The 252,027-nt window shown below is 41.7% G+C and overlaps 9 protein-coding genes and 2 non-coding genes across 13 annotated transcripts in view; 7 read left to right on the forward strand and 4 right to left on the reverse strand.

Moving 5' to 3' along the window:
* Positions 1-9,794, forward strand: part of lig3 (ligase III, DNA, ATP-dependent) — an 18,782-nt gene extending 8,988 nt beyond the window's left edge. The window contains exons 17-21 of the mRNA XM_062988252.1: positions 2-148; positions 987-1,137; positions 1,213-1,301; positions 1,400-1,483; positions 8,787-9,794. Coding sequence (XP_062844322.1) covers positions 2-148; positions 987-1,137; positions 1,213-1,301; positions 1,400-1,483; positions 8,787-9,020 — 705 coding nt within the window. The 3' untranslated portion in view covers positions 9,021-9,794. The remainder of the gene's footprint in view (position 1; positions 149-986; positions 1,138-1,212; positions 1,302-1,399; positions 1,484-8,786) is intronic.
* Positions 9,795-10,720: 926 nt separating this feature from the next.
* On the reverse strand, positions 10,721-14,947 carry rad51d (RAD51 paralog D). Of its 2 annotated transcripts, XM_062988253.1 has the most exons (11): positions 14,907-14,924; positions 14,366-14,482; positions 14,211-14,272; positions 13,214-13,332; positions 13,040-13,121; positions 12,519-12,653; positions 12,349-12,444; positions 12,177-12,267; positions 12,019-12,089; positions 11,130-11,291; positions 10,721-10,909 (listed from the first exon to the last, which is right to left on the reverse strand). In XM_062988253.1, the coding sequence occupies exons 2-11, from the start codon at positions 14,445-14,447 to the stop codon at positions 10,778-10,780; spliced, it is 1,032 nt and encodes a 343-aa protein (XP_062844323.1). In that variant the 5' UTR covers positions 14,448-14,482; positions 14,907-14,924; the 3' UTR covers positions 10,721-10,777. The 2 variants fall into 2 exon arrangements, with proteins under 2 accessions (XP_062844323.1, XP_062844324.1); XM_062988254.1 differs by lacking the exon at positions 11,130-11,291 and having other exon boundaries at positions 14,907-14,947.
* Positions 14,948-16,016: 1,069 nt separating this feature from the next.
* tmem248 (transmembrane protein 248) lies at positions 16,017-25,164 on the forward strand. Its single transcript, XM_062988565.1, has 7 exons — positions 16,017-16,195; positions 19,297-19,455; positions 21,103-21,388; positions 21,472-21,622; positions 22,692-22,875; positions 23,039-23,182; positions 24,098-25,164. The coding sequence occupies exons 1-7, from the start codon at positions 16,193-16,195 to the stop codon at positions 24,116-24,118; spliced, it is 948 nt and encodes a 315-aa protein (XP_062844635.1). The 5' UTR covers positions 16,017-16,192; the 3' UTR covers positions 24,119-25,164.
* A 6,389-nt stretch (positions 25,165-31,553) lies between these two features.
* doc2b (double C2-like domains, beta) lies at positions 31,554-164,272 on the forward strand. Of its 2 annotated transcripts, XM_062988546.1 has the most exons (17): positions 31,554-31,573; positions 35,365-35,455; positions 36,593-36,736; positions 37,009-37,138; positions 39,669-39,755; positions 52,367-52,517; positions 60,439-60,537; positions 60,740-60,910; positions 93,064-93,294; positions 114,765-114,844; positions 135,544-135,618; positions 141,694-141,803; positions 153,894-154,020; positions 159,130-159,287; positions 162,309-162,390; positions 163,194-163,290; positions 163,688-164,272. In XM_062988546.1, exons 2-17 carry the CDS (start codon positions 35,379-35,381, stop codon positions 163,822-163,824), a joined length of 1,956 nt encoding a protein of 651 aa, XP_062844616.1. In that variant the 5' UTR covers positions 31,554-31,573; positions 35,365-35,378; the 3' UTR covers positions 163,825-164,272. The 2 variants fall into 2 exon arrangements, with proteins under 2 accessions (XP_062844616.1, XP_062844617.1); XM_062988547.1 differs by lacking the exons at positions 31,554-31,573; positions 35,365-35,455; positions 36,593-36,736; ... (3 more) ...; positions 60,439-60,537; positions 60,740-60,910 and having other exon boundaries at positions 92,704-93,294.
* LOC134303387 (centrosomal protein of 128 kDa-like) lies at positions 138,346-140,336 on the reverse strand. The gene is made up of 2 exons (XM_062988785.1): positions 138,681-140,336; positions 138,346-138,580 (listed from the first exon to the last, which is right to left on the reverse strand). The coding sequence occupies exons 1-2, from the start codon at positions 140,314-140,316 to the stop codon at positions 138,477-138,479; spliced, it is 1,740 nt and encodes a 579-aa protein (XP_062844855.1). The 5' UTR covers positions 140,317-140,336; the 3' UTR covers positions 138,346-138,476.
* A 16,003-nt stretch (positions 164,273-180,275) lies between the features above and the next one.
* LOC134303571 (uncharacterized) lies at positions 180,276-195,094 on the forward strand. Its single transcript, XM_062989014.1, has 27 exons — positions 180,276-180,290; positions 180,422-180,530; positions 181,363-181,425; positions 181,677-182,329; positions 182,817-182,920; positions 183,331-183,474; positions 183,566-183,727; positions 183,812-183,901; positions 184,074-184,223; positions 184,353-184,486; positions 184,758-184,891; positions 185,770-186,008; positions 186,429-186,500; positions 186,613-186,875; positions 187,625-187,746; positions 187,922-188,148; positions 188,234-188,391; positions 188,786-188,889; positions 189,471-189,694; positions 189,817-189,968; positions 191,672-191,724; positions 192,379-192,423; positions 193,169-193,232; positions 193,487-193,534; positions 193,779-193,827; positions 194,148-194,196; positions 195,008-195,094. Exons 1-20 carry the CDS (start codon positions 180,284-180,286, stop codon positions 189,823-189,825), a joined length of 3,168 nt encoding a protein of 1,055 aa, XP_062845084.1. The 5' UTR covers positions 180,276-180,283; the 3' UTR covers positions 189,826-189,968; positions 191,672-191,724; positions 192,379-192,423; positions 193,169-193,232; positions 193,487-193,534; positions 193,779-193,827; positions 194,148-194,196; positions 195,008-195,094.
* LOC134303774 (small nucleolar RNA SNORA18) lies at positions 193,278-193,411 on the forward strand. The gene has a single exon (XR_010007703.1). It is a non-coding gene; the product is annotated as a small nucleolar RNA SNORA18 (small nucleolar RNA).
* LOC134303773 (small nucleolar RNA SNORA32) lies at positions 193,950-194,071 on the forward strand. The gene has a single exon (XR_010007702.1). It is a non-coding gene; the product is annotated as a small nucleolar RNA SNORA32 (small nucleolar RNA).
* A 5,918-nt stretch (positions 195,095-201,012) lies between the features above and the next one.
* Positions 201,013-222,952, forward strand: castor2 (cytosolic arginine sensor for mTORC1 subunit 2). The gene is made up of 9 exons (XM_062988572.1): positions 201,013-201,484; positions 210,511-210,581; positions 213,189-213,382; positions 217,532-217,664; positions 217,832-217,955; positions 218,177-218,290; positions 218,916-218,998; positions 220,352-220,446; positions 222,021-222,952. Exons 1-9 carry the CDS (start codon positions 201,372-201,374, stop codon positions 222,084-222,086), a joined length of 993 nt encoding a protein of 330 aa, XP_062844642.1. The 5' UTR covers positions 201,013-201,371; the 3' UTR covers positions 222,087-222,952.
* A 2,462-nt stretch (positions 222,953-225,414) lies between these two features.
* On the reverse strand, positions 225,415-234,458 carry rcc1l (RCC1 like). The gene is made up of 11 exons (XM_062988668.1): positions 234,097-234,458; positions 233,248-233,377; positions 232,996-233,124; positions 232,488-232,554; positions 231,982-232,033; positions 231,161-231,245; positions 230,874-231,055; positions 229,909-229,996; positions 229,117-229,290; positions 227,851-227,936; positions 225,415-226,783 (listed from the first exon to the last, which is right to left on the reverse strand). The coding sequence occupies exons 1-11, from the start codon at positions 234,373-234,375 to the stop codon at positions 226,706-226,708; spliced, it is 1,350 nt and encodes a 449-aa protein (XP_062844738.1). The 5' UTR covers positions 234,376-234,458; the 3' UTR covers positions 225,415-226,705.
* A 1,877-nt stretch (positions 234,459-236,335) lies between these two features.
* On the reverse strand, positions 236,336-243,230 carry ncf1 (neutrophil cytosolic factor 1). Its single transcript, XM_062988669.1, has 11 exons — positions 243,152-243,230; positions 241,729-241,809; positions 241,560-241,635; positions 238,635-238,800; positions 238,481-238,539; positions 238,276-238,398; positions 237,765-237,872; positions 237,550-237,667; positions 237,349-237,462; positions 237,047-237,213; positions 236,336-236,812 (listed from the first exon to the last, which is right to left on the reverse strand). The coding sequence occupies exons 1-11, from the start codon at positions 243,221-243,223 to the stop codon at positions 236,676-236,678; spliced, it is 1,221 nt and encodes a 406-aa protein (XP_062844739.1). The 5' UTR covers positions 243,224-243,230; the 3' UTR covers positions 236,336-236,675.
* Between the last annotated feature and the right edge of the window lie 8,797 nt (positions 243,231-252,027).

A 252,027-nucleotide genomic window follows, 5' to 3' on the forward strand; every position in this document is an offset into this window, starting at 1 on the left:
GAAAGCCCCGGTCTGGGAGATCACGGGGGCGGAGTTTTCCAAGTCGGAAATGCACACGGCCGACGGCATCTCTATCCGGTTTCCCCGATGCACCCGCATGCGCGATGACAAGGACTGGAAGACGGCCACCAACCTGCCCCAGCTCAAGGTTTACCAGCACTCGTTGGCTTTTGGTGCACTGTTAATATAGGAAGTCTTTCCACAGGATATTTTGTCCTGGGTCACAGTCAGCATTCCTATTCACCCTGCAGTAGGTTTTATAGTGCTCTCCCACACTTTGCTTTGTGCACAGGGTACAGTGTTGGGAACATTAGGGCTTTTTTCCAAACTGATGCTACAAAGAAGCCTGTATTTAGTATGTATTTGATTTATGCACCTCCTAGCAATGGGTGCAGCTTCAAACCACCTAAATGGGCGGCACGGTGGCTAAGTGGGTAGCACTGTCGCCTCACAGCAAGAAGGTAGGGTGGTCCGGGCCCTTTCTGTGCAGAGTTTGCATGGTCTCCCCCTGTCCGTGTGGGTTTTCTCCAGGTACTCCAGTTTCCTCCCACAGTCCAAAGACATTCAGGCGAGGTGAATTGGAAATACAAAATTGTCCATGACTGATGACCAAACTGATGACCCTTAAGTAATGAGTAACTACCGTTCCTGTCATGAATGTAACCAAAGTGTAAAACATGACGTTAAAATCCTAATAAACAAACAAACCACTTAAATACTTTTGGCCACAGTGTAGATTAATACATAAACACAGAGAAAAAGGTGAGAACAAAGTGAGCCTCCTGGCAAAACAAAGCCTCTCACTCTCGCACTGTAAACAGAGAGACGTGCGCCGGCTAGCGGACAGTTACTGAACTGCTGGTCTTGGTACGCATCTCGTGAGAATTGTAAACAATTGGACTGCACATTCGGACATTTATGGACATACGCTCATATTACAGTACAAGTAAAGACTCGCATCGTTTTCGTTTTACAACCCCACGCAGGAGCTCTACCGCGTCTCGAAGGAGCGCTGCGACTTTGAGGTGACAGCAGGGCCGTCGACAGGCAGCAAAGACGACAAGGGTTCATCGGAAGGGGGCAGCGGAGGCAGCTCTCCCTCCACATCCAACGGAGCGACCAGCACAAACAAGCCCAGTAAGTCTTCAGCACACCGGAGACGTCATTTCATTCCAATCTTCAAATGATTCATTACGTCCTTTTTCCTATTAGAAAACGTTCAGACGCAGAAGCCGATAAAGTCTGAAACGAAGTCTCCTGTTAAGAGAAAACCGCCCACCGAGCAGCACGAAGCAAAGAAGGTCTGTCTCATCTTCTAGCTAGAAAAGACAAGTAGAATTGTGCATGTTCTACTCAGCTGAAGAGATCTGTTTATCTCGATCGCTCCGATTCTTTTCAGATGAAGACCGAGACGGTCCATAGCAACGGACAAAACAAACCGAAAGCTGCTCCTGCGAAGACGGCAAACCCACAGTCTGAGAAGGTACATCACATTTCCTCACACAATACAGAACACAGGTCTTGGTATTTCAAGGCTGAAAGTATATGGATGTCACTCATGACTAATGTTCAGGTGTCAATAATCAATTTTACAAAACAAATAATATGCCTCCAACCTGATGGTACTGGTTATTTAATGGGGAAGAACGATGATGTCCTTGTGGCCAAGACAAGGTCCACAACTCATCTACAATGAAAACCTTTAGGATGAATTGAATTTTCAGTTGTGAGGCACTTCTTATTTATACAGACACACTCCTGTGGAAGCCTTCCCAGAAATGTGTGTGGTGCATCTGGAAGAGCAGCCGGTGCTAAAAAACAGCCAAGTCATTCATATGTAGATATATAGATAAACACAATATATTATATTATTGTTATTATGTTCAGTTTTTTATGTATTAGGATTTTAATGTCATGCTTTACACACTTTGGTTACATTCATGACAGGACAGGTAGTTACTCATTACACAAGATTCAAACAGTCATGGACATGTTGTAGCTCCAATTCACTGTGGGAGGAAACCCACACAGAAAGGATCCAGACCGCCCCACCTGGGGATCGAACCCAGGACCTTCCTGCTGTGAGGTGACAGTGCTACCCACTTAGCCACCGTGCTGCCCAATGAACCTGACTGAATGTCTTTGGACTGTGGGGGGGAAACCGGAGCTCCCACACAGTGAGGAAACCCACGCAGACACGGGGAGAACATACAAACTGTACACAGAAAGGACCCAGGCCGCTCAACCTGGGAATCGAACCCAGGACCTTCTTGACCGCTGTGAGGTGACAGTGCTACCCATCAAGCCATCGTCCTGCCCTATATGGAAGAGCATCCAGTGTGAATCAAACAGGGCCAAATCATATACATACATACAGTGTATCACAAAAGTGAGTACACCCCTCACATTTCTGCAAATATTTCATTATATCTTTTCATGGGACAACACTATAGACATGAAACTTGGATATAACTTAGAGTAGTCAGTGTACAGCTTGTATAGCAGTGTAGATTTACTGTCTTCTGAAAATAACTCAACACACAGCCATTAATGTCTAAATGGCTGGCAACATAAGTGAGTACACCCCACAGTGAACATGTCCAAATTGTGCCCAAATGTGTCGTTGTCCCTCCCTGGTGTCATGTGTCAAGGTCCCAGGTGTAAATGGGGAGCAGGGCTGTTAAATTTGGTGTTTTGGGTACAATTCTCTCATACTGGCCACTGGATATTCAACATGGCACCTCATGGCAAAGAACTCTCCGAGGATGTGAGAAATAGAATTGTTGCTCTCCACAAAGATGGCCTGGGCTATAAGAAGATTGCTAACACCCTGAAACTGAGCTACAGCATGGTGGCCAAGGTCATACAGCGGTTTTCCAGGACAGGTTCCACTCGGAACAGGCTTCGCCAGGGTCGACCAAAGAAGTTGAGTCCACGTGTTCGGCGTCATATCCAGAGGTTGGCTTTAAAAAATAGACACATGAGTGCTGCCAGCATTGCTGCAGAGGTTGAAGACGTGGGAGGTCAACCTGTCAGTGCTCAGACCATACGCCGCACACTGCATCAACTCGGTCTGCATGGTCGTCATCCCAGAAGGAAGCTGACGCACAAGAAAGCCAGCAAACAGTTTGCTGAAGACAAGCAGTCCAAGAACATGGATTACTGGAATGCCCTGTGGTCTGACGAGACCAAGATAAACTTGTTTGGCTCAGATGGTGTCCAGCATGTATGGCGGCGCCCTGGTGAGAAGTACCAAGACAACTGTATCTTGCCTACAGTCAAGCATGGTGGTGGTAGCATCATGGTCTTGGGCTGCATGAGTGTTGCTGGCACTGGGGAGCTGCAGTTCATTGAGGGAAACATGAATTCCAACATGTACTGTGACATTCTGAAACAGAGCATGATCCCCTCCCTTCGAAAACTGGGCCTCATGGCAGTTTTCCAACAGGATAACGACCCCAAACACAACCTCCAAGATGACAACTGCCTTGCTGAGGAAGCTGAAGGTAAAGGTGATGGACTAAACCCAATTGAGCACCTGTGGCGCATCCTCAAGTGGAAGGTGGAGGAGTTCAAGGTGTCTAACATCCACCAGCTCCGTGATGTCATCATGGAGGAGTGGAAGAGGATTCCAGTAGCAACCTGTGCAGCTCTGGTGAATTCCATGCCCAGGAGGGTTAAGGCAGTGCTGGATAATAATGGTGGTCACACAAAATATTGACACTTTGGGCACAATTTGGACATGTTCACTGTGGGGTGTACTCACTTATGTTGCCAGCTATTTAGACATTAATGGCTGTGTGTTGAGTTATTTTCAGAAGACAGTAAATCTACACTGCTATACAAGTTGTACACTGACTACTCTAAGTTATATCCAAGTTTCATGTCTATAGTGTTGTCCCATGAAAAGATATAATGAAATATTTGCAGAAATGTGAGGGGTGTACTCACTTTTGTGATACACTGTACATACATGTGTGTGTGTGTGTGTGTGTGTATTATATACAGTGTATCACAAAAGTGAGTACACCCCTCACATTTCTGCAGATATTTAAGTATATTTTTTCATGGGACAACACTGACAAAATGACACTTTGACACAATGAAAAGTAGTCTGTGTGCAGCTTATATAACAGTGTAAATTTATTCTTCCCTCAAAATAACTGAATATACAGCCATTAATGTCTAAACCACCGGCAACAAAAGTGAATACACCCCTAAGAGACTACACCCCTAAATGTCCAAATTGAGCACTGCTTGTCATTTTCCCTCCAAAATGTCATGTGATTTGTTAGTGTTACTAGGTCTCAGGTGTGCATAGGGAGCAGGTGTGTTCAATTTAGTAGTACAGCTCTCACACTCTCTCATACTGGTCACTGAAAGTTCCAACATGGCACCTCATGGCAAAGAACTCTCTGAGGATCTTAAAAGACGAATTGTTGCGCTACATGAAGATGGCCAAGGCTACAAGAAGATTGCCAACACCCTGAAACTGAGCTGCAGCACAGTGGCCAAGATCATCCAGCGTTTTAAAAGAGCAGGGTCCACTCAGAACAGACCTCGCGTTGGTCGTCCAAAGAAGCTGAGTGCACGTGCTCAGCGTCACATCCAACTGCTGTCTTTGAAAGATAGGCGCAGGAGTGCTGTCAGCATTGCTGCAGAGATTGAAAAGGTGGGGGGTCAGCCTGTCAGTGCTCAGACCATACGCTGCACACTACATCAAATTGGTCTGCATGGCTGTCACCCCAGAAGGAAGCCTCTTCTGAAGTCTCTACACAAGAAAGCCCGCAAACAGTTTGCTGAAGACATGTCAACAAAGGACATGGATTACTAGAACCATGTCCTATGGTCTGATGAGACCAAGATTAATTTGTTTGGTTCAGATTGTCTCAAGCATGTGTGGTGGCAATCAGGTGAGGAGTACAAAGATAAGTGTGTCATGCCTACAGTCAAGCATGGTGGTGGGAATGCCATGGTCTGGGGCTGCATGAGAGCAGCATGTGTTGGGGAGTTACATTTCATTGAGGGACACATGAACTCCAATATGTACTGTGAAATACTGAAGCAGAGCATGATCCCCTCCCTCCGGAAACTGGGTCGCAGGGCAGTGTTCCAGCATGATAATGACCCCAAACACACCTCTAAGACGACCACTGCTTTATTGAAGAGGCTGAGGGTAAAGGTGATGGACTGGCCAAGCATGTCTCCAGACCTAAACCCAATAGAACATCTTTGGGGCATCCTCAAGCGGAAGGTGGAGGAGCGCAAAGTCTCGAATATCCGCCAGCTCCGTGATGTCGTCATGGAGGAATGGAAAAGCATTCCAGTGGCAACCTGTGAAGCTCTGGTAAACTCCATGCCCAGGAGAGTTAAGGCAGTTCTGGAAAATAATGGTGGCCACACAAAATATTGACACTTCAGGAACTTTCACTAAGGGGTGTACTCACTTTTGTTGCCGGTGGTTTAGACATTAATGGCTGTATATTGAGTTATTTTGAGGGAAGAATAAATTTACACTGTTATATAAGCTGCACACAGACTACTTTTCATTGTGTCAAAGTGTCATTTTGTCAGTGTTGTCCCATGAAAAAATATACTTAAATATCTGCAGAAATGTGAGGGGTGTACTCACTTTTGTGATACACTGTATATATATATATACAGTGTATCACAAAAGTGAGTACACCCCTCACATTTCTGCAAATATTTCATTATATCTTTTCATGGGACAACACTATAGACATGAAACTTGGATATAACTTAGAGTAGTCAGTGTACAGCTTGTATAGCAGTGTAGATTTACTGTCTTCTGAAAATAACTCAACACACAGCCATTAATGTCTAAATAGCTGGCAACATAAGTGAGTACACCCCACAGTGAACATGTCCAAATTGTGCCCAAATGTGTCGTTGTCCCAATTGTGCCCTCCCTGGTGTCATGTGTCAAGGTCCCAGGTGTAAATGGGGAGCAGGGCTGTTAAATTTGGTGTTTTGGGTACAATTCTCTCATACTGGCCACTGGATATTCAACATGGCACCTCATGGCAAAGAACTCTCTGAGGATGTGAGAAATAGAATTGTTGCTCTCCACAAAGATGGCCTGGGCTATAAGAAGATTGCTAACACCCTGAAACTGAGCTACAGCATGGTGGCCAAGGCCATACAGCGGTTTTCCAGGACAGGTTCCACTCGGAACAGGCTTCGCCAGGGTCGACCAAAGAAGTTGAGTCCACGTGTTCGGCGTCATATCCAGAGGTTGGCTTTAAAAAATAGACACATGAGTGCTGCCAGCATTGCTGCAGAGGTTGAAGACGTGGGAGGTCAGCCTGTCAGTGCTCAGACCATACGCCGCACACTGCATCAACTCGGTCTGCATGGTCATCATCCCAGAAGGAAGCTGACACAAGAAAGCCCGCAAACAGTTTGCTGAAGACAAGCAGTCCAAGAACATGGATTACTGGAATGCCCTGTGGTCTGACGAGACCAAGATAAACTTGTTTGGCTCAGATGGTGTCCAGCATGTGTGGCGGCGCCCTGGTGAGAAGTACCAAGACAACTGTATCTTGCCTACAGTCAAGCATGGTGGTGGTAGCATCATGGTCTTGGGCTGCATGAGTGTTGCTGGCACTGGGGAGCTGCAGTTCATTGAGGGAAACATGAATTTCAACATGTACTGTGACATTCTGAAACAGAGCATGATCCCCTCCCTTCGAAAACTGGGCCTCATGGCAGTTTTCCAACAGGATAACGACCCCAAACACAACCTTCAAGATGACAACTGCCTTGCTGAGGAAGCTGAAGGTAAAGGTGATGGACTAAACCCAATTGAGCACCTGTGGCGCATCCTCAAGTGGAAGGTGGAGGAGTTCAAGGTGTCTAACATCCACCAGCTCCGTGATTTCATCATGGAGGAGTGGAAGAGGATTCCAGTAGCAACCTGTGCAGCTCTGGTGAATTCCATGCCCAAGAGGGTTAAGGCAGTGCTGGATAATAATGGTGGTCACACAAAATATTGACACTTTGGGCACAATTTGGACATGTTCACTGTGGGGTGTACTCACTTATGTTGCCAGCCATTTAGACATTAATGGCTGTGTGTTGAGTTATTTTCAGAAGACAGTAAATCTACACTGCTATACAAGTTGTACACTGACTACTCTAAGTTATATCCAAGTTTTATTTCTATAGTGTTGTCCCATGAAAAGATATAATAAAATATTTGCAGAAATGTGAGGGGTGTACTCACTTTTGTGATACACTGTATATATATATATATATATATATACAGGGGTTGGACAAAATAACTGAAACACCTGGTTTTAGACCACAATAATTTATTAGTATGGTGTAGGGCCTCCTTTTGCGGCCAATACAGCGTCAATTCGTCTTGGAAATGACATATACAAGTCCTGCACAGTGGTCAGAGTGATTTTAAGCCATTCTTCTTGCAGGATAGTGGCCAGGTCACTACGTGATGCTGGTGGAGGAAAACGTTTCCTGACTCGCTTCTCCAAAACACCCCAAAGTGGCTCAATAATATTTAGATCTGGTGACTGTGCAGGCCATGGGAGATGTTCAACTTCACTTTCATGTTCATCAAACCAATCTTTCACCAGTCTTGCTGTGTGTATTGGTGCATTGTCATCCTGATACACGGCACCGCCATTGGATGCACATGGTCCTCCAGAATGGTTCGGTAGTCCTTGGCAGTGACGCGCCCATCTAGCACAAGTATTGGGCCAAGGGAATGTCATGGCAGCCCAAACCATCACTGATCCACCCCCATGTTTCACTCTGGGCATGCAACAGTCTGGGTGGTACGCTTCTTTGGGGCTTCTCCACACCGTAACTCTCCCGGATGTGGGGAAAACAGTAAAGGTGGACTCATCAGAGAACAATACATGTTTCACATTGTCCACAGCCCAAGATTTGCGCTCCTTGCACCATTGAAACCGACGTTTGGCATTGGCACGAGTGACCAAAGGTTTGGCTATAGCAGCCCGGCCGTGTATATCGACCCTGTGGAGCTCCCGACGGACAGTTCTGGTGGAAACAGGAGAGTTGAGGTGCACATTTAATTCTGCCGTGATTTGGGCAGCCGTGGTTTTATGTTTTTTGGATACAATCCGGGTTAGCACCCGAACATTCCTTTCAGACAGCTTCCTCTTACGTCCACAGTTAATCCTGTTGGATGTGGTTTGTCCTTCTTGGTGGTATGCTGACATTACCCTGGATACCGTGGCTCTTGATACATCACAAAGACTTGCTGTCTTGGTCACAGATGCGCCAGCAAGACGTGCACCAACAATTTGTCCTCTTTTGAACTCTGGTATGTCACCCATAATGTTGTGTGCATTGCAATATTTTGAGCAAAACTGTGCTCTTACCCTGCTAATTGAACCTTCACACTCTGCTCTTACTGGTGCAATGTGCAATTAATGAAGATTGGCCACCAGACTGGTCCAATTTAGCCATGAAACCTCCCACACTAAAATGACAGGTGTTTCAGTTATTTTGTCCAACCCCTGTATATATAATCCACTATAAACACCGGGCAGCTCAGTCCAAAGACGTGCAAGTGAAGTGAATCAGAGCTACAAAATTCTCCATGACTTCGTTTGACATTAAAACTTGAGCTTATGAATCGTGTATAACCAGTAACTACCTGTCCTGTGATGAATGTAACCAAAGTGTGTAAAGCATGACGTTAAAATCACTACAGTACAATATGCACACTGTAATAAATGAAATGGTCAGATAAATAAACCATGAACCCCTTTTCACAGACCCTGCTGGACATCTTCACCGGCGTGAAGCTCTACCTCCCTGCATCCGAGCGGGATTTCAACAAGCTGCGTCGCTACTTTCTGGCGTACGATGGCGATCTGGTACCCGACTACGACATCGCCTCGGCCACGCACGCGCTGGTGGAGCCGGGGGACGACAGCCAGGCTCAGAGGGTCACCTCGAACTGGATTTGGGAGTGCATTCGCAAAAGGAGGGTGGTTCCCCCCTGCTAAAGCTGCAAAACTGACTCGGAGGCCTGTCTTCCAAAATAAAAAAGTGCTTTTTTGTTTTCCTTCTTTTTAAATCTTCAGCCAACTAAACACAGCCTACACTAAATGATCTCTGCGTTCTGGACTTTATGGTTTATGAACCTCTGTACTTTTATATACTGATTTCACAGTGATTTAGAAAAGGTTTGTCTGCAGCAGCAATGATGGATGTGTTCCACCAAGGATGTGCATGTTTCCTTTAACACTAGTTATCTATTATGTTAGCAACCGCTGCCGAGGTACGGGTTCAAATCTTAGACGATGTCTAGTAAGGGAGGGGGGTTGGGGGTGGCCGAAACCCGCTCACGAATGGTAGAAACAAGATCCGCTGCAACCCTGACCAGGATAAAGCAGTTGATTATTGTTAAGCTGATTTAGCCACCCAATCATGTTTCCTGATTTGTCATTGTCAATATTAACAGTATGCAGAGGTTCAGTCTTTTACACAACTTAACATTTAAACAGACTGTTTTATACACTATTTAACAACAAACTTTATTTAGAGCAACAGCGACCAAAAGCCTGGTTCAGACTGCACAGGTTGAGATCCCGGACGGAGCGTCTTCACTTTTGGTGATTGTGACAGTGTGTTCCAGTGCATAAAGCTTTCGATTGTTTTTTCTTTTCTATTTTATTATGTACACAAGTACAGTTGGGAAAATTGCGCAATTAAGTGGCAAAAACATGAAGAATCTGAACATGAAGCAATAAAAATCTGATTCCGCCTTGAACATGAAACATGAATGAGCTGTAATTTGTCTTTTCATATCGTGGTCATTATTTATTACATATCACATGACATTTAATTCACCTAAGAAAATCGCAGTGGCATCGCAGTCTGATAGCCGACGCTTTTATCCAAAGCGATCTAAGCATCTGTGGGATAAGGGCCTTACTCAAGAGCCCAACAGTGGCAACCTGGCAGTGGTGGGGCTTGTACTGACAACCTTCCGATTACTAGTCCAGTACCTTAACCACTAGGCTGCAGCTGCCCTAGGTAGATCCATCTGACAATATGTCTACTATTTATTAATACACACTGATCAGCCACCTCCTTGTTTCTGCACCACTTACCATATAGAAGCACTTTGTAGTTCTACAATTACTGACTGTAGTCCATCTGTTTCTCTGCAGGCTTTGTTAGCCCCGTCTCATGCTGTTCTTCGATAAAATGGACAGTGAGTGTAGAAACAAGGACGTGGTTTTAATGTTATGGCTGATCAGTGTACTTGTCTTATATTGTACAGAACTTTTAATTATTGAGATTTACATTTATGGAAAACAGAGACAGTTTGGTGGTGGGGCTTGAACCAGCAACCTTCCGATTACTAGTCCAGTACCTTAACCACTAAGCTACAAATGCCTTGAATCGAGTCTGTGGCGGCACTCCAGTCTGGCAGTTCTCGACAGAACGATTAGGTGCTGGATGTGGAATCAACTTGGCATTGCACCAGCATGCGGGAGTCGAGGCGTACAGGGGATATAGTGTGATCCTCCGTATGTTCTAAGGCGTGTGCTAGCCTGTCGAGGGTATCTTGCAACCAGCGGAAAGGCAGAGTGCACAGGAGAATATACAGTATATTTTTTTTTGGGGGGGGGGGGGGGGGGGGGGGCAGCCTGTTTTATGAAGGTGCAGTTGTAGTTACACAAGTAAGAACCTTACAACAGCAGCACTTATATTTATCTGGTTATATACACAATACAATACAATACAAGCGTTTTCACGTTTTTGGTACTTGTACTGGTGCAGGTAATGGTCCATCCACGTCCAGTTTCCTCTTGCCTGCAAACCCAGTTTGCTGCTCGTTCTGAGGCTCCTGACTCGAGTCGAACTCCACGATCAGGTGACACGGCTTTAAAAAAGGAACACAAGAACAAGACGGTGTGTTTATTTCCTAGTGATCTCTCTACACAGATGCACCTTACACTATCCTATGAGCTCTTAGATTGCTTAAAATGCTCCTTACTGAGGTCCCTTTATTGTAAGTGATAATCGGACTGAAGAACGTGGGGCTCTCAAGGTCTGCTGCGAGTACGATAGGCATCATTTTCGAAAACCCGGCCCACACTGACCTGTCGCGACGATTTGGTTAGAGTTGCTTGACGTAAGCTGGTAGAAGCTCCGGGCCGCTCGAGTCGCTGCAGAACGATTCGTGTCCGTGGAACATGACTCCAAGACTGGCCGAGTCCTGCTTTTAGCTGATTGTGTCCATCTCGGGTCACGTGATTCGTCACCTGACATTCGGATTCAGAATCGGAATCAGGAATTATGTTTCCTGGCCGTGCACATTTATACGGTAGTGCTCACTCGCTCACACCGCTTATCTAATTAGGGTTGCGTAGGGTGCTGGAGCCTATCCCAGCTTTTCAACGGGCGCAAGGCACACAGTAACACCCTGGACGGGATGGACACCAGTCCAGCGCAGGGCAGATACACACACACACACATATATACACACGTATTCACCTATAGGGTTAATTCAGTGTCTCCAATTAACCTCACTGCGTGTTTTTGGACTGTGGGAGGAAACCCATGCAGACACGGGGAGAACATGCAAACTCCACACAGAAGGACTGCCTGGGGATCGAACCCAGGACCTTCTTGTATACAGTAGTAGTAACACCGGGATATAGCAAAAGCAATTACATTTAAGCAACTTACAGTAGTGTGACAGTATACTGTCTAAGCAATTGAGGGTTAAGGACCTTGCTCAAGGGCCCAAGTGACAACCTGGCAGTAATGGAGCTTAAACCACAACCTTTTTAGATTACTAGTCCAGTAACCACTAGGCTAAAACTGCCCTATTCAAAATAGAGCAATTACTTTTTTAGCACCCCATATTTCTGTCCAATTTTTAATGTTTACTTCACTACAAGAGAAATGCAAATACATTAAAATGCTTTAAATGTATATTTGCTGATTAATTAGGTTTGTATTATAAATTAGGAAAGCTCTTCTCACCAAAACAGCTACGTTACAATCTTTGGCAATCATCTTCAGCTCTCCAGCAACTTGCATCATCAAGGACATACCTGCAAAATATCAAAACACTGTGTCTTCGAACTGCCGATCACTAATACGCCCATAATAAATGAAAAACCGGTGGAGCATTCAAACACCTTCACTGTGTTTCCCTCCAAGCAAATGAGACAGCACAGCGGAGACTGAATCCACGATCACGGCTTTGACCGAACCTCCTCCAACAGAGCCCTACGACAGGTAAAGTCAGACCACAGAGGCTCTTACCAGCTCACCCAAGGACTAAACTTTAATTTTAAAATAACCCGTTACCTTCTGGAGGCCGCCGGCTCTTAGGTTTTGGAGGCGGAATAGTAAGGTGAAGGTGTCGAACGCTCTGAAAACCCTGATTTTCTGTAGAGCTTCCATCTATGTGTATAACCACAGCCAGAATGGACAAACAGTATTGGTATTAAAACAGTTGTGTGTGTAGTGTGTCCTACCTGCTCCATGGTATTGACGGTTTTTGTTTGGAGCATCTGGAGCAGTCGGCTGGCACAGAATCCGCCGTTCGTGTCGATGTACACCACGTTGTGTTTCAGCTCGTGTGCTATGTTGACAGCAACACTAAAGCACGTCTAATGAGTAAAGATGGCAACAGTACATTGGTTGATCTGGGAGCTACAGAGACATATTCTGCTGTTGTACTTCTAAATATGAACATACATTGCGTGTGTGTTCTAGTCAATCCCAAGTCCTGATTGGGAATCCGCTGCACAACCCTAGGTCTAATCTAGGACAGCCAGATCACCAGACATCCCATCCGACATGTGACCAATCTGAGCCCACTGCTTATCACGAGACCCAGGGTCTGAATCTCAGCAGTACTGGGCTAGTGGAATTACTGCTGCACCACTCGAGCACCAAACATTACATATATCAATATATATCGGCTCCAAAAGGCTTCAGGTGGGTTCATACAGATCGATCTAGAGTAATAAAGGTTTCAGTTAGAAAAGCTCACCTGTGTTTTACCTGTTCCTGGACCTCCAGCCAGTTCAGTAATTTCCCCCGTATAAAGACCAGAGTCCAGCAGCTCGTCCACTCTGCGCACACACAACAGTGGAAAATTATAGTGTAAGCAAAAAGCTCTTTCATTTGAATGCTTTTATACTCTTGTATGTTAATGCTGGGTCACCTGTCATTTCCTGTCGAAAGAATCGAAGTAGAGCCCAGCAGCTCATCGTAAAGGTCAGCACCGGACACTGGAAACGCTGCGTACTGAGCCAGAAGTACACGCCGAACTGCCACCAAGGCCTGAAATGAAGACGGAGCGCTTTGTTTACAGAGCTCAGGTCATAACAGAGCAAGGCTGAGTATCTAGCACGTATCTAGCAAGGGTATTATCTCTTGTTTGGATTATCACAGTACAGGCCCTATGAAATTCACAATGAGAAGAATAACTAGTGAATCACAGAAATAAAAAAATGTTAATTAAAGCAATGTTCTGTGTACATATTTTACATGTTGGTGTTTTATTAGGCAGTATTAACACAACTGTACACAGGATCAGGTCATTCATTGTGTGTAATAAGCAGATAGCATAATGGTTTAACACTTACATACAGTCCTGAAGTACATGAATACCACCGAATTTTATTGATCTGTGGATCTAATTATTTATATAGTTTTTTTTATCCAGCTGCACCTGTATTACAGTGGTACAGGGACCAGCGGTAGCCAAGTAAGTAGGGCTCTGGGCTATCAACTAAAAGTTTGAGAGTTTGAATACCAGCTTCACTATGCAGCCACTGTTGGGCCCTTGAGCAAGGCCCTTAACCCTCTCTGCACCAGGGGTACTGTAAATGTACACCTGTGGCAGTGGTAGCTCAGTGGTTAAGGTACTGGACTAGTAATCAGAAGGTTGCCGGTTCAAGCCCCACCACCGCCCTGAGCAAGGCCCTTAACATAATTGTAGGTCTTAACATAATTAGACAAAAGTGTCTCCTAAATGCCGAAAATTTAAATGTATATGTATATATGACAAATAAAGGCATTCACTCATTAGGGGTCACCATGGTGGATCATTCTGGTCTGCATAACCCGACTTGGCACAATTTTACCCCCAGAAACCCTTCTAATGACTAGGCGGTTTGCCTTTAAATATAGATTGTTAAACTAATCTAAGTACAAACCTTGTAAGATACAGAACATTTCTGTGCCAGCTCTTCCGGATCGGATATGACAAGGTCCTCGACTGAAAGACAAATAGATAGAATGACTGGATGGACAATAATTAAGAATTAAAAACACTGCACTGTTGGATAAAATCTGTGTGGAGACTGGAAACCTGTTCTGATATTCTCTTTATGTAGAGCTTTAATCAGATCTTCAGTCAACCCAGGACACAGAGCCTCTTTCAGAAGTACCATGATGCCTCCTGTTTCTGAGCCAAGCCAAACATAATCTGGAAATAAAATATTAAAAATAAATTACATGAAGGGTCAGTGTTTTCTGCATTACATACAGTAACAGTGTTCCGTACAGGTTTTTCCTCTTGGTTATTTATTATTATGCTTCAAGAAAAGAAAACTGTTTTCTATTGTTTTATTAAAAAACATAATGTGACATACATTTAATATTTAAAAACTAAATACTATATATATATTTAATTTAAAAACTCGATGATAAATGTTAAATGTACGTAACACTGTGAATTATGTTAGTTTACCAAGAAGCTAAGATGCTAGCTACCAACAACTTTATTTTGCTTATTTTAACCCAACTAAATTACGTTTGCTTGTAACATTATACACAAGTAAGCATAATTTCTAAGTGTTTTTTTTTTTTAACTACTAATATTTAATAGACTTAATAAACTCTTACGTTACATTTTCAAACGGTGACTGACTGGCGGGACTGAGGCGAGTCGCGGTTTATATATCAAGACTCCAACCGAGATTAGATTGACATATTTTTCAGCCAATCAAATTAGCTCTTTTGAATGACGACAACTATGTGCAAGTCCATAAATGGAAACATAAGCACCGCCCTATTTGCTCTGATTGGCTATCATCACACACTTACACATCGTCACTGGTCAGTGCGTATGAACTGTAAACCAATACAACCACATTAGGCGGGTTTTGCCGGAAAACAGGTGGACAATGCATTAGATCAACAACAGTAGGGGTGAGCATTGCGGCTCTTTTTAGTGAGTCATATCAGTTGACTCGGCTCAACAAACAACTCCAACTCAGTTTTTCTATCTGTATAGTTTATTTTATTTTATTTATTTTTCAACAGTTGCTCACTTTTTACATGTTATAACTAAAACATTGTATTGCATAAATACTTGACCCTTGTTTTTAGTCACTTTTTGTATCTTTTCCTTGTGTTTGTGTAGGTTTCTGTTGAGTAGTGTGGTTGTCTTCTAACTAAAACGTGCAGAAGGTGGATTGGCTGCACTAAACAGCTCATGTGTAAATGTGTCATGCTTCTGGGACAATTTGGTACCTTGTCTAGGGTGCATTTCTGCATTTTCGCCCTTCGTTTTAATAAAAAATGAGTTGTTCATTAAATCTCATTAATTTGAATGTATGCACTTATTTCACGCCTAATTAAAAGCTATTCAAATCAGCCAATCCACTTACGGGCAAATTATAGGAAGATGAAAGAAAAAAAAACTGGTGTACTCAGAGGAAACCCAAAAAGGACGCGAGGAGAACATGCCAAAGTACTCAGAAAAGAACTGCAAGCAAGAATCAAACCCAGGTCCAATGAAGACAGCAGCATACAACCATCTATGCCTCCATGCTTCACTATCTCTATATTTAACAACTTATTTCGTGATTTATTTCACTTTTTATTAGTGATTTCATTCCCTAGTTATTGACTGTACCAGGATCTGATTCAAAGAACCGAATCTGCGAACCGACTCGTTCTGAACGGCACATCCCACTACGTCGTAATTGGAGAGCCAGCCTGCTCCGGAGCTTTCGAGATGCGACCTGTATTGTGTTGTTGTACACACGGAAGCCTTTTAGATCCGATTCCGCATTGATATGATAATGGGAGAAAGGATCCCCCCTCATGTCCTGCAACCTTCGTTTATTGCCAGTTTAGCCTGCTAGCTCGCTCCAGTCCCGTCCGCAGCTGTACAAAACACACGGTCAAAATGGTGAGTTGACGTTTCTAAGCTAACGCAGTTAGCATCTGTATTATTCAGGAGCTATATGCAGTAAGTGCTGCATTTTACACCAATTATTTGAGCATTTAATGCAATTATGTTAAGCCAGTCCTGTATAAGAGCACTTCAGCTCTGAATACTGTAGCGTGTATCATTTTAAAGGGTGTTTTGTGGAAACATGAACTCTATATTATGTATAATATGTTGTAGCAATATGGCTAGTAACGTTATGTTTACTAGCATGCTGTACAGTGTAATGTGTATCATGCAGCACTTTTCAACAGACTTACTGCTAGTGTACTGAATTCTAGCCAATATGGTATAAACAAACCATTTCTATTCTTTTTTCAGGTTACTTTCCTTTGAATTATGGCTCTCATCTACAAGTCTACAAGAAAGTAGCCAAAATGTAGGGTTATGAGTAGATGCCGAGAAGTCCAAATGAAGGGAGGCAAATGAGTCAATTCCAATTTGTGAACTTGATTCACTAAGTGGATTCCAATAAGTCGAAATTAAAGGAGGCGAAGGAGTCGATTCCATATATTGAACTTGATTCATTAAGCGAATATTAAAATAAAAGGAGGCGAAGGAGTCGATTCCATATAATTAACTTGATTCATTAAGCGAATTTTAAAATAAAAGGAGGCGAAGGAGTCGATTCCATATAATTAACTTGATTTACTAGATGGATTCCAATAAGTCAAAATTATAAGGAGGTGAATTTGTCGATTCCTCATAGTGAACTTGATTCCCTAAGACTGGATTCCAATACGTCGAAATTAAATGAGGCAGAAGAGTCAATTTCTCATATTGAACTTCACTAAGATTCACTAAGTGGATTCCAACAAGTCGAAATTTAAAGAAGGCGAAAGAGTCGATTCCTCCTAGTGAACTTGATTCCTAGTGAAAGTCAAAATAAACGGAGGCAAAGGAGTCGATTCCATTTTGTAAACTTGATTCCCTAAGTGGATTCCAAATAAGTCGGAATAAAAATAGGCTGAGTAGTTGATTCCTTATAGTGAACTTGATTCACTAAGTGAATTCAAAAAAGACATAATAAAAAGGAGGCAAAGAAGTCGATTCTTCATAGTGAACTTGATTCTCTAAGTGGATTCCAATAAGTCAAAATGAAAAGGAGGCAACGGAATCGATTCCACTTTATGAACTTGATTCACTAGGTGGTTTCCAGTAAGTTGAAATTAAAGGAGATTTCACATAGTGAACTTGATTCATTAAGTAGATTCCAACAAGTCAAAATTAAAGGTGGCGAAAGAGTCGATTCCACATAGTGAACTTGATTCCCTAAGTGGATTCCAATAAGTCAAAATTAAAAGGAGGTGAATTAGTCGATTCCTCATAGTGAACTCGATTCCCTAAGACTGGATTCCAGTACGTCGAAATTAAATGAGGCAAAAGAGTCAATTTCTCATTATGAACTTGATTCACTAAGTGGATTACAATAAGTCAAAATGAAAATGAGGCAAAGGAGTCGATTCCTCTTTATGAACTTGATTCACTGAGAGCACAGATTAATGTCCAGCTGTAAAAAAAATTGTTCTAGGATTTTTTGCAGTTGCAGTTTGCAGTCTAGGGCACAAAGGGGTCAGAGGCACCAGGGCATCACTCACTCACTCATTCCTTTGTCAGCCAATCCACCTACTGGCTGGCTTTCAGGAGTTTGGAGGAAAACAAAGTACCTGTAGAAATCCCACATGAACACGCTGAAAACACTGTAAAGTGTTTTAAGACGTCCAGATTGAACCAAGGAAAGAGGGAGGAAAATTGATGTACCAAGAGGAAACCCAAACAGACCCTCAGAGAGAATAGGAAATGACTCATATTAACTAGAGACCAGAATTAAAGTCAGGTCCCCGATGTTGTTCAGCACCTACGCAGCCTACTGTGCAGCCTTATTTCTATTTTTACATATGAATTTAACTATTTATTTGTGAGAAATATGAAATAAAGAAGCCAGAGTTTGTACTGGGAGTCAGTCTGAAAACGAGTCAGCTTTCCAAATCCAGAGTAAAAACAGGTTAAGGTTTAGAATCGATTCCATTAAGTGAAAATGACTCTGTGTAAGAACATTGTGTGCACAAGTGCATTGATGACATTAATTTAATATTAATCCAGGGCATAATAACTATGTCCATAATAGCACAACAAGTGATAACACTCATAGTTTTGCTTGCCTTTATCTTGTGTTTATTGCTAACAGATTAATTATCAGCAGTTCAGGCTGAAACAAAGTATGTGAAGGTCAGATGTCCCAGGAAATGTTTGTCTTTATAAAAGATGCATAATAAGCGAGTTGGCTCCTCTCAATTCAATCAATAAACAAAGCTGAACAAAGGCCACATAGCATTTCTAAAGACTACAAATAGAGGAATGACTGACCTGCAAAGATCACACTAGGGGGTGAAAATGAGAAAAACATTGCTGGTCACTGTTCACATGTTTACTAATAGATAATAATAGTAACCTGATACCAGGGGTCAATCCAATGACAGCAAAATAAAAGTACCAGTACCGGCAAAGTAAAATTCCAACGTGTCTGCGCCCCTGTGCGCAAAGTGAACCATGCAAAGACATTGACAAGGTTAGGATGAATCGGTCCTGTGTGCTTCACTGACTTTGCTCTACTGACTGAGCACATATGTCCACAAACACTCACGTCTTGTGGAAAGGCTGTTCTAGCTGCAAAGTTTAGACCAACTCCAATGCAGTCTTTTGAAAAGCTCATGGTCAGGTGTCCATGTACTTTTGGCCGTATAGTGCGCTGGGCATCACTATAGCACAGTCGTAAAACAAGATTTATGTTTGGCACGGTAGACATTTGCAAGGTATTACGCTAAACTATCATGCCAGCAGTGTTTTTCATATGCAAAATACAATGCTGGGTTACTATCGGGCATCCAACAGGACGTAAGGAGTCAATTCTCAAGCATTCAGGACTGTATTTATTCCCTTATGGATGTGTTTGCTTGATGTGGTGCTAAATGAGAAACGACTGCGTGTGTTTATTACGTGGTTACAGTAACAGTGTGTGTGTGTGTGTGTGTGTGTGTGTGTGTGTGTGTGTGTGTTTGCAGGTGTTCTTGTTAAATCCTTTGGAGAACCTAAAGACTTACATAAGTAACCGGCCACCGCTGGTCATATTCATGGTCAGCGTGAGTGCCGTCGCCATCACGTTCCTCACAATTGGATATTTCTTCAAGATCAAGGAGATTAAATCACCTGAAATGACGGAGGTAAACACACACACACACACGTATACAGTGAGCCATGAGTATCATAGTTATCATATCCAGACCCGGTGACCTAAGGTACTAATATAACATCTGTCATCATTGTAGCGGTGGTGGAGCAGTAAGTTACACCAGCTCACTATTGCTGGGATCCAGAGTTCGAATCCCTATAATAATTGTCCACAATTGAGTAAAGTCAGCAGTCCCCTGATTTAATACTTCGAAGGGCCATATTTTCTTGGATCTGTCTCTACCAGCTTTGCACATGTAAAACTGTTCAAGTTTGGGCTTTGCTTTGGTCACTCAAGGTCATTGATCTTCCTGTCTTAAAGTCACTGTGTTGGTGGTGTGTTTGGGGTCATGCTGAGAGGTGAACCACCTGCGCAGCTTCAGCTGCCTAGCAGCGGGAGACATGTTTTCCTCAAGAATTTGGGTGTACTACTTGGGTGACATCCAGTTCCTTCTATTCACTACATGTAATTGAATCCTCAAGGGAATATTATAAATGATATACTTATTTTTAAGTAAGAAAAATGACTAAATTTGGAGTCTGTCTGAACTTACTGAGCTGCCTTGCTGCCTACTCCCTACCTAGGTAGAGAGGATTAAGTAGAGAGGATTCTAATGAGACATCGAACTCATAAGGCAGATTATTTAGACGCACTACTTATCACGTCACCACAGTTTTGGCACAACCCATAGCATGTCAGCTAACGTCTCTCTCCGTGTCCCGTGTACCTTGCTAAGTGTTCAGTAAAGGTGCCAGTTCAGCAAAGCACAAAACTGCAGTTAAAGGAGAGAGAGATCGTCAGGTAAAGATGTTACTGCTGCAGAGGGAGTTTTTATTTCACACCACCAAGCATCACAACAGCTACAGATTTAGACACACTACTTACACGGTGATTAGTTGGCTTACTAAGCTAACACAGTTAGCCTCAGGCCATTCAAACCCCCTACCATGCCAGCTAACTTCTAATCTCAATCTGTGTACTGGAAACGGTTAAACTGTCCCCGACGAGCCCGAATTTGCAAATAAATGACACTTTTGTAATTACACCTTTTATAGATATTTAAATCAATGAAAATGTATTTATTTTTGAAAAGAACTCCGTTGGTTGCTTCACATTCGTCCGCCTTGTTTGTAATTTTTTTGTGAGAAAAGTTGCGCCGCACAGAATGCTGGGATTGCCTTCAGCGCCGAGGAAGCATCTGACGCTCCCTCGTTATTCAGTCAGATTATCGCTTTGAAATACGGCACCTCAGTAGGCAGCATTTTAAGGTTTCTAAGAATTTAGACACGCCCTCTTCTCGGGAGTGTAGGATGACGTAAAATGCGTCTGTGTAGAGAGATCACCGGGTTTTCGGACAGACCCTTGATGTCAATTTAGCCTGGTGTGTTGGTAGGTGATATGTGTAAGCAAGGTGTAAAACATCTAAATAAATAAATACATACATTATTAGGTGATAGGTTGCATCTTAACAGGTTTATAATGCGTAATAACATTATAATAACTGACCGGACTTTTTAATGGTAAGCATTTCTGCAAGGTTTTATATATAAATTATTATTTACATAGAATTAACATTATTATATACATAGAATTAATTATCCACACATAATCGGATGAAACCGTCCCCTGGTCCCTCTAGGACTGGAACACGTTCCTGCTTCGATTCAACGAGCTAGACTTCTGCATCTCGGAGAACGAGACGCTCAAGCACGGCCTGAACGAGTCCACCACGCCGGAGAGCTTGGTAACAAGCAGCCAGTCACGCACCAGCACCCAGGTCCCACTGCTGCTGGAGGACCCGGGCCCCATCAACATCTCCGTTCCCATCACGCTCACTCTGGATCCGCTGAGGCCGTTCGGAGGCTACTCGCGCAACATCACTCATCTGTACGCCACCGTAATGGGCCAGCAACTCGGCCTGGCTGGTAAGTCCGTAAGTCAGCGAGGTTCAAATGTCAGAGTAGTGATCGTACATGTTTACATAAAAACATAAAATCCTTTTGTGTAGGCAGAGAGGCTCACGAAGAGATGAACATAACCTTTACTCTGCCCACATCCTGGAACTCGGACGACTGCGTGCTGCACGGACACTGCGAGCAGGTGGGCTTCACGACCTGCATGACCATCACCACGGCCAGTAACGTCTTCCCTGTCACAGTGTAAGTTCCTGTTGCTTATCAGTGTTTGAAAAGCCTTCACTTATCCTGTCGTTTCTGTTAGGCTTGTTTAAATATTGACATCGTTCTACTGTATTGACTCAAATGGGTCTTTGTTAGTCTGGGGGATCAGGAATAGATTTACTTGTGAAGCATCTGCCAATCTTCAAGTTTGAATATTAAAAATGATTGATGGGTAAATGATTGAAGAGCTGTATGCACGCCCGTCCATGAGCTTGTTGTAAATCCTAATTCAAATTATGCGCATCAATATGGGATTGCAGCTATAACAGGCTTCTATTTTCCCAGAAGGCTTTTGTGAACATTTTTGGAGTGGGTCTATGCGAGGTTGTGCCCATTCTGTCCAAATAGCGTTTGTAAGGTTTTGTAAAGTTGGCTACCGATGTTGCATCAGAAGACCTGGCTCACAGTCGGTGTTCCAGTTCATCCCTAAAGACTCTGTGCAGGTCATTATACTTTTACCCCACCAAACCATGTCTTTCTGGATCTCACTTTGTGCACAGGGGCATGGTCAGTAGGTGTAGCTACTCACCTGTATTTTATACCCTCTGGCCACAACTTCAAACTCAAGGAAGACGGGCATCGGGGCTCTTTGTTTTGCTCAGCATTTAAGTAAAATGTAACCATAAACGTTTCTTCCTCAGGTTTTCAGGCTGAAGTCGAATAACATCGTATTAAAACTTCTAGGCTTTATTTGTGTCGTAGACTTAACGTTGAATTGATAAATATTTGCCATTTTTAAAGTGAGAACAAATTGATGGGTAAAAATGCCTTTTTTTTTTATCTAAAATGTAATCAATGCACAAAAAGTCAATCCACTGTATATAATCTTGGCTGAATCGAGCAGATTTGTTCTTAGACTTGTGTATTTGTACTGTAGCAGGAAAATATTTACCCAGAGGCCCTTCTGTAAGTCACGTTGTATAACAGTTGCTGCTAATTACCGTAACTACATATGTTGTATCAACCCAGATCCCAGTAGTCTACTTGTTTTACTCTGTTACACTGTCAGAAATCAAGTCCTCGGTAACACCGGTATTTCGCCCCGCAGGCAGCCGCCCCACTGCATCCCAGAGACGTACAGCAACGCAACATCCTGGTACAAGATCTTCACCACGGCACGAGACTCAGACACCAAATATTCCCAGGATTACAACCCGTTCTGGTGTTATAAAGGCGCCATTGGGAAGGTGTACCACACTCTCAACCCCAAACTCACCGTTATCGTTCCAGAAGTAAGTGCACACACAAAAACTTAACACAGGCATGACATAACATATTACAGCTTATGTTTTTCTTCACTGTTAACATAACCGTAATATTTTATTTAGTAAAAACAGTTATATAATCGTTTCCTATAGTTAAGCTTTAATTGTGCTCTTTTGATGGTTTTTATAGGACGACCGCTCACTCATCAACCTGCACCTGATGCACACCAGCTACTTTCTCTTCGTGATGGTGATTACAATGTTCTGCTACGCGGTCATTAAAGGCAGACCTGGCAAAGTCAGACAAAGCAACCCGGATTTCTGTCCGGAAAAGGTACGATATGCATCGTTTATTTGTGGCATATGTGCTAGGGATGCACCACTTTTACATTCTTACATTTACATTATTGGTATTTAGCAGGCGCTTTGATCCAAAGTGACTTACAGTACACTAACAGAATATTGTCTAAGCAATTTGAAGGCTAAGGGCCCAACGACCTTTCCATTACTAGTCCAGTACCTTAACCACTAGGCAAACCTACAACTGCCCTATATGTGACATTTTGTAAAAGTAGTTTGAGGATTTAGATCTAAATAAATGGTCCTCACAAAGACCCAATGCGAGGTCACATGACCTCTATGTAATTAATGGGTGTGATTAAAACCCTGAATCTGATCATTAGGAGAGGTGTCCACTTACAGTACTGTGACAGTATATTGTCTAAGCAATTGAAGGCTAAGGGCCTTGCTCAAGGGCCCAAAAGTGGCAGCCTGCTAGTGGTGGGGCTTGAACCAGCGACCTTTCGATTACTAGTCCAGTACCTTAACCACTAGGCTACAACTGTGAACCCTATTTATGGCATTTTGTAAAAGGGGATTGAGGATTTAGATCTAAATAAATGGTCCTTACAAAGACCCCATGTGAGGTCACATGACCTGTATACCCTACAGTCATTGCAGCAGCATGTAATTAATGGGTGTGATTGAAACCCCTGAACCTGATCAGGTGTCGACTTACAGTACTGTGACAGTATATTGTCTAAGCACTTGAGGGTTAAAGGCCTTGCTCAAGGGCCTAACAGTGGCAGCCTGCCAGTGGTGGGGCGTAAACCAGCAACCTTAAGTCCTGTAACCACTAAGCTACAACTGCCCCTGCTCCTAAGCAAGGCCCTTAGCTCTCAGTTACGTAAGTTTTGGATGGGGAAATTACTTACGTATGAAGAAATGACCCTGTATCTTTATTTTTCAGGTGGCCCTGTCGGAGAGCTAAGCACGGACGAATACGTACGGACTGGACTATATCGGCGGCAGACGGGGGAGATCCGGAACGAACTCCATCAGAAGTAGAAGAAAGGAAATGAAGTACCTTTTGCCTACTGAACTCGGAACGGGTGCAAACGAACTTATCTGCAATGTTGGGTCAATCCAACCAAAGACTTTTCAAGTGCCTGTATCTACTGTGTAAATGCTCGTAGGACCCTTAATTCAGAATCAATACCGAATCACTCTGCCTAAACTTCCCCGCACATCCGAGTCCTCCAGGGGCTGTTTGTATGAAAAGAGAATGACGAAGGAATGGATCATCCGGGATCACATTGTTCGTTTGGGGGATCTGGGGGTTTTTTGGGTGGTGGCATGAAAAAAAATCCCACCTGCTGATGGTGAACGAGATTGACTTTCCTTAGCGAGGACTGATTGCGTTTTGCCTTCCCGTTGCTTGTGTCTTATTGTTTCTTTCTCCTGAAGTTGGCCCCTGAATTAAAATGGATGAGCTCATCAAGTCTGAATCGTATCTCATAATTAATATTTAATAAGACACGACTGCTGATGCGCAGGATGGCGATTCATTCCAGATTTTGGATTCCCCAGTCCTATTACCACTAATTATGAGATGCCATCTAGACATCACCAGATAACCAGGCCATGTCTTTATCCTACAAAGCAAGTGGTAAAGACATTAAAAAACAAAGACTAAAAAGATGACTGATAATATGAGGCTTAAATTCTACCTGTTCCACTGATAAGTACCTTTTTTTATTTTGGATTTCCTTTGGTCTGCATTTTCACTTTACCAATGTCAATTTACTGAATGTAATTCGAAAGCCTACAGCAGAATTAACCTGTCACACACGTCACAGCGTTCACACAGAAATCACCTGTATACTTACGATTATATTCATATTTAAAATGTGATGTAAAAAATTACTGTAATTCACTTTTATCATGTGTAATATATTACCTCAAATCTTATTTCTTTATTTTATTGGCATTAAATCACGTAGGCAAAATTTTATTACACTTTCGTTGGTACAGAAATGTCTTGTATTTTTTTTTTTGTGTGTGTGTATTGCTGTTGCATATCTTTTAAATCAGACTGGATCAGAACATGAATACACATCTGGGGGCGCTCTGCGGTCAGCCAACCGGATGCATGTACAGACAATAATTGACTTGTCTGGGGGTGGGAATGCCGGAGGAGATTCCTGGTAACTGTTACAATTATGACCTCTGCTGGCTGATTGATGGTGCCTGCACAAGGATGGGGGATATTAGACCAGGGTTTCCCAACCTTTTTGAGCCACGGCACATATTTCACGTTAGAAAAATCACAAGGCACACCACCAAGAAGTTGTACTGCCCTCTAGTGGAAGAGAATGTAATTGTTCTGCCTGTCACTACACACCGCAGTACCGATCAGGTGAAATTGGATAATCTTCCACGGCACACCTGATGATTTCTCACGGCACACTTATGTGCCGCGGCACAGTCGTTGGGAAACGCTGCATTAGAGATCGCTGTGTTGCTCTCCTTGTGCGATACAGATCCCTATATGATCCCACCTCGTGCAGGTGAAAAAAAAGTGGTCGGATACTGCACACGTCGGAGGGGGCGTGTGGTAGTTACTGCTTTTTTTGGTCAGGAGTCGAGGTCTGCAGCAGTGGAGGTGAAATATGAGTAAAAAGTACACACATCTGGAAAAGGGCTTTTCAACACAGCGTTTTTTGCACCACTGACCGGTTTCATATAAGATATAATTTCACAGACTGGCGGGGAAGAGCGGGTTTAATAATATTGCTCACAAACGGTATAAAATGAGCTTTTTTGCTGCAACGAAACGCTGCTTCCACCTAGGGGTGGCAATAAGACAATAACACCCGGAGTAGAAGCAGTGAAAATAAATGTAATAAATGACCCGCCCAGTGGTTGGGGACCACTGCTTTAAAACTTTGCTGTTTAACATCTGGAGGAATATATTTAATAATACAAGCAAAGCAAGTATGTTGATTATTAATCTTCAGCGAACAAAGCCTGTCTTTAAAGTACATGCTACTTACACTTTTGGACGTGTGTTTGATACACTAGTGTCATTCTTACCTTAAATCAAATAATAGCCATATAAGTACAATTTACCTATACACACCGACCCACCTTTACCAGACGTTGTTATGCAGCCGGCCTGTTGATTCAACACTCTTGGTTTGTTTATTCCATGTCCCACCCAGTCTTTTCATACACTCCATCATTCACTCGCACATCACATTTCTGGAATTGTAGCTGTGGAGCTGTGGTCCAGCATGGTCTGCAGAAGGAAGTTGATACAAGCTGCAAGAACAAGCAGATCAAAAAGGAGCATTTTTATTAAAGATTGTATGTCAGCTCTACATTTTTCACAGTGTGTGGTGTCCTTACTTCTTAATCTGTGTTCTACAGTAGCTGTTTCTCTGCTTGGCTAAATTTAAAGATGTCCACTCCCAACACACCACATTATTATCTAGGACATTGGGCTCAGTGGTTACGGTACTGGACTAGTCATCAGGTCACTACCACTGCCACTTTGGGGTCGGTAGCAGGATAAGCATCTGTTCAGAATCGGGTATGCTGGGAACACCTTTTCAAGGTAGTGTGCCTCCAAGACTGACTTTAAAAAACACTTCATTTTATTTTTAATTAATGCTGCCCAACTTCACGCCCCTGTTACGAATAGGTGAACCAACTTTACTCTCTGTGCACCCTGACTAGTGGTCAATCATCTATTATAGGTACTGGTTGCTCAGCAGTAAAGGTACTAGACTAGTAATCAGATGGTTTAATCCACTCCATTGACAGTTTGCCACTTTTTTTGTCTAAAAATCATTATTAATCATTACAATTATTATTATTATTATTTGCTTTAGAATAAAGTGTCTACTAAATGCTATCAAAAAACAGGAGCAGTGTATTCTTTCTTGCATTGCGGCCCTAAAGCACATGGTGACGTAAAGCTTACTTGACTGTGTAACCTACAGTATGTTCCAGCAGCTTCTAATTCATTGCAGACATCTGGATTACATCTGGACAATTTTATAAAAAGGTAACTGGTCTATGTATTATGATATATAACAGGTGCATTTAAATTGACCTTATTAATACTGGCACCAATATTGGTGCTGCCAATTATAATAACGAAGAGTCGTTTGGAAGCGGAATGTGTCGACTCCGGTTTGTGAACCGAATCAGTTGATATGACTCACTGAATAGAGTGAGAACAGGTTGCTCATCGATACAGCTCTGAAGGATAACTGACAGACCCCACAAAGTTCAACACATGACAAGATTAGTTTTAATTATTAAGTAATTTGTGTGGAAACTTATATCAGCGAAGGTGAAATAAACAAAATACAAGAAAAAAGTTTATATTTTAATACCTAATAAAAATGCATTTTATCCATGACCTTAATACCATTGAAAGGATTCAGTATAACAATAACATCAATAGCATTGCAAGTATTCAGCATAACAATAACTTCAATAGATTTTAAAATATTCATCAAATTGCTCCAAAACAAGTTGTATTTTATCAAGTGTAACCCACATTACACATTACTCTTATACTGAAACTTTTACCTTTAATACCTAATAAAAAGCTTATTTTTATCCATGACTTTAATACCATTGAAAGGATTTAGCATAACATTAACCTCAATAGCATTGCAAGTATTCAGCATATTAATAACTTCAATAGCTTTTAAAATATTTATCAAATTGCCCTAAAACAAGTTGTATTTTATCAAGTGTAACCCACATTACACACTACAAATGTTATACTGACACTTAAAAAACTGATTTTTGTTCCATATTTTAAATAGCATACACATGATGCACATTGAAAAAATTCAGCATATTTTAAACTTCAATAGCTTTTAAAATATTCATCAAATTGCTTCGAAACGAATTGTATTTTATTAAGTGTAACCCACATTACATACTACAACTGTTAAACTGACACTTTTACCCTGTTGTACAAGAAAAAAAACTGATTTTTGTATCCATAACTTCAATAGCATTTAAAATGTGCATCCAATTGCTCCAAAACACGCTGCATTTTATCAAGTGTAACCCACATTACATACTACAACTCTTGTACTGACACTTTTACCTTTAATACCTAATAAAAAGCAGATTTTTATCCATGACTTTAATACCATTGAAAGGATTCAGCATAACAATAGCTTCAATAGGATTGCAAGTATTCAGCATGTTAATAACTTCAATAGCTTTTAAAATATTCATCAAATTGCTTCGAAACGAATTGTATTTTATCAAGTGTAACCCACATTACACTACAACTGTTAAACTGACACTTTTACCCTGTTGTACAAGAAAAAAAACTGATTTTTGTATCCATAACTTCAATAGCATTTAAAGTATTCAGCATATCAATAACTTCAATAACTTTTAAAATGTGCATCCAATTGCTCCAAAACAAGCTTTATTTTATTAAGTGTAACCCACATTACACACTACAACTCCTAAACTGACACTTTAACCCTGTTTTACATGATCAAAAAAACAGATTTTTTTATCCATAACTTCAATAGCATTTAAAGTATTCAGCATATCAATAACTTCAATAGCTTTTAAAATATGCATCCAATTGCTCCAAAACAAGCTGCATTTTATCAAGTGTAACCCACATTACATACTACAACTCTTGTACTGACACTTTTCCCTTTAATACCTAATAAAAAGCAGATTTTTATCCATGACTTTAATACCATTGAAAGGATTCAGCGTAACAATAGCTTCAATATCATTGCAAGTATTCAGCATATTAATAACTTCAATAGCTTTTAAAATATTCATCAGATTGCTCTAAAACAAGTTGTATTTTATCAAGTGTAACCCACATTACATACTACAACTCTTATACTGAAACTTTTCCCTTTAATACCTAATAAAAAGCAGATTTTTATCCATGACTTTAATACCATTGAAAGGATTCAGCATAACAATAACTTCAATAGGATTGCAAGTATTCAGCATGTTAATAACTTCAATAGCTTTTAAAATATTCATCAGATTGCTCTAAAACAAGTTGTATTTTATCAAGTGTAACCCACATTACACAATACAACTGTTAAACTGACACTTCTACCTTTTAATAAATAATAAAAAACTGATTTTTGTTCCATATTTTAAATAGCATACACATGATGCACATTGAAAAAATTCAGCATATTTTAAACTTCAATAGCTTTTAAAATATTCATCAAATTGCTTCGAAACGAATTGTATTTTATCAAGTGTAACCCACATTACATACTACAACTGTTAAACTGACACTTTTACCCTGTTGTACAAGAAAAAAAACTGATTTTTGTATCCATAACTTCAATAGCATTTAAAGTATTCAGCATATCAATAACTTCAATAACTTTTAAAATGTGCATCCAATTGCTCCAAAACAAGCTTTATTTTATTAAGTGTAACCCACATTACACACTACAACTCCTAAACTGACACTTTAACCCTGTTTTACATGATCAAAAAAACAGATTTTTTTATCCATAACTTCAATAGCATTTAAAGTATTCAGCATATCAATAACTTCAATAGCTTTTAAAATATGCATCCAATTGCTCCAAAACAAGCTGCATTTTATCAAGTGTAACCCACATTACATACTACAACTCTTGTACTGACACTTTTCCCTTTAATACCTAATAAAAAGCAGATTTTTATCCATGACTTTAATACCATTGAAAGGATTCAGCGTAACAATAGCTTCAATATCATTGCAAGTATTCAGCATATTAATAACTTCAATAGCTTTTAAAATATTCATCAGATTGCTCTAAAACAAGTTGTATTTTATCAAGTGTAACCCACATTACACAATACAACTGTTAAACTGACACTTCTACCTTTTAATAAATAATAAAAAACTGATTTTTGTTCCATATTTTAAATAGCATACACATGATGCACATTGAAAAAATTCAGCATATTTTAAACTTCAATAGCTTTTAAAATATTCATCAAATTGCTTCGAAACGAATTGTATTTTATCAAGTGTAACCCACATTATATACTACAACTGTTAAACTGACACTTTTACCCTGTTGTACAAGAAAAAAAACTGATTTTTGTATCCATAACTTCAATAGCATTTAAAGTATTCAGCATATCAATAACTTCAATAACTTTTAAAATGTGCATCCAATTGCTCCAAAACAAGCTTTATTTTATTAAGTGTAACCCACATTACACACTACAACTCCTAAACTGACACTTTAACCCTGTTTTACATGATCAAAAAACAGATTTTTTATCCATAACTTCAATAGCATTTAAAGTATTCAGCATATCAATAACTTCAATAGCTTTTAAAATATGCATCCAATTGCTCCAAAACAAGCTGCATTTTATCAAGTGTAACCCACATTACATACTACAACTCTTGTACTGACACTTTTACCTTTAACACCTAATAAAAATTTGATTTTTATCCATGACTTTAATACCATTGAAATAATTCAGCATAACAATAACTTCAATATCATTGCAAGTATTCAGCTCATTAATAACTTCAATAGCTTTTAAAATATTCATCAAATTGCTCCAAAACAAGTTGTATTTTATCAAGTGTAACCCACATTACATACTACAACTCTTATACTGACTTTTTTACCTTTAACATCACTTAAAGCCAACCAGGGGAAAAATCTGATCATCTGACCTAGGAAAGTGCCACATTGCAAGTCACTGAGCTCTTCCGGATGAGCCGTTCTTCTGCAAATATTTGTCTATAGAGATTTCATAGCTGTTTACTGATGTAGTTCAAGCATCAGCCAGTATAGGTGTAGTTTAAACAAACCTTTGTATTGATTAGAAATGGTGTCCACATTTTGTTGTCTTGCTTAGTCTGAAACCTGAAAATTCTTTCTGTGTAACAATGTTCTAAATACTTTATATATGCTAGAAACAAAATACCCACTGAGCATAAATTAAATACTTCAGCTGTGTGAGTGTGAGGGCAATATCCTCCACACAAACCTGGTCAGTTTTATGGGCCGATAGGCATGCAGGTGGTGACGTTGGCCCTCTCTCCTAGGAAACCTGCTCCAACTACCTGGGAGGGAACGCATGGCTGGAGGAGGGGGCACCGGCGTAACATGACCTTGTTTTTTTTCCTCTTTTACTTATTTGCAGAGTTGAAGATAATACAGCTTGGCCATTGGTCAGAGAGTGTTCGGCTCGGGAGGCTTTCTGATCTGCCGGAGTGGAGAGGTGAAGGACACTTCAAGCTGTGCTTAGCTACGTTGGAGGGATCTAAAGCTTTTGTGTCCCACCTGCTGCTTATTGTACTTTCAGCTTTGCCCTTTCCTTCCTTCCAGTGTATGAGTGCGTGCTAATAAAAGGAAGTGAGAGCGGTGTTGGCGACGGGCAGCGTCTTTGTTGACGGGTAAGGCTTCTAATCTTTAGGAGTGTGTGTGTGGGTGGGTGTGGAAAGTTTTTAAAATGTAAACAGCTGCTTGCAGTTTATGGCTGTAGGTTAATATGTGTCCAATATAATATAATTAATATAATATAATATAATATAATAATATAATATAATATAATATAATATAATATAATATAATATAATATAATATAATATAATTAATAGAATAGAATACAATAGAATATAATTAATAGAATTAATAGAATAGAATAGAATTAATATAATATAATATAATATAATATAATATAATAGAATAGAATAGAATAGAATAGAATAGAATAGAATAGAATAGAATAGAATGCCTCTATTTGTCATATATACTGGAGTCAGAGCACAGGGTCAGCCATTTATTGTACAGCACCCCTGGAGCAGACAGGGTTAAGGGCCTTGCTCAAGGGCCCAACAGTGGCTGCATGGCAGAGCTGGGATTCGAACTCTCAACCTTTCAACTGATAGTCCAAAGCTCTACCGACTAGGCTACCACTGTCCACTAAAAACAGATATTATATTAGATATTAGATAGTCTAGCTAGTTCGATTTTGTTTAGTTGGTGGAAAAAGGAAAATGACACAGTTCATGACTTGACATGTAATCGATCAACCAAAAGCAAGTCAGACGCCTGAAATGAGATTTTTCTAGTTTTACTCTGAAGCTACATTGGCAATAATGAAAGTAAATTCACCTCAAATTCACATACCTTAAACTGCATTTGATTTTAAGTAATGTAACACAGACATTGTCTATAAAACATTGAGCCAGTGACCACAATTGGTCCATTAATCTAGACGCCCGATCGGACGATAGCACTGCTGGCGATTCGAACCCTTTATCCCAGCGGTAGTGGGCTAGCAAAATTGACCACTGCACCACCCAATCAACATTTGTATTAATTCATTTGAGTCACAAATGACTTAACAAAGTTAAGATTTTGTCTCAAAACATCTTCCCGTTGCTTTTCGATGAGTGATTTTGTCTGTGTCAGCAAAATTGGGCTGATTAAGTAGGGTGACCATATTTTGGTTTTCCAAGGGGAAGGGGGATCTGAACTAACTTTGTTATGTGGCACCATCACGACGTTCACAATAACCTCTATCTTTTTGTGCATTTGTAAATGTTTACGCTGTTTCAGGATCAGGGAAAGACTTTAACAAGGCAGACGTGCTGCAGTCCAGTGATCTGTAGCTGTTGAGATGCTTCGTGGTGTGAAATGCAAAAACTCCCTCTGCAGCAGTAACAACAACAATCTTTCTGTTTATTTACCTGACGTACTCTTTCCTTTAGCTGCAGTTTTGTATTTGGCTGAACTGGAACCTTTATTGGACACTTTGCAAGTCATGCAGGTCCAGAAAAGAGGACATGTCTGGTAAAAAAAGGATGTATGGTCACCCTAGATTAGGTCACACTGTAATGCCAACTTAAGCCAGATTTTTTTATAGTGTCAGTCTGTTAATTAAAGTTTTTTTTCTCTTAGTGTTTGTCAATGAAATACATTTTAGACTCTAAACTATATTGAAGGAATAAAAGCACTCAGGTTTTTGTTGCGCCAGCTCTGACATCTGCTTTGTTACCAAAAACAATAGAACTACTCCGCGTTTAAGTTGGAACAGCCCGGGGCTTCTCCAGACCCCCCAAATGAAATCACAGTGACATACAGCGGCCTGATTCGAAGGCCAGCTCAATAGTAAACGGTTTAAGGCAGGCCGCTTTATGGAGGGGTATTGTCAGGGCCGCTCAGTCGTCGTGTAGTTCAATCCTGGCTGGCAGCGGAGGAACAGGATGTTTTAGAAAGGATTGTTCTCCTGTCATGTGACTGAGGTTGGACGTAGAGACGCTCTGATCCAAGATCAGCTTTGGCTTCAGTGTGAGATGTGAAAAAAAGTTTTCTCGTCCGAGATCAGATGCAAAATCCGGTGTAGGCTTTCTATTTGTTACGCCGCTGCTCCTGCTGTTCCTCGGGTGAGGTAAGCTCTTTCTCTCTTCCTTGTTGGCGTGCTTTGTTTTGTTTGCCGAGAGCTATTAAGTAGTTTTTACCTGTGTGTTAAAGGTATATGCAGATCACCTGATCAACAAGTCAATAGTAGATGTTCTAGTGATTGTATTTGTTCTGAGGAACGTTTTACTGTAGGTACGTAAATACTATTAGATGCTTATATGTGGTGTGAACTGGACGTAGTTCTGTGCAAATGTCGTGGATGTTTTTTGTTTTCTGGATCCCCTGTGAATCCCCTGTCGTTTGCACAACCCCCGATCTGATCACCACACGCCCCCTCCGACATGTGTACACTTTTTATCGTGTCCACTTCTTATCACCTGCCAGCGTTTGGTTTCCACACAGACATATAGCATACAGGGAGCCACACTAGGCTCCATGTGTCCCCCCATGTGAAAGTGCCTGGACTAGGCAGCGGGAGCAGACCCTGTTTGACCACCCTTAGCTTCAAATACGGAAAATCGTGTTTGTGTGGACACCCGGCCAGGTCGGTGGTTCTGCTGAGATTCAAACTTGCGAGTTCCAACACTTTGCAGTGGTGTACTAGGGCGATAGACCACTGTCCCACCCAAGCACCTGTCTTAGATGTTTTTGAAATTTGATTTATACCCTCATGTTGTGTGGCACATTGGCTTGGTGGGTAGCGCTGTCGCCTCACAACAACAAGGTCCTGGGTTCGTTTCTCAGGTGGAGCGGTCCGGGTCCTTTCTGTCTGCATGTTTTCTGTGTCTGCGTGGGTTCCCACATTATATTTACATTTATATTTTCAGCATTTAGCAGACACTTTTGAATCCCTTTAGTAATGTGACAGTATGTTGTCTAAGCAATTGAGGGTTAAAGAGCCTTGCTGTGGGTCCCAGCAGTGGCAACCTGGCACTGGTGGGGCTTGAACCAGCTACCTTTCGATTACTAGTCCAGAACCTTAACCGCTAGGCTACAACTGCCCTGGTTAGGGTTGCAGTGGGTCCAGCTTTTCTGTGATCACTGGGCGGACAGGATGCCAGTCCATCACAAGGCCTTGGCAAAATCATTTAGAATTGCGGGTGGGTGTAAAACAGCATCCTTTACCATTTCCATCCTTCAGAAAGCTCTAAACAGCTGTGCAGCTGTTGTTTTGACATGAATGATGAACAGTGACGCTGTCACAGCTAACCGCTGCCTTGAGGCTGCTATCAAACATTAATGGATCCTTAACTGACTGACATGGCTGGCAAATGCTTAAAGCTTTGAGGCATGGATAGGAAAGCCACTTTCTGTCACTCAGAGTCGGCTTTAGGCCTTTGTCGGGCTCTGTTTGTTTGGACTCTAAAAGTTAATCAATTCAACCAGTAGCTCTGGGGGGAAACTCTGTGTGTTGGTTTTACACATCAGTACAAATTGCATCGTAAAATAGAGTAAAACTTATCCAAAGCCACTTACAATTAAGAGTGAATACAATGCAAGCAATAACAATTAAGAACCTTGCTCACAGGCCCAACAGTGGCATCTTGGTGGTGGTAGTGGGGCTTAAAACAGCAACCTTCTGATTTCTAGTCCAGCACCCTGACCACTATACTACCACTTCCCATCCTTACCTGCTGCCTTATATTTCAGCCTGGGTCATTGTTCTTAAATAAACAAGAACATGTGACTGGCCAAACGCATTGGGGATTTACCTGCCTAATGTGCTAGCTAAGCTTAAGACCCCTTTAAAATGTAGCAGCACAAACCTTGTAGCTTAACTGCCTAATGAATCTTAATCTGTTTTGCTTCTCTCTTGCAGTGTGTACTTAAAATATGACCCATACCATGTTTGGTAATGGAAATGACCAATGGGTTTGCCCCAATGACCGACAGCTCGCCCTGAGAGCCAAGTGAGTCATTATTTTTAATAATGTCTATATAGTTTAGAATTCTAAACTATATAGACAAAAGTATGAGGACAACTGACCATAAGCTTGTTGCAAACCTATTTTAACCCTATTTTGGAGTCTTACTACTTGTAATGAACTTTCCAACCATCCTTCTTCCATCCATCATGGCCACTTTTGTCTGTTGAGCTCCAGGCCAAGCTGGTAGCACTGCTAAGCTCTGTGTGGTGGTGTGCTAGTGCATTAGACTCCTTATTAGATCTATCTATCTATCTATCTATCTATCTATCTATCTATCTATCTATCTATCTATCTATCTATCTATCTATCTATCTATCTATCTATCTATCTATATATGTCTGTCTGTCCGTCCCTCCCTCCCTCCCTCCCTCCATCCATCCATCCATCCATCCATCCATCCATCCATCCATCCATCCATCCATCCATCCATCCATCCATCCATCCATCTATCTATCTATCTATCTATCTATCTATCTATCTATCTATCTATCTATCTATCTATATATATATATGTCTGTCTGTCTATTTATATATCTATTATCTGTCTGTTTGTCTGTCTATTTATATATCTATCTGTTTGTCTATTTATCTATCTATCTTTCTGTATATATATCTGTCTGTCTTATCTGTCTGTCTGTCTATATATATATATATCTGTCTGCCTGTCTTATTTGTCTGTCTTTCAGTCTATCTCTCTATCTAGCTATCTATCTGTTTGTCTATTTATATATAAATCTGTCTGTCTGTCTGTCTGTCTGTCTGTCTGTCTGTCTGTCTGTCTGTCTATCTATCTATCTATCTATCTATCTATCTATCTATCTATCTATCTATCTATCTATCTATCTATCTATCTATCTATCTATCTATCTATCTATCTATCTATCTATCTATCTATCTATCTATCTATTGAGGGTTAAGGGCCTATAACAGTGGATACCTGGTGATTGTTGGGCTTTAACCATCAATCTTTTGATTACTGGTCAAGTACTTTAACCACTGAGCTACCACTGCTCTTTTATAATTAATGGCATGTTGTGATAGTGGGTGTGTCCACATACTTCTGGCAGTATTGTGTACATTTGGCTTTCCGTGAGCAGTTTATAGCAGTGTGTTTCTCAGGTTACACACAGGCTGGTCGGTGCATACGTTCCAGACAGAGAAGCAGAGGAAGACACAGATGCTGGAGAAGAGAGAGCTGGAGATCATCATGAACGTAATCCACCGAGCCGAACAGCTGGAGGTGTTTGAGCAGCGCAGGATCGGGTAGAGCTCTTATCATTACCTGTCCTGTCATGAATCTAACCAAAGTGTGTCAAACATGACAATAAAATCCTAATAAATAAATATGCAGGCTTGTTTTGACTGTGGTGCAGGTATACTTCCAATTATAAGGATAATATATGCTTTATTAGGGGAAAAACTACAACAAAGTTAATGAAGTAAAACCTAAAAACCTGTTTTGCAAATCAGTGCTAATAAATACAAATAAAATGTGTTGTGTATGTGTGTGTGTGTGTGTGTGTGTGTGTTTGCAGGTGTCTAATCGAGCGTTTAGAGAACATGAGGAGATCAGCAGTGGGGAACAGTCTGTCTCAGTGCCTGCTGTGTGGCGAATCTCTGGGGATTCTGGGAACTCCTTCAGTCATCTGCCTGGACTGCTGCAGGGTACCGCACACCCCCCACTCCCTCATCTCACACCTTAAATTTAACATAAATCAGACATCCCAAGTCTCCCGGAAGTTCCGGGAGTCTCCAGCATATACATAGCGGCTCCCTGATGCCCGCAAGTCAGATAAAATCTCCCGGAATCTAGAACGAGCGTCCAAGAGCGCACACACACACACACACACAAACACACACACAAACACACACACACACACACACAAACACACACGCACACACACACAAACACACACACGCACACACACACACACACAAACACACACACACAAACACGAGCACGCAGGCGACACAGACTTTTTTCCCGATCGCATATTAAATCCGTTATCTGATATACAATCTAGCGCACTGTGTAGGGAACATAAACCAATTGTCTAATTCACTATCTAGTGCACTACGTAGGGAACATAAATTCATATCTAAAATACTATCTAGTGCACTATGTAGGGAACATAAATTTATATCTAAAATACTATCTAGTGCACTATGTAGGGAACATAAATTTATATCTAAAATACTATCTAGTGCACTATGTAGGGAACATAAATTTATATCTAAAATACTATCTAGTGCACTATGTAGGGAACATAAATTCATATCTAAAATACTATCTAGTGCACTATGTAGGGAACATAAATCCGTTATCTGATATATAATTTAGTGCACTATGTAGGGAACCTAAATCCGTTAACTAATACGCTACCTAAAGCATTGTGTAAGAAACATAAGTCTATTATCTAGTACACTATCTAGTTCACTAAGTAAGGAACATAAATTATTTTCCAATATACAGTCTAGTGCACTATGTAGGGAACATAAATCTATTATCTTTCACACTATCTAGTGCACTATGTAGTACACAATGTGTTTGTTAGCTTAGTAGCTCAGTTAGCAACTCCTAAAAGTTGTTATCACCCATATCCTTTGGTGTGTGCGAGAGGTTTTTTTTTTTAGCTTTTTTTGGGGGGGGTCGGGGTCGAGGTCCGGGTCAGAGGGTACCTCCCTGAAATGAGTTTTTGCAACTTGGGATGTCTGCATAAATTAACCTAATAATAGATGGACTATGTGTGTCAGTAAAACCCTTTCAGGATGCAATAGCACTGATTGTCCATTAGGGTGCAGCAGAGAGCCACATGTAAACAATGATTTAAATGGCTTGAGGTAATTCTGCTCTGACGTGAGTGTCCAGTACGATCAACAGGGGGCAGTGTGTGTCCAAATTACAAGCCACTTTACAGTCTCTGAACGTTCCTGTGTAAACTGAAATCTGAGATTTTTGGGGTTAAAGTTTTACCGTGGTGCACAGATTTTAGGGTCAGGGGTGTCAGATGGATGCAGGGATTTGGCATGCAAACCTTATTTTCACTCTCTCTCTCACACAGCATGCACACACACTCTCACACGGCGTATACACACACACAGGCTGTAGTCAAGACCACCCTTGGTAAGTCAGACACGAATCCAAGATCTTGAATAACCAAGATCAAGTCAAGGTCCTGGTTAAGTCCTCAAGTCCTCAAATAAATAAATTAGGACTAAAATGAATTTCTAATTACTAATAATTTTTTCATGTTTTACCACTGCATTATCCCGGTAAGGGTCGTCATGGGTTCTACTACTTTAGAATCGCTGGGAACAATGCATTAAAAGATCCAGGGCAAGACACCTATCCATTGTGGTGCTTCTGCCACCCACCCATCATGATCAGGGCCAGATCGTGGGCAGAGCATTTTAGGAAACGCTGCTGTGGCACTACTCTCGGACAAGCATTGGATGCGACTGTTACAGAGAGGAACCACCAAGCAAAATCCTACTCATGTTTACAGACGAATGGCCCAGCAAAAGTCATATAAAATAATTCTTGACTTCCCGGTCCGAACCTCAGCTCTGCCATCGGTTGGCTGGACGCCCTCTAGCGGGCACAATTGGCAGTGCTAAATTGCAGCAGACAAAATTGGCCACCAGTCTGCTGGGTGTGAAGGACCAGACTAAATGGGTGGGGTTCTCAAACGCTGTGTAAGGAACCTGGTTAGTGGAGGAGCAAGTCATATAAAATAAATATCCATATTTAATATTTAATATTCATTCTCATCAAGCGCTTTATTCCGTCAGGGTTGCAGTGGGTGTGGTTTCACTGGGCAATGCTCTGGTTCTTATTGGCTCTGGGTGTGAGTAAAGAATCACATGTCTGACTGTGTTTTCTTGTGATGGATTGACACTCTATTTACAGTCAAGTGCCACCAGACACACTGCAACCCTGAACAGAATGTAGTGTAAATGAATTATGTATGTATGAGTGGGGTCATCCGACTAAAGGACGCCATGCTTTCATTCACACACTCGCAAACCTGGGAGCAATTTATAGCAGCCACTCGAACCTACTGTGTTATCAGGGGAAATGTGGGGTACAGCCAGTATTTGTATACCTACTATATACAATGCATTGTCGTTGATTCGAGTGATTTCATGAGGTCAGAGACTGACTGTTTTCCCCTTTTTATCTATTTATTTCCAGAAAGTGTGCACCAAGTGCGGGATCGAGACGGCCTGCAGTCAGAAGAAAGCTCAGTGGCTCTGCAAGATCTGTAGTGAACAGAGAGAGGTAGGTAGGCCACAATCTGGTGTCTGGTCCATCACATGTGCATCTAAACACAAGTTAAATGATCACCGCCAGGAAAAACGTAACCTGAATCATTATGTACTTTGCCTGCTTAGAAACACACCCTCTGTCAGTACAAGTACACAGAAAAAGGTCAGTACTCTGGTGGTCCATGTACTGTACCATTTCTCATCACAATATATACCCAGAAGAGGGGGGACCAAGTAGCCCTCACATGATGCAGAATAGGACATTCAAGACTTACACATGGACGCCTACTAAAAGGAGAACAGGCCAGAAAGTGCCTTCATTGCTCAATCACCCTAACAATAAAACATACTTTATGTGAATGCGAGGTTTTTACCCAGGACAGAAATCTGTACCTGATGGGATCGGATATAAAAGACATTTTTTTTAAAACGGCTCCTTTTAAGATTTAAAAATTTCTGAAAAGCATAAAGTTAAAACATCTGTTGTAATCTCAACCTCTTCAAACACCTTTCTTGTAATAAGAATGTTCTAAAAACATACAAATGGCACGCCATAGAGATGGCTCTAAATACAGAGCTTATAATGGCGATAAAACACAACACAACAACAACTCATCACAATAGCTTTAGCATGTGTGAACTGTACATGGGTAACATAACACATGGGTAAACATGCCTCAGTCCCAATTCTTTTTGATAAGTGTGTTGCAGGCATCAAATTCTACATTTGTTTATATTTCCGTAATATAATACAGTTGGTCAGTGAGAACACTGGAAATCGTTTCTATGTACTTTTGTCAGCTAAATGACACGACATCACATGGGTTTCCTCTGGGCGCTCCGGTTTCCTCCCGCAAGTCCAGAGACATGCAGTCAGGTCGATTTGAGCTACTACAAACTGCCCTAAGTGTGTGTGTGTGTGTGTGTTTATATGAGTGTCTGATTGCGCTGTGATGGATTGGCGAATGAATTGGACCCACAGAGACCCTGACCAGGATGAAGCGGTGGATGAATTGGCTTTCGCTGCACTGAATAAAGCTACAGACGTACAGTCTGTGTGTGCGACTGTCGTGCTTTTAAAAGGTCAGCACAAGATTAGCCCGAGGCTGTAATGAAACACACACTATAGGTTTGGTATTTGTGTCATCACTAAATATCAGGTCACAACAGTAGTTGTTAAATTTGATTTTGCCCCTGTGTGCACTGAGACTTTTGGTCTGTTTAGCTGTCAAACGTTCGCGGCAGTGTAGAAAATAAAGAATTTAGCTGACTTTTGCCTGCATCGTATACTTATTATTAGCTTTTGTGGCCGGGTGAAATTCCATTTCCAGCTAAAATCATCTATTTCGGGCCTGCTATATATTTTCTGGTCCAAATAAATGCTTGGCAAGACAGCCTTCCATATCTGTAGGCCTGTGTTAGTGGCGCTGTGTCCAGTAGCTGTGTCTTATCTGGGTGGTATGAGGCTCACAGACGGAGCCGAGGGGATTTCCTCTATTTTTCTACCCACTGTTGCCAGCGAATTTATCAGATCAGCTTCTGGATGTGCCGCTTTATCAGGACGGATCAGTGTTGATCTTGGCCTTCTGTTCACCTTCTCCTCACATTGTCCCTCCGTTTGTCGTCCGACGAGACGCCACATTCACAGGGCAAACTCGGACTCATGGTAAACAGTGACGCGCCTAAACGAACTCCAGACGTGTTTGATTTATTAATGATTCTTTATCTTTTTAATAAAAATAGCCAGATATTTTGTAACATAAGGATATTTTGTGTCTTTCTAGTGACCCTGGTTGAATGAAAAATAGGATGTTTACATTTGGGAAACATTTTGTGCTTCTCAAAGGTACCGCGGCTGATAGAAGCATTTTTATTTCCTATATTTATGACAACGAGATGAAAAAAAACAGATAAAAGTCTTTTACGCTGCATGTGAATTAATCAATATAATGTACAGTGATATAAGTAAAAGCCATCAGTATTGTGAAATATTATCATCATGATTTATTGAGTATTGCTGGTATAATGAAGTGTAAGTCCATTGTTACATTGTTTAAAGCCACAGTCACCTGGGGCACTCAGGTGGTACAACAGCAATGGTTTAGCCCACCACTGAGATCTTCAGCTCTTCAGTTTAAATGTCAGTTGTGCTATCGACCTTTTTTACAGTTTGATATCAGATCAGCTTCTGGATGTGCCGCTTTATCAGGACGGGTCAGTGTTGATCTTGGCCTTCTGTTCACCTTCTCCTCACTTTGTCCCTCCGAAGCATTTTTATTTCCTATATTTATGACAACGAGATGAAAAAAAAAACAGATATTAAAAAAGTATTTTACGCTGCATGTGAATTAATCAATATAATGTACGGTGATATAAGTAAATGACATCAGTATTGTGAAATATTATAATCAGGATTTATTGAGTATGGTTATTGCTGGTATAATGAAGTGTAAGTCCACTGTTACGTAGTTTAAAGCCACAGTCACCTGGGGCACTCGGGTGGTACAACAGTAATGCTCTAGCCCACCACTGCTGAGACCTTTAGCTCTCCAGTTTAAATGTCAGTTGTGCTATCGACCTTTCTTACAGTTTGATACGGACTGTAAGAAAACGTTATCTGGCATTAGAAAAGCCCAGCTGTGTTCCAGAATACATTGATACTGTCGTCTCAAATGCCAGTTTGCCTGCAAATGGGTTCAAATTAATCTTTCCATTCCTGCCATTTCAAATATTCGCTTTCCGATGCTCTCTGATAATCAGGGAGATAAAGTTTGCCTTCTGAAAGGGTTGGATAGCTGGATGCCATGTCTGGAGTTTGATAAAGGCGACTGTCAGGATTGCACGTTAAGCTTGTGGATGAGGAAGGCAGCGTCGCTCAGATACTTTTTACAGGATCTGTAAACATAATAAACAAATTCTGGGAAGCATCAGATTACATTCTGGAAATTCGACTATTTCCTTATGTGTGTTATAGCTCATACAAAATGGTTTGATCTTAATAAATAAAATAAATTAATTAATTTCACAGTCAATCATATCACAGTCCAGATTCAAGTATGTCAATCTCTGGCCTAGCGGCATATACGAGGGATCTGGATAAGTTTCTGCACTTTTATATTTTGGTTGTAAGCAGTGAGAGTGTAGTAGGAGGAGTAGTACAGGTAGTAGTGTGGATTTATAGTCCGGATTTAGCGCCATCTGATTTCCACATTTTTGGATGCTCAGAGAAGCTTTAAGGGGAAGAAGATTTCCATGTGATGATGATGTGATTGTGAAAGCAGCGGCGCGTCAGTGGCTTCGTGCTCAACCAAAAACATTTTTTGCTGATGTCGATGTGTATGTGTGAGTGTGTGTAGGTGGTCAGAGCGCAGGGTCAGGCATTGTACGGCATCCCTAGAGCAGACAGGGTTAAGGGCTTTGCTCAAGGGCCCAACAGTGGCTGCATAGCAAAGCCTGGATTTGAATCGACTATATTCCAACTAATAGCCCAAAGCGCTACTCACTAGGCTGGCCGGCACGGTGGCTAAGTGGGTAGCACTGTCGCCTCACAGCAGGAAGGTCCTGGGTTCGATCCCCAGGTCCTTTCTGTGCGGAGTTTGCATGTTCTCCCCGTGTCCGCGTGGGTTTCCTCCGGGTGCTCCGGTTACCTCCCACAGTCCAAAGACGAAAATGCAAGTGAAGTGAGGTGAACTGGAGATACGAAATTGTCCATGACTGTGTGAACTGATGCATCTTGTGTAATGAGTAACTACCGTTCCTGTCATGAATGTAACCTAAGTGTAAAACATGACGTTAAAATCCTAATAAACAAACAAACTTGTGGCTTGTCGAGGTATCCTGTCCTTTAAATAAAAAGTACTGTGAGAAGCCTTCTCAGAAAATGTGCTGCTGTTATAGCTGAAAGATCACATACAGATCACTGTGTTTTGATATTATTTGTTTTTGTCCAACAAGCTCATGGTCTGGTGTCTAAATACTTTTGGTTATATAGTGTATGTGCCCCTGTACTGTATATCATTTACTGATACTTAACCAGAAAAGCCTGCAAAACAAAATTGGTGCTTTAATGCTGAACAAGCTAAAAAAAAATTAACCTATTGTACCTCGGTGTGCTCATGAAGAATAAGTGAATTAAGCCTCATCGTTCAGGCTCTAGATTTACTCCCGGGATCCAGAGGCGTCGGTGCTGTTCGACAGCCCGCGATGCCTCATGAGAGACGGCGCTCCCCGGGAGGCGCGAGACCATTAAAATCGCACAAGTTTCACTCTGGGTGAAAGATGGTCGCCAGCCTGACATCCGAAGGCTCCATGCGCACTTTGAGATCTGTTCATTCAAATTTAGCCCCGAGTTTCGTTTCATTTAGCAGATTTGAGAGAAAACGAGTCTCGGAACAAGATGTTGAAGGCTTTATGAGTCAGGCTTTAGGACTGCAGATCAGAGGCGCTTTGAAAAAAGTGAAAACGTTTTTGCTTCTATTAAATTCTGTTCATAAATGGCACGATTCATTCTCAGATGTTTGATGGCTAGCCTTAAGGTTCACATGCTTGTCCTGGATTGTGAATGATTTCACACGTATTGAATGACGCATGAGATTATTGTTTAATTTATATAATTCCTTGTTAGACATATACAGTATATGATAGCCCACTACTGCATGGGTCCAGGGTCCTATGAGCCAGTCAGCCGTCTCTGGCTACTGCTTGGGTGGGGGGGGTGGAGATGATGGTGTCCAATCCAAATGTCTTTATTTGTCATATATACACCGATCAGCAATAACATTAAAACCACCTCCTTGTTTCTACACTCACTGTCCATTTTATCAGCTCCACTTACCACATAGAAGCACTTTGTAGTTCTACAATTACTGACTGTAGTCCATCTGTTTCTCTGCATGCTTTTTAGCCTGCTTTTACTCTGTTCTTCAATGGTCAGGACCCTCACAGGACCACCACAGAGCAGGTATTATTTAGGTGGTGGATCATTCTCAGCACTGCAGTGACACTGACATGGTGGTGGTGTGTTAGTGTGCGTTGTGCTGGTATGAGTGGATCAGACACAGCGGCGCTGCTGGAGTTTTTAAATACCGTGTCCACTCACTGTCCACTCTATCAGACACTCCTACCTAGTTGGTCCACCTTGTAGATGTAAAGTCAGAGACGATCGCTCATCTATTGCTGCTGTTTGAGTCGGTCATCATCTAGACCTTCATCAGTGGGCGCTGTTGGCTGGATATTTTTGGTTGGTGGACTATTCTCAGTCCAGCAGTGACAGTGAGGTGTTTAAAAACTCCAGCAGCACTCATACCAGCACAACACACACTAACACACCACCATCATGTCAGTGTCACTGCAATGCTGAGAATGATCCACCACCTAAATAATACCTGCTCTTGTGGTGGTCCTGTGGGGGTCCTGACCATTGAAAAACAGCATGAAAGGGGGCTAACAAAGCATGCAGAGAAACAGATGGACTACAGTCAGTAATTGTAGAACTACAAAGTGCTTCTATATGGTAAGTGGAGCTGATAAAATGGACAGTGAGTGTAGAAACAAAGAGGTGGTTTTAATGTTATGGCTGATCGGTGTACATACACGTCACCCCTGAATTAGACAGGGTTAAGGACCTTGCTCAAGGGCCCGACATTGGCTGCATAGCAAAGCCTGGATTTGAACCGTCAATCCTTCGACAGATAGCCAAAGCTCTACCCACTAGGCTTCCACTGTCCCTCAAAGTTAGACCTCAGCGTTACCACATTGAGCCTGGTCATTCCGGAGAAGTCTGTATCAGTAAATACAGAACGCTTCTGCTATAATGACAAAAATCAGATCACATTTTACGAGTATTTATCACAGATAATAAAACTCAGCACACATTATAAAACACTGCAGAGCAAAACAATCCCAGCACAATAAACTTTTAACTACAATTCTGCTTTTTTATCGGCCAGAACAATTACAGCCGCGGTCATTCAGAATGTCCTGGTCACACACCGACTAAAATGATGCTTTTTATCTTGATGCATTTGATGCATTGGAACAAAACAGCTCGCACTATTAACTCTGCGTATTTCAAAAGTACTTCAAGTCTTTTCCAAATGGACCAGATGAGGAGTCATACAGATGACCAGTGGTGTAATTGGTCTCATGGACACTCTGTAAAGCTGTGTGTAATTGGTCTGCAGATGGTTTTAGTAAAAATATGGGCAGAGCACTGAACCCTTTAACAACCAACACAGCGTAACACTCATAAAAAACTCATATTTTATTGCTCTAAAATAAAACCCAGAGTTTCTGATGGGTTATAAGCAGTATAATAATCAAGTCATACAGGAACTGCTCGGATGAGTTATTGTAAAGTATTGTAGTACTATAGAAATATTGTATTAATAGTTCTATTATAATTCAATTATAATTAAAATACGCCAGCCCCCAACAGCGGAGATCCGTGCTATTGGAAGGTCTCACTATTATGAAGGCATCTAACCAACGTGTTGACATGCCGTCAAACCAATAAATAAGTAAAATAAAATACATTCTGAAGACATCTACACAGATTGTCTTTTTTTTTTGGTGGTGGGGGGTGGGATTTGGGTCAGCTTTGATTGTGGACCAGAGTGATCTCCTCAATTTTCCTCCCAACCTAGTCGTATCCAATTACCCGATTGCATGACGCTTCCTCCGTACTGATGTTGACCTCCACTCTGACTGAGGAGAGCCGTGACAAACACACGCCCCCTCTGACTTCATTTAACCTGCACTAGGTGAGTTTATAGTGGGCTCGGTCTCTCACATGGAGAGTCACGCACTGATCTCTATCATTTCTCGCCTCTGATTTAGGCGGCATCGATCAGCCAGCAGAGGTCGTAATGCCAGCATCAGTCATGAGGAATCCCCTCCGGAATCCAACCCTGATGTCCAAGCCGTCCTTGTAGGCACCCAGCCTGCCGGTAGCAGAGCTGAAATTCATGCTCACGAGTTTGACATGTCAGCTCTGGTGTGCTAGCGTGTTTTACCGCCACGCCATTAGTGTCTTCAGTAAGTCGTGTTGGCTTTAGGTTTGTGCTTGTTGACCTGTTACACCTCCAGATTAGTTGTTTAGGGGAAATAAGATTCATTTCTCCTGTAATATGATTTGTTACACTGCTTCAGTCTTGTTTGCGGACCAGCTGCTCTGTGCCACGACTCCCCACCTTCATACTTCACTGTGGGTTTGATTCTTGGTGTTTATCCAAAGCAACTTACAGTATTGTGACAGTACGTTGTCTAAGCAATTGAGGGTTAAGGGCCTTGCTTAAGGGCCCAACCAACAGTGGCAACCTAGCAGTGGTGGGGCTTGAACCAGCAACCTTTCGATTACTGATCCAGTACCTTAACCCCTAAGCTAGGCTACAACTGCCCTATATATGACAGTTTGTAAAAGGAGATTGAGGATTTACATCTAAATAAATGGTCCTCACAAAGACCCCATGCAAGGTCACATGACCTCCGTATCCTATGGTCAGTGCAGCGACATGGAGCACATGATTTTATATACCTGTAATTAATGGGTGTGTCCACTTTTTCTTGACCATATATGGTGAATATGAGATTATGAGAATATGTTCTGAAAGCTCGATCCTAACCCTGATCTCTCGCTCGCCATGTTTGGACTTTAGACCGTTGGATGTTTTGATAGATCAGTGTAGCTAACGATAAAGCTCAATACGTTCACTAAAAATCACCCACACTCCATTTCACCGCTCCTCATCAGAAAACGAAACCATCATACATCTCATTTCACAAAAATAATAGAAACCGAACACAGCACGCCAAAATATCGATTCCATTCATCCCCGACTGATGATGTTCCACCAAACGACTCCCCCCGTCAGTCCCGGCCCGCCCGACGCGCCTTCTTCTCCATTAGCGGGTCTGGATTATCGCCGGGGCCCCGCATCAGGCCCTTTGCCCTCGCCCCGCGTTCTGCTCTCGTGCGGCTGCCACTCACCGAAGCTGCTCATACTAATAGAGTTCTGGCTCACCGGCCCCCGGAGCGCGAGGCTCCGCTGGAGCTTCCAGTCAGCCGCGCACCCGCCGTCCAGAGAAACTCATTTCACGAAACGCTGCCTCTCCACCCGCTGCAAATTAGCGATATTATCGCGCTTCTAATTAAAACGTCAAGGGAGCAAATTCTACCAGGCGATTTACCGTTCCAAATCTGACCTGGAGCAAAACAGCACTGTCTGAATGTCTAAAAATAAATGATCAGTGTTTTTCAAACTCGTTTCCAAGTGACCCACATTTTCTCCATGATTTTTACCGCGACCCAGGCAACACAAACAGTGCATCAAAACGAATCACAAAACCAAATAAACGGGATTGGCTATTGTCCAGTGGATGGCTGACAGCCTGGCTTGGCTGTTGGGATTTACACTACTCAGTGCGCTCTCAGTGCTGGTCCGAAGCCAGGATCAAAAGAAAAGGATTAAAAGTCTGGTATGCAGTCCAGATCCGCTGTGGTGACACTATATTGGGGCAACTGAAAAAGAAATTCAATTGGAAACTGTATGAATACAATGGGCACAGTGGTAAATTACACTAGCCCTCTAAAGCTGGGATCCAGGGTTCGACTCCTTAGCGGTGTTATCGGCCGGATGGACATGTACATACAGACGTGTTTGGCTATGTCTAGAGGTGGGGCTGGGGTGCTTGTTTGGTCATGGCCCTGTGATGTATTAGTAGAGTGTGCATTGCACCCAGTGATTCTGGGGAAACCAGACCTGTCACAATAACCCTGACTGACCAGGATATAGCAGTGGTTAAACATAAGAATACTATACCTGCCGCTCAGGTGGCTGAATACATCGTATTGAATATCAGATCTGCCTGCCGTCTAAGGCTGAGCGGCCACATGAACAACGATTGTCCTGTTGTTCAGATATGGACGGGACTAAGCCGGATGGGGTCTCTATCTCATGACTGGTGCAATTACGACCTCTGCTGGCTTATTGATGGCGCCTGCACAGAGATGTGTCTCTCCGTACACAACGCTGAGTTGCACTGCACTCGTCAAAGTGTAGGTGATAAGATGCATACGGCTGCTGCCCACGTGCCGGAGGGGGCGTGGGTTAGCTTCATTCTCCTCAGTCAGAGCGGGGATCGGCATTGGTGGAGAGGAAGCATGACGCAATCTGGCAATTGGACGCAGAAAAAGGAGAGCAAATGCATAAACAAAATAAATATACTGTACATAAAAAATACAATACCTAAAAACACAAAACTAAATATACTTAATTAATAAAATTGGTGGTAATCTGGTCCCACTGTGGTTTACAAGATGTAACGTAAAGCCTCCACAAGGGGGCATTCGTGTACAAGTTTATTTCATGTTTATGCGCCTGTTAAAATTCATTTATTTAATTATTATTCTAATATTCCTTTGTCCCGTGACCCAGTCAGGCTTTGAAAAACCCAGACGTAGAGTAAAATTACTCCTAATTACCTTGGTTTAAACCTGGTAAGGTTATTTGACAGATGACAGAGGACCGCCTTTATTAAACACGTAATCATGCATTAGCGCAGGAGGTCCGTTGAGCATCGTTTTTATTACAGTCATCGCCGTCAGTGCTCTGAGCGATTATAAAAAACGTCCTTGTGTATCTTTCTTAAAGAAGAAGGATGCCGCCATGGATTTTTTTTCTCCTGATGACCTTAAAACCACACACAGGTTTTATGTCTCTGTCGTCCTCGACGTTCAACCCCATCCATTCTGTAGAAATCGCTAATGGTGTCTTATTCCTTAATGAGCTTTCTAATAGGCCGCGACTGCTTTCTAACAGCCTTTTTTTTCATTGTCCTAATAAATTAACCTGTATGGATACAACTGTTATTATCACTCATTCAAGAATAGGAAGCTATTATTCATCCTGTCAAGATGCTGACGGCTCAAAGGTTAATCACCGCTGTGCAGATTCATGTCAGGTACAAACACGATTCCAAAAAAGATGGGACAGCGGGAAAACTTGTAAATATGTATTCAAGCACCGATGTGATTGGCTGTTGTCCAGTGGATGGGATTATTTGCAATATTCAGTGTTCTCTCAGTGTCAGTCCAACGCCAGGATAAAGATAATAGGGTTAAAAGTCTAGTATGCTGTGGTGACCCTATACTGTTCAATTGGGCACTGTGGTAAATTACACTAGGGGCGGCACGGTGGCTAAGTGGGTAGCACTGTCGCCTCACAGCAAGAAGGTCCTGGGTTCGATCCTTTCTGTGTGGAGTTTGCGTGTTCTCGCCGGGTGGGAGGAGTAGTAATCCGCTGTGTCCGAGAGATGCTCAAAGAAGCTTTAAGGGGAAGAAGATTTTCATGTGACGATGACGTGAAAGCAGCGGCGCATCAGTGGCTACGAGCTCAACCAAAAACATATTTTGCTGACGGCATTAAAGAGTTGGTACGACACCGGGAAAAATGCATCAGAAGATGACTAGAGTAGAAAAAGGATTTTTGAAATAGAGTTTAAAAAGTGCGGAAACTTCCTCAAGAACCCTCGTACATACAAATGCGCTTTATAATGCGACACGTTGTTAATGAGAGACGGGATCGACGCCGCACTGGCTCAAGGAATCTGTCTTGTCAGGATCATGATGGAATAAGACTTGATGTGACTTGCATCCAAGGACAGGATGTTCAGGGTCTGTTTCATCTTTTATGATAAGATACGATTCCATAGCTATATGACGTATGACTATGAGGAATTAAAGCACAATCAGCATAATCAGCCATAACATTAAAACCACCTCCTTGTTTCTACACTCACTGTCCATTTTATCAGCTCCACTTACCATATAGGAGCAATTTGTAGGTCTACAATGACTGACTGTAGTCCATCTGTTTCTCTGGATGTTTGTAGCCTGATTTTACCCTGTTCTTCAATGGTCAGGACCCCCACAGGACCACCACAGAGCAGGTATTATTTAGCTGGTGGGTCATTCTCAGCACTGCACTGACACTGACATGGTGGTGGTGTGTTAGTGTGTGTGTGCTGATGGAGTTTTTAAACACCTCACTGTCACTGCTGGACTGAGAATAGTCCACCAACCAAAAACATCCAGCCAACAGCGCTGATGAAGATCTAGAAGATGACCGACTCGAACAGCAGCAATAGATGAGCGATCGTCTCCGACTTTACATCTACAAGGTGGACCAACTAGGTAGGAGTGGACAGTGAGTGGACACGGTATTTAAAAACTCCAGCAGCGCTGCTGTGTCTGATCCACTCATACCAGCACAACACACACTAACACACCACCACCATGTCAGTGTCAGTGCAGTGCTGAGAATGATCCACCACCTAAATAATACCTGCTCTGTGGTGGTCCTGTGGGGGTCCTGACCATTGAAGAACAGGGTGAAAGCAGGCTAAAAAGGCATGTAGAGAAACAGATGGACTACAGTCAGTAATTGTAGAACTACAAAGTGCTTCTATGTGGTAAGTGGAGCTGATAATGTTAGTGGAGCTGATTTTAATGTTATGGCTGATCATTTCTGTTTGGAATCTGACTTTGAGCGCTCACCAGCATGCCTCACACTGATCAGCCTGGCTGGCTCACAGCAGGTTGCTGGTTTGGGTGATGAAGATGGTAGGTGGGTCGCTCCAGCTGGGTAATGGTCCTCGCCAGCAGCAGCTGCTGCCATCAATCCTGACATTTTAGCACCTGCTGTTTGTCACAGAACATTCATCTGCCAGCCTGAGGTGTGAACTGTTAGCTATTTATTTAAAACACATTGCTGCCGTATGGATTGGAGAGCTTAAATGACACTAATAAGGCTAATCATTATTCATGACAGGACAGGTCATTACTGGGTACACAAGATCAGTTCAAGTCTTCAGTATGGGCAGATGTAGCCTATAGCGGTTAAAGTACTGGACTAGTAAGCATAAGGTTGCTGGTTCAAACCCCACCACTGAGCGAGGCCCTTAACCCTCACTTGCTTAGCCTGTATACTGCTTTTTTTTAAAAAGTATTTCCTAAATGCAGTATCAAACAGTCATGGACAATTTGGTATCTCCAATTCACCTCATTTGAACGTCTTTGAACTGCGGGAGGAAACCGGAGCTCCCGGAGGAAACCCACACGGACACGGGGAGAACATGCAAACTCCACACAGAAAGGACCCGGACCGCCTCACCTGGGGATCGAAACCCAGGACCTTCTTGCTGTAAGGCGACAGCGCTACCCACCGAGCCACCGTGCCACACCACAAATATATGTGTGTGTATGTATGTAAATATACACACCGATCAGGCGTAACATTACGACCACCTTCCTAATATTGTGTTGGTCCTCGTTTTGCTGCCAAAACAGCCCTGACCCATCGTGGCATGGACTCCACTAGACCCCTGAAGGTGTGCTGTGGTATCCGGCACCAAGATGTCAGCAGCAGATCCTTTTAACTCCTGTAAGTTGTGACGTGGGGCCTCCATGGATCGGACTTGTTCGTCCAACACGTCCCACAGATGCTCGACTGGATCGAGATCCGGGGAATTCGGAGGCCGAGTCAACACCTCAAACTGGTTGTTGTGCTCCTCGAGCATCATCATTCCTGAACCATTTTTGCTTTATATCTTTCTCTCTCTGAGCAGGTGTGGAAGCGTTCTGGAGCCTGGTTCTACAAGGCTTTGCCGAAGTACATCCGTCCAGTGAAGGATCCCTTCATAGACAGAAGGCCTGGTACAGAGGAGCAGTCGGTAGCCAGGAGTGCACCCGTTAACTACTCATGGGCCCACAGCAAAGGTTGGTGTTCTGGTCTTGTATGTATTTTTAAATAACAAATCTGTCCCGTTTTCCCTTGTGAGTGAACCTGGCACAGTGCCTGTTCTATCAAAAGTAAATAAGATTACTTGATTTATTTTTTCTTTTCGGGAATTGGAGGAAGGGGGGTACAGTGCCTCAGCGCTGATAAAGTACAACCATGTGTGGCATGTGATAAGCGGCTCCTTCACCACACTTTGGGAAAGTGCCCGCAGCACCCCTTGCTGTGACTGTGATCACATAACATGTCCGTGTTCCATAATAAGCTTAGTGCCAAGAGACACTGGTGCTCCTGACCTAAAAACAAGTCTTATCTGGTGGGACACAGGCAATAATAACGACTCCTTAAGGGCTCGACATGGCCACAGGTTAGTTTACGTGTTTCAGCCACATCTATTGGCAGCAGTTTTGGCAAGGCCCTACCCTGTACCGGCATAAATGCACCCCTGTCTGAAAACCTAGTGAGCTGCCTAGCTGCTTCAGTAGAGAGGATTCTATCAAGAAATCAAACCCATTATAGGCAGATTATTTAGACGCACTACTTATACAGCGATTACGTATCGTCTAAGTAGTTATATATATACAGTATGCACATTGTACATTTGCATTAGTTTTTTATCTGACTGTCTGTCTGCCTGTCTATCTATATATCTGTCTGTCTATATATTTGTCTATCTATAAATCTGTCTGTCTGTCTGTCTATGTGTCTGTCTATCTATTATATCTGTCTGTCTATCTATATATCTGTCTGTGTTTATCTATATATTTGTCTGTTTATCTATATATCTGTATGTCTGTCTGTCTTTCTATATCTGTCTGTCTGTCTATTTGTCAGTCTATCTATATGTCTGTCTGTTCATGTATCAATCTGTCTGTCTGCCTGTCTGTCTGTCTGTCTGTCTATCTATCTAATATCGATCTATCTATCTGGCTGTCTGTCTTTCTATCTATCTCTATCTATGTCTATCTTTCTGTCTGTCTGTCTGTCTGTATCTTTATATCTGTCTGTCTGTCTGTCTGTGTCTATCGACCTGTCTATCTTTATCTATATATCTGTCTGTCTATTTGTCTGTCTGTCTATCTATCTATATATCTGTCTGTGTTTATCTATATATTTGTCTGTTTATCTATATATCTGTCTGTCTGTCTGTCTATTTGTCTGTCTGTCTATATCTATTTGTCTGTCTTTCTATATGTTTGTCTATTTATGTATCAATCTGTCTGTCTATCTAATATCTATCTATCTATTGATCTATCTATCTATCTGGCTGTCTGTCTATCTGTCTATCTATATATCTTGTCTGTCTATCTATCTGTCTGTCTGTCTATCTATACATCTTGTCTGTCTATCTATCTCTATCTATCCATCTATCTGTCTATCTGTCTGTATCTTTCTGTCTGTCTGTCTGTCTGTCTGTCTGTCTGTCTGTCTGTCTGTCTGTGTCTATCGATCTATCTATCTTTATCTATATATCTGTCTATCTATCTGTTTGTATATCTCTCTATACATCTATCTTTTTTATTTACGTTTGTCTCACTGTCCTGACTTGTTATATTAGGGTTATAGAATGCAGTATACATCCTAAATGACTTTTTTCATCGGTTTGTATTGGAAAAAGCTAAATCATGATGAGTTTACTGCAGAAGCCTCGGGGTAACGTTCCTCTGTTATATCGATTTCGGGCAGAGCAGCGTATGAATTATGCATTTTAAATTCAGTGAATATGGTGACCCGCGGCACTGAAAGTTTGGTAAAGAAGCGTATTTCACTGCACTGTCAGAACGAGCAGGGTGAGAAGTTTAATGAGTCGCGAACACATCGAGACCGCCAGCGATATCATTTGCTCTTGACGTCCGGTAGCACATTCGCCTGAGAGGACCGAGTTCTGTCTTTGTTTATTTATAAGTTAATGGTGCTGTTGAAACGCTGGGTGGACGGAGGAGGCTGGACAAGTGCAGGCAATCAGGGAACTCTTTTTTTTTAGCCTCAATCCATATTCAAAATCTATAATCAGGCAAGAGTTGAGAACAGGGATCAATATAGAAGTAAAGATGAATCACAGGCAGAACCAGGACCAGGAACTGCTGGTCAAATGATCGCTCAGAATTAAGGCATATATGTAAAATGCGTCTATGTAGATGGACGATAAATGCTGGTTGCTGGCGGTTTACCACAAAGGTTCTCTTTGCTTCCCTGCCTTTGTTCGGAACAGCAATTAGAAACCTCTGGCCTACTGAGTAGCTCTTGGCATCCTAATTCAGCCCTTCATCTCCCGGATTCAGCCTGCGAATCCTACCCTAAGAGCCTCCTGAATTAACGCTGATGGGTTAATCAGGTTACGTTGAACGGAATTGTTGTAAATGGGGCCTCATTGGAATTGCATGAAAATGCAGCATTTGGCAGCCGGGACAGATTTGGCACGGTGATGCGCTACCACGACGGGCTCACGCAGGCTAATAGGGGCTCGTTAAGCCGTAAAGGAGACGGCAAAGTCAAAGGCCGGAGCTGAGCGGTCCAGCCAATCGCGGCCTCTCCAGGCTCTTTATTCTGTCCCTGTTTGTGCCTGTGCTGTTTTCTTATTGATCGTTTTGTGTTATTTCGGGGAAGAGGTGCAGCTCGAACCCGAACGCACACGCCGCTGTGTTTTATCGGAGCGTGGTCGTACAGCACAGCGGTTAGCCCGGTGTGCTATCAATGTTTCAATAGGAGGAACTGGATTCTGTGTGGGAGTGTTACACCGAGACGCACGCTGTGGCCGATTCGCCGAGTGAATAGAGGCTTCGTGATTTATCGCCACTTCTTAGCGTGGTACGTTTACCTTCAGGGGTAGATAAATTGTTTAAGTAAAAGTCAAAAAATACTTGGAAAGGTACGTTCTTTACAAACGCATTATTTTTTCTGATGGGTGTGTGGTTTGGGAAGAAATATCAAGGGTTATGTTGCCGTGGTAACAATATAAATGAAATATAGTAGTTGTTCATGTATCACGTTTACATTTACACTTCCTAAATGTACAGTCATTTTTTTGAATTCATGTGTTTCAGCCCCAACAATTACTAACAGGTGTAATAAACCAATCATACACAGTCAAGTCACATGATTAAGACCACCAACTAATTGGACTCGTTAGAATCGAAAGGTCATTGATTCAAGCCCCACAACTGCCAGGTTGCCACTGTTGAGCCCTTGACCCTCACTTGCTTAGACTATTCTGTAAGTCGCTTTAGATAAGTTCTCCACGCTCCTCCACTTTCTGTACAGGCGCCCTGGGCAACCAAGGTCCTTACACAGCGTCAATAGCCCCACCCTTTAGTCCGGTCTTTTCCTACCCAGCTTTTTTCGTCCGCCAGTTGTGCCTGCTGGAGCGCCTGGTTGACCGGTAGCAGAGCCGAGATTCATTCTAATATCCAGAGTAATCGCCGTGTGCAGCACGGACGCCAGCTAGACGGGCTGGGAGCGACTCAATAAGGTCCTGGTAGGTCGTCCCAGGTATCTGGAGCCACGCTGACTGGAGTGCATCCCACGGCAGCTGGAGGGGGCGAACACGACGATCAGGGTGGTCCAACAGATGCTCAGTTGGGTTCAAGTCTGGGGAATTAGGGGGCCAGGGTAGTACTGTGTGACCTGTTGCATTGTGTTGGTGCAAGATCCAGTTCGCCCCAGGAAGGACAATCAGCATGTATGGGTGTACGTGATCTGCAAGAATGGATCCATAACCTAATTGGTTGAGAGTGGCTTCCACATAGATGCACAGAGAATGCCACAAATGGATAAAAAAGACAATCTGTCTGCTTCTGAGCCCCATATTCAGTAGGCTTTGCTGAACTGTTGTTGACACACGTCTGGTAGCCCCCTGGTCCATTTTGGCAGTGAGCTGCTCCGGCGTAGCGCCTCGGTCCGCCCCCGTGCACCTTCGTAGCCGACGTTTACCTCTCACATCAATAGCTCGTGGTGCTCCACAGTTTCCACGTCGCTTATTTGCAGTGGTGCCATTTGTCCACTCACGATACGCTTTCACCACAGCAAGCACGTGAACAGTTCACAAACTGCTGGGAGCTCAGAATCTCTGCACTGGTGTGCTAGCAGATTATCACGCTTTGCCACCTTGGCGTTTGTGATGAGTTTTGATTTCGTTTTTAGACGTCGGACTGGATTTGGTGCTCGGACTGGTTAAGACACTGGACTAGTAATCGAAAGGTCGTTGGTTCAAACCCCACCACTGCCAGGTTGCCACTGTTTGGCCCTTGATCCTCATTTGCTTAGACTGTATTCTGTAAGTCGTCTGCTGAATGCCAGAAATGTCCATTGCAGGGGTTTCGTAGTGACCGAGAGGTTCCAAATTCAAGCTTCTCCTGCTCACACCCAAAAGAACAAAGGAGCAAAGACCCCTACAGGGTGGACGAGCTCTTGTTTCTTGCTCATGCATGTAGTTTTAGAAATGCTGCCACCCTTGGCTCGAAAGCCGATAATTATCCCTTTTTGCAACTCTGACGAATAGCCCCTTTTACCCATGAACAGGTGTCCAAATACTTTTGGCCACATTGTGACATTGTGTATTAGAAGCATCCCAGAAAATATTGCTGGCATGAGATACTATCTTTGCTTAAAAATGTTCTATTCTATTCTATTTTAATAGAATTAAAATCTTGGTGCTGGCACATTCACCACCGAAACGAGTGCTAAGTGGGCACCGAATCGCCCAGCATTTTCCAAACGTTTTCATATTTCAATCGCCGTACACCCGAACAGCTAAGAAATGTCCTCAAGTACTCCCGTGTACCTCCGACGTACCTCCAGACATCAAGAGCCCACACTGTCCCAGCACTTCAACCCGGGCCGAGCGGCCTCTCACGCCGCTGTAATTGTGTTCTTCAGTTCAAGCAGCATCTGGAACCAGGACAGGAGAAGATTACATTTAAATGCTAATTAAGCCGCCATCTCTTAATATTCTTTTCATGAAGCGGTAAAGCCACAGCTAGCGTCTTCGCCGCCCGGCGCGCAGAAACGGCTTCGTTTATATGGTGAACGTAATTGCTTTTCAGGTTGAATTAAACAGCTCCAAACGTCGTCTGAAGCACGGAGAAGCTTCTGTGCTCCTTGTATGAAACGTTTGTGATGGTTTTTTTTTTTAATGCATTTGACCCCCTTTTTCTCCCAATTTAGCGTAGCCAATCCGCTGCTGGGGACCCCGGCGGGGTCCAAGGAGGGCGTATATTTGCAGTCCACCAATCCCTTCTTATTCCTCCATACTTTGGTGGATTTGCGTGTGAGGTCAGCTGAGTGAACGTAGAGCCACGCCCTGATCTCTGCGCCCCTCCACTGTCTGTACAGGCGCCCTTTAGTCCACTAAGGTCAAGGTCCAGTTAAGTCTACCAAGGTCCACTAAGGTCTACCAAGGTCCACTAAGGTCTACCAAGGTCCACTAAGGTCTACTAAGGTCTACCAAGGTCCAGTTAAGTCTACCAAGGTCCACTAAGGTCTACCAAGGTCCACTAAAGTCTACCAAGGTCCACTAAAGTCTACCAAGGTCCACTAAGGTCTACCAAGGTCCACTAAGGTCTACCAAGGTCTACCAAGGTCCACTAAAGTCTACCAAGGTCCACTAAGGTCTACCAAGGTCCAGTAAAGTCTACCAAGGTCCACTAAAGTCTACCAAGGTCAACTAAGGTCTACCAAGGTCCACTAAGGTCTACCAAGGTGTACCAAGGTCCACTAAGGTCTACCAAGGTCCACTAAGACAATTGCACCCGGGAGCTCAGAATCCTGCTTCGCCCCCTTGGCGTTTACGATGAGTTTTGATTTCATTTTTAGATGCTGGACTCGTTGGAATCGTAAGGTCATTGGTTCAAGCCCCACCACTGCCAGGTTGCCACTGTTGGGCCCTTGATCCTCATTTGCTTAGACTGTATTCTGTGAGTCGCTTTAGATAAGTTCTCCACGCTCCTCCACTTTCTGTACAGGTTGCCCTGGGCAACCAAGGTCCTTACACAGCGCTGATAACCCCACCCTTTAGTCCGGTCTTTTCCCACACAGCTTTTTTCGTCCGCCGATTGTGCCTGCTGGGGGCTCCCAGTCGACCGGTAGCAGAACCGAGATTCGAACCCGAGAGCTCAGAATCTCAGCGCTGGTGTGCTAGCAGATTATTACGCTTTGGCATTTGTGATTTCATTTTTAGACTTTGGGGCTCGTCATTGGTCATTGGTTCAAACCCCACCACTGCCAGGTTGCCACTGTTGGACCCTGGACCCTCAATTGCTTAGACTGTATTCTGTAAGTCACTTTAGATAAGAGTGTCTGCTGAATGCCAAAAATGTCCATTGCAAGGGTTTGGTAGTGACCCAGAAGTTCCAAATTCGAGCTTCTCCCTTCTACACCCAAAAGAACAAAGGAGCAATGACCCCTACAGGGTGGACGAGCTCTTGTTTCTTGCTCCTGCGTGTAGTTTTTCTTTTCTCTTCTCGTCCTCGTACTGCAGACTCCACCAGAGTCGATTCAGATCCAATAATGGGTTCTGCGATGATGGTGCGCGGCCGTGTAAAAAGCATCCTCGCGAGGAGACGGCATTGATTTTTAGGTCTTAAAGCTACTATTATGGTGAAATGTGGTGCCTCCCAGAGCGCCGCCCGTCTTTTGGCTTTCTCAGCGGCCCCTGCTGCTACTCTTGATTATTATATTCGGTTTGATGCTGCTTTTACTGATCTGTTCTCAGTCATACGGCGCCGATTTACCACTTTTGTTTGCTGAAGCAAAACGTAATAAACAAGCTTCTGTCATCGGGGATTGCAGTTTAAAGTTGAAACTGTATTTTTTTATTATTTTGGTTGATTCTTTATTTAGTGTTTGCCTCTTTTTTTCACCTCATCCAATCGTAGCCCAGCGCCGATCGAGGAGGGCTGAGGCCGTCACGCCCCCTTCCCCATCATGCAGCTGGCGATCGCTCCTTTGACCTGCTAGGGACATGGTCTCGATCAGCCGCCCCATGCAGGAGCCTCGATTGGTCAGCATTGCCCCTTCCCTTTACAGACACACGATCGCTGGGATCCAGGGTTCCAAGCTCCAGCGGTGCTATCAACCGGTCAGGCATCTTCATACATACGATCGATGATTGGCTGCGTCTAAGGAGGAGGTGGCCGAGGCCCCATGAAGACTCGGCATCCTGTGCCGGACCTGTTATCGCATCGCGCCCAGTGTAGCCCTGATCAGGATCAATCAGTGATAACACTTGGGGGTCATTAATTAATCAGTTTATTAACAGCCCTGTGATCAGGTATTGGTCAGTACTTCAAAGTTAGGAGTTGAAAGCTTCAAGAGTCAAATTGTCTGCCTATATATGTTCCCATCAGCCCCTTCTTTACATTTACATATTTTCATTTGCAGCATTTAGCAGATGCTTTTATCCAAAGCGACTTACAGTACCGTGACAGTATGATGTCTGAGCAATTGAGGGTTAAGGACCTTGCTCAAGGGCCCAACAGTGGCAAACTGGCAACCACCCCTTCTTTCCTCCTTGATGAATCCACGCACCTTCTTCTTCCACATGTCCTCCACAGCTCTTCAGCTGTTATGAGGACCTATGAGCCGATTGTTGTTCATGCAGCCGCCCAGCCCAGTCGAAAGGCAGAGCTGAGATTCGATACGATGTATTCGAAACCCCAACTCTGGTGCGCTAGCGTACTTTACCGCCGCGCCACCTGAGCGGCCCTTTAAACATTATTACATCACGAATGTAAAATGCCAATCTGGCATCCAAACTAAAACATACTGCACATTTTTCCACACACAGGTGATGTGACGACTCGTAGACATGAAGGTATTTCACTGGAAACACGCAGAGTTTGTTCTGCTTTCCTGTCAAAACATTGTGAACCCTGCTGACAGCTCCCCTCTGTGTTCTGTCTGTAGTCGACTCCAGCGAGAGCGACGGCAGCGATTCCGAGCTCAGCGACACCAGCAGCGACAGAAAGACCTTCATCTCCGAGAGCATCAAAAGACGACACTCGGGTAACTCCACAAGCACACTTAAACATGATTAATATACCATGATGATGATACATTCACTTTCTAATACCCCTAGACTATAGACTGTTTTAAGGAAGGCGGGTGAAATGACCCTCTTTAAATCCCAACTGTGCTTTTGTTAAGAGGCAAAACATCTCGTGTGTGGAATGTTTTACAGCCGTATTTTCTTTCTCATGTTTACCAGCTTTATCAGAGTTGAGTGGAAGTCTGGCAGTTACGCCCCTGCAGTCCATCCTGACCAGCCCGTCCAGAGCCAGCTTGCTGTCCGAAAGTCGCTCCAGTCTGGCCAGCAAGAGCAGCAGCCTGGCTCCTGCCACCGAGGATGAGGACACGGACCAGGGCCGCCCATTATTGTGTGAGTGATACACACACACACACACACACACACACACACACACACACACACACACACACAGATGATCTGTTCTATATGGAGCCTGTGTGCTTTGGCTGCTGTACTGTGAATGTGTGCTGTAATGATTAAATAGTGTTATTTCTCTTACGATTTCTGGCCTGGGTTCAGCAACACTTCAGTCATGATTTATAGCTAGATGGATGGATGAATATGGATCCAACTATTCATCCATATTCCTCCATTTGTCCATCCACATTTAATCAACCATCTAACCATCTATCCATACATCCTTCCATATTCATCCATCCATCCAATCAGAACTGAATGCGGATAGTTGGATGGATGAATGGATGGATGGATGGATGGATATGGATGGATGATAGATGTGGATGGATGGTTGAATGTAGATAGATGAATGGATGGATGATAGATGTGGATGGATGGATATGGATGGATGATAGATGTGGATGGATGGTTGAATGTAGATAGATGAGTGGATGAATAAATGGATGGATGGATGGATGAATATGGGTGGATGGATGAATGGATGGATGGATGGATGAATATGGGTGGATGGATGGATGGATGAATATGGGTGGATGGATGGATAAATGGATGGATGAATATGGGTGGATGGATGGATAAATGAATGGATGGATGGATGAATATGGGTGGATGGATGGATAAATAAATGGATATATGAATGGATGGATGAATGAATATGGGTGGATAGATGGATGGATGAATATGGATGGATGGCTGGATAAATAAATGGATATATGGATGGATGGATGGATGAATATGGGTGGATGGATGGATAAATAAATGGATATATGGATGGATGGATGAATGAATATGGGTGGATAGATGGATGGATGAATATGGATGGATGGATGGATGGATGTATGGATAGATGGATAAATGGATGGATGAATATAGGTGGATGGATGGATGAATATGGGTGGATGGATGGATGATTGGATAAATGGATAAATGGATGGATAATAATGGGTGGATGAATGGATGGATGAATATTGGTGGATGGATGGATGAATGGATAGATGGATGGACAAATGGATGGATGAATATGGATGGATGAATGGATGGATGAATATGGGTGGATGGATGGATGAATATGGGTGGATGGATGGATGATTGGATAAATGGATAAATGGATGGATGAATATGGGTGGATGAATGGATGGATGAATATGGGTGGATGGATGGATGAATGGATAGATGGATAAATGGATGGATGAATATGGGTGGATAGATAGATGGATGAATATGGGTGGATAGATGGATGCATGAATGGATAGATAAATAAATGGATGGATGAATATGGGTGGATGGATGAATAGAAGGAAAGAGTTAAAGCACATTTGGGATGAATTGGAAGGACACAGATTGCCCAGATGCTCAGATGCCCAAAAACCTTATCAGCAGGTGTCCACATATATATGTAGCGGCCACTTGAGCCTGGTTGACGTCCAAAAACGAAATCTCACACGTGCACTCCCAGGCTCCCTACTTCCCCCGCACAGAGCCGTTCTTCACACCCCCTCCCTCTGACTTCATTTAGTTCATTTACCTTGACATTTTCAACGACTTTATGTAACAGCGGTTCATCATTCTCAGACGCGTCGGTTATGAATGGTACGTGGGATCCGAGCTGAATGAGGCTGTTTTGCTCTTCACGGCCAAGCAGTGCGGAGCTTTTGTGCGAACTGGACGGACGTCACTGATCGAGACGAGTCGGTTTTGTGTTCAGTTATCGGGCGCTTATGTACTGAACGTTGCCTTTAGAACAGTGTGAAAGTCACGTGGACCATTTAAGATCGGAAAATCAGAAAGGATTTCAGAGCAGTAGGTACAGTAGATGGAGTTGACTGTAGCATGTAGAGCATAGCCTGTCTTTGCTTATGTAGTACAGTTATGTATGGGAGCCCACCACCCAACACCAGGTGGTGTTTTTTTTTACATTTTTCTTCTTTTTCTCCCCCTTTAGCGCATCCAATTGTTCAATTTGGATCGTGCTTCCTCTCTGTCTATGCCGAACCCTGCCCTGACCGAGGAGATCGAAGCTCCTCCGAAACATGAGCAGCAGCCGGATGCATTTTTGCCACTCACACATTGATGAGTGTGGCGCCACCTAGCGTTGCATGCGGAGAGAGGCACTCTTCCTCATCTCTGAGCAGGCGCCTCTAATCGGCCGGCAGAGGTCGTAATCGCATTCCGACAGAGAGAGACCCACATCCGGTTCTTTCTCCCGCCCCCCAACTGAGCAACCGGCCAATCGTTGCTCATACAGCCACTCAGCCTCGAACCGGGGAGGCAGAGCTGGATTCGATACCACGTACTCAGAATCCAGCTCTGGTTGCAGCGTGTCTTTTTACCGCTGCGCCACCTGAGCGGCTCTGATGGTAATGGTAAAAAAAGCGAGGGCGCCCCCTAGCGGGCATAATTGGCAATGCCTGGAGCAGACAAAATCGGCCGCTAAAAGTCTGCCGTGTGCGAAACGAACCAGACTGAAAGTGAGTGACGCTGTGTAAGGACCCTGGTTAGTAGCCCGAGGTGCATGTACAGAAAGCGAAGGAGCACGGAAAACAGGGCGTGGCTCTCAATGCGCAAATTCATCGAATGAGGCGAATGTGAAGGTGTCAGTGTACTGTGTGAGCGTCAGAGGGAGCATGAGGCAGCCAAAAATACGGGAAAATGCATAGCAGTAAACCTCCTCCTCATTGGACGATTTACCTAGCGAATTCAATCACAACATTGAAATTCTCAGTGCTCTTAAAGCCTGTACAGTCACCCTTCAGACGTCCCGCTTGGCGGCGCTTCCGTTTAAAGCCTTGTTAATCCGGCGCTCATGTGGGGCCGCTCTGCTCTCACGAGGCTCTTCAGGTATCAGTCCTGAGTGGTCCGACCCTGAGCTGTTTCCGTCAGAGTCGATTTCATTCAGCGCTCCGACCGTTAATTACTTTTACTTACCAGGGAGTCTGAGGACTTGGAGAAGTGTACACAGACGTAATGTTTTCTCAGGTCTGTCATGGAGTCACGTTTATTTACAATCCGCTCCGGTGAAAACGGGAGCGTCTCCTTTTCAGATACAGTTCCGGTGTATGAACTCAATTATAAGTCAACAATTCTATAACAAAATGCTTCCGATTTTGCACCAAGAAGGTCCGTTCCCGTTCCAGCATGACTCAGACCTGAACCCTTGTAAACATAGTTGGGATGAATTGACACCACGACCGTGAGTGGTGTCTGTTTTGACCGTACGGATACACGGACACATTTCAAAACGGTTTGGCTTGTGATGTCACAAGTCAATTCTGCATTAGAACCTTGTCGGGCGAGGTAGGGCCGGAGGGCGAGGTAGGGCCGGAGGGGTTCTTCATATCTCCTGCAGTTGCGACCTCTGGTGGCGGGTCGATGGTGCCTGCGCGATGAGACGGGGGATAATGGAGATCAGTGCGCAACTCTCCGTGCGAGATACGGATCTCCATATGAACCAGACCAGTTCACAGCAAGAAGGTCCTGGGTTCGACTCCCAGTCGGAGTGGTCCGGGTCCTTTCTGTGTGGAGTTTGCATGTTCTCCCCGTGTCTGTGTGGGTTTCCTCCGGGAGCTCCGGTTTCCTCCAACAGTCCAAAGACGTGCAGTCAGGATAATTCACAGCAAGTAGATACTGGGTTCGACTCCCAGTCGATGCCGATGGCGCCTGCACGAAGAGACGCGGGATATCGGAGATCAGTGCGCGACTCTCCGTGCGAGATACGGATCTCCATATGAACCAGACTGGTTCACAGCAAGTAGGTACTGGGTTCGACTCCCATTCGATGCCGATGGTGCCTGCACGAAGAGACGCGGGATATCGGAGATCAGTGCGCGACTCTCCATGCGAGATACGGATCTCCATATGAGCCAGACTGATTCACAGCAAGAAGGTCATGGGTTCGATTTCCAGTCGGAGTGATCCGGGTGTGGAGTTCGGATGTTCTCCATGTGTCTGTGTGGGTTTCCTCCGGGAGCTCCGGTTTCCTCCAACAGTCCAAAGACGTGCAGTCAGGATAATTCACAGCAACAAGGTCCTGGGTTCGACTCCCAGTCGGAGTGGTCCGAGTCCTTTCTGTGTGGAGTTCGGATGTTCTTCATGTGTCTGTGTGGGTTTCCTCCAAAAGTCCAAAGACGTGCAGTCAGGATAATTCACAGCAACAAGGTCCTGGGTTCGATTCCCAGTCGGAGTGGTCCGAGTCCTTTCTGTGTGGAGTTCGGATGTTCTCCCCGTGTCTGTGTGGGTTTCCTCCAGATGCTCCGGTTTCCTCCAACAGTCCAAAGACACGCAGTCACGATAATTAGAGATACTAATGTCCCACTAGGTATGAGTGTGTGTTAGACTGGCAACCTGTCTGGGGTGTTACCTGCCTTTCACCCAGTAAGTCACGCCCACCACGACCCTGTATACCCTGCCTAAATAGTTCATTTTGACTAAACGATTGCTAACTGAATTGCCGTAGGATTGCTAGGACGCCTCATAGTGCGAATTAACCAGTAAACGTAATCAGCAGCACTGTTTGTCTCTTTATTTTGCGTAAACAAACATCATCCACCCCCCATCATTAAACTCTATAGGAGTGTGTGCACACTGGTAGCTTTTCATTAGCTCCACCCTGGAAAGACCATCCGCAGCCCGACTGGAACACAAACGCCGCGGGAAAAGAAGCGACGAACGTTTCTCATGCAAATAAACAACGACAATTTGAAAATCGGGCCGGGTATCGTTTAACCGGCGTGATTAATAGCGCTCCCGTCTCTCCTGATTAGCTCCACGCAGAGAGCAGCACTTAAGAGAAGATAACCGCGGAAGATCCCGAGTCTGTTTTTCTTCGTTCCTGAAAGACTGAGAGGAAGCGATGCTCTAACCGCCCCTAATGACACATGAGTCGATAAACAGGATGAGCGTGTAGCCTCATTAGAATCGAATTAGTCGGGGGTGCTGTGATGGTCTTGGTAGCACTTATAGAACCTCGGTTCAGCCTCGGAGTGTGTGGAGTCTGATCAGATTGAAAACAGGAGTCCAACAGTTCAAATAAGGGTTGAAAGAATCCCTGTTCTATTTTACTTTGGTCTATTATGTTGTCCCACTAGTGCTGAGATCCAGGTTTGAATATCAGCTGTGCTACCAGCCAGCCAGGCGTCTGTGCAGACACTTCATAGAAGATAACCACCAAAGACCTCCAGTTTGTCTTCGTTCCTTAAAGAACGAAAGGAAGCGATGCTCTAACCACCCGTAATGACACGTGTCGATCTAGGTTTAAATCTCAGTTGTGCTACCAGCCAGGCAGGCGTCTGTGCAGACACCTAAGAGAAGATAACCACAAAAGATCCTGAGTCTGTTATTCTTTGCTCATGAAAGACCGAAAGGAAGCGATGCTCTAACCACCCTTAATGACACATGAGTTGATCTAGGTTTGAATCTCAGCTGTGCTACCAGCCAGCCAGGCGTCTATGCAGACACCTAAGAGAAGATAACCACAGAAGACCCTGAGTCTCTTATTCTTTGTTGCTGAAAGACAGAAAGGAAGCGATTCTCTAACCACCTGTAATGACACACGAGACGATCCAGGTTCGAATCTGAGTGGTGCTACCAGCCAGCCAGACGTCTATGCAGACACTTAAGAGAAGATATCTGCAGAAGATCCTGAGACTGTTATTGTTTGGTCCTGAAAGACAGAAAGAAAGTGAGTCGATCCAGGTTCGAATCTCAGTGGTGCTATCGGCCAGCCAGGCGTCTATGCAGACACTTAATAGAATATAACCTTGAAGGATCCAGAGTCTGTTTTTCTTTTAAAGTAGCGCTTCTGCTTCCACATCTGGAAGCCATTACTTTGCTAAAAATGAATCCTCTAACGACTCGACTCTTGACTCGTGAGTTGATTCCTCACCTCTAACGAATTTTCCCTCTTTTTTTCCTTCAGCTTAGACTTCTTGAGGAAGCATTTGGGATCTCGTGTGTGAGCTTGTGTGTCAGCTGATTGGTGGACTGAGTAGCTGGTCGCAAGTCCCACCTAGGGCTTGTTCCTTTTTTTAGTTTAGTGAGGTTCCTGTGCACCTCGGGTCCTGTTCCCACACACCACCCCGTTACACTTCATAGCAGAGGTCAGTTCTCAGGAGGGCGAGGGAAGCAAGGAGATGCACAGAATAATAATAAACCAATCTGTCCGTTCGGTCCTGTGGCTGCTTTTTATTGCCTGTCGTGTTGGGTTGCTAGGCTTTATTTGAAGCCATGCTATAAGCAACAACAGTGTGGTTAAGAACAGTGTAAAACCTGGCTCCCTAATTTATTTTTCCGAAGTCTAGGAAGTGATATACGTTCCTCTTTTATCTGATTACAGTACACTTGCACTAATGTCTCAAACACCAAAATGTGACATCCTGTTCTGAATAAATCAGTCAATTCCCAACAGCGTTTTACATCACACCTTACACAACCAGCTTCAAGCATCATCTACTAGAAAATCATTGTCAATGTGGATGGAGGAATAGGCAAGAGGAATTGCAGCTTCTTCACGAATGCTAACGAGGGTGCGGGTACTTGACCCCGATCCCGTTTTCAACGCTCTCTTTCGGCGTCTGTACGCTTTGATGCGTGATTCATTTTACATGCTGCAATTAAAATGCAGAGTTAAGTGAAATGTGAGCAGAAAGCCAAGATCTGGGTCTCGGAGAGCTTAGAGCTGTCCACACGAAGCCTGTTTTAAATCCTTTTTTCTTCCTCCAGATAAATGATAGCAGTTTAGCATCTGTGATTGATTGGTAGACTGAGTTTAACCTGGAGTTTAATGTGGTAGTTCCCTTTCTCTCAGCTTGTACGTGTTGGTTGTGAATAATACGCTGTTTGTATCAAAATTATTGGTTTTATTTTTAGACCTGACATACCTGAACTTAAAGGAACTTTAGGGCAAGCTAAGCCTAGTGGTTAAGGTACTGGACTAGTAATCAGAAGGTTGCTGGTTCAAGCCCCAGCACTGCCAGGTTGCTGCTGTAGGGCTTTTGTGCAAGGCCCTTAACCCTCAGTTGCTCATGTAGGTCATGTAGTTGGTGGCATCCGAATACTTTTGGTCATGTAGTTGTTGGTATCCAAATACTTTTGGTCATGCAGTTGTTGGTATCCAAATACTTTTGGTCATGTAGTTGTTGGTATCCAAATACTTTTGGTCATGCAGTTGGTGGCGTTCGAATACTTTTGATCATGCAGTTTGTGGCGTCTGAATACTTTTGGTCATGTAGTTGGTTTTGCGTCCGAATACTTTTGGTCATGCAGTTGGTGACGTCGGAATACTTTTGGTCATGTAGTTGGTGGGGCAACACCTCAAAAATTGCACACGTAGAAAGCCAGACAAAAGGTATTGGACTAGTAATCAGAAGGTTGTTGGTTCAAGCCCCACCACTGCCAGGTTGCTGCTATAGGGCTCTTAAGCACGGCCCTTAACCCTCACTTGCTCATGTAGGCCACATGTAGTTGGTGGCGTCCGAATACTTTTGGTCATGTAGTTGGTGGCGTCCGAATACTTTTGGTCATGCAGTTGGTGGGGCAATATTTCCAAAATTGCAAACGTACAAAGCCGGACAAAAGATACTGACTAGTAATCAGAAGGTTGCTGATTCAAGCCCCAGCACTGCCAGATTGCTACAGTTGGACCCTTGAGCAAGGCTCTTACATTTACATTTTCGGCATTTAGCAGACGCCTTTATCCAAAGCGACTTACATTACAGTTACAGTATACAGTCTGAGCAATTGTGGGTTAAGGGCCTTGCTCAAGAGCCCATAAGCAGCAACCTGGCAGCTGTGAGGCTTGAACCAGCGACCTTCTGATTACTAGTCCAGTACCTTAACCACTAGGCTACGGCTTGCCCTTAACCCTCAATTGCTCAGACCTGACACACCTAAACTTATAGGAACTTTAGGGCAAGCTGAGCCTAGTGGTTAAGGTACTGGACTAGTAATCAAAAGGTTGCTGGTTCAAGCCCCAGCACTGCCAGGTTGCTGCTGTAGGGCTCTTGAGCACGGCCCTTAACTTTCAGTTGGTCATGTAGTTGTAGTTGGCGGCGTCTGAATAATTTTGGTCATGTAGTTGGTGGGGCAACAGCTCAAAAATTGCAGACATAGAAAGCCGGACAAATGGTACTGGACTAGTAATCAGAAGGTTGCTGGTTCAAGCCCCAGCACTGCCAGGTTGCTGCAGTCGGACCCTTGAGCAAGGCGCTTCACCCTCAATTGCTCAGACCTGACACACCTGAACTTGTATGAACTTTAGGGCAAGCTGAGCCTAGTGGTTAAGGTACTGGACTAGTAATCAGAAGGTTGCTGGCTCAAGCCCCACCACTGTAGGGCTCTTGAGCACAACCCTTAACTTTCAGTTGCTCATGTTGGTCATGTAGTTGGCGGCTACCGAATAATTTTGGTCATGTAGTTGGTGGGGCAACATCTCAAAAATTGCAGACATAGAAAGCCGGACAAAAGGTATTGGGCTAGTAATCAGAAGGTTGCTGGTTCAAGCCCCAGCACTGCCAGATTGCTACAGTTGGACTCTTGAGCAAGGCCCTTAACCCTCAATTGCTCAGACTGTATACTGTCACTGTAATGTAAGTCGTTTTGGATAAAGGTGTCTGCTAAATGCCGAAAATGTAAACTCAGACATTATGGGGCTCTTCATTGCCTCTTCTTGCTGTTAGTGGCTCTACATTCAGCTCACAGCATTAAAGTCATGTGGTTTGACAGTGATAACATCGCCCCGTCCTGCCTCCTCTACTCTCCGCCCGTATTATTATTGTTTATCTGATCCGATCTGATACGCTGCACTTTTTAAACAGGGGGGGCCTGCGGTTGCCCGGCGACTCACAGCCGAGGCATCGCTGCAGGCCCGGTGTGGTACCTGCTTCGTCTGATGAATGTGACATTATGACACAAACAGCAGAATTAATCCGCTCGGGCCGGGGAGCTCAGATCCATTTACGCCCCCCCGACGGCCCGCTGAGAGAGAGCAGACCGCCCGCCCGCTGTACCGCAGGGTTTAGGTATTGTCACCGTCGCACAGCGACTCTGCGTTTCATCCCGGTTCATTAACGTCGGCTAGAATGTGGCTTCCTGCTCTGACACCCTGACAGAAATGTAACCCTTCTACACTCACTGTCCATTTTATCAGCTCCACTTACCATATAGGAGCACTTTGTAGTTCTACAATTACTGACTGTAGTCCATCTGTTTCTCTACACGCTTTGTTAGCCCCCTTTCATGCTGTTCTTCAATGGTCAGGACCCCCACAGGACCACCATAGAGCAGGTATTATTTAGGTGGTGGATCATTCTCAGCAATGCAGTGACACTGACATGGTGGTGGTGTGTTAGTGTGTGCTGTGTGTCCACTTACTGTCCACTCTATTAGACACTCCTACCTAGTTGGTCCACCTTGTTGATGTAAAGTCAGAGACGATCGCTCATCTATTGCTGCTGTTGAGTCGGTCATCTTCTAGACCTTCATCAGTGGTCACAGGATGCTGCCCACACCACCACCATGTCAGTGTCACTGCAGTGCTGAGAATGATCCACCACCCAAATAATACCTGCTCTGTGGTGGTCCTGTGGGGGTCCTGACCATTGAGGAACAGCATGAAAGAAGGCTAACAAAGCATGCAGAGAAACAGATGGACTACAGTCAGTAATTGTAGAACTACAAAGTGCTTCTATATGGTAAGTGGAGCTGATAAAGTGGACAGTGAGTGTAGAAATAAGGAGGTGGTTTTAATGTTATTGCTGATACAGTGTACAGTAAACGAATCATCCTACGATCGTCCTACGGCGCCCCTGGAGCAGAGAGGGTTAAGGGCTGAGATTCAAACTCTCAACCTTTCAGTTGATAGCTCAAAGCCCTACTCACTAGGCTACCACTGTCCCTGTAATGGGGGTTTAATGTGGGGGTGTGAATACTTTTGGTTATGAAGTTTGTGGTGATGGAATACTTTTGGTCGTTCAAGGGGTCATGCAATGTTAAGGGCCTTACTCAGGCTGGCAGATGTGAGGTATTAACCAACAACCTTCTGATTACTAGTACAGTATCTTAACTACTAAGCACTAGTCACCCAACATTCACATTGCAGTTGGGTGACTTTGGTTCATGACGTTGGCTGATGGTTCATGACCATCTATCTATCTTCCTCCTCCATTGGAATTCAGGTCCAAAAAAATCAGGCTTTCCAGGACAGAAGTGTCTTGATTCAGGCACCTTCACAAAAACAAATCTGCCAGACTCCAGCCTTGCTAAAGCCTCAGATCGTCATCAATCCACGTCTTTCTTTGTATTAAATGTAAAAGGAACATAAAGGAAGATCGTTAGAGTGATGTAAAGCGAGTCGGAAAAGATTTAACACAACCCGAGAGAGGAAATTCGATCCAGTGTGAAGTGGATGGATGTAAGTGCTGTCGGTTCTTTTCAGTTGTTTTATTGTTACTTGCTTTTGTGCTCTGTGTGGCATCAGTGGCGATTTCTCTAAGACTGCAAGGGAAGCTCAGCTTCCCCTAAAATGTCAAAAATTAAATGGTCAAATATGTACAGTTGTGTTAACATTTAATTGACTACAAATGCGTTAGAACACGTTCATCTCGAAGACGAGTTACTTATCACAAATCGACTGACTCGATTTTGTTAACTTCTCATACATTCCCGGAGCGTCAATGCATTTGCCCGCAGAAGCTGAGCGTCTATTCACTTCTATGGGACTGCATGGAACGGTTTTTTTCATTGCTTCGAAACCCCCCGGTCATTTGATAAATGCCACGATTTTGTCCCGCCCCCAGACGCTGAGCGTCGGTCTGGACGCGGAGCTTCTGCAAGATGATTGGAGGATCAGTCGAAAGGCTGAATCCCGTTTTGATTGACAGCTATTTTGAGCTCTACACCTTCACTTCAGCTTCAGTCCCATCGCGGATTTTGCGAGTGAAGTCGAAAGACAAACTGCAACCCATTTCTTGACCATTTCCATTGTTCATTGTGTAAATAAAACACACTCATAATATTTTTTTCAGTTTAACATAATTTCAACATTTCCTTGTTCGAGTTCAGGCCATTTTCTTGTAAAGGAACGGAGGGAAGAATTTATGTATAAATAAATTGACAAATTTTATGATGTAAGTCGACAATGAGCTTCCCCTCTTTGAAAGACCAGCAGCCGCCACTGTGTGGCATGTTGAAAAAATAATCTTCAAAAAAAGGGGGACTGGCAACCTACTGTAAATACTAGCATGAATGTCAAGACAAAAAAAAGCATTGTTTTATTGTGTGGCTCAAAACACACACACGTCGTAGTGTGATGCTACATGTTAGCAAAAAAAATGTTGACACACCAACAAAAACGACGAATCACGTTTGTTTGCTACAGTTTTATTAACGTTTTAGAAAATTCAGCGTAATAAAGCGAACCCCGTGCTCACGTACACCTGTTATTCTGCACTTCTGATGAATCATCTTTTAATGAGTAATTACATGCTGGTGGGGGATTAACAGATTTAATATCATCGTAGTGGCTCTCTCTGTGGAGGCTACAGTACAGTGTGTGTGTGTGTGTGTGTGTGTGTGTGTGTGTGTGTGTGTGTGTTTATTCTTGCGCTGATGAAAAGCAAGAACTACCAGCAGGTGAACCTGTTTTTACTCCTGCCACTGACTCGTCTAGCTGAGTCACGCTGACCTGTTACTTTCACGTGGGGGGATTGGCGGTTACCTCAGGTTTGGGGTCCTGCTGGTCTTGTGAAAAACAGTGAGTGAACGTTGCTTCAAAAAAGTACTAGTGAGATTTTTCTTGCATGGAAAGACAGACAGATAAATATATAGATAGACAGACAGACAGATAAATATATAGATAGACAGACAGACAGATGACCTGGCAGATAGATCGATAGATAGATAGATAGATAGATAGATAGATAGATAGATAGATAGATAGATAGATAGATAGATAGATAGATAGATAGAAAGAAAGATAGATAGATAGATAGATAGATAGATAGATAGATAGATAGATAGATAGATAGATAGATAGATAGATAGATAGATAGATAGATAGACAGACACAGGCATATAGATAGATAGACATAGATAGATAGACAGACAGACAGAACGACAGATAGATAGACAGACAGATATATAGATAGATAGACAGACAGATAGATTAGACAGACAGACAGACCGACAGATATGTAGAAAAATATAGTCAGCCCGACAGATATGTAGACATATAGACAGACAGACAGACAGAGAGATATACAGACAGATAGATGGATGGACGGACGGACAGACAGACAGCTGTACACACAGACAGGCAGACAGATAGATATACAGACAGATTAATAGATAGACAGACGGACAGATAGATAGATATAGATAGACAGACAGACAGACAGATAAATAGATAGACAGACAGATAGATAGATATAGATAGACAGACAGACAGATAGATATAGATAGACAGATAGATAGACAGACAGACAGATAGACAGACAGACAGATAAATAGACAGGCAACATAAGTGAAAATTTATTTGCATTTGAAAGGAACTCAGTTAGTTGCTCCGCATTCGTCCATCCTCACCTCTAAGGAAGCATCGGACGCTCCCTCGTTAATCAGTCAGATTATCACTTAGAATTAAGGCACCTCAGTAGGCAGCATTTTAAGGAATCTAAGAATTTAGACACGCCCTCTTCTCAGGAGTGTAGGATGATGTAAATGCGTCTATGTAGAGAGATCACTGGGTTTTCAGACTGACCCAAGGATTCTGATGTGATGTTGTCTTAACGTGCGCTTCCTGTTTGTTCACTAAAAGGACACGACACACGACCGGCTCAGGAAAACAAAATCCTATTAGCTCTGATCTCCTCGCCCATCTCTCGGACATGCAGCGCCCGTGTGCCTCCCTCGTCGGTAGTTCAGCTCTCTCGTCTAACATCATAAAGCACATGGTGGTGGCGTGGGGTGGGGGGGGGGGGGGGGGGGGGTAGTGCTGGGTTGATTCTGAAGCAATAAACCCTTTCTAAGACCTTCATCTCAAGATTAAAGGTTCTACATGTGGGTCCAGAGCTTCAAGAAACTCTCAGATTACACTCGATGTTTGTTCTACACTTTAATTTCTGTGATAGAGAGAAAGACACTTGGTGTGGGTGTGGGTGGGGGTGTGGGTGGGGGGGTGGGGGGGGGCTAATAGGCTTTGGTTTTGAAAGAGGGGATACAACATCTGTATTACCCCCCCCCCCCCCATGACATTTAAAATTATTATACAGTTGGTCCAGCATTCTCGCCAGTGATGACGTACCAGCTTTTACTCCTGTGGACTTTTTGGAAGGGAATTTTACACTGTGTCTATGGGAATGTGTGCACATTCAGTAAGTACAGGTTTGTAAGGTCAGAAACATCTAAACTCAATAAGTAGCCTGTCAGGACCCACCACAACCCTGACCAGGATGTACTGTGATAAAACAGCTGGACTTGATAATTAGGTAGGCTGCCAGGACCCACAACGACCCTGACCAGTATATACGGCAACAAAACACCTACATTTGATAATTAGGTAGGCTGTGAAGACCCACCATGACCCTGACCCAGGATGTACTGTGGTCGAAACATATGAATTTGATTATTAGGTAGGCTGCCAGGACCCACCACGGCCCTGACCAGAATATACGGCAACAAAACATCTACATTTGATAATTAGGTAGGCTGTCAGGACCCACCACGACCCTGAACAGGATGTACTGTGGTCGAAACATATGAATTTGATTATTAGGAATTTAATTATCAGGACCCACCATGACCCTGACCAGGATGTCCAGTTGTAAAACATCTAAACTTGATAATTAGGTAGGCTGTCATGACCCACCACGACCCTGACCAGGATGTACGGTAACAAAACATCTAACTTCAATAGCTTTTATAGTAAAACAAGTTGTATTGTATCAAGTGTAACCCACATTACATACTACAACTCTTATACTGACACTTTTACCCTTTATTACATAATAAAAAACAAATTTGTATTAATAACTTCGATAGCTTTTAAATTATTCATCTTATTGCTCTAAAACAACTTCAATAGCTTTTAAAGTATTTGTTATATTGCTCTAAAAACAAGTTGTATTTTATCAAGTGTAACCCACATTACATACTACATCTCTTATACTGACACTTTTACCCTTTATTACATAATAAAAAACAGATTTTTATTAATAACTTCAATAGCATTTAAAGTATTTAGCATATTGCTCTAGAACAAGTTGTATTTTATCAAGTGTAACCCACATTACCTGCTGATTACATCCATTCATGGCTTGATTGGCTTTCACTGCGATAGAAAAGTGTTTTTCCCAAAGCAGACTGAAAAGAAATGAAAACGTTCATGCATCACAATAGGCGACATTGTTTCATTATTTCACAGAGCCCCACCAACAAGCTTGGGGAGTTAAAACGGAGACTAACTGAAGAGCTTCTGAAAATATTTTAATTTTCTGAATACGAATACTAAACGTTAGGTGGCTGCTGTGAAAAAAAAAGAAAGTGCTGAGGTAGGCTGTCAGGACCCACCACGACCCTGACCAGGATGTATGGTGATAAAGCTCTGAACTCAATAATTATGTAGGCTGTCAGGACACACCACGACCCTGACCAGGATGTGCGCTGGTCGAAACTGAGGTTCCAAGTACAAGACACAAAGTGGTGACCAGTGGAAATGAAGTCGTGTCCACATTCTTTTGGCCCTGTAATGTCAGCGTTTCAGTATGTGTGATTGTGTGATTGTGTGATTGTGTGACTGTGTGATTGTGTGACTGTGTGATTGTGTGACTGTGATTGTGTGACTGTGTGACTGTGATTGTGTGACTGTGTGATTGTGTGACTGTGTGATTGTGTGATTGTGTGACTGTGTGATTGTGTGATTGTGTGACTGTGACTGTGTGACTGTGTGACTGTGATTGTGTGACTGTGATTGTGTGACTGTGACTGTGTGATTGTGTGACTGTGTGACTGTGATTGTGTGACTGTGTGATTGTGTGACTGTGTGATTGTGTGACTGTGTGACTGTGTGACTGTGATTGTGTGACTGTGTGATTGTGTGATTGTGTGACTGTGTGACTGTGATTGTGTGACTGTGTGGCTGTGTGATTGTGTGATTGTGTGACTGTGTGACTGTGACTGTGTGATTGTGTGACTGTGTGATTGTGTGATTGTGTGACTGTGATTGTGTGACTGTGTGATTGTGTGACTGTGATTGTGTGACTGTGTGATTGTGTGACTGTGTGATTGTGTGACTGTGTGATTGTGTGACTGTGTGATTGTGTGATCGCGTTTTAAATCCATTATCTGATATACAATCTAGCGCACTGTGTAGGGAACTAAATTAATTGCCTAATATACTGTCTAGTGCACTATGTAGGGAACATGAATGCGTTATCTAATACAGGGTAGGGAATTTTTACCGTTGCATAGCAGCAACTCATTCGTTGTGGAACTACTTTTTGGCGGAACGTATTGTCAATATTAAGCATATTTAATATGAAATTCAGGGCTTCTTTGATTTATTTTTTTTCTTTATTTTGTTAAAACTGTTGTATAAAAGCAATAGAACACTTGATATCGCAAATAACACACTCCCTCTCGTGTTCTATTGCTTAATTATACTTCATCAAGTAATTTACTTAAACAGTAGGACCAAAAAAAATATACGGAGCCTGTCGAAAACCCCCCATCCTATCCAGGTCCTGCAGGTTGTGAACGCTTTTGTTAACGCGCTCCAGCTAACATCCACATGACCTGAATGATTCATCCAGTCTTACTTTTTATTCCAGCTGCTTTATTTGGTCTCTTATCAAGGGGATTCACAAAAGAAAAGAGTGACTGGAAGACTGGAATGTGCGTTCGCATGGACCTCTGAGTCATCAGCCGAGGCATAAAGCGGGCAGAGCCGAGTCTGCCGAATTCACGTTTATATAAGCTACAAGATTGGCATGAACCGTTTGATGCCCGGAACGATTTTCAGTCATTTCTGCCAGCGCTTATGTGGGTCACATGGGTTTACGTAGAGCGTCGATTTTGTTTACTAAGCCTGGAATCATCACACGTAATCAATAGAATAAATGACGAATGACACCTGTAGTCCTTACGTGCATAAAAACTGTGTTTTTCTTCCCACCATCCTCTTAACAAGGGGTATAGACTGATAAAATTACCTACCCTTCCTGGCGTCAATATAACATCTAGATCAGCGCTCCCCAACCTTTTTTGCACCACGGATCGGTTTCATATAAGATATAATTTCACGGCCCGTCGTGAACTATAGAATGTAAAATCAGTGTATGTATGTTTTGTGAGACCGGGTAAGACAGAAGATGGCGTTACTGTCACAGAGGGAGTTTTAGCATTTTTATTTAGGCAAATTACTTGGGTGGCACGGTGGCTAAGTGGGTAGCACTATCACCTCACAGCAAGAAGGTCCTGGGTTTGATCCCCAGGTGGGTCTCCCCATGTCTGCGAGGATTTCCTCCGGGTGTTCCGGTCAGGCTAATTGGAGACACTGAATTGTCCTATAGGTACCAGTGCATTGTAGTGCCGGTCCCAAGCCCGGATAAATAAGGAGGGTTGTGACAGGAGGGGCATCCGGCGTAAAAACGGTGCCAAATAATAACAATAATGCGGATCACGATAAGCCGGTGACCCCTAACAGGAGCAGTTGAGGAAATAGCGATTTAGGCAAATTACTTATACATACAAATATTCGGAACAGATTAATTTTATGAAGTGAGAAGTGACTAAATTAGACGAGAGAACATGCTGAAAAAAAGAAAAATAAGTTTGATGGGATTTTGCTGTCTATAATTTAACGACTTTTGTTTTACTTTTAGCTTTTAATCACTAAGACGACTTACAATATAAATTCTAGCAGATGAGACTGACGGTTGACGACGGCTGCCGGCGGCCGAGCATGCCTGATCCATGTTGGCTTCGTCTGATCCGTGTTAGCCGGCACGCGGGCAGCCGTAGCGGAATTCTCCCGCCTCGGGTTCGACCGGCGTCGGGGGCTTTGATGTGCAGCTGTGTTGCGCCGCGATTAGATAAAGCGCGTCGGATGCAGACTGATAAAAGTAATCACTTCATTTGCTGCCCGTCGCTCACTAGCACGAGAGGTCTGGCGTGCCACTTGTAACCATGGTAACGGCCCAAGAGCCACTCGCACGGATCGGTTTCTGCAGGAATTCTGGCTCGGCAAACGCTCGTGTCTCGCCGGCCCCGTTCTGCGCGTTTGATAGGGAAAAAAATGCTTACTTTCCTTAGAAGATAAAGAACTTTGCAGGGATTAACTCGGACACATCTGGCTGTACCGTTAAGATTTGTGGTGGAAAAATAAAGTCAGATAATAAATGAAAACGAAGATTACAGTTGACTGGATTGGAGAATTTATTGGCATGATCCTGGGTTCTTAACAGCAGTGGAATAGCTGAAGAACAAGAAACAGAACTGCAGGCCTCCCTTTATACTGCTCTAGTCACATTAAGTATTGGACTTTGGAACCTCCATTCTGTGCTGACTGTTGTTTCTTATCTGCTAACAACATTCCAAAAAAACATTTCCTCACAGCTGTACTTAAGTTCTGTCGAAAAATGTTCTCTGCTGCTAAGAATCAATGATCATTTCCAGTATTTACAGCTAACTCCCGACCACAGTCGAACAAGCTGCATAAACCAATCCGAATGTGCAGCAGGAAGAGCGTCATATCGATCGCTAACGATCCGCACCAGCCTTATCAAGATGCAAGCGTTAAAACGTTGAGCCACCAGACAGGAAAGCTGTTTTAACTCCCGTCGTTAATCTCGCCCTCTCCGTTGCCCCCGAACTCTGCCTCCCTCGCCTAACCCCTCTCAGAGATAAACGGCGCTGCCATTCCTCCGGACCGCCGTCCGAGCCACAAATTCTCCAGCTCCTTAATTACGATTGATCTACGGGCCGTCCTTCCAGCCGCCGCTCGGGTCAATTTATCTTTTAGTTCCAGTCAATTATCCTTCACGAGTTTAGGGACTTCCTCGCCTTGTACGGAGCTCCGAAGCTACGAATGATCAGTTCTGCCTGATATCTTGCCAATTTCAGATTCAGATTCAGAATTTTTTGCTTGGACGGTTTGTGTGATGTGTACAAGTGGAGGACGAAGTAGAGGATAAATGGGCTTCTCTCTGAAGTGAAGCAATCAGCTATAAAACAGATCTGACGTTTAGTACGTCAATTTGTTAGATTTAAGTGCGACATTTGACAATGAGCGAAGTTTTACAGAGGCCGAAGAGTGGGCGCCTGAAGTACATTGGATTGGTCAGTACTTATCCAGGGTTTGTAGAGGAAGTCGTTGGCGCGTATGCCAAACATAGACAAACCTTATATGTATGGCCATAATTTATTTCCTCACCTGCTCCCGTTAGGGGTCGCCAATGGATCATGATCAGCATTATCGATTTGGCACAGTTTATCTTTTTTAAAAAAATGCATTTTCTCCCCTTTTTCTCCCCTTTAGCGCGTCCAATTGCCCAATTTGCATCCCTGCCCTGACCAAGGAGATCGAAGCTAACCCACGCCCCCTCCGACACGTGAGCAGCAAGCCGTATGCATCTTGCCACCCACACATTGACGAGTGTGGTGCCACCTAGCGTTGCGTGCGGCGAGACACACCCTAAGAGCACTCCTTCCTCATCTCCGTGTAGGCGCCTCTAATCAACCAGCAGAGGTCGTAACCGCACCATTCTGACCCTAGTCCCACCCATCTGAACAACAGGCCAATCGTTGTTCATATAACCGCTCGGCCTCGGTCGGTAGAGCAGAGCTGGATTCGATACGACGTGCTCGAGATCCAGCTCCGGTTGCAGCGTGTGTTTTTACCGCTGCGCCACCTGAGCGGCCCTTGGCACAGTTTTTACGCCGGATGCCCTTCCTGACACGACCGTCCTTATTTATCCGGGCTTGGGACCGGCACTACAATGCACTGGTTTATGCATCCTAGCGGCTGGGTACCTATAGGACAGTTCAGCGTCTCTAATTAGCCTGGCTGCATGTTTTTGGACTGTTGTAAGAAACCGGAGCACCCGGAGGAAACCCACGCAGACACGAAGAATATGCAAACTCCGCACAGAACCCACACAAAGGCCGCTCAGGTGGTATCGAATCCAGCTCTGCCTTACCGGCTCGAGGCTGAGTGGCTATATGAACAGCGATTGGCCTGTTGTTCAGTTGGGGGGCGGGACAAGGGGCCGGAAGTGGGTTTCTCTCTGTCAGAATAAAAAAATGCAGGCGGCTGCTGCTTGTGTTTCAGGGATATGGGTTAGCTTCAATCTCCTCGGTCAGGGCAGAGTTCGGCATAGACAGAGAGGAAGCACGATGCAAATTGGATAATTGGATGCCCTAAAGGGGGAGAAAAAGTGGAGAATATGCAACAAAAAAAAAAAAGAACCCACACAAAGGACCCGGACCACCCCACCTGGGGATCGAGGACTGAGGACTTTCTTCTCCCAGGACCTTCTTGCTGCGAGGCTAACTACTGAGCCACAGTGCCGCCCATGTAGTGCCCTACTTCATTTTTTAAATGGCTTTAAGGTTTGATTCATCATCTCCATCAACACTTAGCTGTTTTATTTTTGTAATAGGATCAATACCTTCTTGTCCGTCTTATTAAGTTCCATTGAGAACGTTCTGCCCGATCAAACCAGCGAAAAATCCCAGTCCTGCCGGAGTGTCTGCTGTCCCGGGTCGTGATTAATGGTCAGCCTGATGAATGAGGGATTTTTTCAGAGCCCCGACATGCAAATGAATAGGCGTGAGAGAACAGAATCAAATGAGGGGATCTAAATGATCAACATGACCTTTGCAGGCCAGTGCCACTGTAATGGGCTTTACAGTGGCTGGTCCATGACTAGCAGCTCATCTCATTTTCATTTTCCACACCCTCAATCAGTGGGCTGACCCACAGAGCTCATCAGTGGGCTGACCAAAGTGACCCATCCTTGACGTGGGACCTATACACATTTAATGCATCCAAAAGCATGTGGACACTTGATTAGCGCCGTTATTGCCCAGTTCCACCAAAACTCCCACTCAACTGGGAAGGCTTTTCACTCGAATTTGAGGCATTTCCTTTGTATTTGTATTTATTTAGTCAAAAGAAGCTTGTTTTTGGAAGGTTTGGCACCCCTGGAGCAGACAGGGTTAAGGTCCTTGCTCATGGGCCCAACACTGGCTGCATAGCTGAGCCTGGATTTGAACCCTCAATATTCCGTTTGACAGCCCAAAGCTCTACCTACTAGGCTACCACTGTCCGTAGTCTCTGTATGCCATCCTGACGTCTCTGGTAGGTAAAACAAAGCAGCTGGCATACCATGGTAGGGGTCTGCAGCAGTAAAGTCATCGGATATGAAGGTGCTTCGTGAACAGAATCAGTAAAACCAGGCCTGCCACTGGCAACCGTCTGCAGTCAAGCAAGCTTTACATTATCACGGGCAACAACCAATTTTCAATTGAGCTCTAAGGTGCTAATTTTGGAGCAGGGGCGTCAACAATTATCATCACAGCTTTGTCCCGCTTGGTCTATCCACTACTACACTTTCAACTTCTGACTCATGCCCGGCATCCAGCTTGATTGAGGAGGACTGCAGAGTAGCGCATGCCCCCCTCTTCCGCACGTAAAGCCATCGGGCACGTCATTTCTCCAGCCAGCAGTGGACTACAACGTGGAGTCTTAACACATGGTACTGTTTCTGCTGGGGAGTCGCTTTGGCTGAATACAATAAATGAGTCAGTCTTCCCTTACAGACATGGTTGGGTAATATGCCATTACCCGGTGCCAGCCCGGTGCCTATGGTGCCCCACTGGATTACACTGGATAACCATCAGACCGAACCAGAGCTGGGTCTCCACGCTCACCCGTTCTCTCCAGTTTCCCCTCGCGTGCTACATCTGGGCTGTCGTCCTGCTGTTCGGTCCAGATGCCGTGTCTAACCCCTTCCAGTCTCCCGGGCCGCTCCTGTCAGAGAGGCTGACAGCTGGAGAGGGAAGAGGAGTTGCACCTCTGGCCCTGTTTGTGATGCACCTCCATATTTTCTACCGAACAGGCTGACAGTGGAGAGAAACACCAGTGTGGTATTTGCTCCGCAGAGGAGACGAAATACAAACAAAATAGAACATCACGTCTGTACGGAATTAAAAATACAAGGAGGAGGAAGAAACATTTTTGGCATCAGAAGTAAATTTTGGACCACATTTTTGAGGGACTTCTAGACATGGATGTGACTATGTTACGCCTGGTCTGTTTCTTTAGACCTCTCTTGGTCACTTGCCAGTGTGTTTGACCCCCCTGGTATAGTCACTTGTTTCCTGTTGGGAGAAGGACGGGATTTGAGCAGATGGTCCGCGGACCTTCCAGACCGTTGCTCTCAAATTGGACACTTAGGATTGGTACAGGATTTTGTACACCTGTAAGCACCTGAAATCCATCGTTACACAGGGTGACCACTTGCTTTTGGCTTTAGTGTGACTACATTACGTCTGGTCTGTTTCTTTAGACCTCTCTTGGTCACTCTGCAGTATGTTTGACCCCTCTGGTATAGTCATTGAACACATGAGTCTATTGGTTTTCATTTATGAGCAGTACCAGTAGTTAGGAGAGTTGTACACCTGTTTCCTGTTGGGAGCAGGACGGGATTTGAGCAGATGGTCACTGGACCTTCCGAACTGTTGCTCTCAAATCGGACACTTAGGATTCATAAAGGATTTTGTACACCTGTAAGCACCTGAAATCCATCGTTACACAGGGTGCCCACTTGCTTTAGGCTTTAGTGTGACTATGTTACGTCTGGTCTGTTTCTTTAGACCACTCACGGTCACTCAGCGGTGTGTTTGACCCCTCTGGTATAGTCACTGTATACGGGAGTCTGCCGTGTGGCTTGTTTCCTGTTGGGAGCAGAGTGGGATTTGAGCAGATGGTCATTGGACCTTCCGAACTGTTGCTCTCAAATTGGACACTTAGGATTCGTTCAGAATTGTGTACACCTGTTAGCACCTGAAATTGATCATCCACTTGATTTTGGCTTTATAGTGTGACTACGTTACGTCTCGACCTCCCACGGTCACTCGGCAGTATGTTTGACCCCTCTGGTATAGTTACTGAACACAGGAGTTGCTTGTTCTAGATGTATAATAGACAGATTTGTTTTATTTATTCAGTTTCACCATGTTGTCCAGATACTTTTATTATGGGACAAACAATAGACTATTGATCTGTGTTTCTGGGTGTATTGATCACGCTTTTATTCAGTATGTTCCTCTCTCCAGCCCTCTGCATCATAGATAGATCTGCATCAAACCAAGGTAACAGTCTTAAAGACATATACACCTGACCACATTCCAGAACCATGACCATTGCTAGCACGTCCTCTGTTCTATTGAAAGGTTATTCCATACAATTTTAGATGATGTCTGTTTGGAATTTGGGATTTATATAAGAGGAACACACAGGGTACAGCAGCTTCAACCGATTTTACCCAATCTGAGACTAAGGGTCCATCCGAAAACCTGGTGATCTCTCTGCATAGACGCATTTTACGTCATCCTACCCTTCCGAGAAAGAAGAAGGTCTAAATTCTCAGATACCTCAAAATGCTGCCTACTGAGGTGCCTTAATTCTAAGCTATAATCTGACTGAAGTCTTAAAGGACCATGAGTCTGATGGACATCTCATTCCAGAACCATGGCCATTCAGATGGTCCTTTGTGGCTAACACATAGAGCATTTGTAAGTCCATGTACTGATGGACTGGCTCTTAATCGACGTTTCAATTCATCTCCAAGGAGTTCAGTGGGATTGAGATCTGAGCTCTGTGCAGGTCAGTAGACCTTGGTAGACCTTGCTTTGTGAGAACCTCAGCCTCATTACCCTCCCTTGCTTCCCCAGACCACAATCCCACCAGACTTCTGCGCAGACACCAGTTGCCACTTTACTCCTGCCAGAGATGGAGAGTACGGAGAGTCACGCTATGCTTTAAGTGTTCCTGTAGTACTCTACTTGATCAGACATCGGGGGTCACTAAAGCCCATTCCCAGCCAATCATGCCTGCCGAGTGCCCAGCCGGACCTCAAGACCTTGAACTAGTGTATTAGACAAGTGTTTATTTGACTTAATTCAGTCAATACACCTACCTGTTAGCAACGGTTGTAGCTAAGTTAAGAGAGGTGTGTACATACTTTCGACCACACGCTCTACAGTGTTAATCCGTAGAAATCTCCGCTTTACATGCCAAAACTGTTCATCCCGGTTCAATATAGCAAAATTGCAGCAATTATAGCTTGACGACACGCTGGTTCCTTTTTCTAAATCCTCCGCTGACGTTAAGTTCCTGTTATTGTGTAGCGTCCGCGGCGCACGCTGCCTGTAAAAGCGGCGGCGGAAAAACACGTCTATTTTTCCAAACAGTAATTACGGTGCCGCCATGTGTTGTCTCGTCCAGACAGGGCCATAATGAGTGATCTCTGATCCTGACCGAATAGCCCATCGGCGCATTCGCTGATTTGCTTTAGTTCCAGTGCTCTCTCGTGCATTAGCATTAGCGTACACGTGTCTACGGTGATGTTCACGAAGGGCACCGTTTATACAAAAACATACTGCAAACGCAATTAATGCAACATCAATGCTGTTACCATGGGAAACGTATTAACAATGCTGTTAGTGCATTGCTTATTATGGTCTGTAGAACTTACGCCGTCCTATACGCTCCGGAGAAAAGGGCATGTCTAAGTTCTTAAATGCATTACAATGCTCCTACTGAGATGCCTTAATTCTGAGCGATAATAACGAGGGAGCATTCGATTCTTCCTTAGCTGTGAAGGCAATCCCAGCATTCAGTGCGGCACAAATATGGCGGACGAATGCGGAGCAACCAACAGAGTTCTTTCCAAAGTGCAATTAATTTGCAAATTCGGGCTTGTCGGGGACAGTTAACCATTTTTGGTACACGGAGGAAGATGTTAGCTGGCACGCTAGAGGGTTGTGCAGCCTCAGCCCGTCGGTTTGAATGGCCTGAGGCTAACTGTGTTAGCATAGTAAGCTAAAACTACGGTGACGCAATCAGCATCTAAATCTGTAGCTGTTGTGAAGCTTGGTGGTGCGAAATGCAAAAACTCCCTCTGCAGCAGTAACATCTTCTGCTTTACTCAGTCTTTACCTGACGAGTGTTGTGCCACCTCAGCCTGTTGGTTTGAATGGCTTTAGTAAGCTAAAACTGTGTTGGCGTAATTGTCGTAATCACTGTCTAAGTAGTGCGTCTAAATAATCTGCCTTATGAGTTTGGTGTCTTATTAGAATTCCTAACTACTTAGGCAGCTGCCCAGGTAGGCAGTAGGCAGCAAGGCAGCTCACTAGGTCTTATATATTCAGGACAACTCCTGTAACAGACCCTGATATCTCCACCTGCTCAGCACACATAGGTTCCCGCCGGTCAATAATAACCTCATGTGGACATCCAGCGCCCCCCCTCCCCCCTTGACACCCTGTAAGAATTCAGATTTTCATGTGACCTACAAGCCACTGTGAATCCACCCAAGGCCAAAATATTACAGTTTAGCAGAGAGCATGATGTCAAATTTAGACACGCCTTCCTCTCAGGAGTGAAGAATGGCATAAAATGCGTCTATGTAGAGAGATCGCCAGGTTTTCGGACAGACCTTCCAAACGACTCAGACTGCCAATGCGCCAAATGACAGATGTTCTTGTTAGCAGCCATTAAGGGTGTTACTGTGTAATTGAAACATCGATGAGATGATCAGTCAGCGTCACTTTGGGACTGATAATCCAGGTGTCTGGTGTTCGGACCAAGGTCATTTGCTTTTATTTAATGAATTGAAATAAGTGTGCATGTAAAGGAGGTTAATTGGGGAGGGAGTTAGGGTGCATTCACATGAGAAGAGTTTACGATAAGAGTTAAGTTAAGACAAGACAAGTTAAGATAAGACAAGTCAAGGTAAGACAAGTTAAGACAAGACAAGTTAAGATAAGGTAAGACAATTAAGGTAAGACAAGACAAGTTAAAATGAGATGAGACAAGACAAGTTAAGACCAGACAAGTTAGGATAAGGTAAGACAAGTTAAGATGAGACGAGAAGTTAAGACAAGACAGGTCAAGGTAAGATAAGACAAGACACATTAAGAGAAGACAAGCTAAGAGCAGGTGAGACAAGACAAGTTAAGGTAAGACAAGTTAAGACAAGACAAGTTAAGATAAGACAAGACAAGTTAAGACAAGACAAGATAAGACAAGTTAAGATAAGACAAGTTAACATAAGACAAGTTAAGATAAGACAAGACAAGTTAACATAAGACAAGAGAAGATAAGACAAGAGAAGATAAGACAAGTTAAGATAAGACAAGTTAAGTTAAGACAACGAAGATAAGACAAGAGAAGAGAAGACACGGTCATGTCAAAACAGGAAAGAACCTTCCCCAAACTGGAAATCAATTTAACGCTTAAGTTTTAAGTTTCAGGAGGGCTGCCAATTTGCAAGCTGTTAAGGCTGCGTCCCAGTTCACTAAACGCTATTCTTAATATGTGACATATCAGTACACAACCCTTGTTGTTACTATTTTTAATGCTGTTTAGTTGTGAGGGGGCGGTACCATGAACGCAGCCTTACATCGACAGCTCTCTCTAAATCCAGACTAGTCCGTTCGATCTAATCCGCTTCTTTAATCACGTGGAATAGCGTCCCGATAAACGCACAGACGGAGAGGAATTAGGACTGTGTTTTACTGATAGAGCTTTAAATCCCGGCTGAGAGTCGCACTCATTATGAGATAAGCTCAGGAAATCTATTCTGTTTTGTTTCCTAAAGAACGTGGAGAGCTGAGCGCTGAGTAAATACAGTAAAGTCTTCAGTGTTACAGCACCAGTACCAACAATGTTGAAACAGCAGAAAAAAATTTAAATAAAAATTACCAGAAAGCCATAATTAGCTTTAAATGATCAAAGAAGTGAATGAAGTGTTTGGTAAAATTATGCACATGTTCTTGTATTTATATAAAAAATTTATAAATAAATAAACCCATGAAAACGGCTGTTTAAATATTCTTAGAGATCAACATGTGGCTTTGCTATTTGAATCCACAATGTGTTTGCAGCTGATATAAACAGACGCCCATAGCCAAACATTTTTATTCTCCTGAACATGGACGCTACCAAAGCAACCCAAAATTTTTAAATAATTTTTTATAAAAAAAAGTTGTAATTTTTGGAATTTTTTTTGTACTTTTTAATATATTTAAAAAAAATTTAAATCATATTTACATTTTAAGATCTTTTTCTTTTATTATGGCTGCTGAGAGCTGCCAAACAAAGTTTCGTTGTATAACTACAATGACAAAAGTCTATCTTATCTTGTCTTATCTTAACTTCACCTGTCTTGTCTTATCTTAACTTGTCTTGTCTTATCTTTACTTGTCTTATCTTTTATCTTATCTTGTCTTGTCTAATTTTATCTTTTCTTGTCTTGTCTTATCTTAACTTGTCTTGTTTTAACTTGTCTTGTCTTAACTTCTCTTGTCTTATCTTAACTTTTCTTGTCTTGTCTTAGTGTCTCTTGTCTAAACGTGTCTTGTCTTAACTTATCTTAACTTGTCTTGTCTTATCTTAACTTGTCTTGTCTTATCTTAACTTGTCTTGTCTAATCTTAACTTGTCTTGTCTTGTCTTATCTTATCTTTTCTTGTCTTATCTTTTATCTTATCTTGTCTTGTCTAATTTTATTTTTTCTTGTCTTGTCTTAACTTCTCTTGTCTTATCTTAAGGACCTTGAGGGCCCAGTGACCTTCTGATTACTAGTTCAGTATCTTAATCACTAGGCTACTTCTAATCTTATCCAGCCACATGTACTGCCAATGTGTCTATAAAATAGGATTGTAAAGATAACACTTTAGGGAAGGCCCTTTCCGTGCACAACATATAGATTAAATGTTCAACAGATGCCAAAAGCATTCCAATTTCCTCACGGATTATCATCAGGCACTTCAGGCTGTGGAATTTGAACATTTTTCCATCGTTTTGTTCTCCTGCTTCCTTCTTTCATTATTAAATGATTGGAAGAAGGTAGAAGGAAAACACAGGGCACGAAAATAAAATATTGAAGCCTTCATCGCCGGCGGAATGGATCGTTTTTTCTGCAGTGCAGCGACGTGCTCAGTATTAAACCCGTTGGAGAATAAACACAGCGCTTGTTAGAGATGAATAAAAAGGTCATGAAAATGCCCGAGTGCTTAATTAGACTAATCTTACACCGGGGGGAAAAACAAAGCTTTTACATCAAGTATTGAGCGAAAATAAAAACGCTTGTGCTGTATATGTTATACCGCTTTCTGGTCTTTCAGCCACACCCACTGAAGAAAATATATGTGACAGTTTGGGTAGAGTGTTTCCTGCCCCAGGATGACCGCTGCATGTCATATTTGATGCCCAGACCTTAATAAAGATGCGATTTTATTGGGGGGTTTGATATGTCACCGTTACACTTCCTCTGTAGCAAATTGCTCGAGTAACAAATAGTCCTTTTTTTTAAAGCGGACGTATGTAAAACCCTCCCCCGCCACGCATGGCTATTACAGACCACGCATCACACAGCCAGCTCCCGTAATGACCCAGCGCTCTCCAGTGCCATCAACTCAAGTGCCCGCCAAATCCAGCATTACCCTCACCACAGGTTCTCTCTCAGACCCTCATTCAACTCTCATGCCTCGTCCAGTCCCGTTTGATGAGCCGAATGTAGGTCGGGCAGAGCGTTGTTTAGATAACCTGTGCTTTCAATCGACGTCAACACATCATTGTAGCCATTTCTACACCAAATCCAAGTTTATTGACGTGCTTGACATGCCATTCACCCCTAAACCTCCCCTGCAGCCATGACAGCCTTTAACCCGCTGTGGCTCAAAGTGCAGATCCACGACACACTAGGGATGCCCATGCTAAATCCTTTCCACCGAAGCATGAAAGCATCACAAGTGAAGGTTAAAGCTACGGAAAAGGGTTGATCAGCTCGACAAAAACCTGTTTTCTTCAAGAATAATGTGGACAGCCATGCACTTGTGGAAAACATGCCACCAGGACTCACCGTAGGGCGATCCATCTCGCAACATACAGAAATTTAGGACCAACTGATGATCTCCAGGTTCCAGATATCACCAGATTTTGCCTTTTTTGGATATCACAGGACTTCCAGAGTTCCATTATGCTTTATATCATATTTATAAGCATTTTTAGTGTAAGGGCGCATTCACATGAGAAGCAGAAAAACCGCTTTTGCGCCGACTGTGCCTTTGTTTCCTCTGGAGTGATCCGCTTCCTTAGGCGGCGTGCTCATTGCCGCATTGCCGTGGCGCTCAAAGTTCAGTTGAACTTTTCAAAGCTCCTCCAATGAGACGAACTGTTTGATATGATGCGGTAAAATCAACATAGGCAGAACGAACAACACAACATGAATTATTGTACTAAAACAAGTGAGGAATTTCATTAGTGGAGAGAGGTTTAGTGTTCCACCTTAAGTGTTTTAGACTCTCTGAAAAGCTGATTCTCACAATTTCTCAGAACCTCGAGCTGTAAAACACAAGTTTAAAAGTGAAACAGTGAGGAAAATCCAGATAAACACAGATACACGTGGAGCTTTCAGAGTGAATTTGACGGATATTCAACACAAATGCAGATTCGTCTCATATTCGCACTTTGATGACATTTTACCACATCGCTCAAGCTAAGCGCTGAACAAAGCAGCAGTTTATTGTTAATTTGAAATTAAATAAATAATGATATAACGTTGAGTTAAAGGGAAACGTCGTGTTTAGGGGTACAAATTTCTCCGGGAATGGTGTTGAGTTTCAAAAACTTCAAGTTTAGGGTCTTCGAGTTACAAGGTACCGCTGTATACTGTATATATACAGTACGTCTACAACACAGAAGTACCGCGTCAATAGTTTTCAATAACAATCAGCGACAGTGTGTTGCTTGTACATTTAACGGAACAGAAAGTGCTACCGTGCTTCGTAGAGAAATGTCACCAGTCTTGAACTTTACCGTGTACAGCATCTGCAATCTACGGCTTTCTGCAAACATCAGAAACATCCGAGTGACATTTGCACCAAACTCCAAACTCACAGGGCTAAATTACTAATATGGCGTAATACTAATACTAATACTAATATACTAATAAGACTTTAAGTCCAATTGACACACACAATTGATGAGTCTAGAAGTCAATTGGAGCACAACTGTTGACCAAAAAAGCAAGACGTGGACCAAGTCCAAGGATCTCTTGGTGTCTCTCAGAGTCAGAGATCTACGTCTTCGAGTGTCCCCAGGACCCACTTGTGGCATAAAACAGGCACTGTAGATCACCTCCTGGGTTCATCCTTACTGTGAAACAGGATGCTGCAGCATCATACGTATGGGATGGTATTAATACGACATTAATGCGACAGTAAGCCAAAGCATACAGGCAAAACAACACTGTTAAACTCCATCGGTGGTAACATCTTACCATGGATTTTCACTCTGTTTTAGATGATTACGCTAGACTTGTGAATATCTGTCCGCACAAGTCTAGCCTTTGATTCACAAACAGAGGCAATATGGTCCTCCGTGATTATTTAGTTAATATAATTATAATAAACACGTATTATAAAGAAGTGGCAACATATCAGCTTCGACTTGCGAGCCACAGGCAGGTGCATCCTTAATTCTTCGAGGAAAATAATTGGCCCGAATTGCCTCCTGGTAAATCAGAACCGCTTTTGATTAATACATTTTTTATTTATTTACCTTCCTTTTCCCCTAATGACGACGAGGGTTCGTGGCTGAGTGGCACCTCCGTTCGCAATTATCCTCGACGTTCAGGAAGAAAGGAAGAGAAAGGAGGTCTCGTCTTTGGAGATGCCGAGCTTGGAAGAGGTCTGGCTGGGCTAGCTGTGCCACACTGAATGCTGGGATTGCCTTCACTGCTAAGGAAACATCGGACACTCCGACGTTGTTCAGTCAGATTATCGTTCAGAATTAAGGCACCTCAGTAGGCAGCATTTTAAGCTATCTAAGAATTTAGACATGCCCTCTTTTCTGGGGTGTAGGATGCCATAAAACGCATCTATGTACAGAGATTACTAAGTTTTCAGACGGTCTATATATTGCAAGAAGTACATGGACGCCCCATCTAACTGGTTAGTTCAGGAATTGACCAATCCAACAGAAATCCAACGTCCTGCACGAAACCCCAACAGAATTAACTGGAATGCTGATTCCAAGGGAGTTCCTCTCATCCCCTGTTGGCGCCTGACCTCACAAACGCTCTTTCGACTTAAACCCCGGGGACTCGCTCCAAATCCTTGTGGAATGGTCGCAATTTCAAAAACGGACCGTGAAGGCCGCCCAGAGATTCTGGATTCTGAGTTCCCAGCTCTGAATCTCGGCTCTGCTACCGGTCTGCTGGGCAGAAAGACCTGGGTGGGAAAGACCGGACTAAGGGGTGGGGTTATCAACGCTGCGTATGGACCCCGGTACAGTAAGAAATCGGGGCGTGGCTTTACGTTCAGGAATTGACCAATCCAACAGAAATCCAACATCCTGCACGAAACCCCAGTGGAATGAACTGGAACGTTGATTCCGAGGGAGAACCCCGGGGACTCGCTCCAAATCCTTGTGAAACGGTCATCGTTTCAAAAACTGACCCTATCAGCTATCAGGTTCGAATCCGCCGGGCGCCATCCAGCAGGCACGATCGGCCAATCTCCAGTCTGCTGGGTGGGAAAAGACGCTGTGTGAGAACCTTGGCTCCCTCACACGCAAATCAACCGAAGTACGAGAGAATAAGAAGGCATTGGTGGACTGCGCACGTCAAAGGGAAGGTGTGTCGCCATTGGGGTGCAGAGGAGCGGATTGGCTACACTACATTTTAATTCAAAAGAAGACAACAGGTGGTGCTACACGCTCAGTGTCAGGTTAGGAACTAGATTCCTCACCAGATTTACATCCTCAGCAAGAATCGTACCCAGGAAATTGAGCTGAAATCGTACTGTTTGAGGACGTATTTTTATCTGGATGTACAGGGCGTGTATACCTGTACTTTATATATATATATATATATATATATATATATATATATATATGCCTTGCATAGTAGGGCTGTACATTACGTTCGTATTCCTGTGAAATAAAACCACCTAGACATTGAAACTGATGGTGGGAGGGGTTTAGCGAGGAGGCGCTCGGCGCTCGTGGAAGCCCCACTTGTTGCGTCCGATCCCGTCGCCTCTGAACAGACCGTCTCTGAGCAGCCGTCAGTCTGGAGGAATGAAGATCGCGCTTAGGCGCCTCCTTCCTCCCCAATTGACAGATGGAAAGGACTAATGGCGTAATTAAGTAGCCGCACTGGCGGTTCCTGTTTACCTCCTGGTTGCTAAGCAGTGACATCGACCAATCCATCGTTTCTCTCCGTAATCCTTTTTTTTCCTCCCTCCCTCCATCTCTCACGTATACACCATCTCTCTCTCTCTCTGTCTCTCTCTCTCTCTCTCTAGACTTATTCTGGTGGCTGGTGGACAGGCAGCCTCAGTGCATTCTGTAGTGCTTTGAGCAGAGCTCCGAGGCTTACAGCCTGTAGAGACACTCCGGCATTCACTCACTCACTCACTCGCTCACCCACTCGCTCACTCACTCACTCACTCACTCACTCACTCACTCACTCGTTCACTTACTAGGCACGTACCGAATCCAGACTTGCCGTCTTTTCTTCCAGGAGCGAACACCCGGGCTCATTCTTGGAAATTAATTTTTCAACTTTTTTTCACCATTTTTTTTAACCATTCATCGCTAATTACTTCACCTTCCTTCACCCCTGCCCCGCCTCCAGGGGGGCGTCGCCCGCAAGGCCGCATGCATGACACAGCGCCGAGGCGAAAAGCCCACCATCAGCATCCAGGAGCACATGGCCATTGACGTGTGCCCGGGCCCCATCCAGCCCATCAAGCAGATCTCTGACTATTTCCCCCGCTACCCGCGGGGTCTCCCTCCCACAGCCGCCCCGCTCCTCAGGCGCGCCGGGTCCCTGCGCTCGTCCTCCTCTTCCTCGTCCTCCGCCGCGCCCGCCGCCTCCGCCGAGAGGGATGACGCCGACGGAAACGACGACGACCTGGACCGAGCCTTCGGCGCCGCCTCGGCCTCGGCTTCGTCCTCCGCTCCGACTCCGACTCCGCCCAGCAGGAAGGAGGAGGAGCCTGACACCGAGGGTTACGACTCGGACGACTCCAGTGAGTAACGATTGGTCGTTTTCTTATCGTCTGTTTCTCTGTTGTTGAAGGTTGTCATAGTTACCAGAGATGGAAGTCCTAAAGAGCAGAATTGGTCTTGCTTATTGTGTACAGAGTAGCTTTAGAGGAAGCACATGTAAGCCGTTAACCCATCACGTTCATAGTTTTATTGTAAGCTCAGCTAGGGGTGGAAATTTGTATAAATTAGGTAACAAATGGGGGTAAATATAAAGTTGTTAAACTAAATAGAGCTCCATTGTTAGTCAGCTGATCACTGGGTGGTTGCATTTCATTCAATACGTGGCAATAATTGACTTTCTTTACATGCCGGAGGGTATATTTTGCCTGCCCCATGCCCCCTCCTGTCCCTAAACCTTCTTTTTTCCGCCCGTGCCTCGGTGGACTCGCACATGAGGCTCGTCCACTTCTGCACTGGCGCCTCGGTCAGCTAACCAGGGTCCTTGCACAGCGATTGAAGACCACGTCCACTTAGTACGGCCTTTTTTCACCCAGCAGACTCGGTGGTGGTCAGTGCTGCATTTAGACTACATTAAATAAACAGTTTGTCTCATTGGCGGCACTTTGAAAAGGTCAGCTGCAAACGGGGTCAGAGTTCAATCACATTGAAGCGATAAACACAGTGGCTACCGCCTCGATCGATAGGACATGACAGCGCGGCCTCTGCGATAGCGGTTTTAGTGAATGCATCATGAATGGTCATAATAATGACTACTACTACTAATAATAATATTATTATAATAAAAATCTATTTGTTTATTTGTCATATATACACCGGTCAGGCATAACATTATGACCACCTTCCTACCTGACTGGTCTGCAGCTATGCAGCCCCATACGCAACAAACTGTGATGCTCTGTGTATTCTGACACCTTCCTATCAGCATCAGCTTTAACTTCCTCAGCAATTTGAGCTACAGCAGCCTTCCCCGCGCTCGCCACGTCCACCAACGAGTCTTGGCCGCCCATGACCCTGTCGCCGGTTTACCACTGTTCCTTCCTTGGACTGTTTTTGATAGATACTGACCACTGCAGACCGGGAACACCCCACAAGAGCTGCAGTTTTGGAGGTGCTCTGACCCAGTCGTCTAGCCATCACAACTTGCTCTAATCCTTACGCTTGAACATCTTTCCTGCTTCTAACATCAACTTTCAGGATAAAATGTTCACTTGCTGCCTAATAAATCCCACCCACTAACAGGTGCCGTGATGAAGAGATGATCAGTGTTATTCATTTCACCTGTCAGTGGTCATAATGTTATGCCTGGCCAGCTTGTTTGGAATCTGTGGCCAGCACACAGGGTCAGCCATTGTACAGCTCCACTAAAGCTTAGGGGTTAAGGGCCTTACTCAAGGGTCCAACAGTGGCTCCATGGTAACCTTACAATTGAGAGCCCTAAGCTCTACCAACTAGGTGACCACCATCCCCAAACTACTCCTAGATAATGTCCCATTGACTTGAGCATCAGTTGCTCCTTAAAGGATCACATTGTTTCATCGTGTTTGTCCCTTGGTCTAAAAACTCAGGGTGCAAATGCTTGTTACTAGGGTGGTACTACCCATCTATCCAAAATATCTGTGTAACCAAGTGTTGTTTACAGTATCTTTTGTCATACCAGTCGCTCATGATAATACAGTTAGAGAAGCAGATCCATGCTAGATTACTGAAGGTGGTTTACCTCCGGAGCCCGTGAGACGAGCCCATCTCCGCCGGCCGCTACTAGACGGACCTTTATTGACTTCTGCAGCTGGTAAACCCTACAGTACAATATTGATCCATCCTCTGTTTGTTCTCTCTGTCTTTATACTTCAGACCGAATGTTTCATGGGATACATGAAAGATTCTCGTCACCGGGTGGACGCTTAAGGATGAGATATTTCTTTCATTTCATTTCTCCGTCTCACTTAAAAAGGTGGAACTAGAGGACCTATAAACCACATTTTAAAAGCAGGATTAGATTTTCAGGACCGTGTTTGGGTCTGATAGGTGCACATAATTCCTGTTGCTGTCAGAATCACGACACGGGAGAACGTTGGACGTATTGCTATGCTGTTTGCTATATTTGTTTTTTGAAATATCACCCAATTTTAAGAGTAGGTCGAAGCAATCGGACCCATAGTATAAGACCCAGGTTTAAAGACGTGTCAGACGAGCGTAAAAACATCCGTTCAGCCTGATCTCTGTTTCTACGTGAATGAAAAGCTTGTCACCCTCACTTCACTTGCAAATACAAATGGGGAAGCGCTAATCTCTACTAATATTTCCTATTGTTAGGCTTTGCTTGAGTGGCATGAGGGTATATCACTATATTACCAAAAGTATGTGGACACCCCTCCTATACTGCTGCATAATAGTGATTGACATTTTTATTTTATATAGTCAGTATTTTTATTTTATATAGTCAATATTTTTATTTTATATAGTCAATATTTTTATTTTATATAGTCAATATTTTTATTTTTATTTTTAATAGGCAATAATTTAATTAAAATTTTATATAGTTAGTATTTTAATTTTATATAGTCAGTATTTTAATTCTAATTTTATATAGTCAATATTTTTAATTTTATATAGTCTTTATTTTTATTTTTAATAGGCAATAATTTTATTACAATTTGATATAGTCGATATTTAAATTTTATAGTCAGTATTTAAATTTTCATTTTTATAGTCATTATTTAAATTTTTTATAGTCAATATTATAATTTACATTTTATAGTCCTATTTAAATTTAAATTTTATATAGTCAATATTTTAATTTTAATTTTATATAGCCAGTATTTTCATTTTATATAGTCAATATTTTAATTTTATATAGTCAGTATTTTTATTTTATATAGTCAATATTTTTATTTTATATAGTCAATATTTTAATTTTAATCAAATTTGTAAATATATTCAGACACAGAGAGAGTACTTCTGAAATCAAAACGCTCCCTCCAGCATCCACCCACCCGCTCTTGTTTAATACAGTTCAGGTATTAGCAGCACAACAGACGGCCAAATTAAGACACGTCTCTGGTGTTTTGCGACACCCGAAATACAAATAAACTCGTACACATTTACACAAGTGCATAACGAGCTTCACTGCCCACGCGTAACAAAGAAAAAATAAAATAACAATAATTAGCAGATCCAAAATCTACCCACCACCGAGACCGGAGACCGGAGAGCCGGCTAATGCAACAGATGGATTTTGGAGCGACTTCCTTCCAAACATTTGGCACCTAGCAGCTTTTCTGCTAACAAACCGTTTATGAACCTGAACACAGAACTGCAGGAGACTACAGACTGTTATTTCACACGGCTCTGTGGTGCAGATTTGGACGGCTGATTCAAGGGAAAACAAAAACGTTGCGGAGTCTCAGATACGGAGGGAGGACTGAAGCCTGGCCGTCAGCAAATTAGTAAACAATTATACAAATGGATTAGTCACTGGATGAAGCTCTGCTCTGCTCAGTGCTAATAAAAGCTAGTCCTGCGAATTAGCATCGTGTGGGTGAGAACATTTCTATTGAATATGTACGACGCAACATGATGAGAATCTAAAGTCTCATATCCACTTCCAAACCTACAACAATTAGGCATTAGCATCACAAACAATTAACAAGTGTCGCTGCCAGTTTGGGGATTCTGGGATTTCGGTTTGAATCTCAGCTCTGCTACCAGTCCGCTGGGCGCCTCTAGCGCTCTTTAAGCTAACACAGTTCTAACATCTTTCTCCATGTGGAAGCGCTGATCTCTACTAATGTTTGTGAATTTCCTCACTGTGGGACTAATAAAGGATTATCTTATCTTATTGTTAGGCTTTGCTTGAGTGCCATGAGGGTATATCACTATATTACCAAAAGTATGTAGACACCCCTTCTATATATTTAGTTTAAGTCATTAATAGCAGTGTAAAATAAATTGTGGAAAATATACTGCACAATTCAGGACAGTTGTAGTCTAGCGGTTAAAGTATTGCACTAGTAATCAAAAGGTCGCTGGTTCAAACCTCACCACTGCCAGGTGGTCTTTGTTGGGCCCTTGAGCAAGGTCCTTAACCCTCAATTATTTTTATATAGGCAATATTTATTTTTATTTTATATAGTAAATATTTATTTTTATTTTATATAGTTAATGTTTATTTTTATTTTATATAGTCAGTATTTTAATTTTATATTGTGAATATTTTTATTTTTATTTTATATAGTCAATATTTCTATTTTATATTGTGAATATTTTAATTTTAATTTTATATAGTCAATATTTAAATTTTATATTGTGAATATTTTTTCATTTTATATAGTAAATAATTATTTTTATTTTATATAGTTAATGTTTATTTTAATTTTATATAGTCTGTATTTTTATTTTATATAGTCAATATTTTTATTTTATATTGTGAATATTTTAATTGTATATAGTCAATATTTTTATTTTATAATGTCAATATTTTTATTTTATATTGTCAATATTTTTATTTTTATTTTATATATTCAATGTTTTTATTTTATGCAGTTAATCATTTTTATTTAATTACTCTAAATGTAATTACTCTGTGCTGGAGCTGCTGAAACATCAAATTTCCCCCATGAGGATCAATAAAAGAAATCTAATTTTATTCCTTTTTATTATTTTATTCCTCTGTTCAGTTTTCCATTCGCCCACCGTCTAATTCATCCACTGCAGGTTTTAATTCTGTTTTAGCTCGACGAAGAGAGAATTCAATAGATTTTAATTTTAAACTCATATGAACAAGATTTATGCATTTAATTCATCATTAGTCCCCGCGTTCAGGAATCAGGCTCCTCCCTCTCAGCTCCCCCGTGTTGAGACAGCGCTGTTAGCAGTAGCATATTGATGCTTTAGGATAACAAACTAGGAACCCCCGAGCGTAGCCCTTTTCCAATCTGCTTTTCATCAGTTCGGGATGTAATTAGACTGGAAAAGTGCAACACCAACCCCCCACCTGGCCAAATCAAATGGTATCTGATCACACCATTATTAATTAGGAGCTGTGATGCAGAGAGAGGGTTGCATCTGAGCTCCGTGGGTCCTTCTGTACTTTTTAACTTACTTTCCCAGCATGCAGCAGTTTATTTTATGTATGTCTGAGGAGCAATTATCACTGGTGGAGGACCACGCTACTGCCTTCGTATTCAACAAGTCGACGCCCCATCCAGCCTTCTGTGTGAGGGACACGGCCGAGACTCAGAATCCAGATTCCAGTTTCCAGACTCGCTGATGGTTCTGTAGCGTATTAGAATAAGAAATGTGGCCGGTCATGTGACATCTGATGGTAAAAGTGTCACAGCACAATTGATCATTGTCGGGATTTATGGATCCTAGGATTGAGGACGAACCCGGACTAGAATGCTAATCTGGTCTGCCGTATCGCAAAAATGATCAATGCTGACTGTATACTGTACATAAGCACCAGCGCATCATGCGTATGCGTATGTACTTGGTCTTGAAGATTTGGACACCAAATCTAAATATTAATATATATATTTATCCCTCAGAGAATCATAAATGGCTACATCATGACAAGCTCAACTACAGATCTGTCATAGTGACCATGTCATGTTTCACATGCTCAGGTGTCCACATACTTTTGACTGTTTTGAGTGTATTTTTCCCCTATAATATATCATACCACTCCAATTTATAAATCAATTATAATTGGAGCCTTGGCTATCCTTTGATATTTGAAACTACTGCCACTACAGAAGCTGAAGGTGCCCCCAGGGGCGGGGCACGGGGATTTCCTGAGAGCTTCCCTCAGCCTGTGGAATCCTATTAAGCGTCTATCCGTAAGCTGTCAGCAGATAATGAAAGAACCGGGCTTCATTCCGCGCTGGGCAAAGCCAGCCTCCCAAAAAAAAGAAAAAAAAAAACATGCCATGTTTACTTCAGCCGTTCTGGGTGCGGGAGGATCCGCAGCGCTCGTTAGCGGGCGAGGGCTTCCCTGAAAACGCATCCACAGGCGTACATGTTTCTCTTTCTCTTTTCGGAGATTATAAAAGCCATTACGGAGATGCGTAGGGCCGCTCGGAGAGCCTCTCGGCCATCTGTGCCCGCCATTTATAGATTGTTTTTGTTATTGGTGTTTCTTTGCTTTCTGTAACTTATTCGCATAGATGCCCGTGGGCACCGTGGCACGTGATGAAAGTGTAAAGGATTCTAAAAGCTTCCTGGCCAGACTCCACGTACAGTTGTATGCAAAAGTTTTTTTTTCCCCTCTTTCGGCTGCTCCCGTATTTTAGGGATCGCCACGGCGGTCACAAACCTGTTATGGGATTTATGGATCCTAGGATTGAGGACGAACCACGGACTAGAATGCTGATCTGGTCGGCCGTTTCGCTAAAATGATCAATGCTGACTGTATACATAAGCACCAGCGCATCATGCGTACGCGTATGTACTCGGTGTTTATGCCCGATGCCCTATTTGACACAGCTCTCCTTATATTCCACACTGACATTACCACCTTTAAATGGCTAGGCTCTTCGGTCACCCCTCTCCCCACACGTAGGCGGTCATGTCTTCGAACCCTGGATGTCTTCATACCCTGGATCTCAATGGACACTTAGGGATTTTAAACAAAAGGTTTTCAACCTTACTCCAAAGGGTTCGAACATCCTGCTACTACAAGTCACTACTTTTTGGAGCCGGCTCCGAGTCTTTTTAACTCGTATTTTGGTTTTTCACCCATGGGTAGCACTGTGGGCAAGAAGGTCCTGGGTTCGATCCCCAGGCGGGACGGTCCGGGTCCTTTCTGTGTGGAGTTTGCGTGTTCTCCCCGTGCCTGTGTGGGTTTCCTCCGGGAGCTCCGGTTTCCTCCCACAGTCCAAAAACATGCGATCAGGTTAATTGGAGACACTGAATTGCCCTATAGGTGAATGGGTGTGTGTGTGTATGTGTGTCTGCCCTGCGATGGACTGGCGCACCGTCCAGGGTGTTACTGTGTGCCTTGCGCCCATTGAAAAGCTGGGATAGGCTCCGGGCTCCAGGAATTTTTTAACAAGTGCATGGACAAGATTAGCTTCGAATTGGTTTGAACAGAAAACCTGCACGTGCCGTCAATGCCGTCAAGGCTTTTTCGCAGCTGAATTTCCAAGACGTTCGTGCTGCTAAATGCAGACGTTCATCGCTCCCGGTTTAATCCGTGGATTAAGGTCATGTGAGAGGGTTTTAGCGCTTGTGAGCTGAAAATAAGTGCCGGACGCACATTTACACACACGTATGGCACCACGCCATTCTGGGAATCTATTTTTCGACATAAATGAAAAGCAGCTTTATGTTGCCATGTGAGGATCGGAGGACTGAGGTGACATCTAAGCACTTACACGTGAGACGGGCTGGGATGGGAACCGTGGCCAGGAGGTACTAATGCTCGCTCTGTTTGCTGTGAATTCTCTCCCTATTTAAGAGCTGTTGCTTTCATGATGTTATTACACAATAAAGCACATTTGTTTGCACCCTTTAGTCCCTCGCTCGCCCTGCTTCATTTGCCGGAACTGCGTCCTCTTTCTTTATCTGAACAAGTCTAATACAAGTTGCCCCCCCCCCCCCCCCCCCCTATTTTCGGACCCCCAGCCTTCCTGGATTCCCGTAACCGTCGCATCTGGACGGTGGATTTACTTGAGCTTTTTACACTGATCTCGCTGCTTCAGCCAATCCCACTAAAGCCTCAGCTAACCACAGATTATCTAGGAACACGGACCACATGTACACGCACGCATTTTAATGAATCAGTGGACAAAAGTATGTGGACACCCATTGTAACGATTGAGTGCTGTAGCCATACCACACCAAGCATTCAACAGTGCAGACAAAACATACATACTGCAGACAAAACATACATACTGCAGACAAAACATACACAGTGCAGACAAAACCAACACGGTCACACAGTGCAGACAAAACAAACACAGTGACACAGTGCAGACAAAACAAACACAGTGACAGTGCAGACAAAATATACACAGTGCAGACAAAACATACACCGTGACAGTGCAGACAAAATATTCACAGTACAGACAAAACAAACACAGTTACACAGTGCAGACAAAATATACAGTGACACAGTGCAGACAAAACATACACAGTGCAGACAAAACATACACAGTGACACAGTGCAGACAAAATATACACAGTGCAGACAAAACATACACAGTGAAACAGTGCACACAAAATATACAGTGACACAGTGCAGACAAAACATACACAGTGCAGACAAAACATACACAGTGCAGACAAAACATACACAGTGCAAACAAAGACAAAACATACACAGTGCAGACAAAACACACAATGCAGACAAACAAAACACACAGTGCAGACAAAACATACACAGTGACAGTGCAGACAAAATATACACAGTGCAGACAAAATATACAGCGTGACAGTGCAGACAAAATATTCACAGTGCAGACAAAACAAACACAGTGACACAGTGCAGACAAAATATACAGTGACACAGTGCAGACAAAACACACAATGCAGACAAACAAAACACACAGTGCAGACAAAACATACACAGTGCAAACAAAGACAAAACGTACACAGTGCAGACAAAACATACAATGCAGACAAACAAAACACACAGAGTGCAGACAAAACACACAGAGTGCAGACAAAGACAAAACATACACAGAGCAGACAAAACACACAATGCAGACAGACAAAACATACACAGTGCAAAGACAAAACATACACAGTGCAGACAAAAACAAAACATACACAGTGCAGACAGACAAAACATACACAGTGCAGACAGACAAAACATACACAGTGCAGACAAAACACACTAGTCCCAAGCTACCTTTGAAAACCATGCAACCTCTAAGCCACAAGGCTGACATTACCCATCCATAAGTGAGATGAGACCTCATAAGTGAGACCTCTTTATAAGTGTGACAACCCCATATTCCTCATATTGACCAATTTACCAATATAAGTAAAGCAGTTGAGGGTTAGGGGTCTTATTTAGTGACCCAACAGTGAGATTTTGGGGCTTGAATCATTAACCATCTGATCAGTGCTGAGCCACCACTGCCCACCGTTCCCAACCGCCTTTAAGCCAAAACAAACCAACAGATTCTCTCTCCGCCCAGCGAGCCAACAAATCAATAGCGTCAACATTGTATTTGCAGAAAGTGGAATCCTGTATCACTGCCGTACACGTTGAGATGAGCCACAAGTGTACTCTAATGTGTTAGCGATGTTCGAGTGTACTGTTAGCACAATTAACACTCACTTCACACACATAACGACAGGTGAACACAAGCACAGCAACAGCAGCTAGGATGTGTTTACCAGCTCGCCTGGTCTCAACAGACTGGAACTGTGACTAAAATATGCTGCATCGAATGGACTAAATCCCTCATTTGCATTCTGCCACATTTCAGCTTTTCATGATAAAACGGCGTCTCTGCGTGTGGCTTTTCAGGAGGATGTGGCTTTCGGTTTTATGAATATAGACTGCGTCTGGCATCCGGCACAAAATGATTAGTGAATTATGAAATTATTTGATTAAGAGTTAAGAACATTGACTGTTATTTCAACTATAAACATGTACATACTGAACCAAGAGATCGTTCCTCTAGGACCAGGGTGCAACACAGAACACAAGTTCAAAGAGCATAATATACACAATACAGACAAAATATACACAGTGCAGACAAAACATACACAGTGCAGACAGTGCAGACAAAACGTCCACAGTACTGACAAAACACACACAGTGCAGACAAAACACACACAGTGAATACACAATATACACAGTGCAGACAAAACATACACAGTGCAGACAAAATATACACAGTGCAGACAAAACATACACAGTGCAGACAAAATATACACAGTGCAGACATAATATACACAGTGCAGACAAAACATACACAGTGCAGACAAAATATACACAGTGCAGACAAAACATACACAGTGAATACACAATATACACAGTACTGACAAAACACACACAGTGCAGACAAAACACACACAGTGCAGACAAAATATACACAGTACAGACAAAATATACACAGTGCAGACATAATATACACAGTGCAAACAAAACATACACAGTGCAGACAAAATATACACAGTGCAGACAAAATATACACAGTGCAGACATAATATACACAGTGCAGACAAAACACACAGTGAATACACAATATACACAGTGCAGACAAAATGTACACAGTACAGAGAAAACATCCACAGTACTGACAAAACACACAGTGCAGACAAAACACACAGTGCAGACAAAATATACACAGTACAGACAAAACATACACAGTACAGACAAAACACACACAGTACAGCTAAAATATACACAGTACAGACAAAACACACACAGTACAGATAAAATATACACAGTACAGCTAAAATATACACAGTACAGACAAAACATACACAGTACAGACAAAACACACACAGTACAGATAAAATATACACAGTACAGACAAAACATACACAGTACAGTTCCCCTGCTGTCCCTTAAGCACAATTCCGGTACTTGATAATTCTGTCAAATAAGGAAAAATCCTGATTTCATGAACTGTGGCTTTAATATTTAAGAAACCTCCTGGTGGGATCTTGAGCAGGATTGATGACTGGCTGATTACCTTATTTAACTCAATACAAGGCTTGAGGCGGATCATAGAAGATGCATTTACAGAGCTTTTAAGTCCAAAATCAATGTAAACCCTTTTTTTTCTTATAGAGTGCTTTATAAACAATACAGTCAGGAGTCAATTTGAGATGGGATAAGAGGGGATATGAAAAATACAGGATAAAAAAACATCCATCCCTTGTCAATTCATGCCATTAGGTGATCTGCTATTGATGGTTTAATTACACATAGACTCACAAACCAATTTGGACATCCAACTAGGATCTTGTTGGACATCCTATTCCAAGACTATGCATCTCCGTTCTTTTAGGAAGGCTTTCCATGGACTGGTGTTGGACATGAACGCTTGGCTCGCTATCAGCATTCCAATTCATCCAAATGGTAATTTATTTGGTTGAGATCAGGGCTCTGTGCAGGCCACTGGAGTCCCAATCCCCTCCTTGTCTTCTAATTTGGCCCTTTCAACACACTAAACTCAACAAACAGGGCGTTTCCAAATGCCGTAGGTTGTCCACTACTTTAGGCCATAAAGTGTATAATCACAGTAGGGCTATGCTCATTAGAGACAATAATTAAAACCACACACTATATGACCACAAGTATGCTGACACCCCGTGTAGTAGATGAGGTTGGGGTGTAGTCAACTAATAATATTCTTCCAAATGTGCAGCATCAGTTTGGTGAAGGACCTTTTCCTATTGTAGCATGACTTCCACCTCCACTGCTTTGTTCCTAACACCAGCCCCCTCTGATAAGTGTACAGTTCCCAACCGCTTCTTTTCACCTGCCAGAGACGGGTTCATTCAGAGAGCAGTATCACATATGTAGAGTCACGCACTGCTCTCCGTTATTCACCATGTCTGTAAAGGTTGGAGTGTACAGAATCTGTCCAGATCACCCAGGGTTCCAGGTCCTCTGTTGTTCCCTCCCCTCTCTAGCTCACCCTACACATTTTCTAAAGGGTTTAGATCAGAGGCCTTAGGGGGAAATACAAGAGGGGGGAAAAGACTGTGCCCCTGTGCACAAAGTAAGGTCGAACGGAGACTCTAGTCGCCTGCATAGTTAGAGTTCTGATCTCAATCCAGTGAAATGGTCAGTCCAGTGAATGAATTGGAATGCTGATTGCAAGCCAAGCGTTTCTGTACAAGCCTTCCAAAAGAGTGTAGACTGTTATAGCTGTAAAAAAAAAAAAAGAATGTACACAGTCTTGGAATAGGATGTCCACAAGGTCCTAGCTAGATCATCACACCCTAAAGACTAATAAGTCCTAATGATACGTGTCCCCTTCTGTAAGAAAGAATGCGCTAACTGTGTGCGCCCTGATTGCCGTGCTGTTGTTTTGCCGAGAAGCTGTTAGCGTGACGGCCGCGGCTGACCGTACCGTGCCGTTCCCCATCTCCCTGCAGACCAGAGATAAACACATTTCTTCTCCTGGTTTCTCCGAAGTCTATTCTGTACCTCTCCGAGTCCACATTTCTCAGCAATCCCGATTTGGAACCTGATCGTATCTATTATAAAGTCAACTAGCAAAACCAGACCAGTAAAGTCTGAGAGAGTCGCCTCAAACACAGAATTGATGTGTGCCGTTGCTCACGTGGCGCACCCCAAAAGCCCGCCGCACATTTATCTACCTGCAGCATGTGGACTGGCTGATTAAGCAGCTCTTGCAGATGGGATCACAAAGGACTATGACAATTCAAGGGCAAAGTGTTTGCACATGCACATTTCCTCCCTCAAGTTCCCTGAAGTTCTACTGACGTCATCATAATTTCACACAACACTGCTGGAAACAGGTCCAACCAAGACGTACCGGTGTAGTCAGACGTCCATTCAGCATCCGATTCATTCTTTCCACTACACCAGAAGATTGTGGGTGATGTAGAATGTGGAATTTTCAATCAGTGCTCAAATATTTACATAGCTTTTGTGTGACCAAAAATATATATGTATATATATATATATATATATACAGTATATATATATATTTATTATTATTATTTTTTTTTTTGAATATATAAAGAATACACCTACACTTTGACGAGTGCAGTGCAGCTCAGCACTGTGTACGGAGACACACACCCTGACAGCACTCTTTTGTCATCTCTGTGCAGGCGCCATCAATCAGCCAGCAGAGGTCGTAATTGCACCAGTCATGAGAGAGTGACCCCATCCGGCTTAGCCCCGCCCATATCTGAAAAACAGGCCAATCGTTGTTCATGTGGCCCCTCAGCCCTAGCCGGCAGGCAGAGCTGATATTCGATACGATGTATTCCAGATCCCAGCTGCGCCACCTGAGCGGCCGACCAATAGTATTTAACTGTAATAACCTTTTATGACGTTTTAAAAATGCATTCGTGCCTATTCAAACATATGTTACTTTGTTATACCCAAGAAAAACCGAGAGGAAGCGATTTTCTCCGAACAGCACAAACCAGAAGCTCTTTCCGTCTCAACACTCCAATATAGCCGTGTTAAAATCTCAGCGGGACGAAATGACATTGGCCTTTCGGCGAGTGATTCTTTTAGTGCTACATCAGTCAGTTCAACAGGCACCTGTGGAGCAAAATAACCTTGAATCATAAAAAGCGAGCGCTCTCTCTCAAATTACGGCTGAATATAGCCGGGATATTTTCAGAGCCGCGGCTCGGTGGGTTGAAACCGGACGGGGGAATTTCTACAGGGATGTGAGAGTTAGCGAGAGAGTGAAAGTGGGATGTTAGCTTGAGGTGGACAGACTGAACTGGAAAAAATACTTGTCACAGGGAACTACCTGAAAATCTTTAGAAACAGTCAAGATGTCAAGATTTATCAGCTCCACTTACCATATAGAAACACCTTGTAGTTCTACAATTACTGACTGTAGTCCATCTGTTTCTCTACCTACTTTGTTAGCCCCCTTTCATGCTGTTCTTCAATTGTCAGGACCACTACAGAGCAGGTATTATTTAGGTGGTGGATCATTCTCAGCACTGCACTGACACTGACATGGTGGTGGTGTGTTAGTGTGTGTTGTGCTGGTATGATTGGATCAGACACAGCAATGCTGATGCTGTCACTGCTGGACTGAGAATAGTCCACCAACCAAAAACATCCAGCCAACAACACACCGTGGGCAGCGTCCTGTGACCACTGATGAAGGTCTAGAAGATGACCGACTCAAACAGCAGCAATAGATGAGCGATCGTCTCTGACTTTACATCTACAAGGTGGACCAAGTAGGTAGGAGTGTCTAATAAAGTGGACAAAAAACTGTGTCTTATCCACTCGTACTCGCACATCGTCAGTGTAGTGCCCATTGAAGATCTGAATTTATTCACACGAAGCCATCAGAAAAGGGGCAAATACTTTTTCACTCAGCCCTGTATACGTACCACTATAATTAGGAGTAAAATTACAGCAAGTGTGGGTGTTTCTCAGCTCTCAGCTCCTGTCTTTAGAGTTAATGACACCTGCTGCACGCCCTGAAGTAAAGCTTTCTCCCGTCAATATGAAAATCATTAGAGGCTCGACGCCGCCTCAGCTTTTAAACACGTCGAACGGAGAAGCAGACTAATGGAGGCCGGCGTAGCGTGACCGATTTCTACCCTACTCTCTCACTCTACGTATATTTCCTTATATATAAAAAAATATATATATATTTATATTTCTCTCCCACCTTAATTCCTGTTCTCAGACTCAGTGGACTGGATCTCATTTGTTAGTTACTGTAGGTGCAGCATTTTACTTTCAAGCTAATTTCACACCTGCAGGTGTTTCTCCACCTCGGAAAATCCTGGTCGTTTCTCATAATTATTTTTCTCTTCATGCCTGCCGGATCACTGACATGGCTTAGTATAAGTGCAGCTAGTCTTTGGATGGTATTTTAAAACCGACTATAGGATCGAATCCCTAAACCGAATGAGTCCACACGTCGGTACGAACAGTTGTCCTTGGCCGCTCAGGTGGCGCAGCCGTAAAAACACATGCTGGAACCAGAGCTGGGATCTGGAATACATCGTATCGAGTCTCAGCTCTGCCTGCCGGCTACATGAACAACGATTGGCCTGATATTAAGCTAATACTCTGCTGGCTGATTGATGGCGCCTGCACAGAGATGAGAACAGAGTGCTCTCAGGGTGTGTCTCTCCGTACACAGTGCTGAGCTGCACTGCACTCGTCAAAGTGTAGGTGATAAGATGCATACTGCTGCTGCCCACGTGTCGGAGGGGGCGTGGGTTAGCTTCGTTCTCCTCAATCAGAGCAGGGATCAGCATTGGTGGAGAGAAAGCATGATGCAATCGGGCAATTGGACGCTCTAAAAGGGAGAAAAAGGGGAGAAAATGCATAAATAAAAATATACATATATATATATATATTTAAACAGTTGCTTTTAATAGTGTGCACAAATTTGTGTATTAAGAATGTGTTTTTCATAAACAACTGTAGCACACCAGCCCCGAGATTCTGAGCTCCCGGGCTGGGCACCCACTATCAGGCACGATTGGCTAATCCATGCAGCGGACAAAATAGGCCTCCAGTCTGCTGGGTGGAAAAGACCGGACTAAGTGGTGGGGTTATCAGTGCTGTGTAAGGACCTTGGTTGCATAGGGTACCTGTACAGTAAGTGGAGGAGCGCAGAGATCGGGGCGTGGCTCTCCGTACACTCAGCTGACCCCGAGCGAGTTTGACGAGGGCCAAATTGCGATGGCTAGACGACTGGGTCGGAGCATTGGTCAGTATCTATCAAAAGGAGGGAACAGTGGTAAACCGGCGACAGGGTCATGGGCGGCCAAGGCTCAGTGATGCACGTGTGATCCACCAGACGACCTACTGTGGCTCAAATTGCTGAAGGAGTTCATGCTGGTTCTGATAGGAAGGTGTCAGAATACACAGCAAAAGTGGGACCAACACAATATTAGGAAGGTGGTCATAATGTTATACCTGATCTGTGTATTTTCCATTAATATTTTGTGCATCCATTGTACAAGGTTTTCATTTTAAGTGTATCTTTGGACATTATGCAGATCAGCTTAGTGTCTTATGAAATTCCACTTCAGTTACCTTGGCAACATCTTCTAATCTCTGTAATTATGATTGACTAGACAGTAAATCTGGACTTTTCAGATGTTCTTCCAAACCTGAGTCTTCAGGCTTCTTCAGTCAGGATTAATAGAAAAGTAAATGTATTACAGTGTAGAGATAAATTCCACCTACTCGGCTAAGGAAGTTTAAGCACACTGACCCAAAGGAACACTCAAGAAAAAGTCAAGGTCCTGATCTTTAAATTGCAATCCACCACTGCTCCCTAAATAACCAGCAGCCTTGTGGAGTGTGTGTTTTATTTTATTATTATTATTATTATTATTATTTTCTACTATTCTGGCTGCCAAAGATGATTTTTTTTTTTTTGGTCTGTAAAAACCAAATGAAAAGTCTAATTAATTTTTTAAAAATCCATTTCGTAACAACCATTCATGTGAAAACAGGGTTGCAGGCTTAAATTTATATATTTTTTGAAGGTCTGTATAGCTGCAAAGAAAACACACACACACAAATGGAAAGTCAATTGGTTCTGTTCCATTCACAGCCCACAGGCGGCTTTTTCTCTGGATCCATTCAACAAAAGTATAAAAATATTTTACAGAGAGAAGAATGAAACCCATTTCTCTTCTCTGATGGAACCGTGGGGAATTAATGTGAGTGGGCATGCCCCGTTCCCAGCTCATAGACGTGAACTCTAATGGAAAATCTCAGAAAAAAAGCACTTAATGACCCTCGCCATGTGTTTTAGTTAATGACCGACTCGTGTTTTACAGTGAATTAAGCGTTAATTATAAGATGTGTGGATCTAGTGGGCTTTTTCATATGCATAGGGCTACCTAAACATTGCATTCATTTTTCCCATTGACGTTGTGTCTGAGGATAGTCTTTGGCAGGGCTAATAACAGCTCTGAAATCGAGCGTGGCTTCACCCACAGGCTTTTTAAAGCGGTTATGAAATGTACTAAAGAAGCCAAAGCTGTAGCAATGACTTATACATTACCAGTTTGGATTAGATAATTTAATGGCAGACTATAAGGTGTCCAAACATTTGACTGGTAGTGTAAGTTAGAATTTGGCTTACCGTTTGATTTAGTTCTCTCTAAGATGTTTACGAGTAGGGCTTTGTGTGCGGCGGGTGATAAGAATCAGCCAGCGAATCACACGTCACTCCAGTGCAAAAACAATTGGGAATTGGAAATGACTAGATTGAGTAAGGTACTGGTCTAGTAATCAAAAAGGTTGCTGCCAGATTGTCTCTGTTGGGCCCTTAAGCAAGGCCCTTAACCCTCAATTGCTTAGACAGTAGTCTTAGTGCCAGGTTGCCACTGTTGGGCCCTTGAGCGAAGCTCTCAACCCCTCAATTTTTTAGACAGTATGTCTAAGTTGTAGCCTAGTGGTTAATGTACTGGACTAGTAATCAGAAGATCGCTGGTTCAAACCCCACCACTGCCAGTTTGTCACTGTTGGGCCCTTAAGCAAGGCCCTTGACCCTCAATTGCTTAGGCAGTATGTCTATGGTGTAGCCTAGTGGTTAATGTACTGGACTAGTAATCAGAAGATCACTGGTTCAAGCCCCACCACTGCCAGGTTGCTGCTGTTGGGCCCTTAAGCAAGGCCCTTAACCCTTATTGCTTAGACAGTAGTCTAAGTTGTAGCCTAGTGGTTAAGGTTCTGGACTAGTAATCAGAAGATCGCTGGTTCAAGCCCCACCAATGCCAGGTTGTCACTGTTGGGTCCTCAACCCTTAATTGCTTAGCCAGTATGTCTAAGTTGTAGCCTAGTGGTTAAGGTACTGGTAATCAGAATATCGCTGGTTCAAGCCCCACCACTGCCAGGTTGCCACTGTTGGGCCCTTTAGCAAGGCCTTTAACCCTCAATTGCTTAGACAGTATGTCTAAGTTGTAGCCTAGTGGTTAAGGTACTGGAATAGTAAGCAGAAGATTGCTGGTTCAAGCCCCACCACTGCTGCACTGTTGCTGCTGTTGGGCCCTTGAGCAAGGCTCTTAACCCTTATTGCTTAGACAGTATGCTGTCACACTACTGTAAGTCACTTTAGATAAAAGCGACTGCTAAATGCAGTAAATGTATCAAATTGTATACAATTGTATAACATAAAAATATGCTTTCAATTTCATGACAACCGTTTAGGGAAGGTCCTTTCCTGTTCCAGCATGCCCGCCCCTGTACACAAAGTGAGGTCCTACCAGACATGACTTGATAAATGTAATTGTTATGTAGAACTTAAATATGCCTTCTCAGCGCTCAGACCTCGACCCCCTTTATCACCCTGATAAATTACCCTCTTGATTGCGTCCCTGGACTTCTTGACCACCATCAGTTCCTGACCTCGTAACTGCTTTTTTTACTGAATAGGCATAAATTCACACGTACACAGGAGTTTCCTCCCGCTGTGAAGACATTCTGTTTTGTGTTCAGAGCATCTCGAGGTTACAGTAATGAAGCACGTGTTTATATTACACATAATCAGAGTAAAAGAAGAACCACCAAAGCAGCCTTAATAGCGTTTTTATGCAGCGTAATTGAAGTGTGCTGAATGCGCATCTGGCTAAGATGCTCAGGTTAAATTAGCAGCGACGTGTAGAGTTTTTAAGGATTAGAAATGTCTAAATAGTGTTTCTCTTGAGATTTGAAGAGCCTCAAGTAAACAGCTTCCACACTGTACCGAGGAGACCGAGTGATTTAGTGTTTCAGCTTTTATTTTGTTCCGTTCTTCCTGCAAACACGTCTTAAGATGTGCAACAGTACGGGGTCGTCGTTGTCACATCTTTTGTTTTAAAATTCCCCACACATTCTCTATTGGGGACAGGTCAGGACTGCAGGCAGGCCGGTCCAGTTCCCGTACCCTCTTCTTTGTAATGTGTGCAGCATGTGGTTGTGCATTGATTAGTTGAAAAATGCTGGACGTCCCTGGAAGAGAGGTCTCAATGTACTTTTCTGCATTAATGCTGCCATTACAGAAGTGTGAATTACCTATGACAAGGGCACTGACACAACCCCATACCATGACCGACCCTGGCTTTTGGACTTGTTGCTGATAACAGTCTCGATGGTTCTTTTCGTCTTTGGTCCAGAGTACAAAAAAAGACCTGGAATGCTGATTCATCTGACCACAAAACACGTTCCCACTGTGTGATGGTCCATCCTAGATGCCTCCGAGCCCAGAGAAGTTGACGCCGCTTCTGGATTTTTGCACAGTAAAGTTTTAAGTATCATTTGAGCATGTAACTCTGTATTGTAGTGCTCGACACAGGTTTGCCAAAGTAATCCCTCACCCATGTGGTTATATCAGCTATGGTTGAGTGGTGGTTCTTGATGCAGCGCCGTCTGAGGGTTCGAAGATCACGGGCGTTCAGATTAAGCTTGCACCCTTGGCCTTTACGCTCTGATTTCTCCTGATTCTTTCAATCGTGTAATGATATTATGGACTGTAGAGGGAGAAATATGCAAACCCTTTCCAATCTTTCTTCGAGGTTCATTGTTTGTAAACATTTCAATCATTTTCTCACACATTTGTGGACAAACTGGATCCTCTGATCATCTTTGCTGGTTTTGTACCAAACCATGATCACAATCACCTGTTTGGAATCACATCATTATGTAGTTTTTTCACCTCATTACTAGACCTAAATTCCCCCGTCCCAACTTTTTTTGGAATGTGTTGCAGGCCTGTTGAGCAGACAAAACATGAAATATCTCAGATTCATCCTGTCTTTGAACTGGGTTCCAACTTTTCCATACTGTCCCAACTTTTTCTGATTTGGGGTTGTATTAAACATTAACATTAAGACAGAATTCTTACTCTGTCTGTCTTTCTAGATGGTTTGCGGTTGCTTGGTGGATCATTGTTTAAGAATGAAAAGTCCTTGAGGTCATTGAGGAGGCCATAGAAGACCTTTAACATCATCCTGGTGTTTATTAATCGACTTCTGAATACGTATCCTATCAGTATGTATAGGGACACTGTGGTGAATCTAGAACCTATCCTGTTAAATATCCTCATACCGGTTGCCATGCATTGTATTAAAAAGCGCCTGTCTAGGAATCTAACACTACAAATGAATTCCCCCGGGCACACGGCTCGGGCTGTTATTTTAAAATTTGCTACGTCAGCCACAGTAACGTAATGCGACCCTGACAGATGAACTTTTCACGGCTTTTCAGATTGGTTACCTGCCAAATGGGCTTTTCCTCCTGCTGCAGGTAAAACCGTCATCGATTTCTTCTCTGCAATGCAGATTATTAAACGTGTGGATGGAAGAACGCCTTCTTCTGTGCTAAACTGTGTTGGTTTTACATCACTCTCCTTACTCTCACACTGATGTGGATTAGTTTTATATAGTAGTGTAGAACGTAAGTCTTTCAACAGAACACAGGTCTTTTTATGCAGTACATGGTTTAGCATTCTGCTAAGTTCTGAAACTGTGTTCTGGACTTGAGCAGTATAAAGGGAGGCCCACAATTCTGTTCTTTGTTCTTCCGCTAATATACTGCTCCAATAATATATACTATAGGCTCTATACAATGACCTAAACTATGAGGTGGGCACTCTGGGCACTTGGAAGACTGTTTTGTTCAGGCGATTTGCATGAAATAAATTAGCCCTCTGTGATTGCTGTGTGCCAGCGCCTCATAAATGAATTAGAGATTAAAGTCACGCACAGGCTGCCATTCGTGCTAATCCCTCAGGTGTCCGTTTAAGCCCCTGGGTCACAGAAAGACACACAACATCACAAAGTCACAACTTCTAAAGACGTCTATATTCTTTACTGCAAGGTTTAATAGGAGGTCTGTCAGGAGGAGCGTACAGCATGTTGGTAACATCAGTTCAGTTCTTTAAGTATAGTCTTACTGGTCCCAGTACCATTTTATTTGTTTGGCTTGGGCCAAAGAAGACACCAAGATCTACCATGCAGATCTGAGACCAGGAACTGAACTTGAAACATCTGTGCCTTTAGATGTTTAAGCTGCACCACATCTAGCTTACTACTGTAAACCAGCAGCCCAGGCCCCTAATCTCTGGTTTAATAGAAGCCGTGTTCAGCTGCTGGCCTGCTGACCCATCGTGTGTGGTATTTTATTACGGTTAAGGTCAGGCAAGAAACTGATTCTGCATGAGTGTGTGTAGGAGAAAAGCCCCGGGCGTTCCTCGGTGAGCTGAAAAAAGCAAGCAAGATGATGCACCGCATGTTTATCGATGCACCTGAACTCCAGATGGCCGGTGCAGGACTCCTGCTGGGCTGTATTTCCAGGCTCGGTTCACTTTCCGACACCCTTCGACCTGAACTGGATGCTGTGGGGTTATTTTGGGCTTCTGCTCCATCCAACCATGCGCCTTCCTAAGGACTGGAGGCGGGCACGCTCTGAGAACTTGAAGCTTAGTATAACCTGAATAATAGTATTATGCTGCTTGAGCATTAAATCCTGTGCTGTTGCAAGATGTTGTTAGCAGATAAGAAACAACAGTTATCATAGAATGGATTACACCCAAGCTTACACCCAAGTGCTGAAACTATGTATGTGAATAGAGCAGTGTAAAGGGAGGCCCACAGTTCTGTTCCTTGTTCTTCTGCTAATATACTGCTGTAGGAACCCAAGTAACCCACAGCCGTGTCAATAAATTCTCCAATCCAGTCAACTGTCATCTTTGTCTTCTTTCATTCACTGGAGCATCATGTCTGCTGCCAGACCCGTCCGATCAACACATCTCAAAAAGTGAAAGCATACATCTATAGAAAGAGCTGTAATGGATGATGGGTAATGTTTGTTCTCTGAATCTCTCTACAGCTACGCTCGGCACTCTGGACTTCAGCCTGCTGTACGATCAAGAGAACAACGCCTTGCACTGCACCATCAACAAAGCGAAGGTAAGCACGCTAGAAATGTCCAGGCTGCAAACAGCCAGTTTGTACATGCCATTACAAACGTGGGCGGGACCTTCATATGTTTGTGTGCCCCATAGTATGCTTTTAGTTACTCTGTACTATACTGCATACTAGCATGGGAACCAGTATGCAGTATATACTCAGTGTAGTATGTATTATACAGTATAAGCTGAGTGTAGTATGCTGTGTACAGTATATTCTGAGTGCAGTATGTAGTATACAGTATATACTCAGTGTAGTATGCTGTATACAGTATATACTAAATGTAGTTTGTAGTATACAGTATAAGCTGAGTGTAGTATGCTGTGTACAGTATATTCTGAGTGCAGTATGTAGTATACAGTATATACTCAGTGTAGTATACAATATATATACTGAGTGTAGTATACAGTATATACTGAGTGCAGTTTGTAGTATACAGTATATACTCAGTGTAGTATACAGTATATACTGAGTATAGTATACAGTATATACTGAGTGCAGTATGCACTATGTACTGAGTGCAGTATGTAGTATACAGTATATACTGAGTGTAGTATACAGTATATACTGAGTGCAGTTTGTAGTATACAGTATATACTCAGTGTAGTATGTAGTATACAGTATATACTGAGTGCAGTATGCACTATGTACTGAGTGCAGTATGCAGTATGCAGTATATACTGCGTGCAGTTTGTAGTATACAGTATATACTCAGTGTAGTATGTAGTATACAGTATATACTGAGTGCAGTATGCACTATGTACTGAGTGCAGTATGCAATATACAGTATATACTGAGTGTAGTATACAGTATATACTGCGTGCAGTTTGTAGTATACAGTATATACTCAGTGTAGTATGTAGTATACAGTATATACTGAGTGCAGTATGCACTATGTACTGAGTGCAGTATGCAGTATACAGTATATACTGAGTGCAGTATGCAGTATATACTGCGTGCAGTTTGTAGTATACAGTATATACTCAGTGTAGTATGTAGTATACAGTATATACTGAGTGCAGTGTGCACTATGTACTGAGTGCAGTATGCAGTATACAGTATATACTGAGTGCAGTATACAGTATATACTGAGTGTAGTATACAGTATATACTGAGTGCAGTTTGTAGTATACAGTATATACTCAGTGTAGTATGTAGTATACTGTACAGTATATACTCAGTGCAGTATGCACTATGTACTGAGTGCAATATGCAGTATACAGTATATACTGAGTGCAGTATGCAGTATATACTGTGTGCAGTTTGTAGTATACAGTATATACTCAGTGTAGTATGTAGTATACAGTATATACTGAGTGCAGTATGCACTATGTACTGAGTGCAGTATGCAGTATACAGTATATACTGAGTGTAGTATACAGTATATACTGCGTGCAGTTTGTAGTATACAGTATATACTCAGTGTAGTATGTAGTATACAGTATATACTGAGTGCAGTATGCACTATGTACTGAGTGCAGTATGTAGTATACAGTATATACTTAGTGTAGTATACAGTATATACTGCGTGCAGTATGCAGTATATACTGTGTGATTGAGTGGTGTATATGTAGTATACAGGGGTTTAGGGGTAGAGAGTACTGTGTTTGTTTTCATACTAGCTGAAGCAATTAATGGTTTGCAGCCACAGCATCAGCTCAGAAAAACGGAGACAATTATTGGGTTAAACCAGTAATTTCCTCTCATTTATTTGGACGAACATTAAGAGACGTTGTCTCCCCCCCTGCCACTTAGTTTCTGTTCCTTCTCTTTTCTGTGTACTATCACCTCCCCCCTTTTATTCTTATCCACACTTACTCTGTTATATTTCTGTGTGTGTGTGTTCGTGTCTCCCACGCAACCACAGTACCGTAAAATGCTAATTATTTAGCGAGGAAAACTGCCATGTCATTCTAGGGCAATAAACATCGTGGCAGAGTGAATGGCTCCTGGCAGGAGGAATGTAAACAGCTCAAGTCGTGCTTTTCAAATTTTTCCTCCTAATAAATGAGTTCAGGTGTTTTCTCTTTGCATAATAGCTTCAGGTTGCATTTCTTGATGCGGCGGCGGCCTGTGTTAGGTCACAACGATTTTCCGAAGCGTATGTGGTTGTATATTTATTACAGTTGCATGACGGTTTTTCAATCCATGTATGACTTGATCTCTTTCTCTATGCGCAATAGTTTAGGTTGCATTTCTTGATGCAGCGGTGGCCTGTGTTAGGCCACTGCGTTTTTCCGAAGCTCGTGTGAAAAAGGTCTTTAATGGTCCGGCACGATCTGTGCACAGAGTGAGGTCCAGAAAAACCTGGTTTGACAAGTTTAGTGTGGAAAAACTCCAGAGCAGTTTTAGATGAAAGGTCAAGCCTTCTAGTCTAACATTACTTGGCTGAATGGGTAGAAATTCCCACAGACACGCTCCAACATCATGGGAAAATCCAGCCTGTAAAAGTAGAGGCTCACGATCAGGTGTCCACACATTGTTCCTTCAGAGATTTGCAATACTGATTTAAAAAAGCAGTTTATGTTTTGTTAGTCACATGATGCCATCAGCGAATGAGCATGTGTGACATAGTGAGTACACTGCGCCTCTGAGCACACCTCATTGTACGAGTGTTATGAAAGGTTCAGTCGGGTTTGGTAATTCTGGACTGATTTTGTCACGCTGACCTGCCAACGTCTGGCTTTTTCCTTCCCTCCATGTCCTGCCAGGCAGCTTCAGAAATATTGGCACCCTTGGTAAATCTTCCAGGTTAATCTAACACTGAAAAACGTAAGATAAATCCCACTTTTAATTAAAGTGAATTAATTACAAAAATAAAAACACATTCTTAAAAATAATATATATTTTTTTTTCAATAAAACCATCAGCTGGAACTATTAGCACTTGTTTAGTTAATACTTTGCAATTTAGGAATTCTTATTGGAGACTCCAGAGCGAGGAATCTGAGAGCACTACAGATTGTATAAAAGTTGTACACATTCAACCACAGCACACATTTCTTGTCTTTCAATCCATTCTGATATGAGCTTGAGACCATATGCATGATGCAGCGGCGGACTGTGTTAGGTCACAACGTTTTTCAGAAGCTCATGTGACTATATATTTATTACAGTAGCATGACCAAAATTGGCCACTAAAGTCTGCTGTGTGGGAAAAGACCGGACTAAAAAGGGGGTGAGGTCTTTGATGCTGTGTTAGGACCCTGGTTAGTAGCCTGAGGCGCCTGTCCAGAAGTAGAGGAATGTTGAGATCAGTGTGTGACTCTCCGTGTGCGAGACTGGCCTCACAGGCGAATCCACTGAAGTATGGGCGAATAAGAAGGGGTCGTGGACTGCACCAAATATACCCTCCTCGGACGTGATTGGGGTCTCCAGCGGTGGAAGGCAAATTGGCTACGATTGGATCAACAAAGAGAGAATCAACAAATTAAAGGGCAGTTGTAGACTAGTGGTTAAAAAGTCAAAAAAAAAGTCAAATGTGTCAAAACTGCAATATGTACAGGACATACAGAGGATTGAAATTGCGTTACTCTCTGACCCATGGTGCAACATAAAACATTAATTAACAATAAACCTAGAATAAAAGAATATAAAAATAGAATAAGAATAAACACACTCTACTGGACTAGTAATCGAAAGGTTGTTGGTTCAATCCCCACCACTGCCAGGTTGCCACTGTTGGGCCCTTGAGCAAGGCCCTTAATCCTCAATTGCTTAGACTGTATTCTGTCACAGTACTGTAAGTCACTGTGGATAAAGGCGTCTGCTAAATGCTGAAAATAAAAATGTAAAGATTCTTATTTTTACTGCGTTTTACAAAATGTCCCAACTTTTCTGGAAATAAATTTTCTACCTACAGGAATTTCCCATTGCCTTTAAAGATCAAGGCAAAACATCAAATGATATAATATCCTCCAATTTACTTATAAACAATGTGGGTTTGGAGCTTGATGTGTTAATAAGAATAATAAAAATAAATGTACTTTATTTAAAGCCTAAATGCACCTCATCCTTTTTTAATGACCGTTTTCACTCCATCTTCACCAAAAGTGCTAACTGACTTTAAGTGAGCGCTGTTTCATCACCCCGTCAGAGACGGATCATTTAGCCGGAGAGTCGGGACCGTTCCTGCGCTGTAAAGATAACACGGAGGATTCTGCCTGGTTTGCTTTGAGTTTTCGCTGGTATAATGAGAGCGACTATTTTTAAAGTGCGACGATCAGGGATGAAAAGGTTCGACTGTTATTTGTTCAGCGTTGACAGCAAATTACACCATAATTGTGTTCCTTTAGCCAGAAACAGTGGGATGTGATTTTCTTTTATTGTTAAAACAAGTCGATTTGGGGAGAAACCAAAATTCAACCTCTTGGATTTGTAACTTAATAAACTTCTAGTACATTATCATATATACGTACATAATATATGTAACTAGATTTAAAGATGAAATTTATATGGAAAAACTAAATAATAGTGGTAATACTTCAGTGCTTCAGCTTTCAGATGACTTCAAGAATCAACAGTTTCACTTTGCCGTTCTTGATGCAGCGGTGATCTGTGTTAGGTTGCAATGTTTTTCCGAAGCTCATGTGGATGTACACCGTTTCGACACACATTGTCCATTTTATCAGCTCCACTTACCATATAGGAGCACTTTGTAGTTCTACAATTACTGACTGTAGTCCATCTGTTTCTCTGCATGCTTTGTTAGCCCCCTTTCACGCTGTTCTTCAATGGTCAGGACCCCCACAGGACCACCACAGAGCAGGTATTATTTAGGTGGTGGATCATTCTCAGCACTGCAGTGACACTGACATGGTGGTGGTGTGTTAGTGTGTGTTGTGCTGGTATGAGTGCTGATTGAGATTTTAATTACCTCACTGTCACTACTGGACTGAGAATAGTCCACCAACCAAAAATATCCTGAGCTCTAAAATGTGACCACTCATGTTTCTCTATGAAGATTCCAAGGATTTATTATCCACAGTTTTCTGAAGCGTAAAGCACGTCCCTGTGGCAAAAGTCAGCCAAAGTTGCAAAGTCAGAAGGTCTGTCGGATGAGTTGTGACCTCCAGGTCCTTCATCTCCTCAGTATGTTTCTGTATCTTGGCCAAAACAGCTGGTTTCCCAACCTTCTTACTCTCCCGCTGAACTTCTGAGAAAATCTGGGCTTCCCTCCACCGAGCGTCTATTAATATTTCATCAGGGCTGCCGCTGTAGTGAAAGACGCCTTGTTAGACTCTGCTAAAGCAGGTTGTTGATGTGTGATGTCGTTTATTTACGTTAGGTTCGTGTTTGGGTTTGGGTTTGGAGAAACCTTCTTCTCTGCCATCTGGTCTGTGATAAATTATCAGACATCCCAAGTCTCCCGGAAGTTCCGGGAGTCTCCAGCATATACATAGCGGCTCCCTGATGCCCGCAAGTCAGATAAAATCTCCCGGAATCTAGAACAAGCGTCCAAGAGCGCACACACACACACGCAAGCCTATTAAATCCGTTATCTGATATACAAACTAGCGCACTGTGTAGGGAACATAAATCAATTGTCTAATATACTGTCTAGTGCACTATGTAGGGAACATAAATCCGTGATCTGATATACAATTTAGTGCACTATGTAGTGAACATGAATGCGTTATCTAATACACTATCTAGTGCACTATGTAGGGAACATATATCCGTGATCTGATATACAATCTAGTGCACTGTGTAGGGAACATAACCCAATTGTCTAATTCACTATCTAGTGCACTACGTAGGGAACGTAAATTCATATCTAAGATACTATCTAGTGCACTATGTAGGGAACATAAATCCGTTATCTGATATACAATTTAGTGCACTATGTAGGGAACCTAAATCCGTTAACTAATACGCTACCTAAAGCATTGTGTAAGAAACATAAGTCTATTATCTAGTACACTATCTAGTGCACTAAGTAAGGAACATAAATTCTTTTCTAATATACAATCTAGTGCACTATGTAGGGAACATAAATCTATTATCTATCACACTATCTAGTGCAATATGTAGTACACATTAATGTGTTTGTGACACGAACAGTTAGCTTAGTAGCTCAGTTAGCAGCTCCTAAAAGTTCTGTTATCACCCATATCCTTTGGTGTGTGCGAGAGGTTTTTTAGCTTTTTTTTTTTTTTTTTTTGGGCTTGGGGGGTCGAGGTCCGGGTCCGGGGGTACCTCCCTGAAATGATACAACTTGGGATGTCTGAATTATTGACAGTCGAATCAAGAATGGATCAATGAAAGCTTCTCTGAATGTAAACATCTATGTGAGAGAAATAATGTACAGTTCATTCATAAGCATTTCCCTAGGACGGCATCCAGAAGCTGGAGCCGTTCTGTTAAGGAAGAACCATTCATTACAGGACCACAAACCCTTTGTGAGGGATCTGGAAAAACGTCATTCTTCCAGTTGGATTAGTGCAGTGCGATACATGTGATAACGTCACCGCTGGCTGATGTTTGTAAGCTGGAAATCGCAGGTCGTCGGTTATCGGTCATATTGAGTTGTCATGCTTTGTCTGGGTGTGATAAGAGCTCAGCTGTGGACGTTGGTAGTCAGGAGGGTTATGAGGATCTGTCTTCAGCATGGCAGATAACAGGTAGTTAGAGCAGCACATTTAAGGATTTTTCACGTTTGAGTCAAAAGTATTTGGACACCTGGCCATGAGCTTGTTGGACACCCCATTAAAAAAAAACAAGGGGTGCCCAGGTGGCACAACCCAGACCAGGATAAAACGATGAATGAATGGACAGCATTATAAAACCACATGCAGAAAAGGGTTTTTCTCCCAAATCTCGCGTACACCACATGGACGCATTACATCTGGAGCAGGTCTTTAAATCACCTCATTAACGAAGCATTTCACATGGCTCTACTGATTCTTAATTGAACCTCCAGGCAGCAAATTAGTATGCTATATTTTAATGAAACGATATTATTTCTCATTATTTGTTTAGCCCCTGGTGTCACCAGCCTGTTAGATTGTACATATTTAAAAATGTGTCACTGATAAAAAAAGTTTTGACTGACTGACCGACTGACACGGTACGTACGCAAACGCTCCAAGCACAAATTGCAGAGTCCTGCTTTCAATTTGACACGGTAATAGTTTATAGCCAGACATACATGCTTGTTATGTAGCGCTTGTAAACGTCTGTTCCTTTTATAGTTCTGCCACGTGATTGGAAGGATATTCGTATACTTATATGTATATAGTGTATATAGTGTATATAGTGTATATAGTGTATATAGTGTATATAGTGTAAGCCGTATCTGCTCTGTGATGAACTGGCAACCTGTCCGGGGTGTTTCCCAATTTGTTTTTTGTGTTTCGCCCAGTGAATTGTACCCACCGCGACCCTGAATCACATTAAGAGGTGGTAAAACAGACAATGAATATATGTGAGGTGAGATATAGGTTCGAATCTCAGTTGTGCTATCAGCCGGCCAGGCATACACACAGACATATTGGCTGTGTCTGGGGGAGGGAGAGCCTTGTGATAGATCGCCACCCTGTCCGGGGTATATACTCTGCACAGGCACCTCTCTATCTGCCAATCAGGGTCCTTACACAGCGTTTGAAGACCCCACCCACATAGTCCGGTCATCCCGCCATAGCAGAACCGTGTCCGCTGCAGGGACTGCCAATTATGCCCGGATGGCGCCCAGCCGACCGGTGGCAGTGCCGAGTTTCGAACCAAGGAGTTCAGAATCTCGGCGCTGGTGGGCTAGCCGAATATCCTGCTGTGCCACCTGAGTGTTGGTATTTCTAACTTGTGTCCAGTGTTTCCCTGTGGAACCGGACATGCCACACTTGATGCAGATACAATATGTGGCCAAAAGTATTTGGACGCCTGACTGTAAGCTTGTTGGACATCAGGTATCAAATAGTATCAATAAAAAAGCTATAACAACAGCCTTTCTTCTGAGAAGGCTTCTTACAAGACTTTGATGTACAGTATGTCTATGGGAATTTGTGCCCATTCAGTCAAAAGAGCAATGTTCCAATTCTTCCCAAAGCTATTCAGTGGGGCTGATGTCAGGGCTCTGTGCAGGCCAATGTGCAGCAAAGAATTTCCTTTATATAACTGATTTATTAGGGGCGGCATGGTGACCTCACAGCAAGAAGGTCCTGGATTTTGTCATGCTTCCTCTCCACCGATGCCGATCCCCGCTCTGATTGAGCAGAACGAAGCTAACCCACGCCCCCTCCGACACGTGGGCAGCATATTTGACGAGTGCAGTGCAGATCAGCCCTGTGTACGGAGAGACACACCCTGAGAGCACTCTTTTCCCATCTCTGTGCAGGCGCCATCAATCAGCCAGCAGAGGTCGTAATCGCATTAGTTATGAGAGAGACCCTATCCGACTTTAATATCCCACCCCCTATAGGAACAACAGGCCAATTGTTGCTCACGTGGCTGCTCAGCCCAGACGGCAGGCAGAGCTGAGACTCGATACGATGTGTTCGAGATCCCAGCTCTGGTTCCAGCGTATGACAAAAAGGCTGGACACATCGAATTTAAGGGAAACGTCAAGTTCAGGGGCACAAATTGCTCCACGAAGTGCATCGAGTTTCAAAGATTTGGAGTTTACGGGACATCGATGTACAAGGTATCACTGTACTGATTTATTTACAGCGATTTAAAGGCCACATTGTAGTGCGACAAAACGACTCCCACAAAGTAACATCAGCAGTAAAAAGAATACTCTCTCCTGGAGTTTCAGTTCCTCTTAGCAATAAAGTCTATCTGTGATGAATATTGATGCTGAAACGGCACGCTAATGCCGGATAATGGCGGAGTGGCTCAGGCCTCTGTCTGATTTGATAAAGCTGTTTACACCCGGCTACTTCATGACAGCGAAATGATGGGCTTGCTCACAAAATCACATCGTCCCTTCAGCGCTGGATTTGTTTTGCAGTAAAAGAGCTGCTTGCAACCCAGCGATTGCAACCCATTCTGCCTGGTCTGGTCATCACTTTGCTTCTGCTTTTCTGCTTTACTAGCGTCTACTGTTATTGCATTACTGTGTTTGATTTTTACTCTTGACTTTCTTTTTTATCCCCCCCCCCCCACACACACCATTTCTTTCTTTCTCTCCCTGTCTTTTGCTTTCTTGCATGCGTGCATTCGCTGTCTGTTGCTTTGTCTGTGATGTGCATTTGGACTGTGATGATGTGCAGCTTCCTGTGCCCAGGTATCGAAAGGTAAGGTCAGGTTAGGAAGATTATTTCACCCCTATTCTTTTCCCCTTTTTTTCTCCATACCACACCCAGAGTTTGATCCTTCCAACAGCCCAGAGTATCTACATACAGTATATACTGTAGTCCTTATTCATAGTCACCTCTACATTTCCTCTCCTTGATTTTATAATGAACAAATGAAAGAATATGTAATACAATATGTGAACATGATCCATACTAATAGCCTAATAGACTAATAGCTCAATCGGAATAGAATACGTCCATATATACACTTCAAACAAGAGTAGACTAGTCCAGGGTTGTTCATCAACTGGAAATACCTGAATCTGCAACCCTGAAGCAGATAAAGCAGTGGTATAACAGACAATGAATGAATGTGAGGTGAGATCTAGGTTCAGATCTAATCTGTGATTTATCAGCAAGCCAGGCTTATACACAGAAATGATTGGCTATGTCTGGGGAGGGGGAGCCTTCTGACAGACTGGCGCCCTGTCCGGGGTATGTACTCTCTGTCTGCCAATCAGGGTCCTTACACAGCGTTTGAAGACCCTACCCACATAGTCCGGTCATCCCGCCCTAGCAGAACCGTGTTTGCTGCAGGCACCATCTAGCGGCACATTATGGCAGTGCCTGCAGCAGACACGGTTCTGCTAGGGCGGGATGACCGGACTACGTGGGTGGGGTCTTCAAACGAACCGAGTAGTTCAGAATCTCGGCGCCGGTGTGGTAGCGGGATATCCTGCTTCACCACCTGGGTGTTGGTATTCCTAACCTGTGCCCAGTGTCTCCCTGTGGAACCGGACGAATTGTCTAAAAACAAAAATGTACCTGGAGCCTCCACCCAGTGCAGCAAAAGTAAACTCCCATTTCACTGGGAAGGAGTTGTGTCTGGAGGGAATTTGTGCCCATTCAGTCATTAGAATTGACCCCAAGGTTTAGGTGGTTGAGGTGAAGGCTCCTCACAGGCCACTGAAGTTCCTTCACATCTGTCAAACCATTTCTTTATGAACCAAGCTTGGTGCACATGAGCACAGTCATGCTGGAGTAGGAACAAAGGTGCCACAAAGTAAAAAAAAAAAAAAAGGTATGACATTAGCAAAGAATGTGGCTTAAACACCTTAAAACAAATAATAAAATGAATTAAAAATGAACTTGATGTCCACATACGTTTGAATGGAGTTTTACCAGCGTTCCCAGCCTTTTTAGTTTGATTGAATTAATTAACTCCTTGATTAATAAGGACGACGATCTCTAATCTAAAACGTCTGAATAAATTACGTGGCCCTGGGAAACATTTTAATTGTCTTTTTTCGTCTCTTTCTGCCTCTTTGTTGTCGCGATGACGGATAGAAACTCGAGCGACTCTCCGCGCTAGCCGCCTCCGTCTGTGCGAGCGCATTTCTCCCCTGGGCCGGGTCATTTTTCACCACCAACATTAGCGCTCGGTGCCGCTTATATCACCCGCATAGCAATGAGACTGGCACTTTGTCAATATTAAATGCTGTTTCTACACTGTGGAGGTGTACGGGTGTACGCAGGGCAAAGGATATATGGGTCTGTATAACGGCCGTGGACCCAGATGGACTGACTTTTTATAGATACAGATTCTGAAATATGGGCACCCTTGGTGAAAAAAATTGGGACAGTATGTAAAATTCGAAATAACTCAACGGGTGATGGTATCAGAAAGTGTTAGGTGTACAAGAAGCATTAAAGAGAGGCTCATTTGTTAATTAGGGAGTATGGGTTGAGACTCAACACCCTGTGTAACGTACAAGCGACCCACATTTTGTCCACCCAGGCAACACAAACAATACATCAAGATGAAGCACAAAATAAAATATACTTAATTAATAAAAATGGTGGCAGTCTGGTCCCACTGTGGTTTACAAGATGTAACATAAAGCCTCCACAAGGGGGCGTTCAGGTTCATTTTGTGTTTATGTGCCTTTTAAAATTCATTCATTCATTTTCTTAACCGCTTATCCATTTAGGGTCACGGGGGGGGGGGGTGGAGCCTATCTCAGCTTTTCAATGGGCGCAAGGCACACAGTAACACCCTGGACGGGACGCCAGTCCATCGCAGAGCAGACACACACACACACTCATACACACACCCATTCACTTATAGGGGAATTCAGTGCCTCCAATTAACCTGACTGCATGTTTTTGGACTGTTGGAGGAAACCGGAGCGCCTAGAGATCGAACCCAGGACCTTCTTGCTGTGAGGCGACAGTGCTACCCACCGAGCCACCGTGCCACCCGCCTTTTAAAATGTGTTTATTTAATTATAATTATATTTTTTGGCTCAGGATCCACCCAAGGGTCGTGATACAGGGTTCAGTACAAAGCACTGGGTGTTGTAACACATTCATAGGCCAGTTGTAGCCTAGTGGTTAAGATACTGGACTGGTTCAAGCCCCACCACTGCCAGGTTGCCACTGTTGGGCCCTTGAGCAAGGACCTTAATCTCAATTGCTTAGACAATATACTGTCACAGTACTGTAAGTCGCTTTAGATAAAGGTGTCCGCTAAATGCCGAAAATGTAAACGTACATTCATCTCATCACCAGTATTATTTCTCACTTTTTCTCCTGATTTTTAGCGTGTCAAATTTTTTTCCCAATTGCGTTGCACTTCCTCTCTACTGGTGCTGACTCCCGCCCCTGATCTAGGAGAGCGAACTGACACAAGCCCCCTCCGACACGCGTACAGTAGCCGACTGCATTTTTTTCACCCACACGAGTCGAGTTCACATGCCATCAGCCTTGTGTACGGAGAGCCACAACCTGATCAGCATTATTCTTCCACTCTGTTCAGACGCCATCAATCAGCCAGCAGAGGTCGTAATTGCATCAGTTATGAGAGAGTCCCTATCCGGCTCCCTAACCCTGTACAAACAACAGCAAAACGTTGTTCATGTGGCCGCCCAGCCCAGCCGGATGGCAGAGCTGAGATTCGATACGATGTATTCGAAATCCCAGCTCTGATGTGCTAGCGTGTTTTACCGCTGCGCCACCTGAGCGGCCATCATCAACAGTAATAAAATGATCTGCAATTTAATCTGTACCAGATGCCGTAGCCTTCATGTCCTCTGCAATCAATGAGTCTAGGCTGCCCAATAACCTGTCAGTGGACGTGTACGGCAAGTTATCTCTTAACTTGTTTGCTGGGGTGGTCCTAATGTTTTGGCTATTTTTGTACTTGGTATGTCTAAATAGGACAATGCTGTAAGATCAAACTATTATTTAAATTATCTTTTAACCTAATCGTTCTCAATGACGCCAATAATTCTGTCCATTTCTGATTGGAGAGTAAGATGCCTCTACTGGGCACCATCACCATCGCACGTCTGGTCGTTTATCATCTGTTCCTGGCATGGACTTAACAGCAGGCTGCCGTCAGACGACCCCCCTCATCAATCACGATGCTTTTAAATGAAAGAGTCTTCCTACCTAGTGCCAGTTTAACTGCATTCTGCCCTATTTGTGCCCAAGGTTCATCACAGAGGTTTGGGTTTATGTCACATCCTGAAGTGTGTCTCACTCCATATCACCTGCTTTCCTTTCTGACCAAAATGGTTAAGCAGATGATTGCTTCCCTCTTGCATTCATAATCCGTGTACCGAACGCACCCTCGTCTTCGAGGGTCGCCCGCGTTCGACCGTCGCCCTTGCCAAGCGGACTCGAGCACCGTCTCGTGTTTTGTTTAGCAAAATCGCTGCATAGATTAGAAGTCTCGGCACCCCCCGTGCATCCGGTTTAAACACAAAACGAAGATGATTTCAGACACACTCTGAATAGAGGGGATCTGTGGGCACGCGGTCGGTTCGGTCAGCCAGCAGCAGTGATTGAAGCGCTATGATTGAGTGGGTGCGTGTAGCACTGATGCATGGCGCACGTCTGCCTTTCACACTGGTCATTTCTCCCGATTCCCTTGCAATTATGATCAACTGCCTATTCAGCTCCGACGCTCCCATTACAGAGAAGGAGAAGCCACTTTATTTTGCCGCTTCCTCCCACAACGTGTCTCTCCTTGATGAAGATTACACTACAACACGGTGCATTTTGGTGCAAATATATCTCAGTAGGATTTCAGTCTGGATTGATTCGATTTTATGGATGAAACAGCTCACTATTTCATAAACATTAGTAGATTAGAATAATATATAATAATCTGAGGAATCGAATGACAGGCTTGGGCTGCAGCCAGGGTTTCATTTCTCAAAGCAGAGCATCTAGGATGACAGACCGATGATAAACACACTCAATCACACTTGTGGGGAAAGGAAGTCATCCAGCCGCATCCATTACACTTGCTGCAACGTTAAGAATGAAGCTTTGCACACTTTACATTATAAATTGCACATTTTGGACTATATCAACCAATGAAATCAAAAAAGTCTTGTTAAAGTGTAAAGTTTCTAGCATGAACTGGCAACCCTAGCCCACAGATTATATTGGTTTGGCATACACATTACAATAACTTGCTTGAACTCCAGATATCCTAGACTTTCCACCTCAGTTGAGTTAGTTTAGGTAGCTGTTAAACAGGCAACACCAGTACTGAGGGACCAAGCAAACAATAAAACCTTACTGGTGTACCAAATTCTACTGTTGCCCCTCACAACAGTACATTTTTTATTAGTTATTGGGTCTGTCCGAAAACCTAGTGATCTCTCTACATTTACATTTACATTTACATTGTCAGCATTTAGCAGACGCTTTTATCCAAAGCGACTTACAGTACTGTGACAGTATATTATCTAAGCAATTGAGGGTTAAGGGCCTTCCCCAAGGGCCCAACCTGGCAACCTGGTGGGTCTACGTAGACACATTTTACTCTCCTGAGAAGAGGGCATGTCTAAATTCTTAGATACTTTAAAATGCTGCCTACTGAGGTGCCTTAATTCTAAGCGATGCTTCCTTAGTGTGTCTAAATAATCTGCCTGCCTTATGAGTTCGATGTCTGATTAGAATCCTCTCTACTTAGGCAACTGCCCAGGTAGGCAGTAGGCAGCAAGGCAGCTCACTAGGTTTTTGAACAGACCCAATATCAGATCTGCTTCTTTATTCTATTTCCAGGGCTGCCTTTATAGCATTATTAAGATGCATCTCATAGCTTTAAATGTTCATCCGAACCAAATGACCATGATGCTTAATATGCTTAGAGGGTTTCTTACACACATAGTGAGAAGCTTAATAATGCATTAGCACCGAGATAACAGATGTGGTTCTCCCAAGAGAGAAATTCTGAGTCAGATGAAAAGTGATGTAAGGAGTCCATGAGAGCTCTATGAATCTATTATTTTGTAGCTCCTTAACCTAAAATAATCATTTACACTTTTACAAACATTTGGTGTTCAAATGTGATGCTGATGCAACATGATGCAACACCAACCTGCCAGTCTTAATCATGCTGTTTGTTTGGTAAATCGAGGCATTTGACCAGAGTTAAATGTGTGGCTTGGATACCCAGAAGCCCAGAGGTTTTGCTTTTGCAGGCTTGTTTTTTCTGGGAAATTGTATAAGTCCTCCTGTGGGGGGGGAAGACAACCTCAGGGGAAGCACCTTCAAAGTGAAAGTCTGTTTGTAGTCCGTGCACACGTCGGCTCCTTTCCACACACAGCCGGGAGAATCGGGAGACGTTTGAAAGACGCTTTGTGGGTCTGATGAGATGGGTGTTTATGGCGAGTCAAATACAGAACAGGGGGGCTGTTTGTGTTACTTTTATGATCCCCCAGCTGGGACCTGTGACTGAAATCAGGAGGAAATAAAGATCAGGAGAAATAAATGAAAAGGGCAAAGTTTAAAAAGGGAAGTAGGAATAGAAATGGTTTTATTTTGTAAACACACTTTATTAGCCGTGCATCAGAAGCAACAGTGGAACCAAATGTGCTCTAATTATAACATTAATTACACAATAGGGCCAAAAGTATGTAGACACAGTTTCTAATTATTGACTTCATGGGTTTCAGCCACACTTTATACTAAAAGCAAATACATACAATGAATGATATGCTTTCAACCCCTTGTCAACAGTCTGGAAATGAACTTCTGGCATTCCAGCATAACTGGAACTGTGTTTGGAACTTTGTTCCAGAAACGTCCATAGAGATCTCATTTGACTAGTTTGGTTTTGAGGAACTCCAGTGGCCTGTACAGATCCCTGACCTCAACCCAGTGGAAAACCTTTATAGAACAGTTGTGTCTTGATAAAACCAAATATAACCTGATTGGTCTTGGATCTGGTAGCCAGTATAATTTACCATGAAATAGTACCTGACCAAGGGCTATTGTTATTAAAAATAAACTGGGTCAGCCACACTTGATCCCAAAATCACATCTAAAAAATGAATGATATGCTTTCAAAACCTTGTCAACAGTCTAGAAATGACCTTCTGGTATTCCAGCATAACTGGAACTGTGTTAGGAACTGTGTTCCAGAAACGTCCATAAAGGTCTTGTTTGACTAGTTTGGTTTTGAGGACCTATAGTGGTCTGCACAGATCTATGACCTCAACCCAGTGATCAATTGGAATGCCGCCTACAATTCTGAATGCCGTTTCGACTGAATGGGTACACAAATTCTCTCCGTCATACTACAGGGTCATGTGGAATGCCTTTCTAGAACAGTTGTATCTTGATTAAACTGTACATAACCTGATTGGTCTAGGATCTGGTAGCCAGTATCATTTACCCTGACCAAGGGCTATTGTGATTACAAATAAATTACGTCAGCCACACCTATTACTAAAATTAAATATATAAAATGAATGACATGCTAAAAATGCACTCCAGCATAACTGGAACTGTGTTTGGAACTGTGTTCCAGAAATGTCCACAAAGGTCTCGTTTGACCAGTTTGGTTTTGAGGACCTCCAATGGCCTGTACAGAGCTCTGACCTCAACCCAGTGAAACACATTTAGGATTAATTAGAATGTCAAATACAAGCCAGGCGTTTACAAGCCATGGCTTGCACAGATCTCTGACCCCAACCCAGTGATCAATTGGATCAATTGAAATGCCAATTACAAGTCAGGCGTTCGTGTCCGAATGACTAAATGGGCACAAATTCTCATACTTCAGAACAGTCGTGTCTTGATTAAACCAAATATGTTTAGTATGATTAGTAGTTGTTTTAAATGTACAATATCCTACAAGATGTTTTCTCTTTTTTTAAGACTGTCGATACCTGTTCTGAAGATCTTACAGTGTTTTCAGTACTCAGATCCTGGGCCATGGAGGCAGAATCAAATAAAAGAGTAAATCCTTAATTCATACCGTGAACTTTACACCGGCTTTCTCTAAATCGAATACATCCACTGTCACGGTAGCTTAACGGCTTATCGTTTGCCCTTGAGCGATCGCAGTGTCTAGCATAGCAGGAAATATTTAATTTATAGCATATGAATCTTTAATCCCCTGTCGTCGGGCTGATATTGACACTTTGTCTCAAGTGGAAATTTATTTGTCTGTACAAAAATCATTAAAGGAACCAACGCCCCTATAAAGAGAGGAAATATCTCGCCCACAAACATAAAGGTGAGAAAGTGCCAGTCTGTTTTATTAATGTAATAACAAAAAAACTGTTAAAAGAACGACATCAAAGTCAACAATAAAAGCCAGACGGAAAACATAAGAACCCAGACAAAACAACACATCTAAAACATTAACAAAACCAAAAGCAATAACAGTTAGTGCATACATCAAAGCTAACATTGGAAGGGGGGGTGTTGGGGGAAAACATCACCTGATCTAAAAACTGGATTGAACCAATTATTTTAATTCTACAGCCAACCAGAATTCTAAGTTGCCAGATCTGATTTTATACTATGTAATCTTGTGTGTTACAATACAGTTCTCCCTTAATCTCCCTCCTAATTTAGTCGTATCCAATTACTCAATTGTATTTTGCTTCCTCCATTACTGCTGACTAACGCACGGCCCCTCCGACATGTGCACAGTAGCCGATTGCTCCGTTTTCACTTGCATGAAACGGGTTTGTATGGAGAACCGTATCGCGCATGGAGACTCAGAATTGCAGCAGTGATGACGAATCCCCTCTGACATTCCCATCCTCAAACGAGCCCGGCATTGTCAGTATAGGTGCCGGTAGTGTGTTAGAATACATACACAACAAAAAGGGCACTAATTCGCTTTTTAGTAGGGTTGTTTTTGTTGCTGTGTTTTTATTATTAGAGTTTTTTTTTTTTTTTTAGATTCATCAGATTTCTTTCGAGTATTGAATAAATTGGATGTCATTAGATTAGGATGATGGGTTTTAATCCATTTATAAACAATTTTCTTTGATTTTCTAAACTGCATTCACTATGTGAATGATAAAAACATGTAACAATGATCAGGGTTGCCAGATTTGTTTTATACATATACAGTTTTGGAAGCTTGCCTAATTATATATTCCATTTAATTAACTAAAGTTGGACATTGCTAAGTTTATCATTTATCCTGCAAATGTTACATATTCATATTACATTTCACTTAACTTGGGTGGATTTAAGGTTGCCAGATTCGCACACGTTAGATCCATTAACTAATTAGAATGTTTTAAATTTAGTTACAAAAACAGTGGTTACTTGTGAGAAACTTCTTTATTGAGGTTGTTGTTGGGATGCTTTTTAAAGCAAATCTGGCAACCCTGATTATATGTACATGTTTTGAATCATTCACATAGTGAATGCAGTTTAGAAAATAATAGAAGAATAGTATAGATGAAAATGTGAATTATTAAAAACATGTACCAATGATTAGGGTTGCCAGATTTGCTTTAATTTGACATACTGTTTTAGAGTTGTGTTTTTATAATTAGGGTGTTTTTTAGATTCATCAGATTTCTTTCCAGTATTGAATAAGTTTGATGTAATTAGGTTAGGATGATGGTTTTCATCCATCCATAAAACTCCATCCCAACAACTCACAAGTAATCACTGTCCTCCTTAATATAATAAATCTAAAATGTTCTAATTAGTTAATTATTTTGATATGCAATCTGTGCAAATCTGGCAACCTTAAATACACCCAAGTTATATTGAAAAGTAATATAAATATGTATTATTTGCAGGATAAATGGTAACTTGGCAATGTCCAACCCTAGTTAATCAAATAGAATATGTTATCTGGCAAGCCTCCAAACTGTATATGTATAATGCCAAGAAGCGCACTTCATGGGTTGCCAAGAATATAATATGTCATCTGACTTACAATTACAGACTTACAATGCTTATCTAAATATTTTGTACCATATGGACGAAGGTTTGTAGGCACATCTTCTAATTAATGAGTTCAGATGTTGTAGGGACACTCAGCTAACAAGTGTTTACACCAGTTTAATGTGACCAGTTTAATCGCTGACCTCAACCTGTTAAACACTTCTGGTCACTTTGACTAGGATGAATCGTCCAATGTCACTGTTTGACCTTACAAATTCTTTTTTGACTCTATGGGCACAAATCCCTTCAATAACACTCCAAAACATTGTGACAGGCCTTCTCAAAACAATGGAGGATGTTATAGACGTGTTATAGACGTGCTTGTGAAACGGATTGCAGAAAAAAACTTCGAAGACACCTTCGTCTTAGTGATATTATCGTCCCGTCACTCACACACCTGACCTTTAAATGCGGCCGTGTCGAGCTATTACACGTCTGATACGTATTAATGAGCCAGAGCGAAACTTCACAGCTCACACTGTGCCGCTTCTCACGCCACCTCGAACCGAGCGACGTCAAACCAGTTTCCTGTCTGGACGCGCTGCAGCTTGTTTTGCTTTCTCTCATTATTTTCTTTGTGTTTGCTGAAATGCAGCGAGAATTATTAGAGCTGAAGTAAAGAATAAAAAAATACACCCGGAATTGGGACTTTGGGAGGGTTTTTTAGAGCCCTAACACGTATAGAGGATCACACTATGCTCTATGTATTCCTTTATTGCAAGAATGTGAATCTCCATCTGTCCCTCCTACCCTCAGACACGGCCAGTTGTGTCTTTTGAGCACCCAATTGGGTAGCAGCTGAACCCCAATAGTCCTGGATTGGCTGTCCTAACCTACCCCTAAGTTCTGAGTGTGCGTCTGAGTTTGTAGTACCCTATGATGGATTGGCACCAAGTCAAGGGTGTGTTCCTATAGCGTAAGCCCAGTGTTTTTGTGGTGTCTGACCATAACTATTAATATAACTACAGTATTTATATTTAAATAATATTAATTATTGAATATTTAGGCGGCACGGTGGCTTAGTGGGTAGCACTATCACAGCAAGAAGGTACAGGTCCTTTCTGTGCGGAGTTTGCATGTTCTCCTCGTGTCTGCGTGGGTTTCCTCCGGGAGCTCCGGTTTCCTCCTACAGTCCAAAAACATGCAGTCAGGTTAATTGGAGACACTGAATTGCCCTATAAGTGTGTGTGTGTGCCCTGCGATGGACTGGCGTCCCGTCCAGGGTGTTACTGTGTGCCTTGCGCTCATTGAAAAGCTGGGATAGGCTCCAGCACCCCAAGCCCCCCCATAATTAATATTTAAATAATATGAAGTAAAATGTACTGTATGTGATTTGAGACACAGCCGATTAATAGTAGTTTAACAGAGAAGTTATATAGTAACAATATAGTGTTTTATTAAACTCCCATGATGCTACACAAACAAAAAGAAGTGGTGCCGTTTCCTAAACCACATAATACTAACAGAGTTTACTCCAGTTGAAGATACTGCTTCTGTTTGCTTGTTTGAGTTTTAACACCATGTTTAACACATATTTGTGTCATTTAATGGTGGTATTATGTTTGAGTCTTGTTATCGTATGTATCTTTATATTTTGGCTTCATTTTATATTTTTATTTTTATTTTATATGGCTGTGATGAAGGTTAAAACTGTCCTTGTGTGCCTGTTGCCTTTCCTTGGTGTATTTCAGGCTTTACCCTTGAACACTGGGTAATAGAACGCGCCGGGCAGTGGTGGTTTGGTTAAGGTACTGGACTGGCAATTATACGGTCGCTGGTTCAAGCCCCACCTCTGGCAAGTTGCCAACCCCGACAACATAATACTTACTAAACAGGGTTTACTCCACATGGTAATGGCGCTGTTTGTAGTGCACTGACTTGATATAGTATTCTATTTATTATAGACGTACGCTGGGACACGGTATTGATTCGATTGATTGATTTTAATTCTCCTGGCCTCAGAAGATATGCAGCTAGTGCTGCTCCTGCTGAAGCTTCATGCTCACGCATACTCATAGTTCATTAGAATCCGAGCCTGAACTGTGGCTACATTTTTCTTTGTAAGTGCTTAACGCTACCTGTGTGGCTTTAATTAGACGTCAGCGCTATCCAGAGGATTTCGATCACCAAAGAAAGGCATGGACCGATTTGATTTGTTACCAGTTCACCACTGTTCTTTATGGCTGAATTCATGCTGTCAGTATTACACAACTCGTTCTCTTTCTTTTCTCTGTCTCAGGGACTCAAACCCATGGATCACAACGGGCTGTCAGATCCCTACGTCAAACTGCACCTGCTACCCGGAGCCAGTAAAGTAAGTATTCATGTTCACCCGGCGTCCACTCTCTATACAGATGCACTGTATGGCCGAAAGTATGTGGACTGCTCCTTGTTTCCTGTTCCTTAATGACCAATTTAACCTCACATTAATGCCCAGAGTTTTGCAATGAGATGTCTAACAAGCTTTTGGCTAAATTTTGCTCAACTTTTAGGTCTTTTTGGGCCTCACAGTCTAGAACAGGACAGGGTCTTTCCCAAACTGTTGCCACAAATTTAAATACATAGAATTAATTTAACACAACTAATATATACCCATCAGCCATAACATTAAAACCACCTTCTTGTTTCTACACTCACTGTCCATTTTATCTGCTCCACTTACCATTTAGAAACACAAACTCCAGCAGTACTGCTGTGTCTGATCCACTCATACCAGCACAACACACACTAACATACCACCACCATGTCAGTTTCACTACAGTGCTAAGAATGATCCACTACCTAAATAATACCTGCTCTGTAGTGGTCCTGTGGGGGTCCTGATCATTAAAGAACAGCATGAAAGGGGGCTAACAAAGCATGCAGAGAGACAGATGGACTACAGTCAGTAATTGTAGAACTACAAAGTGCTTCTATATGGTAAGTGGAGCTGATAAAATGGACTGAGTGTAGAAACAAGGAGGTGGTTTTAATGTTATGGCTGATCGGTGTACATCTATACAATATACATCTGTTAAGGCAGTTGAAGCCTAGTGGTTAAGGTACTGGACTAGTAATCAGAAGGTTGCCGGTTCAAGCCTCACCACTGCCTGTTGTGCCACTGTTGGGCCCTTGAGCAAGGCCCTTAACCCTCAATTGCTTAGACTGTATACTCTCACAAGTCAGGCATCTGCTTTAGGAGGGGTGTCCACATACTTTCGGCCAAATATTGTGGCTCATCCAGCATCGGTTTTGCTTCTCTTCAAATGTGTGTGTGAAAAGTAAAGCAGGGAATCAATTCCTTGATCCCAGACACTAAGAATTGACTTGAAAGCTTTGGAGATTCTGAGATTTTGAGATTTGACTCCACACAAGGAAAATGATTCTCAAGTTTTTACATCGACAGCGGGTACAGCGAGTGATTTAAATCTGTTTTAAAGGAAAGTAAATACACTAGTACGTACTTTAATTATTTGAGTAAAGAACCTTAAAGCATTCAAATCTTATTAACAGTAAAGTTAGATGCACACTAAGCATTTTTTAGCTCTACTTGTTGCCTTTCCTTGGTGTATTTTGGGCATTAAAAGCTTTACCCTTTAACAATGTGTAGGCTGGAGGGCAGGGCAGCGGTGGCTTAGTTGTTAAGGTACTAGACTAGCAATTATACGGTCGCTGGTTTAAGCCCCACCTCGGGCAAGTTGCCAGTGTTGGCTCCCTGAGCGAGGCTGTTAACCCTCCTGTGCTTACATAGTATCAGTCACCATTGTAAGTCACTTTGAATAAAACGTAGGAGATAGTTACCTTTCTGCCAGGCTGTGTCTCATTCACACTTTTATATTCCATTGGCAGCCCACCCTAATTAAAACACCTTCCTGAGTGCATGAATCAACAGTCACTACAGTGAGCGATACACAAATATACAAGCGTGTTCTGTAATACCCGACTGAGGACCGGCGTTATAGCATTAAAATGCAGCTCGTAATGAAATGCGATGCGCCACGTGCGTCTTTGTAGCTGCCGGGACAGAGGATGTCATTAGCTGGGTTTCCACTCGAGCCTTTTAAATAGATTTGTTGGACGTGGTTTACTGTTGACATTCCAATTCATCTTGAACGTGATCAGTGGTGTTGAGGTCAAGGCTCTGCCAGACACTGTACTATGCACTACCTCCTTACCACACTAGTCTAACCATGTGTTTATGAACCTGGCTTCATCCTGGAACTGAAAAGACCCTTTCTCAAAGTGTTGCCTCATTTTTAATGAGCATATATTTGAATTTGTCTTATAAAATAATGGATTTGTTAACTTCTTTAGTTCTTTAAATCAAGGGTCTCACCTCTAACGCTCTAATCAAGGATTTTTTGTTCTTGCTGTTGTTGTCGCTGACCCCGCTCTATTCATTACTCAGATTATTAAGTCCTATTATTATAATTCTTGTCTATTTTTTTTTTGTTTACTGTCTTGTCATATTGTTCCACTTGGCTTGCCAGCAATCCACTTAGCGCCAGGCGTCCCGCAACTCCCAGCGCTGTTCTCCGCAGCTGGATAGATAACGTGACCTACAGCGCTGCTGGAATCTCCTTCACAGGGTTATTAACTAATGGATTTCAGGAGGATGTTGACACGCAGGTCGTCTGTAAATGTGGCGATGGAATCAATGGGCAGGTGTTTCACATCAGGTTTTACTCAGGAGAGATTATATCTATTACCTTAACATTTTGATCTGGGTCAGGGCTGCTGCGCGCCCGCTTCCATTGGGAAACTCTGGGTGCAGGGCAGGAATAAACTGGACAGAGCGCCAATACACAGGGATGTGAAAACTGAAGTGACATAATCGCTGTCTAAGTAGTGCGTCTAAATAATCTGCCTCACGAGTTCGATGTCTTATTAGAATCCTCTCTGCTTAGGCAGCTGCCCAGGTAGTTCGCTGTCTGGAACCTCTTTTATCTCGAACCAGAACCGGAACCGTTCCGCGTCGGTGGAAAAGGGGTATCAGAGCGATTGGATCTTCATCAGTCCACCCTCAATACTCAACGTACACAAAATCAAACCAACCAACATGTTCATGAAGGCACTTTATTGTTATTTTGATGTTGGAAAAGTCGGCGCGTGATTGGATGATCTCCGGATCGTCACCACAACAGATTCAGACGTTGAAGAACGAGGACAGTCGACGGGAAGCTACAGTGACCGTCAACACAACAGCGGCGCCGATGACAAAACCTCTGAGGATCTTGTAGCCGGTTCTGGGCGTTTGGTTCTCAGGCTGGTTCTCCTCGACTTCGGCATCGGGACGCCTACACAGCAACACAGAGCCGACATGCACACGTGTTAAAGGAAACTCCAGCGTTACTTCATCGAGCGTGTATAACGTGTATTTCTGAATTTAAACCCTACCTTCATCTTCACACGCGATCTCCATCAGAGCCCCAGACTCTCCAGGTTGGGCTTCAACGATGGGGGGAACGTCGTCCTGCAGCTGCTCTTCTTCCACCTTCGTCATATGGTCCATCTGAAGCACCTGCTTCTCCAGCCTTTTGTTCTCCATCCTCTCCAGGTTTTTGAGGACCATTTTCTCCTCTAAATTTGGCTTCTTTACATCAATCTGGTTCTTTACTACCTCCACCAGGTTCAGCAGGGCCACCTGCCTCTCTGCCTTCTTCATGACCTGGTCTGGTTTTTCCACTGGGTCCATCTGCCTCTCTGCCTCCTTCATCTCATTCTCTATGAAACGAACCCTATTTTTTACCTGTTCCTTTAGGATGACCTGCTCTGCTTCTTCCACCAGGTTCAGCAGGGCCATCTGCCTCTCTGCATTCTTCATGACCTGGTCTGGTTTTTCCACTGGGTCCATCTGCCTCTCTGCCTTCTTCATGACCTGGTCTGGTTTTTCCACTGGGTCCACCTGCCTCTCTGCCTTCATCTCATTCTCTATGAAACTAACCCTATTTTTTACCTGTTCCTTTAGGATGACCTGCTCTGGTTCTTCCACCAGGTTCAGCAGGGCCACCTGCCTCTCTGCCTTCTTCATGACCTGGTCTGGTTTTTCCACTGGGTCCACCTGCCTCTCTGCCTCCTTCATCTCATTCTCTATGAAACGAACCCTATTTTTTACCTGTTCCTTTAGGATGACCTGCTCTGGTTCTTCCACCAGGTTCAGCAGGGCCACCTGCCTCTCTGCATTCTTCATGACCTGGTCTGGTTTTTCCACTGGGTCCATCCGCCTCTCTACCTTCTTCATGACCTGGTCTGGTTTTTCCACTGGGTCCACCTGCCTCTCTGCCTTCTTCATCTCATTCTCTATAAAACGAACCCTATTTTTTACCTGTTCCTTTAGGATGACCTGCTCTGGTTCTTCCACCAGGTTCAACTGGGCCATCTGCCTCTCTACCTTCTTCATGACCTGATCTGGTTTTTCCACTGGGTCCACCTGCCTCTCTATTTTTTTCATCTCATTCTCTATGAAACGAACCCTATTTTTTACTTGTTTCTTCCCCTGGTCCTTTAGGATGACCTGCTCTGGTTCTTCCACCAGGTTCAGCGGGGCCACCTGCATCTCTACCTTCTTCAGGACCTGGTCTGGTTTTTCCACTGGGTCCACCTGCCTCTCTAACTTCTTCAACTCAATCTCAAAAACCAGAACCACCTTCTTTACCGGTTTCCTCCTCTGGTCCTTTAGGACGACCTGCTCTGGTTCTTCCACCAGGTCCTGTGGGGCCACCTGCATCTCTACTTTCTGGCGTCTCTGCCACCATTTCCTCTTCTTTACTTTCTTCTCAGGTTTGTTTTTCCCCAGAACCACCTGCTTTTCCATCTTTGGTATTTGGTCTGCCTGGTCCTCTAAAACCTTCTGCTCCACTCCTTGCCCCATCTCTTCACCCTTTACCCCGTTTCCCTTCTCATCCTCCCCGTCGTGCATCTCTACTTTCCGGCGTCTCTGCCACCATTTTCTCTTCTTTACTTTCTTCTCCGGTTCGTTTACCCGCCTGTGCGGCTCGTCTTCGTCAGATGGCAAAGTCCAACAGAAGAACATCTTTATGCTGCTTACTGTCTCGGTGTCTCAGATCAAATGAGCACAAACACATGAAACGCAGCTATTTATACCAGAGGTTCGGAGTGTGGTGATGTCATCATGATGATGTCACAATGTGTGCATGTAGCTGAGAGTGGTGCTGATCATCATCACTGCTGCTCTCAGTATATTTAACCTCTGGTGTAGAGTGGGGACAGTGGGAGCCTAGTGGGAGGAGCTTTGGGCTATAACCCGAAAGATTGAGGGTTCAAATCCCAGTTCTGCCTTTTAGCAAGACCTTTAACCCTGTTTACTCCAGGGGCATAACAGCTGGAATACTGTACACCTGTAAATGTATATATGACAAATAAAGGCAATCTATTCTATTACCATATACATGTACACACACACACACACCGACCAGGCATAACATTATGACCACTGACAGCTGAAGTGAATAACACTGATTATCTCTTCATCACAGCACCTCTTAGTGGGGAAGGGGGGTATATTAGGCAGCACGCGAACATTTTATCCTCAAAGTTGATGCTAGAAGCAGAAAAATTGATGCGTTTTTGGATCTTGGTCTGCAGGGGTCAGTATCTATCAAAAGTGCTCCAAGGAAGGAACAGTGGTAAACCAGCGACAGGGTCATGAGCGCCAAGGCTCACCGATGCACGTGGGGAACGAAGGCTGGCCCGTGTGGTCCGATCCAACAGACGAGCTCCTGTGGACGTTCTGCTGGGAAACCTCGGGTCCTGCCATCCATGTGGATGTTACTCTGATACGGAGCTACCACCTAAGCATTGTTGAAGACCATGTTCACCCTTTTACGGAGACGGTTCCCTAATATCTGTGGCCTCTTAAAGCTGGATGATGCGCCCTGACTCTGTACTGGTTATAAACGCTCTGTACTGGTTATAAGAGCTCTGTACTGGTTATAAGAGCTTTGTACTGGTTATAAACGCTCTATACTACCCAAATTTATCGGCCATTGTTTTAGTACAACAAGCGTTACGCTTTATTTTTCACGTTAAGTGTTTTTCGTTCTGTCTGGGTCACTTTTACCACGTCATATCACACACTTCATCTTTTTTAAGGCGCTTTGAAAGTATCAGCGGCAAACTGGCTTAAAATTTAACCAGGTGAACGTTAAAAGATAAAAATGCAGCGACAAGCTCCATACGAGACAAGCACCCAAACCTCTACACTTAACACGCCCACAGATGATGTCACGGTTCGGCCTGAAAAACCCAGTATTCTGTGGTGCCAGATTAGACGCTAGGCAGCGAGGCAGCTCACTAGGTTTTCAGACAGTGCTTTGAAATTTTTAGCAATCGTTTAGGGAAGGCCCTTGTTTGCTGCATGTACACATTAATCCATGTGATGTTTTTTTAGGCCAATAAACTCCGTACCAAGACCTTGCGCAACACCCTCAACCCCGTGTGGAGCGAGACGCTGACCTACTACGGCATCACCGATGAGGACATGGTCCGTAAAACCCTCAGGTACCTGCTCACTCCCTCACCATCCATCACCGACTTTTTACTTTCACATCTAATCTAGCCTGTTATGGTTCACCATTCATCATTAGGGTCCCGGTTCCGGTATGTAAAACATGACGTTAAAATCCTAATAAATAATTAAAATACTGATCAGAAATAACTCTATATGAAACATACTGTATTTGTTGAATTCTTTTAAATATATAACACAAATATTCACTTGGCAACTTGACCGACAACCAGGCATTAAATTGTGCATATTTTTTCTTAGCTTTTTGTTCGTGTATTTTCAGAACCAGCGCACAGATCAGAAAAAGACAGGATTTGTCTGTTCAGGCATCTGGGTTAATCCTCTTTTAATGAATCAGGATTGTGTGCATGAAGCATCCATTAGCCACTGATACACGCCAGAGATGCTGAGCTTATCCGTTGCGTAATCTTGAGCTCCACATCCATCACCATGCTGTTCATGATGCAAGTGCTTATCATGGTGTTTAATCTGTTTGTTTTAGTTGTTTTTTATACTGATGAAAATTCGTATTTCAATGTGTTAGGATTTAAACTAGTATTTCTTGGCTTTCCAGGTCTTGCATTGACTTTTACATTTAGCCCTAATTGATGTAACTTAACGACGTGTGGAAATGACATCTAAAAATGATTTAATAACTTTTTATAGCTTTGTGGGAATCGATACGCTTCAGTTTCACATAATTGGTCAGCTGCCTAGAGAAACCCAATGGTCGTTGAGTGTTAGCACAGGGTTTAGAGTATTTATTACGCTCTGGGTTCTGGTCATCGAACAGCACTTCTTAATGACAGTCCTTAACCTGCCTAACGAGTCTTTAAAATACACTTAGGCTTAGAAGGTTCATTAGTTTGCTGTTATATAGTTATATTACTTTTTAGTTTATGTAAGTCACCCCTGGAGCAGAGAGGATTAAGGACCTTGCTCAAGGACCCAACAGTAGCTGCATAGTGGACAGTCTTCCAATTGATCACCCAAAGCTCTACCCACAATGCAAGAACAGTTCCCAAAAAAACAACTGAGGTATTCACAGTATTCACATCTCCCAAGCTGTTGACGATCATTTCTGTACCAGCTTTAATCACTATCACCCAATACCACTAACCCTTGTCATCATGAAGAGCTTTGAATGGCCATTTTGTTTATGTAGGGGGGTAAAGAGCAACAGATTACCTATGGTTAGTCAGTGTATACCCAAAAGTACTTCAATATAATGGGTACAGCTTATATCTCTCAAGAGTGCATACAATATTGGTATACTGAGTAATGGTACTGGTGAGTGCACCTTTACATGTACTGTATAGTGAAGTTAGCCTGGAAAAGAGGGCTTGCTTGTCTTCTCACGATCTGTCCGAAAACCTAGTGAGCTGCCTCAGTAGAGACGATAACTCATAAGGCAGATTATTTAGACGCACTACTTCGACAGCGATTATGCTGATTTCATTACTGCAGTTTTTGTTTACTAAGCTAACACACATTCAAACCAATGGGCTGAGGTGGCACAACCCATGCCATACCCATAGCATGCCAGCTAATGTTTCCCTCCTTGTACCAAAAATGGTAAATTGTCACTGACTAGCATGGAATTACTTGTGCACCTTTATACAAATTGAAAATCAATGAGAATTTATTTACATTCGAAAAGAACTCTGTTGGTTGCTTCACATTCGTCCGCTTTGTCTTTTTTTTTTTTGAGAAAAGTTGAGCCGCACTGAATGCTGGGATTGCCTAAGAAAGCATCAGACGCTGCCTCGTTGTTCAGTCAGATTATCACTTAGAATTAAGGCACCTCAGTAGGCAGCATTTTAAGGTATATAAGAATTTAGACACGCCCTCTTTTCGGGAGTGTAGGATGACGTAAATGCGTCTATGTAGAGAGATCACTGGGTTTTCAGACAGACCCTCAGAGTTCAGATGTCTCATACATTTCTGTACTGTAGTAGACAATGTGTGTCCTTATAACTGAAGTGGGAAGTCCCTGTAATACAGTGGCCATGTTCAGCTGTTATTATTTGCCGTGATGACCCATCTCACCGGTGGCATTGACTCACTGACTCACATTGTCCGTAAGTGCTTTATGAAGTGAGTCTGAACTTAGGAACATGCTCAGTTACGTGAAGAGGAGAACGTTTAACCTGGTCATGGTTTGCTCTTCTTGCCTGTGTAAAATAGCCGCCACTGTTGTTGTTTTTTTTATCTCTTATATACTTAAGCATCATAGACAAACTGCGATTTCATTCACTAAATAACCTCCTAGATTGTTTTTTTTTTACTACTCTGGGTGAAGATTGCCAGCAGGAGGATAAGCAGGCCATGGAGCATCTCGTCCTCATCTACATTAAAATCAACAAGGCGTGGAAAATGTTCTTCACATGTGGCCTTCTAGTAGTGTGTTTGTTTTAAGCATAGCACTAATGAGAATTGGGAAATGGGTTTATTTCCTGTCGGGTGCCTCATTGAAATGCTAAGATAAAGAGGATGAGGCGTAATTACGAGCTGTGGTTAAAAGAATCACTTTGGCGCCGCTCAGGTGGCGCAGCGGTAAAAACACACGCTGGAACACCAGAGCTGGGGTCTCGAATACATCATATCGAGTCCCAGCTCTGCCTGCCGGCTAGGCTGAGCGGCCACATGAACAACGATTGGCCTGTTGTTCAGATAGGGGTGGGATAATAAAAAAAAAGCCGGATAGGGACTCTCTCATAACTAATGCAACTATGACCTCTGCTTGCTGATTGATGGCGCCTGCACAGATACGGGGAAAGAGTGCTGTCAGGGTGCGTCTCTCCGTACACAGTGCTGATCCGCATTGCACCCGTCAAAGTGTAGGTGACGAGATGCATGCGGCCGCTGCCCACGTGTCGGAGGGGGCGTGGGTTAGCTTCGTTCTCCTCAATCGGAGTGGGGATCGGCATTGGTGGAGAGGAAGCGTGACGCAATCGGGCAATTGGACGCGCTAAAAAGGGAGGAAAAGGGGAGAAAATGCATAAACAGGTAGGACAGGGGTGCAAGGGTGCAGAGAAAAATAATATTAATTAAATAAACAAATTTGAACAAGCACATGAACACGAAATGAACTTGTACACAAACGCCCCATTGTGGAGGTTTTACGTTACACTTTGTAAACCACAGTAGGACCAGATTGCCACCAAATTTTATTAAGTGTTTAGTTTTGATGCATTGTTTGTGTTGCCTGGGTTGTGGTAAAACCCTGAGGTAAGAAACTGTACTTGCACTGGGACTCGGATCGCACAGAAGTCTTAAACACTAGCTCACCATCATGGAGACACAAACTTAGTCTCAGAGGTGCCACCGGCCTGTTCAGTCACTCGACATCCTGTCCGGTTAAGGTGTTGACATGAATGCTAAAGGAATACAAAGAGCACCCTGAGAACTTCTTTGTAAAATCCTGTACTGGCTAGCCAATCACAGCTGAGAATTTGAGCTCCTTTGAGAGTTTAAACTCCCAAGTTTGAGTCTCAGTGGTGCGACCAGCTTGGTCGAGCATGGTAGTGCAGTAGGGCTTGATGGGGAGACACTGCCACATATTAGCCACTCATACTGGCTGTTTCTAAGAGGACGGGTCCAAGTCTGTGGCCCTTATTCACCGGTGATGGGGTGGCGTATGCAGCTAAAAAAAATTTATAGGGACTTTGAAAGAAATTGAGGTGGAAATTGGGTGAAAAGAGGGGTGGGTGTGGTGCGTGTGCCAAAGAAATATTCAATAGGGAATTGCAAAATAGTAAATTAGGAAGATGGTTTAAAAAATGGAACAGAACAGAACAGAACTGATTAGTATAACTTCTTTTGGGAGTTTATGCCATGGTGGTGGCAACATTATGATGGGGGGTGTTTTTCTCTCTAGTGGGAATCTGGCAGTTAAGTAGGATAAAAAGAAACATGTGTCCTTTTGCTAGAGGGCTGAAGATGGGCAGGTGGTTCACTTTCAGTCACAATTATAAGCATAAACTCCACAAATCAGATGGAAACTCCTTGTGTACGGAGATTCATGCTATGCCCCATTGGTGCCTTCACTCCTGGTGCTCTGCCTCAACCAGACAGCAGTAGTTGAAACTATGAAAAGAAACCATACACAACCATCCCTCCCACAGACACAGATAATTACATTTGTTAACCGCTGGTAGCACAGCTGAGAACTCGAGAGCCCCAAGTACCCCATCGTCCCTTTTGTAATATGTTTGGCCATGTAGAGCATCCTCTGAGGCTAATAACACCCCGCATCTCATTACTAACAACCCAAATATGCCGTTTTCAATAATAAATGTTTGGAAAGAAATACACATTATATTTTCTTTTTATTTTGTCTTTAATTAAAAATTATATACTATTAAATCCATTTCTGTAACTACTGAAGACGTGAGTAATCTTAGCCGAACAGATTACGCAGAATTTCAGTGGAGCACTAAATGAGTTTTCCTAATTAATAAGGCAGATGTTCTCATTATACACCAGGCTTTTAGATTTCATTTTAACTTCCCCGACATTTAAAAACGTTTTCTTATGCAGCCGGGTTATGAATTCTATTTTTACATAGTACAGCGTGTATAGTGGAGTCATGACCACTAAGGTAATGGAAAAAAACCTACACCTTCAAAGCTTAACAGTTGTTCCTGTGCTTTCTGAGGAAAGAGGACAAACCAGAGTGTTTTGAACATTTAGAAAGAGGCTCAGTGCCACAGGAAAGCAATGCACCTGGCAACCATTGGAAAAGCATTATTACATTTTACAGTATTCGCCTGTTTAAATAATTAAAAAACTTTAAATAAACTTTAATATATTAAAATAAAAAATAATAATTTATTAATATTAAAATAACATGTCATTTATTCAAATTAAAAAAATAATAATTTATTAAAATTAATATAACATTTAATTTATTAAAATGAAAATAAAATGTAATTTATTAAAATGAAAATTAAATGTAATTTATTAAAATGAAAATAAAATGTAATTTATTAAAATCAAAATTAAATGTAATTTATTAATATAAAAATAAAATGTAATTTATTAAAATTTAAAAAATAATATTTTTTTAAAATTAACATAACATTTAATTTATTAAAATTAAAGTGAAATGTAATGTATTAAAATTACAATAAAATTTAATTAACTGTAATTAAAATAAAAAAAAAAAAAATTTTAAATAAAAAAATACAAAATCAAACTTATGTCGTGTGTTAAACACTCGTGAGGAGTGAAGGTCAACATAAATAGAGAGGAAGCGAAATGCGATCGGGTAATTGGATACGACTAGATTGGGAGGAAAATTGCGGTAAAATGCAAAAACTAATTGTGAAGCAGAAAGTATTTAAAAGTATTTTCTTTAAATGTGCTTTTAAAATGTATTTTGGATTAAATATAACTACTGTATTCTATATACGTGTGTTCTGCCACTGCCCAGCCATGCATGTGTCTGTATGCACAGGTAGCATGTGTATCGATCTGCGAGGACCCACCTGATGATTCACCACGGCTTTTCTTTAGGCCCGTCTGTGCCAGTTTCCATGGAAACACAAAACCTCCTTCACAGGTTCTCCTATGGAGGACGGGCGCTTGCCCTTCATGCAAATAAGCGCCAAACAATGACAAATCATCAGTCTGCGATGTGGCGTTTCTGAGACGCTTTCATTCCTCCACTCATAACTCAAGGTTGCACTTTTATTCCTGCAGCTTGACTGGCCTTGGAGCTCCTGCTCTCGGGCTCTGAACTCAGCCTGTTTGGATCTGTTTAGGGAATAAAATGTTTTCTTTCTCCCTTTTAGTCAAAGCGACTTACAGTAGGGACTGAATTCATTTCAAGCCATTGAGGGTTCAGGTTCTTGCTCAAGGCATTATTTGGCACTAATGCCTTTAAGGGCACATTCACATGAGAAGCACCGGATGTGCCGTTGTTTGTCAAAGTGCTACAAAACTGATTGAACTAGACCCAGTTTGTCACTGACCTTTTCAAAGCACCTCCAATGAGTCAAACTGTTTGATATGACGCAGTAAAAGCGACTCAGGCAGTACAAACACACGCTGGAACCAGAGCTGGGATCTCGAAATCTGCAATTTCCTTCGGGATCAATAAAGTGTTATCTTATCTTAATACATCATATCAAGTCTCGACTCTGCCTGCCGGCTGGGCTGAGCAACCACATGAACAACGATTGGCCTGTTGTTCAGATATGGGTGGGATTAAGCCGGATAGGGTCTCTCTCTCATAACTAATGCAATTACGACCTCTGCTGGCTGATTGATGGCGCCTGCCGCCTGAGACGGGAAAAGAGTGCTGTCAGGGTGTGTCTCTCCGTACACAGTGCTGAGCTGCACCGCACTCGTCAAAGTGTAGGTGATAAGATGCATACGGCTGCTGCCAACGTGTCGGAGGGGGCATGGGTTAGCTTCGTTCTCCTCAATCAGAGCAGGGATCGGCATTGGTGGAGAAAGAGCATGACGCATTCGGGCAATTGGACGCGTTAAAAAGGGGAGAAAACTTATGAGCAGTAATAATTAATTAGTTTAGTGCTCATGTGTCGTTCTTTTAATACACTAAGTCACGTTAAGCTTTTTTTTAATTTCACGATAAGCGTTTTACACTCTCGGAAAAGCCGATTCTGATTCTTAAAATTTCTCAGAACCTCGAGCTGTAACACAAGTTTAAAAGTGAAACAGTGAGGAAAATCCAGATAAACACAGATACATGTGGAGCTTTTAGACTGGATTTGATTGTTATTCCACACAAATGCAGATTTGTCTCATATTCTCACTTCGATGATGTTTTACCACATGGGGCATTTTTTTTTACAGCAGTTATATGGAAGTTGGAATGCATTTAAGGCTCAGATTTTCTTTGGAAAGGTTCTGGAACCCTCCCATCTATAAAAAAAAAAGTGTAATTAATAAATAGTTTGCAGCTTAATGAGTCCGGTGAGAGAAATCTCTCTTTGCACATTTCCTGAGGGAGAATTCAGAGACGTTTGAAGATGTTTCACTGAGACTGTTCGCTGGCAGGAGATGAGATATGCACAAATAGGTGCTTCGGCCATCTGTCTAGCATCAAAATGTTTCCCATTCTCTGAGGGAATCTTTTATACTCGGACTCATTTGTCCTCATTATTCGTCATCTCTCTCGAATAGAGCTCTCGCTTGGCCCACAATCACCTGTTGCTCAGTCTGGCATGTTTTTAGTTGTTTGATACAGGTTTTTATTTAAATCAATAATAAATGATGGTAGTTTTTTACCATGTCTGGACGGTTGAGTGGTTAATCTTCTACCTCCCACCACGTATCCCATGTAATTTTCTAGCATTATCCTCAGTGTTAATTAGTCATGTGGTGTTAAGTGTGATGGAGCTCTGACTCACGTCGCACTTGCACTACTTAGCATTGGCTTGATAATGAACAGCTAACTAAACCCCTCTTAAGAGTAGTCAGGCTTCCCCATTAGACCTCATGCAGCTTCCCTAAACGCACGTCTTAAATGCCAGCGATGACGGGTGGTATCACGCTGGAACGTAATTAATTGAGAGTACAAAAGTACAGTGATTTTTGTAAATAAAAAAAGAATAGTGGAATCCTCAAGGAACAGCTGAGGATTTATCAATTCACCAATCAGAATTCAGTCTCTTCGTTGTACATTAATAGTAAGGTTAAATATAGTATTGTAGTATTTGACAAAGGTTAAGGATTGCGGTTTTGTATTGGTCACTATTTTTACCTGATACTCTAGTTGTCATGTTTTACACACTTTGGTTACATTCATGACAGGACAGGTCATCACTGGTTACACAAGATTCATCAGTTTAAGTCTTTAATGTCAAACACAGTCATGGACAATTTTGTATCTCCAATTTACCTCACTTGTACGTCTTTGGACTGTGGAGGGAAACCGGAGCTCCCGGAGAAAACCTACATAGACTGGGGAGAACATCCAAACTCCACACAGAAAAGACCTGGATCGCTACACCTGGCAATCAAGCCCAGGACCTTCTTGCCCAAACTAATTTTAAAATCTGGATTCTAAATACTCTAGTATTTACAAACTGTATCTTTTAATAAATTTAAAATCTCTGCGGTTGGGATCCAGTGTTCGAATCCCCAGCAATTCCATTGGCCATTACCAACCCTGTGATGATTTGGCGTGTTACTGCACTGCACCCAGTGATCCAGGGAAGCCAGACGTTCCACATTTTCGTTACATAAAATATGTAAATGAAATAAAAAACATTCACTGCGCAATCATGAGTTTGATAATATTTTGAGGGCACTGAAATTGCAGTCCTCATCCAGCGTGGCATGTGTTTGTTTCTCATTTTTGATGTCGTATTTTTTGGTCCGTCAGTCATAACCCTGCGTGCAATTTCATTTACTCTATAACTCTGTAGAAGTGAAAAGAACTCATTTCCTCCTGGTGCAGAGGTAAAAATCCCCATACCGGAGTAAATCCAAGAGAAAACTGCTATTCATTACGTGCTATTCACAACCGACCTGACTTGTATTGCTGCAACCTAAGGGGACGTTTTGTAAGACTGAGAGTTTATACATTGTATAGGACCTTGAGGATGTATACAGCCAAATATAATATCAAGTCCTCCATACACCCACACACTCATACAGACTCGTACATATCAGGGGAGCCATTAGATCCAATTTACTGAGACGTGTTACAGTAAAATGTTCCTGTGCCTTGCAAAAATCAAAGAGGTAAAAGAAAACATACGGCTGGGCTTATCTTTTTATGCATTTTCCCTCTTTTTTTCCCAGTTTAGCAGAGCCAATCCGCTACTGGGATCTCCAACGGCGTCCAAGAAGGGCGTGTGTGAGGTCCACCTATCTCTTCTTATTCTCGGCTTTACGTACAGAGAGCCACGCCCCGATCTCTGTGCTCCTACACTTTCTGTACAGGCGCCATGGGCAACCAAGGTCCTTACACAGCGTTCATAACCCCGCCTCTTACTCTGGTCTTTCCCACCCAGCAGACTGGAGGCCAATTTTGTATGCTGCAGGCATTAACCAACTGTGCCTGCTAGAGCCGAGATTTGAACGCTGGTGTGCTAGCAGATTAGCTACCAAATATTTTAATATAAACATACACTGATCAACCACCTCCTTGTTTCTACACTCACTGTCCATTTTATCAGCTCCACTTACCATATAGAAGCACTTTGTAGTTCTACAATTACTGACTGTAGGCCATATGTTTCTCTGCATACTTTTTTTAGCCTGCTTTCACCCTGTTCTTCACTTATCAGGACTCCCCCAGGACCACCACAGAGCAGGTATTATTCGGGTGGTGGATCATTCTCAGCACTGCACTGACACTGACATGGTGGTGGTGTGTTAGTGTGTGTTGTGCTGGTATGAGTGGATCAGACACAGCAGCGCTGCTGGAGATGTCCACTCACTGTCCACTCCTACTTACTACACTCCACCTTGTAGACGTAAAGTCAGAGACGATCGTCTGTTCATTTGTTGCTGCTGTTTGAGTCGGTCATCTTCTAGACCTTCATCAGTGGTCACAGGACGCTGCCCACGGGGCGCTGTTGGCTGGATATTTTTGGTTGCTGGACTATTCTCGGTCCAGCTGTGACAGTGAGGTGTTTAAAAACTCCATCAGCACTCATACCAGCACAACACACACTAACACACCACCACCATGTCAGTGTCACTGCAGTGCTGAGAATGATCCACCACCCAAATAATACCTGCGCTGTAGTGGTCCTTGGAGAGTCAGTAATTGTAACTACAGTCAGTAATTGTAGAACTACAAAGTGCTTCTATATGGTAAGTGGAGCTGATAAAATGGACAGTGAGTGTAGAAACAAGGAGGTGGTTTTAATGTTATGGCTGAGGGAAAATGTTTTGTACGCCGTGCATCATTATTAAAAGTTTTCATTTCAAAGTCGATGATTTGACACTGACTCCCGCCATAAAGCAAAATCAAATAAATAAACGGAATCTAAATGTTAGAATTCTACATGTAGTTCCGGTTAAATCAGACCAAGTTCGATCATACAGTATTTGGCGAAAGTTGAGATTCGTCGAGCTTCCCGTCACTGTTTTACAGGAACTCTGTGGAACCATCTGTCATTTTCTGCAGCCAGCACAGACAGTGCCATGAATCACAACCCATCCAGATTTGAAATCTCAACCAGTCGCTCAGAACATCTTTGTGCTATCTGGTACTAGATGTTCCGTTGGGCGGTGTAATATTTACTGGTGTGAACTAAGAGACTCAGAGATTCATTAGTGAGTTTTACAGCAGCGGGCTCCGTTTTTTTCTACTTTGATCAGTACTGCAATGGCAGGAGACGTGGAGGAAGCAGTTGTTTAGTCTTTTCCCGTAATAAACCGTCTCTGGAGGCGTAATTATATGAAAGTCGCAGCCTGTCGGTGCAAGACGAGCGCCGTCTGTTTGGGGCCACCTAAACCTGAACAGCATTCACTCTCATGGAAAGGCTTCTTGGAATTCAGTTCAGTATATTCCAGCTGGTTTAACAGGTTTGAGGTCTTTCCCACGTTTTTACTCCCAACTTGGATGCATCCAGTATGCATCCTGTATGACACACACTGGCTAAGAATTAGTGGCAGGTTAGCAGACGCCTGTTTGGTCACGTGTGCTGCTTCTTTTTACCAGAGTATCAACACAAACAGAGGAACATGCTATGCTCTCTGTATTCCTCCACTCCTTGTGGTGGCACTTTGACCGGACATTAGGTGTCACTGATGTAGCAACAATTTGATTCGTAATGGTTCTTTTTAATGAACTCTACTTTTTCTGTGACTGAATGAGACGGTGTAGAGCCGCTTGTAACTGTAAGACTGTGTTAATGTAACTACTCCTTAACATATTCCTAAATAACCTGAGACGCCATATGACACACCATCCTCATCCGTTAATCTCAGGCCAGTATTGCTTTTAATCTCTATTAACTCCATCTGAAGGTGGTAGTCGACGTCAAGGACGAAAGGAGATTGGCAAAGATGGCAAAGCCTGCCTCAGTTTTTCTGTTCTTCAACATTTTGGGATTATTTGTAAATATTTCTCAACTTCACTTGTTGGAAAACCACTCTAAATCGACATGCATTATGGAAGGTGTAGATTATGTACGATTTTACATACATATGTACGCTCTAATGGGCCACATAAAATGACATGGCAGGATGGATTCGGCATACAAGCTTTGAGTATTATGAATGCATTAATTTGCATAATATTTAGGAGTGCATGTAGAATTCGTTCTGTTCCTCAAACTGCTTTAAATAATTTGCACTTTTTCTGTCTACAAGCTAATGATTGGGTGTCCATATATTTCTGGACATTGCTGACATTTCAAACTTGTTGGTTTGAAGCTCTGCTGGGCGCCTACACGAAACACGATTGGCTGACTGATTGAGGGCGCCTGCACCTGCAAGGGATAATGCGTTGATCAGGGTGTGTCTCTCCGTACACAAGGCTGATCCATATATGAACTCGCCTCGTGCAGGTGAAAAGATGCAGTCGGCTACTGCACATGTGTCGGAGAGGGCGTGGGGTGGAGATCAACATCAGTAAAGAGGAAACGTAATGCATTTGGGTAATTGGATATGACAGGATTGGGAGGAAAATTGGGAAAAAACGCAATAAATAAATAAATTAGCACCTATTTATATTTGCACAGAGAAGTTACCAGCTTTAATTATTCATAATCACAGGCAGTAAACGAAATGAAAGGCTATGCCACAAAGTTGAATGACGTTACAAAACCTCCTATGACACCAAACTAGCCATTTTATTTTCCACCCACAAAAAAATAGGGACTGCATCTAATGATTCCATCAGAGAAAAAGAACAGATACCCCTGCCAACTGCTAGCTGGCATGTAATAGAGGGGACTCAGCTGGTTGTTTAGGTACAAATCAAGCCTCACCTTTGTGAGTGATGAGCCTGAGCGTCTGCCACAACTGATTACATTATTTTATTCCTATATCTTCATCCCTGCGTCACTGCCTTGTTGCTTTAATGGATTCTTTCAGACTACAAAGCCCTGATCATTCCTCTCTGTCCACTGTCTACACCTCTGCAGGATTTCCGTGTGCGACGAGGACAAATTCCGCCACAACGAATTCATCGGCGAGACCCGAATCCCCCTGAAGAAGCTCAAGCCAAACCAGACTAAGAACTTCTACAACTGCCTGGAGAAGCAGCTTCCTGTGAGTAATCAGAATGGTGCTAATAAAGTCGTTTCTCATCGCCGGACGTACGTCAGCCGGCTTGTTTTTAGATGATGTGAAACTGAGGGGGATTATAAAAATCCATATCTTAAGATGAACTGATTGTGGCTGTAATTAGACATTGATTACAGATTAAGCTGCCTAAATTGGATACGCTTAGAACAAGCATGAAGTCTAAAGTTCTTTACACCAACTTCATGTGTGATTTGATGTCACATTCTTCACTGGTTAGTTAAGAAAAGAGAAGTGGAGCTTTAAGATAAGACAACATAAGATAAGATTCGATATTGATTTGGGTGTTACAGCAGATCCAGCAAAGAGTACATACAGTTACAGTAAGATATACACCAATCAGCAATAACATTAAAACCACCTCCTTGTTTCTACACTCACTGCCCATTTTATCAGCTCCACTTACCATATAGAAGCACTTTGTAGTTCTACAATTACTGACTGTAGTCGATCTGTTTCTCTACATGCTTTGTGTGCCCCCTTTCATGCTGTTCTTCAATGGTCAGGACCCCCACAGGACCACCACAGAGCAGGTATTGTTTAGGTGGTGGATCATTCTCAGCACTGCAGTGACACTGACATGGTGGTGGTGTGTTAGTGTGTGTTGTGCTGGTATGAGTGGATCAGACACAGCAGCGCTGCTGGAGTTTTTAAACACCTCACTGTCACTGCTGGACTGGGAATATTCCACCAACCTAAAATGTCCAGCCAACAGCGCCCCGTGGGCAGCGTCCTGTGACCACTGATGAAGGTCTAGAAGATGACCGATTTAAACAGTAGCAATAGATGAGCGATCGTCTCTGACTTTACATGTACAAGGTGAACCAACTAGGTAGGAGGGTCTAATAGAGTGGACAGTGAGTGGACACGGTATTTAAAAACTCCAGAAGCAATGCTGTGTCTGATCCACTCATACCAGCACAACACACACTAACACACCACCACCATGTCAGTGTCAGTGCAGTGCTGAGAATGATCCACCACCTAAATAATATTTGCTCTGTAGTGGTCCTGGGGGGGTCCTGACCATTGAAGAACAGCATGAAAGGGGGCTAACAAAGCATGCAGAGAAATAGATGGACTACAGTCAGTAATTGTAGAACTACAAAGTGCTCCTATATGGTAAGTGGAGCTGATAAAATGGACAATGTGTGTAGAAACAAGGAGGTGTGTGTGTGTGTGTGTGTGTGCGTTGTATGTAATGTACAGTCAAGTGCAGGAAAAAGTTGGATGGATCTTTGAGTTTTTGTGTGTCTGTGGGGGGGGCTGGTCAGTGTGAGGACAGCCTGTGTATTCTGCTATATAAAAAAATTAAAGGAAGTTTTGCAGCAAAACGTCCTTTGTGAAATAGATTCCTTAAAGAACTGTTTTTTCTTTTGAAAAAATGCTTTAACATCCCACCACAAAGCATTTAATATTTAAATCACAGAACTTCAAAAAGGATTAATGCAGTTCTCTAATTGAAGTGTGGCTTTACTCCTTATAAGCTCCTTGATTTACTACATTACTACATTGACAGGTTATGATTGTCTGAACCAGTCTTTTATATAACACAATGTGCACGATGATGAATGTTAGTAAAAGTGATCCAGTTCATTAAAATGATAATAGTGTAAGAAAACAGACAAAAAAGCTTATTGTGTTATGAGGAAATGATTAATGTGAAGTACTTCACATACTCTTTAGAGAATTACCGCTTGAGAATTGTGGAGAGCTGTACATTTTTCAGAACCACATTTTCAGTCCCGATTTATCTTGTCAGCAGCCTGTAAAACCTTAATTCCTACCATATTTGTCTCAGGGCTTGAACAGAGCAAAATCGTGCACAGCTCAGCACAAATATCTGCATTGTATTTCCAGTAGAGTAAGAACAAAAAGGTTGAGAAGAGAAGCAATCCCTGCTAGCAAAGCCACAATTTCAGGTCAGGAATCTGTTAGGTTGGGCAGCAATAATAAAGGTGCTGATGGTACACCTTAAATTACAGTAAAGCCTTGACATGACACCACTTGGTATGCTGTGGTATGTTTAAACTAGGACTTCTATTCTTCCCATGGGACCAAAGTTCAATATGTGCTGCCACTGCAAAGAAATCGATCTAGTACACAACCCCATCCAAGATTCCATCTATCCCTTCCATACATGGATAGGGGCAACAAGAGGCATCAAGTTCAAAGTGTATTTGTCACATACAGGTCATACGTGATATAATTAATGTAAGCTTAAAGTGAATGCAGTGTGCATACAGTGTAAAGTGCAAACCAGTGTTGTGCAATTTTGTTGAAATATTACTACATGTACAGTATATGTCCATACATATTTGTATGCACACATACATCTACACGTGCACTTACATGCACTCATACTCATATATATACACATCCATACATATACATTGGAATATACTGTATTGGAAGTGGGTGCTCTTACTCGCTATTCTGGTTGAGGGCCTGAATAGCCCGTGGGAAGAAGGTCCTCCTCATCTCTGTCCGCAGAGTCCATTATTGTGATGGCTGGGGTCCTTCACTATCTTCCTGGCCTCGGAACAGTACCATTTGGTGTAGATAGATGAAGTAGAAGAGGGTTGCAAATTGTTGCAAAACACCATGTGTGACTATTGAACTGGTGACATGGTGTGGTTGCATGTCTGATGAACTGCTATGACAGTATATTGTCAAAGCAATTGAAGGTTAAGGGCCTCGCTCAACCTGGCAATGGTGGGGCTTGAACCAGCCATCTTTTGATTACTAGTCCAGCACCTTAACTGCTAGGCTACAACTGCCCTCATCATGCCATCACATAAGCTGAAAGAGTTTAAATCAATGCATCTGGACGCAAATCCAAAGCAAGTCCAAATTCTAGATATTTCATTTGACAGCTTGGAGGATATTAAGGATCACAAACACATATGCCCTGATTTACTTACTTGCTCATGTATTAAAATGTGCAACCAGATTTAATAATGTTCCACAGGGATGACAGTGTTTTAGGGTTCCCCCTAATGAATATTTAATTTGGGACATTGGGGCTGATGTAAGTAGATTATTCTTACACCCACTGTGTGATAATCCAGAATATGAGTGATTTAAAATGTGAACAATGGCTGCAGTTATTGTCCTGTGAAAGAAAAAGAAATTAAGTAGGTTAAAGAACAGAATTCATGTGCATGGTTATGAAAGTAATTAAACCCATATTACTCTTATACAAATAACTGCCTCCACTGGTTATCTGAAATCCTTCAGTTTGACACATACGCAATAATAAAGGGGATCAGAAAGGGGGTATTTACTTTTTTAAAGGTACAAATAAAAACACAGTTGGTCACCAGGCCGGTATGGCTGGGTCTGTTACCCACGCTGGAGGCCACAGAGCCTTTGTGTTTAGATTTGTATATCAGTATATCAGATTGTAACCTAGATGTTAAGGTACTGGACTAAGTAAGCAGAAGGCTGCCAGGTTGCCACTGTTGGGTCCTTAAGCAAGGCCCTTAACCCTCAATTGCTTGGACTGTATACTGTCCCAGTACTGTAAATCACTTTGGATAAAAGCTTCTGCTAAATGCCAAAATGTAAATGTATATTATATACTATATTTACAATTGGTATTACTAAGCCTTCTTTGTTAAGCCTAGATTATTACTAACCTTATGTCAGTTTTCTTTGTGTCGTTGTTATGTCAGGCAGTCGTTTATGGCTGCAGTGGTTGTACCAAAATAAGGACTACAAGAAAGAAGAATATGCTTTAGTTTAGTTTAAACACTCTGGCCGCAAGCATTTCCGGCTTAATGTTAGCTCTCAAGCCGCTGCCTACACAACAAACCATGAGTAACATTAACCGCTTGTTGCCTGCTAGTGTAAATGCAGGGTTTAGTTGTGTTTCTCCTAGATGTTCTCCTCAGCTACATACATTTGTCATGAATTTACTTCATGTTTGATTCCTGACTCCTACCAGTTGTCTGTAGTCAGTGCTAAAGAAAGAATTAGTCACTATTCAAGTCACATAGACTGAGTAAATCAGATTCAACCTGACCAGGTCAGATTCTGACTTCTGAAGCTGCCACCAGCTGGCCGCCAATCACGAGCGATTTGTTTATTGGGGTAAGTATGCATGTTTGTGCGTACCGGCCTCCAGAGGGCTCGGAAATAAGAGAGCGCTGCAGTGGGTGATGAACGCCTCCTTCACAGCTAATTAACTTCACGCCTGATGGAGAGAGGCAGCTCGGCAAAGTTCAGGAAGAAACCGAACACTGCCTGAACTCTGACTCAACAGTCACCCTCAAATCAACCAGGACATTGATGCTGTCATTTTATGAGAAGAAAAAACATGTCTAGACGTCTAGCCAGAATATAAAGTGGAAATTAGTGCAAACTCTTCAAGGAATGTTTTTGATGTTTCGGCTTAAATGGGTGATTAAAGAGTTCATATGATTTTACATTTCATTTTTCTTTTATACACAAAGGGGTCAGTGTTTATGTGATGATGTCAAGGTGCCAGACACATCACCAGTTATATTTCACCTGCAGCCACCTGGGAAATATCAGATCGGTTATGAGTTGTAAAACGTGTACACGGGAATGATTTAACAGCGCTGAATTGAAGGTAAAGGTTCCTACCAGTGTTGTTTTCTGCTAAGGGGGGGGCCTTGGTGGTAGCTCCTGTAGAAAGAGAACAACATGGATCATTTGATTAGATGAGTATGTAATGTTATGAGCTCATGTGAATGTGTATATAATGATGTCGATGATAAGGCCGACACTGTGAATTAATTTATTTTGTCCTGATGCTTCTTTCCTATGTCTCTTGAGAATTATTGTGGTAGCCCCACTCCATCGAACCACTCACGACCACGTTATCACAGTTTAGATTTGTAAAACACTTCGCCCCCATCCCTCCTAAATTTCCAGAATCTCTCCTTTAGCCAAAGTGTCTTTTCTGAACCCACAGGTGATTTTCATTCTGTACATTTGGAGATAATAGTACTTACTTTTGTTTGTGACTCCTGCACCAAGAGGTTTAAGCACCCATGTTCCATTTAATAAAAACAAGTTTATCATTTCATCATCATACTTCTTTCACAGATTGATAAGACGGACGACAAGTCTCTGGAGGAGCGCGGCCGCATCATGATCTCGCTGAAGTACAGCTCTCAAAAGTGCGGCCTGGTGGTGGGAATCATCCGGTGTGCCCACCTCGCAGCCATGGACGCCAACGGTTTCTCTGATCCGTATGTAAAAACGTGAGTGTTCTTTCTATAGATGTTCAGGTTTACTCTCTTATCCAAACTCTAGTACAAATAGACAACAGCCTAATACACAATTATATATTTACACTTGCAGCATTTAGCAGATGCTTTTTATCCAAAGCAACTTACAACTATGACAGAATTCACTTTAAGTAATTGTGGATTAAGGGCCTTGTTCAGAGGCCCAACAGTGGAAACTTGGTGGTGGTGGGACTTAAATCGACAACCTTCTGATTACTAGTCCAGTACCCTAACCACTGAGCCATAACTGCCCTATATATATATATACACACACACTGATCAGCCATTAAAACCACCTACTTGTTTCTACACTCACTGTCCATTTTATCAGCTCCACTTACCATATAGAAGCACTTTATAGTTCTACAATTACTAACTGTAGTTCATCTGTTTTTCTACATACTTTTTTAGCCTGGTTTCACCCAGTTCTTCAATGCTCAGGACCACCACAGAGCAGGTATTATTTAGGTGGTGGATCATTCTCAGCACTGCAGTGACACTGACATGGTGGTGGTGTGTTAGTGTGTGTTGTGCTGGTATGAGTGGATCAGATACAGCAGCGCTGCTGGACTCACTGTCCACTCTATCAGACACTCCTACCTAGTTGTGTCTGATCCACTCATACCAGCACAACACACACTTAACACACCACCACCATGTCACTGCAGTGCTGAGAATGATCCACCACCTAAATAATACCTACTCTGTAGTGGTCGTGTGGGGGTCCTGATCATTAAAGAACAGCATGAAAGGGGGCTAACAAAGCATGCAGAGAAACAGATGGAACTGCAAACTGTATGGTAAGTGGAGCTGATAAAATGGACAGTGAGTGTAGAAACAAGGAGGTGGTTTTAATGTTATGGCTGATCGGTGTATGTATTTCAGTGTTCAACGCAGTTTTGTTACACTGAACAAACTAAAATGGAAATCAATTTGTTGGTCAGTATTTATTGTTTCATATAATGTTAGTGTATTAAAGTAAGGTAGCTTTTTAAATTGAATATCCTGGTCAAAATGAGTAGGTCAGATTAAACTATAACATTACACAACGTATCGTTTTATTCTGAAATGCTTTTAAACCCATTGATCCTAATTTTATTTCACTAAGAGCTTGTTGAGTACTAGCAGTGAATCATTCCATTACTGCTACTCTAACAGGCTAAAACATCACTGATGCTGCTTAAACTCTTACCATGTTTATTTTCCATTTTATTATTTTAAACTATTAGGCGGGCGGCACGGTGGCTGAGTGGGTAGCACTGTCGCGTCACAGCAAGACGGTCCTGGGTTTGATCCCCTGGTGGGGTGGTCTGGGTCCTTTCTGTGTGGAGTTTGCATATTCTTCCGGTGTCTGCGTGGGTTTCCTCCGGGTGCTCCGGTTTCCTCCCACAATCCAAAGACATGCAAGTGAGGTAAATTGGAGACACTAAATTGTCCAAGACATGATGTTAAAATCCTAATAAAACAAACAATCAAACTATTAAGCTTTTTTGTCATGTTATATTTCATTTTGATGCATTTGAGGTTCTCTTTATCTGAAAATGCTAAGCAATTCTTCTGGGTTGTGTAACTGGGTTTTTTTAGGAGGTGGTTTAGATGAGAACTTTAGCTTCTGCTAGAAAATAAGATTCAGCCTCCTCACTTTCTGTCTCTCACATACACGTCTGACTGTAGCCCTTTGTGGTAGTAATTCAGCTACTGACTACAGATGCAGAGAAAGCTATTGCGTAATGATGGTAACAGGAAAACGCTTGTAAAGTTGTGAGAAATACTCAGATTACTGCATTAATTTTTCTGCATTAATATTATCTGATCTAAATTCTGGCCAGAGATATAATACAAACCTAATGTAGCTTCCTTCAAGCTTTAATATCATTGTTTATATAATATTAAAGATCTTAAGATTAGCAAAACACTTGACCTCACTCTATGAAGCTTCTTTAATCAGCATCTGTGGTCTGGGTTTCTGTCTGGTGGCCTTTGGAGCAGCGGGTCAGTCTCATTAGTGAGGGCTCACAGGGGCACAGCAAGCTTCAGCTGCCATGGTGTTCTCATTTACAGCAAAGTACACACAGAGGTTCTGGTTTAATCGTTTACTTTAAAGGAGCAAATTTGCCATGCACCTGAGTTACCATCATTTATGGCACGTTTATGCTGTTTCAATCTAAACCAGGGGTGCCCAATATGTTGATCAGGATTGACTGTGCACGCTGGTAGATCGCGCCTCATTCAAACAGGTCAAAGTGATCAACATGAAATGTGGCCGCTGTTTCTTTAATTTGCGTTTTTTTACCATAGCTACACCTCAGCCTGCCTAAAGCACCTCTAATCTACAAAGTTTTCATTCATCAGTAGCCAGTTTGCAACATTTTTGCTTACAACTTACACTGTGATGATGAGTGCACAACCAAGCACAAAGAAACCAAGAATGTAGCGCTTCCATGCAGAGTGGGAGGAGGATTATGTTTCAGCCACATCAAGCCACACAATAAATATAACTATAAAATCAATTATTTAATTATTATTATTATTATCAATTATTATTAGCTTCTAACTTTGTGGCAAGCATTTGGGAAAGACCTTTTCTGTTTCAATATGACCTGGACAAAAATCATGGTCCATATACCTGTACGTTTTAAGGTTGTTGTGGAGAAATTTCAATGGCCTGCACAAAGCTCTGACCTTAACCTAATGAACCCCTTTGGGATACATTTAGACAATTCAGTGTAAGCCAGGTTTTATCATCCAACAGTGCCAACAGCAAAAATGATCTTTGTTTTACTGAATGGGCACATTCACATGTCAGGTGTCCACATACTTTTGGCATACGGTACAGTTATTTATAGAAGTTTATGGTTTAATTCTAGGCTCCATTTGTCCAATTTTGGTTGAAAATTTGGGCTTATTTTATTGTTTAATACATGAATTTTGGCAGAAAAGTCTATTACATGCTACTGATGCTTAAATATTTATATTCATTATGATATATTTCAGGTACCTGAAACCAGATGAGAACAAAAAGTCAAAGCACAAGACTGCAGTCAAGAAGAAGACTCTTAATCCAGAGTTTAATGAGGTGGGAAGAATTATTTTGGCTCTATATAGTCCAAAATTGATTTTAAAACAATCAAGTCCCACGCCCAGATGGCGCAGCGGGATATTCCGCAAGCACACCAGCGCCGAGATTCTGGACTTCTCGGTTCGAAACTCGGCATTGCCACCGGTCGGCTGGGCGCCATCTAGCGGGCATAATTGGCAGTGCCTGCAGTAGACACAGTTCTGCTAGGGCGGGATGACCGGACTATGTGGGTGGGGTCTTCAAACGCTGTATAAGGAACCTGATTAGCAGGTAGAGAGGGGCCTGTGCAGAATTATTAAAACCAGTTAAATTACCACACTATCAATTTTTAAATAAACAATTAAAATGTTCAATAAATGCAAACCTCACCAGCATTTCAACTTGGCTGCGTTAAAGGCTTAAATAACATCACATGCATAATTATTTAGTGCCAGTACAATCCTTTTATGAAGTAAAGAAAGTGTTAGGACAGTGAAAAGCTCAATTATCTCTAGATTTGGCTGTCATCTCTCTGTTGTGCTTTGGATTCCAAAACATATTGGAAGCGTTTCCATGGACAGTGAATTTTAAATCTGTAATTGAGCATTTATCAGTCACTCATGTCTCTATGCTGCACATATCTGCCACATTCAGCATGTGTACTACAAGTAACTACCATCAGCCGAACATTTTGTATCTCTCTGACCTGCTGTATTATTTAGAAATAGACATTGCCATGCACGGTTTTAGGGGGGTGGTTCTAATGTTTTGGCTCATCAGTGGATGTTATTGTTGTTTTCTTTGTCTTTGTATTCACACAGGAGTTCTTCTATGAGATTAAGTACACAGAACTGAGTAAGAAAACCCTTGAGGTGACTGTATGGGACTATGACATTGGCAAATCCAATGATTTCATAGGTAAGGACTTTACGTTGGTCTTGTTCTTTCACCAAGTAAATATAAAAATACGTTATTTATATACAAAAATGCACTTATCATGGAGACATCTTTTCACATTAGCATGCCTTAAATTTAAACTTGGATACACAGTACACCTAAATGACTTAAAGACACATAATAAGCATACAACAGATGGACATTAGAAGGTGCCACCCCAATGCCAAGAAAGAACATTTTAGAAATTGTAGTCCTCGCTAATCCACACTAGCTTTCCTACTGCAAAATATTTATTTGGAAGGGTAGATGGCACTGAACACACCATCAGGCCACATTACTAGTTAATGTGTTTGGCTGTGATTAACTGATGTTCATGTTTCCCTTGCTTCTTCATCCATTTACTCTGGCCTTCACCCAGGCGGAGTCTCCTTAGGCATCAACGCCAACGGTGAGCGCCTGAAACACTGGTTCGACTGTCTCAAAAACAAGGACAAGAAAATCGAGCGTTGGCACACGCTCACCAATGAACTCCCTGGTTCAGGCTTCAACGACTGAACCCTCGTCGGCCACGCCGGCACCTGTTCCTGCTCCTGTTCCCCTCCTCGTGTGATGTCAGCTTAACGCTCGGCCTTCGACTGCAGCTTGGAGATGGGTACCAAAGCCACCTCTTATTCTTTATCTCAAAATCTAGCTCCGTATGTACTGTTCCTAGTGTTGACCCCGCTGTTCGATCCGATCCTGTGATGTGACTCTTGAGCATAAATAAGGGTCTTTGGTCAGCATGAGGTCTTTCTCTGGCAAATAGCAGGGCTTTGGTTTTTTCCACTGATCGCCTGTGTGCAAAAGTTTAAATGCTGGTAATCTTACACTTCTGAATTTTTAGTTCACTCTAATGTTTGGTATGTATTCAAAGATACTGTTTACACAAGCCATTGGGGGATGGTAATATGACAAATATCCTGTATTAGGCCTTGAGGGGGATTAAATGATTCTGAGTTAAGAAGTCACGTGTTGTTTACATCAAGAATCCAGTTGAATGTTGAGTGTGACTGTGTGATTGTTTGCCAACACAAAGATCTTTTAAAGTTACTTTTATTGTATTCGCGGAGTGCTTTTGGTGTTTTGTTGTGCTTTTAAAAACTCAGTATCTCAGTGTGTATTGCTGAATGTCTTTTAAAGGTCTACAGTATCATGGAGAATGTTCATCTAGATATAATGCTAAGAAGTGATCGATTGTTATACAACCTGTTTACATCTAAGCATAAAGAAAACGGATTATGCTACAGGTAAGGGTTGCCTATCATGTTGTCCGGTCCATTCCTCAGTTATCATGTTAAATTTACAGTAATGTTGATGAACAGCTGGTGAAAGTCAAAAATGTACATAAAGACACCCAGGTGGCGCAGCGGGATATTCCGCTGACGCACCAGCACCGAATTTCTGAACTCGCGGGTTCGAGGCTCGGTGTTGCCACCGGTCGGCTGGACGCCACCTGGCGGGCATAATTGGCAGTGCCTGCAGCAGATACAAATTGGCCACCGTATCTGCAGGGTGGGGACCGGACTATATGTGGGTGGGTGGGTCTACATACGCTGTGTAAGGACCCTGATTGGCAGAAGAGACGCCCGTGCAGGAAGCACGGACGAGAAGAGACGGCCTGTACGCGTCTAAAGAAGGCGTGGGCAGCGGCGTGCTCTCCTTGGATGCAAATCTGGAGTCTGTCAGCAGCGGAAGACAAATTGGATGCGCTAAATTTGTAGGAAAAATTATGATTTTACTGATGTCTGCTTTTTCCTGTAAATGTATGGTTAGGAATGATGATTGAGAATTTATTTAATTTGTAATAATGGGGGTTTATGCCCAACCAGTTAGCAGAGCATTTGTAAGGTCAGGCATTTATCTTAGATGATGATAGTCTCTATGTAGGTCCCAAAAATTCTTCCACACCAAGTCAAACCAGTGTGTTAATGGTGGGGCTGGGGCTACCAAAGTCTTCCAACTGCACAGTTGGAGGAATTTAATTTATTTATTGAACTAAAACATGAACACAATTGATTAAAAGGGTTTCCACATACTTTTGGCCATCAGTTAACTTTGTGGCATGGTCATCTACTTCAGTATTAGTGATTATGATAGACTACAACTAGTGACTTCTCCGTGCCCTTACACCGATCAGGCATAACATTACAACCACCTCCTTGTGTCTACACTCACTGTCCATTTTATCAGCTCCACTTACCATATAGAAGCACAGCGCTGCTGTGTCTTATCCACTCATACCAGCACAACACACACTAACACACCGTCACCATGTCAGTGTCACTGCAGTGCTGAGAATGATCCACCACCTAAATAATACCTGCTCTGTGGTGGTCCTGACCATTTAATAACAGCATGAAAGGGGGCTAACAAAGCATGTAGAGAAACAGATGGACTACAGTCAGTAATTGTAGAACTACAAAGTGCTTCTATATGGTAAGTGGAGCTGATAAAATGGACAGTGAGCGTAGAAACAAGGAGGTGGTTTTAATGTTATGGCTGATCGGTGTACATACACACACAATCAATTTGATGGTATGGCACATTTTCAGACCATCGAGACCTTGGTGTTAAAAAAGTGGGGCATGCCTTTTTTTGGGCAACTGGTAGAAGTATAGGGGGTGAACCTGAATTGTTTTGCTTTTCCCAACATTACATTTGAAAAATGTTAATGTTTACACATTTTATTAACCTTCTTCAAGATGTTCAAATCTTGATTTAATTTTGTTTTGTTTTTTGTAAACAGTGAGGTTTGGGTGATTTGTTCCAAATATAGGTGTTGGAAAACCACTGATCTATGATTGATAATGACTTTGTATGTCCAAGGGGGGTTCCTAAATGATTTATGGATCATGTCTTTGAAAATACTATTTGTTAACCTATGAACATCTTAATCCAGAAACCCGGATCTGCTACTTGTTTTACTTTGTGACATATTTAGCATGCGAACAGTGCTTTTATTAGTTGTTATTATTGAATGTTTTATATTTATTTTGTGTATTAGGCTGGTATTTATTTTTGTTTTGTGTGTAATTATTACATTTTAAAGTAGGAGTCCACCTTTAAATAGTTTTAAAATATTATATTAATTATATTAAGTTCATGTGGCCCAGGCATGTATAAAGTATGTCTTTCTTGCTCAGTAAGGATATTATTGTATGAAAGCTCTGCCAGGCTTCTTTCCTAATCTGTTGCTTTTGTATTCAATGACATAAAAATTGCATGCAGTTTTCAACTGTCCCTACAATGATTTTGCTTAATGTTTGATACTGCTGTTTCCCTACTGGAAAAAAAAAATATATATGGATGCTAAAAGAATGTCAGTCTTTTCTTCATGGACGTTTTTATACATGTGAACACTGTCACATCGCCTGTCTGGCTGCTCTGTCTATCAGAGATGTGATTGCATGCAACAACAACAACAAAAAAATCCTGTCTTGTTCTGTTCCTTTCACTCAGGTGATTGTTTGCGTTTTAGTGGTTTTCTGATAAAAATCTGTACATTCCTACTTCTGATTCACCATATCTCTTGCACCGAATGGCAGAATTATTGTGCCTTTTCTTTTGTATCAGTGTGTTCTTTGCACCGTTCACTTTACAGAGGTTCCTAGATATTAGCTTTTAATATAGACACTATATATGATCACATTTGCAACATTTCTATTCCTGTTCACGTTCTCCTGTTGGTATATTGTATCACTCGGTGAAGCGTTGGTGTGTTCTTACACTGAGTGGCTGGGATGCAGAGTAGAGTTGAAAGACACTTTACAAATGAAGCTACACATTCTGGTTTTTACTAACATTGCACTTCAGGCTTAAGAGGAACCAGCATTAGCTCTTTTTGCAGAAATATAGACCACAGAAATACAGACCACGATGTTTGGTTTGGCTTCTTAGTCAATGTTTAGAAACCAGAATGTTTCCTTTATGTATGTTTTAAAAATGTTTAAGTATTATATCTCAAGTGTGTTTTTTACAAATGATGTTCCATTTATATATGTACTCATTTGGAAACGGATGTGTAATAAAGTAGAGAACTAACCAATCAAAATGTTTGTTTTCCAAATGTATTCAGTAATTTCTTCTTAGTAACTGTTTTTTTGGGGGGTCATGGTGGGCAAACATACACCTCATCAACAGCTCGTCAGTCCAGGGCACCATACCAAGGGCAACAACCATTTACTTACCTACAGGACACAGGAAGGGCATGCCAAACTCACACTGCCTGAATGCAAGGTTCAAACCCAGGTACCCAATACCCAGAGACTGTGAGACACCCACACCACCTGCTCCAGCACCCTTTAGTTGTATGTTAAATGTAAGGAAGCATAATTTCAAAAACCCATCAAAGGTATCATTTATGCATTCATTTAAGCATCTTTAGGGTCACAGTGGGTCTAAATCCAACTGGAAAGACTGGTCACCTGGCAGGAATACACCCAAGAAACCCACATGAACCCACAACATTAAAAGCACTGCAAAAACAGCAGGCAAAAGTCAAGATTAAAACGTATGTCCCCAGGACCCATGAGTACCCACCCTACCTGCTAAGCCTTGGATGCGTTGGGTTCGGTGCCACTTACAAGACAAAAACATACCCTGGATAGGTAGCCAGTCTACAAACTTCAATTGCACATTTACAATTACGTACACCTAAGAGAACCTAGAAGAGCCCTATGTCCTCACAGGTTTACCCTGGGTATAATTTTTTCTCACCTGCCAAAAGTAATCCAGTAGGATTGGCTGCTCTGTATTGCCCCTATGTGTGAGAGGGTATTTGGATATGTAAGTACGTCTTGTGATGAATTTGTACCTAGTTAAGGATGTAAATTTATTCCTAATGCCCAGTGTTTCTGAGTAGGTTCTAGACCCACCCGACCCCAATCAGAATGAAGCGGTTACCGACAAGGCATTCAAGTGTTTTGAATGATGTCTTTCAAATACATACAGCAGAGGCCAAAAATCTGAGACCACTAGAGAACATGCTTCTAAGATTACCATGTCCATTTCTATTGTACCAAAGGTCAGATTTCCCTCAGTCGTATCCATTGAAGCATTTGATCAAAAGACTTTGAGCTTGTGGATGTGATCAGCTCATCAGACGCTTGTTTTAGTTATAACAGAAGTTCAAATGTTCAAATTCTATGAAATAATATTGTATCAAATTCTAGACAGATGTGAAATAGAAGCTTGTTTACTAATGGTCTTGGATTTTGGCCACCACTTTATCTTGAGCAAATACAAATATTTTTATATTTTGAGTATGTTTTGAGACTTGACACACTGAAGCAGGGGTGTCCACACTTTTGTGGCTTGAGATCTACTGTTTCAGTCAACAGGTCATCACGATCTACATTTTAAGGTTGGCCTCATCATTTTTCAAAAACGCTTTGAAGCTTTTTAAAATGCGCTTTAGATCCTATATTGACATTCAGCATTACAGGGCAAGCAACTGAAAAATCACACATATTTTATTCTCAGTCAGCTTCTTCTACGCCCGTTTTTGGCTTGGTTGTGCACTCATCTTTACAAAACGTGTAGGTTACAAAAGGAAAAATGCAAAAATGCCGCTAACTGGCTACTGATGAATGAAAACTTTCTAGATTCGCAGTGCGTAGCTATGGTAAGAACGGAACAGTGGCCACATTTCATGTCAGTTTGAATGAGGCGCGATCTACCAGCGTGCACTGTACAATCGACTGGTAGATCGAGATCGACGTATTGGGCACCTCTGCACTAAAGGTTTAAGAGCTGACTTCCAGCGTTTGGTTAAAATGTAAAGTAGTAGTTTGGGTCAAAAATAACATTTTGGTCACGGGTTACAAAACCTTGTGTCATGCCTCTTGTTTCAGATCCAACAGATCATTTGATCATATGGATCTTCTCCCACTATACACCAGTCATTTTAATTGTCATTCAAAGGTAATGCTTTAGTGTATTTTTAGTGTATTCTATTTTAGAAATAGGAGAACTATGTTTTCATAGTTTGGTTACAGATAAACAAAGTAGGTAATAATAAGTATTACAAGTATTTACAATGTGTTATAAACGTTAATAACAGTAGTAATCATTTACCTGAATTGCTTCTATTAAACAGTAAACGTCTCCATCTAGCGGTCACATATTTCCACATTATGATACTGTATGTTTCAGGTGAAATTCAATTCGTACTTAATGTTTTTAATTTTATCTTATCGCTTTATCCTTGTCTGGGTCGCGGTGGGTCCTGAAACAAACACAACAATAATTTTTGTATCTTCTAAACATGGTTTTTATGGTGTATTTCTATTTATGGTAAAAACTAAATAAATGGCATGCCCATTTATGGTAAAAGTAACGAATATTTCCATTTATGGAAACGATGAGTAATATATTTCCTTTTATGGTGAAGGTGACTAATATATTTCCTTTTATGGTGAAGGTGACTAATATATTTCCTTTTATGGTCATTTGGAACGTCAGTTGGTGGGTAATTTAACCGTCAGCGAGGGAAAATAACGGTATTTTACCTTCATTACCATAAAACAACACAACGCTAAGCTTAAAGGTTTGTATCTTTTGTTTAGTTATAAATTAATGATTAATTATCCATTAATTAATTAATTAAGTCATTATTTTGTGTGGTTTTTTTCCCTACACCGACAAGCTATGTTGGGCTAAAGTACTGTTTCTCTATAGTAAGTAGCTTAGCTTCAGTAAAGCTATCGTTCAGACAAATACAATAAATACAAAATTATTTCTTTTATTAAAAAGAAGCTTTGTAGTATCTTGGTTTGACATTATTACATCGCATAAGGTTTTAAAAGTTTATTTATCTTTGAAAAGTCTGTCAGCAGAGAGCTGGTACAGTCTTCAAATCAGAAGTTGCTCCCAGACTTGTATAAATTTGATATAAATGTGTTAATGAAGTTTGTGGATTTTTTTATTTGCCCATAAAACTTTAAATTGAGAGAGTAATATGGATATTTCTATGTGTAAGACAGCCCACACCAAATGCAACTTAAAATACAGTACATGTATTTCCATTGTATTGCATATTATAAGACCAAGCTATCAAAACTGGTGTTACTTTATATGAATAAAGTTGTTTCATTCATGTTCTTTTTAATCTGGTCAGAATTGTGTTGGGTCCAGCTTCCCGGAATCACATGTGCAATGCAGTAACACACCCGGACAGGATGCCAATCCATCGCAAGGCCTCTGCCAACCACACCTCAAGCATAGCCAATTATGTCTGTATGTAAATGCCCGACTGGCTGATAGCACCACTGGGGATTTGAACCTTGGATCCTGCTGTATCACTCAAGCAAAAATAATAACAATTATTATTATAAAAACATTACATAACATGTTGCTACTACAGTAAATTTAATTACATTAACCGCTTTATCCTGGAATACCCCTAGCAAGGCCCTCAACCCTCAGCTTCTTGCATTTTATTCACAGTATAATTATATTCACAATGCATTATAATCACAATTATAAGGTACTTTTGATAAAAGCACCTTTTAAATGCCATATAAGTAGATGTTTTGTTTTTTCTGTCCTAGTTATTCTTTAAAAAATGCCTGGTGAGGTATCAGTTTGTTCACCAAAGCGTAAAATATCACAACTCTGGAATGTGTTTATGGCTTTGACATCTTTAGCAGCAGTGACACTATCGCTGTTCGAGGTAAGAAGCTAGCTCTAGCTTAGCTCTCATTATACACTTGTTACTACGCTACTTCTTTAAATTACAGTACTTTTATGTCAATGCTTATGTTGTGCTTTGGAACAATAAAGCTTTCCTCTTGTTTATGGAGCGGAGCATTTCCTTGTATTACACTCCCTGAAGTTAATTGTGTATACAAGGGACAAATAAAAAGAAAGGCTTGAATAAAAGTGGGTAGAACATATAGTTTCTCATGTGGCCAGGTACAGATAAGCAAAAGGGTTATAAGAAGTTATCACACTGAAAAAACGTTAATAAATAAGACCATGTGTGCCACAATTATTGGCACCTCTACATTTAATACTTTATACGACCTCTCTTTACCAGCTGTCAAGACGCGCCTCCTCAGAGGCACACCAGGTCAATCCCCTGCCCTTGTGATGTCGTACAGTATGAACCCAAATTCAGGATACTTGACAAGGGTTGAACAATATTGTGGCTTGTGCAGTTGAAAAGTAACAGTTCTTCAGGTGGCTGAGAATTTCAGTTCAAGATGTTAACAGACTGTGTACAACTGAATCAAACTAGATACATGAAGATAGTTGATTAATGTGAATAAATTACTGAATGTTATTAATAGCATGATTATTAACCAATATATTGATCATGTTGTGCTGTTTTTTTTCCTTACAGCTCTTTTATAACTCTACCATACCAACACTGGTGTTTATAAGATACTGCTTTGACATCATCTTCCTACTGAATATCATCTTGTGCTTTTTTATTGGATGTGAGAGTCAAGGTGTCATTAAAACAGACTCTAAACAAGTTTGGAGGAGATACCTTAGAACTTGGTTTATAATAGATCTGCTGTCTGTTCTTCCTCTGGAAACGTTACGATTTTCATTCCCAAAGTTGCATTTCATGCATTTTAATAGATGTCTACGGGTGTTGCACGTGTTCAGAATAATATGTAAGTTGTCACTATGTTAACTATTTACATAATACTAACACTCTTACCGTAAAATACTTATAAAGCTACATTTTTTCATTATATTTTATAACATTTACTCATTTACTTCTCATTCAGCTTCGCTGAAGTGTGAGATTGTGTCAGATTGAATTAGCAAATAGGTGGTACGGCAGTAAATTACATTAGCCACCACCATTTGGATCCAGGTTTCAAATCCCAGTGGTGCTATCAGCCAGTCGCAGAGCTTCAGTAACCACGTCTGTGTAGACAATCCGGCTGACCGAGAGCACCACTGAGATAGAAACCTGGAATGTTCAAATGTGATCAAATTCGACTGCCTTAATATTTATTTCTGTGTAGTAATAAGATACACATTTTTAATCCATTCGTGCACAATATCATGCATGTGTTTTGTACAGTATATTCATATCCTGACCCTTTTAGTAATTCTTCATCTTTTGTCCAACAGCCTATTTAAACAATGAACTTGATACCAACAAATTATATGTAACAACTTTAAAATCAGTATCAGTTCTTGTCATCTGTGCCCAGGTCTCTGCATGCATGTGGTAAGCTCAGTCATGAAGTCTGTATTATTACTATTACTAAGTTTAGTTAACATAGGTCAGTTTAAGAAAAATGGTTAAATGTAGCTCTAATGATAATGTATATATTTATGTGGTATTACAAAAATAAAAAAATAATAATGATCATAATCATCTAGACTTGAGAGTGGCCTTAGAATGTAAATTTTTAATCCGTGATATAATTTCTGACTGACAGGTTTAATCAGGCTTGTGAGACTATTTATGATAATCATCCAAGAGATTGCCCAAAAATGCGGAACTGGGTGAATTTGATACCTGAAAGTAAGTTGTTTAATATTCTACTACTTAAAATGTATTATATTTATTCACTCATTTAACTAACAGCTTCATCTCGGCCAGGGAGAACATACCAAACTCCACTTTACAACTGTGATGTACAAAAAAAAGAGAAATAAAAAAGTCAGCATTATTTACATTGATGTTTTTGTTTGATCTGGACACTGTCTTGCAGTTTCGACTAATTTAACAGCAGTCACAGATTGGGATTACTGTATTGTAACTCTTTTCTGGTCTTTAGTCACCATGACCTCTGTTGGGTGAGTAAATTACATGATAAAGTAAAAGAAAGGCTTTTAGAAACGTTTATGCAACAACAATTCTTAGTCTTTCTTGACAAATTCATTGTAACTTTAGACAACTTTATGTTGATCCATAGCAAACGGCAAATTTTATACACAGAAACAAGGTAATTTGTTTAAATATGTAAATAATTCTATATTTAATGTACACTTTAAAGTAGAATGAAGGCTTAGTCATTGTGATATTCATTTTTAACCAACATATACAGTACTATGTAGTTTTAGGTAGATTTAAAATTCATTTCAAATCCCCCTTTCCAAATTTGAATTTTGATTGACCATTAATGGAGCTCCTATTTTGCAACATGCAATAAGTTGTTGGGTTGGGTGCAATTTGCATGAGTTACCACTATAGTAAACCAAATTCTAATGTCAGACACAATGTGAGGGAAGATTTGGTGCCACATCATTCACATTTTTATTGTGCTCTGTCACATTCATACATCTAGCCCTCAGTCCACTATTAGTAAATCTGCTTTCACTCTTTTATAAGGTGTTATTACACTTTTACATATGTTAGCAATTAGTAAATCAAGGCCATCATGTTTACTTTTCAGATATGGAGAGCTTCATGCTTTAAATGAAAATGAAGCCATTATTTCATTTCTTGTAATGGTGGCTGGAATAGTCACCTACTATGGAGTCGTGTTCATAGAGTTTGGCTCAGTCGTTAGCAATTTGGACTTACAAAGAGGAAGACTTTACCACAGAGTGAAAACTATTTGCACACACATGGTCTGTCTGAGAAAAAATACTATTTAAATACCTGTGTTACTTTAAAGCATGTTGTTTTATTTTAGATATTTATTTTACATGGAAGAAAAGCATGGGCTTGGCAGAAGAAGTTAAAAATATGGACTATTACAATCTGTGGAAATACAGAAGTGGCAGCAAGGTTGGTGAGCTGCTTGAGGATCTTCCATATGCTCTACGTTCAGATGTGTCAAGTGCTTCTTACAAAGATATGATAGAAAAGGTATTTATTCATTTATATTATACACACATTATATAGTGAAGCATTTGTGGACAACATCACCATGAGCCTTTTTGACATACTAGACCAAAACTGTGGACAGTTGTCTGGGAATACATTTTCTAAGTCAAAGTTTGTCATCTTAATAAGCTAATTGTACAGTGTATGTGATTACTACGGTTATATTGTTGCTTTGACAGTAAACAAAAGTTATGAGCAGAGTGTGAAACAAATCCTATGTTCACATTAGGATTCCACAGTTACATAAAACTACAGTAGTTCCTAACAGAAAATGTAAATCAAGTTTGAAAACGTGTAACATACAAAATCTACTGTGCTGTCTTACTATAAATGAGTCCAAGTATACCATTGGGTATGTGTAGCGTTGCTAAAAAAGCATGACAAGCATGTAACAACAGCAAATGACACAAAATGACATTATTTTTGCATTTGTTTCAGTTAAAATTATTAAACGGAACAGACGACGGGTTCTTAAAGGCTTTGTCTCTGAAATTTAACACTGAAAGATTCATTCCTGGACAAATCTTGGTCAGCGCTGGAGAAATTACTCAAAATGCATATTATATTAGGCATGGATGTGTTGAGGTATGTTTAACCTACGAATTTAAAAAAATGTTATTAGTTGTAAGAAGTGTATTTGTTTACAATAGGACCTTTATTTCAGGTTCTTGGAAATAATAATGAGAAGATTGCTACACTGTTTCCTGGTTCAATAATTGGAGAGGTATGTCCATTGTTTTAATGCTTTCTTAATACAATTTCTAAAATGTTTATCTTTAATAAACAGCAAGTTACATTCTATATTCTATATTGAAATAACTGCACTAATAACAAATACACTAAAAGAAAACACTGCTTCTGTACTTGGCACATTTTCTGCATTGGGTGCCTGTATTGATGCATCCAAATGTTTATCCAGGCTTGTGACATGCACTGAGACCGCTCTGACAAGTGCATCTCTCATTGGCTAGGCTGTTTCAGAATTGTGTTTGGTTCAAAAATTTAGAATTGTTTTTTTAACTGCTCTCATATGCTTTTCTATTTACAGATCTACTTGATGTACAAAATTCCAAGAAATGTCACCATACGTGCAGCAACAGTTTGTGATATTTGTATACTGGAAAGCAATGATTTGTTTTTACTGTTTTCAGAATACCCACAAGGTAAGATATACAAAAGAGTAATTTAGCTGTTTCAGTCAGGGTGGGCATTAAACCTTTTAATCACTAGTTCAGCACCTTAACCACTGAGCTACAACTAACAATCCAAACAACAAAAATTTATATATAAAATTTTGATCCAACCTGTCCATGCAGTTTGAAACTTTAGTATTGAAAATAATAGTAATAATAATAGTAAAGACTACTTTGTATCTAATATGTTTGTACACTGTACACTTTGCAGCTATATAACTAATACAATTTAATAATAATGACAACTGTTTCTTATAATCCTTTCATTTATGCTTTTTGTTTGTTATTATGTTTTCTGAAGCTGGTCATATGATTAAAATAGCAACAAGGAAACTTTTACACAACATTAAACTCCCAGTCCCAGAAGCAATTGATATTGAAGTTGGATCAAACCCAGACAATGTTGTATTTCATATGGACCTAAATAAAAGTCTTAAGGAGCAGGTCAGTCAAATACATAAATGTTTCATTTGTTGTGGATGGGAATTAAACAAATATCTGATAAAGTATAACGTTTATTTTATTGTCATTTATATAGGGAGCATACTAAATGTTATAATGCATTTATAGTTAGTGCAGTGTTTCAAGATAAACTTAATAATATGATTGGTTAAACTCTAAAATGCCAAATTTCCATTGCACAGTACTCTGCTTTACAATATTCTACACAAATTTAGCTCCAGTATGGGGTCGCTCTGTAATGCAAACAATCACTTAATTTGGGATCACAGATTTAAAAATTGACCATAGGGTACCATGTAGTGAAAAAGCTGGACTGGTTTCATTACATTAATATTGTTAGTCAAGAACAGAAATACACAAACTGCTCCAGCTACTTTGTAAGCACTAGACAGAAATGTTAATCAGTGCATCCTATAAACTTGTATATGGTGATTTGGCATTAATGTTAACATTTATTTCCCAGCATTTCTGGCAGCAGACCATTCCACTTAATAGTGCTTTTTCTAAGTTCTGGGAGGTGTTTGTTTTTTGGAGTGTAACAGTCTCAATTTTTATGGAGACATGGGTGTTTTTCTTCACCAACAACAAAGACACAACTGGTATGTATTGATTAAGCTCTTAAACACGTGTGCGTTTTATTTTTAATAAAGGTTTCCACCTGTACACTGAACACTGATGTTGTGCTTTCTGTGCATGCTGTTTTTTTACAGGATTTTACTTTGAAGGATGGGGAGCATTTTGTCTTGCTGTCAGTATTATGATTGATGTTGTAGCCGTAGCTGACATAGTTGTGACTCTACGAACTGAAGTTGTAACCAAAGATGGTAATGTTCATTTCCATGATGGTAAACAAGGTTTGCTAGGACCTTAATCTGAACCTGAATCTTTACTGTGTGGTTCAGGATGAATATATTTAGCTTAGCTAGCTAACCCCATTTCATTTGATTAATAAGCATACATTATTGTGGTTGGGTATTGCTAAGAATGCTTGTGCACAGATGCTGTCACGTTCCATGTGAAATAATAATTTATTTTCTTTACAGGACACTTGACACAGTTTTCAGAATTACTGAAACACTATAAAGCCTCTTGGAACCTATATTATGACATTCTTGCCGTATTACCTTTGGATCTTATAGCTCTTTTCAAGAAAGGTCCAGTGCGCTGGAAAATCTTGGGCTATGTCAGACTGAACAGATTAATATGGATACGTAAGGTAAATGAGCTTTTTATAATGTAGTGTTTCTTTCATTGTTAGCTGGTTAGTTTCTAGTAGTTACAAAATCTTACCATCGTACTGTAATACTCCTTCAACAAATGAACTACAGTATGTATAAAATCTGTCTAATTTACTTTAGTTTTATTTTAGTCACGTACTACATAGAAAATTGGGTTAATTTGAGACAAAGAGAATGAATAATGAGCAACATATTAAACCTTTGTAACCAAATGAAATGTAATTCATTTTCAAATCTTCTCAAAACTGTGTTTTGGTTCAGGTTTACCTATTCTTTAATAAAAAAGAAGATGACATTACAGAGAATCGTTACATGTATAGGACTGCAAAATGCATTTATCTTTTGATTTTCGCTATGCATTGCTTTGCTGGATTATTTTACATATCAGCATGTGCTGTGTACAGGTAAGTCTGAATCATATCAACTCCATAGTCTAAAAATACTATTAAAAATCATGACTTCAGTTGAAATGTGTTTATCCGTTTAACACAAGGTGTCATGAAAACACATGGGCCTGGGATGTCTCACTTAAGGCTGATAGGTCAAATTTCTTCCACTACATGTATGCTGTGTACTTCAGCATTTCAACTATGACAACTGTTGGTAAGAAAGCAATCTTAATGCTGTTTTAATGTGCACTGCTTTTGAAAGACCTGGTGATTTTGGATTAAAACGTGTTTCTCATTACAGGATATGGGGACATAGTCCCACTAACAATGAAGACTCGTGTATCAGCTAGTATTGTCTCTGTTTTGGGCCCACTGGTTTTTAACTATATCAGCGTTCAAATTTATGCCGCATTTGCCAATAAGGACGCAACCAGGTTAGGAGACCAGTTAGCTGTCTAGCTAATGTGAACAAATTGTAGATTTTATACAGGAGTCTAATGACTTCTAATGATGAAGTCTAATTATTTATCATAAAGCTACATAATTAAAGTGACATAGTAACATATGTGGATGTAATACAAGAATCTGATTTAGAAACGGAACCTACCAAATTCTACAATTCATTGCAAAAATTGCAATATTTGGTGAATTTGGCAGCAATAGAGGTCAAAACTTTGGTGAATGTGATCATCCGTTTTAGGATTTTGCCTTGTACAACATACTTTTGCATGTTTTTTCTTATTTTTCAGGATCACTTTCCAGCATATTCTTTCGGCTATGAGACTTTTCATGAAAGAACATAATCTGAGTATATCCCAACAGAAGAGAGTAAATGAGTACATGAGTCTTCTGTGGAGGAAATACAAGTAAGCATTTTTGCATCATCTGATCTACACTCTCATAATAGTTTATTATATTACATATATGTTACATATTGTACATTTTTATTCTATTTATTTACCTACACCGACACAGTATTGTAAATTGCACATTTGTTAATGTTTACTGCACGTTTACTGCACTGTTTAAGGACACGTTCATAATAGTTTATTATACTACATATCACGTCTTTTTTCTATTTATTTAGCCACATAGTTTTGTACAGTAATACTTGCTTACTTTAATTCATTTTACTTAAATATACTTTACTTAATCTACCTTGTGCTGCTGTAATACCTGACTTTCCCTTTGGGATTAATAAAGTGATCTATCCATCTATCTATTAGGGGTGAAGCATATCCAACAGGACCTTTTTTAATGCATGATTTGCCAGTGGAACTTCAGAAGACTGTCCTGAAAACTGAAAGAGGAAAGCTACTTGCAAACGTCAGTATCTCTTTAAATGTATACACACTGTATACTGTATATAAATGCTGTTTATATGTGGTATTTTTATACAGCTGAAATCTTAACTTTTTATATTCTTTTATTAATTTATACAAAAGTACCTACATTATACAAAAGCTCACCTTGTATTCGGTTATACTAAAAGCTTAATTTTAACCTGATACATTAAAAGTTCTTTTGAAATGGGTTTTGGGCCACTGCCTTTCTTCAATATCAAACTGCATCAGTATTTAAGAAGTCATCTTCCTCCATAACTATTTTGTCCACTGCTTGTAGTGTATGTAATGTATGATTTCCATGATTTCCTACAGTTACAATATAATCACAACTTAAGTTTGGTAACGTTAGCTGTATTATTTCTGTCCTTTCACAGATTCACTGTTTCAGGGAGGCTGGAGATGAATTTATAACAGACCTTGCTTTACTATCAGTAATGTGCTATTTTCCCAGAGGAGAAATCATCCAATATAGTGGAACCATTGCACGAGAACTTTTTTGTATTCACAAAGGAACATGTCAGGTTTGCAAATAATAATATTAACAACAACATTATTAAATAAAAAAACACCATTAACAATTATAATAAAAAGTAACAATATGTGGTTAAAAGCAGCTTAGAAGTTATTTTATGTTTGGGATATACCTCTTATATACAGCTCTTGAATCTTACAAGGGTTACATTATTAGGATCACTCAGAAACATGGGGAGCAATGGTCATTTTGCTATGCTCACATATCCAATGCCAATAGAATTTTTTTCCAAACTTAGTGTGACTTTTTTGTTAATACATTTGACAATCATATCAGTTAAAATAGTAGCTGATTTGGGAGTTTCTCGCTACAAAGACAGTTGTTATGCTTAAAACTTATTGTTTTGGAATTGAATGTCTAACAAGCATATTTTCTCATTTATACAGTGTATATACATATAGGGTATATATATTTTTATTAAGTATTGATTAGGTGATTAAGTATTGTATGCATAGAATGCTAGATGTTTGTCAACTATAGTGGATCAATACTAAAGATTTTGGTGTTGTTTTCAATGTGCAGGTTTTAAGTCATGACTTTTCTGACATTGCTGGTCTGTATAAAGAAGGAATGTATTTTGGAGAGGTAATAGCTCAGTATTCATTGTTGTTGTTATTCTTGTTGTTGGCTGTATTGGCTTTTCATCTCTACCAGCTTTTGTGTGTTTTGTGTGCTGGGTATTTAGGAAGGTTTTTTGTTTGGAAAACCAGCACTAAAGACAGTGCGTGCTAAGACATACTGTGCAGTTTTGATCGTTGATTTCAAAAAAGTTGAAAGCATTTTTGAGAAATATCCTGTGATAAAAAGGTAAAGAGAAAGAGAAAGACAAATATATTGGTAGCTATTTAAACTAGTTATATGATTAAAGCATAGTTACAGCATGTTTTTTTTCTTTTAGACAGATTGAGGAACTCCAGACAAAATCTGAATATTACAACAGTTTAGCACAAATGGTGGAAAACATAATGAGCACCAAATGCAGGACGTTAGAGGAAACTGTTTCACAGGAGAATGACGGGTATTTGGCATTGAACGGTCGTAGATTTTTTAATAAGTCAAAGTGTTGTAAGTAATTTACATAAATCTTGAAACGTATTTTACTAAATCTCGACCTGTTGGCTAAGTTATTACAAATACAAACTTTTGTAGATACTGAAGACTTTGAAAACTTTCCAATTTATGCTGGGGCAGAGGAGGAAACTGATGAAGAAAAACTACAGAAGCTACACTTTGCTGAATTTGTGCCTTTACATCCAAGGTAGTGATGGGATGTGTCTGTATGTCAAGTGAATTGTGCATGTATTATGTGCTAAGGCAATTTGACCCAGTAATACTTAATTTTACATAAACTCTTATTTATGTTCACTTAAAAGTGTTTATTTTGTGCTAGTCTGTGTTAACTATTCTATTAAAAGCAATTCCAAAGTCTTTGTCAAAACTGACTGCTCTTATGATAGTAATGGTTTAATATTGTTCAACTATATTACTATATTGTAAACACTTAATAACGTATTTTAATTCATTGTTTCATGGAAAAAAAACTCCCTATATTTAGCCAAATGTAACCAAAAAAATACCAGGGTTGGTGTTTAGAAATCTTTGTCTTAGGGGTACATACTTTATTGCTATAAAAAAGTTAAATGTAATAAACGTATTTACATTTTGGCTACCCACAACCTAACTGGCCAAACCTTTTCGCTATACAACGTTCATACTATTGTTGGCAACAACAAGTAAATAAATAGAATAAATAGTTATGGTAATATATGTGTAATATATTTGTGTATCTGGGGGCTTGAGTGGCGGAGTGGTAAATCACACCAACTGGCCTGTCAGGCGTCTATTGTTGACTATGTCTGGGGGAAGATTTCTGAAGTGATTCCTGGGAAATCAGATGTACTGACACCTTGACCATCATAAAGCGGTGGCAAAACAAAAAATTGAAATGAAATATCTATGTTTGTCTAGCAGTAAACTGTATATAGGTCATTGGCTACTGGGTACCATTCCAAGTGGTAATTAAAAATGTGTATTGTTCACACTGCATTAGACAAAATGAATCTAATGTGTATGCAAACTTTCTTTTACAGTACTTTAAAGGAGCGCATTGCATTCTTCTTCTTTGTGTCCTGCCCATCGGTTATTTTAATGCGGTACGTACAAAATTATTTGGTTTTACTCTCACTGTTGTGGCACTTGTAAATCAGTGAGTGACTGAGTGACATTTTATATACAGTCTATTCTCTAGAAGAACATGTGCAGTTGGTTTATGCTCAGTGTTATATCACTTAAGTATGTTATTTGCATTCAGAACAGATTAGAAATTTAATTGGCAGGGTAACTGTGATATTTGTGATAACGTTTTAATCCTGTGTAGTAATAAGTCTTTCTTGTTCTCTTTCAGGAATGCCATTATGCCCAGCAATCATTTTTACATCAAATGGGAAATTTTTCGAATAATTGTAGCTGTAATCATGAGCGTAATTTCTTCCACACTTTTTGCATTTTTACATTATAGTGTCGAGCTTTGGATGGTTTCTTTCTTTCTTCTTTTCTTCTGCTGGTTAGACATGTACATCCGCTTGCATGTTGCCTTTTACAAAGATAGCAAGCTTACATTGAACACCCTGGAAACAGCAAAGCACTACGTCAAAAGCAGCTTCCTTTTTGATCTTATAAGCTGCTTTCCATGGGAAATCATAATCTGGATGGCACTTTTACCTTCCAGTCTGAATGGATTCTTTACAAGCAGTGAAGTTTTGCATTTGTATGCGTACATGAGAATACCACATGTCTTACAGTTATATCGCATCCCTTTTACATTTTCTGTCTGGCTTGCAAGAATTTCAACCAACAGAACCATTGCTACTTTTCTGCAGTTTTCATTGTATACTTTTCTTTTTTTACATTTCATCACCTGCATTATCTTTGGTACCGCCTGCCCTGTAGCAGACATGAATGGTGACACCACTAAGTATCTATTCCCTTTGATTAAACACAACTGCACTGAATTATCGTGGGTGTCACAGCTCGACTATGGAAATTCATTTGATTTCGGTAGGTATACTAGGATGCAATGCTAAAGCTAAACCTTTTTCTATTTCTGAAGAGTAATTGTACCTTTACAGCAGACAATGACCATTAAAGCTTGTACAGAACATACAGTAGTAAATGCAGAGTGGCACAATAATGATTTCTCTATTTATTAGTAATAAAATTTGACTAAAGATTATTTATTGCAAGTAAGGTAGCATACGAGATTTGAAACATGCATTATACTACACTGACAACTTAAACTAGCCAAGCTTTTTATGCAAGGAGTTTAATTTAAAAATCTAAGCTGTCCGAACAACTCACTTGTACTAAATATTTCCACAAACCAAAACTTTGGACTGCCAGTTTGTATTAACTAAATAATTGTATATAAAACAGTTATAACCCTCTAGCAGCCTCTTCATACAGTTTTCATTTAACAATATATCTATGAAAATGTAATTTTACAAACATTCCCATAATCTTTACATTGTTGATTGTTCTGTTTCAGCCACTGCAACTTTTTTTGATGTATATTCTGTCAGCATGTACTTTGCTATTTCAACAATGACTGGAGTCGGATATGGAGACATTTATCCATTCTTAATTACCATGGTAAGGATTTATGCAGTGTGAAGGTTTATTATTATCGAAATTGAGCCCTTCTTGCTGTGAGGTGATGGCGCTACCCACTGTGCCGCCCTTTAGAGTAGCGTTTAATGAACTACTTGTAAGCAACAGTAACTTTTGTCAATTTTCCTACTGGTTAGTCAGATGCTGCTTACCAAAGTCTTTACAGAAGTCCCAATATCTTATTATTAGGAAATTATGTGGCCTAATATGACTTTAATGAGAACATTAATACATAGTTAGTTTAATTTCATATTGGATTCTGGAGCCAGAAGCCATAACAACTATAGTTGTGTTACTGTCCTGTTACCTGTACATTACACTTCATAGTAAATATGATAGAGCACAATGTGCCCCAGCTAACAGCACTATCATTAACATTACATTTCTTACAGAAATGTGTTCTGATTTTCATCATGATGATGGGAATATTGTATTGTGGCTGGGCATCAGCCACTACAGCAGCTTTCCTGGACTGTGCTGACACAACAAGGACTGCCTTTGTAGAAAAACTAAGAAGCATTACTCTGTTCCTAAAGGTATTGCCTTCAATAATAATTCCATAAATGTGCTTAGCCATGTTTTTTCCCCCCTCATTTTTGTAAATAACAATGTTTTATGTTATGTCAGAGTCAGAGCATTACAGGTGATTTATATCGCAGGATATTGAAATTTTATGAATTCAAGTGGACACGTAACAAAGGGATCGATCAAGACACACTATTCGAGTGTTTACCGTCGTCACTACTTGGTGACATATCAACTATGATTTATGCTGAACTTATTACAAAGGTAACATAAAAACATTTTAACTCATCACAGTAAAACCATCATACTGGTTTAACGTTTTTAACATTAATAACTTCTTTCTCCCAGGCATTTGGACTTAACATTAGGAAGAGTTTATGCAGGTCAGTGCACCAAGATTTGACTCCCCTACAGAGAAGGTTATCAGGAAAACTTGATGTAAGAATCTGTTTACTAAATGCAGTTAACTGGTAATTAACCAATGGTTTGCAATAATTTAGAGAGCATTAATTAATCATCAAGAATTTTATCAACCAACAGTTGGACTTTACTTTTTTAATACTTTGCATTAACTATAATCCTCAAAACACCTAATAAATGTTATTTGCAGGAACCAGTTTTTCAAAACACTTTAAGTGAAGAAACTCTGACGTGTTTGGAAACTGATGGAGGTTTCATCCGAATGCTGGCGAGACAAATTCGGCCCAGCCTTTACAGAGCTAACGATCTCATATGCAAGAGGCATGACTTTGGATCAGAGGTAATTTTGCAAAAATGTAAACACTTTTAGCTTATGATCATTTTTTAATTGTTTAAAACCATTACACAAATTACACATTATCATTTGGAGTGATTCAGGAGGGTGAATTTGAGCTCTGTATTTTTTTAGGTGTATTTTATTAATAAGGGTGAAGTTGATGTATTATCCAAGAGTGGAGCTAGAGTTATCTTTAAACTGAGAGCTGGACAATGCTTTGGCGAAAGAAGTTTATTATTTGCAGGACCAAGGGCTGCCACAATAAGGTAAGCAACTTCTTACCTGTTTTTTTATCAAGATTTAAAAACTGGTAAATATTGGTAACATAAATTGATTATCATTACAGTTAAAGTTGGAGTTGTTACTTAAAACAAGTAATCACTTACTGTACAAATAACTTGTTACTTCTTTTTTTCTTTCAAGATATGTTGTCTGTTACATCTAATATGTTTATTATTAAACCTACAATATGTTAAATGGTACAATGGCTTATTTATTTCTAACACATATGAATAACTCTTACCCTTTGTTTCACAGGGCAGCAACTGACTGTGAGCTGCATGTGTTACCAAAAAAATCCCTTGATGGAACCCTGGCGTACTATCCCAATATTTATAAGGACCTAAAGAAAGCAGCCATACAAAGGCAAATGGAGTCTGACAGAGGTGTGGGTAAGTTCGACTCAATGCTCAGCTTTGTCAGTCTTTGCACCCTAAATGATTGCTGGTATAATGATAATAAGTCTTAAATAATCACCCATGCCCTATAACTGTTTGACCAATGCATCATCCCCAGCCCTCAAGCTCAAGACAGGGATGCCATTGTCCAAACCATGCTGCAAAAATCACCAGTCTTAATAAATCATGCTGATTCCAGAACAGCCCTGCTATATTTGCATATATATGCAAAACCCTCCGTCCCCTGCAAACCATACAAAATGCAGCTGCTCGGGTCCTGACATTTACCCGAAAGTTTGACCACATCACCCCTGTTTTGGAAGAACTACATTGGCTGCCAATTTCCATGCGCATTAAATATAAAATTCTGGTCATGACTTTTAAAGCACTTCATGGTCTCGCTCCCGCCTATCTTACTAAACTCCTCACACGCCACACACCATCACGCAGACTAAGGTCATCAGACAAAAAATCAGCTCTCTGTTCCTAGATTTAGGATGTCCACTATGGGTGGCAGGTCCTTCAGCGTTGCCGCCCCAACACTCTGGAACTCTCTGCCCTCGACTCTTCGCTCTATTTCTTCTCTTTCTGCTTTCAAGGTGTCTCTAAAAACTCATCTCTTCTCACAACATTTTCATTCTACTTCTTGAACTTATATCTCTAACCTATCCTTACACACTGTTGAATTGTTTTTGTTTTGTTTTTGTTTTGTCTTGTTTTGCGTGTTGTCGTTTGTTTTCACTTTTTATACTGTACAGCGACCTTGAGCTTGGTGAAAGGCGCTATATAAGTTGAACTTATTATTATTATTATTATTATTATTATATTAGACTAACAGATATCAGATATACAATTTTCTTCATCTCTTGTAGATATAAAACTTAACATGGAGAAAAGAAGTGAAAAGAGAAAAAGGAAACAAGCAACACACAAAGCTGTTTCTCTGTGTACTCGAATACAGATAAGACTTTTAAAGATGTCACTATATGTTATGGACAAGATGATCAGCATACATAACAAAACAATGTACCAAAGGAACACGGTGTGTGTTGTTTATCAATATACATTGTGTCTTTTGAGTATCATATCACTATGGGCAATATCATATATGGTAAGTATTAAGCTTTACCATGTTTAATTGATATGTGCATGTGTTTAAAGGTTATAGTCATTTTATAGAATAAACTTACATCAGATAATCTACTGAAACAAGAGCCAAAAATCTTCCATGTTTTTAAATGTTTACTTCATCAATGCATATCCAAAAAATACAATGGAATTAAAAGAATAAGAATGTATAACAGAATGAACTGTGCATTTAACTAAATGAATCCTAACATTGATACATATGGGCTTTATAGCGATGTTATACTTTTTGCCAAGTCATAATATCATAAAAATTACAAGGGAATGTAATGTTGGGCTTTCAGGCTTGTATAATATGTCTTAATTGAAAGCACTGGTGGATAAGCTATTAACGTTAATGTTAATTTTGTTTTGTTCTTTTTTTAATGGGGCTTGTACGTTGAAGCCCTGTGTTCTTGATCTGGATAGAGGCCTCTTCTTATTCACCATGATAACTGAATATGTCCAAATGATTGCGGTAAGGAACAACTACAATATTTCTTAATACCACTGTATTTAGATAAAATAATTTTTTTTTTTGGGTAATTAACTAATTAATGCAATTATTGCACTTTGTGTTGTTTTTCTAGATCGTACTGAAATTCCACATGTGTTATAACGATAGTGAATCAGACTACAAAACAGTGTCTTGGAGTTACATGAAAAGAAAAATAGGATATGGTTATGATCTTGTTTGCTGTTTTCCATATGGATTTCTAGTACTGCACCAAATGTATGAAGAAACACCAGTGGAATTCCTGCCCATTTTTCTTTATGTCCGGACTGGTCATTTGCTCCGCATTGTAACAGAATTTGTATTTCTGTGGAAGGAAGAGCAATCAATCACAACAAAGTATGCCTCAGTTTTCTAGTTGATAGTTTAAGTACTACAGTATATACACACCTGCATTATATACCATGTATCTATGTATACAGTTACCACTAACTGTAGCATATCTGTTATAGCTTAGTGGTTAAGGTACTTGACTAGTAATCAAAAGGTTGCCGGTTTAAGCCCCACTACTGCCAGGCTACTACTGTTGGGCCCTTGAGCAAGGCCCTTAACCTACAATTCCTTAGAGTGTATACTGGCACAAGAGTACGTCTGTTCAGCAGTAGTTTTATTTTGTTCCCTTATAATGAATAAATGACTGAATGACTGAGTGAATAAATGAATGAATGAATGAATGTAGTTTGGTAATTTTGCATAATCACAGATGAGCTATTGTCAGCAAATATATACCAACATATATGCTCACCTGTCTACCTCTGAAAGCCCATACAATGGGCACATCAGATCTGGTACCTGTGGACATTCTCAAACTGTTGTATATGCTGGACAAGTAAAAGTCAGATCCATGAAGGCCCGGACTACCAACCTTATTTCTAACTACACACCTATAACAACATTGGAGAAATGACAACCATAGTTGATGGCTGTAGCATGTTCCAAAAAAGTTGAGACAGAGGCATATTTATCACTGTCAGCAAATTGTCAGCAAATATATACTGACCAGGCTCACCAACTATAATTGTGTACCTGACAAAATAATCAAAACGTTCATAGTTGGTGTACCAAACAATCTCTTCTTTGTTTTACAGCCTCATATTTATAAGGATTGTCAGGTGCTTGCTGTCTACAGTATGCTTTACTCAGTTTGCCTCAATTTTATTTGTTTCATTTGTGAAACGTCATGGAACTCAATCGTGGATACGTGAACTTGGTAAGTCTTTTTTTATTATAAAGAACAAAAATATTTCCTGCAGCTACAGTTCTGAAAGATGCAACTGAAAAACTGATGATCTTCACAGAAAACATAAATAAATCTCTAGGTCTCCAGTGGATATCTAAGAAATGTCGGTTTGAAGTTCTGCTGCTAATGTATTTTTACTTTGCAGAGGCTTCTTCTTATTCTGAAATTTATGTCTATGCTGTGTACTGGACATTGTCAACCTACACAACAACAGGATATGGTGATATCACAGCAACCACCCTGGGAGAAATACATTTTTCCATATTTGTAATGATTTTCTCTAAAATCCATCTGGCTTACAACCTGGTACTTCTCTCATGTGCACGAGCAAACAAGCAGTACTTCCAAATTGCCTATGAGGAAAAGCTTCGGGTACAAAACTACAGTATCAGTTATATGATTAAATGTACATTATCTTTGGTAAGGACGATGTTATGACTTTAATAATTCATTTTAGATCATCAAATCCGACATGATAAACCAGAATCTTCCATCTACGCTACAAAATCGGGTGATCCAGTTTTACAACTACAGATGGATGCACGTCAGAGGGATGAAGACAGAATGTTTGTTTAATGACCTACCGAACTGTATAAAAACTGACATCTATTCCAGGTAGATATGATGTAATACAGGGTTCATTCATTTAAGATTTACACTCACTGAGCACTTTATTAGGCACATCTCTATGGTACATACATTCATTGAGTAATTTACAAGCTCCACCTACCATAATAATAACTGTCAGTATACACCAATTCACCACAACATTAAAATAACTGACATAAGTGATTAACATTTATTTAATTATTCATTATTTATAATTACCGCTTTGTTCTGTCACCTTTTAACAACTTAATGTAATTTTTTGGGAACACTAGTTTTAGTTGTAAAATTGATCATTAAAAATGATGTTTGCATTTTCCAGTAAAAATTTGTTGATTATAAACTTTGAATGCTTTTGCTTTGTGAAATTATTTTCATTAATGTAGATTTTGTTTTTATTTAGAATCAGCCTTGATTTATTCAAGCAGAATCCAATGTTCAGAAACATTTCAGATGTCTTTATTAGGGAACTTTCGGCTAAAATGCTTTATAACATGTACACCCCAGGTAAGCACACACACACACACACACACACACACACTGAAGATCATAGAGGTTGAACATTGGGTCATTGGCTGTTTGATTAAATGTTAAAGGCATGATTGTTTACTGCATGTGGTAGATTTTTGTTTCCTAAACAATAGACAAAGTATAAGGCAAAATGTATTTGAACCATCTGTGGAGCATTCCATTTCAAAACCATGACCATTAATTGATTAATTAACAAAGACTTACAAAACCCAACTTACGCTTACTCTTTTATACAGAGCAGCTGGTTTCCAGTAGGTACAAACATGTTTAAATGGTTGTATTAACAGAAATGTCCTTATGGAGCTTGTAAATATAACTGTATTTTTATTCAAAGGTTTTCTGCCTGGTACTCCTGTAACTTCTCAAAACATACAAATAGTGTGTATCTTTGCCCTGCAGCTTCCACAGTGTCCTCTATTAGAATGAAGCCATTACTAAGGCTACATGAAATATTACTGTCTTTTAATTGATTGTATTTGTGCATGCCGTGCTGTTATTACTACTAGTTATACTTTAGTATAAGTACTAAATAGTTTGTTCCTAATTTCTTCCTTTAGGGGAGGCCATCGTTAGAAAGGGAGACAATGAAACTGGCCTGTATTTAATACTATCTGGTAAGGTAAACGTGTGCTCGTACAGAACCGACGGAGAAGTTATTACATCTCATTCTACTGGAGCAATCCTTTATCCTACCATACTGAAGCATGGAATCAGCAAAGACACGGCCACTGCAGAAACCTGTGTACATGTTCTGTTCCTCTCTAAAAGCGCAGTAGAAGACGTAGGTTCATACTATCCAAATACTTATAACAGACTGTTGAGAAATCTAACGAGTTGTACATTTGTAATAGCACTGTACTGACAACAGAGTAATTATATTTTTTATTTTGTTATTTCTTTTAGTTTTTTTAACTATCCAGTTGCCCAATGGTACATTGGTGGTCTTTGAGGAAGCACCTGTTAGATCCTTCTCCTCCAGCTCAATACAGGGCACCTATGTAAAATGATGAACATAAATCATCATTAAACTGGAAAGTAATAAGGTTTTTAAAAAGGTAGTATGTCTAACATACTGTTGTTAATAAAAATGCTTTTTGTAATCTCTCAAACACTAGTTAAATGTACTAATTTAAATGTTAAGTGTAGTAATAATCAATCCTAACTGATGTGTATTCAGTTACCACCCCAGTCTTACATTAAACAATGCTCACATGTATTTAAATTGCAGCACTGTATATGTTTATTTTATTTATTTATTTTACATTTTCAATTAATGGTGAAGTCATACACATTTGTATTTGTTTTAGTAAAGCTGTAATGTGTTGCTCAAAAATTATAACCTGTAAAAATAACTTATGGTAATAAATATTGGAAGGTTTATGGATTATGACTTGAAGTCTTAGTAGTTTGGATGTGCAATATATTATCATTACACTTTTGTGTCTGGCTCTTAAGTGCTTTTTGAGAACCACGTGACAGGGCACGCATTATAACCAACAACGTTCAATTCCCACCCGTAACCTAACAGAAATCCCGCCTGCTTCGACTGATAGGCTGTAACTGGCATCACAACCAGCCCGTATTGTGCGTAATAGCACAATCTCAGCCAATCCTGGAGCAGGTCAGCGCTATTTAGCTCCTCATGGGGCGGGATCGGACCGAATGTGGGTGGGGAAAAAAGATCCATGTGATAAGTTTGTTAGGCGAGAGATGTTCCGGTCTCTTTCAGCACACGTTTGAGACTGAGCGGGTGAGTTCTGATTCATCCGCATTTGTGTTATAAGTATTGAGCTGTTATAATGTTTAATTTTATTACTTACAGGCTGTTTGGTTAGTATTTTGTGTTTAGCTGTAATTGTAGCCGCATAATGACTGAGTTTAGAGCTTTTATAGGTAAATGTGGTGCCACGTGGTGAGGACTCAGTCTGTATAAATGAAGGTTATTATAACAAGATATTCTGAATTTGCAGTAATTACTAAACACCAACTATTATCTCTTAATAAACAGAGTATTTATTATCACTAACATTTCCTCCCTAATGATGTAAGAACTAATTTAGCTAATAAGCTAACGCAATCTTTGTGACCTTACTGTGTAGCACATGCTTGCAAAGAACCTTAATCAAGTTCTGTGTTATTAAACCTTTCATGGTATCTTATTTTTGTAACCACTAATATGTTTAGTTATGCACACCACCACCAATTCCATGCGTGGTCCTGTGTGTGCGCGATTAGATCTAGATATTCTCCCAAAAATGCATAATCAAAGGAATTTAATAGTATTATAATAAACTCCCTGTTTAATACAGATCATCCTCACAACTGATGCATTTTAATTCTTGATTTTTCAGTTGGTTTGCAGCCAGTAGTAATAATACACATGCACATAATGCAAAAGTGTAACAGGCTAAGAGTTGAAAACCCCCTGGCACTGGGATTTTTAATTTGTGAGTGATTAGGGCCAGTTACTTTTCCAAACTCATGTGACTGTTCACAACACATACACTCCAGTGGTCTCGACTGTTGGATCACTGTGGTCTTGTTTATTTTTTAAGGCCATGTAAAGCAGAAACTATGGAATTTCTCCACATGAGTAACTTCCAGTTGTTACATGGCTACATAATGTCCAGGTTTGCTTTCATTTCTGCATCACCAATTGCAGAGGTGACAATGAGGCCTGGGATATCTTAAACAGTGTCATGGTTGTGATGCTTATGCGTATTTAAAGCAAATGCATTTTTATTTTTTATTTTGTCAGGATGTCTAAACGAGGCTGGTTTCCTGTAGTGTTGCACTTGAAGCCCCAAAATGGTAAGTGAAGGATTTTGTATTAGTGTATTTATGCACAGTACTAGTCACAGCCTAGTGCCAGTGGGCTTAGGAATTGGTACAGTGCAAAAAGTACAATTCTGTTCTCTTGCAACTCACCGACGTGCTCAATCAATATCGGTGCTACTTATGAGAACAGACATGTGTCGAAGCTTTTATTATTAATAAAATACAGTAGTTTAGCCTTTTTAATGAACTTGTGTGTGTGCAGGGAACATACAGTCGACACATTTCACACTGAATTGACACGGTGTTTGTTCAGTAGTTATTACTGAACTGTTACCATGATTGCTGATGTAATAAATGTGATCAGAATAATTTAAAATAAATTTGCAACTAATTGGAATGTGTGTTGGTGTATAGTATGTGTATATACTGGTGCATGAATAAGTATTTAAATCTTTAACATGATAAATTGTTCTTTTAAAATGAGTCTGAATACCTGTGCATACATTCGTCTTGCTTTACCCTGCACAAGGAAAACGCATGTAGAAATGCATTAGCAACTTGAAATACACTTTTGTATTCAATTGAAGAACTATTTTAAAATTTAAGTTATAGTTGATTAGGAGCTGGAGTTCTATTCCATAGCTATTATTCCATCTACAGTATAGTGACTTGCTGTGTTTTTTCTAGGTGTTGGTTAGGTGTCTACCACCATGGATGTTTGCCAGGCTTAAGGTAAAACACAGTTTATGCAAATCATTTAGGGCATTTGGAATTCCTGATTAGGAACATACAGCTTAATTGTGGAAAATTAAGTAGATTAATAGATAAATGGTTTGGTAATCTCTCTAAGTACTTTAACAATCCACTTAAGTCTTATGTAAATTTCTATATAGTATATATTGTTAATTCTCTAGGATAAATATGTCCTGTGTAAAACAGGGTAATACTGTAGTGTATACATAATGGTAACATAGAATTTTGGCCCTTGTAAATCTCGTTCAATGACTGAGGCCCCAAGTCACTCTTGGTTTGGCGGCATCTGCAGGTTAACCCGTGTAATTGCATGTTCGGCATTAAATTCAAGCTGTACATTCAAGTTGTTTTAACATACAGCTAACTGCATTAGTTATTGCATATGTATTTATTTTTACGGTAATCTAATGAGGTAATTGAGGCTGTTTTAATACACACATCATGCTTAACTAAGCTTAAGGCACTTATGTTCAACTTAGACCAAGACAAAATCCCAGTGTGCTGCAAATTGTAGATTTTGGTCGATTTAAGAATTAAAATCTCTCTGGAATTCCTTATGCTTCTAGTGCTTGTCATGATGATTGGCTTTATGTTCAACTGCTCTTATTGCCCGTGAAAGAATAAAGCCCATCTGAACAGTCACACATTAAAAAAAATAAAATAAAAAAAATCATCATCATTGTAATCAAGTTTGTTTAATCTAGTGTCGGCTTTTTGTTTACAGAATAAAGACCAGCATGTGTAAAGGATGTAAAATCCTGATTTCACGGCATGCGCACAGACTCGAGGTTAGTAAGCAACCGACTCTGTTAATGTGTGCTTGGCTTCTTGTTACTGAGGTCTATCCCGACCGGCTCCTCACAGTAGAGCCGCGTCGTTGGAAATGCCTCAAAGATCAACTCTGTAGTATAGCTTTACCCATATTGTTACTGCCGTTTACTCTGTGGGCAAATGCTGCAGGACAAAAGTTCAGCCTGTTCTGCTGCTGCTTCATCCTGCTCCTGTTTACAAGATACATTACACTGGCTCTTTCTTCTTGCAGGTGCAGTGCTTGTAAGTGTCCAGAAGGTGGTGTGCATTCTCACTAATGGTGAGTAGGATTTTTTTATTATTATTATATTGAAGCAGCACTGTGTGGTATCTGCATCCAGTTGTATATCTGACTGGATTGTTCATAAGGCAGTGCAAGAGTAAATCAAATACCTGCCCTTATGGGCCTTAAGTTTTCTATATGTTGGGTCCTGCAGGTGCTGAGACAGCCTTTATACACGACTGTAATTATGTATGTATATAATGTTACCCATTTGTTTAAAATGTTTTCTCTAATTTTGTAGGAATGCTCCTGGGGCTGTTTACTCTCGGTGGTGCCAGTGCCAACGTTAGGTATGTTTGCATTGATTTTGACAAGCTACAGTATAGCTTTAGTAGTGAAACGTGGTGCAGATGCTTGACTTGCCTTTAAGAAAGATTATTTCAATGCAGCTTTCACACTAGTGTTCGGTAGCTGGTCATATACCAAGGCTTTTGGGAGGTGCAGTTCCTGACTTGCTGTGGACATGACCAAAAATCAAACCCCATCCCATTGGATCACCTCGGTTTTTGCTGTTGTGATCCTTTGGGAACATTTTCATGACGTGACCTTGTCCTGCTTGTTGCTGCTGACTTGTTGCGTTCAATTAAGAAAAGAAATGTTTGTTCATCAGGACCTGACCTGGTATGATGCTGATCTGCACGTGGTGCACTGAAGTGAAGGTAAGATTCTCTTATTGTCGCATGGATCACTTTCAAAGGGGGTCAACCACATATCACCACTGGTGACCCTTAACGCTGTGATCCTATATCAGTGCCCTGGAGGATAGGATGCAGGTTTTGAGTCTAAACAATATCTGCTGTCCTTAGGGCGACATTGCGTTCTCTTTGTTGTGAATGATTAAATGAATTGTGAGTTTCTGTAAACTGATTTAGTTTGGTATTTAGAGAGTACACACCTGTTATCAGCCTATTTTTATTATTTACACGCTTGTAACAACCAGGCTGATAATTTGGTAACTAAAGCCCAATTTGTAAATACTTACAAATAGTTAAATTGCTTAAGTAGTGAACAAACAGAAGCCCTGAGATGCATATTTTTATACAGTTAGATTAAAAGGCCAGAATTTGAGGGATGCAAATTGCCAAGCTCTGTTTACTGATAAAACATTATCATTTTGCTGTAAGCTCATAGCATCACATTTAAATACTGATCTCAGTTCCGTGTAAAACAGCATGACTTGCTAGTAATGTAGAACAGGAAGATGAACAAATATCAGCACATCATTGACGACGATAAACTCCACACCCTCAGCAGCCATGTGTGTAACTGCCCCGTCTTGCACTGTGCTGTATGTGTGATTTTTGGCATCACTGTTCTTAATTTAAACACGGCTGTTGGAAGACATGGTGCTTTTAAATGAACCGTAATAAGTGTTGATAAATCAACAGCTTGATTATTCTATCTTGGTATTTACTGCATTATTCATGTGTGCTTTTTTAATGTGCTGTTTTTCCTCTTCCACTTTAATAGGAGGATCGTGGACAAGCAAGTGTGAAGAACATTTTATAATGTAATAAATGTAATGCAACTTGGTCTCCAATAAAGTGTTTGACTTAGTGTGTTGGTATTCATTATAAAATACCTAAACCATAATTAACTGCTACTTAAAGTTGAACTGTACTTTAGTTGCTCTTGGTGCTTTTATTAATTATTCCAAGCTAGAAATGTGTCTTTAGACTTGCATTAAAGTTCATGTTCACTTTTATATGGTTTTATGTCTTGTCAATTAAAAGGCCACAACCCTCTGGGTGTATTGCAGCATTAGAATAATATATATTACACGCATCGATCAGCCATAACATTAAAACCACCTCCTTGTTTCTACACTCGCTGTCCATTTTATCAGCTCCACTTACCATATAGAAGCACTTTGTAGTTCTACAATTACTGAATGTAGTCCATCTGTTTTTCCACATGCTTTGTTACCCCCTTTTATGCTGTTTTTAAATGTTCATGACTCCCAGGGCCACTTTAGAGTAGGAGTGTCTAATAGAGTGGACTTGGTATTTAAAAACTCCAGCAGCGCTGCTATGTCTGATCCAATCAATCATACCAGCACAACACACACTAACACACCACCACCATGTCAGTGTCACTGCAGTGCTGAGAATGATCCACCACCTAAATAATACCTGCTCTGTGGGGGTCCTGACCATTGAAGAACAGGGTGAAAGCAGGCTAAAACTATGTAGAGAAACAGATGGACAGTAATTGTAGAACTACAGAGTGCTTCTATATGGTAAGTGGAGCTGATAAAATGGACAGTGTTGGACAAATCATGGGACCTTGTCTACATTTCAGCTGTTCCCTGAATTGAATGAATCATAAATATTACGATTAATTCTCTGTTAGTAATAGGAAACACTTGTACCTACGTATTCAGAACATTTTGTGTTTCTCTACTGTGGTTTTGTTTGGCTCTATATTAAATCTGTCTAGATCTGAACTTGAAATACATTGTTTATTTTGCTTGCTGTACCACATTACTGTGAGAACATGTATTTCATTAAATTCTACTGCATTTCAGGTGTCTGGTTAAAAGCTGCAGGCTTTCAATAAGAAAGACGTCCTTTGTGAGGCTGCTTTATGATCGTATGAGTAAAACAGCCACTTTATGCAGCACTGAGATGGAAGTTCAGCTCTGAGCCTGTAGTTGTTCTCTTGCCAAGTGTGGACTCTGTTCCCAGTGTTTCCCACAGGTCATGGGACACAGATTAAAGGATTCTCTTCAGAGCGCAGCTATCGGCACTCGCTTCCCTCAAAGCCCTTGTTTGTTTGGCTGAAAATTCAGTTGCATAGGAAGTTCTGGGGTCGAGTCAGTTTTACAATAAATCTGTGAGCTGAATATATTTCCTTCCAATATTTAATGGTTGGCGCATGAGGTACAATGTCAGCATTTTAAAATGTATTCATGAAACATATAGGAGTGTCTTGTATTTGGCACTATTCCTGTTAAAAACCTGTTTTGACTAAAGCATGACTAAACCAAGATGATATTAATAACCAAACACGTAGACAGCATTGGTAAAAGATTCACTAATGATTTTTGCACCTCGATTACAGATACTTTTGCTTTATGTTGATGTAAATTGCTCGACTTTCGTGTTTTCACAGGTCGGTGAGCCTAGCTATATTCTCCACGCTGAATGTGCAAACATGCTTTTACACCTCGCCTCGGCCAGAATGCTGCAGGTCTGCTCGAGCTCTCGCTGCTTAAAAGATTCTGTGTTTTACAGTCTGCTGATTTGTGTTCTTTCAGCCCTGCTAATGGGAATTCAGGAAATGTCACTTAAAAAGGGAGGAATGTGATGGCTGAGCGTTATGTGACAGAATGTGTGTTTTGGTGCTTAGAACTGGAGTGTCTGGATCCCACCGTGGACTGATGTCCAAACTGTAGAGCTGTAATCAAAGCCAACTTTGTCAAATACAGTCTTAAAAAGAGTTTAACTGTCTTCTGTCATAATGTTTGGCAGGGCATTTGCTCATTACCAGTAATAGCTTGGTTTGAGTCATAGCAGTGCCATCAGCCAGGTTGGGTGTGCTCTGCAAGAGCAACTGGCCTCGTCTAAGGGAGAGCGAACAGCATTTTAAGTTACCCTGTACTGCTGCAAATGTGACCCCTGTCTGGTGGAGGCATCAGCATGAGTGGCAAAGGAATACAAAGAGCATAGTGTTATCCATCATCTGTAAGTTTAACCCTTTCTGTTTAAGTGTGTTGAATCGTATTACCTTTAGGTGAGCAGTACATTGAAGTTTCCTTGTTTTCTCAATGTCCCAATCCAGTTCAGGTCACCACACACTCGCACATTCATTTACATGTTTAAAATGTAGGTGTGTGTAATGCAGGCAATCCACCTGCTGTTGGGAGTACCCAGAGGAAACCCTCCTGGACACTAGAATAACTCATCAACCACCAACCCTACCAGTGTTTTGCTCTGTAGGTATGAATGTCATTTGTAATAATTATAAAGACCTTGTTGGCCCTGTGGACCTGGGTTCCAGCCTCACCTCCAGTCAAGGTCTGTGTTGCCTTGCACCCAATAATGTTATACAGCAGGTACAGGTTTTAAAAAAATTCTGAAGTAATAGTTGACCTTTTCACATTTGTGTGAGTTATTTATGCAAATACTAATGCTATTATTAGTGCCTATTTTGAATTAAACACAACAATGGTCAATTTTCCTTTCAGTTGGGTAAATCAGATGGACACAACAGCTCAGTTTTGTGTACAAAAATATACTGTAATATATGAATGACATGAAAATTATTACTGTGTCATATATCAGTACTAATCATTTCATTAGGGTTATTGGAACACGCATTTTCTCACTTATACCCAGGGGTCATTTAGTGCTATTTTACCCTCTGCAGACTGGAGCGAGTACCAGGACCTCAGGTTCTGTAGGTTCTGTGCCACCTCTGATTATTATTATGTATTAGTAAATTATATTGCTCAGGAGACTAATGATTAATTCCGGCTCAGCTGCTGAGCACTAACAGCGTTTCTCAATATTCTCAGTACAGGACACTAATGAGTGTTGCTTAATCTCTTGACGTAGCTAATCATCAGGGTGTCCTTCTTTTGGAAAATCAGTGAATCAGTGTTTTTTTTCCTCTTCATCAGCAGTTAAGCTGTCATTAAGAAATCATTAATAAAATAAATGACTGTTGTTATAAATAAGAGGTAAAAAGTCCATGCATTACTAATTTATTTATGAACTTAATGTTCGCATAGTGTTGCGCATGTTGGAACCACCAAGCCCACGGGTCTAAATAACCTCGAGTACCTCTCTGGTCATTATGTAACCTTACAGAATTTATGTAGTTAAGAACAAAAACCTGAAGTCCTATCAGCTGATAGTGTTTGAAGCATAAAGAGCAGACAGCTGGCTGTCCTTTGACCTGATCAAACGCTGATCAAAGAGGGTTTGTGTTTATGGCCCTGTGTAACAAAGGCCTTGATTGACATGACTTGTGAATGATTAAACTGTTGGCTACCTTTTTTAACATACTGACATATTTTAATCTTCTAGTTTCTAAAGAACAAGATGCAGTATTGATGAGAATAAGAATAGGTTAGGTTTTATTTTTATTGGTAAATGTCAGATGATTATCTTTGAAATGTTTTACAGTTGTTTACACTGGGATTAGCATAGTGTGTAAGAACAAAATGAGAATAACACAAGCCATGTCTGGTCTATGATACTCATGTGGCAGCAGCACAATGCACAAAATACACTCACTGTCCATTTTATTAGCTCTACTTACCATATAGAAGCACTTTGTAGTTCTACAATTACTGACTGTAGTCCATCTGTTTCTCTACATACTTTTTTAACCTGCTTTCATGCTGTTCTTCAATGGTCAGGACCACTACAGAGCAGGTATTATTTAGGTGGATCATTCTCAGCACTGCAGTGACACTGACACGGTGTGTGTTGTGCTGGTATGAGGGATCAGTGTCCACTCACTGTCCTCTCTATTACTACCTAGTTAATCCACCTTGTAGATGTAAAGTCAGAGTCGATCGCTCATCTATTGCTGCTGTTTGAGTTGGTCATGGGGCGCTGTTGGCTGGATGTTTTAGGTTGGTGGACTATTCTCAGTCCAGCAGTGACAGTGAGGTGTTTAAAAACTCTTATCCACTCATACCAGCACAACACACTAACACACCACCACCATGTCATTGTCACTGCAGTGCTGAGAATCATCCACCACCTAAATAATACCTGCTCTGTAGTGGTCCTGGGAGAGTCCTGACTATTGAAGAACAGCATGAAAGCAGGTTAAAAAGGTATGTAGAGAAACAGATGATGAGCTCAATAAAATGCCAAGTATCCAGTAAGCTATTCTATACAAGATGGGGCAGCACGGTGGCTAAGTGGGTAGCTCTGTCGCCTCACAGCAAGAAGGTCCTGGGTTCGATCCCCAGGTGGGGCGGTCCGGGTCCTTTCTGTGTGGAGTTTGCATGTTCTCCATGTGTCCGCGTGGGTTTCCTCTGGGTGCTCCGGTTTCCTCCCACAGTCCAAAGACGAAAATGCAAGTGAGGTGAAGTGAATTGGAGATACCAGATTGTCCATGACTTGTGTTCGATATAACGTTGTGTGAACTGATGAACCTTGTCATGAATGTAACCAAAGTGTAAAAAGGTTTAACTTTTAGTTGTAATTGTAATGCTTATACACGTATAATTAAAATATAACAAATTATACTGATAGTAATGTCGTGTGATGTCCTCCTTCAGACACACAAGTCTCAGCTCGCATCTCAGCATGTCTGCGAGATATCTCACAATGCATGTCAGCTCATCATCTAAAACTCAATCCCAGCCAGACAGAGCTCTTACTCATTCCTGGAGATCAATCTCCAACCCAGGACCTAGTCATCTCTCTTGATGACTCCCAGATCAGACCATCTGATAAGGTGAGAAGCCTTGGTGTCGCCCTGGATAACCAGCTGAGCTTCTCTCCTCATGTAGCCAACATGACGTGATCGTGCCGGTTCCTCCTCTACAACATCAGCATGATTCGACCATTTCTGTCCATGGAAGCTACTCAGATTCCGGCTCGGTCACTTGTAATCTCACGGTTGGACGACTGCAACTCCCTCCTGGCAGGTGCTCCAATGTCCACTAATAAACCCTTGCAGCTCATTCAAAATGCTGGTCTGGTTTTTAACCAACCTAAACGCCGCCACATCACCCCACTGCTGCGTTCTCTTCACTTCAGTTTAAAACACTGATGCTCGCCTACGAAGCCAAAGAAGGACCAGCCCCAAGCTACCTCCGAGGTCTAATCAAACCCCGCTCTGTACCGCGCAACCTCCGAGCCACCGGTCTCGCTCGACTTGATCCTCCACCCAGGACTCAAGGAAGACCAGCATGGACATCAAGGTTCTACTGGAATGAACTTCCTCTGTCTGTCCGAACATGAGTCTCTTCATCACCTTTTTACTAAGCACTTAAGCTGACTTGTACTTACTTACTTAACACTCTTATTCATCTCTTTAAAACAAAAAACAAAAAACACTTTGGTTCTAATAGGCTTGAGCAGATTTGTGTTCACATTTTAGACATTTAGCAGACGCTTTTATCCAAAGCGACTTACATTACAGGTACAGTATACAGTCTGAGCAATAGAGGGTCTTATAAGGGCCTTGCTCAAGGTCCCAACAGCAGCCACCTGGCAGTGGTGGGGCTTGAACCAGCGACCTTCTGGTTACTTGTCCAGCACCTTAACCACTAGGCTACGGCTTGTGTTCTTGGACTGTTGTTTACTTAAACTGTGGAAGCACTTCTGTGAGTCGCTCTGGATAAGAGCGTCTAATAAATGCCGAAAATGTTCAATGTGAATGTAAACGTGTTTCGTGTTGTAAACACGACGGAGCAGAACTACATTTCCCATGGTGCAGTTCACCACTGTGTGTCCCCGCCCCTCCTGGTTTGAGTGACAGGTTGTTTGTTTGAGTGTAGGCAGCTGCTGGACCCTTCGAATCCCTGTCGGAGTGGAAAGCCGGGGCCCGACAGTCCTCTCTTCTCTCCCTTCCCGTTTACCTCGTCGTGCTTTGCTTTTTATTTCACCTTTGCTTGTCTTCTTTTTGTTCCTTTTCACCGGTCATCTTTTCCATTTCACCCCTCCTTCCTTTCCGCTCCGTTTGAAGCCTTTTTTTTTATGAAGCACGGTTTGGTTTACAGCTCTAGTTATTTATTTATTTATTTATTGTTTTGCTCACCCGTTTTATACCCGACAGAATAGAACATTCAAGAATAAAACAGACCAGAACAGCCGCTCCAGTGTCGTATATGTGATGAGCCACCAATGAGAAGAAGAAAACGATGGAATTGCACATTTTAGAGCACAACCTGAAAGTAGCCAGTATAGCAAAAGAGGGAATCCAGATCTGCACCCATGGGTTAATTAAACTAGCTTTCCTGCCTTCCAAAACAAGGTAAGTGCTTTTATCTGCATGTCCTGACATGTTTGGGTTGTATTGTTTTTATTAAAGCACTGTTTATCAGGCCAGTCTGCTATACAGAGAGAAAGCTGAGTCCACCCCACCTGGGCATCGAACCCAGGACCTTCTTGCTCTGAGGCGACCATAATGTCAGGTTAAAGAGAGTGCATTGTTTTATTACAGCACTGTTTTATCAGGCCAGCCTGTATAGAGCTATACAGAGAGAAAGCTGAGTCCACACAGACAGAACCCGGACCGGACCGGACCGCCCCACCTGGGGATCGAACCCAGGACCTTCTTGCTCTGAGGCGACCATAATGTCAAGTTAAAGAGAGTGCATTGCTTTATTTATTAAAGCACTGTTTTATCAGGCCAGTCTGCTATATAGACAGAGAGAGTCCACACAGAAAGAACCCGGACCGGACCGCCCCACCTGGGCATCGAACCCAGGACCTTCTTGCTCTGAGGCGACCATAATGTCAAGTTAAAGAGAGTGCATTGCTTTATTTATTTAAGCACTGTTTATCAGGCCAGACTGCTATACAGAGAGAAAGCTGAGTCCACCCCACCTGGGCATCGAACCCAGGACCTTCTTGCTCTGAGGTGACCATAATGTCTGGTTAAAAAGAGTGCAATGCTTTATTAAAGCACTGTTTATCAGGCCAGTCTGTATAGAGCTATACAGAGAGAAAGCTGAGTCCACACAGAAAGAACTCGGACCGCCCCACCTGGGGATCGAACCCAGGACCTTCTTGCTGTGAGGCGACAGTACTACCCAGTTAGCCACCGTGCCGCCCCTTTGGTTACGTTCATGACTGGACAGGTAGTTACTCATTACACAAGATTCATCAGTTCACACAGTCATGGACAACTTTGTATCTTTGGACTGTGGGAGGAAACCGGAGCACCCGGAGGAAACCCGCGCAGACACGGAGAGAACATGCAAACTCCACACAGAAAGGACCCGGACCTGGACCGTCCCACCTGGGGATCGAACCCAGGATTTTCTTGCTGTCGGGTGACAGTGCTACCCCCCCGTGGTTACATTTATGACTGGACAGGTAGTTACTCCTTACACAAGATTCATCAGTTCACACAGTCATGGACAACTTTGTATCTAAAATTCACCTCACTTCACTTGCATTTTGGTCTTTGGACTGTGGGAGGAAACCGGAGCTCCAGGTGCTCCACGCAGAAAGCACCCACACCGTCCTACCTGGGGATCGAACCCAGGACCTTCTAGCTGTGAGGTGACAGTGCTACACCACCGAGCCACCTTAGTGGTCTGCGATAATGTCAAGAGTTAAAAAGAGTAGAGCAGTTTTATCAGGCCAGTCTGCTATAGAGAGAGAAAGCTAGGTCGTGTTGTATCTGAATGTGTTATTAAAGAAGATGTGTGTATGAGCTCCATCATTACCAATTTAAATTCATCCTAAACCCAACAACGATTTAATTCTTACACCTAGTTCTTGTTAACGTTTTTTGTTATTGAGAGTCGGTGTTGGATTATTTTCTGCACACTGCCTCCTCCTACTGCAGCAGTTTGAATAGCCGCCGGAAAGCTGTAAACAACTGCGGTGAAAAGCAACAGCCGGGGCAAATTTGCATGAATTAATTCTTTGTCTCGTGTCTCACGGGTTCGGCTGATAATCGGGCTCACGATACGTCACGATATTTAAGCCACACTGTCAGTGGTGGATCCAGTAACCTCTAACCTATGTGGATTTCTCCACATTACTCATCCGAGGGAAGTTGGTGGCTCAAAACTTTCCCGGGCCGGCACGGTGGCTCACCTCACATCACATCAAGAAGGTCTTGGGTACGTGTCTGCATGGGCTTTCTTCACAGTCCAAAGACGTGTAAGTGAGGTGAATTAGAGGTTCAAAACTGTCCACGAGTGTGTTTGACATTAAAGTCAACCCCGTAGTGACGTCAACCAGGTGAACCACCTGCTGTTTAAAGTGAATATCGATTCATTATACATGTAAACCGATTTGAATCGTCACACATGGGAATCGATTTTTAACTGTCTTGTGGTGCATCGTTACGTCCCCAGCTTTAATTAAACAACTTTAAATTGAAACTGTGAAAGTCTGCAATGCAAAGCCACGTATGATTATAAATCCCACTGGAATAAATGCATTTGTGTGCGAAAATTTTAGTTGTGACTAATTTAAAGCATGTAAAAATACCCTTGAGAGTAAACTGTGGTTCAGAATGAAACAACTGATAGTTTGCAACACTATAAAATTGTCTGTAATTTTACGTTCACCAGTGTAGTCTTGTTACAACATCAGGTCTGGCCACAAGAAACGGAGGTTTTAATGATTCTAAATGTCTTTAAAAGTCCTTCACTTTCTTCAAACGTAATTAAACAATTCACTGTACTCAAAACAGTAAAGTCCAAGACCCGCTACGAATCTGATAAAGCTTCAAAGCTGATTTAACACAACTGGTTGCCTCTCTTTGGAAGTAGCCATGCATCCATAGTGTCTTTAATGCATTCTTCTTCTGTTTGCGGAGACACAATCCCAGAGGCCATCTCTTCTCCTGGACTTGCTGAACCGTGAGCTGGAGCACTAATTAGCCCTCAGCGTGGATTCGGTTAAAGGGATACTCGTGTTTTTCAATCCTTAATCCAATCCACATCTGTGGCTCACGAGTGACTTGATATTTACAGTGTGTGACAACGAAAAGCAGATCCGAAATGACTGTTAGTATGAACGGTGGAGAGCTTTATGGTGTCAGCAGGGTTGTTGTTTTTTTTTTACTGATTTTAAAGGCCTTTATTATTGGATGGTAAGGCTGGGCGGTATGACTGGGACTTTTTATAGTATGTCTGTAGCTTATTCTATTGTCACAAATGCATACAATATACAACGTGTTCATTTCACCGTGTATATAATGAAGGTTTTGAGTACTAAGCTTTGCTTGGCCTCACAAAATGACACAATGTATGATGGAATCAGTACTTGACAACAGGTCTAATTCATCTGTAATGTGTTAATTGGGGTTGAGGTTAGGGTTCCTCCATGCCATACTTGTCAGACAGGACTGTTTGTGGAGAGGACACAGTCCCCAAACTATTGATACAGGTTGGAAGCACATAATTTATTCGTATACGAGTAATTTTATATACCTATCATTAAGTCCCACGGGCCGTGAAATGAGCGTTTTCCTGTGTAACGTACAATTTGCTGTGTTTAGTGATGAACCATTTTTCATTCGGGTAGCGTTTAAGTGCTTCACGTTTCCTGGTTAACCTGCACTATCAGGCAGTCCTAGTGTAACCAGGCATCTTTAGAGTTTGATGAGTTTATAAAGTAAGAGATAAACTATCAGGATCAGAATACTTTACTACAGCACAGACTACACAGAGATGATCACATGTGTAGAGAAGCACACTTTTCCATTGATTATGGAATCCCCAAAGGCACAAAATGCGCTCAATGCGTAAACGCATAGATACTACAAACATTGTCAGCACGCGACACCACAGAAAAGTCTGTTATACTAGCAATTCAGTTAGCAATCGGTTAGTCAAAATGTCCAAGATGCCGAAGTCTAAAGAAGCTAAATACACGACTCGGGTAACTGAGTTTAGAAAACTCGCAACCGATTCTGTGGGCACGGGAAGAATGGAGAGGTGCGATCCAAATACGGGCGAGGATTTTCGTCTTTGAGACGGGACATGAAGCCTTGCACCGTCACTGGATGTTCTAGGTTTACATTCAACCGTTAAGGCAGCTGTGCTGTGTATTGTAGCTTCCATTTATTGTATAATTTAATTTATGAGTGTTATTTAATGACTGCCGTGAAATGTGGCTCTTTTCTTTAAAAATCTGTGAAATCTAGGGATGTAACGATACACTCTACCCACGATGCAATGTGATTCATGAAACTGGGTTCACGATATGATTTTTTACCAATTTTTTTAAACAAAATTAAATTGAAGACAAATTATGACAAGGTTTCCTTTTATTATTTCTCTTAAAAAAAATGTAATAAATTTGGCTGGAAAATTCCAAACCTGGCAACCCCGTAGTGACGTCAACCAGGCGAGGTGAATAGCGCCAGCGCCCTCTGCTGTTTAAAGTAAATATCGATTCGTTATATATGTAAACCAATTCGAATCGTTACACATGTGAATCGATTTTTAACCGTCTTGTGGTGCATCGTTACATCCCTAGTGAAATCTGTGATTTTTGGGGGCACATTTTCCCCTGAATTTAGTAGGGCCATGCCCTCAGGAAGTAAGAGTGGTGTCTACATACTTTTGACCATTCCGTGTATATACTGACCCTTTATTGAGGCTGAAATAACAGACAGCAGATCTAAGATGTTCTTTTTTGTGCTGTGTTGCCACAGGAAAGAGGAATTAAAACAATCTCGAGTCGGGGTAGAGAGAGGGGGCCTTGTTTTCAAATTCCTTCTCCCGGAAAATACAGCTTGTGGTCTCGTATCTGGCTGTGTGTCTTCAGTCGGCTATTGTGTTCAGTGCTGGCTCTGCAGGTCCTGGGCTCTGTTTAAAGAGCCTAGCCCTGAAACACACACACACACACACACACATTTTTTTGGCTTTGAAACGTATTCAACAGAGAAATAAAACTCGAGGCGTGTTCCTTGCCAAAGCTTTCTTATTTACTGACATGAGCAGTTCGGAATACCTGCTCAGGCAGACGATCTGTTTGCTGTTCGAGTTTACCGAGAAGTATCTCACGCTGGTGTAGAATGCTGGTGTGGACGATGTGAGAGGAGGTGTGGTGAAAGTTGCTAACTGCTGCGAATGCCCTCGATAGCGAGCGCTCATGGTTTGCTGCCTCACTGTTTCGCTGGTGTTGTCAAAAAGGAAATTCAGCTTCGTCACTGTTTATGAAACGCACCAACGCCGCCCTCATCACACAATCCACATACGGTAGCAAGAGAAGTCTGTGAAGCTTTTTAAATCCACCACGTTTCTGCTTCAATTAAGTCAAGTCAGGTTAATTTTATTTGTATAGCAACTGTACAGAATCCAGGACCAACAGACCAAAAACCCCTGTTGAGCAAATCTTGGAAGCACTAGCGCTTAAAAACGCTATATAGGCAGCATTTCCCAACCTTTTTTGCACCACGGACCGGTTTCATATAAGATATAATTTGACGGACCGGCGGGGGCGGGAGGATTTAAAATAGAAGAACTATAGAATAGAAATTCGGTGGGAACCCTGAGCTTTTTTCGCTACAACGAGATGCTGCTCACACCTACTGGTGATTAGAGACAATAATGGAAATTTAATTGATCTTGCAGCGATCTCTAATTATTTATTATTTCTGTGCGTCCCGGTAATAAATGACCCACGGACCGGTACCGGTCCGCGGCCCAGTGGTTGGGGACCACTGCTCTAAGGAAAGCAGACCAACCCACCACTTTGACATTTAAAGAATAAATCTATTAGTTGGCCATGATAGTAGCCGTAGCAGCTGACATGGCGTTAAGAATTACACAAATAAACAAACCAAGCTGATTGCATCTCGACAGTCCTTAAGTACATGTACTGTTGGATGATTACGAGCAAACAGGACGCTGTGATATAGCTTTGCTTCTCAGAATGTACGACTCTTAGAAGACGAGAAAAAATACCTGAGTGAATGAAGAATTGTGTTGTATTTTTAGTGGTTAATTGTAGCTGTCTGAATTTTTAATAATCACTGGATTCTGTTTATTTCAGGCAATAATTGGTCTATTGAGGAAATTCATTTATCTAAAGCACATGTTCTTGTAAACCACATTAGGCAAGTGGGTCAGAATCAGAGTGTCTTTACTTTCCTAGTCATTGTGCAAATTAATGTAATTTCCGTAACAAGAAGGTTCCAGTTAAAAGCTTCAACTGATACGTTTTGTTTTCATTGCAAAAAAAAGTGAGCGATAAATCATTAAAAAAAAAATCATAACTGCTGCTTACCTGAGCTTCTGTTCTTCCAGATGCTATTAAATTTATAAGCGTGTGTCTCATTAGGAACAGAATCCGTTCTTTTGTGAATGTGCTTATAATTAAAAACCTCCAAACTTTTCCCGGTTGTGAAGTAAAACACGAACTCGTTAGAAAGCCGATCAAGCCTTTCACTGACACATCATCTGTGTGACGCAAACTGAATAAATGCAAATAACAGCATTTCTTAAATCACTAAATATTCAAATCAGAAGGTCTGATTGGTTCAGAAAGCGGTTCTTTCAATCATTAGTGCCAATTCTGTAGGAGCGTTTTGTTCACCCCGGTTGTTCCTGTGAAGTGCACTACGTAGGGTATTCCACCGTTTTAAGTGAGATTCCAATCCGAAGGTATTGAACGAAAATGTTCAAATGAAGTGAACTTCAAACTCTGTAGGGAGTAGGGAGCGACGCTTCATCACTACGCCGGAAGCTGGCTGGAACATTTACCCATTGCGTGCGTTGCGGGTTAGGATGGCCGGAGCGTTAATAATCACTGGATTCTGTTTACTTCAGACAATAATTGGTCTATTGAGGAAATGCATTTATCTAAAGCACATGTTCTTTTAAACCACATTAAGCAAGTGGGTCAGAGTTCATTTAAAATTCACAAAGAAGACGAAGATGTGTCGTTTAATCAGCTGTCTTTCTTTACTTTTCTATTTGCCCTCAGACGAATGCAAGAGCATTGTGGCTTGATGTCTCGCAATCGCTTCCAGCGCCCAACCTGACCATAAAACGTCTCTTTAATAACGATCAACATTTTCTTTCTTTCTTTTCAGTTTCTGGGCTCTAAATACATTTTATCAGCACAATGCTTCCCTTCTGGCACTTGAAAATCGTGCAGCGTGAGAGCTTCCCCACAGCTAACAAAATAACTCAAGAAATCCTACTGCTTTTTTTTGCAGCATCAGATGATATACAGACTTCCAAAATCAACAAACCTTTTAGTATCTCCCTCTGAAGGGGGGATAACATGGGGGCGGACTAGCAAGGACAAAATACCGGCTTCTCTTTATTCGGGTTTTACTGGTTTGTGTCACCAACCACATATAGCTGTATTAAATAAATGTCGCTTTAGCGTACTATTATGGTCCGACCCTAGTAAGTAAACCGTATGTGTATGAATGCAACCAGTTGAGCATATGGCTCATTTGGCATCTTGCCTGGTTAATTTGGTCTCAACTGAGATGCTGAACAATTGACGTCACTTGCTGTTGGGTTTAAATCAATCATATTTAAAATGCACCATATGGCCAGAATTACATGGACACCTGAGAATGAGCTTGTTGGGCGTTATTATGATGGTGGGTTTTCCACAAGTATATACCAGATAATCCCAGCCTAACCATACAGATAAAACACTGAAGGCAGCGAGTGCTTGTGGGGTGCTGGAGTCTAATGTCCTAGCTCACCAATACTGATAGACTTGGGAGTCAGAGTTCGAGTCTCAGCGGTGCCACTGGATAAATAAATTGCATTTTCCATTGAGTTTCCATTTCTAAAAATGTTGGTCGCTTCAGCCATGCACTGCACACTCGGGAGCTGATTTTGAGATAGGACGGTCATTTATTCTTATATCTGTATTATATTTATATCTGTAGCCACTGAATTTTCACCAGCCTTGTATATGGTCTACATTTGTCCCAAATGTAGGGATGGCAGGGATGTTCACAAGTCAAAAAATCGAGTCCGAGTCAAGTCACGAGTCTTTAGGCTAGAGTCAGTCAAGTCACAAGTCAATTTAATAAACACAAAACATATATTGGAAATGTAGCGTAGAAATAAACAAATAATATGTAAGTTCAGATAAAAAACAACAACAGATTAGCGACTGTATTTTGCTGTTTTACTTACTGCCTTTACTTTCCTAGTCATTGTGTAAATGAATGTAATTTCCGTAACAAGAAGGTTCCAGTTAAAAGCTTCAACTGATACTTTTTGTTTTGTTGCGGCCAAAATCCAAAACACAGCAAAAAGAATCATAACCACTGCTTACCTGAGCTTATGTTATTTCAGATGCTATTACATTTATAAGCGTGTGTCCCGTTAAGAATATAATCCGTTATTTTGTAAATGTGCTTATAATTAAAAACCTCCAAACTTTTCCCGATTGTGAAGTAAAACAAGAACTCGTTACAAAGCCGATCAAACGTTTCATTGACACATCATCTGTGTGACGCTGCAAACTGAATAAACGCAAATAACAGCACTTCTTACTAAAAATTCGAATCAGAAGGTCTGATTGGTTCAGAAAGCGATGCTTTCAGCCATTAGCACCAATTCTGTAGGAACGTTCCATTCACCCCAGTTGTTCCTGTGAAGTGCATTACGGGAGATTCCAATCCAAAGGTATTAAAGGAAAATGTTCAAATGAAGTGAACTTCAAACTGTGTAGGGAGTAGGGAGCGACGCTTCATCACTACGCCGGAAGCTGGCTGGAACATTTACCCATTGCGTGCGTTGTAGGTTAAGACAGCCAGAGCATTATTAGAGAGCAGAATATTTATAATAATAATAATTATATATATATACAGTGTATATATAAATATATAATTGTCACATGTAACTAATGTTAACACATGCTGATGCTAGTGACTCTTGTTGTTCATGAGTCGAGTCAGAGTCATTTGAAATGAGTCGAGTCTGAAGTCGCTGTGTGTGCAACTGTGAGTTTTGTTGGAGAACAGGGACAAATGTGTGGTACGACATCAGTGTACCGATCTGCTGGTTTCATACTGTTATACCTTCCACCCCTCAGTTTTAATTCATCATTTCCTATAAAAATACAGCTGTGTGGACAACTTATTTGTCTGGGCATCTGGTACAAGCAGTACGTGTTAGTCACCAGCTTTTTTAATTAACCAGAGTTTCCCTGCTAAACGTTGTTGATTAGTATTGCATATTGCGTATTTGTTAAAGGTTTAGACATGCACACATTCACTTGTCAGATGTGTATATACATACTGTATACAGTATTAACACCTTTATTTTCCATGTGTATATACAGTATACAGTATTAACACCTTCATTTTCCTCTCTTCCACAGATGTAAGTTCTTCAGTTTGACCGAAACCCCCGAAGATTACACAATCATAGTGGACGAGGACGGCTTTAAAGGTACGCCCGGGCTTGTTCGCGTGGCACATACACAAAGGCAGGGTCACAGTTACTCTCCCGTCTCCACTTACTGGCAATGTTTGACCACATGTTGCTTCATCAGCCACTTCACTTCCATTATGGGTTAACCAAAGCTAAGCTGTCGGTCTATTCGGGTTTGTGGTTGACTGAGTGAATTTGAGTCATTACACATGGGTTGCCAGCGTCACTATGGACACCAAAAGCTTCTGGTTGTGAGGCATATGCAGGTATGGGTTATATATTTGTTTTTTTTGGGGTTTTTTGTTCCCACTTCAAAATTCTGGATAAACAGCAGCAGATATTATTAAATGACCCACTTTATGGTACATCAAACATGAATATGGTGGATGCTTTAATCCAACGCAACTGACAGTTGTGACGGGATTCAATTCACACATTTGGTTAAGGGCTTAAAAATGACAGATTGGTAATGACGGGCCTAGACGTTATAAGCACAAGTCTGGTTGTTTGAACTTCATGACTGGGGAAGACGTGATGGGCTGCTGTAGTTAACCAACCTTGTACCCTCAACCACCAAAATTCTACCCCATGCACTCTTAATCAACTAAGGGGGGCGGCACGATGGCTCACTGGGTAGCGCTGTCGCCTCACAGCTCCCAGGTAGAGCGGTCCGGGTCCTTTCTGTGAGGAGTTTGCATGTTCTCCCCGTGTCTGCTCCGGTTTCCTCCTACAGTCCAAAGACGTGCAAGTGAGGTGAATTAGAGATTCAGAATTGTCCATTAGTGTGTTTAATATTAAAAATTTGAACTGATGAATGTTGTGTAACCAGTAACTACAGTTCATGTCATGAATGTAACCATAAGTGTGTAAAACGTGACATTAAATACATAATAAATAATAAATAATAAGCAACTGAAGGGAAAAACAATCACACGTCGTGACATTGTGACACCAGAATTAATAGGTAATGACTAAAAACTGACTGTTATTAGTCAGTGGTTAACTGACAAGTCTATAAGGCTCATTAGAATTATAGAATAAAAGCCCAACAGTGTAAACTATTGGATTTAAAATACGTTTAATAGTATTGTTTTAATAGAGCATGAATAGACTAGAACTCCGTGTCGCCCCCTAGTGGTCATCTTAAATATACATAATGTAAAATTGGGAAATATCCACATCTGAGTGATTTATTCTGAATATTAGAAGGAAAAAACATATAAATGTTTTATACAGTGATAAGTATTAATCAAATATTGATAAGAAGTAATTCAGTAAAGCTATGTAGAAATTTAATGTAGAATTTATATAGAAATATCAGCAGGTTCTTCTAGACTGAGTCGGTATAGCTGCTCAGATATTTAAGGATCAGGTATCAGTATGAATATCCGAAAGGAAAAAATAGTATCAGTGCATCCCTTACTAGTAAGTAAATTGACACAACTAGTATCTCAAAGCTATTTCTAAGAATTCAGCCTTCCTGCTGCTACTGTGTCTGATTCTAAATAGCACCTCAAGCTCAGTTCATTGTTAACAATTAATATACACCGATCAGCCATAACATTAAAACCACCTCCTTGTTTCTACACTCATTATCCATTTTATCAGCTCCACTTACCATATAGAAGCACTTTGTAGTTCTACAATTACTGCCTGTAGTCCATCTGTTTCTCTGCATGCTTTGTTATCCTCCTTACATGCTGTTCTTCAATGGTCAGGACTCTCCCAGGACCACCACAGAGCCGGTATTATTTGGGTAATGGATCATTCTCAGCACTGCAGTGACACTGACATGGTGGTGGTGTGTTAGTGTGTGTTGTGCTGGTATGAGTGGAGTTTGTAAATACCGTGTCCACTCACTGTCCACTCTATTAGACACTCCTACCTAGTTGATCCACGATCGCTCATCTATTGCTGCTGTTTGAGTCGGTCATCTTCTAGACCTTCATCAGTGGTCACAGGACGCTGCCCACGGGGCGCTGTTGGCTGGATGTTTTTGGTTGGTGGACTATTCTCAGTCCAGCAGTGACAGTGAGGTGTTTAAAAACTCCAGCAGCTTCTGTGTCTGATCCACTCATACCAGCACAACACACAGTTGTCAGTGTCATTGCAGTGCTGAGAATGATCCACCACCTAGAAAATACCTGCTCTGTAGTGGTCCTGTGGGGGTCCTGACCGTTGAAGAACAGCATGAAAGGGGGCTAACAAAGCATGCAGAGAAACAGATGGACTACAGGCAGTAATTGTAGAACTACAAATTGCTTCTATATGGTAAGTGGAGCTGATAAAATGGACAGTGAGTGTAGAAACAAGGAGGTGGTTTTAATGTTATGGTCGATCGGTGTATAAACAGTAACAGACGGCTGTTTCGTTCGTAAAATTTTAACCCTACAAGCCGACATTCATTTGAAGTCAAACGCCTCTGCTGGGCAATTTTGGAACTTGCTGGCTGAGGTAAAATATCCAAGTATATAAAAATGTGCCACAAATTTGACTGCCAGCATTTTTTGGGATCAACCTGCTTGTGTAAATCAGCCTTTTCCTACATAAAAAGATAAATAATAAATATAAAAAATTAACGTCACACCTCTGTCCTTCTCTAATTTTTTTCTTGTGTGTTTTTAGAACTCCCCCAGTCAGAACATCTCAGTGTGGCCGATGCAACATGGTTAGCTCTGAACGTGGTGTCGGGTGGCGGCAACGCCACCAGCTTCCAGCCAATCGGTGTGACCAAAATCGCCAAATCGGTCATTGCTCCCCTGGCGGATCACAACATCTCAGTGTTCATGCTGTCCACCTACCAGACTGACTTTATACTGGTGAGTCCCAGAGTTAAAAAAACACACGTAAATAACTGTTAATGTTTTGGCTGACCACTCTGCGTGAACCAATTTTGAATGTGACGTCTGCAACACATTTGAAAAAGTTGGGACAGGGTGAAAATAATAGTAAAATATACACACTATTTATACCATATGTAAGGATGACATGATTGGGTATAGACCAAGGGCTTGGCTCACCAATGCCAAACTTTGTGTGAGAATTGTCAGTTAGATTGCCGCTCAGGTGGCGCAGCGGTAACCAGGGCTGGATTCTGAGTACGTGGTATCGAATCCAGCTCTGCTTCACCGGTTCGAGGCTGAGTGGCTGTATCGGCAACGATTGGCCGGTTGCTCAGTTGAGGGGGTGGGACAAAGAACCGGATGCGGGTCTCTCTCTGTCAGAATGCGATTACGACCTCTGCCGGCTGATTAGAGGCGCCTGCACAAGAGATGAGAACGCGTGCCCTTAGGGTGTGTCTCTCCGCATGCAACGCTGGGTGGCGTCACACTCGTCAATGTGTGGGTGGCAAAAATGCATCCGGCTGCTGCCCATGTTTCGGAGGGGATGCGGGTTAGCTTCGATCTCCTCGGTCAGGGCGGGGTTCGGCATAGACAGAGAGGAAGCACGATGCAAATTGAACAATTGGATGCGCTAAAGGGGGAGAAAAAGGGGGGTCTTGACACTGTGTAAGGACCTTAGTTAGTAGCCAGAGGCGCCTGTACAGAAAGTGGAATTTACCGAACGTGTGGGCGAATAAAAAGCGGTCGTGTACCGCGCATACGTCGGAATATACCCTCCTCGGACACGACCGGAGTCTCCAGCAGCGGAAGACGAATCGACTACGCTAAATTTGGAGAGAAAGGGTGAAATGCGTAAACAAAATAGCAAAAAAAAAAGTGCTAAATATATTACTGGTTAATTCGCACTATGAGGCGTCCTAGCAATCCTACGGCAATTCAGATAGGAAGAAGTCAAAATGTCCAAGATGTTGAAGTGTAAAGCGCTAAAAACATGACTCGTAACTGAGTAAAAAAACTCTGTGGACGCAGAGGGAATTGAGGGGAATTTTTGTATTTGAGACCGTCGCTGGATGTTCTAGGTTTACATTCAACCGTTAAGGTAGCTGTGCTATGTGCTGTGTAGATGAGCGACCGTCTCTGACTTTACATCTTCAAGGTGGACCGACTAGGTAGGAGTGTCTAATAGAGTGGACAGTGAGTGGACACGATGTTTAAAAACTCCAGCAGCGCTGCTGTGTCTGATCCACTCATACCAGCACAACGCACACTAACACACTAACACACCACCACCATGTCAGTGTCACTGCAGTGCTGAGAATGATCCACCACCTAAATAATACCTGCTCTGTGGTGGTCCTGTGGGGGTCCTGACCATTAAAGAACATCATGAAAGGGGGCTAAAAGGTATTTAGAGAAACAGATTGACTACAGTCAGTAATTGTAGAACTACAAAGTGCTTCTATAAGGTAAGTGGAGCTGATAAAATGGGACATAGTGTTTAGATTTGAAGTGGATGTATGTAAGAACACAAATGATATCCAACAAAATGCAAGCGGTTGTCATCTCAGCACATTCTTCACTCTTGACTGGTGACCGTGTTTAGATCTCTTATACCCTGTAACCCTCCCCCCACGCTCCGCCTGCACGCTCTCCAGGACCTGTTTATGAAAATAAAAAGAAAAGCTGATGGTAATCTGGGGGTCGTTATGTAAAAAAGAGCAGAAGCTGCACGGCCTCTTGATGAAATGTTTTCCCAAGCCCAGGACCGACCGTTTTTAAAAATGTGTCTCAGCGTCTCTGTTTTAAAGCCGCTTTCGTTATACTCCATACCCCGGTGTGTTTTATAAATAGCAGGGCCTGGCTTCATGTTTAGGCCTGAGGAAGCTTTGGGAACCAGACCACAGGTGATATTGTTTAGTCATTGTTTTCTCTCTTGGAATTACACCGATCAGCCATAACATTAAAACCACCTCCTTGTTTCTACACTCACTGTCCATGTTATCAGCTCCACTTACCATATAGAAGCACTTTGTAGTTCTACAATTACTGACTGTAGTCCATCTGTTTCTCTGCATGCTTTGTTAGCCCCCTTTCATGCTGTTCTTCATGGTCAGGACCCCCACAGGACCACCACAGAGCAGGTATTATTTAGGTGATGGATCATTCTCAGCACTGCACTGACACTGACATGGTGGTGGTGTGTTAGTGTGTGTTGTGCTGGTATGAGTGGATCAGACCGTGTCCACTCACTGTCCACTCTATTAGACACTCCTACCTAGTTGGTCCACCTTGTAGATGTAAAGTCAGAGACCATCGCTCATCTATTGCTGCTGTTTGAGTCGGTCATCTTTGAGATCTTCATCAGTGGTCACAGAATGCTGTTGGCTGGATGTTTTTGGTTGGTGGACTATTCTCAGTCCAGCAGTGACAGTGAGGTGTTTAAAAACTCCATCAGCACAACACACACTAACACACCACCACCATGTCAGTGTCAGTGCAGTGCTGAGAATGATCCACCACCTAAATAATACCTGCTCTGTGGCATGAAAGGGGGCTAACAAAGCATGCAGAGAAACAGATGGACTACAGTCAGTAATTGTAGAACTACAAAGTGCTCCTATATGGTAAGTGGAGCTGATAAAATGGACAGTGAGTGTAGAAACAAGGAGGTGGTTTTAATGTTATGGCTGATGTAACCGTCAGGGATATTGCATCGCCTGACGAACTGATCCACGGGGGGTTTGCTCTCGAATCGCTTTCACTTGCACAGTGAATTTTCAGCGGGAGGTTTTACACAACGTCTCTGTTTTCTCTGTAATCTATCAGAAAGATGCTTCTTCGATTCAAATGTAAATTAAATCGGCTTTGCGTGTTATTCTCTAACTGAGACTTGCTTCCTTGGGTTGGAAATGCTCTGTATAGTCAGGCTTTGTTTCCTTTTAGCATTTTGAGGAATGCTGAAATAGACAATGTTGACACAGGCAGCGTATAAATAGAGACCTTAGTGTCAGATTACACTCGACCGGCCACGTCTGGTATACGATCTGATGCAAGATGGGATATTTGTGTCAAGAAAATATGACATTAGAAAGTGAAGGTAGATTTTCATAGATATAAAGGGGTTTAGTGCTAACAAAGCTAGCAAAATAAACGCTTTTATTAGTGGAGGTTAATCTTGTGTTGTCACAACACCAAGCTGTTAAAGATCTGCTTCATAATAAGTTATTTTAGTTTATTTAGAAAGAAAAACTCCACATTTTCACTCCCAAAATGCTGTATGGATATTAGAAATCTGCTAGACTAGTAATCAGAAGGTCACTGGTTCAAGCCCCACCACTGCCAGGTTGCTGCCGTTGGGCCCAATCTGCAGTGGTCAGTATCTATCCAAAGTGGTCCAAGGAAAGAACAGTGGTAAACCGGCGACAGGGTCATGGGCGGCCAAGGCTCATTGATGCACGTGGGGAGCGAAGGCAGCCGACAGACGAGCTACTCTAGATCAAATTGCTGAAGAAGTTCATGCTGGTTCTGATAGAAAGGTTGTGTATGGGGCTGCATTGCCGCAGACCATTCAGGGTGCCCATGCTGACCCCTGTCCACAGCTGAAAGCACCAACAATGGGCACGTGAGCATCGGAACTGGACCACGGAGCAATGGAGCAATTGAAGAAGGTGGCCTGGTTTGATGACCTGGGGAACACATGGCACCAGGATGCACTATGGGAAGGAGGCAGTGTGATGCTTTGGGCGATGTTTGTTCCAGACCGTGTTCACCCTTGGAGGGAAACGATGTTCCCTGATGGCTGTGCCCTGCTACAAAGCAAAAATGGTTCGGGAACGGTTTGAGGAGCACAACGACGAGTTTGAGGTGTTGACTTGGCCTCCAGATTGCCCAGATCTCAATCCAATCGAGCATCTGTGGGACGTACTGGACCAACAAGTTCGATCCATGGAGGCCCCACTTCACAGATTACAGGAGTTAAAGGATCTGCTGCTGACATCTTGGTGCCAGATACTACAGCACACCTTCAAGGGTCGAGTGGAGTCCATGCCTCGAAAGGGGGACCATGGTCATAATCTTATGCATGATCGGTGTATAACCCGTATTGAAAATCTTTCTTATGTTTAGGTCCGAGAGAGGGATCTTCCCATGGTCATGCACACGCTTTCCTCCGAGTTCACCCTCCTCAGGGTGGTCAACGGAGAGACGGTAGCTGCCAGCTGCTCCGGAATCACCAACGGCTTCGTCAAACCTAAATTGGGTAAGCACGTCTGACTCTAGGGTGCCTCGTAAAGTTGTAAAACATGCCAGCAGCTAATTTATGGATATGGAGCCACTGACACCACTTGGGTCATATATCAAACGTTCATCTGTTTCGTCCGTCTGTCTTTCTCTAATATTTTTGCTCTGTTTTTTTTTTTCTGCCAGTCCCTCGTCCCATCATTCATCCTCTTTCCAGCCCCAGTAACATGTTCTGTGTGACTAGCTTGGACCCGGACACGCTGCCCTCTGTGGCCACCCTGCTCATGGATGTCATGTTCTACTCAGGAGGGTAAGAGCATCATCTACACACACACGTATGCCCACCCCAAGAGCCACCTGTTACTCTCTAATGGACAGAAATGGACAGCATTATGGCATATACCCAGACTGTTCTGTCACACTGAAAAAAATTTAATTGTAATTGTAAATAAAGCAGCCCCAAAACATTATCGAGCTTTACTGCACTTAATAGGAAACTTACCTTTTTGAGTTTGTCATTATTCTTTGTAGTAGCGGGAAGGAGGCGGGAGCTCAGAACGAGGAGTCTGGACATATCCGCTTCTTCTCTTTCTCCTTGATCGAGGGCTACATCTCGCTGGTTATGGATGAGCAGACTACTCGAAGGTTACTCTTACTTTTATGTCTCGTTGTAGGTGTTTGTGTGTTGCTGTTTATCTGAATATTTCATCATTGCCAAAAATTTAGTCATGGTCCACAATTGGGGTGCAGTCAGCAATTTAAAGACACCAAAAGTCCTGCGTTTATTTGGACTCCTCACCTCATTGTTAGATAGTAATCTAGAGCAGTGCAGGCTTAATGTTCTGGACTAGAGAACAGAAGGTCATTGGTTCAGGACCTACCACCGCCAAGTTAAATAAGGCCCTTAAATGCCAGGTGGCGCAGCAGGGTATTCCACTAGCGCACCAGCACTGGGATCCCCGGTTTGAATCTCAGCTCTGCTACCGGTCACCTGGAAGTGGCTTCAGCAGACAAAATTGGCCATCTGTCTGCAGGGTGGGTAAGACCAGACTTATAAGTGGCCGTGGTCTTTAAACGCTGTGCAAGGACCCTGGTTAGCACCCGGAGGCACCTGTTCAGAAGTGGAGGAGCATGGAGATCTGTGCTTGGGGGTCTGGGGCAGGCAAATGTACCACCCTCGGAAGACCTCCACTCTTATTCCGTGTTGTTGTCAGTGACTCTGTGTTCCTGTTGTGTGTGCATGGTGCTGACCGGTACTATTCTCGTCTAGGTTCCCCAACAACGTCCTCTTCACCAGCGCTTCAGGAGAGCTTTGGAAAATGGTCCGCATCGGAGGACAGCCGTTAGGATTTGGTGAGTGTCCTAATTCAAACTGTAGTGCATTAAGACCCCCTAAGTCAGGGGTGTCAAACTCACGGCGAGAGGTTTAACGACTGTATGATTGTTGTGATGGTTCGAGTCGTTACAGAGATGCGCTTATAATTTAACGGGACACCTGCGCCTTTAAGAGACAACCGTGACATCGTAGTCATGGCAACTAACTTTATCCTTCGCTAAAAAGCCATGTGACTTTTATGGCAAAGAGAACGCGAAGTAGCGTAGTCAGTAATGTAAACAATAATAAATAAATACAAATAATTATCTTTCAGTATAATACCAAAGCATCGTCTGTAAGTAGTGGCGTTTATAATCTCAGTTGTTAGTAAATGTTTAGTGAGTATATCACAGCGCTTTAGTTACAAATTTACTGTAATTAAATACTGTTGTTACGTTACTATAGCAATTAGTATCTTTACACACAATTTTAACTCGTTAGCGCTATTTTACGTTTGTGCTTTTACTGTATTAAGTTCTTTATTGTTTTTATTGTTTGTATTTTTACTTCATTCTGGTGCACACAGTGTATCACACAGCTGGGAAGCAAATAAAACCGACTGTATTCTGAAGGGAGCTGTCTGTCTGTCTGTCTGTCTGTCTGTCTGTCTGTCTAGCTGAGCAAGGGGGATAAACTATTAGTGAGGGCAGAATGATTGTCTTAAAAATACACTGTAAAATCCTAAACAAACTGCATCTTTCAAAATGCAGGCTGATTTTGTGACCTGCAAAGTGACACAGCCTGCCAGTAGATGATGTTACACATATTTACACATGATCCTAAAATGTACAAGAAGATAATTAAGAAAATTAAGCATAAGGAGGAAATTTAATTTAAGTGAAAACAAGTTTTCAGCTTCAGGAAGAAAAACCGGTGCGTCTCTTGTGTTATGAGGCCGTGTCTGTGGTAAAGTAGGACAATATAAATGCAGAATTCGGCCTCCAAGAAAAACAACAGACTGCAATCACAGCAGGATACGTTACAATCGGCCCTTTGAGGGCCACAATAATGCAGATGTGGCCCTCTGTGAAAATGAGTTTGACACCCCTGCCCTAAGTTCCACAATGAAATGACTTGGTATAAGGAATGATTGAGTAAACAGAAGGAAAGTCACGATGTTGTAATTACAGACTTTGAGTACATCTGAAGTCCTGGACTAACAGTTTATCAGCAGTTAGCCTGATATTAGGGATGGCCAGGGAACATGGGGGTGTTTTTAAATTGCACATTCATGAATACTGTTTATCATCTATGACATTATGAAGTCAAGTCTTGTTTCAGCTTCTTCTTGAACAGGCTGGTTTATGTGATGTGTATTTTTGCCTCCTCAGATGAATGCGGGATTGTGGCTCAAATATCCGAACCCCTGGCGACTGCTGACATTCCAGCTTATTACATCAGCACCTTCAAGTTTGACCATGCTCTGGTATGTGAGGTTACTTATAGTTCTTACGCTCTGGGCTGTCATGGTAACCATAATCGGTAAAACACGCTGGCACACCAGAGCTGGGATTTCGAATACATCGTATCGAATCTCAGCTCTGCCGTCCGGCTGGGCTGGGCGACTACGTGAACGACGGTTGGCTGTTGTTCAGGGACGAGAAAGCCGGACCGGTGCAGTTATGACCTCTGCTGGCTGATTGATGCCGCCTGCGCAGAGTTGGGGAACGATGCTGATCAGGGTGTGGCTCTCCGTGCACAAGGCTGATCCGCATATGGACTCGCCTCGTGCAGGTGAAAAGATGCACACGTGTCGGAGGGGGCGTGTGTCAGTTACGAAGCTCCTCAGTCAGCAGTGGAGGGTTGTATCGGTAGAGGTGAAGCGTAACGCAATCAGGGTAATTGGATACGACTAGATTAGGTGAGAGAAAATCGAAAATTGGGGGAAAAATAGAAGAAAATGTAAATATAAACAACATTTGGTTACATATTTTGATTCTCTTTAAATTACAGAATGAATGTCAGTAAAAAAGGCATATTTCTGTACTTATGATGATCACAGTGGTCTGACTTTAAAGCCCCCATGCATGAGAAGCATTTTCCCCAGTGTGATGCCATATTACAGGCACAAGGACACACGTACGCAAATAATCCTGCCCACACGTGCACACAAGGACAAGCAAATGGATGTGAATAGATAACGTTCTGTTTGCATGGCTATAATAAAAAACAAGATGTGTTTTCACCTCCTTGTTTCTACACTCACTGTCCATTTTATCAGCTCCACTTACCATATAGGAGCACTTTATAGTTCTACAATTACTAACTGTAGTCCATCTGTTTCTCTGCATGCTTTGTTACCCCCCTTTCATGCTGTTCTTCAATGGTCAGGACCCCCACAGGACCACCACAGAGCAGGTATTATTTAGGTGGTGGATCATTCTCAGCACTGCACTGACACTGACATGGTGGTGGTGTGAGTGGATCACTGCTGGACTGAGAATAGTCCACCAACCAAAAATATCCAGCAAACAGCGCCCCGTGGGCAGCGTCCTGTGACCACTGATGAAGGTCTAGAAGATGACCGACTCAAACAGCAGCAATAGATGAGCGATCGTCTCTGACTTTACATCTACAAGGTGGACCAACTAGGTCGGAGTGTCTAATAGAGTGGACAGTGAGTGGACACGGTGTTTAAAAACTCCAGCAGCGCTGCTGTGTCTGATCCACTCATACCAGCACAACACACACTAACACACCACCACCATGTCAGTGTCACTGCAGTGCTGAGAATGATCCACCACTTAAATAATACCTGCTCTGTAGTGGTCCTGGGGGGGTCCTGACCATTAACGAACAGCATAAAAGCAGGTTAAAAAAGTATGTAGAGAAACAGATGGACTACAGTCAGTAATTGTAGAACTACAAAGTGCTCCTATATGGTAAGTGGAGCTGATAAAATGGACTGAGTGTAGAAACAAGGAGGTGGTTTTAATGTTATGGCTGATCCGTGTATACAGTAGAAGCAAACGTCTGACTTGTAAACTTGCTTTCTTTCAGGTCCCTGAGGAGAACATTCAGAGCGTGATTGGAGCCCTGAGGACCAACGAGAGCACAGGACAGTGAGAGGCTCGTCTCTAAATCACACCGGAGCCTCTCAGTCCCTCTTAGCGTTATCTTTTTAAAGTGCCAAGAGCTTGTAGAGGAGCGCTGTTGGGGCGTTTGGGGGGTGGGAATGAAAGATGGGGCTCTTCAACTGGAACGATTGTGCCAATACCTGTACCCTGTCCATCAGATTCTCACCCTGGCGATCCTTAACCCCGCCCCAAAGCGCGTCCGTTTCTACAGGGACCCTCAGCTAGTGTGACTGCAGTGTTAGTAGTTTTCTTCTTAACCCCCACCCGCCCTCCTCCTTCTGTCCCATCTGCGCTATCCGGGTTTCACCAACAATCCCTCAGACTTCGCATATAAGCAGTGTATTAGTGACCGGCTCTCAGTAATAGAGGACCGAGAATGTACGCCACAAACCCCGTTTCGTTAACCGCCCACCACTCCCTTTCTCTCGCCGTGCCAAGTCACTTTAGGCCTCTTGTTTAAACTCAAGTATTTTTTCCTGCGTGCAATTTGATTAGCAATTCTCTTACGGTTCGATCACAAGTTCAGTTCATGGAAAAGAAAAAAAAAACAGGCTTTCTGTTAGTTCCAAATGAATAAGCTGTTCTATGAAACTAGTTTTGTTTTTCTGGATTTTCCCCTCTTCACCTTCTCGATTTCAATGCCAACTGGCTGAGTTATGAATAAGTGGTGTTTGTTTGTATCCAGGGTACAATCAATGGGTTTCTGTGCTCCGGCTGAGTCGGCGTCAGCTTGGGGCAGAGATTTATCAGATCGGAATCAAAACGGCTCGTGTTTCTGAGCGGACTGAAATCCTGGTTGAACACTATCTCGGTTTGCTTTTCACGTTTCACATACACTGTTCAGTCATAACATTAAAACCTCCTCACTGTTCATTTTATCAGCTCCACTTACCATATAGAAGCACTTTGTAGTTCTACAATTACTAACTGTAGTCCATCTGTTTATCTGCATGCTTTGTTAGCTCCCTTTTATGCTGTTCTTCAATGGTCAGGACCCTACAGAGCAGGTATTATTTAGGTGGTGGATCATTCTCAGCACTGCACTGACATGGTGGTGGTGTGTTAGTGTGTGTTGTGCTGGTATGAGTGGATCAGACACAGCAGCGCTGCTGAAGTTTTTAAACACTGTCCACTCACTGTCCACTCTATTAGACACTCCTACCTAGTTGGTCCAGCTTGTAGATGTAAAGTCAGAGACGATCGCTCATCTATTGCTGCTGTTTGATTCGGTCATCTTCTAGACCTTCATCAGTGGTCACAGGACTCTGCACACGGGGCGCTGTTGGCTGGATGGTTTTGGTTGGTGGACTATTCTCAATCCAGCAGTGACAGCGCTGCTGTGTCTGATCCACTCATACCAGCACAGCACACACTAACACACCACCACCATGTCAGTGTCACTGCAGTGCTGAGAATGATCCACCACCTAAATAATACCTGTTCTGTGGGAGTCCTGACCATTGAAGAACAGCATGAAAGGGGGTAACAAAGCATGCAGAGAAACAGATGGACTACAGTCAGTAATTGTAGAACTACAAAGTATGGTATGGTAAGTGGAGCTGATAAAATGGACAAGGAGGTGGTTTTAATGTTATGACTGATCAGTGTATTTTTAAAGTTCAAGATGAAAAGACAGACGGAAATGAATTGTGCAATTTACTGTACTGTACACTATTTTACCATGTTTCTGATGGTTTGCTTTCCTTTTCTTTGTCTTGTTTTAAGTTTGAAGAGAGAGAAACGGTGGCACGACTTTTCTCAAAGCTAGTTTCCCCAACAAGAAGTGAGAAATGGTCGTTCATTGAATGTTAGTTGGGGGTCTAGCGTTAAGGACACTGGTGTAAGTTTAGGCCTTCAACTCTCCCAGTCTGCACTTTATTTAAGGTCTTTCTTAAAGATCTTACGGTTCTGATGTGAAAAAAGTGAGAAAGAAAAATAAATTTTTACATGCGGTCACTTTCGTTTGTCCTAACACATGGATATTGTTTACCCCCCCCCCCCCCCCATCCCCACACACATTTTGCTTCCTCTGTTAGATCTGATTAGCAGAAACCAAGTATTTATCAGTGTTAAAAGGATGATCTATTTCTTCTCTGACCATTAAAGACATAAAAACTGTGTTTTGTTTCCAGTTTTTTTCTGGTCTTTACCTACGGAAGACAAAAAAACGACAGCAAAGTCGCTCAGGTGGCGCAGCGGTAAAAAAAAAAAAACACACACACTAGCACACCCGGGCTGGGATCTCGAACACAACGTATCTGGGCTGAGCAGCCACATGAGCAATGATTGGCCTGTTGTTCATATAAGGGTGGGATGGTAGTAAGCCGGATAGGGTCTCGTAACCGATGCAACTATGACCTCTGCTGGCTGATTGATGGCGCCCGCACAGGGTTGGGGAAGGTTGGTATTTTTAATCAGAATGGGATTATAGAAAAACATTCTTTCTAATTTAAGCATGTTTTATGCAACCAGTTTATAAAAATGAACTATTAATTATTAAATGCTTTACTACCTAAGCATCATAATAGCTGGTATTCAGTACAAGAATTAAACCAAATTAATGGCTGGCAGTGGCCAATATATATATAAAAAATGCATTTTCTCCCAATTGCGTCACGCTTCCTCTCCACTAATGCCGATCCCCACTCTGATTGAGGAGAACGAAGCTAACCCACGCCCCCTCCGACACGTGGGCAGCGGCCGTACGCATCTCGTCACCCACACTTCGACGAGTGCAGTGCAGCTCAGCACCGTGTACGGAGAGACACACCCTGATCCGCACTCCTTTCCCGTCTCTGTGCAGGCGCCATCAATCAGCCAGCAGAGGTGGTAGTTGCATTAGTTATGAGAGAGCCCGGCTTAATCCCACCCATATCTGAACAACAGGCCGATCATTGGTAGCCGGCAGGCAGAGCTGAGACTCGATACAATGTGTTTGAGATCCCAGCTCTGGTGTTCTAGCGTGTGTTTTATCGCTGCGCCACCTGAGCGGCAAATAATAGACGTGTTTTTTTTTCATTATTTAGGCTCCTTCAGTGATTCACCGGTAACAAACCAATCAGCAAAAACCATCTACAAAGTTCTGGAGATCTTGTACAATAATACAATAGATTGTTTGCATCAAAATGTCCAGTTTTATCCACACAAAAGGAAAGCAGGGCACATCCAGATCGCTAATGTATTTACCTTAATTTATTTACCAAACGCTGCATATTTTGATTGGCAAGCTGTTAACCCGCCCCCACTGGGCTGCATCACCACACACAAAAAACAATCACCTGTCCGATGCTATAGCACGACACTGAATTCCTGAGGCATTTTAGATGTAGATTGTATGTATATATTTAAACACCATTAAAGCAGGATAACAACACTGTCACGTATTAACAGGGTGGCTTGTTTGTCGCTTGCGCCGCCCCGCCCGCTGGTGTTCCATCCACAGAAAAAAAACTATGGGTCACTTTGCATATAATACAACAGGCTTCCAAATATCTCCATCCATTGTGCTACACTGAGCCCTGGCACCACTGCAGTCACTGCTTTACATTCACTGTGTGACACTATTTTTCATTTCCATAGAGATCGGAGTTGCTATAGAAATAGAGGCAGCAAGCCAATACAAGATTAGAGTCATGCTGTTTATTAGAAGCTATCTACAGTATAATTCCCTACCACTGCTAGCCAGAGCGCTGTCGGGAGGGCCGAGTGCCGATAGGTATCCGAGCTACACGTCTCCTTCTAAAATGATGAAAACATGAACGAACCTCGTACTCCTCGTCTCGAGACGCATCAAGTACTGCATGAGGCAGTTAGTTTTTCATTCATTTTGTCTTTTTTATTAACCACTTTCTTTTAATCAGGGTTTCCAAGGAGCCAGCGTCACAGCAAGACAGGATCACGCCTCGGATGAAGTGCAAGTCATTCACATGGCAACACACTATCCCATTCACACTTCATGCGCTATAATAAATGTGCTAGTTCATCTTCTCCACTTTCTAATTTTGGAAGTAGGAGAAAATCCAAACGCTGTGTAAAGACCCCGGTTAGCAGGCTGAGGCACCTGCGCAGAAGTGGACGAGCCTCATGTGGAGCGTGGAGCAGGCAAATATACCCTCCGCGAACACAGAGGAACTGGCTACGCTAAATCGGAATATACGTGGCTGATTTAGGGCAGTTGCAGCTCCGTGGTCAGGCTCCACCACTGCCAGGTTGGCATTGTATTTGTTCCCAATTAAAAAGTGGGAGAAGATGCAAAACTCAGTGCCTGGGGTGCATCAAACTTTGTAATCTATTGTTAATGGACTAGAAGGAACATTGATGAGTTTATTGTAATGTGTGTCTAAAATGCAGCACATGTAGAGCAGTTGTAGCCTAGCGAATAAGGTACTGGACTTGTAATCAGAAGGTGTCTGGTTCAAGCCCCCTCAAGTTCAGGTGGCTGCCTTTTTGTTCATCAATCTGATGTGTAATAGAGCTTGGATCTCCATCCCAAGATCTTAAAGCCCACAGACCTCCACAGGTTAAAGATACGAACCCCTGTGCTAGCTTGAGTCTTCAGTTTGAACCAGGGCAGATGTGAAACGGAACCTCCCGCCTCTGATCGACATCTCATATGACAGACTTGACAAGTGCTACCATATGGTCCACGCCACAAGCCACGTCCACCACGTGACCCGGTACCGTCACCTAAAAAACATGCATGTCACGAGATTTAGCTATTACATCACTTTAAAAACGGTACAGTTATATACATACACATACACACAAAACATCACATCTGGAAGACAGCCTTTATTGTCATATATACCTCACCACCTTCCTAATATTGTGTCGGTCCTCGTTTTGCTGCCAAAACAGCCCTGACCATCGAGGCATGGAATCCACCAGACCCCTGAAGGTGTGCTGTGGTATCTGGCACCAAGATCTGTGGGATATTAAGCGGCAGATCCTTTAACTCCTGTAAGTTGTGACGTGTGGCCTCCATGGATCGGACTTGTTTTGTCCAGCACGTCCCACAGGTGCTCGATCGGATCTAGATCTGGGGAATTTGGAGGCCAAGTCGACACCTCAAACTTCTTGTTGTGCTCCTCAAACTTTGTGGCAGGGCGCAGCCATCAGGGAATACCGTTTCCATGAAAGGGTGAACATGGTCTGCAGCGATGCTTAGGTAGGTGGTACGTGTCAAAGTAACATCCAGATGGATGGCAGGACCCAACGTTTCCCATCAGAACATTCAACCTTTCGATTGATAGCCCAAAGCTCTACTCACTAGGCTACAACAGCCGAAATCCAGCAACCATGTGGATTCACGGCTAATCAGACACGAGAGCGTTAGTAATGGGCACTGACGGTAGGCTGGTTTGCCACCAATCATCAGAATAACTGCTCCAGAGTCTAAGGGACATCCGGCATTGCTCATGGTGATCTCAGGCTTGTGTGCAGCCTCTCAAACATGGTGTGCACAATAGAAACACTGGACAGGAAGCCCCAAGAAACTGTGTCCAGATCATTTCGAACATATAGGGTTGGTTTCCCAGACAGGGATTAAGGCTAGTCCAGGACTACATTTTGCTTTAAATGGAGAATCTCCATTCAAAATGCTGTGTAGTCTAGGACTAGGCTTAATCCCTGTCTGTGAAACCAACCCATATTGTTTTACAAATAGGTTCCCATACTAATCCACAGCAAAACAGACCTGCTGTATTGGAACTGGAGTGTTAAGCATAAGCACTTGTGTTCTGCAGTGGACTCACCCGCCATGGAAAATACTGATCATCCCGTTTGCCGATGCCAAGACACCCTCTGACGTTCTTGCCCCAGACGAACAATTCCCCACGATCTGAAAAAATAATAACCTAGTGATGAAGCCAGCGCTCGAACTTCATCCAAAATGATAATTACAGACACATTCATGCAAATCATGTCATCTAAACAAAAACAGGAGAAACTTTCTATTTAAAACATCTGGCATTCACGACGGCAAAAGTTTGTGGACGCCCCTATTTGTTAGAGGTTCTTGTCATTTTAGCCACTCCAACATCCAACATAAGATCTGCATATAGCAAAACAACATCCTTAGATATACATTAGTATAGGAATAGTACTGAAAAGTTGGTACTATCAATGCGTCACCATTCCAACCATCACGTTTATCAAATTTCTGCCCCGTCTATGTCACTCACTCACTGTCTTAACCGCTTATTCAATCAGAGTCGCACTGGGGTGCTGGAGCCTATCCCAGCTTTTCAATGGGCGCAAGGCACACAGTAATACACTGGGCAGGGCGCCAGTCCATCGCAGGGCAGACACAAATACAAACACACACACACACACATTCACCTATAGGGCAATTCGGTGTCTCCAATTAACCTGGCTGCATGTTTTTGGACTGTGAAACCCACGCAGACGCGGGGAGAACGTGCAAACTCCGCACGGAAAGGACCCGGATCGCCCCACCTGGGGATGGAACCCAGGACCTTCTTGCCGTGAGGCGACAGTGCTACCCACTTAGCCACCGTGCCGGTCTATCTTGTGTAAAGTAAACATGAAGTAAAGACTTCCAGGAGCTACAAGAGCTCAGTACTAGCCGTATAAGCTCTCAGTCTTTGACTGGAATGGGGTTCAACATTCACTATTGAGTTCCAAACTTCTCAGTACATGAACTGTTCATCCTGTGGTCTTCACACAAGCCTAAGATCAAAATGTGCAATGCCACAAGTCGACTGGAGGGTTTCTCAAGGCTAGTCCTCAATGCCCAATGACCTGTAGAGTTTTGGCGTTCCCTGCAGCTGATCTAACTCATAGTGGCCCTCTTGGACGGCTGTAAAATCCACTACAAATGGACTCTAGAGCCAGTAACACAAGTAATGGCAGGCACATCTCTCTTTAATTCTAATGCTCAGAATGGAATGGCCTTAATGAAACCTTTTGCTATGACTAAATGAAAGCAAATCCCTGCAGTCATGTTCCAACTTATGGTTTTAGAATAAGATACTCAGGAAGCCTCTACAGATGTTTACCAGTGATGGCTGCGAAGTGGCCGAGTCCGCAACGTATACGCGAAACTTTCACCGTCGGGTTGAACTCCGACCTCCCGAAGAGCGTCGCCGGCACCTTCTCTGGGATCTCTGACTCGGACAGGTTGGGCCCTTTTCCCAGGATTCCATAGCCCCACACAAACACGTCTCCTTCCTCTGTGGACAAAGTGCCTTAATTAATATAATTAAATAATATAATATAATTAATAACTGCTTTCACCCTGTTCTTCAATGGTCAGGACCACCACAGAGCAGGTATTATTTGGGTTGTGGATCATTCTCAGCACTGCACTGATACTGACATGGTGGTGGTGTGTTAGTGTGTGTTGTGCTGGTATGAGTGGATCAGACACAGCAGTGCTGCTGGAGTTTTTAAATACCGTGTCCACTCACTGTCCACTCTATTAGACACTCCTACCTAGTTGGGCCACCTTTCAATTGATAGCCCAAAGCTCTACCCACTAGACCGAACCACTGTCCCCAAGTTCTAGCATTAAACAACCTTCTCCGATATTTACAGTGACCAAACTTGACGCCCCCCTCCTTCAACAAAAACACAACATACAATCCCAAATGAGTTCCAGCTAAACAAAACCCTTTCGTGTTATGCCGAGTACCCAAAGCTCTTTCATATAACTGCACCGACTAGTAACTATGGCAGCCTCATTGATCCGAAGGCCTTTGAGGATGGGTTAAGTGCCCAGCGCAGAATAATCCCCTTACATCAGCACGACAGATTCATTACTAACATGAGAAGACACACACGGTGCTCACCGTTGAGTACCGCGACCTGAGTTCCCCCGCACGCTGCCTGCACCACCTTGCCCAACTCCTTCAGAGGAAGCAGCCTTGGTGAGCTGATCTGCAATTCACATAGAATGACAAACAAAAATTTACCTACTCCAGTCCTGGGCGTATGTACGAGGGTTCCAACTTTTTAATGCCATCAGCAAAAAATTCACATCATCATCACATGAAAATCTTCTTCCCCTTAAAGCTTCTTCGAGTGTCCAAAAAGGTGGAAATCAGATCAGGTGATCAATCCGGACTACAAGCGCCTCTCAATCTCTCAGACACGCCCAATTACTCCTAGTTATGTTTTAGAATACCCTGGACAGGGCGCCAATCCAGCACGATGCTCGGCCACCCCTATTATGTCTGTGTGGACACCTGGCCGGTGCCGATTGCACCGCTGAGATTCATTTTGCCCAGGGGTCCAACAATGGTTGCTTGGAGCAGCCAGGATTTAAACCCTCAACCTTTAGACTGACGGTCCAAAGCCGCTCAAGAGGTACCGAGGTCTAATACTCTAGCCCAACAAAGATGTAGCACAGTGGTCACCAACCACAGGGGACACGAACCGGTACCGGTCCGTGGGTCATTTATTACCGGGCCGCATAGAAAGAATAAATAATTAGAGATCGGTACAAGATCAATTCAATTTCCAATGCTCTTTGGGTGTTATTGCCTCCAATCACCACTAGGTGGGAGCAGCGTCTCATTGCAGCGAAAAAAGCTCAGGATTAAAATCACCCGCCCCCGCCGGTCCATGAATTTATATCTTATATGAAACAGGTTCGTGATGCAAAAAAGGTTGGGGAGCGCTGATCTAGCTGTCCATTTAACAGAGGGACGTTGAACGAGTTCCACTGCAGATCCCTGACCTCAGCCCTACATTAGCCCTAAATACTTTATTATATTTACTGCATAAAGAACTTGACTGGATAAGACTACCTCACCTGTGTAGCCTCTGTGACTGAAGCAAGCTGCAGGTATTCCGAGTTGCCCCAGCCGAAGAGCTGACCATCCGCAGACACGGCCAGGCTACAATCTCCATACGTGCTCACCTGCTGCACTTTGACCCCTGCTAGGTCTCCTCCGACTGGGACAGGAAATGCAGCCTTGTGGTGATGACCCAGACCTGTGAAGTGATTAAATAATTAGAACTTGCTACATGATGACACTGATAGGTTAATAAATACAAATCATATGCTGACAGACAACAGACAGAGGGGGCGATACTGACCTGTTTGTCCATCTGCCCCCCATCCACAGGCATACACAGACCCCTTCTCTGTCAGAAAGAGACTGTGGTCCTGTCCACATGCCACCTACAAAGCAAGGAGACAAAATTGGTTGTCAAGTTTTAAAGGCTGCATCTTCAGTGTTCCACAAAAGTTGGGACAGGGGTATGTTTAACATTGTGTTACATTTTCTTTCCTTTCAATAATGTTTTGTGGTCATTTGGGAACTGAGGACATCAATAAATTGCTTAATGTAGCAATTTAGCTGCCCAACAGTCCGGGACCTACACTGTCATATATTGCGTATCATAATGCGCCACACAATTCTAATTTTAGACAGGTCAGGACTGCAGACAGGCCAGTCTAGCACCTGCACTCTTTTACTTGCACTGTACATAATATATTTTTTTAGCGTGTCCAATTTTTACCCAATTGCGTTATGCTTCCTCTCTACTGGTGCTGACCCCCGCCCTGATTGAGGAGAGCGAACCGACACACTGCATTTTTTCACCTGCACCAGCCGAGTTCATATGCGAATCAGCCCTGTGCACAGAGAGCCACACCCTGATCAGCATCATTCCTCTACTCTGTGCAGGCGCCATCAACCAGCCAGCAGAGGTCGTAATTGCAGCAGTTATGAGGTCCCTATCCAGCTCTCTAACCCTGTATAAACAACAGCCAAACGTTGTTTACATAGCCGCCCAGTCCAGCCGGATGGCAGAGCTGAGATTCGATACGACGTATTCATAATCCCAGCTCTGGCGTGCTAGCGTATTTTACCGCTGCATTTCACTGTTATCTCATTAATGACAGATTTACCAACCTGAATGACTTGACTATCAAATCCCTCTATCTTGTGAACGACGTGGCTGCCACTGCAAGGAGAAAAGAATGTGTTTTGTTTATCACTGGAGCTTGTTCAGTACAGCCATTTATATACACTAGTGCTTTTCAATGAACCAGTAATGATTTTTGGAAGCAGTGCCCCCCATCCCAAGCCATCCTAACCAATTAATAATTATTAATTATGCAAAAGTGTGTTTTGATAAAACACATTGACCCAAAATGATAACATCAACTTTGGCCATCTTGACACTCCACAGGTTCAATGTAGCAAATATAAGATACTGTTCTCCACAATATTCAACACTAATAGCATCGATTTTCATATGATGACACTAATTTAAGTTATTGTGGGTTGTGATATTGTTAGGTTTGTCCCCTATGCCACCTTGAATAGTAACATTGGCTGTAATGAAATGAGCTGTAATATTCACTCTGCATTACTAATCTAAAACGTAATATTATGGTTAGCGCCAAGAGACAGACCTGTAAACTTCATCTTCAATGATCTTCCTTCCACACTGGCCATAAGCATTATTACCCATGCTGAACACTGGAGAAACAAGAAAAAAAAACCTTCCTAAATACATTGTTAATCTTTAAAATACTGTACACTGCATAGCTATAATATTTTATGCATTTAAACATCACATCTACCCCCATCAGCCAGCCAGACAAAACATCTTTATCCTGGTGCCATCTCTTCCACATATAAACCTGACCTGCTTCAATGTCCAGTTATGATATGTTTGACAATTGACAGAAGTTAGCATGGGCACTCTGACTGGCCTGTGACCTCCCTGCCCATACACAGTAGGATTGGCATCAATGAGCACAGCTGCCTGTGAGCACCCCTTGTGCAATCCTTATATGACTAGCTGGTCCAATTCAATCTTACTAGAGTATGTATGATTTTTAGTTCTAATTAAATATTAGAATCATTAATATCATCCAAATTACCATTTTAATAAGACAATTAAAAGCTAAATCTTACCGCCTTCTGAGTCTGTGAGCACCAGAGAATGAGCCCGACCACAGGACACCTGAAGGACACGCGTCTCTTGAGGGTTGGCAAGCGGCAGAGAAACAGGGGAAGGCTCCAACACGTAGTCATAACTTTTATCTATCATACAAAAAATACAGTCAAATGTGGTGATTATCAACATCAGTGAATCATTTTTACTAAGCATTCTATCAGACTGTGGGAAAACTAGAAAAAACTCCACTGTAGCAGGTGGTATCTTACGCCGGTCGTGTTGGGTACGCTGAAAGCTCAGCTGAGAGTCTTTGTTAAGGCCCATGCCCCACACTTTGGTGACGTCTTTGGTGTTTGACGCCAGTAACGTGAAGCCATAGCCACAGGCTGCTGAAGTGATCTAGAAAAAGAGAGACGTTATGACTACCTCCTTGTTTCTACACACACTGTCCATTTTATCAGCTTCACTGTGGTCCATCTGTTTCTCTACATACATTCTTCAATGGTCAGGACTCTCCCAGGACCACTACAGAGCAGCTATCATTTAGGTGGTTGCTCGTTCACAGTTCTGCACTGACACTGACATGGTGGTGGTGTGTTAGTGTGTGTTGTGCTGGTATGAGTGGATAAGACACAGCAGCTCTGATGGAGTTTTTAAACACCTCACTGTCACTGCTGGATTGAGAATAGTCCACCAACCAAAAACATCCAGCCAACAGCGCCCGGTGGGCAGCGTCCTGTGACCACGGATGAAGGTCTAGAAGATGACCGACTCAAACAGCAGCAACAGATGAGCGATCGTCTCTGACTTTACATCTTTAAGGTGGACCAACTAGGTAGGGGTGTCTAACAGAGTGGACAGTGAGTGGACACCAACACCATGTCAGGGTCACTGCAGTGCTGAGAATGATCACCACCTAAACGATACCTGCTCTGTCGTGGTCCTGTGGGGGTGCCGACCATTGAAGAACAGGGTGAACGCAGGCTAAAAAGGTATGTAAAGAAACAGATGGATTACAGTCAGTAATTGTAGAACTTGGAATGGATTTTATCAACATCATATTGTTATACTGCAAAACCCCAAGTCATCATTGAATAAAATACAGAATTATACCATACCTTCTCCTCAGTTTCGAGTCGGTAGGGGGTCAGTTGGATCTTTCTGGGTTTTTTGGTACCACTATCTGGAATGACAAAGCTGGGGATGCCCAGAGCTCCAGTGTAACTGAATCCCCACACGAACACCTTGTCTGTGGGCTTCCTTCGCTGACCCACATACCGAAATAACGGCGTGTCCTCTGTCTCCTTGTTTCTGCCCCTGGCTACAGAAGAGAATAACCTGCATGCCAGCAAAGATCTGAATCTAAACTGTACCCCAGTACTAACTACCGGCGTCATTATTATTCATATGTACATTCAGCACCCGGTGATAAAGAAACACAACACTGTTAAAATTACCACCTAGCTAATGTGCTGCATGATGCAATGTTACACTTCTACATCACACAAGGAACATTATTCACTAGTCGGTTGTATTTTTTACTTAAATTCTCCTTTTAGTCCTTGTTTACAATGCTAACAATGCTAACATGTTTTCTCTCACAGGAGGCATCCATGACAGTTAACGCTTAGCTTAGTTTAGCTGCCCGATATTTCCACCCATATTCAGACCAATCCCGCCCCCTGTGCTTTGATTGGCTAAGCGCTTGTCAAACACGGCAAGGATCCAATCAGCGTGTCTTTTTTCAAACAGACGAACAGAAAGTTGTTTGACGGAAAACAGCTAGGGAAAAAAATGAACTCTTACCTCAGACCGTGTATTTGCTAAAATGTTAGCTAGAGGGCACACGAATACTTTAAAATATATTACATTTTCAACCCAGGAGCTGGAGCATCTTTCTTAGTCAAAGAAATAACTTCAAAGTTGTCCAGTTGTGGCTGTTTTTAGTCAAACCCAACTATATAGTACAATGGGTCATACTAAAGAACCCAATGTACTGTAGTACTGTCATAGCATGTCATATATCCAGTATATATGTTAAACCCTATAACTCTTTATATCAAACTCTAACCTGTCTATAATTATAGTTTTAAGATGTTCTTAGATAATCTCCAAGCATTCGGACAAATTTCCTTCACTATAGTCAAGTCAAGTCAAATGTATTCGAGTAGCGCTTTTTACAATGGACAGAATCCAGGACCGACAGACCAAAAACCCCTGTTGAGCAAGCCGAGGGCGGCAGTGGAAAGGAAAAACTCCCTTAAAAATACAAGAAGACCTTAAGAGGAACAGATTCAGCAGGGAAACCAATCCCATTATATTTATAATAAGGGCATTTTGGTTCTTTGGCTCTTTTAGCAAACGGACCATTTTCAATATGTTTCAATAGGTGCAGTCAAAGTAGCCACCAACTGTGGTCAATCATAATCATACTAACAAGGGATTAGAAGCCCATGCGATAAAGTAAAATGACAGTGCATTCTACGTTAAGTTATACTTTAAAAAGAACTCAAATTTATGAAAATCATCCCTTACAATTGTATGTAAACATTTGGCGTACTCTATATTATACACTTTATATCCTAAAGCATAAAGGAAATGCTCGAGAAGGGGTCAAGAGAGGCGAGGGAAAACGCAACCAACAGCTGGAGGACCAAAGACAACGCAGAAAGCAGAGTCAGCAAACCCAGACCTCTTTCCCACACTCCGACTATGTCAGCAATAATTGTGGTAGAGACTGCCACGCTAGGATTGGATTGCTCAGTCACTCCAGATGGTGCAATCAGCAGGACTGCCCTTGACCGACCAAGGTGCTACCATTATCTCACGAGATAGACTGATGCCAATGATGATGATGATATGGTCATTGGGCTGCTTAATTGGACCTCTCAGGCTTCCAAAAGCTCAGTCAGCTTCACCTGCACATTCCAGGGTAAATGGCAATGTTTAAAATACTCACGCAAATACGTATATAGCAATTTATTGTAAATAACATTAATATATTTTAGTCTTTGTAATACAGTTATATAAAAGTTTAAGCATGCTAACAAAGTAACATTGACCCCCTTGGACCTCATCCCTTGCAGAACAACCCACCATTGACTTTTAAATATTGTGTAATTCAGAGTTACATGTAATATTTGATTTACATGCGTTATATTCAGAATTCAGTGTTTCAGTCTTCATATTAAAGATGTAAATACTGTATCTCATCTGAATACTGCCTCATGTTTGTATCCTGCTAATGCCCAACCACATGAGATTGTATGATCATTCAACAAGTCAAGGAGCAACGTCTCAGGTTTGTAAATTAATACATTTTTATTAGTTTTAAATTAAAATACAGCAAACACCAAGATAACAATAATTAAAATAAACAACAGTTAAAATGGAATGCTATACACAGTTAGGTACTATTTATGTACAGTTGAGTACCACTCATTATGTTACAGAGCAAATGTAATTGCTAATATGTTGTAAAGCCAGTGGTCCTCACTGCCAAAACTATGTAACAATATTAGTCGCAAAAGCTTCATCTCAGGTTCAACCTACAAAAGCTTGATAAACTGCTTAGACAAATAGTATCTGTTAGAAAAGGAAGTCATGTCATGCAACTTTCCATACAGAGACATACAGCCATGAATCTGCTTCAGTAATAAAAGACTCAAGCGTGAGTGAGTCCAGTGTTTAGTCCTGCTCAGTTGGAAAGGATGCTGATCCTCCTGCGTGTGTTCTCGGTGCAGCGCTCCATAATAAGTTCGTGACTGGGCCGAGGAGGAATTACTGGGGTTTTCTTTGGTTCATCTTTCAAGGTTGCTGATGTAGCAGTATTATCTGTAAGCACATAGACATTTAGTTACAACCTCCCTTTGCCAGCATAACAGCAATACCAACCCTTCTAGTGAAGTTGTAGGCCAGGGGACTCAGATGATCACGGCAAAAGTTTGATTATGTTGGTTGATTATGTGGATTTTGGGAGTGTGTGTTGAATAATTGCTCTACTGGAAGATTTAAAAGAAGAGTTTCTAGCCTCTTGGTGAAGGCAACCACAAAGTGTAAAGAGTGTACCTGTGTTTCCCTCTCTCTCCTCAACAGTGCACTTGGAGAGTTTCCTTGGGTTGGATGAGAGTCTTACTCGCTGCTGTAGGAATCTACGACTTTGACGCCGATAGCTGTCCTGGCTAATTCTTTTCCGGCCATTGGCGTGGATGCTTTGGGCATTGCGTATAGTAGACCTATGCGGAAAAATTTCCATTTATCAACGTATTTTAAGTAGAACTTAGAACATATGTACTCATTACGTGTACGAGAATTCCAAGTATTAAACATGGCTTGATGGACTAGATCATTATTACAGCGCATAAGAATACCTCCGGGGTGGTGGAGTGTTCCTCGTCCTGATGCTCCTGTCAGCCTCCACCTCCCTGATCTCCCCTGTCCTGCACAGGAACATAGATGGGTAGTAGCCGGTCTCTTCTCCTTTTCTGCAAGAGAAAGAATTTCCAGTCAAGGGATTCTGTTTAAGTGCTACATATCAAAGCCAGAGTTGTTTTTTTTAAGACATAACATACCTGACCACCCACCAGCCATCCAGAAGTTTATGGATGACCTCGACAGTTTCTTCAATTTTCAGAGTGAGCTCGTCATCCTCTGCTACTTTGTAGGCCTTAGTGGTTTTGTACAGCTCTCCTGTTTAATATGAGCACCAGATATCAACAACTCAACTAAGGTTCCTTTACACCTTATACATTGTTACCAAGTAAATTGATACTGTATGTAGACCGACCTGCATAGTTGGGCTCAGGCTCCTCTGACTCATTAGGTCCGTCCAGTGGTTCTAGGTAGGATGCTGGCGCCCATCCTCTCTGCGCCTCACACTGGCAGAACCACCAACCTGAAGCAATAAAAGCACAATTTTTATAGATTTATACCAGTCTGGTTGTGTGATGAACACATGCTGCCTCTTTGTGACCTGTGGCTCAATGATACATAAAGCGGATCAATGCTTCAATGTCCTAGACACAGGAAGGCTTGTGGCATCATCATGGCCTTGAACTGACGACCTCCAGATGAAGTGTGAATTCCCTTTTCACGAATAACACTGTGTTATATTTCAAGAACACTAAACCCTTCATCCTGGATAAAGTACCAGTCTATCAAAGGATGTCATTAACCTAATCATTACCACTTACATAGGGGCAATTCAGATTGACCAACCAACCTTGGTAACTTGGTTGAGCTTAAGAGAAACCAAAGTAGACAGGGCATATGTTATGTGCACTAAATTCTGATCTCACCATTGGGACTCTTCTCCACAATCTCCACCATGTCTCCTGCCTTCAGGTTGAGTTCATATTTTGAACTTTTGCTGTAATCTGCAATCACCCTGTAGCTGTCCAGCATGACAGGACCTGTGATTTCTAAAGAATGAAGATAAACTCATATTAGATCTATATTTCTTAATCAGACTTAATCAGACTCTGGACGGGACTCATATCTTACCAGATGTGACGGTCCTCGCTCTGTCCCTGGACATGACGTAGGTCTCGTTTCTTTTAAATCTACAAACACAAATCAAATCAATAAGACATGCTTGCTTCGTTCACTAGTGTATTCAGTCATACGTAGCTGTCTGTCTTTGCTAGGATAGACGTACGGGTGAGGAGCTGGCGGAGTCTCATCTTCTGGGCGTACTTTGAAGAAGTTTTTTACAAGCTGGCAACGGGAGATCTTCGGAGGCAGACTGAGCAGGTTGAGACAGTATTCAGCCAGGGTTCCCTGTCTGGTCTCGGTTGTCTTCTGGTTATCCAGCCATTTTGGAGCTACAAAAAGAACATAATGTCAAGAACACCAGTAAACATTTTGGACTGTCTATCTCAACAAAGAGCCTTTTGTACACCATTTACTCCAATCTGGTCATTTCCAATTCCCCTATTGCAATTCATCTGCCAATAGTCATACATGCAGTCATGGCTTCTCCTTTTCACAGAGCTGTATCACATACAGCAAGTCATGCTATGCCTAATGTAAATCCCCCACCACTCTTTCTTGCACCTTGACCAGTCCCAGAGACTGTATATTACAGCACTGCTGGGATTCGAACTTGAATGCTCAACCCTTCCACAGTGTTGAGATAGCACCATTCGAGTGCCCAAGAGCGTTAGTGAGGTCAAGCATGCCGCTGGGCACAAAAGCATGGCTCACAGTCGACATAACAATGAATTCCAAATACATTCAATGGGGTCAATGCAGAGCACTGGAGTTCACCTACATTTACAACATTTAGCTGACACGTGTAAACAAATCCATTATATTAAAGGTTTAAGGACCGTGCTCAGGAGCCCAGCTTTAACAACTTTAGAATTGGAGAAGGGCTTGAACCAGCAACTTTCCGACCAAAAGGGTAGTAACTTAACCTCTAAGCTCACATTTTCTCCACACAAACCTGTCTTTATAGACTTTGTGCAAAATCATGCCAGATCATTGGTATGATCCAGGGCCTGTTGCCACGAACTCAATAATCAGTAGGTCAACATACACATTTGGCCTCTGTCTACTCAGGGCGTTTGGAACGTCCCCAGTCGCAGCTGCACTGACTAAAATAACAAAAGAAACACTGTAATTTTTCCCGATTGTGCAGTCTGTCACTTTAACTTCTCCTTTTCTCCTTTTCGCTTTGCAGCTAAACAAAAAGAAAGACAGGGAAAGTCCACGGGTTTCCATTTCGGTACAGATGTAAGGCAGCGTTCGCACAGAATGTGGTTCAGGAAATTTAAACTTAAAAGCAGTGCAGAATTTTAAGGCTGTTTTATGAATGCATTACATAATGAACAGCCGATATTAACCCTTTGATGCACAACCTGGGTCAAAAGTGACCCAACTGAGTTTTTATTTTCTACATCTTTGCAATAAATTAATTTCGTCATTCAAGCTTCCATGGATTCCTCAATGAACTTGTTTTTGATCATCACAAATCCTTATTTCAGTTTTATATTTTTTATTTTTTTAATAAAAATCATTTTTGTATCACTACCCTTCTAATGCACAACATGGGTCAAAAATGACCCTTATGTATTTACTATGGAATTTGACAGAAACTACTGACATTTGTAAGTGTTTGTAGTCAAAAACATATTTACTGATCTTTTGAAAGACAACCAAAGATTAGGCTCTTGAATCTTGAATATGTCCAATACTATTTGCTTGCTAGCTGTTTACATATTCTAGTATAGATAGCTTTTATTAGCTAAGACAGCAAATACATGAATAACTGACAAATGTGCATATGAAAATATTCTTGAATGGATGAATATGGGTCATTTTTTGGGGTTTGCTTAGCTTGTGCATCAAAGGGTTAACATATGTCAGACTTGCCACTGTTCCATGGGGTTTGTACATACAACTGATTTGTTCACACGATCTTGGGACCTTCCTGTATTTTGTACACAGCTTTCTGAACTTTCCCACTTTAATACTTGTAGCTCAGTTTGTTTGCAGTCATAATTACTAATAAGGAATTTGAAAGTTGAAAGTTAAATAACATTCTGGAACCTTCTACCCCACCAAATATAAATCTATGTAGCTTTGTTCATATTTTTTGCTTTTAAGTGGACAAAGACTATGTATTACAATCATTTTTCTACACTATAAGGTCAAACGTATGTGAACAACCGTCATATTTCAGCCAAATCTATTGCGAATGAAGAAAGAGCCTGTCCAATTGCCCGATTGCGTCATGCTTCCTCTCCACCAATGCCAATCCCCGCTCTGATTGAGGAGAACAAAGCTAACCCACGCCCCCTCCGACACGTGGGCAGCAGCCGTATGCATTTTGACGAGTGCTAATGCGAATCAGCCCTGTGTACGGAGAGACACACCCTGACAGCACTCTTTTGCCGTCTCTGTGCAGGCGCCATCAATCAGCCAGCAGAAGTCGTAATTGCATTAGTTATGAGAGAGTCCCTATCCAGCTTTTTATATCCCACCCCTATCTGAACAACAGGCCAATCGATGTTCATGTGGGTGCTCAGCCCAGGCGGCAGGCAGAGCCAAGACTCGATACGATGTATTCCAGATCCCAGCTCTGGCTCCAGCGTGTGTTTTTACCGCTGCACCACCTGAGCAACTTACAAATCCTTTTTAAATGAACACGAATAAATTCCCACAAACATGTCAAAAGAGACAAAGAGAGGGGAAGTTTTATATTAATTCCTATATATGTTAAAATTTCAAAACTCATGATCAGGAGTTCATATTACTGTATTTGGTTGTGTGGTGTAGCCACACCCGAAAATCCCCTGTATTCTTCTTTGAGTTCCGCAAATATGGCTTAGATTGTTGTTTTATTCTCTCGAATACAAGAAACAATTTTCTTTGCATTAATATGTTTTAGATAGCAGTTACTGTAGGTTTCATGCTTTCTATTTTTGCACTGTAAAAGTCTTACATTAGACATGCTTGACTTGAAGCAGGTGTTTCCTTAGACGTACTGTACAAACCGAGACATTTAAAGCATCAAGACATTCACTCTCTGTTACAAGCAACTGATGTGGAACATGTGAGTGATTTCTGTAATTCTTACCCGGTAATGTAGGAATGATCCGATCTTTGGCATCAATGTCACCTGCTTCGATCGGAAACATCTCCTTCAAGGATTTCTACATTAACAATAAACATTTGAAGAGCTTTAGATGCTAGCAATGATGTAGACCTTGGTATGGTAGAGTTTAGTGCACAACTAAAAGACTTACATGGAAGGTATGGATATCTGGATATCTTCTGTAGACCAACTTCTCAGACTGGTCGCTCCATTTCACCAGGAACATGTACACCTTTTAGAAACCAACAATACATTTTAATCGTCAGTGCTCGATAACGTTTTGACACACGTCAACGTTTAGAATGATATTTGCTGCTTTGTTTTAACCCTTTAAGTGCTGCACAACCTTGGTCACCTTGGTAGATTTTATGATTAATTGATTGATGAATTGATTCTGTAGCATATTAATAAAACAGCACTACCCAAATGACTTCTGGTCTGTAAGGGGTTTTGCATGGGTACCTTGTGTCTGCATGGATTTTCTCTGGGTACTCCAGTTTCCTCCTATGTCCCATAAGCATACAGAAGGTGTGCTGCAAACTGCCCCAAGATGTGGAGTGTGTTGTGCTTACTAAAAATAACACTTGCCAATACTGGGTATTTTTTAATGACCTCACTATATACTGTTTGTATATCATTATATGTGTATGGTGGCCGAGTGTTGCTTATAGGTGTTGATCGGGTAAAAAAGGCTTTAAATAAAAGGTCAAACATTTAGTAATTAATTAATGTGTTTATTATATAAGTTATGATTGAATGTTTGGTACAGACACGTACAGTAAAATCAACTGTCCCAAAATTAAACTATTAGGCGGGTTGGAGTGGCTGTTACGACGGCGTATTAGGGCCACCTTAAAGAAAAATATTTTTTTAAGTTTGATTTTGAGAACAAACAAGCCTTATGGCTTCTCTAAACTGACAAACCTACAATGGCTGCACACTCCCTGGCCATAATATTCTCATAATCCTTTCAACTTTAATCTCGAAATAATTTCAACTTCATTCTCAAAATATTTCGACTTTATTCTCATAATATTTCGACTTTTTTCTTATAATATTTTTACTTTAATCTCGAAATAATTTCGACTTTATTCTCAAAATATTTCAACTTTATTCTCAAAATATTTTGACTTTATTCTCATAATATTTCGACTTTTTTCTCATAATATTTTGACTTTATTCTAATAATATTTCGACTTTATTCTCATAATATTTCAACTTTATTCTCATAATATTTTGACTTTATTCTCATAATATTTTGACTTTATTCTAATAATATTTCGACTTTATTCTCATAATATTTCAACTTTATTCTCATAATATTTTGATAATATTTCAACTTTATTCTCATAATATTTAGTATAATATGTATACTGTACATGCACTTTTAATACAATTCTAGTGGTAGTTCTTGGGTCATAAGTTCAATAAATTCATGTCTTGCTATAAAAATGTTCCACAATTCATGTCAATAACAGCAGTAACATGATTATTTTGTCATATAAGCTTTATAAGAGAAATTTGCATTTAATATTAATATTTAATGTGTACTTACATAATATATGTGTACTTACATAATGCTGGCTTGGATAGAACCTTTTTTCAAAACCCAAAAGCTCAACATGACGCACATAAGTGTCTGACATCCTGCTGCACACCAGTACCAACAATACCAACACTGCAGAAAACTGGAAGAGAGAACTAGAACTGGATCTAGAAGAGAACGATGACACCGGGTTATATAAGATTCACACTGACAGGAAGTATAAGAGACCTCCTTTTTCTCACTTTCCTTTTTTCACACAAACACTGACAATAATCTAGGCTGAATAGTAAAGCACAACATTCCAGTAACCCTACAACAGCACAGTTTAAAATACAATATTTTATATATTTATATTTTGAAAAAAATGCCATAATAAAAAAATAACCTGTGACTTTACTCTTGAAATATTAACCTAATTTCATAATTGATGGGCTTTGTTCTCATTAGTTATATTAGTTAATACTATATTGTTGTATTTTTTATTATTATTATTTTCTTTATGCATTTTCTCCCCTTTTTCTCCCTTTTAGAGCGTCCAATTGCCCGATTGCGTCATGCTTCCTCTCCACCAATGCCGACCCCTGCTCTGAATGAGCAGAACGAAGCTAACCCACGCCCCCTCCGACACGTGAGCAGCAGCCGTATGCATCTTATCACCTACACTTTGACGAGTGCAGTGCAGCTCAGCGTTGTGTATGGAGAGACACACCATGAGAGCACTCTTTTCCCGCCAGTGCTTTTGCCCATAGTGTATACACTGATCAACCATAACATTAAAACCACCTCCTTGTGTGTGTGTGTGTAGACTTACTGTCTACTATTTTATCAGCTCCACTTCCCATATAGAAGCACTTTGTAGTTCTACAATTACTGAATGTAGTCCATCTGTTTCTGTGCATGCTTTGTTATCCCCCTTTTATGCTGTCCTTCAATGGTCAGGACCCCCACAGGACCACTACAGAGCAGGTATTATTTAGGTGGTGGATCATTCTCAGCACTGCAGTGACACTGACATGGTGGTGGTGTGTAGGTGTGTGTTGTGCTGGTATGAGCGGATCAGACACAGCAGTGCTGCTGGAGTTTTTAAATACCTCACTGATGAAGGTCTAGAAGATGACCGACTCAAACAGCAGCAATAGATGAGCGATCGTCTCTGACTTTACATCTACAAGGTGGAACAACTAGGTCGGAGTGTGTAATAGAGTGGACAATGTGTCTGATTCACTCATACCAGCACAACACACACTAACACACCACCACCATGTCAGTATCACTGCAGTGCTGAGAATGACCCACCACCTAAATAATACAACCCCTGGCAAAAATTATGGAATCCCCACTCTTGGAAGATGTTCTGTCAATTGTTTAATTTTGTAGAAAAAAAATAAATCACAGACATGCCACAAAACTATCATTTTTCTAAATGTCAACCTTCTGGCATTAAGAAACAATAAAAAAAAGAAACAAATATAATAGTTGTGGTCAGTCACAATTGCTTTTTTTAGATCAAGTAGAGGAAAAAAATATGGAATCACTCAAATCTGAGGAAAAAATTATGGAATCACTCTGTAATTTGCAGTTTAAAAACAAAACATCTGCAGCAGATTAGATTTGCTAATTATTCTTCAGTTTAAAAAGAGTGCTTACACCTCGGAGAGCTGTTGCACAAAGCAGATTGTCATGAATCATGGTTCCAACACAAGATATGTCAGTTGAAACAAATGAGAGGATTATAAAACTCCTTCAAGAAGATAAATCATTGTGGAATGTCGCAAAAGATGTTGGTTGTTCCCAGTAAGCTGTGTTTAAAATCTGGACCAAGTACAAACAAAATGGGAAGGTTGTAAAAGGGAAGCATACTGGTAGACCAAGTAAGACATCAAAGCATCAAGATAGAAAACTTAAAACAATATGTCTTGAAAACAGAAAATGCACAACAAAACAAATGAGAAACAAGTGGCCGGAAAGTGGAGTCAATGTCTGTGACTGAACTGTAAGAAATCACCTAAAAGAAATGGGATTTACATACAGAAAAGCCAAACAAAAGCCACCATTAACACCTAAAAAGAAAAGAACAAGGTTAAAGTAGGCTAAAGAAAAGCAATCGTGGACTGTGGGTGACTGGATAAAAGTGATCTTCACTTTTGATGAATCGCGAATCTGCATTGGGCAAGGTGATGATGCTGGAACTTTTGTTTGGTGTCTGTCCAATGAAATTTATGAAGATAACTGCCTAAAGAAAACATGTTAATTTCCACAGTTGTTGATGATATGGGCCTGCATGTCGGGTAAAGGCACAGGGGAGATGGTCTTCAATAAATGCCAAAGTCCACATTGAAATTTTGGACGCTTTTCTTATTCCATCAGTTGAAAGGATGTTTGGTGATGATGACTTCATTTTTCAAGATGATAATGCATCTTGCCATAGGGCAAAGGACGTGAAAACTTTCCTTCAAGAAAACATATAATGTCAATGGCATGGCCTGCAAATAGTCCGGATCTCAATCCATTTGAAAATCTCTGGTGGAAATTGAAGAAAATGGTCAATGACAAGGTTCCAACCTGCAAAGCTGATCTGGCAACAGCAAGAGACAGTTGAAGGCAGATTGATGAAGAATACTGTTTGTCATTAGTTAACTCCATGCCTCAGAGAGTTTAAACCATTATAAAAGCCAGAGGTGGTGCAACAAAGTAATAATGGTGCAGTGTTTTCTAATGATTCCATAATTTTTTCCTCAGATTTGAGTGATTCCATATTTTTTTCCTCTACTTGATCTAAAAAAAAGCAATTGTGACTGACCACAACTATTATATTTGTTTCTTTTTTTATTGTTTCTTAATGCCAGAGGGTTGACAGTTTGAGAAATGATAGTTTTGTGGCATGTCTGTGATTTCTTTTTTTTCTACAAAATTAAACAATTGAAAGAACATCTTCCAAGAGTGGTGATTCCATAATTTTTGCCAGGGGTTGTACCTGCTCTGTGGTGGTCCTGTGGTGGTATGTAGAGAAACAGATGGACTACAGTCAGTAATTGTAGAACTACAAGGTGCTTCTATATGGTAAGTGGAGCTGATAAAATGGACAGTGAGTGTAGAAACAAGGAGGTGGTTTTAATGTTATGGCTAATCAGTGTATTTAGATAATATGGACAAAAATGTCTGTTTATTTACTTAGTTAGTTAGGAATGGGATCCAGTAACCTCATGGTCAGTAAATACGTTATTCATACAGATGTCTGAACCTAGAAACCCGATATAAACGTGCCTTCCTGTTAGAGCAGAATCTGTTTACTGAAAAAAGGGAAGCAAGATTATCGGAGAAACCCAGAGTTAAAACAAACTGCATTTCACCACCTTGTGCTTTACTGATTTACTCTGGTCTGTTAGGCAGTTGAGAATTTCCTGAAAAAATCCATGATGTTTTAAGAGAGTTCCTCATTGTAAAAAGATTGTGATTTTTAATTTACGGGTTAAAACAGGTGCTTTCTGATCAAGTACAAATCGAAACCATCGAATGTTTCAGTTCTCTAGTGAATACAGGCTGAAATATAAAAACATTAAACTAATTGTTTAATTCAGCACGGATGTCTGTCGTGTTTGTGTTTGAACCACTGGAGATGTGTCAAAAACGTAATGTGAGAAACGTGGACACCCTAAACATAGAAGAGATGAGTGTATAAATATACTGTCACATTGTATTTGTTTGCTTGATCAGCCATAACATTATAACCACCTCCTTGTTTCTACACACACTGTCCATTTTATCAGCTCCACTTATCACATAGGAGCACTTTGTAGTTCTACAATTACTGACTGTAGTCCATCTGTTTCTCTGCATGCTTTGTTAGCCCCCTTTCATGCTGTTCTTTAATGGTCAGGACCCCCACAGGACCACCACAGAGCAGGTATTATTGGGGTGGTGGATCATTCTCAGCACTGCAGTGACACTGACATGGTGGTGGTGTGTTAGTGTGTGTCGTGCTGGTATGAGTGGATCAGACACAGCAGCGCTGCTGGAGTTCGAGTTGGACAGCCAACAGCGCCCCGTGGGCAGCGTCCTGTGACCACTGATGAAGGTCTAGAAGATGACCGACTCAAACAGCAGCAATAGATGAGCGATCGTCTCTGACTTTACATCTACAAGGTGGATTAACTAGGTAGGAGTGTCTAATAGAGTGGACAGTGAGTGGACATGGTGTTTAAAAACTCCAGCAGCGCTGCCGTGTCTGATCCACTCATACCAGCACAACACACACTAACACACCACCACCATGTCAGTATCACTGCAGTGCTGAGAATGACCCACCACCTAAATAATACCTGCTCTGTGGGGGTCCTGACCATTGAAGAACAGGGTGAAAACAGGCTAAAAAGTATGTAGAGAAACAGATGGACTACAGTCAGTAATTGTAGAACTACAAAGTGCTCCTATATGGTGAGTGGAGCTGATAAAATGGACAGTGAGTGTAGAAACAAGGAGGTGGTTTTAATGTTACGGCTGATCAGTGTGTGTTTGATTGACAGCACACTATTGTTGAATATTGGCACGCTCTGATTGAGTCGTTGGATCTTTATTTGTACTGATTTGTACCCAGGAGTGCCATCATCACTGAGCTGACTGTAAATGGTAGCTGTTCCTAATAAAATGGCCACTGAGCGCGATTGTAAACGAGGACCACCTGATAAAATAGCATGTGTGGATGTGAGGATGGTCTTGTTTGTTCTTTGAGCTTGTGACTAAGGCACTGTTACTCCTTGAAGTTTCACAACTGCACGTACAGATGCCCAGGATGATGTAGTAAATCGAGGAACTCACTTCTTGAAAGGATGACATCATACGACGGTGTCACGTTAAGAAACTATGAACTTACATTGCCTGTATATGGAGATTGCATCATTGTATGCCTGATTGTATGGACCTTTAGCAAATTGCTACATCTACCACCACAATTCTAGAACGTTCTGTGGGAAAAATGCAAAAGTAAACAAAAACTATTGATTGCAAACAGCTCAAGAAGAGATTTTCGGCATTCTGTTTTGGAACAACTTCATTTTATAGTAAGAGAGTGCAGGTGCTAGACTTGCCTGCCAGCCATCCAAGCCTATCTCTATCTATTTAAAACTTGCCGTGCATTATAATGAGACATTTAACAACAGACATCCAAGGAAACCTAAGAAAAGGTGATGTAGCACAGTGGTAAACATCCTCCTCTGTCCTCAAATTCGTTCTCAAAATGCATACGGCATACGGCATTCGTTCTCCTCGATCAGAGCGGGGAGGTGGAGAGGAAGCGTGACGCAATCACACAATGCCTTTCTACATTTTATATATAGAAAATATGGACAGTTGTAGCCAGCCCCGGTTCTGGACTGCTTTGCTTGGGGGGCAGTAAAACCTAATGAGGGGGCATGTTGATAGTCATGTTTTTGAAGCCAGAAATATATTCAAGGCTTGATTTGTGCATGAATGATGACAGCCAAGCTATTGATACTGGCTTAAAGTGATGTATGAGGTAAAGAAATAAAAATGCATGTTTTCGAACTTAAACTTAAAACCCAATGATTAAAAAATACATGTTGATTATGTAAATGGGGAAAAAAGATTATCTAATTGTATTTCATTTTAATACGCCGCCTTAATTTAATTGCCATTACTAATAGAACAACTCTATTTCTTGAAAGGCTTTAATACAAATTTAAGTCAAAGCTGACAAATGTACCTACACACAGACTGAGAATATTCAAACGTGGAAATAGGAATGAGTGAGAATATTTATATTATTGGGGAATTAAAATATAAAGAAAACAAAAGAATACTAATTCTGTAAAAAAAAAGTGTTTACCAGTATACCTGCCTCTCGCTCACACTAACAGAACATATACTGCCGAACTGAACTGTTTGGGGCAGTCTGCCGATTTTTATATGACTCAAAGAGCCAATCAGGAATAAGCAAGGAAATATCTTCACACTGTAAAACAAAATGCATTTTTGTGATTGGTTCAGAGATCATTTTAAAAATAGCCGTTGCTTGCATTGTGCTTGGGGGGGCAAAGACACAATTTGGGGGGGCAATGCCCCCCTCAGCCCCCCCCCCCCTAGCGCCGGCCCTGGTTGTAGCGCTGTGGATGATTCAGTTCCTCTCTGTTGCAATACCAAAGACATGTAGGCAAAGGTTCTGACACATTCGATCATCAGGATAATGAGTAATGTCACTTCTACTTTAAATATTTGTTAGTATTTTGGTTATGTTTTGATCTGAGAGCTGAATAAAGCACATACAGTTATGAGAGATGGGCAGTAATGTGTTGTATTTACCTAATGTGTTATATTAATGTGTTATATTATTGTATTGTATTATATTACCTTAAGTAGCTCACCTTCACTTGAGTAGAGTAAAGAAGAATTTGCCTTTTGAAAGATTGGAGAATATGAAATAATAAATCAAATAAATCTGAACTATATTTTTTATTATATATATACTGTATATATATGTATATACGTATATATATATATATATATATATATATATATATATATATATATATATAATTTATGCATTTTCTCCCCCTTTTTCTCCCTTTTAGCGCGTCCAATTGCCCAATTGCGTCACGCTTCCTCTCCACCAATGCCGATCCCCGCTCTGATTGAGGAGAATGAAGCTAACCCACACCCCCTCCAACATGTGGGCAGCAGCCGTATGCATTTTATCACCCGCACTTTGACGAGTGCAGTGCAGCTCAGCGCTGTGTACAGAGAGACACACCCTGAGAGCACTCTTTTCTCATCTCTGTGCAGGCGCCATCAATCAGCCAGCAGAGGTCACTGGAGAGAGACCCCATCCGGCTTAGTCCCGCCCAAATCTGAACAACAGGCCAATCGTTGCCGGTAGCAACTTACAGTATACAGTCTAAGCAATTGAGGGTTACGGGTCTTGCTCAGAGGCCCAGCAATAGCAACCTGGCAGTGGTGGGGTTTGAACCAGCAACCTTCTGATGACTAGTCCAGTACCGCTAGGCTACAACTGCCCTTATATTCTAATTGGTGTTAGGACTTTAAATCATGTTTACAGTGCCACATACTATTTTAAAGCCAGAGCGCCCAATGGCACTACCCAGCGAGTGCCATGTCTACACTGCTGATTGGCTGATGCAAATCAACCTGCCTGTTCTGGGCTATATGTTAAACCTCAGTTGATTAAAAATAATAAAAGGGTTTTTTATGCACTTTCTCCCTTTTTCTCCCGATTTCTAGCGCGTCCAATTTTAACCCAATTGCATTATGCTTCCTCTCTACTGGTGCTGACCCCCTGCCCCTGATTGAGGAGAGCGAACTGACACACGTCCCCTCCGACACATGCGCAGTAGCCCACTGTATCTTTTCACCTGCACGAGACGAGTTCATATGCGAATCAGCCTTGTGCACAAAGAGCCACACCCTGATCGCATAATTCCTCTCTCTGTGCAGACGCCATCAATCAGCCAGCAGAGGTCGTAATTGCACCAGTTATGAGGTCCTTAACCGGCTCCCTTCCCTGGATGAACAACAGCCAAACGTTGTTCATGTGGCCGCCCAGTCCAGCCGGATGGCAGAGCTGAGACTCGATGCGATGTATTTGATCCCAGCTCTGGTGTGCTAGCGTACGTTTACTGTAATTGTTTATTTTTTACTGTAACAGCTGGCAAAAGGAACCCTTTTATTCGTTTATCTTTAAAGAGGAAGTCATAAAATTATAGTCGTTAAAAAAACAGGACATTTAAACATACAGATAAATAAACAAACCATTCACATTACCATAACTGGCATATAATGGTTCTCCAAAAAACAGAATACATGTGCACCAAATGGCCAAATGTATATGGACACTTGGCCATGACCATTCCAAAACCATGGAATAATATGGAGTTGGTTTCCGTTGCAGCTATAACAGCCTCTACTCTTCTGAAAGGCTTCCACAATATTTGAAGTGTGACTGAAAGGAATATTTAAGGCCTGAATTTTTAGGGCTCTGTACAGGCCATACATCAAAGGTGTTTTTATGAACCTAACATTGGGTTAGAAGCATATATTGAATATATTTAACTGCAGCTGTTAGCTGTTTTCACTGATACAAACAAGACATTTTATTTTCAAGTCAAATGACAAATTGCGACTCAGGTCGTTGGCTCAAATTTTACACTGGATTTGACACTAGATTTGCCCATGAATGGTATTTCTGGGCTACGCTGGGTCATTAAGCAACCCCTACTATATTAAACTCCTCCATTACAGACAGCAACAATGACACGTTGTATAGCATCTATTTTTTTCACTTCTCTTTGGTCGTCTGTATTGAGAAACCTGCTTTCATCCAACACCACACAGTCTTAGGATTTCCCCTGCCGAAAAAACAGGAAATAAAAAAAAGGATTCCCACACAGTAAAGCAATAAATAATCGACTACTTCGCAACAAAGGAGCCACTGTTGTGTAAAAATCTATAAATAAAATTAAATGTCATGTTAATGGCTAGACTATTGGCTAGTTTACATTTCATTTTATGTAAAAAATGTCATGATTAAATTTGTGTACAGTGAAAACATGGTCTAAATGTTTTACTTTTTAGGCAGGGTCAATACACCTAACATAAAAGAGGAATTCTGTTTAAAAATCCAGATAATATATATTTCTATAGATTTCTATACAAGTCTGGAGTAACTGAAGCGATGGAAACTCTATCTGATTATCTCTTTGAATTAACTGTTCTACCCTGGATTTTTCATCTGATAGTTCATGCAAAGGTCATTATACATACCTGTTCCCTTTCTGTCATATGATCTGCACAAAACAAGCACTTGCTCCAGTGCTTCATATCACAAATAACATTTCTTTATCGGATACACTAAAGAAGTCTGTATCCTGTTATATA

Source organism: Trichomycterus rosablanca, chromosome 26, assembly GCF_030014385.1.
Source record: "Trichomycterus rosablanca isolate fTriRos1 chromosome 26, fTriRos1.hap1, whole genome shotgun sequence".
NCBI classification, from domain to species: domain Eukaryota; kingdom Metazoa; phylum Chordata; class Actinopteri; order Siluriformes; family Trichomycteridae; genus Trichomycterus; species Trichomycterus rosablanca.

Bases quoted from the DNA above. Each gene is read 5' to 3' on its own strand.
- rad51d (XM_062988253.1), bottom strand. From the start codon at position 14,447: ATGGTACTTCTGAAAGAGGCTCTGTGTCCTGGGTTGACTGAAGATCTG. The intron at 12,445-12,518 runs GTAGGACACACT...TTATACACATAG, and splicing joins CCGTCAATACCATGGAGCAG to ATGGAAGCTCTACAGAAAAT. The intron at 10,910-11,129 runs GTCAGTGTGGGC...CCTTTTTTAAAG, and splicing joins TAACCAAATCGTCGCGACAG to CCGTGTCACCTGATCGTGGA.
- tmem248 (XM_062988565.1), top strand. The intron at 22,876-23,038 runs GTAAGTGCACAC...TGGTTTTTATAG, and splicing joins TCACCGTTATCGTTCCAGAA to GACGACCGCTCACTCATCAA. The intron at 23,183-24,097 runs GTACGATATGCA...TTTATTTTTCAG, and splicing joins CGGATTTCTGTCCGGAAAAG to GTGGCCCTGTCGGAGAGCTA.
- doc2b (XM_062988546.1), top strand. From the start codon at position 35,379: ATGACCCATACCATGTTTGGTAATGGAAATGACCAATGGGTTTGCCCC. The intron at 60,911-93,063 runs GTGAGTGATACA...TCCCTCCCACAG, and splicing joins CCAGGGCCGCCCATTATTGT to CCGCCCCGCTCCTCAGGCGC. The intron at 135,619-141,693 runs GTAAGTATTCAT...ATGTTTTTTTAG, and splicing joins TGCTACCCGGAGCCAGTAAA to GCCAATAAACTCCGTACCAA.
- LOC134303387 (XM_062988785.1), bottom strand. From the start codon at position 140,316: ATGTTCTTCTGTTGGACTTTGCCATCTGACGAAGACGAGCCGCACAGG. The intron at 138,581-138,680 runs GTAGGGTTTAAA...GTTGCTGTGTAG, and splicing joins GATCGCGTGTGAAGATGAAG to GCGTCCCGATGCCGAAGTCG.
- LOC134303571 (XM_062989014.1), top strand. The intron at 182,330-182,816 runs GTAGGTATACTA...GTTCTGTTTCAG, and splicing joins TGGAAATTCATTTGATTTCG to CCACTGCAACTTTTTTTGAT. The intron at 183,902-184,073 runs GTAAGAATCTGT...TGTTATTTGCAG, and splicing joins GGTTATCAGGAAAACTTGAT to GAACCAGTTTTTCAAAACAC.
- castor2 (XM_062988572.1), top strand. From the start codon at position 201,372: ATGGAATTGCACATTTTAGAGCACAACCTGAAAGTAGCCAGTATAGCA. The intron at 201,485-210,510 runs GTAAGTGCTTTT...TCTCTTCCACAG, and splicing joins TTCCTGCCTTCCAAAACAAG to ATGTAAGTTCTTCAGTTTGA. The intron at 218,999-220,351 runs GTGAGTGTCCTA...TTGCCTCCTCAG, and splicing joins AGGACAGCCGTTAGGATTTG to ATGAATGCGGGATTGTGGCT.
- rcc1l (XM_062988668.1), bottom strand. From the start codon at position 234,375: ATGACGCCGGTAGTTAGTACTGGGGTACAGTTTAGATTCAGATCTTTG. The intron at 233,378-234,096 runs GTATGGTATAAT...CTCTTTTTCTAG, and splicing joins GACTCGAAACTGAGGAGAAG to ATCACTTCAGCAGCCTGTGG. The intron at 227,937-229,116 runs GTAAACATCTGT...TTATTTTTTCAG, and splicing joins CCACTTCGCAGCCATCACTG to ATCGTGGGGAATTGTTCGTC.
- ncf1 (XM_062988669.1), bottom strand. From the start codon at position 243,223: ATGTCAGACACTTATGTGCGTCATGTTGAGCTTTTGGGTTTTGAAAAA. The intron at 241,810-243,151 runs GTAAGTACACAT...GGTTTCTAAAAG, and splicing joins TCTATCCAAGCCAGCATTAT to GTGTACATGTTCCTGGTGAA. The intron at 238,801-241,559 runs GTAAGAATTACA...TTCTTTTTGTAG, and splicing joins GATCATTCCTACATTACCGG to CTCCAAAATGGCTGGATAAC.